Here is a 288,358-nt window from a genome sequence, read left to right as displayed (position 1 = left end):
ATTCATTTAGTTAAGGTTGTGAAACAGCTATCTGATTCTGGTGTAAAACTAATTTATATTGAAAATATAAGTTCACATAACTAACTAATATTGGCAATGTTAAAATAAAAAGAGGAAAATCACTTTTATCTTTACCCCAATTGCTCATGGTATTTTTTTTTTATTTGGAAAAGCATTTCCAAAATCCATATAAGTAGTCTTATTTTATACTTATCTAAGACATAACTATATTATAATTTTGTGGACTAGGCTAAATAAAGTTCTCTCAGCCTCCTTTTGTCCAGCTAAGTGCTTGTGACTTTAATGGCAACTATTACTTATTACTACTAATTTGCCATTTTTTTAAACTTTGCATTTGTGATACTTGATATCTTTTTCTGTGACTTTTGATCTTAAAATCAAAAATCAAACAATATATAAACAGGAGGAAAGAATATACATAGCTTACATAACTAAATTAAATGTAAATTGTTTATAGTCAGTGTCTGAAGTTTATAATTTCCTATGTATCATTAATGCTATTCATGCCAAAATCCAGAAATATGTGTCTGTGTTAAAAACTATTTCATTCTAGTTTTATTGTATATACCCTGAAAATAAAATTGTGATATAAAAGTGTCACCAATTGAAAATGTATAGCTGAAATTATTTTTTAATCATATAATTAACTATGTTGAGTTATATAAAATAAATTTTTAGCATAAAATTTGATGTGTTTTGACAAACATATATTCCCAATGACTATCATTCCATTATTAAAACATGAAATATTTTCAGAATCCCCAAAATTTCCTTGGACTGTCTGGCAGCCAAACAGCTTCAGGTTCATTCGGGCTGTTAATTTATCAGTGGTTTGCTTCTCTTATTGCTGAATAGTATTCTGTTGCATAGTGGTACCATCACCTGTTAATTTATTCACCTACTGATGAACATCTAGATTGTTTCCAGTTTGGGACTATGAAGAATAAAGCTGCTATAAGCAGTCATACAGGATAATTTATTTCAGTATATGTTTAATTTCTCTTGGCAAATACCAAGATGTGGTATTGCTGCAGTATACCATAATCATGTTGTGGTGTGTACTTTGTGGTACTTTATTTTGCAAAACACTACCAAACTATTTTCTGAGGTAATAGTACCATTTTACATTCACATCAGTGATATGAGTTTTAGCTGATCCACATCTTTGCCAATATTTGATATTGTCAATCATTTAAGTTTAGCTATTATAGTGCTTATGTATCTAGTTGTAGTTTTAATTTGCATTTCCCTAATGACAAATTATATTGAGCACAGCATAATTTGCTTACCGGCTAGTTATATGTCTTCTTTTGTGAAGTGCCTTTTCAAACATTTTTCACATTTGTGACTTGGTTTTTAAATTATGACTGAGTTATAGAAGGCCTTAATATACCCTAGATGCAAGTTCTTTCCCAGACATACATATTTTGTGTATTTTGTCTCATTTTCATATGTCTTTGAACCACAGAGGTATTTTGATTATTTATCATTTCACCCTAAAATTTGCTTGTATTTATATCACTTTAAAAACCTTCTTTACCGCCAAGAGTATGAGGAATTTTTTCTGTATTATTTTTCCACGTATTTTATAGATAGGTGTAAGAAAAATGTTAAGATTGTGTGTGTAGTAAGAGTTAAGGTTCATCATTTTTTCTTATAATTAGCTAATTTTTCCACCACTATTTGATGAAAATACTATTTTTTTCCCCCATTGGAAAATGTTGGTGTATTTCTAAAAAAGTAAATAGACATATTTATGTGGGTCAATTTCTCAACTCTCTATTCTGTTCCATTGATCTGTAAGCTGTATCTTTATTCCATAACAGTGTCTCGTTTATGGTAGCATTATAGTATGCTTGGAAATCTGACAAATATCCTCTAATTTTCTCCCTTTATTTCAAAATGATTTTGGCCATTCTATGTTCTTTGTAATTTCACATAAACTTTAGAATCAGTTGGTTAATTTCTGCAAAAAAATAAAACTCCTAGTATTTTCATTATGATTGCATTGAGTTGATAGAACAATTTGGAGACAACGGACATATTAATATTGAAATGCTCAACTTATGAACATAGAATATTTATTCATATATATAGGTCTTCTTTATTCTGTCAGCAATGTTATAATTTTCAGTGTATATATCTCATGCACATTTTGTCGAATGTTGTTCTAAGAATTTTTCCTACATTTCCAATACTATCAAAGTTGATTTTTTTCTTACATTATTTTTTTCATTATTTGTTGCTTTTTTATGAACATACAGCTAAATTCACTTGTGAGCTCTAGGAGTTCTTTTTTATTTTTCCTGGAATATTCTACGTATATAAATTATGAATATGTATGGTTCCAGTTTTTTTCTCCCAATTTGTTTTTCTTATTTACTTTTCTTGACTCATTGCCCTTTTTACAGACCCAGTACAGTGTTGATGATAATTAGTCAGAATAAATGTCTTGTTTCTGATCTTAGAAAAAAACCATTTTATCTTTCACCATTAAGTGTAATGTTAGGTGTACATTATTTTGTATATGCTCTTTGTTAGATTAAGGTAGTTTCTCAAGATGGATGGTAAATCATATGATTTATTTATTCTTTATTCCATTAATATAAGCAAGTACACTGATTAATTTTGAATATTAAACAACCTTACATATTCTCTGACTTGGATGATCAAAACTCAGAGGTCTCCCAGGACTTTGTGAACTCTGGAAATTGTTCTTTTAACTCCATGCTACTTGCTGTTTGACTAGCCTGCTGGAGCCTTAACAGACCCACATGTGGTTCAGCATCTAATCAAAGACTTGAGGTGTCCCCTATGGAGAGCTGTATCTTGTGGTGGCTTCATCCTTTCCTATACTCAACCTGTAAATTCCAGCTTCCTTACACCCTCCAGGCTCTGATCTCTGGCTCTTCTGTTCAGTGAGAACACCATGCTCAGCGTGGGTTCCCTTTCTTGGAAAGAAAGGAAACCAAATTTGTTTCCCTTTTCTCAGAGATAACAATCCTGTGCCTCCTCTGATCAATACTGAAAAGTTTATTTATTTTGTTTATTTTTGAAAAATTAGGATATAATTGGATGACAAATCTAGGACTAGTTACTTTGTCGTGTCCAGGAGTCTAATTTTCATTGTAATACTTAAGGAAGCTATAATACTTAAATACAAATAATACATTTCTTTTGGGATACTTTTTCCTCATCCTGCAGAGAAAAGTCAAAACTAATACATGAATTATTGTTGGAATTTCTATTCTGACCCATCAAATTGTATTCTGAATAGCGCAGGGAAGAAAATTTACATATGTGAAGTTGGTTTCCAAAATCTTAGATTTTTATTTGGAGAGTGTTCAAACTTTGGTTTTGGCCAAAGCAAGACCAAAATGTGTCGTATCAAATGACTACATATCCTCCCCAAACACTGATAAATACACTTTAACTATAATTTATGGCATATTAATTGTGTATTTCTTTTGCAATATAAACATTTATGTCAAGATGTCATTAATGTAATACATGTTGGTATCTGTCTTTTTTTAAGAGTTGCAGACATATCTTGGATTGTAAGTGTTTACTAGTGAGAGATCAAAGTCAGGTTTCCTTGTCACAAAACTAGGCATGTCTATTTTTTTTTTTTGTAGAAATAACTATAATTTTACTAGTATAAAATAAATTTCTACATATTTACCTTTATTTATGGGGAAAATAGACTTAATTTTACCATTTTAAACAATAGGATAAAAATGAAACTAAATTATTCAAGCAATATCGTGTTCAAAATAATGTCACCAAAAAATTAATATATTTTAGTAGAATTGGCCATGATTTAGTGAATAAAGCATTCATCCTTTAGTGAAATTGGTAAATATACCAATTATTTGTGATTGCCATTCAGGAAGACTCAATCAGAACTAACATAAAAGCTTCCCTATCTAAATGTGGCCATTTCTAATTTTTAAGAAAAAAGAAAGTAAGTATTTCATGTTTTTATACAGGAATATAATTTTCTTTGGGAGACAATATTAATTTTATTTTACATAAAACTTCATATAAGTTTATAAATTAATATGCATAATTATGTTCATTTTGTCATTATTTAGACTTCTAAAAAATTATAGACCATCTGTATACTTTGTAGTAGAGAATCATTAAATAAAAGATGGTCACTATATACCAGTGAAAATAGATACATATCTGATAATAAAATTTCAAAAATATTATTAAATGAAAATGAGGTTTCATAAAGATATTTGTAGCATAATATAATTATATAATTTGTCAGAAATCACAAAAGCATGATACATATTTCATATGAACACATATACAAGTATTTGTGTGTATGCATATATATAGAGATATTCACGTATATACACATATATAGACCTAAGATGCTTATTCACCAAATTCATGATCATGGTTGCTTCTTAGGTAGCATAGTTATGTGAATGAAAATAAAAGTAACCACATAGTCATCAGTTACATTTCACGTTTAAAAAAAAATAAAATAAGTTATTAAACATGTATCTTAAATCATGGTAGTAGATATAAAAATGTTTAGTATATAATTCTCAACTTTTCTGATTATGCAAATTGTTTCCATAACAACTATTTTTCAATATGTAGATGTTCATTAAATAAGTTAACATACTTTTTCAAAAGTGCTTCAAATTAAAAATTGAGATTGTCATTTCACTTTATTAAATATCTTTTAATACATTAATATTGCTGATAATGTCATTATTAATCTATGAGACTATTATGAGATAAATTTCTATGATAGCATATGTGAAATTCAATATAATACATATTAAAGACAGTTAAATTATACTGTTTATTAGTTGAGCTTCTATAGTAAATTTTTTGATAGAAAAATACTCTGTGAGTGTGCCAGAAGATGTGTAATTTTAGAAAGATTTTAAATTAAAACAAGGAAAAACATACTGTATAAGTTAAAAGGTAGTCTCCAAAAAAGATACTTATAATACTTATAAAAATTACCAATAAAATCAGCTTAATCTTAATGAGTTATTTCTTTGTGCCATGTTTTAATTATCTATCTATCTATCTATCTATCTATCTATCTATCTATCTATCTATCTTATTCTCACAATAATTTCATGAGTTTTTCCCAATTGACAGCCAGGTGAGGAAACTGAAGCCCAAAGGGTTTAGGTAATTTGCTGAAAGCTACAAGCTAATAAGTAGTGAAAACAGTTTTAATTAAGTCTATTTAACTTAACCATGCCATGTTTTCAAACACCACACTCTACAGAGTGTCAAACTACGTCCGAGCAAAAACAAAAAATACAAACATACTAAAAAACCATGTATTTACTATGTACCCAGCTGAAAGAGGTAAACTATCTGTTCGTTTCAAGTCTTCCATATGTCCTCCTCCAATCACATTTCTCTCCTAAACCTCAAAAGAAAATACCTTCATTACTTTGTAGAACTCATTCTCTTAGTTTGATTTATGGTATTATCTCATTTGTATCATTTCATAATAGCATGTAAGACAGCAACATATATAGCTTAGTTTTATTTGAAATTTTGAATTAATTAAATCATTTCTCATGTATTCCTCTGTGATTTGTTTATTTAGGTTTCAATTTTATGTTCATTGGTGATAATGATGAATCTACAGTTCATTTTTACTACACGAATATTTATTTTTGCTTTAAACAATATTGAAGTTAAAAACATTTTTGTACACATCTTCTGTTCACAACTACAATAGTTTCTGTAATGTATTTACCTAGGTATGAAATTGCTGGTCACAGGTTATGGATTATTTGAACTTTTAATGATAATACTGAACTACTTTCTGTGGTTATAGAATTATTTTCACTCACAACACTACTTTTACCCTACAACCGGTATTCATCAAAATCGTGAGTGTGAATAAATTCATTTGTGTGTCTCATCGACGGGCCTATTATGTGTTCCTACTTTTCTTGATTCTAGATTCTTCTATTTAGTTAAATCATACTTTATCATGGTCCTTATGATGTGTGCTTAATTTGAATTCAGATGCATCCTTGAATTACCTGTCTTTCCCGGCTGCCTGTTATCCTGTAATATTCATTCTTTATTTAACTTAATGCATGTACTAAGTAAGTAATTTCCTACATAGAATGAGTTCAGGGACACAAGAAACAGCCTGGTGTTTCTTAGATTCCTCTTATGGCTGAAGCCTAAATTATACAATTATATAATCATAGTTAATATTTACATCTGAAAGCTTTAACATTAGAACAAAAACACCAGGGATGTTGAATAATATATATATATAATTAGCTTTAAGAGGACACAGCTAAACATGCATGTCTGGGGAGATATAAGCAGTAGAAAGTTTGTGCCCATGGAATAGAAATTTATAGCAGTTTAAGGATAAACTTGAGAGCAAAACATGGGCTTTGTTTATTTTTATGCTTAATATGTATGCTGAGATTGAGGGTGCTAATGATCAATATTTGCCGCTGTATTCTACTGTGTAACTTGCTTTATTACTAAAATTACTATATTTTTCTGTCTTCTCTCAACTGTTTCTCCCGAAAAAAATCAACTGGATATATAATCTCTCAAAATGGCAAAAATTACTGAAAAATATTTTCTGCATGTAGTTTTCATAAATTTAACTATTTGATTGAAATATATTGTACCTTAAAATACTTTTGTATTACAGTTCTCCAGATAGAGAGAACCAATGGGCTATATATACACATTATATAGATAGACAGATAGATAATTCATAGATAGGTAGGTAGGTAGGTAGATAGATAGATAGATAGATAGATAGATAGATAGATAGATAGATATAAAGAGGCTTTATAAAGGCAATTGGATTATGCAATTATGGAGGCTGAAAAGTCTGACCAAATGCCATCCAGAAGCTGAAATACCAGTGAAACTTGTAACGTTGCTCAGTCCAGCTCTTAAAGTCTCAGAACCAGTAAAGCTAATCATTCTTAAACTGAGGCCAAAGGCAGGAGAACCTTGGGGGAGAGCTGGTGCAAATTCCCGAGTCTAAAGGCCAGAGAACTTGGAGTTCTGTTGTACAAGATGTAGGAGAAGAAAGGTGTCCCCACTCTGGAAAAAAGAGACAGCCAATTTGCCTTTCCTCTCCCTTTGTGTTCTATCTAGGCCCTCAGCCAATTAGGTGGGGTGTGTCCACACTGGGTGAGGACAGATCTTAGTTCACTGATTCGAATGCCAGTCTCTTCCAGAAACACCCTCATCGACATATCCAGAAATAATGCTTCACCAGCTATCTGAGTATCTCTTAACCCAATCAAGTTGACACTTAAAATCAACGATCACAAATTTCAACCAAAATAATTTAAACATGAATAGTTTAGGAGCAGAAACTGACAAGGAAAGGCATTCTTTTAGGGAGAAAGAGATCTTCCATATTTTCTCAAATAATGTAAAGACATTTAAAAAATTGCATATGCTCACAAAGTAAATATAATTATATTTGAATATATTTTATAAATTATCACAATTTGGTTTCTTATGAGAATGCAGTGGTTACTCTTATCATTGTTTCCGGTAACAAATGCAATATGTCCTTTTTTACACGTTGCTTTTAAGATTTTCTTTATATCACTGAGCATCAGCAATTTGATTGTAATGTGCTTTGGAGATGTTTTATCTCTTTATTCTGCTTGGGGTTCATTGAACAGCTTGGATATTTTGGCCTATAGTTTTCATAAAAATGTGTAACAATTAATCCTTCCTATTTTTTATGCTCCACTTTCCCTGTTTTCATATTCTGACACTTCAATTACATGCACATTAGACTGCTTGATGTTGTGCCATGGACCATGTTGTTGTTTATTTTTTCAACCCTTTTTCTCTTTATGTTCAATTTGTATAATTCCTATTGCCCTCTCTTCAAGTTTATTTATCTTTTTATTTGAAGTCTCTAGTCTGCTATTAGGTAGATTCAGTGAGTTTGTCATTTTTAGGAGATTATATTTTTCATCTCTAGAATCCCCTGTTGATTCTCTATTATATCTTATGTTTCTCTATTTATATCCCTGTGAGTTTCCTTATTACGTTCAATTTTTCCTACCAATCTTTGAATATATTGTTAGTGCCTGTTTTAAAGTCCTTTGATGATTGTAAAATCACTGACATTTCTAGTTTGTTTCTATTTATTGATTTTTATCCTGATTATGGATCACATTCTTTCTTCTTCTATAAATTGTTAAATACATTATTGATGCTATGGTTTTTGTATTTCAATATTTTGCTTCCTTGCTCAATTAGAATATTAAATTAATTCACTTCCAGATTAGCTTGATCCCATAAGGTTTGTTTTTTAGCTTTGTTAGAATGAGTCTGAAGTAGTCTTATCTCTAGGACTAGATTAACTCTATTCCTAAAGTATTCCCTGTCTGGAGTATATATACAATCCTTGGAGTGTTCAAGAAATCTCTCTATGGTCATTGTTTGAAACTCAGGTGTCTCACAACCCCAGGTCATTCAGCTCAAAGTTTCCCAACAATTGCTCTTTTTATGGTAGATGTTGTTTTTATTTTAAGTTGTTCTTTGGTCCCTTGGAGCCTTGCTCGATGCATGAGCAGCTTTGTGTATGTGAAACATTCAAGGCATTGCCTATGATATTTCTGGATCTTTTTTTCAAGGTATCTCTTCTCTCTATGGTGCTCTGTTCCACAAATCCCAGCAGATCAAGTAGCTCCAAACTCTAATACCTCTCTCTCATAATAAAACCAACATGCTCTGAGTTTGCCTTCCTTGTGAGAAGCGGGGGACCACTCCAAGTCTGTAGGGGACCTTGACAAAAAGCTGGAGCAACTGTGACTCATTTTCAAAATCTGTGATGAGTCTGAGATTTATCCCTACTTACAAGTTACTAGTTAACCTGCCATAGTCTCATGGTTGCTGGTAGAAGACACTATACAGGGTTGGTGACAAAAATACTTTATATTACTCATGGTACTGCAGCATAGTAAACTTTATGTGAGTTTCCCTTGTCCCTGAAGTCCCACAGAAAGGCCAATGTGAATGCTACACATGCAGGGAGTTTGTGTTACAGCTAAAGAATCCAGAGCCTAGCGAATTCCAATCTTTTCTTCTTTATCTTTCTTTCTTTCTTTCTTTTTTTTTTTTTTTTTTTGAGACGGAGTCTTGCTCCATTGCCAGACTGGAGTGTAGTGGCAAGATCTTGGGTCACTGAAATCTCTCATTCCCTGGTTCAAGCGATTCTCCTGCCTCAGCCTCCTGAGTAGCTAGGATTACAGGCATGCACCACCATGCCCAGCTAATTTTTGTGCTTTTAGTAGAGATGGGCTTTCACCATGTTGGCCAGAATGGTCTTTATCTCCGGACCTCATGATCCGCCCACCTCAACCTCCCAAAGTGCTGGGATTACAGGGAATTCCAGTATTTCATACTGGGTTTGCAAGCAAACCTGCCCAACCTTTTCCCAGGAGGAAGAGACTCTCTCTTCCAAGCCTGTTTGTTATGTAAGTGTACTTTAAAAGAAGGATTGGATAAAACAGTGTCAGTATTTCTGCTGACATGTACAGAAATGTGAAATACCTGTGGAGGACTGACTCTCAACATTTGCCTCATTTGTTTCCCTTCTCTTACGGTTTACCATCCTGTGCTGCCTATCATTAAAAATGTGAAAACAGTTACTTCATAACTTATAATTGACCCACTTTTACAGTTGTTTGAACAGGGAAAATTAGTCAGATTACAGTGACATCAAAGAAGATATTCCAGTTGATATTTCTTTGAGGTTATCAATTTAAAATAAAATTCAGTTCAGATAATTAGAAATCTTTTGAAAAATATGACAAGTTGCAGGATGTTTCCAGGTATAGCTAGTATTTCTTGCACGAGTTAAAGATTTTAAATCTATTTTTAAAATTTATTCTTTTATATATGCATATATATATGCATCCATATGTTTATACATACATTATACTTTATTAGACATTTGTTAATTATGGTTTATGTATACCTTAGACCTTTAAAATAGAAAATATGTTATAGACTCACTAAAATTCTTTTTCCAATTATTTTTTCTTCTGCAAAATATAGTTTACACCTAGAATGTCCTCTTTTACCTTTTAACCCAGATGACACCTTTTTGTCCTTTAAGACCAAACCTAAATGTGACTTTGTTTATAGAACACATAGTTTTGAGTTCCTATTCTGAGCCAGACTACAAGGTTCTTAGGTAAATCTTCTGGACACAAAGATTTGAGAATCACTTTCTTTATGATGCGGACTCTCTCTGATGTTAGTGAGCAATTTTGCAATTTTATTTTTTGGTAATGTTTTCAAATGCACTAACTCTAGAGGCAATATGGAGAATGATTTAGAGAGAAAATTATAGGCAGAGAGATAAATTTGAAGGTAAGACTTGATAAGGAACTGCAGCATTGAGAATTTGATCGGTAGTTATGGAATGTAGTTGGCAGTGAGTTGACAACATGAGTGGACATTTAAGAAAAGAGAATCAGCTAGGCTTTAGGATTTCTTAGATGTAGGCAATAATAAGAGATAGTGTTTTATTTATTTATTTATTTATTTATTTATTTATTTATTTATTTATTTTTGAGACGGAGTCTCGCTCTGTCGCCCAGGCTGGAGTGCAGTGGCCGGATCTCAGCTCACTGCAAGCTCCGCCTCCCGGGTTTAGCCATTCTCCTGCCTCAGAGTCCCTAGTAGCTGGGACTACAGGCGCCCGCCATCTCGCCCGGCTAGTTTTTTGTATTTTTTAGTAGTGACGGGGTTTCACCGTGTTAGCCAAGATGGCCTCGATCTCCTGACCTCGTGATCCGCCCGTCTCGGCCTCCCAAAGTGCTGGGATTACAGGCTTGAGCCACCTCGCCTGGCCAAGAGATAGTGTTATATGATTGCTATTTATGAGATTTTATTTAGTTTTCCAGGTAGAAGATTATCCAACACTTTCCCAATACCTTTTACAAAACAGTTTTTTGTTGTTGTTATTTTTTGTTTTTTGTTTTTTGAGACGGAGTCTCGCTCTTGTCACCCAGGCTGTAGTACAATGGCACAACTTCGGCTTACTGCAACCTCTGCCTCCCAGGTTCAAGCGATTCTCATGCCTCAGCCTCCTGAGTAGCTGGGATTACAGGTTTCTGCCACCATGCCCAGCTAATTTTTGTATTTTTAGTATAGAGGGGATTTCACCATGTTGGCCAAGCTAGTCTCAAACTCCTGACCTCAGATGATCCACCCACCTCAGCCTCCCGAAGTGCTGGGGTTACAGGCATGAGCCAACGTGCTCTGCCACAGAAAAGTATTTTAATTTAATGTATTTTATATTACCCTTTTTCAATTAAATTTTAGGATGGTAGTAATCCTAGCTATATGCTGATGCAATCTCCAAACATTGCTGAGTGGAATTAAGTAAGACATACACAATTTAGTAACACATTCACTCCTTTTTTCCCACTGGGTAATCATGCCAGATGAAGGAATTTGATATGGACAGGCACCACTGAGTTACTCACAGATATAATGGAACTATGAGCTTTCACATCAAGCCCTCATTTATAACTTTCTAAAACCCAGGTCTATATCCTTCTTTCTTTTTTCCTTTTGTCTCTCAGTGTTCACTTCTCAGCAGTGTCCCCTATTAACATCCACAGAATAATAGACTCAATTAAGTTGCATTAATTCTGCTCTCAACAAATCATACACCTTATATGCATTCCTTGCACTAGCAGTAGAGACTCTGAATTCATGCTTGTCATTGGAAATTTCTGCAAACCTTATTTAGTGTATTTGAAATCATGCAAGGCAGGCTGGCAAGCAAACGCATAATGCTGGATTGCCGAACATAGTTCCCAGTATATTATTTTCCTACACATTAGATCACTTCTACTCTCCTTAAAGTTCCATACTCTTTTGACGTTAAAAAAATTTGAAAACCAAAAAAAGAAAAAAGTTTCTAATTATTTCCCATGCTTTGTTTCAGTGATCAGTTTTGCTTTAAACTTGTATATAAGGTAAAGACTAAAACAAATACATTTGTTATTTCCAAACTCTTTTAAACCAAAAACTACCTATTTGAATCAAGTTAAATAGGAAAGTCCAAAATGCAAAATATGAAATAAGTAAAGTAGAAAAATATTTGGCATGGTATGAAAAATGATATTCTTAATTGTTACCCAGCTCGTGCCAGCTATGCAAGTTTCATGGTAAAGTAGAAAATCCAAGCAGTTGCAGGAAACGCGTTTCCTAAATACACAGAAAAAAAGACTAGAGTACATGTCTCCTGTTGTCTAACTACCTCTAGAATATGTGTTTTTTAAAAAGGCAGTACAAAATTAATACTTGGACAGAGAGGCTTTTCCAAACCCTACAATCAGTAGATGCTTTGGTCACAGGGTCCCAACACCACTTTTCCAGGAGTCGGATATTCTCTGCGCTTGCTTCTAGTTAAAGTAAGAAATAACTGTAGGATATCTTACTAGTAAATAGTTACAAAGGTAATAGTATTAGAAATTGCATTATAATTTAAAGTAAAATTGCATGCACACATTATATCTTGCCTTAGGACTAAAACTCCAATTTCCTTGACATTATTATACCATTAAGAAAGAAAAACAATGGTTAACTAACAAATTTTTTTTTTTTTTTTTTTTTTTTTTTTTTGAGACGGAGTCTCACTCTGTCACCCAAGCTGGAGTGCAGTGGCCGGATCTCAGCTCACTGCAAGCTCCACCTCCCGGGTTCACGCCATTCTCCTGCCTCAGCCTCCCGAGTAGCTGGGACTACAGGCGTCCACCACCTCGCCCGGCTAGTTTTTTGTATTTTTTTAGTAGAGACAGGGTTTCACCATATTAGCCAGGATGGTCTCGATCTCCTGACCTTGTGATCCGCCTGTCTCGGCCTCCCAAAGTGCTGGGATTACAGGCTTGAGCCACCGCGCCCGGCCAACTAACAAATTTTAAAACCTCAAAGAAACAAACCACAAGAGCAATACTAAATTTAAGAAAGCTTAAAAATGTCAACAGTTGTATGACACAAATAGCTCACTTTACTTTTCTAAACCTCAATTTTCAATGCTTCAAAGAAGAATTTATTCAGATGATCTCTTAGTTTTCTCCCAAAGCTTTAGAATGCTTTGACACTGTATGATCAGATCATTTTCAACCAGCATATTAATTCAGATTGAGAAACAATTTTAACTATAACTTTATTTTACCTTGGCTTAATAAAATTTTGACAGTCTTTTTGAGTTGTTCTAATTGACCCACTTATTCTGAGTGGAAGTACTTTCACCAAGTATGACAAAAGGACTGAAAAAATTAATCAATTTAATTTGGCATATGTTCTTATGTTTGAGCTACAATGTTCTGTTTCTAACAAGAACTCCTTAACTATCATCTACTTTCTTCTATTGCCACTTTCCTTCATTTTCTAACAATGGAAACTATACCATGTAACCATATCCATTATTTTAAAAAAAAATTAACTCAACTTTCAAAATATATTGCTTTGATTCAAACATAAAGCTTGCTTTATACATATATTGTTTTGTTTTGTGATGAAGTGTTAAATTTAAGGGTTCCCTGAAGAAATGGAAATAAATATTATTAATGAAGTGACAATTATTACGAATGCATAACATTATCCTTCCTTTTATGTTTACATAGATAACAAAAGTGTTTCAAGCGGTTGTCATTTTTAACTTGAATAAACATGTAGTTATAGAAGTCAATGAATGAAAAATAAGTCCTATGTACCTCAAGCAAACTATTCAAAAATATACATGAATCACAAAAATATACATTTTTATTATTTTCTTTATTAATGACTAGTTTGGCTTCTACCTTGGTTTATGTAAAATGCTCTAGAAAAAATATAATATGGCATAACTTATTCTCAAATAAGAAACATTATTTTGAAAATATCAATGATTTTGTATCTTTCCAAATATATTATCATTGGATGACAGCACAAAGCATTATTTAAAGAAACAGAAACAGGTGGTTAATTTTAGAAAATAAGTTACATGTAGAGAAAGAAACACAATTAGGGGGTAGAATGCATGGAGCACAGGAAAAAAAGAAAACCCCTAAAAAAGAAAGGAAACTCTAACCAAAAAAGTCATTGTCAATATTAAATACAAGTGGGATTCAGAGTCTGGATGTTCTAGATGACCAGACTGTTCATGGTAAAGCTATCCATATGACAGTATGGATGGCACAGTGACTCTATTGAAAAACTAATCATTTTAGAAGTAGTTTATAAGATATAGCTCTGGACTCACAATGTATATTTACAACCTAATAGGAAGCTAGAACTTTATACATACAATGTAGCAATAATTCTTTCCCCTATCTGTCATAATAAAGCAAACAAAAATTTCAAACCACCAAATAAATTTAAAATAATGTGGAATAAAGGTGCTAACTTCTTAATGATTGTCATAGGACTAGTCTTAGAAAATAGAAGATATGGAACACAAGAGAAATAGACACGCACATTGAGTATTTGAATTTTCATAGAAAAAATAGATAGAATAACCTGTAATGGTCAATTGGAGAGACATTATTTCTATTGCTGGTTATTAAATGCTATAAACGTTGGCTATTAATTGATAAATTGTACTATATGCAAATACATATATATGCAAATACACATGTGTCTACATGTGTACTAGTTTAGACTAGGTAATGCCACAGTAACAAATTATCTCCCAAATCCCAGTGGCTTAATCCAACAAAGACTATATCTTGCTCATATAACATGTTCATCATGGGTCAATGTGGTCTCTGCTATACATAGTTCTCAAATATCTTGGATAGGAAAGCTCTGTTACCTTGAAATTGCACCACCAGAGATACATGACTTCTGTGGCTGCTGGAGGCTCTTATATTAGCCAAACACTTTGCCTTAGAAGGGCACACAATTGCATGCACACATTATATCTTTATTTTTTACACAGATTTAATGGGCTGGAACCAGTCATTTGTCCCTGCATAACTAAAAATAAGCAAGAATAATCCTCCCATGTGTTCAGGAGAGACTAATGGATATAGATGGATGTATATTATGGTCTCTACCATGTTGCTCACACTGACAATAGTCAACAATGGGGTAAAATAATGTTCAATTCCAACAGCTGTTCTTAGGCTGGTAAATCATAAAGCTAGAAATTCAATTTGTTTTGGATTATAGTTTTTAACGCAGTAACTTTTAAAATGCAATCAGAAACATATGGAACATATTATTTTTTAAACACATATATTTCATCTTCTCTAAGTATAAACCTTGGTATTTTGAGAAACACTGACTCCATTAGGACTTTGCATGTGGAAATACTGCAATGCAAATGTTTCTACAAATGACTAGTGCTTTATGCTTACATAAAGTCACTCCTATTCTAATAATTTTCTAGTATTGCTTTGAATGGAAATAATTTATGATGCTTGGTTGAAACAAAATAAAATTTTCCCATAGTGAATATTTAAGTTAGACATAATATATTAGAAACAACTACTTCAAAAACAAAAAGTGACTTTAATTAAACCAGGCACTTTTGGCAATGGCTCTCAGAACTTAGAAAAAAACTGACTCAGAACATCCAAGAAAATGCTTTTAAGCAAATTAGAGAGTCAGACTTTTAAAATATATCAGATTGTAATACTACTATCTCTCAATATAACTCAGTATAATCTGTATATTAAAAACATTTTTCAATGTCATAATAACAAAGGAAATAAACCAAATACTTTAATTGTCTATAGGCAAAAACTGATTTAATATATAATAACTTAATTTAATAGGCAAAGTAACATATTTTAAATCTTTTTCTTTCCAACTCAGAAACATAAATTTGATGATAAAATACTTAAATGAAATATGTTATGCTCTGTTGCATTTTATGCAAAAAAGTCTCTGTAAATAAAAAGACAAATAATCTTAATGTTTCTGGAAATCATATATTTTTCGATTCAAATTTTATATTTGATAGGTTTATAGGAAATTTGTTTTAATGTGTTTTCTTTAATCTTAACTTCAAGATTAACTTTACTGTCATAAGCTCTCCTTCTCAAGGGATTTTCTTGGATAAATGCATTTGTTTGAATATATAAATTCTACTATTCTGACCTGATATTTTTGGTATAAGATGAGTTGTATTCACTTTTTTTTCCCCCTCCATTTGCCCTTAAGTATCTAAGCAGGAAAAGAGTCGTTGCCATTTGTGGATGGTTGGGTTTTTACAGGGATCTTGCTGTCTATATTCTAATTGGCTAGACAATTTAGAACTCCTGCTGGATGTAAGTTCAAGAAGTTACCATGGTAGGAGGTAGTGATTTAAGTAAGATTATTTAAAGCCCTGAAACTTTCGAGGATGGTATTTATAAGACTCCTTTCCAAGTTGCCAAGGACTGACTGTCAAGCAATCAAGCAGTCCCTAAGAAGCAGCATGACTAACTGTATCGCAGTTATGCGGATAGTTTTTAAGAGTTTCAGAGATTTGTTATATATATATATATATATATAATATATATATAATATACATAATATTATATTTATATATTATATTTATATATTTTATATATATATATAAATTCAAGTTGTCTTGAACAATGCAAAAGAAGAAATGAAGAGATGGATTGAAAGGCTCTTTTTAACAACCAGATCCCCCGTGAGTTCATTACCATGGGAAAGGGCACCAAGACATTAATGAGGCATCTGCCCATGGCCCAAGTATGTGTGTGTATCTGTGTGTGTGTGTGTGTGTGTGTGTGTGTGTGTATTTTATATATATATATATATTTTTTTTTCCCCCCTCAGGTTGATCCTTGAACAATGGAAAGGTTGGGAATGCTGACTTCAGTGCAGTAGAAAATTGGCATACAAGTTTGACTCCTCTTTCTCCAATACTTAGCTAATAGTTTACTGTTGATTAGAAACACATATTTATATGTTATATGTATTATATACTGATATAGTTTGGATGTTATTCCCTCCTCATCTCATGTTGAAATGTGATCCCCAATATTGGAGGTGGGGCCTAATGAGAGGTGTTTAGGCCATGAGGGCAGATGCCTCAGGAATGTCTTGGTACCCTCCCCAGTGTTAACGGTTGGCAGTGAGTTTATGTGGGATATGGTTGTTAAAGGAGCCTGTCCCCTCCTCTCTTCTTTCCTTCCTTCTCTTCTCTCACCTCCTAGCTTTTTAAAAATGTGATACTCTTGCTCTCCCTTCTCCTTCTGCCATGAGTAAAAACTTCCTCAGGTCTCTTCAGGAGCCAAGCAGATGCAGGTGCCATCCTTCTACATCCTGCAGAATCATAAGCCAAAGAAAACTTTTTTCTTTATAAATTATCCAGCCTCAGATATTCTTCATAGCAATGCAAAATGAACATATATGTGTGTGTGTGTATATATATATATAATATATAATATATATATACTGTATCCTTATAACAAAGTAAGCTAGAGAAAAAATGTTATTAAAAATCATAAGGAAGTGAAAATATGTTTACTATTCATGAAGTAAACGTGGATCATCATAAAGTTCTTCATATTCATCATCTCCAGGTTAAGCAGGCTGAGGAGGAGTAACAAGAAGGATTGATCTTGTCTCAAGAGTGGCAAAGGCAGAAAAATGTTCATGTATAAGTGGTTCTGCACAGCTCAATCACATGTTGTTTAAGGGTCAACTGTATGGCTATATTTATTTATAGATATAAAATATATGTTATAAAGGTTGGGCTTTTTGGCAGGTGTTTAGGTCATGAGGGCTCTGCCCTCATGAACACATTAATGCTTCCGGAACTGTAAGAAATATCTATATTCATGTAGATATATCCAGTAGGATATATCCAATCCTATATCTCATTGGATATATCTAATCTATAGATATATAGAGAACCCTGACAAATACGGACTTTGGCATCATGATCAGTTCTAGAGAAAGAGAATTTTAAGGAGAAATTTTCCCAATTGATTCTAGGCTTTTGAGAATTGGGTACATATCTGATTACATTTAAATATGCCAATGACTCTCTTTCCAGTAGTAAAGAAAGCACTGATAGTTTATGTCACGAGCTAGCAGCAGAGATTTACAAAATATTGCAAATATGCTTATATTGGTTGATAATGAGGTTGAGTGTTCCTAATGTCACTAGACAAAGTAGGGGAAGAGATTAGTGAGCTCTCTGGGGCCTCTTTGGTAAGAGCACTAATCTCATTTATGGGGAATCTATCCTCAGTACCTAATTACCTCCCATAGGCTCCCACCTCCTAACACCAATATATTGGGGGTTAGGATTTCAACATAAATTTTGGAGGGACACTCATACTTAATCCTACCAGGTGCTGTTTCTCCTATAGCCAGGTATTGAAGGGTAGAAATGGGAGTGTTACAACACACTGTCACTGCTAGTGACCCACTAGTGAAATTTTTGCTTCCTCTTCCCCAACCTTATCTCATGTTTCCCTTCAGGTTTTGGTTCCAAAGGAAGGAATGCTTCCACCAGGAGACACAGAAGTGACTCCAAGAAACTGGAAGTTAAGACTATGACAACTTTGGGCACCTCTTGCCTCTGAATTAACAGGTAAAGAGGGAGTTACTCTGCTGACTGGGGCACATTAATCCTGACTACCAAGAGGAAATCAAGCTACTATTACATGATGGAGGTAAAGAACAATATGTCTGGAATACAAGAGATCCCTTAGGGTGATTTTAGTAATACCATGCCCTGTGACTGACGTCAATAAAAACGACAATAATCCAACCTAGGTAAGACTACCACTTTGGTCGAAATGTGTCCCCCGAAATTCATGGATTGGAAACTTAATTCTCAATGCCAGCGCTGGAACGTAGGACCTTTTGAAGGTGTTTAGACCATGAGGGCTCTGCCCTTATTAGTGGATTAATGTCCTTATAAAAAGGGTTTGTGAAAATAGCTTTGCTCTATCCTGCCCTTCTGCCTTCTGCCATGCAGTTGCAGTAAGAGAGCCCTTACAAGATGTTGCTGACACCTTGATCTTGTACTTTCCTGCTTCCAGAATTTTGAGAAAGAGGTTTCTGTTCTTTATAAATTACTCAGTCTGTGTTATTCTGTTACAGCAGCACAAAATGAACTAACACAACTACTAATGACCCAAACCCTTTAGGAATAAAGATTTGGGTCACAACACCAGGTAAAGAACCATGACCAAGTGAGGGGATTGCTGTAGGTAAAAAGAATAAAAAATGAATAGTGGAAGAAGGTAGTTATAAATACTAGCTGCAACCATATAACCAGTTATATAAGTTAGAACTGTAATTGTCATGGGGATTTTCTCATTTTGTTATGAATAAAGGTGCATATACATATACATACAGATATATATATTTAGATAGATAAAATATATTTGTTTCTTCCCTCTTGTTACCTTATATAAAATTATTATTGTCTTTATTTGTTGATTAAGTATGGTTTAAGGGGATGGATATGGGTGCCAATTTGACAAGTGGTAGACTTATGATGGTTAAGTTGTTTTTTTATTATTATACTTTAAGTTCTAGGGTACATGTGCACAACGTGCAGGTTTATTACATATGTATACACATGTAACTTAAATGTTAGACCTAAAACCATAAAAACCCTAGAAGAAAACCTATGCAATACCATTCAGGACATAGGCATGGGTGAGGACTTCATGACTAAAACACCAAAAGCAATGGCAACAAAAGCCAAAACTGACAAATGGGATATAATTAAACTAAAGAACTTCTGCACAGCAAAATAAACTACCATCGGAGTTGTCAGATGACCTACAGAATGGGAGAAAATGTTTACAATCCACCCATCTGACAAAGGACTAATATCCAGAATCTACAAATAACTGAAACAAATTTACAAGAAAAAATCAAACAACCCCATCAAAAGTGGACAAAGTATATGAACAGACACTTCTTGAAAGAAGACATTTATACAGCCAACACACACATGAAAACAATGCTCATCATCGCTGACCGTCAGAGAAATGCAAATCAAAACCACAATGAGATACCATCTCACACCAGTTAGAATGACAATTATTAAAAAGTCAGGAAACAACAGGTGCTGGAGAGGATGTGGAGAAATAGGAACACTTTTACACTATTGGTGGGTCTGTAAACCAGTTCAACCATTGTGGATGGTTAAATTTCGTGTCAACTAGACCGAGCCACAGGGTGTCCAGATATTTGAACAAACGTTATTATATGTGTGTCTGTGAGGATGCTACTGGATAAGATTAACATTTAAATTAGTGAACTAAGTAAGGCAGATTACCCCCCATAATGTGAGAGGGCTTCATTTAATCAGTTAAAGACCTGAATAGAAAAAAAAGGGCTAAGTAAGAAGGAACACCTTCTCCCTATGACTGAAGTATTTTTATTTTTCTGCCTTTGGACTCAATCTGAAAAATAAGAATTGAGTCTATAACCCGCTGGTTTTCAGTCTAGCACTTATACCATCAATCCTCCTGGCATCTTAATCTGTTAAGGATTCTATAAAATACTACCATAAACTGGTTGGATAATAAGTTGTTTTTCATTTGTTTTTCACAGTTATGGAGGCTAGAACATAGAAAATAAAGGCTCCAGCCAATTTAGTGTTTGGCGAGATCCCCCGTCTTGGTTCATAGATGGCTATCTTCTCTTTGTGTTCTCACATGATGGAAGGGACAAGGAAGCTCTCCATGCCCTCTTTTATAAGAACATTAATCCCATTTATAAGGGCTCCACACTCATGACCTCATCTAATCCTAATTACCTCCTAAAGGCCACACCATCTAATAGCATCACATTATGGGGTAGAATTTCAATATATAAATTTGACTTGGGCAGGGGAAGCATTGTTGAAATCAAAATAAAATGTAGAGCTGAATCTCCAAATTAAATGTTTTATTCAAGAATCACAGAATTTCAATTCAGAGCATACAGACGGACTGGAGTGGTCTTTGATATGTCTGAAGAACAAAGAGAAGGTTGGAGGTTTTATTAGAAAGATGTTACATATAGTTTTAAAATAAAGCTCATTGGCACTAGGAAAGTTTTTAGGAGCTGGCGAGCTCTAACTGGTGATGTTAGTGGGTAAAACTAGTCTTAGAGTCATGGCAGGTTGTTTCAACAGCTACGAGGGAAAATTGATCCTAGAGCTACAGGAAAACATTTTAGCAGATGGCCTGGTAGAAAATTCAGTTGTGGAGTTGGGGTTATGTGCCCTGAATGTTTTTTCCTACCTGACCCCTTGACTCTGATGTAGTTGGATATGACAAGACTGGCCCAATAGGTATAATCAAGTTTCACAATACAAAGATTTAATCTGCAGCAGCTGGGTCTCCAGTTTGCCAATGGCAGATCTTGTGACTTCTCAGCCTCCATTACTGCATAAGTTAATTCCTTATAATAAATCTCTCTCTCTCTCTCTCCCTCTCTCTCTGATACATATATAAAATAATCAATTAAAGATGTGGATAGAACAAAATGGCTAAGATACATAAATATATGTAGTATATATAAAAGAAAAAAATGCCTCCTATAAAGTGTAGAGACAAATTCAGCCCCTTTTGATTGACAATAGGAACATAAACCTGTTATGATAATCTCCAAATCTTAGTTTTTATGCAAGGTGCTCTGTTTTTAAAATATTGCTTAATATTTTTAATAACCTTGTTCAAAAATATATTTTACATATTAATCATAGGTTTATGGTCTCCATAATTATTTGTTTCTAACTTTTTTACTCAGATTTTTTCTTATGATTCAATATGTATGGGTCCTTGCTGGAAGATCCTCCTAATTGCTTATCCTAAGCGTCAAGCAAAACTTGAAAGATATGTTCTGCTGTAATTATTGGACACTCTGGCAATATAGAAAGGGTGATGTAGCAGAGGAGCATAGGAATGAAGTGTTAGTACTGATTATAATTTATCACCCATAGGGAACCAGGCACAGCCCTGGATGCGATCATGTATACTATAGCTAGTATACTGGGGACCTCTTTTTGTACTTGTTGTATATTTATGGTCAGGTTATCAAAGCCAGTCTCCCTAAGGCACAAGTCTCTTCTTTCCTCAGTGTCCAAAGTTTCATAAATCAACATTTTGAAAAATGGTTGGATAAGAGGCTAGTTTTTCAGTGGGTATGCTGTAGAAAAATAAAACTAGGATGTCATTTGTGATTAACAGGGAAGCACAGTAATACTGAAACACTTTAAAACTCAACTGAGATACTACAGTAAACGAGAAAAGAAGGGTAGTAGAGAGGAGTGAATCAAAGGAAGGAATTTAGTTCATTATTATTCAGATAAAAAATGTACACTGTCATTCACTTCAATGTGTTTTTCCTTTGACCATCTGACCTGACTCAGTGTTGTTAGGCACTGAGGGAGAGAACACTGTTGTGATTTCCATCTCTTTTTATCTCTCAATAGTTGCAGTTTCTAGCTCGTTTATTGCTGGGCAAAGGAAAAACAGAAAATTAAAGGAAAAGGACATGGTACATTAATGGAAAGTGCTGTCATCAGAGTTTCCTGTTTGCCATATTAGTTCTTTTGTACGTAATTTAATGATGAAGTTTCATCATTAAAACCTGTCATTTCTTTACTCCTTTGGCAGGCTATTTATAACTCCTCACTAGAACCTGACATCTTATAGTGCAAGTTTCATAGTCTTCTTTTAACAGGATCATTCTCAACTTATTATAAGTTCCCAAACAAGACTAAAACTCTTGAAGAGTCACCAAATGATATCGCAAGTCTATACATTAGCATGAAATTAATTGCCAAATGAATGGTGAAAATACGTGTAAATGAAAGGTAATTGATAGATTTTAAAATACAAATGTTATGAATACCTGGCAGATGATATGCCAGCTACATTTTATATTACATAGTGACATTTTGTTTGAGGTTCTGTATTGTATACACTTTTTTTTTTTTTTTTTGGTATGGTACATTTACACATCTTAAACAACATTTCTAGCTGAGGAAAGACTGCCTCTACTGAGGTTAGTTTATTTGTAGATATTGGACCAGCCAGAAGCATGCCTTTATTATGCAAACTAGTAGAAGGAGCGATACCTTCTCTACTTGGCCCTTACCCCAGAAAGCAGTATTCCCCTGCCTTAACCATCCCAGGGCCAGGTACCAGGCAAAGAAGAACCATCCCTAGTTTAAAGCCCTGCTGAAATTATTCAAATTAGCCAGCTCTAAACTCATCACTGTACTCTGCCTTACCTTTCCCACAAAAAACCCGATGAAGGTTTATGTAACTATCTGAATTAAAACCTGTGTTAAATACAATTATGATAAACACTGGTTATTAGAGACCTATATGAAATGCTCATGGATCACTTAAAGATCTTCAAATGAAACCTATTTATTTGAATGTGTTCTGTCTGTATACTATCAATCATTTTATGAACAGTCATGTGATAGTACAATATGACTGGTGAAATCTCTCAGGAGCAGATGTAACTGACAGAGCTTAAATTGATGTTTTATGAAAATGTACTGTGGATATGCCTTAAAAGATGCCTTTATATGGCATCTAGCATTAACATGTTATCTTTATGGATTATGACTTAAAAGGTTAAAAGGTTCAAATATATCTCTAGAGAAGGTAAGATCTCAAAATAAGAGGTTTAATTCTTTTCTGATCCCATCTTGATTCTTTATCTACATTTTCCTCTCTGAAATCAGTCATCATTTGGGTTCATTTATTTCTTGGTAGCAGCTATTGCTCCCTTTTCTGCTTCTATTACTTAAATGATAAGCTAGATACTCTACACTTCATATCCATAAAAGTGAATGTGTCTTAACTGATCTTTTGTTTTTTAGCATATTTTCTCTCTTACATATTCCACATAATAAATATATACATTTACGTACTACCTTGATCATACCTTCCATCCCAAAACTACAGGAAGATTTTTCATAAGGCTCCATGAACATGTTAGTTTAATAAAAAAATAAAGAATCCTTTTGAGAAGACATGCACATACTCCAGCAGATGGCAGGGCTGGGTGGGATATATCTATGTACAATAGATTTAGAAACTGAATTAAGCCGTGGTTATACAACATCTAAGCAATTGCTTTTTCAGAAAAGCGGATATTATTGAACAAAGCGATTTTTTTTTTCTCTTGAGAATATCCATGGATTTTTGCTAAGACATTGTGGGCCTAGATATGAGTTTGAGAATTAAAAGAACTGAATTGTTCTATACAATTTAGTGGAAGAAGTCAAAATTCTACAGACACCTCAGGAGGGAAGTCATAAGAATGGGTCTGACTACTACAAGAAGAGATCATAATGCAGTGCAGAAACAAGAGATGGGGCTGTGAAACTTAGGACTAGATATAGCTCATATTTTATTTGAATTTATTCAATTATTTATGGGAAGTGTTTTATTGAGCCCTACTATTCATGAGGTACTCTTTTAGATTCCGGGAATGCTTTGGAAAAATAATAACAATAAAAATTCTAGACTTTATAGAGCCATACAAAATTAGCCCGGCATGGTGGTGCATGCCTGTAATCCCAGCTACTTGGGAGGCTGAGGCAGGAGAATCACTTTAACCCAGGAGGTTGTTGTGAGCTGAGATCATGCCATTGCATTTCAGCTTGTACAACAAGAGGGAAACTCCATCTCAAACAAACAAACAAACAACATCAACAAAAAAACTATAGAACTTGCATTCTAGTACAATAGGAAGCTGATAAATAAGTAAAATACATAGCATATTAGATGATGACATGTGTAAACAGAGAAAAACAAAGCTTTGAAGAGGGATAGTGTTTATATACACTAAAAGTTTAAAATTGTAAGTTTGGTGGTAAGCCATACTGCAAAGCTGATCTGAAGAAAGACAGGAGTGTGCTATGTGGATATGGTCAGGGGAAAGGCCATTCTAGTAGAAGAAAGAGTAATTGTGAATGCATGAGTTGATTAAGTGCATAGAGTAAAAATAATCATGAGGACAGTGTGGCTGTTCCAGAAGGAACAAGAGGAAGAGCAGTAATATGACATACCAAAGAGTTAATGAGTAGAGGGGATTACACAGCGTTGCTAAATTATGAGGACTTGTCTTTTACTCCACATGGAGATTTGAGATAGAAATTTATTGAGAAGTTTTGAGCAGAGGAGTGTAGCAATCTGAGTCATGTTTTAATAGGACTTCTCTCAGTGTTATGTTGAGAATGGAATGTAATTTTTTTAAAAAGTAGAAATAGAAAGACCAGTGAGAAGTATTTTGCAACAATCCAGGCAAAATATAATAGTAACTTGAACCATGGTGGTGGGAAAAGAGGTCATAACAAGCAGTCATATACTATCTATTTTTGAAAGATAATCATCTTGCTTCAGATGGAGAAAATGAAAGAAAAGAGTCAAAGATGACTTCAGAAATTTTGGCTTGAACTACTGGAATGATGAATTTTATATCAACTGAGAGGAAGAATACGAAGAAAGAAGCGGATTGGAGGTTAGTTCAGTTTGGGAGGTATAAAGTTTTATTCGACATCTAAAAAATGTTGATTATGCAATTGGACATATGAGCCTAGATTTCTTTTTTTTTTTTTTTTTTTTTTTTTTTTTTTTTTTTTTTGAGACGGAGTCTCGCTCTGTCGCCCAGGCTGGAGTGCAGTGGCGCGATCTCGGCTCACCGCAAGCTCCGCCTCCCGGGTTCACGCCATTCTCCTGCCTCAGCCTCCCGAGTTGCTGGGGCTACAGGCGCCCGCCACCTCGCCCGGCTAGTTTTTTGTATTTTTTAGTAGAGACGGGGTTTCACCGGATTAGCCAGGATGGTCTCGATCTCCTGACCTCGTGATCCGCCCGTCTCGGCCTCCCAAAGTGCTGGGATTACAGGCTTGAGCCACCGCGCCCGGCGAGCCTAGATTTCAACAGAGAGGTCAGAGCTGTAGATATAAAATCAGCAGTCATCAAGCCATAAGATCTGATGACCAACTGGTAACTTATTTTAGTGAGAAAATAGTGCAGCACCCAAGCCCTGGGCTACTCATACATTACATTGGAGAGTGAAATGTTGGTAAAAAAGACGAAGAAGGAGTAGTCATCAGTAAGATAGGAAGAAACACAAAGCCAAGAAGGTAACAGCCTTCATTTGGCAAGAGTGATAAACTATATGAAATGCTGCTAAAATATTAAGATTGAGAATTGATACTGAATTTTGTAATGTGAAGATCATTGCTAAGACTGATAAGGAAGTTTGCTGAAGCAATGGACATGACAGCCTGATTGTGATAAATTTAATAGAAAATTGGAAGAGAAATTAAAGACAAACATCAGCAACTATTTTATGGAATTTTGCTCTGAAAAGGAAAGACTGAGGCATATGCTACAGAAGCAGTGGTATCAATAAATTAATTAATTGAGAAGATATACAATATACATAAGGCCACAAGTCTTAAGTATGCAGATTGTTTCATTTTTACCTGTGTACATCCATGTGGTCACTTACCCAAACATCATCAATTAGCCTTGCTTATTTTTGAGTTATACAAAAATAAAGTCGTATGATATACATTGTTTATATTCTTATTTTTTTGCACTCAAAAATATGCCTATAAATTTAGACATAGTATCGTAAAATGGCTCATTTTCACTGGGTAGCATCACAATGTGTAATAGCACATTTTAAAATTATACCACAAATTATTCACCCATTCTACTACTGCTGAATGTTTGGGTTGCTTTCAACTTAGAAATTACTATTAGTGAAACTGTTATGAACATTCTTGTACATATCATTTCATAGATATCATCATGGGTAATTCTGTGGGTCACCTCACTGGGTTAAAGTGGTGGCTCACACCTATAATCTCAGCATTTTGGGAATTTAAGGTGGGAGAATCACTTGAGCTTAGGAGTTTGAGACCAGCCTGGCCAACACAGCAAGATCCCATCACTACAAAAATAAATTATAAATAAATAAATATATAAGCCAGGTGTGGTGATGCACGCCTATAATTCCAGCTACTCAGGAGGCTGAGGTGAGAGGATTGCTTGAGCCCAGGAGGTGGAGGCTGCAGTGAGACATGATTGTGCCACTGTATTCCAGCCTGGGTGACAGAGCAAGACCCTGTCTATAATAATAGTAATAATTAATAATCATAAAATACCCAGACATCTGGTAAAACATTATTTCCGTGTGTTTGTGAGGGTACTTCTGGAAGAGATTAACGTTGGAATCAGTAGGCTGAGTAAAGAAGATTCCTCTTCACTAATGTGACCCGGCATCGTCCAATCCGTTGACAGTCTGGATAGCCCAAAAAGGCAGAGGAAGGACTTACTCACTTTCCCTTCTTCTCCCACCTTTTGTGCATCAGAGCTCCTGGCATGTACTGTTCATATCTTTTCCTAGACTGTAGTTTGCATTTAATTTAACTCCCTTAATCTTGCCTTTTGGACACTTGTTCTTAATTTTCTTGAAGCCTAATATGCTAATTTTAATAAGCTTTTGAGAGAATATACTTTGTTTTATTGGTTTCTCTGTTCTGCTTTTTAAAAATTGATTTATTCTTCTATTTGTCATTGTTGTTACTGTTACTTTCTGCCTTTCATTTCTTTGGGTTACTTCCTTTCATTTTTATAGATCCTTGGATTAGAAGTTTATTAAATCATTAATTTTAAACAAGTCTTATTTTCTTACATATTCATTTAAAACTATAAATGCCCTTTTAGCACCACTTCAACTGCATGTCATGAGTCTTGACCTGTTGTATTTTCATCATGATTCAGTATTTATAATCTTCATTTTTGCTTCTTCTTCAAAATACCAATCATACAGCTTTCTTTATTTTCAAATATTTTCTAGCAAATTTTCTGTTATTGAGCTCTAATTATACTTCACAGGGTTAAGAGAATGTCCTTTGTATAAATTCAGTTCTTTGAAAACTGTTAAAGCTAGCCTTATGGCCAGGATATGACCTAGTTTCATATACACACCATGTGCACGTGAAGAGGTTATCTCTACTATAGATGCACATGAACTTTAATATTTCTTCTGTCTTGTACAACCTCTGAAATCTCTGGTAAATAATCCAGACTTATAGTGGCTGTTCTCTGCTAAGCCTCTTAGAATTTTGTCCTGTGCATACACAGAATAGGGGCCACCCAAGGAACTGATGGGAATTCTTACACAGATTTATTAGGCTATTTTTCTGCAAATCATTACTCTGTGGATCTTCACCTAAAAGAAAGTTCAAAACTTTAAGGCAGCTCTGATCGTCAGTCTCTCTTTCCTCCACTCAGAAAGACAATTGTGATTTGAAAAGCCTGCTCTTGCTTTTATTTTCTGTTCCATGATTGTTTCGAAAATGCTCTCCTGAAGAAAGCCTGGATTAATACAAAAAATCACTTCCTTTGTCTTCTTACTTTATTTCCCTAATTTTATGTTGGTTAATTGTTTCCAATTTCTGTAAGAAGTGTTTCTATAGTATGCTAAGATTTATAATTATTAACAATAAGAACATAAGTATGATTTTATCTACTCTTTAACGGTCATATTGGAAAGACTTACAGTTTTTTAAAGTGGAAAAATAATAGCATGTTTTATGTATATAGGAATAATCCAGTGATGCCATAAATAATAATAATGCAGGAGAAAGTGAAACTTTTTTGGAGCAAACTCTTTGCGTAAGTGAGAAATATTGAGATGTACTCTATAGATAAGGGGGTTGTTTTCCCTAAAAAAATGTAAAAGGACCCAAATTAGAAAAATGTGATCATGGGAGATTTCTTCAGTAAAATAAGAAGTAATGCCATTAGTTTGATGTGATAATGGGAAAAGAAGTGCTGGATTTTGATGACGTTAAGAAATTATGAAATAACCAACCAGGAACTCGAAAATCGGAAAGCCCCAATTCAGTGTAATCCAACTGTCACCAACGTAAAGCCCCAATTGAGGTTACTGACCATGAATTTCATATGAAAGAAGGCCACTTATTTTTCTCATTGGTGTTCAGCTGTATAAGTACATATGAAGCGAGGGTAGATTTTTAGGTTTAACAAGGATTGCAATTTAACCCAGTGAGTTCTATGAAGCCAGAAAGGATTTGATAACTTTATGTGAGGGAGTGACTATGATGAATCTCCTTGTGATGTTAGATGGGTGAGGGATGTAGGAAGTAGGTCATGGACAGTGAAAACCAGATAGGACCTAGGGACTAAGACACTTCCAGATTTGTTTTGAGCATTGGATTGGGTTGTTAGAGGAAATGAGCCAGAAGATGGGAGGTAATGATCAGCAGGTACAATATTTCAAATGGAGATAATGTAAACCTATGCATTTTTCCTTGTCTCCCAACTTTCACTGGAGCACACTGTACACACAATTGTCTTAAAAATGGTGGTGTGAATATGTTTGTGTGTATGTGCATGCGTGTGTATGTGTATAAAAGTTAAAACAAAGGGCAAAGTTTTACAGTTGGGCAAATGCGGTAGAGAATGAGAATAGCCCAAACGTAATGGCATAGGATTGCTAAATTGAACTAATTTAGCGGAAGTAGAATTTTTATGAGCCATACATGATTATAAGAACATATGCCTCTTGGGAATATTCAGAAATCCTGTGGAGGGCAATGCATGTTTCAATATCACTGTAATGAAAGTTTAAGGACATTTTATTTCTAGCTAAAAGAGAATCAATCTAGCTGGTGTCTGGGATATATTTGGAATTTCCCACTGATCTATCTCAGTGAGTCACAGTATTTTTGAACAATAAAGCCCAAGTGACAAAACACAGCTTTCGTTAAAATAGTACCTTACAATAGTAGTTATTTCATCTGTCAAAGGGTTTTTTTTTTTTTTTTTTTTTTTTTTTTGAGACGGAGTTTCACTCTTGTTGCCCAGGCTGGAGTGCAATGGCACGATCTCGGCTCACCGCAACCTCCGCCTCCCAGGTTCAAGCGATTCTCCTGCCTCAGCCTCCTTAGTAGCTGGGATTATAGGCATGTGCCACCATGCCCAGCCAATTTTGTATTTTTAGTAAAGACAGGGTTTCTCCATGCTAGTCAGGCTGGTCTTGAACTACCGACCTCAGGTGATCTGATCCACCCGCCTCGACCTCCCAAAATGCTGGGATTACAGGCGTGAGCCCCCGTGCCTGGCCTCAAATGGTATTTTCTAAAAATTCAAAAAGAAGTTAACTTAGCTTTGTCTACTAGTCTATACCTTTACTTATCTAAAATATAAGTCAGCATTGAATAATATTAGTGGAAGTTGTTATTCTGGACATTGTTGCCAGATGTTATTGAATATATTTTCCAAATTTACCATTTAATAAGATACATTAATGGTGGCTTTTAATTTTCTTTATTATAATGAATAATTCAGGTTATTATTTGCATAGTATTGGATGACAGCAAAATATAGACATCTTGGCTACATAAAATACAAAAAAGCTCAATCACATTGGACATCTCAATTGGAAGATTTAAATATAAAATTAAAATATTCCTATGGGCTAGGCAGAGTGGCTCATGTCTGTAATCCCAGTACTTTGGGAGCCCAAGGCAGGAGGATTGCTTGAGTCCAGGAGTTCAAGACCAGCATCAAAACTCAAGACTCTGTCAAAAAAAATAAAAAATAAAAAATAAAAAATTATTTGGGCGTGGTGGCATATACTTGTAGTCTCAGCTACCTGGGAGGATTGCTTGAGCCAAGGAGGTGGAGGCTGCAGTGAGCAGTGTTCACACCATTGCACTCCAGCCTGGTCAACAGAGGAGATGCTCACTCAGAAAGTGAAAAAAAGGCCAGGCACAGTGGTTCACAAAGTACTGTTATCTCAGCACTTTGGAAGGCTGAAGTGGGTGGATCACTTGAGGCCAGGAGTTCGAGACCAGCCTGGCCAATGTGATAAAAATATATCTCTGCTAAAAGTACAAAAATTAGCCGGGCATGGTGGTGCACACTTGTAATCCCAGCTATTCGGGAGGTGGAGGCATGAGAATTGCTTGAGCCTGGGTTGCAGAGGTTGCAGTGAACAGAGATTAGCCACTGCACTCCAGCCTGGGTGACAGAGCAAGATGCTGTCTCAACAAAACAAATAAATAAAAAATAAAATAAAATATTTATATGGAATAAGATACAATACAAAGAATAAGACAAATAATACAATAGAAAATATATGTAACACATACAGCAGGCAAAAAACAGCATCACTAATACATAGTTTCTGCAAATTGATAAGATAGATGCATACCATATTACAAAATGAGCATGTCGATGATTGTAGAAGTTGTGTATGTATATGTTCCTTTGTTATTTTGATTCAATTTTCATGAGTCACATGATGCTTAGCATTGCTTCATATGTTTTTACCTTTTGGAAAAATGCAAAATCATGTCTCTTGCCCAGGAACTTTTCAGCTGTTTGTGCTCTTCTTTCTAACTTTGAGGAATGTATTTTTGTATATGTTGATAATAATACATTTTCAATTGTGTATCATGAGAATCTACTTCCAGGTACAACTCAACTTTCATTTTCATTAACACATTTTCCTTAAATTGAAAAGTAGAAATTAACATCATTTTTCTTCATATGAAATATAATATCTTCCACTTCCAATTATTGAAAAGTTCTTATATTTCCAATTGACCCAGCATTTCATTCATGTACCACACATGCATGGGCTTTATATTTTATTCCGTGGTTCAGTTGATCTATCTCTGTGCTTACCATACTGTCTTAATTAGATTAGCTTCATAACAGGTCTTGACATGTTGTAGGACAAGCCCTAACTTCCTAGTCTTCATTTATCCTTTTGTTTATTATCATTTTTTATTTTGTTTTTAATTTTTATGAGTACACAAGTATATATACTTATGGAGTATATATGATGTTTTGATAGAGATGTACAATGTGTAATTCTCACATCCGACCCTGTCTTTATTTTTGGAATGTGCTAGCTAGCCAAGCAAACTTAACACTTATTGTCAACCAAGTTATCTATAATTCAAGAGTTCAGTGCCTAACTTGCAACACACACATACACACATTTATGTATATATATATATGGTGATGGTTAATGTTTCAACTCTGTTAGGCTATGATGCTTTGATCAAATACTATTCTAGATGTTAGTATGATGATGTCTTGTAGATATGATTAACATTTATAATCAGTTTAAGATAAAGCACATGACCCTCCATAATGTTGGTGGGCCTAACTTAATCAGATAAAGTCCTTAAAAGCAAAAACTGGCCGGGTGCGGTGGCTCACGCCTGTAATCTCAGCACTTTGGGAGGCCGAGGCGGGCGGATCACGAGCTCAGGAGATGGAGACCATCTTGGCTAACGCGGTGAAACCCCGTCTCTACTAAAAACACAAAAAATTAGCCGGGTGTTGTGGCAGGCGCCTGTAGTCCCAGCTAGTCGGGAGGCTGAAGCAGGAGAATGACCAGAACCCGGGAGGCAGAGCTTGCAGTGAGTCGAGGTCGTGCCACTACACTCCAGCCTGGGCTGTCGACAGAGCAAGACTCCGTCTCAACAGGAAAAAAAAGAAAAAAAAGAAAAAGAAAAAACTAAGGTTTCACTGGGAAGAAGGAATTCTGCCCTAAGACTGTAATGTCGAAATCGTGCCTGAGTTTCCAGCCAGCTGGCCTGCCCTCCAGATTTTAGACTAAAGGCAGCAACATGAACTCTTGTTTCAATTTTCATTCTTCTGGCCTCCCTAACCTTACAGATTCAGATTTGCCTGTCCCCACCAATCACATGAACAAATCCATTAAATTAATTTCTCTTTCTCCTCGTATCTCCTATGGTTCTTTCTCTGGAGAACCCTGAATATAATGAATGTTAGAAATATAGATAAGAGGAAAAGGAAAGAATCTGAGGATTCACAAAGGAAGAAATGCAAATTACCAATAAATTTGCTAATAGATATCTAGTGAATGAAAAAGGGAAAATAAATCCAACAACAAAAGAACGTTATTTGTATATGTTCAATAGACAAAACCAAACCAAACTAAAACATGATGATCAATCCTAGCTAATACTGTTAAGAAATGAGAAAAATTGGAAAAATAAGCATTTTCCCAAATTACTAGGAAGAGTGTAAATTCTTATAATTTTATTATTCAGGAGCTATTGTGTCTATTTATATTTTACTTTGGCAGGATCTATCATATCAAAATATAAGTTGGATAGTTGGCTACCCAACTCCTGGAAAATATCTGAAGTTACAAAGTCAATAATAGTTGAATAAAATATGTCTATATATGTTATATTATGCAGCTAGTAAAGCCATTTAAAAAGTGTTGGTTAGGGTTTTAAGGAACATGATAGTGAGAGTATTTATGTTTGTAGTAATACATTTGTATATTTTGGACAAGTAACATTAATAATTAATTTGAAATTTAAAAGTAATAAGAATTACATACAGAATTATAAACATATATAAATTCAATATTTAAAGATAATTTAGTTTAATTATTAATGTATTATTTTAAAAGTTGTTAAAAAACATTCTGATTACATTTTCTGTCAATAAAAGCACTAAAAATTATTGTCATCTTGTGTCTGTGTTTATCTTTCCTATTTCTTCTTACACTATTTAAAAGTTGTTAGTCTTTTTGAAAATTCCATTTTTTGGCAGGGAGCAGTGACTCATTCCTCTAATCCCAGCCCTTTGAGAGGCCGATGTGGGAGGATAACCCTGGAGTTAGAGAACAGCTTGGCCAACATGGTAAAATACTGTCTACTAAAAATACAGAAAATAGCCAGGTGTGGTGGTGAGTTCCGGTATTCCCATCTACTTGGGAGGCTGAGGGGAAGGAGAATCACTTGAACCCACGAGATGGAGATTGCAGTTAGCTGACATTGGGCCACAGCACCCCAGCCTGGGCAACAGAGCGAGACTCCATATCAAGAGGGAGAAAGAAAAAAAAAAAAAAGACAAGAAAATTTCATTTTTATTGCCATTTTTCGAATATGAAAATCTGTGAACTAAGAAAGAAGATGTAGAAATAAGATTTTAAAAATATGGATCTCTCAGACTGGGTAACATAGCTGCAAATAGGCACCTTATGATTTACATGTGTTTTATCTTCTCTAAGTCAACATGGAGTATTTTAAGTTTTACTGACATGGCGGTTCCAATGTTCATCCATCTAAAGATGTAGAGTCCTTTGGCTATAGCTATGTAAATAAGATTTTGAGAAATATTTGTCTATTAATATTTAGGAAGAATCCTGACCAGAAAATACATACTGTATTTTTTTAAAGTTATTCTAATTTTCCTTTATAAACCTCACTTGTTGGATTTCTTACGTTTCAATTTATAAATCCAGTCATGTGCTACATAAAGATTCTTTAGACCACATATACAATAGTGATCCCATAAGATTATAATGAAGCTGCACTATACAATATACCATTTTTTTTATCTTTTATGCTATGTTTTTACTATACCTTTTCTGTTTAGATTTGTTCAGATGCATAAATGCTGTGTTACAGTTTCCTACAGCCTACAGTATTCAGTATTGTAACATGCTGTATAGGTTTCTAGTCTAGGAGCAGTAGGCTACACCAGGGAGCCTAGGTGTGCAAGAGTCTGAACAATCTAGGTTTGTGTAAGAACTCTCTATGATGCTTGCACAATGGTGAAATCACCTAACAAATTTCTTTCATCATTAAGAGACACATAATTGTATTTAATTTCAGTTATCGGTAAAATAATTTTCTTGTTTATGTTGAAACCATGTTAGCATTTGCCTTCATTTCTAATGACTAAAAGAATGTCAAAAAATATATAATTTTTTAAATAGAAAAGTCTGTTTGAAAATGGAAAACATGGCCGGGCCTGGTGGCTCATGCCTGTAACTCCAGAACTTTGGGAGGCTGAGGCAAGCAGATCACTTGAGGTCAGAAGATCGAGACCAGCCTGGCAAACATGGTGAAACCCCGTCTCTACTAAAAATACAAAAATTAGCCAGGCATGGTGGTGCGTGCCTGTAATCCCAGCTACTCGGGTGGCCGAGGCAGGAGAATCCCTTGAACCTGGGAGACAGAGGTTGCGGAGAGTCGAGATATTGCCACTACACTTCAACCTGGGCAACAGAGTGAGACTCTTTCTCAAAAAAGAAAAAAAAAAAAAAGGAAAATATGAACAAGATTATTATAGTTGTTTAAGCCCTGGAAGTTACAAAAACATATTGTCTATGGTAAGGATAAGCAAGATTATACATACATACTTCACTCTTAAACAGCTTTAGCAAAACTGTGACATAATATTGTAAAAGACAACTCCCCAATAACTAATTGCAACACATTAAATATTTGTAATATCTACCTATACTACTGTTTTGTATAAACATGTTCTTCAATATAAAAAGTTTTGTTTATCACTCACAGTAATATTGGTAAGTAACTGTTTCAAATAAAGATATACAAATTTTACTATTTTGATGAGAAAACCATTGAGCTTTCAACAATATAAATGACCAAACTTCTAAAAGTTTACAAATGAGAAACACATAATAGGACTCTTTTGTATGAAGCTGAAACATTGCTGCTTCTGATTGATAGACAGATACAAGATTGATCTAGTAATAGGTATGTCCCTACAGTAGACTTTGTGGGAATTGTCTCTTTTTTCTTTTTCTTTCCTCAATTATCTTATGGACATTGTGCTACGGATAATTCTGCTACACTACCCCCAAATCTTTAGATTGTTCTTTAACACTGCAGAATCACACTTATGTGGATCGGTGTGTGAACATGCACAAAATGAGAAGACTTTTGAGGTAAGGGCTATAAAAATGCAAAGCAATATGAACAGTTGCAAACCTGATTTTCTTTTCATCTCACATTTTTTTTTTCCTCTGGAGATAGTTAATGTCAGAAGATTGAACAATTATTTTTATATTGACAAATAAATGGCCAATTTTGCTTTACAGAATAAACAAATAGCTGATGTCTGCTGTGGGTTTAAGAACCTGTGCTTTGTTTCAATTTGATAATCCACAGTCAGACATGAAATACTAAGAAATTTTATCCTGAAGGTCACAGACCACCCTTTTATGAAATTAAACCAACCTTTTAAATGGTGAAAAGCAGGTTTGCTAACAAGTAGCTTTGTCTTCCTGCAAACCTCATGAGAATTTATTCATGCTGACTCCTTATCTTAACTTGTAACACAATCGCCAATTAGTGTCAAAGTTACTGGAGCCATCACACTCCCAACTGCATTAACCTTATGTACTGGTTCAAGGAAAATGCAATTATTCTTCTTCTAAACTAATCACTAATTTCAAAGTTATTATTAACTAATTTAATCTTTAAATTGGCATAACCTATCACACTACATATCAAATTTATTGCTCAAAGGAAAGGAAGAGTATTCGAATATGTGTTAAAACCAAAGCAAGTGGAAAATAGGATTTTCTTAAATTCAGTTGCAGAGAAACCATCCTTTTAACCTTGTCCAGGTCAGAACCATTGGAAGAAAAAAAAAAAAAAAAGACATTATTCATGTCACTGAAGACTAAGAGTGATTTCTCTAATTCCCTGACATATTAATGACCAACAATGAGTGAACCCCTTAAGTACCTCATTTATTGTCTTAAATATGAAAATGTTTTAGAGATTAGAGAGGAAATTGTTTGAATTAATTAACTGAGCTGGCGCTCAAGGGATCTAGTACAAGATTTTTAGACAAAAGCTGGGAATTTACAATAATGACATTTCTTTCATGGTTAGAAAATATAGCACCAGTGGGATTTGGAGGCACTCTTAACATTTTAGCTGATGTCTGTTGAGGGCTTAAGAACCCTCTGAAACCATTTATTTTATTCATTGGAGACTTCTCTCAATTACAGTATAAAAGGCATCACATTAAAATAGCCATGAGGCCCACAAATTTCATCATATAAGTGGAATCGGATAACTGGCACAATGAAAATTTAGAATGAAAATGGAAGCTATTAAAGTAATAGCATCATTTTAAAATACTCTTTTTGCCGGAAAGGTAATGTGGAGAAAGATAAAAACAGAAGTGTTGTACATGGTTAGCTTAATCACATTTTCATTTCTCTTGTGGGTTATCAGTTGCAAATGAGACACCTCTGTGCTTAAGAATCCATCCATATGGTGGTTTTTCCTATTAGTATGGCAGAAGAATTTTGAAAACATTTTGGTTTAAGCTAGATTATGTAAATACTCACAAATATAAACTTCAAGGTTGGCCTAACGCATTTGTTTACCAATTTATTTATGTAGGTATTTATAATTTATTTCCCCATTTCTACATCATCAATAATCAATCAATCAATTATCTATCTACCTACTATAATTTCTATGTGCATTGTCCTTTGGTTTGTGGTGGTGGATTCCTCAAGAACAGATTAATGTCTTCCCACCATGGGTAAGTGAGTTCTCTTAAGACACTGGATTAGTTCAATGGAGAACTGCCTATTAAAAAGAGCCTCAGTTTCTCTCTTTTGTTTCCTTGCTTGCAATGTAATCGCTGCAAATGCCTGTTCTCCTTCTGCTTTCCACCATTAGTTGAAGCAGCATGAGGCTCTCACCAGATGCAGACACTCAATCTTGAATTTTCTAGTCAACAGAATTATGAACCAATTAAATCTCTTTTCTTTATAATTTCCCAACCTGAGGTATTCTGTTATAGCAACATTAAATAGACTAACACACTCTCCATCTATCATCCATCCATTCATCTGTCCATTCATTAAAATCTATTCCTATCTAGATTGATCAATCTATGTTATACAGATCTAGGTCTGATTTACTACAAATAGATTATTTGGAAGTGTTAACACAGAATTTGCTTCACTGGACCAACTTTGATAGCAACACTCAAATATGTTACAGGTGTCCTTATCCTTCCCGTAAAATAACTGTATTATATTTCTTTACATATAAAAATGTAAAGTTCAAAGCCTTTAAGGCCCCAAACATCAATTTTATTTCAGTTGTAACAGCTTTACTGAGGTATAATCAACATAAATTACATATATTAAAAACATAAAATTTGGTAAGTATTGACCTATTTACATACCCATGAAAATATCACCACAAGATAATGAAGATGTGTCATCCAAAAGATATCTCATAAACCTTTGTGACCTCTCTATGTATCCTTCCCTATAATCTTATGCCATAGTCAACTTCTGATTTGCATTCTGTCATTCTGAATTATTTTACATTTCCTATAAATCTATTTTATTTAAATAGAATCATACAGTATGTACTCTCTTGCCTAATTTCTTTCACTCAGCATAATCACCCTGTGATTGATCAATTTTGTAGTTTGTATCAATAGTTTATTATTTTTATTACTGACTACTGTTATGTTGTGTGCATATACAAAAGTCTATCCATTCATCTGTTGATTGATAGATGGGTATCGGGTTATGAGTTTTGGGCTATGAAGATGCATATAAAACCTTTATATAGATAAATGTTTATACTTTTCCTTATAAACTGAGGTTTCTATTTAGGTTCAAAATTGAATTTGAGTTATATTTGATATCTGTTGTCAGGCATAGATCATATGTCCTTCTTTTCTTCATATCTAATTATTAAATAAACCTATTGTTATAGCAATCATTTTTAAAAGACTATTTATTATGTAACTAATTGCCTCTATACCTTTCTTTAAAAGTAGCTGACAACACACATATGGTCTGATTCTATTCATTCATTCATTTCTCCTAGTATCAATATCATACCATTCTTAAATATTGTAGCTTTATAGTAAATCTTGAGTAAAGGTAATCCTAATCTTCCACTTTGTTGTTTCTTTTCAAAGTTGTTTTCACTCTTCTGTGTTCTTTACCATATTAATTTTAGAATCTGTTTAAGAATTTTTATCAAATCTTTAGTGAAATGTGATTGTATCCATAGATCAACCTCAGGAGAATTTACATAATCAGAGTCCTCCAATTCATGAATATATGTATGTCAGCCTTTATTTAGGTCTTTATTACTTACAGCAGTGTTTTGTAAGTTTTATTATTCAGATCTCTCACATCTTTTGTAAAAATGGAGTCCTTCTAGGTGAGCACATCACTCGAGGTCAGGAGTTCAAGACCAGCCTGGCCAACATGGCGAAAACCCAGTCTCTACTAAAAACACAAACAAAAAATAAAGTTAAAAAAATAAAAGAAAATGTAGCTAGGCATGGTGGTTCATGCCTATAGTTCTAGGTACTTGGAGAGCTGAGGCAGAAGAATTACTTGAACCCGAGAGGGAGAGGTTGCAGTGAGCTGAGATCACACCACTGCACTCCACCCTGGGTGACAGAGCAAGACTCTGTTTCAAAAAAAATAAATAAATAAAAGGAGTCCTACATATTTTATATTTTGTGTTATTCTTGTAAATGTAATTACTTTTAATATGAATTATTGTCTGTTATTACTATATAGAAATAGAATTGATTTTATATTATGCTCTTGCAGCTCTGTGAAACTCACCAATTGTGGTAACATTTTGTAGATTCCATAGATTTTTTAAAAATATAATGGTCATGTCTGTACATGAAAACAGGCACATTTCTTTTTTTTTCAAATGCATATATTTTAAAATTTTCTTATGTGATAGCACTGACAAGATCAGCCAGCACAATGCTGAATGTAAGTGGTAGAAACGGAATCCTTGGCTTATTTATTACATCGGAGAAGAAACATTCATTGTTTCACCGTTAAGTATGATGTTAGCTATTGGTGTTTTTCACCGAAGCTCTCTGGCAGGTTGATAAAGTAACCTTCGCCTCTCACTTTGCTAGTGGTTTTTATCAGGAATGGATGTTAAATGTTTTCACAAGCTTTTTCTGGATAAATTGGCATGACCGTATGATTTTCCTTTTGTAATTGTGTCAATATGTTGAATTACAAATTGTTTTATTATAAAGTTAAACTTGAATTTCCACGATAAGCAACACTTCATCATGTTATGTTATCTTTTTTACATGATGTTGGGTTTGATTTTATAAAACTGATTCAGGATTTTATTATCAGTATTTTCTTGTAGCGTCTCTATTTATTTATTTTTTGCATCGTAGTAATACTGGTCTTAAACATTAGCTGGGGACTATTCCCTTTTATTCAATTTTCTTAAACATTTTTGTATAATTTATTTATGTTTTCTTTAATGTTTGATAGGAGTCAACATTGAAGCCATCTGTATCTAATTTTTTTGTGTGAAAATAAATTATTTATTATTTGGAGTTTTTAAAGTGTAAATAAATTATTTCATAGCTATCAACTTAAGCAGATTTTCTATTTCTTTTTGAGTGACTATTGGTGGTTTGTGTCTTTTGGAGGATTTGTTCATTTCATGTAAGTAGTTATATTTATAAGCATAAAGTTGTTCTATTTCCTTACTACCATTTTGATTTCTGTAGAATCTGTAATGATACTATCTCACTCATTACTGAGATTAGTAATTTGTGTTTCTCCATTTTTTTCTGATTTATCTGGCTAGATGTAATAAATTTTGTTGACATTCCCAAAACATCATCTTTTTGTTTCATTGGCTTCTCATATTCAGTTAAGCAGTGAGTCCCCTTCCACATGACCCCAGGTCTGGGCAACTGCCAGTCTGTTTTTGTCTCTATGAAGGTTGATGTTCTACATATTTCATATAAATGCAGTCATATAATATGTGGTCTTTTGTGTCTGGCTTCATTTTCCATAAAGTTTTCTTTTTCTTTAGATATCAGTGTTACTTACCAATGCAAGGTAAGTTTTCAAGGCTCACACTTACTATATAACGTGTCAGTACTTCATGTCTCATTATAGCTATATAATATTTCATTATATAGATATATCATATTTTGTTTATCCAGTTTTTTTCATGATGGAGATTTGAGTTGTTTTCACTTTATGGCTAATATAAATAGTGCTACTATTGTCATTTGTACGTATTTGTTTGAATACCTGGTTTTAATTTTTTTTAGGAGTATACCTAGGAGTGGAATTTCTGTGTCATACATTAATTCTATGTTTATCTTTCTGAGTAACCATCAGACTGTTTCTACAGTGGTTACACCATTATAAATTCCCAAAAAGAATGTGCAAGGGTTCTAAGTTCTTCACCTTTATGCTTATCATTTTTTTTTGTAAAATATTGTTATTAATGCCATCCTAGTGAGTGTAAAGTGACATTGCATTGTGTGTTTTAATTTGTGTTTTCCTAATAACTAATGAGGTTGGGAGTCTTTTCATGTAATTGTTGGTGTTGGAGAAATGTTTATTCAGATCTTCTGCCTATTTTTAAATCAAGTTGTTTAAATCAGGTTGTTTAAATCAGGTTGTTTTCTTGTTGTTATTGAGTTTTAAGTTTCTGTATGTATTCTGGACACTGTACTCTCACCAAATATATCATTTGCACATTTGCAAACATTTTTCCCACTCTTTAGGTTGTCACTCTACTTTTGTGATTGTGTCCTTTGATGTGTGGAGTTTTTTTTGTATAAAATCCAATAATTTTTTTCTTCTTTTGTTGATCAGGTTTTGGTGTCATACCTATGAATCCATTAATAAATACAAAGATTTCTAAATCTCTGGTCCACTTAAAATTACTGGAGTGGATTTCTCTCCTATGTTTTGTTGTTGTTCTTGTTTTCCAAAACAACATGACTAATTCAGCAAGTTCTGTTATCCACAGTATATTTTTCCATTTCTATGTCTATGAATGTATTGAAACACTCTTTCTGGAAAGAAGGGGCTATGATATAAACTCATAAGACTGAAATCAAGAAAAGACAAATATAATAATATACATTTAATTATTTAGTGTTTAAATCATATCTATTTCCCATAATTCAGGAATCCCACTGTAAAGATTATTATAAGGAAATAGAAATTTCAGTTCATAAAAATATATAAACGATGTTCATTGCAATATTTGAAGTAAGAAAATAAAAATGTAGACTGCATGAGTGATAGAAGTAGTACAATAAAGTATACTAAAAATGGAAAACAATATAGTTTTCAAAAAAATTAATTGAACTACATGTATTGAAGTGCAAACAGATCAAGAATTACTGATGTGTTGTGAAAAAACAATCTCGGAAGTTACAAAAGACTGTCTAAATGAAAAAAATTTCCACGAAAACATGAAAATATTTTGGATATTGTATTAATATATAAATTTAGTTTAGCTAACAATAAAGTTATCTGAGAAACAAAACTAAGTATAAAGTGAAAATCAATGAAGTTAAGAAAGAGCTGGTGCCCAAAGAGATGTGATAGTTACACTAAATGAGAAACTAGAAATTTACCTATTATAGACATTGTAAGTGAGCAGCACCAGACACTAAAAATTGAAAGTTTAGATTTCCAAGAACTTCAGATAATGTAATTATTAAAATAGAATCTATAAAATAACAGTTTCAAAGTATTTATATTATTGAAGGAATATTTTAAAAATAGAACATGTAAGACTTATCATAAAATAAAATTAGATATTTGCTTCCAGATATCAAAATGAAGAGAAAATAAGTGAGCTTGAAAAAACAAACAAACAAACAAACATACGCATGTTATAACAGAAGACAGGATTTAAATTATTGAAAATCTGAAGGTAAAATTAAGAGAACTGGAGATATTAAAAAAAATTATAAACAGTCTGGAGAAAAAAAGAGGGAGAGAGAAAGAGATAAAAGAAAAGAAAAGAAAAGAGAATAGAAAGGAAAAGAGAAAAGAGAAAAGAAAAGAAGGTATCTTTATAGGGGAAATGTTAGACTAATAGCTGACTGCTCAACTAAAATAATGGCAGGCATAAAACAATGAAATTATATTGTTAAAGTGATGAAAGAAAAAACTGCCAAATTATAATTTTCAAAAAAGGACCCTAGAAAAAGCCACAAGAAATAGTGTCAATATAACATTAGATAGAGTCTAATGAATGAGAAAAAAATGATAGCCTACACTAAGAGAATTAATAATTCTAGAAATACTATATTTCAGTAGCAACAAACAAACAAACAAACAAAAAAGAAAAAGTCAGAAGATTAAATTGACTAGGGTGGTAAACTAGAAAGGCCAGAAAATCTACCAGCCAACTATGTGCTACAAAAATTTCTGAAAGATAATCTGTTTACCAAAGCAATAAGGAATAGGAATGCTCTGTCGAGATGGCACCCACATCATTCACAAGCTCAGTAGTGGCTCTGGTTTATATGCCAGGACTAATAGTAGGAGATATTGTTACAATGTAATCACTTACTGTGAAGGTAGAGTCTCAAAGTTATAGAATCCAGGTTGTATTGTTTAAATATCACAATCAAGGTGAGAGCAGTTACTTTAGTGGGTAGCAAGAATCAGAGTGACAGCCATGAATATGAGACCTGCAGATAGTAAAAAGGCTAGTTAATTGTACAAGCTGTTCCTACAAGAAAGATAGATGTATAGCAACCAAGGTACTGCTAGCTTTATGTCATTAAGAGAAATTAATGATTTTGGACCAGGTAGCTGATACAGTTATGACTATTAACTCTTTCACTAAATGAGAAAACACGTCCTAATAAGGTAGGGATGAGAATTATGCCAGAAGATAACCTTATTATTCAAATGGCAATGTTGGCTCTTTCATGGGTCAGCAACATGTCAACTCACTTTTCAGATTTTGGACTCGCCAGCCTCCATAATCAAATGAGCTGATTTTTTTTTTTTAAATAAATGTCTCTATATATACACACATCCTATCGCTAATGTTTTTCTGGAGAACTCTAGCTAGTATATGAGAAAACTGTTAATTGGAAGAAGAGAGTAATCAGACCTTTAATTAATTATTGGATATGATACTTGAATTATACACGGTATTCAAAATGCCACCACAGCTTCTCATTAGGGAAAGAAAAATATGAGGATAAGGTAACAAATAAAATCCTTGTCAGGCTCTGGCTCAGAGTTGGTCTACTAGGTCAATAGACTTAACCAATGGTCATTTCACCAAGCCTGCAATTTATAATAAGGATGAATATACTTGGTAGTAACAGAGCCTTCACATTGATTACATGAGCATTGACTTAAGCGGCATTGTAGTGGGAAAGGACAAGCAAAAGCCTCTGAAACTACCCCTCCTACTCTGTGTCTCTTGGCAAAACAATGCTGCTATTCTTGGGATGGTAATACTGGTAATATATTCTTTATATTGCTCTACAATGTAGAAAAGAGGTGCTTATTTATTAAAAGTACACAGCCAGATACTTTATTTTGCTGTACTGTTTTATCTAAATAAAAATGTGTTTACTGTTTTACAAGAAGTATGAAGGATAAACTGTTTAGCCTATCAATATATTTAATTATATATGTATATCTAATAGATAATATAAAAAGTAAAAAAGATGGAAGTAATATTTGCAAAGTTACTACAAGCAATATTACCAAAATTTTAAAAGGCGTAAATGTTTAGATAGAAGATACAAATCAACCACTGGGTAGCACACATCAAAAGCTGTCTACACAAACATTTGAAGTGAAGCTTTAGGAAAACAAACAAACAACAAAAAACATTATTTTTTAAATGATGAATCTGAAAGAATATACAGATTGACAATAAAAACTACACTGGATTGGAAGAATCATTACCTTATCAATGGAACATTAAATTCAATAAAAGTGCATCTGCAAAAATATTTTATAAAAAACACTTTTATCATATAATTCTATGTTTAATTATAAGAGAGAGGTAAAAATTTCAAATGAACAAAAAACAAGTTTGCCAAAAATGACAAATAATTGAAGATTTACTTCAAGAAAAATATTGAACTCTGGATAAAATATGATTAGAGAGAAAGTATTAGAATAAATATAAGTAAGTAAGGAAGTAAGTGAAATATATAATATGTTACATGATGATAAGAACTGTGGAAGAAAATACAATAGGACAGGAAGATGTTGAGGATTATTTTGCAATTTAAAAAATAGAAACATATAGGTTTATTTGAAGGTAATGTTTCAGAAAAGAGCAAATAATAATAATAAGACAAAGAAACCATGTGGATAATTGAGGAAAGAGCATTCTAATAAGAGGGGCTTGAGCAGACAAGCAAGAAGGCTCTAAAGCCTAGGTGTCTCCAGTATGTCCTTGGAACTGCCAGAAAGCCAGCGTTTCTGAGTAAACCAGGGGAAAAGTGCTAGGACATGAGTTCAGATAATTGAAAGTATATCAGATGTTGCAGCTTATAAACCAAACTAAATATTCTGTTTTCACTAAGACAAGGATGTGAAGAGTTTATTTTACAGTGAATGACATTGTTTCATTTTGCAAATATACTATAAAGGGCAAGGACTGAAGAAGCAGACCAATAAGGAGATAATTGATAATATAAAAGCAATATAAAGAATATAAAGAGCAATATAAAGAATATATTCCAGGCAGGAAGTTATGGTGTCTAAAATCAGGCGGTAGCAGTGATAGAAGTTTAGTGATGATGGCATTTGCTGAGGGAGTATGCAAGAGGTGTAAAAAGTGATTCCAAAAGTTCGACCCTGGGGAACAGGAAAGAAAAGATGGAGCTGACAGTTTGGGAATAAATATCAGAAGTTCTAGATTGGACATTTAGTATTAAGATTTCTATTCCATACTAGATACACACACACACACACACACACACACACACACACACACACACACACACGATACTATAGAAAATAAAAATAGGTAATATTTACAAAGTTAATAAAGTAGATATTTTTAGCAGGCAAAATGATGAAGTCAAGTCACCAAAGTGGAGGTCCAATTAAAATGTCACTGGGGTAACATTTTCACTCTACAGATCTGGAAAAAAAAATATGACAGTAGCATGAATTATCAAAAACATGAAGCAGTCATAATAAGAAATATGTTTTTCTACTTATTTAGAATATAAATTTTCATACTCTTTCAGCAGAAATTTAATAGACTCCAGAAAGCTGCAGATTTTATGCAATTCAGAAAGTTTCCAGTGAACAAGATTCCATTTTTATGGCTGAAACATCTTGTAGTAATGTAAATAATTAAACCCAGGACAACTTGGAAAGGAACAAGGTTAACAATATGAATAAAATTATACCTCTCTTAATGATATAGGATTGAGTGATATATACTGCTCAAAGCAATCTACAGATTCAGTGCAATCCCTGTCAAAGTGCCAACATCATTTTTCACAGATTGATAAAAACCAATTCTAAAATTCACATGGAACCAAAAAAGTACCCAAACAGTCAAAGAAATTCTAAGCAAAAAGGAAAAATCTGGAGGCATTACGTTATCTGACTTCAAATTATACTACAAGGGTATCGAAACCAAAAGAGCATGGTACTGTTATAAAAGTAGATACACAGACCAATGGAATGGAATACAGAACCCAGTAATAAATACTTCCAACCAACTGATCTTGGACAAAACATAAAGAAACGTAAATTGAGGAAATAACACCCTATTCGGTATATGATGCTTTGAAAACTGGATAGTCACATGTAGAAGAATGAACCTGGATCCCTATTTCTCATCAGGTACAAAAATCAACTCAAGACGGATTAAAGAATTAAATCTAAGACCTGAATACATAAAAATTCTAGAAGAAAACCTAGGAAAAAATATTCTCAATATTGCTGAGGCAAAACATTTATGACAAATACCGCCAAAACAACAAAAATAAAAATAAATAAATGGGACCTCATTAAACTAAAAGCTTCTGCACAGCAAAAGAGACAATCATCAAAGCGAACAGAAAACCCACAGAATGGGAGAAAATATTTGCAAACTAGGAATCTAGCAAAGGACTAATATTCAGAATCTACAAGGAACCCACAATCTATAATATACCCTAAGTGGTATGATGAACATTGGAGACTCAGAAAGGTGGATAGTGGGAGATTAGGGGAGGAATAAAAAAATACACATTGTGTAAAAGGTATATTACTCATGTGACATCAGCAAGAAAAAAATAATCTCACCAAAAAGTGGGCAAATGACATGAATAGACATTTTTCAAAATAAGATATACAATTGGCCTAAAACAAATCATCAGATAAATGCAAATTAAATCCACAATGAGATGTCACCTTACTTCAGCCAAAATGGCCATTATTAAAAAGTCAAAAAACAAAAGACGTTTGTGTGGATGTGGTGAAAAGGGAATGTTTATACACTGCTGGTAGGAATGTAATTTACTGCAACCTTTGTGGAAAGCAGTATGGAGATTTCTGAAAGAACTAAAAGTAGATCTACTATTTGATACAGCAATCACACTGCTGGGTGTGTCCCCAAAGGAAAAAAAAGCCACATCAAAAAGACATCTGCATGCATGTTTATTGCAGCACAATTCACAATTGCAAAGATACAGAACCAACCTAAGTGCCTATCAACTGATGAGTGGATAAAGAAAATATTGTATGCATACACCATGAAATACTACTCAGTTATAAAAAAGAATGAAGTAATGGAATAGAAAAACAAATATCATATGTTCTCACTTATAAGTGGGAACTAAGTTAAAGACACACAAAGTCATATGGGATGTTATAATGGACATTGGAGACTCAGAAGGGGAACAAATTGGGGAAGAGTGGTGAGAGATTTAAAAGAAAAGTACATATTGGGTACAATGTATACTACTTAGATGATGGGTGTGCTAAAATCTCAGACTTCACCACTGTACAATTCTTCCATGTAACCAAAAACCACTTGTACTCCAAAAGCTACTGAAATTAAAAAAACAAAACAAAACAAAACAAAAAAACAAAAACAAAAAACACATTTGACAACAAGAAAAAAATAAAGCAAAATAAAAGACATATGACTTGAAAAAAGCAAAGAAAAATATATTAAAAATCTTTTTTAAGTATGTTTTTGAACAAAGAAAAATATCTGAGAGAATATACCTGAAATGTTCATTATTGGCCACTATAATATGATAGAATTGCAGAACTGGAGATAAAAGAATGTTGAAGTTTTATCCATCACTGTGTTAATGAAAAAGTTGTAAATCATTTGGTAATATTTTGTATTAAAATAGATTTTAAAATATTGCATTTGTAGCATAATCACTTTTAGATATTTCATTTGTATATTTATTATTCTCCCTTTAATAAGAATGTAATTGGTGCAAGCATTGAAACATATTACAAATAAAATAATATAAAATATTTTTGTAGATCTACCAAACCTCATTCCCAAAAGTATATTAACTATTAGAAACAGGATGGATTATTATTTATTTGAGATGTTTAGTTGCAAAAAGTATGATTATAGTCTTTAAAATTTATGAAGTATTTTTTACAATGAAATCAAATTCAAATTTAATTGAAAAATACTAATTGAGCACCTAGTCCTTAGGTCATGCTTTTGTAAATAACCATTTTTATTTGATATGTTAGAACTAAATTAGTTATAAAAAAGACAAATTCAACCATGTTAGGTATGATATTTTTAAGGAGGAAACACATTTTTCTCTCTTTATTCTTAGATATGGGTAAACTATTCCACAGCTATAGTTGATTGAGATTCACCATCTTGTTACAAGGTAAATTTTTTGTCTATAGCACTTAGAATTAAATAAAACTTCATAGTCTGAATCATATCTGCACATGAAAGGATATGCCAAGAAAACTCCACTATCTACTTTGGGGGAGTTGGCCAGTTAGCAACAAATCCACACCAGGTAAGACTGCATGATTAAAGCTCAATGAAATGATGGCCTATTTTTAGCTTAGCTCTTTTTCTCCACTTTAAAAGGTATGACTGAGCTTTGTGTTCACGTTTCATAAAATGATGGCTAAATACCACCAGCTAGAGCCAAGAACAGTGAAAGTAAGCATCGCTGTATGTTTCTGCCAGAAATGCCTCTGCTCTTCCCGTCTCGAACCTTTTTGAATAAATACTGCCAAATGTTCAGAACCATGCCAGGACAGACATAGCCTCTTTTATAAACCATTGACCCTTCAGACTCAGGTGCATATCCGTGAATGACTAGACTTTTAGGGCAATATTATTCTGGTACTATGGTGAGTGAAAAGAAATACTGTCAAATCTAGCAATCGCCTAACTGGAAGAAACTCAAAAAGTTATTCATCCAAGTACACTCTAGTTTATATACATATACTTTAAAGACCAAGTGGAGAAAAATATTACACTGGTGTCAAATTTACTTGACTATACTCCTTTTCCCTGTAAATAGGTATTCTGATTTTTTTTTTCACAGTGCAAAGCAAAACAGGTTTATTAAGAAAATAAAGTGGTGAAAGTACAGCTACTCCATAGACAAGAGTAGGGCGTTCCTGAAAGTAAGAGGAGAAATGTGTTCACCCTAGGTACAATACTTGTTTATATACAGGATAAAAAAATATCATGGGGAGATGTGCTCTGCTACAAGGGTTTGTGATAAAGGATTACTTTTCTTAATTACTATATTTTGCAAGAATTGATGTTATGACCTTAAAGCAAAAAAAAAAAAAAAAAAAAAAAAAAAGCAAAATTAGGAATGCCTTTGTTCTAAAGATATCATCGGGGTATCAGGACATTCCTAAGTCTGGATCTGTTTGATAAACATTATCAATCTGTTCCCTTAACCATAAACATCTAGAAGCTAGCAATGCCTAACTTTCTGAGAATGCAGCTCAGCAAGTCGCAACCACATTTTTCCTAGCCCTCACTCAAGATGGAGTCACTCTGGTTCGAATGCCTCTGTCATTTATAGTTATTTTGAAGTGTGCACATTCTGTCTTTAATCCTGAGGGCATGTTTCTTGTGTGGTTTTCTTTTTTTTGTTGTTTGTTTGTTTGTTTGTTTGTATTCTTATTGGAGGAAATATTAGGAGATGGAGACCTAGGTAGCTATCTTTTCCCCCCAACTACTTGGTGTCTATTTTTTTATCGTTCTTTGAGCACTTGTTTACTTTTTGACATAATAAGATATTTCAATCTCATCTTGAACGTTGCTTTCTACATTCCTAGAATAAACCCTTTTTCCTAGGAGTCCTGGTTTCTTTTAGTGGAGAAAATATCTGAACAAAATTCTCTGATTTCTTGTAGATATGTGAAGCTTTCTAATTCTTGGCCAGGAAATTACTATGAGTTGTTTTCTTAATTTTCATCCATTATTTTTCCAATCCTGTTGCAGGATTCAATTATTTGATGATACCCTGTTTCTAAATGAGTCCCCTAAAGACATGGACTAATTAATAAATATGTTTGTAATTTATTTAAAAATAAAACACGAATAACATTCTTCACATTTAAATTTTATATAGTAATTCTTTGAAGAGGTAACATTTTATTTAAAGCACATTGAAATGTTTAATTTTTCCTCAACCTTATTATTAAAACATATCATTAAATTGATAATGAGTTTTGTTTCTGTTGCACATGTACATAAACATTTTCTTTTACAGTATTTTTATTCCTTTTTAAATTTTTAAGTGTGAGTATTGTAGGGTAGATTAACCTGGGAGAGACTTCTCCAATAGCATTCTATCAAGCTCTGAATTATGCAAAAGATGGCAACAAATAATAAATTACACTAATTATATTTCAGAAAATAATAATCTGATTTGAGATAAGTGATCAAAACCTCAAGTCTTTCAATGATCAATGAGAGACAATAAAATAAGGTGGGGCAAGGTAGAACATACCACTTGTCTGCCTAAGAAACTTATTTGAGGTCAATAAATGCATTTCTGTTTTCCTTATTTAGAATGAAAGATAATAAGTGCATTTCCTTTTTCTTCCTTTGGAATGGCATGATGCAACTTGAATTTTATGATGAGGAGGTCAAATAAAATTTGTCAATATTATTGAAATTAAAGTAATATTCAGAGCTCAGAATGGACTGCTGGCAATAAAACAACACAATTAGAATGAGCCAAAGGTAAAAAGACTCTAACTTGGACATGCTAATATCATTGTCGTGACTGTTCATGGATGAGCGAAACAAGGGGAAGTGTGTAAATATAAGTATCAAATTGTTATTTATATTCAGCCACCAATCTTGTGCTTCCATGCAGAAGTTTTGATTTGTGGCCAGCTGAGATATGGAAGGAAGAGAGGATAATAAGAGCAGAATTTAGTTACAAGAAAAGGATGAGAAAGAGACAGTACTTAAAGGAAAGTAAACAAGAGAGACAGGGCTATTCTAATGAATAAGCAGTTTTCACTGCAGTGTTTTACAAATATATTCAATTTCCAACAAAATTTGAGGTCATATAAAAAATAGAGTTTCAAGGTCAAGTAAGTTAACTTTTGCTTTAAACAATGTTGAACAGGTTTCTTTAGGGAGGGATTGTAATAGACATTTGTTATAATACTTTGGAAGATTAAAATGACTTAGACTATGATGTTAGAGGAACAAGTGGTGGGAATTATTAAAATCAAAATATATTTTAAAATTAACAAAATGATGGGTTGTATGTGGAGTGTCTGTAAAAAAGGAGAGTCAAATGACTCCATTTTCTCTTTGAACAAACAGAAAGATGGTATGCCCTTTATGACAACAAGAAAGACAAACAGGAAAGATTTGGAGTGGAATGAAGGATTTTAGTTTAGAACATATTAAGTATAAGTTGTCTATGAATCACCCAAGTGGAGGTGTCCACTTCATAGCGGATATAATTCTGATGTTTCAAGAGAAGTTTGTGCTACAAACATAAATTTGGTGTCGATGGCATATACATAGAATTTAAAACCATTAGGTGAGTTAACCTTCCCCTGACTCTAGAAATGAGTATAGATAAAGGAGGGAGGCAAAAGGACTGAATCCCGGGACTCTCTTATGCTCAGGAGCTGATGAAGAGGAAGTAGGGAAGGAAGACGAGGAAGGAAGGACAGCTTCTTATCTGCCAAATGAAGAAAGTGCTTTCAATGGAACGGAATAGAGAACCCAGAAATAAAGGCACACACCTACAACCATCTGATTTTCAACAATGGTGAGAAAAACAAGCAATGGGGAAAAGACTGTCTATTCAATAAATGGTGTTGTGATAACTGTCTAACCATATGCAAAAGAAGGAAACTGGACCCCTACCTATCACCATATACAGAAATTAACTCTCGAGAAAAAATAAAGACTGAAATGTAAGACCTCAAACTGAAAAAATCCTAGAAAAAAACTTAAGAAATACTGTTCTTGATATCAGCATTGATTTAAACAACTTAGGAAATACTCTTCTTTATATCAGTGAAGAATTTATGACTAAGTCTTCAAAACCAATTGAAACAAAATAACAACTGACAAATGGGAAATAATTAAGCTAATGAGCTTCTGCACAGCAAGAGAAATTATCAAGGCAGTAAACAGACAACCTATGAAATGAGAGGAAATATTCACCAACTATGCATCTAACAAAGGTCTAATATCTAGAATTAATAAGGAACTTAAATCAACAAGCAAAAAAACAAATAACCCCATTAAAAAGTGGGCAAAGGACATGAACAGATCCTTTTCAAAAGAAGGCATACAAGTGGCCAACAGATGTATGAAAAAATGCTCATCGTCATTAATCATGAGAGAAATGCGAATCAAAACCACAATGAGATACCATCTCATACCACTGGGAATGGCTTTTGTTAAAAGTTCGTAAAATTACAGTTTTTGGAGAGATGGAGAGGAAAGGGAGCACTTATATACTGTCAATGGGAATGCAAATTAGTTCAGCCACCATGGAGTGTAATTTGAAGATTTCGCAAAAACTCAGTTGAACTACCATTTGACCCAGTAATCTCAATACTGAGCATAAACCCAGAGAAATATAAATTATTTTACCAAAAAGAGACATACACCATATGTTCATCACAGTGGTATTCACAATGGCACAAACATGGGATCAACCCAGGTGCCCGTAAATGTGGATTAAAGAAAATGTGGTACATGTACACCATGGAATACTACATAGCCATAAAAAAGAACAAAATTATTTTATTTACAGCAACATGGATGCTGCTGGAAACCATTATCCTAACTGAAGAAATAAACAAAAATGAAAGTGTTTTAAGAAGAATGGAATTAATGTTCAGTTGCTGAAAGTGTACTTGGTATGGTCAACATTTTGTGAAGCAAAACATGGGAGCGTCTTCTGCTCTGCAAAAGAGGAGATGGACTATTAAAGCAGTCTCTGCAGCTTGCTATACAGAGGCAGAATTTTGTAAGAGCTGGGCAACATCATCAGCCCTATAGTGACATCAACACAACTTTCCCTTGAAGTCAAGACGGGCCAAGATAAGGCCAATGAAGCTGGCAGAAAGGATAGAGCATTTGAACATCCAGGAAGGAATTAGTGTGTGTATATATATACGGACGGTATTAAAAGAGACCTGGAGAACAGTGATTAAGCTATTGGAAAATGTGCACTTATGTAACATTTTTCATTTGTGCATTGTGACACCTATACTTATGCCATTAGATTTTATTCATTTACTCTTTTCTTCCATTCTCAGGAAGGCATTGTTATGTGACCTATAACTGTGAAGTCTCTTACTTTTGCCTAATTAAGGATCAGTGTTCCCTGTCACATGAACTCTGACTTTATTAACAGGCAGAGCAATTATATAATTTTTTTGTTTCTCTTGTCAAAATGAAGATAATTATTTTATGCTTGGTTAACATGCAAATTATAGAACATTAAACAATATATAATTCATCATTATATATCAATTAATATTTCATATAATAATTATATATCATTAACTTGGCTATTATAAAAGATCATTTACTTGAGTAACACAATTATATAGTCTAAACTTTATCCCTATGATACACATAGACATGTGAAAGTGCACAGAGGACAAAATATTTTTATTAAAACCAATGTTACAGTTATGCTTTATGGTGTAAGAAACAAAATATAATTTTATATGTAGAGAAAATTATTTTCCTTTTTCTATGGCTATTTATGTCATGTCAAGGAAATTAATTCTAAAGCAGTAGTGAATTTTGTAAATGTTGGGATTTGGTTTGGTTTCAGGCTATTTCAAGCATGAGGTGATTTAACTTTGGTATTCATACTTTAAGCTGGGTTCCGAAGTGTGATGATTAGAATTATTTTTGTTTACAAAACACTACATACATATATTTAAGCTGAAATGTCTTTGAGAGACATCAGAACGCCAAGCTCTGGCTATCTGCCAGAGTGTCAGAGGCAATTCAGTTTCTATTATTTTCTTGCTTTCTTTCAAATATGGCAGGTATGCACACATGATCTTAGAAGTAATTAACATTCCTCTAATATCTGTCTTACATTAACAACTGTAATTTCCTGGCCTTTTTATTGATAGGTACATTTCAAAGCATAATTCATTAGACACGGCAATAAGCACTATGCCTAAAATAAGCACTTTTGTTGAATTACAAAATGAAAAGAAAATGAAATGGGAGAAAAAGTGAGCATTTATGAAGAAGACTATACTCTGTCAACTCATCTCCATGTTCATTGACTATTTGAGTTTTCTTCCAGATAGAAGTATTACGCTGGTGCAAAAGTAATCTCGGTTTTTGACATTAAAAGTAATGTAAAAGTAATGGCAAAACCCGCGATTACTTTTGCACCAACCTAAGTAGATCTGGATGTGAAATGAAACCAAAATTGAAAAGAGCTGCTCGGATAGGGAGTTCCCTCCCTAATTCTTTATGCTGTCAGCTGACATAGTGGCTTGATCACCCCTTTATTTTCTATTGATTTCAAATACCTTTCTCAAGAAAGATGAGTTAATATTAATTTATCGAAGTTGGTAGAGATGTTATTTTGATACCCAAAATTAAAAAAAGATAGTGAAATGAGAGAAAATATACAATAGAATTTCTTGGACAGTCTGCTCACATAAATTACAACTACATAAAAGAAATGTTGGGGCCAGGCACGGTGGCTCACGCCTGTAATCCCAGCACTTTGGGAGTCAGAGGCGGGAGAATCACGAGGTCAGGAGATAGAGACCATCCTGGCTAACACGGTGAAACTTCATCTCTACTAAAAAAAAAAAAAAAAAAAAAAAAAAAAAAGAATTAGCCAGGCATGGTGGCGGGCGCCTGTAGTCCCAGGTACTTAGGCGGCTGAGGTAGGAGAATGGTGTGAACCTGGGAGACGGAGCTTGCAATGAGCCAAGATGGCGCCACTGCACTCCAGCCTGTGTGACAGTGCAAGACTTCGTCTCAAAAAATATATATATATAATAATAATAATTAATTTTTATATATTTATAGAGATGCTTTCCTTGTATTCAAAATCGCATATCATAAAGGGCCTTATAAAAGTGGCCCTATTATAAGTAGATATTCATTTTGTATACACATCTTTGCCTTCCCTTCTCCCTACCGTAGATACTGAACAAGGTAAAACATGTATGCCACCATGTGAAGGTGGAAACTTGCAAATTATCTTTTTTTCAACTTCTTGCTCTACTGGTCTTCTTAACACAGATTTGGAATTGAAAAAACTACTTTATGTATTCTGGCATCTGAATCACACGAAGTGCTCATTGTCAGATTATACTTCAACGTGGACTAATGGCTAGTACTCTGGAACACTTGGGATGGAGCAAAATTCCCTGACAGTGGAGCTATGTGATGTCAGTGAGGCTGTTGTTTCTGTGACCCAGTCATTCACTTGTTAAAATATACACAGATTCTGGTTTTTAATTTAAATAATTTGCTGACTCATAATATTTATATTTAAACACATTGATAATTTCAGATTTTTTTTTATTTTATTTATTTTATTTTATTTTATTTTTAATTTATTTATTATTATTATACTTTAAGTTGTAGGGTACATGTGCATAACGTGCAGGTTTGTTACATATGTATACTTGTGCCATGTTGGTGTGCTGCGAGATCACTTGGACTCAGGAAGGGGAACATCACACACAGGGGCCTATCATGGGGGGGGGGAGGGGGGAGGGATTGCATTGGGAGTTATACCTGATAATTTCAGATTTTTATAGGATTGTGACTTCTCAGTTTGACTTAAAGATAAAATGTAAAATTATGCCATGTAAGATCATAGGATTTCTTTTAGGCTTCAGAGACAACCTAAATGCCTAGCTATACAACTGTCAAGTAAAGAAAACAACATTTTTTTTACAAATAGAGGAACTGACTCTTGCCTTCTGATGCTGAGTGTACCTCTTGTAGATTTAAAATTATTCTGTTAATCTTACTATGTAGTAATGATAAAATAATCAACTCATACAGATGTTTTGAGGATTTAACTAAAAATATATGCAACAAAAGTTTCAACATCTGATATATAGGAGGCAACAGATAAATTTTGTTATATGGAGAATGAGTGCTTTATCATGTTCCAAATTTTTCTTGAATATTACAAAATATATTAGCTGACATAACTAAAATATTACCCTTAAAGAGTTATTTTTGGGCTGGTATGGTGGCCCATGCCTGTAATCCCAGCATTTTGGGAGGCTTACGCATGCAGATGACTTGAGGCTGGGAGTTAAAACCAGCCTGGCCAAAAGGGCGACATCCCATCTCTACTAAAAATGCAAAAATCAGCCAGGTGTGGTGGCACAAGCCTGTAATCCCAGATACTCAGGAGGATGAGGCATGAGAATCACTTGAACCCGGGAGGTGTAGGTTACAGTGAACCGAGTTTGACACCACTGCACTCCAGCATGAGTGACAGAGTGAGACCCTGTCTCAAAACAAACAAACAAAAAGTTATTTTTGCATTTTAGAGGTAGTCTCTGATGAAATAGAAAAGCTGCACATGTTTAAGTTGAACCTATAATACAATAGGACTGAAATCAATTTGAAGTATATGTTATTCAGTGAACAAATATTTACTGAGCTCCTGCTTTCTATTAACTCTTCAAGACCTTAGCAATATAAAAGTCCCAGTTCTCCATTCAATTTACATTTAGGGATGGGCATCAGATAAATAGCCAATTGAATAATTATAATCATTTCCGAGACTTTTAGGTATTATATGACATGAATAACCTTGACTAATGAGCTGGATAGAAACTAGAAATGGGTGGAATATCTACTTTGGTTTAAGGGATCTTAGAAGCCATCTCTGAAGACGTGATATTTCAGGGGAAACTTTAATGGTGACGCCATTTTAAGATTTGAGAGATTATTCTTATTACTGGAATTTTTAATACAGACTAAGATATATTGAGATGGAATATAGTAAAATTTTTAAACTGGCCTTTTAAGGTACCAAGGAGTTGGTAAGTCATATTTTTTCTTAAGTAACCTTTAGGGGCAGGGGTGTGTTCCAGCAAAGTTGGTCTTTACTTTGCCTACTCAGATTTTTTGCTTCACCACAATTATGTTTTAATGACATTGGTTCCTCAATTTATACACTTTAGAAAAGAGCATTTCATTGTTTTATCTTTTGTATTATATTTTATACTTTGTATTACTTTTGTTTCAAGAAACTCTTGAAGAACTTGGAAGTTCACAGAAGGACGATGTCCACTGAGGATAGAATAAAGTGATTTCCTGTGTCCAGCTCTACTTGTCTTACATCACATTATTGAAGACCTGTGTATTTTTCCTGACATCTGTAGTTTTCCAAATAACTAGTTCAGTGCACAGTGTTGTAATATTTCTAATTTTGATCGCTGTAACTGACTATCTAATGTAGTATATGCCATATGGGAACCATAGACAAACTCTGCTTTGGCATCAATACAAGTTCAAATAACATGGTAGTAATGTTAAGTATTTTTCATGTGAAAATCATTTATTGGCCATAGATAGGTACACTAATGATAAAGCAGTCTGCTTTCTAGCCTTGGTAAGAGTGTATTAGATTTTCAGGTATCATTTTATAAGTTTTACTTCAACACATAATTCAATAGCATATTGTAGGGTCAGGAAAATCTCTTTACAATTTTAAAACTAATATTTGGATTGATAGTTTAAAAGTTATCATTGGTTGTAAAAGTTGATTTTTCAACTATATTTGTAAATATAAAAGCACTCAGGGATTAAAAATGAACATTTTAAACAATTGGTTTTATAATTTTATCTTCATTGTTCTCTCACACAATGGTTCAGCTGAAATAATACAAAAGACTCGATATTACTTAAGACTCTGCATCATAGTCTAATTTATCTATATATATTGAAAATATTTTTACATCTTTAACTTAAAATCTGCAAAGTTCATTAGTAATCAGTCTCCTTATCTCTCTTCGCTTCTCAACATTCTCTTTCTTAACCTACTCTTCTGTGACTTCTTTCCTCCCTGCTTTACATCTGATTCGCAAATTGTTTCTAACAGTCTTCACCAACTAGTAGTCTTACATTTATATAATTTAAAACATGATTAAACAAAACTAATTTAAATAAGTAGGAACATGTTATGAGGTTTCTATTCATCTGGACACTTTTACTTCTCTCTTCATAATCTTGAATGTAATTTAGATTCTTTTGTGTTTTATATGCATATGTACACATATGTTATACATGTATTAGAGTCAGTATAATAAATATTTCCACATATTCTGGAATAAAATGCATAAAGTATGGAGAAATTTTTAATTTATATAATGTAATATTTTTATATCAATTTCATTTGTCCTCTATGCATTCTTACCTCATACTCTTTCCTACTGGGATTGTGTATGTTTATTTTTAGGCCTTTTTATTTTGTTTTTAATAATTGTACTTGCAAATACTCAATTAACTTTTAGTATAGGTTTAAACAATTGACTGTTATGAAAAGTTTTTTTCTACAACCCTATATCCTAAAATATTTGTAGCTACTCCTTGAATTAGTCATTTATCCTTTCTAAACATTAGTTCCCTCATCTATACAATACAAATAGCATACTTAACTAGGGGTGAGGATTGGAGACAATGCATAGTTAGCTCCAATATGCTGTCTCCAATAAAGTAGGCATTTAATAGTCATTATCTCAATTATTTTTTAAAAAGCAAAATATGTGGAAAATGGTTGTCTAGTTTTACATAAGTGACTTTGGGGCAAGATAAATTGCATTATAAATTAAAAAGGGTTGCAGGATGTGGATTCTGATATAAACATCTGTATCTTGTTAGGCTGAACCAAAACCAAACTATTTCAGGATGAAGAATCCCTGCCATTTACAGATGACTTTTAAAACATGTAAATATTGACATTAGCTCAGGAGCACTGGATGGAAGTATCCCTCCAGAGACATCGATGGTGCTTTCATTTCCTCTGAAGCCCCTAAGCTTTAAATATTTAAATGCAGTTAAAGGATTTAAAATAGGAAGAAGAAAATATTTTTATTTTTTAATGATGCATACCACTTAGTTTACTCTCTATATGCATTAGTGCTTATTGCAAATTCCCCAAACACTTAGTTATTATTTCACAGTCTTTTCTCTGGTGATTTATAAAAGTAATTTATAAGACTCCTCCAGAGCTAACTTCATACACTTGGGGATTACAGAGTATATGCATCAGAGTAAATAATTTTGTTTTATAATGGTGACTTTCAGCAAAAAATCTGATGAAGGCAATATTTTAAATTGAACATTTCTTATGTAGTCCAAAGAACACTCATTGTGGTATCTGTTTGATGCCTGTTCATCATGAGAGAGCCCCTGGACCTGTGGAAATTTAATCATCTATCTACTTTTTTGTTGAGCACCTATTATGTGCTGCCACTCTCTTTATGGCTCAATATCTCAAGGTCACTTGCCAAAGCCTTTAACTTTCATTTTATTGGGAGAAATAGGTATATAATCTGAACATTAACAAGACAAATATAAAGAGATAAATTTGTAGTATATTATGGGAGCTCATAGGAAACTCACCTAGTTAAGCCTGAGGAAAAGTCTGAGGGAAGACGAGCATGAAAGACTTCACAGAAGTAACCCCTCAGTTACATATTGAATAATGAGTAGAGTTTAGTTAACTGGCAGAGGATGTCTTGAGGCAATGGAAATAATAAAAATTTGATGTAGCTAAAATGATATGTAAATGGAAAATCGGTGATAAAAAAGAATTCACAGGTAAGCAAGGCCTAGATTAGGGATGATTTTATATTCCATGCCAAGGATAACTACTTTATTTTGTTTTGGGTAATGAGAAATCACATAGTAAAATTTAAAGAAGATAGTTGAAATAAATTTGTTTCTTTCTCATTACTATCCCAAAATGCACGGCTGCTCCTCTTAAAACCTGACAAATCTTTTGTGAAACAACTGCTTAATCTATTTTATTAGAAGTTGACAATGGAATAGTATATTTTCTCTTTTAGAGATATTTTTAATTTAACAGGAGATTCTTAGACACTGTTTACAAAATAAACTTCTATTGATAGAAGTTAAAGGTACCATAAGAGAAGTATAGGATTGTTATTTAGGTTGGGTCATCTCTTCATTTGTCTCTAAAATAAAACCAATTTCCACTCCATGCTATGTCTTCTGTCCTTCTGATCTACGTGAAAATTTTGTTCTACTCTGTCAATGACTGTGAGTCTTTGCCTGTTGCAGATGATATTATTTCCATCTGTGCAAGAATCCCTGACTTCATTCTAGGTTAAGCTATATCACAACAGATGTTAGGTTCATGGTATGTCAGTGCTGGGTGGTGTGAAATACAAACCATAACGTTGACCTAATACATTAAGTACATCAGACTAACTAGATTAGGCAAGCAAGCCACGGTTAATGTACTGGAAGCTTTAGTAAGATGAATGTATTTCAGCAGGTGAGAGATTAACCCTATGAAGTTTTGAATACCGACCACCTCAGAAAATGGTTGACTTTCAATGCTGAAAAGCATTCCAGGATATTCCCCACCAAACTAAAAGATATATCACTTCATCTCATATTAAATATCATTCGCAAAGAAGTAATAAGCAGTATCCTTGTATTAGTCTGTTTTCATGCTGCTAATAAAGACATACCTGAGACTGGGTAATATATAAAAGAAAGAGGTTTGTATGGCCATTTTCACGATATTGATTCTTCCTATCCATGGGCATGGTATGTTCTTCCATTTGTTTGTGTCCTCTTTGATTTCACTGAGCAGTGGTTTGTAGTTCTCCTTGAAGAGGTCCTTTACATGCCTTGTAAGTTGGATTCCTAGGTATTTTATGCTCTTTGAAGCAATTGTGAATGGAAGTTCATTCCTGATTTGGCTCTCTGTTTGTCTGTTACTGGTGTATAAGAATGCTTGTGATTTTTGCACATTAATTTTGTATCCTGAGACTTTGCTGAAGTTGCTTATCAGCTTAAGGAGATTTTGGGCTGAGACAATGGGGTTTTCTAAATATACAATCATGTCATCTGCAAACAGGGACAATTTGACTTCTTCTTTTCCTAACTGAATACCCTTGATTTCTTTCTCTTGCCTGATTGCCCTAGCCAGAACTTCCAACACTATGTTGAATAGGAGTGGTGAGAGAGGGCATCCCTGTCTTGTGCCAGTTTTCAAAGGTTATTTATAGATTCAATGCCTTCCCCATCAAGCTACCAATGACTTTCTTCACAGAATTGGAAAAAACTGCTTTAAAGTTCATATGGAACCAAAAAAGAGCCCGCATCTCCAAGACAATCCTAAGTCAAAAGAACAAAGCTGGAGGCATCACGCTACCTGACTTCAAACTATACTACAAAGCTACAGTAACCAAAACAGCATGGTACTGGTACCAAAACAGAGATAGAGACCAATGGAACAGAACAGAGTCCTCAGAAATAATACCACACATCTACAGCCATCTGATCTTTGACAAACCTGAGAGAAACAAGAAATGGGGAAAAGATTCCCTATTTAATAAATGGTGCTGGGAAAATTGGCTAGCCATAAGTAGAAAGCTGAAACTGGATCCTTTCCTTACTCCTTATGTGAAAATTAATTCAAGATGGATTAGAGACTTAAATGTTAGACCTAATACCATAAAAACCCTAGATGAAAACCTAGGTAGTACCATTCAGGACATAGGCATGGGCAAAGACTTCATGTCTGAAACACCAAAAGCAACGGCAGCAAAAGCCAAAATTGACAAATGGGATCTCATTAAACTAAAGAGCTTCTGCACAGCAAAAGAAACTACCATCAGAGTGAACAGGCAATCTACAGAATGGGAGAAAAGTTTTGCAATCTACTCATCTGACAAAGGGCTAATATCCAGAACCTACAAAGAACTCAAACAAATTTACGAGAAAAAAACAAACAACCCCATCAAAAAGTGGGCAAAGGATATGAACAGACATTTCTCAAAAGAAGACATTCACACAGCCAACAGACACATGAAAAAATGCTCGTCATCACTGGCCATCAGAGAAATGCAAATCAAAACCACAATGAGATACCATCTCACACCAGTTAGAATGGCAATCATTAAAAAGTCAGGAAACAACAGGTGCTGGAGAGGATGTGGAGAAATAGGAACACTTTTACACTGTTGGTGGAATTGTAAACTAGTTCAACCATTATGGAAAACAGTATGGGGATTCCTCAAGGATCTAGAACTAGAAGTACCACATGACCCAGCCATCCCATTACTGGGTATATACCCAAAGGATTATAAATCATGCTGCTATAAAGACACATGCACACGTATGTTTATTGCGGCACTATTCACAATAGCAAAGACTTGGAATCAACCCAAATGTCCATCAGTGACAGACTGGATTAAGAAAATGTGGCACATATACACCATGGAATACTATGCAGCCATAAAAAAGGATGAGTTTGAGTCCTTTGTAGGGACTTGGATGCAGCTGGAATCCATCATTCTTAGCAAACTATCACAAGAACAGAAAACCAAACACCACATGTTCTCACTCATAGGTGGGAACTGAACAATGAGATCAGTCGGACTCAGGAAGGGGAACATCACACACCGAGGCCTATCATGGGGAGGGGGGAGGGGGGAGGGATTGCATTGGGAGTTATACCTGATGTAAATGACGAGTTGATGGGTGCAGCACAGCAACATGGCACAAGTATACATATGTAACAAACCTGCACGTTATGCACATGTACCCTACAACTTAACGTATAATAATAATAAATAAATTTTAAAAAAAATAAAAGAAAAAGAAATGGAAAAAAAATAAAATAAAATAAAAATTAAGCTTTTTTTGTTTTTGACAGTCTCACTCTGTTGCCCAGGCTGGAATGCATTGGCATGATCTCAAATCACTGAACCCTCCACTACATGGGTTCAAGAGATTTTAATGTCTCAGCCTCCCGAGTAGCTGGGATTACAGGTATGTGCCATCATGCCCAGCTAATTTTTTGTATTTTTAGTAGAGACAGGATTTCACTGTGTTGGCCAGGCTGGTCTTGAACTAGTGGCCTCAAGTGATCTATCCGAGTGATGTATGCTATCTAATTTTTTTCACAGTTGCTTATATTCACTCATTAGCATATTGAAGGAAAATCAATGAAATGTATACCAGGAGAGTGTGTTACCCACTTGGTGCTGCCTACTACTTGACATCCATGGAAACTCTGACCTTGTCACTGACTTTGAACTGTTGTTATCGAGAATAACGCAAGTAAAGGCATACATAGTGGTATGTTTATATAACAGGATATTAATTTGTATATAAAAATCACCAAATATAGTTACATGCATTAAACTAGGTAAATCTCACAAGCTGATATATCAAGAAAAGACAAGGCAAAAAGTCACAAAATAAAACATAATTTGATATTTATATAATGTTTAAAATGGACAAAAACCAAACTATTTTTTATCATTTGGAAAAACTATTAAAAATCAAGGCAAAGTTCATAACAAAAGTAAATATACTGGTTAACCCTAGAGACAGTGAGAGAGATGTAATCAGGCAGGGTGATCATGTGATGTGATTGTTCTTACCTACCTTTTCATTTCATAATTATCCTTTGACTACACACACATACATATTATGTTCTCTTGTATTTTTCAAGACAAATTACATTAAATGAACACAAAACTTTATATTCACTATGTTCTCTGCCATATTAAGGATGTTTGAAATATTGAAAGAAATTATATAATTAATAAAAAGCAAGTTTTAAAAAGCAGTGTATTCCAGAAGTTATACTATGAAAATAATTTCCCTTAACCACTTTTCATGTGGAAAGTATGAATTATAAACCATATATTACATACAGAATGATACATTTGAAAAACAAACTGAGGGGAGAAAATACAAGCATAGTCTCAAGGACAGCAAAAAATCCAAAGCGAGAATAGCCCAAAATGTTAATATTGCAGCTAGGTTTTTATTTTTTTCCCCTTCTTCAAAAAAAATAATCTCTTATGTACATTTTTTGTTCTTTCGATTTTTAAATAATGAACATGCTCTATTTACTTGGTAGAAAACTAACTCCATACCCATTCATTGTAAAAGTTATCAGAAACAGAATTTATGTAACAATGGTATTAGCCATGGTCTCAGCATGGTTCTTGTGATTATTTCCTGTAGCAGCTAACTGAAACCTGGGTCCTCAGGGCATTGGATCAGTGGATGTAACAATTGTGCAATTTTGAGGTAATCCCCTCTGAAAACAGTACAGGGAGAATTTTCACTGTGGATAAAATGCGTTGATCAGCTCCCTGGAGATAACAGGAGATAGGAAGGAAAGATTCAGGTTTTTAAAAAGTGTAATAACATCAAACTTGACCCATTGCCCAGTTTTGCAAGAAACTATTCTATTAACCATTGCACCTGACTTCTAAGCCAAGTAAAGGAATTAAAGTTTATTCTTAGTTGTTTTCAATGCATCTATGCCTATTAACTAGAACAGAAACTTCAAATATGCTGGCTTTAAAAAATCAGCAATAATAAAAAACGCATATGTATTGTGACACTGGACAAATAAGGAAACAAAGTAAATTATATGAACTGTTAGACCCTCATGTTTTTGCTTATGTTTGTGCCTAAAAGAGGTTGATTCAGACATTCTCCATTGGGTAGGATATAGGGGTGTCAGTTACAAAGTTAGAAATCTATTTTTCACCAAGACCATTACCTGACTTCTGCTTGCTGTTTCTGTTCCTTTCTCAGGAAATCTATAAAGTTCAATTTCTGATCATCAGAGGAGGATGTATATGGTAGCAGCCACAAGCTCCTTCAATATTCAGCCAGCTTATGCTTCTACATCTACCCTTCCCCTGAAAATTCCCATTTGTAAGAGTATAGTCACAGCCTTAGCAACTCAAATCTTTAAGATAAATTCAGAAATAATTCCTTATGTTAGCATATTTTATCTAAAACTTTCTTAAAAACATAACTAGTAATAATAGAAAACTATTCTCCCATTAAAAACACTTGTTAATCATGAATTATGATTATATGTATAATAGATAACATAACATAATCCTCTCGTTAGTTCTGCCAGGGGCTTTATTCCAGGAATTTCTGATTGATCTGGTGATGTATATGAGATCTAGGGCTGTACATCATAAGCATGTTTAGCAATTAGATTATTTCTTCTCAGAATTTGACATTTGGAGGCCCTGCATTTGAGTTGCTCTAGGTCTAGCTCTTAAAAGTGCCATTAACTGATGCTGACATTCCATAAATGTTTTGATACTGCTTTCCCAAGTTTTCATTTATTCTGAGTTCTGAGAATGTATCAAAAAAGCCATTGGCGAGTCTCAAAAGAAAGTTTCCTATTAATGGGCTCCCTAATCCCTTAGGGATGGGTCAAGTTTAGAGTGGCCACGGCATATACCACATGGTGAATTAAAAGAAGTTGCACCTGGAAACTGTTAGTTAATGGTGCTCATCTTTATCAATTAAAATTTTAATTGTTTACTGATAAATCAAAGTTAAAATGTGATTACCTACCTCCCCAGTGGATCCTACCTTCCAACTTCAACCTCATCAAGGTATTTTGTTTCTGTTGTTGCTATTATTGCTATGTCTTGCATGTTTATTGTATGTGTCTAGGAAAATACATTAATAATCTCTTTCTATAACATATGTTAAAGTTTACATTTCATCAGCATTTTAATATAATATGAATATTTTTTACAAATACTGTTATTTCTTTCATGTTGCTTATAGGCTTTATTTTCACCATTTCTAGAATATTGTTTTTCAAAACATGATTTTAAAAAACATTTTATTGAAATTATCAGAAATATTACATGTATGCTTTGTTTTCTGTATACATGTATGTCTAAATATGCATTTTACACTCTTTGAATGATGTCATAGTTAAGCAATATACTTTTTAAATTAATTTATTTTAATTGATAAATAATAATTGTGTATATTTATGGGGTACAGTGTGATGTTTTATCTATCGCCTCAATGACTTAGCCCTTTGGGATTCAAGATGTTGAAAATCTGTTCTTTCAGCAATTTTGAAATTTATATTATTATTAACTGTGGTCACCATGCAATTCAATGGATCAGTAAAAACATTCCTTCAGTCTAACTAAAATATTGTACCCTTTGATCAACATGTCCTCTTACCCCATACTGCCCCATCCCCCTAGCCTCTGGTTACTACTTTTGTACTCTCTGTTTCTATGAGATAGACTTTTTAGATTTCACATATAGGTGAGATTATATAGTATTTATCTTTCTGTGCCTGGATTATTTCATGTAGCATAATGTTCTATAGTTCCATCCATGTTGTAAATGTCTGAATTTCCTATTTCCTTCTCTATTAAGTCAGAGTAGTATATCTACCACAATTTCTTTAGCTATTCATCTTTTGACAGATAAATAGGTGGCTTCCACATCTTGGCTAATGAGAATAATGCTGAAATAAACATGAGAGTGCAGATATTGTTTGGATATACTGATTTCAATTTCTTTGGATATATAGCCGGAAGTGGAATTGCTGGGTCATATGGTAATTCTATTTTTAGTTTTCTGAGGATCCCTCATACTGTTTTCCATAACAGCTGCACCAAAATGGCTTTACTAATTTATAAGACCAACAACACACATAGATTTCCTTTTCTCCACATTCTTGCTAACATTTTTTTCCCTATTTTGTTTGTTTGTTTGCTTTGCTTTGATAATGGCCATTCTAACAAGTGTAAAGTGATATCATGTTGTGGTTTTAATTTGCATTTTCTGACAAGTACAGATGAACATTTTTTCATATATCTGCTAGCCATTTATATATTTTCTGTTGAGCAATGTCTTTTCAGATCTTTGGACCATTTTTCAATCATATTATTTGTTTTTCTTGCTATTGAGTTGTTTGAGTTATTTATATATTTTTGATATTAGATCCTTTTCAGATATATGGGTTCCAATGTAAGGGGTTTGCAAATATTTTCTCCTGTTCCATAGGTTATCTTTTTGTTTTATTGATTGCTTTCTAGGCCATGAAGAAGCTTTTAAGTTTGATGTAATCCCACTTTATTTTGGCTTCTATTGCTTGTGTTTTTGAGCCCCATCCAAAAAATAATTGCCCAGATGAATGACATGGAATTTTTCTCCTATGTTTCTTCTAGTAACTTACAGTTTCAAGTCTCACATTGAAGGTTCTTATTTATTTTGAGTTGATTTTTGTGTATGGTGTGAGATAAGGGTTCAATTTCATTCTTCTGATATGGATATCTAATTTTCTTAACAGTATTTACTGAATAAACTTTCCTTCTCATGTGTTCTTGACACATTTGTCAAAAATCAATTAACCATAAATACTAGGGTTTATTTCTGAGGGTTTTATCTTTTTTCATTGGTTGATGTGTCTACTCTTATGCAAGTACCTTGAGGTTTCGATGTCTATAGCTTCATAACACATTTTGTAATCAGAGATTATGATGCCTCCAGCTTTGTTCATTTGTTCAAGATTGCTTTGGCTATTTGGAGTGTCTTCTAGTTCCATATAAATTTTAGAATTGTTTTCTCTATCTGTAAAAAAATGACATTAGCTAGCATATTGACAGATACTGAATTGAATCTGTAGATCTGTTTGTAGTATGGACATTTTAACAATATTAATTATTTTGGTCCATGAAATATGACATGTCTGTCATTTATTCGTGTCTTCTTTCTTTCCTTTTATGAATATTTTATAGTTTTCACTGGACAGATCTTTCACTTTCTTTGTTAATTTTACCATAATACTAAATATTTTTGAAGCTACAAAAATGAGGTTGTTATTAATTTCTTTTATGAATAGTATATTCTTAGTCTATAAAAATGCTACTGACTTTTGTAAGTTGATTTAGTAACCTGAAACTTTACTGATTTTAAAAATCAGTTCTAGCAGTATTTTGGTGGAGTCTTCCAGCTTTTGTATGTATAAGATCATGTCATCACTCAGCAAAGAAAATATGACTTCTTCCTTTCTTGTATAATTATTTTTAATTTATTTTTCTTGCCTAATTGTTCTGGCTAGCACTTCCAGTGCCATGTTGAATTAAAGTGGGGAAAGTGGGCATCCTTTTCTTGTTTCTAAACTTACAGGAAAAGTTTTCTAATTTTCACTGTTCAGTATGATGTTAGCTTCAGGCTTGTCTTATATGGCCTTTATCATGTTAAAATCCGGTCTATGTATGTATCTTTTCTATGTCTATTTCACTGAAAAGTTTTTATCATGAAGGATTATTGAATTTCTTCAAATACTTTTTTGCGTCTGCATAATCATATGACTTTTGTCCTTTATATTAATATAGTGCATCCCATTTATAGATTTATGTGTGTTGACCCATCTTCACATCCCTGGGATAAATACGGCTTGATTATGGTGAATGATCTTTTTAATGTGCTGTTGAAATCGGTTAGCCAGCATTTTATTGAGGATTTTTAAATCTATATTCTTTAGTAATATTGGCATGTAGTTTTATTCTCTTGCAGGGTCCTTGTCTGACTTTGACCTCAAGATAAGTCTGGCTTCATAAAAAGAGTGGAAGTATTTCCTCCTCTTTATTATTTTAGAAGGGTTTGAGAATAATGGGTATTAGTTATTTAAATGTTTGGCAGAATTCTGCAGTGAGGTTATCAGATCTTGGGCTTTCCTTTGTTCAGAGACTTTCCACTACTGATTCAAACTCATTACTGTTCATAGGTCTGTTCAGATTTTCTGTTTATTACTGATTCAATCTTGGTGAGCTGCATGTTTCTAGGAATTTAGGAATTTATATTATCCCATTGATTAGTGTACAGTTGCTTATAATATTCTTTTATGATCCTTTATATTTTTATGGTATCAGTTGTAATGTCCCCTCTTTTCTTATTTATTTTTATTGCATCTTGTCTCTTTTTTACTTTGTTAGTTCAACAAATGTTGTTGATTTTGTTTGTATTTTTGAAAAACCGCTTGTTATAGTTTCTACTGCTTTCCTAATCTCTAATTTGATTATGTCTACACCTAACATTGCAATTTTCTTTTTCTGCTAAATGTAGGCCTATGTTACTTTATGTAATTCCATGAGGTATAAAATTAGGTTGTTTATTTGAGATCTTTCTTATTATTTAAACATTTATTGATATAAACTTCTCTCAGAATCGCTTTTGCTGCATTTCATAAGTTTTGGTATATTATGGTTTTCTCATTGTTTGTGGTCAGAATATTTTTAAAATTCTCCCCATAGTTTTTGCTTTGATCCATTAGTTATACCTGTTTAATTTCCATATATTTGTGAGTTTTCCAAGATTCCTTCTATTATTGATTTCTAGTTTCATAGCCTCGCAATCAGAAAAGATACCTGATATAATTTTAGACTGCTTAAATATTTTAAGACTTGTCTTGTAGTCTAACATATTATCTATCCTGGAGAATGTTGTGCATGCAATTGAGAATAATTGCATTATCTGTGCAATTCTATCATCATTGGGTGGATTGCTCTTTAAATGCCTGTTAGATTCATTTGGTGTAACGTGCAGATGAAATTTAATGTTTTCTTGTGAGCTTTCTGTCTAGGTGATCTTTTCAGTGTTGAAAGTGTAGTGTTGAAGTTCCCAACTATAATGTATTGCAGTCTAGCTCTCCTTTAGATCTATTAATATTTGCTTTATATATCTGGATTCTCCTATGTTGGGTTCATACATGCTTGCTATTTTTTAAAACTACGTGATTAATCTCTTTATTATTATATAATGATGTTTTATCTGTTTTCACAGTTTTTGAAATAAAGTTTATTTGTCTTATATAAGTATAGCTACCCCCATTCTCGTTGGTTTCAACTTGCACAGTGTGATCGTTAATATTAAGTGTCAACATGATTGGATTTCAGGATGCCTACATAGATGGTAAAGTATTGTTGCTGGGTGTGTCTGTGAGGGTGTTGCCAGAGGAGACTGATAATTGAGTCAGTGGACTAGGAGAGGAAGACCTACCATCACAAACCAGGCAGTAGAAGGTAGAATGGCTCTATGTTTCCCTACATTCCTCCCACCGTTGGACATTGTTTCAGGTTACTTAGCCTTTGGATTCTTAGAATTGCACCAGTGGTTTTCTGGGGGCTCTTGAGCCTTCAGCCACAGACTGAAGGCTGCACTGTCAGCTTCCCTGCTTTTGAATCTTTTGGACTCAGGCTGAGCCACTATTGGCTTCTTTCTTCTCCAGCTTGAAGACCGTCTATCCTGGGACTTCACCTTGTGATCATGTGAGCCAGTTCTCACTAATAAACTATCTTTCATATGTACATATATTCTATTAGTTCTGTCCCTCTGTAGAACCCTAATACACATAGAATATATTTTTCTATCCCTTTATTGTAGTCTATGTGTGTCCTTAGAGGTAAAGTGCATCTCTTGCAGACATAGGGTTGAGTCTTTCTTTTTTCATTAATTTAGTCACTCAAAGTTTTCTGATTGAATAATCTGTTTACATTCAAAGTAAGTATTGATAGGTAAGGACCTACTATGATCATTTTGTTAATTGTTTTCTAGTTAATTTATAGATCCTTTGTTCCTTTCTTTCTCTCTTCCTGTTTTTCTTTGCAGTTTGATGATTTTCTGTACTGGTATGCTTTGAATTTTTTCTTTCTATCTTTTATGTACCTACTAAGGGTTTTTGCTCTATGATTACCGTGAGAGTTACATATAACATCTTATACTAATAATAGTGATTTAAGTTGATAACTACTTAACTTTAATCACTTGCAAAAACTGCACTTTTCCTCCCCACACAACAATTTGTTTTTGATGACATATTTATTTATCTTCTATAGTTTCTGTCCCTTAACAAATTATTGTAGCTATGGTTGTTTTTAATAGTTTTATTTTTAATTGTATGCTGAAGATATAATTAATTCTCACACACCATTACAAGTGTTTTGAGTTTTACTATATACTTACTTTTACCAGTGAGTTTTACATTTTTGTACATTCTCATGTTGCTCTTTAGTGATGTTTTTCTTCACTTTGAAGACTCTTCCAGCATTCTTGTAAGATAAGTATAATTATAAGTTCTCTCAACTTTTTTTTTTTGTCTGAGAAAGTTTTAATCTCGCTTTCATTGTTGGAGGATAAGATTGCTGGATATAGTATTCTAGATTTACAGGGTTTTTTTTTTCACCTTTTTGAATATATTATGCCACTACCTCTGGCCTGTTAAGTTTCTGTTGCAAAATCTGCAGATAGATTTATGGTTCCCTTGTTTGTAACATGTCTTTTTCCCCTTGAAGTTTTTAATATTCCTTTTTTGTCTTTAATTTTTGACAATTCGATTATAATATATCTAGGTGTAGATCTCTTTAGATTCATCCTATTAGGTGTATGTTCAGCTTTCTGGATATGCACATCTAATTCTTTCTTCAAATTTGGGAAGCTTTCGTCTATTATTTCTTTGAATCTATTTTCTATTTCTTTCTTTTTTTACTCTACTTCTGGTACTCTGATAATGTGTACCTTATTCTATTTGATGGTGTCGCATAAGTGTCTTAGCCTGTCTTTACTTTTTTTATGATCGTCATAAAAAAAGAGCCAGAAAGTTTTTTTTTTTGTTTGTTTTGTTTTTTTTATGCACAATAATTAAAGAGCCAAACTTTCTGGAAAGGACTGTAAAACTTGGACATTATCAGTGAAGTATAAGCCCCTTACCCCTCAGGAAGAATCCTCAGAGTGGATTTTTCTTTCTGAGTGGAGTATAAAGCTCTGTGCTCAGGGTGATGTTAGTGTGTAAGTGTATCTCCACCTTTTCTATCCTTATGTGGATATTTTCTTAGTCATCCAGTGTGTAGGAGGCTGGATGACTAAAAAAAAATTCAACTGGATTTTGGCTTTTGCTAGGTTTAAACACCATTTGTAGGTGTTTATTGATGAGACTGCAGCAGGAGGGGTAGTCAGGATCCCCTTATTCTGCCATATTACTCAAACAATTAAATAATGTATCTTATTTATACTTCCAACCTTTGTTTTTTTTTTTTTTTTTTTTTTGAGACGGAGTCTCGCTCTGTCGCCCAGGCTGGAGTGCAGTGGCCGGATCTCAGCTCACTGCAAGCTCTGCCTCCCGGGTTTACGCCATCCTCCTGCCTCAGCCTCCCGAGTAGCTGGAACTACAGGCGCCTGCCACCTCGCCCGGCTAGTTTTTTGTATTTTTTAGTAGAGACGGGGTTTCACCGTGTTAGCCAGGACGGTCTCCGATCTCCTGACCTCATGATCCGCCCGTCTCGGCCTCCCTAAGTGCTGTGATTACAGGCTTGAGCCACCGCGCCCGGCCCCAACCTTTGTTTCAATAGTCTAATTTTGCTTTATTTTTAATATATATTCAATATTGCTTATGAGAAGTCTGATGATATTCTATTTCTCTTTCCTGAATGTATTTTGTCATTTCCATTTAGAGGCCTTGGTTTAAAAAAATTATAATTCAAATGTCTTGCTAGGATATCACCATAGCTAACATATATTTTGTATGTACTTAGTTTTCTAAGGGCTTAATACATAAACTATTTCATCGATTCAAAGTATGCTCCATCAAGTACATACTGCAATTTACATTTTATATGTTAAAAAAATACCAACATATTAAGTAATTTTCCAAAGCTCATAGGTTAATTAATTGTATAGAATGAAATTAAACCTGCATATCAGGCTGTAGAGTCTGTGTTTCTTGACATAAGCAAAAGTTTCTTGCCCCACTTTGTAAATGGATTGTATTGTTCTTTACCTATTGAAGTCTCATGTGGCATCTCAGATCTCAGATGGGTATGTCTGTTGAAATCTCATGAGTAGTTTTGGATTGACAAGCAGTAGAAGATGATGAGTTCTCAAGTTCTCATTGTTCTCCAGTTTTATAAAATTCAGCCTCGAGAAAGTCTGACCTTGGGGTTGTGGTTTATAGTGAACAACATTATATTCAGAAATAAGAAGAAAGGAAGGCTTCTCAGCACAAACTAGTACCCCTTACAATACTGCCAGCATTAACAGAAATAGTGTAGAACTACATGAATAATATAGCAGTGGCAGCCCAGTCCAATTCATGGACATTAGTCAAAATCACCTGGATAATTTTTCTAAGCCCTATTTCTAATTGCAAGATCAGTGATTTATTCACATAGTTTCATTCTAAGTCTTTATCCATCTTAAGAATGGTTTGTTACTTCCTTCTGTACCCAAACAACCCTTACACATAGTTGTTCCCACACCAATGCTTATTATTTAAAAGGTCCCAACTGTGGCACTATCGTGAGTTTCTTCCAGTTTTACCCAGTGGCTTACCACAGTCCTTATGCCTCCAGTAGAATATAGGAAGTGCAGGGAGGGGATTTAGGTTTATGCACTTTCAAAAGAATTTTCTATTATTCATCTGTCTTCCCATAATTTGGATGTAACAGCTTTAAATTATTTAAATTTGCATAATTCTTTATAACTTAAATTTTTTTCAGGAACATTTTATTATTACACTAGCTATAAAGACTAAGCCCCAAGCATAGTATTACATTTTTAGGAAGTAATATAATTTTCTCATTAAAATAAAGTCATTCATTTTGTAAAAAACAAAAATACTGCAAATAGTGGCTGCATAAATCTTAGGCAATAGAAAATGTATAATTTCAAAATATTCTCTTCTTCTTGATACACAATATTTTCATTTGTTTATAAAAGTTGTTGGATGGCTAGATAGATAGATAGATGAGAGCTTTTTAAACTTTCATGTTTTCTTTCATAGGAGGCTCTATTTTTCAATTATATAATTTTTAGTACAATGAAGGAAGAAAAATATTGCCCCTCTGTGCTACAGTTGGAATGTTTCCCCCCTCAGAAACTCATGTGGAAACTTACTCCACAATGTGGCAGTATTGAAAGGTGGTGCCTTTACGAAGTAATTGAGTCAGAAGGCTGTGCTCTCATGAATGGGTAAATCTATTTGCGGATTTATTGATTAACAAATTAATGGATTAATGGAGTAGGATTGATGTCTTTATAAGAAGAAGAAGAAGAGACCTGAGCTAGCATGCTGAAACCCTCACTATGTGATGCCCTGTACAATTTCAGGATTCTGCAAAGTCCCTACCATGAAAAAGGCTCTTACCAGATGCAGCCCTTTGACCTTGAACTTCTAAGACTTCACAACAATAAAATAAATATATTTATTTTCTTTATAAATTATCCAGCCTCTGTTATTCTAAGTGAAGTAACTCAGGAATGGAAAACAAAACATCGTATGTTCTCACTCATATGTGAGAACTAAGCTATGAGGATGCAAAGGCATAATAATGATACATTGGACATTAGGAATTCAGGGGAAAGGGTTGGGGGTGGCAAGAGATAAAAGACAATGCATTGGGTACAGTGTATGCTGCTCAGGTGATGGGTTCAATGAAATCTCAGAAATCACCACTAAAGAAATTATTCATGTAACTAAATACAACCTGTTCTCAAAAAATCTATTAAAAAATTAAAAATTAAAAAAATTAACCAGTCTCAGAAGCTCTGTTATAGCAACCAAAAATGGACTAAGACAATCTTCAAGCATAGGACTGGGTGTGCCTGGTTATTAGTTCCAGGAGCTTTAGTTCAGTGGCTTCACTGATGTGAATTAGAGGTTTTCAGTGGCTTCTAGGAAATTCCACCGTGTTATATATTTGGGTAATTTTACTATGTGATATATTTAGTATTTTAGCAATACTCTAGAGAATGAAGTATCCTTTCTTCAATGTAAGCTGTAGATTTTACTTTTTATTCCAATTGAAGAAAACCTTTAAAATTTCCTTCTTCTTGCTTTGAACACATATTTTCAGTAGGAGAATTAATTTTATTGTGTAAACTTGAGGAAAAGATCTCAAGGGTTTTAATATATAGTAATTAAATAATTATTATAATTTAGCAGTTCTTCATGCTATTTGCTATTGTTCTTATTATTATTAAACTTGTTCAAAACCAAATACATCTGAGAAGCATTGGAAACTAGTTTTAATATAAAAGATTAACAGATGGACCTATTTTTTCTCTACATATAGTGCTTGCAATTATAGGTTGACCTGATATTTCTCATGTTGACTAGGAAAGTTTTTACTCAATTTACTATATTCCACTTTGAAACTTGTTGCTTCTGGTAGTTACTCTCTGTCTGGTGTTTATTTAACATTCTGTCTAAGTATTAAAGAGCTGTTTTATTCAAGCCAACAAAGATTTAATTATTCAATCTGATTTTAGAAAAACAAAAATGATGTTAACTCTGTCATTAGAAAATAAGTTATCATCAAGAAATAGCAAATACATGAGTTTAGACTCATAGAAATATTATAAGGACATGTAAATATGTAATGCATAATTATATGGCATATTATATATGAATATAATACATAATTTATAATATATAAAATACAATCGTGAATATTAAATAAAGTGATATTTAAAATTTTAAATAAAACATAGGCGTTAAAAGACAGAAATATAGAGGAAAGTGTCAAACCAACTACCTGTGGTCTGAGAGAAGATTAGCAAACAAAATGAAAATTTCATAGAGTTTTAATGGAATTTTTTAGGATAAATGGAGTTGTGCAGATGGACAAGAATAAGGAGCACATTCCAAGAAAAGAAACAGCAATTTCAAGGCACTGATATATAAAACAGCATCAAAGTTATAGCCATGGATGACAGGGTTTAAACATAGAGTCAAGTCTAATTAGTGATAATAGTGACATTTCTGCTTCTTAGTTCTTACAGGATGCATTTTGTTACAGGAACCAGAGTAAAAAAAATGGTTTACTCAGGGCAGGTCATTCCAGTCCCGTGATAGATCAACCAGTTTACATGTGTGTGTTAAGAATACCTCAAGATGGATTAAAGACTTAAATGTAAAATCTAAAACCATAAAAACCCTACAAGAAAATCTAGGCAGTACCATTCAGGACATAGGCATGGGCAAAGACTTCATGACTAAAACACCAAAAACAATGGCAACAAAAGCCAAAATTGACAAATGGGATATAATTAAACCAAAGAGCTTCTGTACAACAAAAGAAACTATCATCAGAGTGAACAGGCAACCTACAGAATGGGAGAAAATTTTTGCAATTTTCCATCTGACAAAGGGCTAATATCCAGAATCTACAAAGAACTTAAACAAATTTACAAGAAAAAAATAAACATCGCCATTAAAAAGTTGACAAAGGATAAAAACAGACACTTCTCAAAAGAAGACATTAAACCTATGTAAAAAAGCTCATCATCACTGGTCATTAGAGAAATGCAAATCAAAACCACAATAAGATACCATCTCATGCCAGTGAGAATGGCGATCATTAAAAAGTCAGGAAACAACAGATCTTGGAGAGAAGGTGGAGAAATAGGAACACTTTTACACTCTTGGGGGCAGTGTAAATTAGTTCAACCACTGTGGAAGAGAGTGGAGCTTCCTCAAAAAATTAAAAATAGAAGTACCATATGATCCAGCAATCCACTTCTGGGTGTATATCCAAAATAATTGAAGTCAGGATCTCAAAGAAATATCTACTCTCCTATGTTCATTGCAGAATTATTCACAATAATAAGATATGAAAACAAATTTCTACTGATGATCAATGGAAAAAGCAAATATGGTATATACATATGATGGAATCTCTCATAGTCTTAAAAAATAAAGAAAACCTGGGAATAGGGTCAAGATGGCTCACTAGAAGCAGCAGTGATCAGAGGTTCCCATTGAAAAGATCCAAAACAGTGTGCAAATCCTGCACCAGCAACAAAAGTATCCAGGTTCTGTCACTAGGATGACTAGGCAGCTAGTGTGAACATGGAGAGGAAGGAAGAGCACTGTGGTGCCGTGGCTCACCTGAGAGCTACACAGGGCAGGGGAGACCCCACCCCCAGCCAAGGGAGGCAGTGAGTGAGCATGCTACCCAGACTGGCAAACCATGCTTTTTCCACGGAACTGTGAAACTCATGGATTGGAAGATCCCACTCATGAGTCCATGCCAACGGGGCCTTGAGTCCCAACCACAGAGCTGTACAGATTTTCACTGGGCTAGAATCGGCCTAAGCCTGCGGAGTTCCTAGTGGGAGGGGTGACAGCCAATATTGGAACTGCGGGGCCTCCCTGCAGGAACTTCAACTCCAGCCAGGGGCTCAGGAACAGAACTCTGATTTCTCTGGGGCCTGAGTCCCTTGGGAGAAGGATGGCCTTAGTCTCCATGGACCAGCAGACTTAGTCTTTCCTCCTGCCAGCTCTGAGGAATCTGGGCAGCCCAAATGAGTGGTTTTCCCCTGCAGCACAGCACACCCCCTCCACCAATGAACAGCCAAAGTGCTTTATGGAATCGGTTCTGCTTCCCATGCCACCCAACTGGGTGAGACCACCCCAACAGAGGTTGTTAGGCATCCTATGCAGTAATGTCCCTATTGGCATCAGGGCAGTGCCCCTTGAGGTCAGAGATCATAGAGGAAGACGCAGGCACCCATTGTTGCTGTTCTCCAGCCTCCTGGAGTGATATCTGCAGGCACGGGAGCGAATCAGATGAATAGGGCCTACAGCAAACTGCAGCAGCCCTACAGAAGAGGGATCTGACTACTGAAAGAAAAACAAACAGAAAGCAACAACAACAGCATCAACAAAAAAGTACCCACAAAAACCTCATCAAAGGGTCAGCAGCCTCAAAGGTTGAAACTAGACAAACTCATAAATACAAGAAAGAATCAACAATAAAAAAATGTTGAAAACACAGAAGAACAGAGTGCCTCTTCTCCTCCAAATGATGACAACACCTCTCCAGCAAGGGCACAGAACTGGACAGAGGATGAGATGGACAAATTGACAGATGTAGACTTCAGAAGGTGGGTAATAAAAAACTTTGCTGAGGTAAAGGAACATGTTCTCACCTAAATCAAAGAAGCTAAGAACTTTGATAAAAGGTTAGAGGTTCTGCTAACTAGAACAACCAGTTTAGAGAGGAACACAAATGACCTGATGGAGCTGAAAAACACAGCATGAGAACTTAGTGAAATATATATATAACTATCAATAGCTGAGTCAATCAAGGAGAAGAATGTATGTCAGAGTTTGAAGATCATCTTGCTGAAATAAGGCAGGCAGAAAAGACTAGAGAAAAAAGAATGAAAAGGAGCAAACAAAACCTCTGAGAAGAACTTACCCAACCTAGCAAGGCAGACCAACATACAAATTCAAAAATTACAGAAAACCCCACTAGGATACTCCATAAGAAGATCAATCCCAAGACACATAATCGTCAGATTCACCAGGGATTCACCGATGAAGGAAAAAAAAAAAATGTTAAGGGCAGCCAGAGAGAAAGGTCAGGTCACATACAAAGAGAAGTTCATCAGACTAACAGCAGATCTCTCAGCAGAAACCCTACAAGCCAGAAGAGAGTGGGGGCCAATATTTAACATTCTTAAAGAAGAAATTTTCAACCCAGAATTACATATCCAGCCAAACTAAGCTTCATAGCTGAAGGAGAAATAAAATACTTTTCAAAAAAGCAAATGCTGAAGGAATTCATCACAACCAGGCCTGCCTTGAAGAGCTCCTGAAGGAACACTAAATATGGAAAGGAATAAACAGTACCAGCCACTCCAGAATGCACAAAAATATAAAGGCAAATGACACTATGATAAATCAACATCAACAGGTGTGCAAAATAACCAGCTATCCTCATGATGACAGGATCAAATTCACACATAACAATATTAACCATAAATGTAAATGGGCTAAATGCCCCAATTAAAAGACACAGACTGGCAAATTGGATAGAGTCAAGACCCAATAGTGTACTGTACTCAAGAGACCCATCCCACGTGCACAGTAAAGACATGAAAGAATATTTACCAAGGAAATGGAAAGCAGAAAAAAGCAGGGTTTTCAATCTTAATCAACCCTAAGTTGAAAATTTCTTCTTTAAGAATGTTAAATATTGGCCCCCACTCTCTTTTGGCTTCTTATCTAATGGTAAAGGGATCAATGAAACAAGAAGCATTAACTATCCTAAATATATATGCATACAATCCAGGAGCACCAAGATTTATAGAGCAAGCTCTTAGAGACCTACACAGAGACTTATACTCCCACACAATAAAGGTGGGAGACTTTAACACCCCACTGTCAATATTAGACATATAAACAAGACAGAACATTTACAAGGATATCCAAAACGTGAACTCAGCTCTGGATCAAGTGGATCTAATAGATATCTACAGAACTGTCCACCTCCAAACAACAGAATATACATTCTTCTCAGTGCCACATGACACTTACCCTAAAATCGACCATATAATTGGAAGTGAAACACTCTTCAGCAAATGCAAAAGAACTGAAATTATAACAGTCTCTCAGACCACAGTGCAATTAAATTAGAACACATGACAGAAACTCACTAAAAACCACAAAACTACATGAAAATTGAACAACCTGCTCTTGAATCAGTCCTGGGTAAATAATGAAATAAAAGCAGGAATCAAGAAGTTATTTGAAACTAATGAAACAAAGAGATGATGCACCAGGATCTCTGGGGATGAAGCTAAAGCAGTATTAAAAAGGAAATTTATAACACTAAATGTCCACACCAGAAAGCTAGAAAGATCTCAAATTAACACCCTGACATCACAATTAAAAAAACTAGAGAAGCAAGAGCAAACAAATCCAAAAGCTAGCAGAAAAGAAGAAATAATTAAGATCAGAGCTGAACTGAAGGAGATAGAGACACAAAAAATCTTTCAAAAAATTAATGAATTCAGGAGGAATTTTTTTGAAAAAAAATATAAAATAGATAGACTGCTAGGTAGACTAATAAAGAAGAAAAGAGAGAAGAATCAAATAGACACAAAATCTGATAAAGGGGATATCACCACTGACCACACAGAAATACCAACTACTATCAGAGAATATTATAAACACCTCTATACAAATAAACTAGAACATCTAGAAGAAGTGGATAAATTCCTGCAAACATACACCTTTCTAACCCAGAAAAAAAAGTTGAAGACTGATCCAGAAAAAAAGTTGAAACCCTGAATAGACAAATAACAAGCTCTGAAATTCAGGTGGTGATAAATAGCCTAGCAAACAAAAAAGCCCAGGACCAGATGGATTCACAGCCGATTCTACCAGAGGTATAAAGAGGAGCTAGTACCATTCCTTCAGTAACTATTTCAAACAATCGAAAAGGATGGACTCCTCCCTAATTCATTTTTTGAGGCCAACATCATCCTGATACCAAAACCTGGCAAAGATACAACAAAAAACAAAAACCTCAAGCCAATATCCCTGATCAACATCGATGTGAAAATCTTCTATAAAACACTGGCAAACCAAATCCAGCAGCACATCAAAAAGCTTATTCAGCACAATCAAGTTGACTTTCCCCATGGGAGGCAAGGATGGTTCAATATATGCAAATCAATAATCATAATTCATCACATAAATAGAACCAATGACAAAAAATACATGACTATCTCAATAGATGTAGAAAAGGCCTTTGGTAAAATTCAACATCCCTTCATGTTAAAAACTCTCAATAAGCTAGGTATTGATGAAACATATCTCAAAATAATAAGCAATATTGACAAGAAACCCAGTACCATACTGCATGAGCAAAAGATGGAACCATTCCCTGTGAAAACCAACACAAGATGAGGATGCCCTCTCTCATCTTAAACTAAAGAGCTTCAGCACAGCAAAGAAACTATCATGAGAGAAAACAGGTAACCTACAGAATGGGAGAAAATTTTTGAAATCTACCCATCTGAGGAAGGTCTAACATTCAGAATCTATGAGGTACTTAAACAAATTTGCAAGAAAAAACAAACAACCCCATCAAAAAGTGGGCAAAATATATGAACAGACACTTAAAAAAAAAAAAAAAAAAAACACATTCATGTGAATAACAAACATATGAAAAAATGCTCAACATGACTGATGACTAGAGATATGCAAATCAAAACCACAATGAGATGCCATCTCACGCCAGTCAGAATGGCAATTATTAAAAAGGCAAGAAACAACAGATGCTGGCAAGGCTGTGGAGAAATAGAAAACCTTTTACACTGTTGGAGGGAATGTAAATTACTTCAACCATTGCAGAAGACAGTGTGGTGATTCTTCAAGGATCTAGAATCAGAAATACCATTTGATCCAGCAATCTCATTACTGGGGATATACCCAAAGGAATATAAATCATTCTACTATAAAGATATATGCACATGTGTGTTTATTACAGCACTATTTACAATAGCAAAGAATGGAACCAACCCAAATGCTCATCAATGATAGACTGGATAAAGAACATGGTATACATATACATAATGGAATACTAGGCAGCCATAAAAAGGAATGAAATCATGTCCTTTGCACACCCATGGATAAAACTGGGAGCCATCATCCTCAGCAAACTAACACAGTTACAGAAAACCAAATACTGCATGTTCTCACTTAGAAGTGGGAGTTCAACAGTGAGAACACATGGACACAGGGAGAGGATCAACACACACCGGGTCCTGGGTTGGGAGGGTATGGAAGGGAGAGCATCAGGACAAATAGCTAATGCATGTGGGGAATGTGGGGCTTAAAATCTATGTGACCAGTTGATAGGTACAGCAAACCACCATAACATGCATATTCCTATGTAAAAAACCTGCATGTTCTGCACATGTATCCTGGAAGTTAAAAAAAAAGATAAGAATGAATAAATAAAAATAAAAACAAAATAAAAAAATAAATCCTGTTATATCTAGCAACATGGATAAACCACACTGGAAAAATTGAAATCTGTCCCTTAAACCATACTCAAAAATGAACCTAAAGTAGATTAAAGACTTAAACAAATGGCCTGAAGCCAAACATTTTCTGGAAGAAAACATAGAGGAAAAGTTCATGGCATTGGTCTTAGCAGGTTTATTGGGTATAAAACAAAAAACAGTCCTAGCTACTCGGGAGGCTGAGGCAGGAGAATGGCATGAACCCGGGAGGCGGAGCTTGCAGTGAGCTGAGATCGCGCCACTGCACTCCAGCCTGGGCAATGAGCAAGACTCCATCTCAAAAAAAAAAAAAAAAAAATAATAATAATAATAATAAAATAAATAAATAAATAAATAAATAAAAATAAAATAAAATAAAAGCAAAAGCCAAAGCAACTAAAATAAAAATATACAAGTGGGACTACATCAAGCTAAAAAGCTTCTGCACAGCAAAGGAAGCTATCAATCAAAAATATAAAAAGGCAACCTATATAGCAAGATAAAATATTTGCAAACTATATATCTGATAAATGTTTAATATTTAAAATGTATTGGAATTCCTACAACTCAGAAAAATAAAATAATCTGATTAAAAAATTGGAAATTAACTTGAATAAATTTGTTTTTTAAAAAAAATACATATAATTAGATAACAGCTAAAGGAATAGATAAGGTTTTTGTTTTGTTTTGTTTTGTTTTTTGTTTGTTTGTTTTTTATATTTTTATTTTACTTTAAGTACCAGGATACATATACAAGGCATACAGGTTTATTACATAGGTATGCATGTGCCATAGTAGTTTGCTGAACCTATCAACTGGTCACTTAGGTTTTAAGACCCACATGCATTAGCTATTTGTCCTGATGCTCTCCCTCCCCTCCTCAACCTCCTACAGGCCCTGGTGTGTGTTGGTCCCCTCCCTGTGTCATGTGTTCTCACTGTTGAACTCCCACTTATAAGCGAGAACATGCGGTATTTGGTTTTCTGTTCCTGTGTTAGTGTGCTGAGGATGATGGCTTTCAGATTCATCCATGTTTCTGAAAAGGACATGATCTCATTTCTTTTTATAGCTGCCTAGCATTCCATGGTGTATATATACTACATGTTCTTTATCCAGTCTATCACTGATGGACATTTGGGTTGGTTCCATGTCTTTGCTATTGTTCTGCAATAAACATACATGTGCATATGTCTCTATAGTAGAATGATTTATATTCCTTTGGGTATATACCCAGAAATGAGATTGCTGGGTCAAATGGTATTTCTGGTTCTAGGTCCTTGAGGAATCACCACACTTTCATGCACAATGGTGGAACTAATTTCATTCCCTCCAACAGTGTAAAAGCTTTTCTATTTCTCCACAGCCTTGCCAGCATCTGTCATTTCTTGCCTTTTTAATAATTGCCATTCTGCCTGGCATGAGATGGTATCTCATTGTGGTTTTGATTTGCATTTCTCTAGTGGTCAGCGATGTTGATCTTTCTTTCATGTTCGTTAGCGGCATGATGTTTTTTAGAAGTGTCTGTTCATATATTTTGCCCACTTTTTTAAAAATTATACTTTAAGCTCTGGGATGCGTGTACAGAACATGCAGGTTTGTTACCTAGGTATACAAGTGCCATGGTGGTTTTCTGCACCTATCAACTCATCATCTACATTAGCTATTTCTCCTAATGCTACCTCTCCCCTCGCCCCCTACCCCACAACAGGCCCCAGTGTGTGATGTTCCCTTCCCTGTGTCCATGTGTTCTCATTCTTCAACTCTCACTTATGAGTGAAAACATGTGGTGTTTGGTTTTCTGTTCCTGTGTTAGTTTGATGAGAACGATGGCTTCCAGCTTCATCCATGTCCTTGCAAAGGACATGAACTCATCCTTTTTTACAGCTGCATAGTGTTCTATGTTGTATATGTGCCACATTTTCCTCGTGCAGTCTATCACTGATGAGCATTTGGGTTGGTTCCAAGTCTTTGCTATTGTGAATACTGCTACAGTAAACATGTGTGCATGTGTCTTTATAGTAGAATGAGAAAATTTCAGGCCAGTATCCCTGATGAACATCAACGCAAAAATCCTCAATAAAATACTGGCAAACCAAATCCAGCAGCACATCCAAAAGCTTATTCACCACGATCAAGTCAGCTTCAGCCTTGTGATGCAAGGCTGGTTCAACATATACACATCAATCAACGTAATCCATCACACAAACAGAACCAATGACAAAAACCACATGATTATCTCAATAGATGCTGGAAAGGCCTTTGATAAAATTCAACACCCATTCATGCTAAAAACTCTCAATAAACTAGGTATTGATGGAATGTATCTCAAAATAGTAAGAGTTATTTATGACAAACCGACAGTCAATATCATACCCAGTGGGCAAAAGCTGCAAGAATTCCCTTTGAAAACTGGCACAAGACAAAGATGCCCTCTCTCACCACTCCTATTCAACATAGTGTTGGAAGTTCTGGCCAAGGCAATCAAGAAAGATAAATAGGCCGGGCGCGGTGGCTCAAGCCTGTAATCCCAGAACTTTGGGAGGCCGAGGCGGGCAGATCACGAGGTCAGGAGATCGAGACCATCCCGGTTAATTCGGTGAAACCCCATCTTTACTAAAAAATGCAAAAAACTAGCTGGGCGAGGTGGCGGGCGCCTATAGTCCTAGCTACTCAGGAGGCTGAGGCAGGAAAATAGTGTAAAACCCGGAAGGCGGAGCTTGCAGTGAGCTGAGATCGCGCCACTGCACTCCAGCATGGGGGACAGAGCGAGACTCAGTCTCAAAAAAAAAAAAAAAAAAAAGAAAGAAAGAAAGAAAGATAAACAAATAAAGGGTATTCAAATAGGAAGAGAGGAAGTCAAATTGTCTCCGTTTGCAGATGACATGATGGTATATTTAGAAAACCCTATGGTCTCAGCCTAAAATCTCAAGCTGATGAGCAACTTCAGTAAAGTGTCAGAATACAAAATCAGTGTGCAAAAATCACAAGCATTCCTATACACCAATCATAGAAAAACAGCCAAATAATGAGTGAACTCCCATTCACAATTGCTATGAAAAGAATAAAATACCTAGGAATACAACTTACAAGGGATGTGAAAGACCTCTTCAAGGAGAATTTTGCCCTTTTTTGACGTTTTTTTTTTCTTTCTTCTTTTTGAAATTTGTTTAAGTTCCTTGTAGATTCCAATATTAGACCTTTGCCAGATGGGTAGATTGCAAAAAATTTCTCCTGTTCTGAAGGTTGCCTGTTTTCTCTAATGACTTTTTGTTGCTGTTGTTGTTGTTTTGCTGTGCAGAAGCTCTTCAGTTTAATTAGATCCCATCTGTCAATTTTAGCTTTTCTTGCAATTGCTTTTGGCGTTTTCATGGTAAAATCTTAGCTCACGCTTATGTTCTAAATGATATTGCCCTGGTTTTCTTCTCAGGTATTTTTTCTTTCTTTCTTTCTTTTTTTTTTTTGGGGGGGGGGTGGTGGTTTCTGTTTTACATTTATTTCTTTAATCCATCTTGAGTTAATTTTTGCATAAGGTGTAAGGCAGGGGTTCAGTTTCAGTTTTCTGCATATGGCTAGCCAGTTTTCTCAGTGCAATTTATTGAATAGGGTATCTTTTTCCCGTTACTTGTTTTTGTCAGGTTTGTTGAGGATCAGATGGTTGTAGATGTGTGGTGTTATTTCTGAGATCACTGTTCTGCTCCATTGGTCTATAAGCCTGTTTTGGTACCAGTACCGATCCCTTTTGGTTATTGTAGCCTTTTAGTATAGTTTGAATTCAGGTAGTGTGATGTCTCCCACTTTGTTCTTTTTGCTTAGGATTGTCTTGGCTGTATGGGCTCTTTTTTACTTCCATATAAATTTTAAAGTAGTTTTTTTTTTTTTTTTTTTTTTTAATCTTTGAAGAATTTCAGTGGTAGTTTGATGGGAATTGCATTGAATCTATATATTACTTTGAGCAGTATGGCCATTTTCACAATACTGATTCTTTCTATCCAGGAGGATGGAATGTTTTTCCTTTTGTTTGTTCCCTCTCTTATTTCCTTGAGCAGTGGTTTGTAGTTCTCCTTGAAGAAGTCCTTCATGTCTCTTAGATAAGGTAATTTTAGTGAGAATTACCCTTCAAACTTTTGCAATGAATGTAATTTGTTGAATAGATTTTCATTTGGCTACTTAAAATTTACTTTAAATATAAAGACCTATACATCTGTTTTAAATATTAGATATTGACATATTGTTATAAAATCTGCTTTCTCTCAGTGAATGATTGGTGAAATAAGTTACCTTACCTGGAGTCGAAATAGGTAATTGTCTCCAAGTTAAGTAATTTGATGTTATAAACGGCTAAGATAATTATTGTATATTTGAGTGAGATTCTTCTTTAATATTTTATACTTTTATATTTCCTTCTTTTCAGAGTTCTCATTTTTAATTTATCTCAATTCCTTCGTTCAAAGTTAAACTTACGCACATTCCATTGTTACCTTGTTAAGCATTACTGATTCCTCCAAAATGTTAAAATTTTGATTGCCCCATTGTATGAATTATTCTAAGAATTACTTCTTTGTCACCTTTGTGTGATCATGTGGTATGTGAGCCTCAAAGAGTATCTTAAGAATGACCTAATGTGCACATCATTTCCATTTATACTTCTTCCCTCACCAAGCTTTTCCAAATAAGCACACAACCTAACCAAATATCACTGTGATTTCATTGGTATTCCTTGGTCATTTACAGCCAGTTTGCTTTCTTTTTTTTTTTTTTTAATATATAAACAAAGTAGCTTTCACAGGCTGAAGCTCTGTGTATCCCATCTAAACCCTGTCTATATAAACTTAAACATCTGTCTATTTTATTAGAGAACCATGTGTTTTGTCCACTGTCATAGTATTATCCTGCTTCTATTTAGGATAAAAAGATGACTTTTTAATTGGGATCTAAGTTGAAAGGATTCATTGGGCAGAAACATAGAAATATTGACACTTTGTATATGATGGCACTATTAAATATCCAATTTATCTGCAGACTCAGATGTTTTCCCATTTATTCGTTTCAGCTAATTATTATTTATTCAATATCAACACTGTCTTGGAAATACATTTTAAATTAATATCACTTTCTTCTCAGTGAATGCACAAAATGACACTTCAATGAATGCTTATTAGCTGACAATACTGATGCATGACAGTGAAGTAGTAACATCCAAATTTCAAAGTGATTACACTTATTAGAATAAATTTTTAACTGTTGACATTTTAAAACATCAGGGTCAGGGGCAGTGGCTCACACCTGTAATCCCATTACTTTGGGAGGCCAAGGCAGGTGGATCGATTGAGATCAGGAGTTCAAGACAGGCCTGGCTAACGTGGCAAAACCCTGTCTCTACTAAAAATACAAAAATTAGCTAGAAGTTTTTGTGCACACCTGTAATTTCAGCTACTCAGAAGGCTGAGGCAGGAGAATCACTTGAACCCAGGAGGCGGAGGTTGCAGTGAGCCAAGATTGCATCACTGTACTCTAGCCTGGGCTACAGAGTGAGACTCTGTTTCAAAAAAAAAAAAAAAAAAGAAATTTTAAAATATCAATATGACTTGAATCTTAAAACCAATACAATTACTAATATTCACACTATAACAATAGTTTAAAAATAGATTCGATATAAACTTTTCAGAAGAAAAGACAATGAATAAATCAACAGGGTATTCTTGAAAATACAGAGAAGTAACTGAACTAACTATTTGAGGATCATCGTGGCATAGAGAAAGACAATAATAACCAACAGGTCCGGTAACACGTGATTTACCCAAATAGTAAGATAAGCATGTTTACACATAGATATTTATCAAATAGTTATTTGTCTATTGTTCTTTAAAAGATAGAGCGTGTAATTTTTGTCTGTGTGAAGTATGTGGTTGAATAAGCCTTGTCACCATATTCCTTATTCTAAAGTTGAGGAAACACTAGGTATTCTAGCAACTTCAGTGGATTGTGTGTCACATGATAGCTTTCTTTGAAGTTCATTTTTTACCACATTTCCTGCCATTGTGTTTCAGATTGTTTCCTTAACTCATTATTATTTGGTCCTTTATAATAAAATTGCTGAGTTTATCCAAGTGCCTGTTCTTTGTACATACTTGCCAAGTTTATATTTCTCTAAAACTCTTGCATGTCAAAGGTTCATAGAAAATATGTTATTGTTGCACACTAAAGTCTTACATTTCAGAATTACACCTTCGGTTCAGAGTTAGAGAGCTTTTCTTCCGTATTCTGACAGGATAGCCGATTCAGGGTGTCCAGTGGAAAATTATAGCCATTTATCAACGAAGGCGAGGGAGTCATCTTTTATTGTAAAACGTTAGGCTTCTGGATGATTGTAAACTACCACAGACAGAATTACTCCCATTGTACTCCTCGGGGGCGTCTTGCTTCTCAGAAAAGAAAAACAGAGATAGTAAAGTTTGTTTGTTTCTTAACCACTGTCTACCTGGAGACTCCAAATATGTCCTTGCTTCAGACCTCGTCTAGATTTTAGGCACTTTTCTCTCAGAAAGTATTAAATTGCAGCATTCAAATCAGTATGACTTATAAAATAGTCTATTCTGCTGTTGAATTTTCTGTGTAGTTTATGCACAAGAAAGGCATTTGTTTATAAATGGATGTGGCAGTTTGCTACTAGGAGAATAAAGAGGCAAGGTAAATATTTTACTTTTGCTTTTGGTTTAATACTCTTTTTATTTCTTTTCTCAGTAACAAATTCATGGAGGGAACTCATCTGGGTGCCTACCTGAGAACCTTAATGAAGCACACAGTTTCCTTCACTGTAGTGTAGAAGATGCTTTACATTTTCTATGGGAGTTCTTATATAACTAACTTACCCTCTCTATGTATTTAGTTTGGCTAGTAAAATAGAAAGGAACATTAATACTTTACTAAGAAAAAGTGATACGTTGTAATATAATGTTCCACCTTTCTTACCACGTTTATTTTCCTAACCACATCTATTTTTATTCCCAAATATTTGCCAGTCTAGAATTTTAGGACTTTCAGAAACAAAAACCTTCAATCATCATATTTCAAGGCCAAGTTAATTTAATAATAAATAACTAAGTAGTCATTGATAATTTATTTTTTAAAAGTTAAGCCTGGAAATAGTGCCCCTCTTTTAAACTAATTTAAAAATTTTTTATATACAAACTGATTTATTTCAGATTAGAACATTCTTAAAGTCAAGAGCCAATTATTAAAGTAAAGGAATATAATTCAACTGCTAATAATATTATTATGTGTAATAGATGCTATCTTAAATGTTAATAGCCAACATAGTTCTCGTCTCTTTTACACTAAAACCATCTGGAAATAAAATTCAGTAAAACCAGTGTGGGAGTGAAAGACAGCTAAAGGGTAACTACTTTATATGTATCTGACCACCAAAACCAACCTTAAGCTGATTACAACACAATATTCTTCAAAAGTTGAATTAAGTTAAATAACATTAATGGAGAATTGCTTAAAAGAGGGCAGTTGACTTATTTTTACAGATATTAAAAACTTCTCACAGTCTATTTGACTTGAGCCATACTCATCTACTCAATATTTTTGCTCTTCCTTATAGACATTTTTCAGACTATAAATTTATTTCTAAACATTTATTCTACAAATATATATTGAGCACATATTATGTTCCAGGAACTGTTCAAAGTGCAGGAAACAACCAACAGCAAAATAGACAGCAATCTCTGCCATTATGGGGTTACCCTTTACTAGGTGTAATAGGTATAATAGGGAAAATAGTGTAAGGTAATGGATATATTGTTTCACTGTACCTACGGAAAACTTAGATTATGATACCTAATTTTGATCTTTTCCCTAGTTCTTCAAGTTTTTTATTTCTATTATCTGTTTACTTTATCACAATTTTTAATTAATCTTAACTTGAAATGCTTTTTATGCTATGAACTGTCTTAAATTTCTTCTGAAACAACATGAAGTAAACTACACAAAATTAGTGTAATATTCATCTCCCCAATTTGATAAGTGTAAATTAACAGAATCAAACTTACTAAAAATTTAGATTTATTATAATCTTAGGCATTAAAATTTTCACAAACTACAAGGACATATGTTTATTTCAAGGAGAAAGGATGATTCATGATAGAAAACTATCACTACAGAAGTCAAGAGAACTGAGATTCATTTTTCATTGATTTTATATGTGGTTATTTATGAAGCATGACCTCTCAAGGTCACAAATGATAAAAATATATTTTACCCAATGGAATATAAAAATTCTACATAATTGTAAGTCTATTGCTAATGTACGCTAATCAATTAAGAATTACTTAGTGCTTATAAGGTATTGGCATTTTCTTTAAGTTTCTTAAATACCTTGTTTATTCAGTTTAGTCTATTAACTGACTTACATTTATCAGTTATTAACCCAAAGTAACCCTATATGATAGATATCCTTATTTTGGAAATCAAGGAAATTACAGTTTGGAGACACTAAGCCACTTGAGCAAGTTATCACAATCAATATGCAATTGTATTTGTAATTGTAGACAAACTTACATCATAGCTGACAGAACTGATCACTACCCAGCTACAGTATTTACTGTGTATGAGACATGGCAGACACATTAATTGGTATATTTAAGTGAAGATATAACTAAATATAACTAGATATACATTTAATGTATTAAATGTATTTTGTATTACATGTATTTTGGGGCATAGGAAAGTCTAGTGCAAATGGATTTTAGAGCAAGAAGAAAAATTATCTTTGAATATTGTTGAAAGGAAGTTCAAAACGTTGGACAATATAGAATGGGCATTTTCAGGAAGTTGAAATATTATTAAGAAAGCCATATTGTATAATCATAGACTTTAGAATTGAAAGAGCCTGGAACGACTACTTGTGGTAGATAGACTAACGGCCCTCAAAAGACGTCCTCACTCTAAGTATGTGGAACCTCTGAATATGTCATGCTATCTAGCAAAAGGGACTTGTAGATGTGCTTAAGCATTTAGACCTTCTGATGGGAATATTTTCCTGGATTATCAATGCAGGCCCATTCTAATTCATGAGCCCTTAAAATTAACAAAGCTCTCCCATCTAGAGACAGAGAGACAGTCAGAGGGATGTGACAAAATGAGAAGCAAGTGAGATTTGAAGCTTGAGAGGGACTTCAGTAGATATTGCTAGCTTTGAAGATGGAGAAGGGGGCAGGAACCAGAGAATCTGGTGGACAATAGACGTGAGAATGTCTTCAGGCTGACATCCTGAAAAGACGTGGGGACCTCTGGTCTAGAATAGCAGGGAATTGAATTCTTCTAATAATCTGAACGAGTTAGGAAAACAATCCTCCCCAAGAGCCTCCAGAAAGGAATTCTGACAGCTTGCTTTTCCCTCAGTGAAACTCATATCAGGCTCTTGACCTACAGAATTGTAAAAAAGAATGTTTGCATCATTTAGACCCTTTAATTTTTGTCAATTTGTTCTGGAGGCTAGAGAAAACTAATACACCACCTGAAAAAACATTCTTTACATAGGTAGGTAAGTTATACAAGGGAATGTATCTTAGATATGTGAGGTGGAGTTTTTACATGTAACATAGCTGTAACGTGGCAGTTTCATCTGAAAAACTCAATACTGACAGGTATTCATCCTGGTTTTTAAGATCCCTTGGAAAATAGGTTTAAAAATCGTTGTTAGTAATATATTCTAAGGAAGTAAACACTTCAGTAAAACTTAGGTCTGGTAAGAAGGATTTCAATTTTGTGTAATTAAATTTTTCATAAAATTATAGAACATTTAAGTTGGAGGCAAATTTGAAGATATTCACTGTCAGTCCTGTAGTCCAGCATATAAAGATGCTGAGGCATGGAAGTTGTCTATATAAACTTTAGTTTCCAAATCAGGAAAAGATTTTGGAAATAAACTTTCAAATTGAAGAATCTACTTTTTCTTAGTGTTCATATTTGTTTATGTTATGTCTATTCTGAGGTCAGATGGAAAACCACAACCTCAGCCTCATAAGTGATTTTCTACCCATAAATCTACAGCCTGATTATAGAATCAAATGCTAAAGGGAAGTGTGAGCCTAAATTCCACTGGAGAAAGCTATTGTAATGATTTATTATGAAGATGATTCATTATATCATCACTAAGATGAGAACAACACCTGTTTTACAAGGGCTACATGGCCAGCACTTTTCACACCGTATTTTAGAAACCTTAAACCCAAACTGTGACAGTTATATATAAAGGGAATTGATTTAAACTCCCTTAAAAATGCAAATGCATTCATAACTTTAAGTCTGCACATATATTCTACTACTGACTTGGACTTCTAAACAGTTTCAATTTTCTCCAGACCTTTTTATGGAGTTCCTATATTTGTTTAATATAAGGGAATCACTTCTGTCATTAGAGACACAAATGCTTCCTCAGGATCCTTACACACTGTGTATCACAAAGGAGTTTAGCAAATCATCTCTGACAGTTAATAAAATCTATATAAAAAATGATGCAAAGGCAGACAAGCATCAATATATTTTGTCTTAGTCTTCCCCATGTTGCTGATAACAAATCCGAAGAATGTCATTTATTCTTTACCCAAGTTTCTTTGGAGGAACTTGAAATAACACATGGAATGAGTATGGGAATAGCTCCAGGATGATATTCCATTCTAGGATTCTTGAACCCTATCATTATTCCCATTAATTAGGAATATGTATTAACATTAAATCAGATTGGAATCTGGCTATAAATCATTTCCACACTTGTCATTGCAACTGTTTTTGAGAGAATTGGGTCAGGAAAAATTCTTTATGGTAATTTACATCTAAAGTTCTTGGTGTATGGTCAAAGTCACTACCAGTATATATGATTACCTCCTATTTGAGGCGATATTTCTCTTTGAATCAAACACCTATTTTTTTCAAATTGAATCACAATGATTTATAGATGCTATGAATTATCACTGTGACTGAATTAGATTGTCATTTTATAGTGACACTGATGCTTCCTAAATGTTTAAAAGTAGGCTGTAACTCAAATGATCTCACAGAAATTTCTAGGATTTGGAATCAAAGTATTATTGAAAACAACCATAACTTGTTTTTACATCTGTTATTGCTTCTTTGTGCAGCCAACTAATCATAAAACATGAAAAGTTTTTCATGATAGAGAGATGGAGGGATAGAGAAAATGATCTCTTCCAAGAGGTCTGTCATCTTTGTAATGTAGAAATTCTTGATTTGAAGCTTAAATTTTTGGTGTTTTTAATGATATTTGTGACATTTAATGATGATGATGATGACAGCAGCAACAGTAGATAATATTTATTAACTCCCTAATTTAGGCCAGGAATGACTATACTTTATCTCATTTAACAGAGAATACTGAAATAGAAATATACCATATACAGAAATAGTTGATTATTAAGATAACAAAAATAAGAACATAATATATAACCTTGTTAAAACTTTGAGACAAATCTCAAAAATAATTTCTGAATATATATGCAAAATGCACAACCGTATTAACAATAATTTTGTTTCTAAAACATATACATTAGGAGATATGACTATACAAATTGGGGATGCCTCATTTAACAGACAGACATGGTATTGTGATCCAGGAAAGATGTTTTAGGAGCAGAGTTACTCTAGTATTTGAGTAAGAAATATGCTGTATCCTGCATAACAATTTCCAAAACCAAGGTTTTATAGGATGAAGCAGACCTGTCTGCTAGCCAGAACTAAACTTAATACAATTTAAATGTGGGCAAAAAATAAGCTTCCAGCATCTGCCTTGTTCAGGATAGAGTTAAAATTACTAGACACGAAAGAAGGAGGTGAATATGACTCTTAAGTAATGGAAAAAAAGCTATAGTAACAAACTAGGTGACACAGATGTTTGGGGATTTAAAGATAAGTATAAACAAGTTATAAAAATTGTATATACTTAAAAAAGGCTTAATTGAAAGATTGGGAATCTCTACAGAGATATGGAATGGATACAAAGAACTTAACTAAAATTCTAGACCTGAAGAATTCAATATCTGAAATGAAAATGTAACAGCAGATCAATTTTTGCATCTTATAAATAAGAACACCGGTTTTAGGAAATATGAGTCTGTTCATTCAGTTTGTTATAAGAAACGTCAGTTATTAGCATGTTTTCAAGGTGACTAGACCAAGTCACTTGCTTTTTTTCTTCCCCAGGGGTTGACCCTGGGTAATTAGGAGAGAAATGGATCAAAGGCAAGTTGTTTAAACTGCTTTCTCTGTAGTCCCTTCTCTTTCTTTGTCAACATCTTCTTGCCACATATATCAGGTAGCTAGTCATTATTCATATCACAACATTTCCTGCAAAATCTTTTATAAAAGAATATGCCTAATAACATTAGAGGAGGATGAAAATTTGAACCATATGCATTCAGAATAGGAGTTTTCTGTATAAAGCATGTAAATTTTTTATGAGTCTTTTTTTCCCAGTTAAAATACTTGGTAATTCATATTACTTAACATTTTTTATATGTGTTGATGAAGGTATTTATTTGGATATCTATGACCGCAGTCACTTGTTTTCATGGCCAATGGGTTCCCATTTGAATTACATTATTTGGAATTTTCAACTCAGCTTATTAAAATATGTTTCATCTTCACTTGCATAAAATTGTTTTTAATTTAATTACATAAATGAACTTCAAACCTTTGTTATACCTTTTAGCTATAATGGAGAGTTTAAAAATGGTCTCAGTATACAACAATTCAAGTTACAGTATCATCCGGTATTCTATCCCAACAGAAACAACCTCTTACAATGTACCAAACATTCTCAGTTAATGGATTGGTGACTACAGGTCACTATTCAACAAATTCTGGCTTTCCTTTGGTTTGTAGATACAATTATATCTAAATATTACAGTGCCAGTTGTTACAAACACATGCTTCTCGGTACATGGAACAATTGAACCACAGGGGAGATAAATCTCTTTGTATTCATGAAATTCAGGCTATTAAAGAATAATTAAGAACATACTGCCAGGTGACTTTGTCATGATTTAGACTTTCTGTAGTTTTTTTAAAAATAAATTTACCTATTTGGTTCAGTTTCCTAGTAGCTGGAACCTGTGACCTTTACAGATATTCAATATGTTACGTTAAGATCCAATAGTCCTTTCTTAGTGAGGATATAATCTCATGCTAACTGATGTTTATATGGATGATGTACCTAAATATTCCCAACTTAACTTTTTTTTTTTTTTAAGATAGAATCTCACTCACTCTGTCACCCAGGCTGGAGTGCAGTGGCGTGATCTCTGCTCATTGCAATCTCTGTTCATTGCAATCTCTGCCTCCCAGCTTCAAGATATTCTCCTGTCCCAGCTTTCCAAGTAGCTAGGATTACAGGTGTGCACCACTAGACCTGGCAAATGTTTATATTTTTAGTAGAGACAGGGTTTCACAATGTTGGCCAGGCTGGTGTTGAACTCCTGACCTCAACTGATCTATGCTTCTTGGCCTCCCAAAGTGCTGTAATTATAGGCATGAGCCACTACACCTGGCCCAGATTTAGGACATTTATTTTTAAGTTATTGCATTAGTTATCTACTGCTGTGTAATGAATTGCTACATATTTTTGCTTTATTTTTGATTCACATACAATAACTGTACAAATTTATGGACTAAAATGTGTAATGATCAAATCAGAGAAGTTAGCATATCCATTACCTTATTTATCATTTCTGTATGGAAGAATATTAAAATTACTCTTCTAGCTATTTTGAAATATGCAATATATTATTATTAACTTTAGTCACCCTACCGTGGAACTTATTCCTCCAAACTGTAATATTGTACCATTGACCAACTCCTCTTCTCTTAATCCCTTTCCCATTAGTAACCAAGATTCTACTGTTACCTTCTATGAGATGAACATTTTTAGATTCCATATATGAGTGACATCATGCCATGTTCGTCTTTCTGTGCCTGGCTTATTTCATCTGGTAAAATAGGTTCTCCAGGTTAATCCATGTTGTTATGAATGAAGGTATTTCATTCACATTTATGGCTGAATAGTAATATGCCACATTTTCTTTATCCATTATCCCCAATGAACACTTAGATTGATTCCATATCTTGGCAACTGTGAATAGTACCACAATAAATGTGAGAGTACAGGTTTCTCTTATACATGCTGATTTCATTTTCCTTTAAATGTATAACCAGTAGTTGGATTGCTGGGTCATATGGTAGTTTTTTTTTTAATTTTTTGAGGAAACTCCATACAGTTTTGCCTAATGGCTGTAATGCTTTAGTTCTCACCAACGTTGTACCAGGATTCCCTTTCTCCACATCCTCAATAATACTTGTAAATCAACACACACTTGTCATCTTATAGTTTCTAAAGTCCAGGACCAACTTAGCTGGCCCCTGTGTTTAGGAGCTCACAAAGTAGCAGCATAAGTACTGGTTGGCTGCATTTTGATCTGAAGACCAGACTGGAAAAGAATTGGCTTCAAAGTTCATCCAGGTTTTGATGGAATTCAGTTCTTTGTGGGTATAGGTCTTAGAGCTTCCATTTTGTTGTTGTTGTTTACTTTTTTTTTTTTCCTGGATGTCCGTAAAAAGTCACACTCACTTCCTAGTTGTCTGCAGTCTGTAGAGGCTGTTCATACTCTCTTGCCATGTGGGTTTTCCCAACATAACTGTTTATTTCATCAAGCCAGCGAGGGAAGAGGGTTTCTAGAAAGAGTCTGATTGTAAGACAGAGTCTTTTATAACATAATATACTCACACAAGTGAAATATCATTACCTTTGTCATATTTTGTTAATTGGAAAGAAGTCATGGTTCTGATATACTTTGAAGAAAATGGGTTTAAACAAAGGGCATAAACACCAGCATTCAGAGATCATTCACAAGTCACCTTACAGTCAGTCAAACACACCAATGAAGCCAACTCTTAAGACCTTTCTCACCACCTCTTGTATATGTGTTTCACTTGCTCATTTGAATTTTGTTAGACCACTGTGCTGAGAGTAATAAAGAATATGGTATGCTTGTGTAATATTATGCTTCCTAGCCCATTTTGTAAATGATCATAAAACAGGCATGTAAGTAGTTCAATTTAATAGAAAATATATTGCTTCAAACTTTGAAATGTATGCTCCAGATTAGATCTACTACAGAATAAGTGCAGTCTAAAGTAGAAAAGATTTTGTTCCCACTTAATACTCACTTTAAACTTTCTCTGGCTACTGGTAGAGGTCCAATGTGATCTACTTGCTTTGGGTAATTTTACCTATGATCATTGACAAGAGACTCTATATTTGTTTATATTGGACACAGTAATTTGTCACATTAGTTGTTTTATAGAGTGTAAGGGAAATATGTGCTATCTTAGGTCTGTGATCTAAGAATCAATACACTGCTCATTTCATTAACATAGGTAGATAGTCTAGTGAACTAAATAAGTCTTTCTTGGAGAGATGGTGTTTCAGATGATCCTCTTCAGTACTTCTCAACTCTCATAAATATTTCCATGAGTGCCTCGTAAGGATGGATATTATCTATTTTCCATTTTCTAAGGCCAATGTGCCTGACCAAACAAGACTACCGGCCAACAGTAAAAAATCTGGTAATATACATAATGTTCTCCTGAGTGAGTACTTAACTCTTCTTCCACTACCAAATAAACACTTAGGAGTTCATAGTGAAGATTTGCCCTTGCCTTCTTACATCAAGGTTTTACCACTTGCAAGGTATATTGCTACTTATTTCCAAACAGCAACATGCCCTCAATACTGAATCCCATGATAGTGAGCCAGAAAGGTTGCTTTCTCTCAGCTAATAGAGAATCATAGGGTCACAGAGTTATGCAAGGTATTGTTGGGGGATCGGGGGAAGAGAGAGAGAACAGTGTATACAACCATACAAAAACTGAAAAAAAATGTGTTTTTTTAAAGTCACATGGAACATTATCCAAGATATGGCTACAAAGCAAGTTTAAATTACTTTTAAGTGATTAAAATTATAGTGAATATATTCTCTGACAAAGAATTGGATTACGAATAAATAAAAATAAACCAATTGTATCCGTAGATATTTGTAAATAAGCAACATACTTTTAACATTTTTATATTTTAAATATGGGGATACATGTGCAGGACGTACAGGTTTGTTACTTAGGTATAAATTTGCCATGGTGGTTTGCTACACCCATCAACCCATCAAAAAAATTTTTAAACCCCACATGCATTAGGTACTTGTTCTAATGCTATCCCTCACCTTTCCTCCCATCGCCCGACAAGCCCTAGTGTGTGATGTTCCCCTCCTTGTGCCCATGTGTTCTCATTGTTCAACCCCTACTTATGAGTGAAAACATGTGGTGTTTGGTTTTCTGTTCCTACGTTAGTTTACTGAGAATGATGGTTTCCAGCTTCATCCATGTCCCTGCAAAGAACATGATTTTGTTCTTTTTTATGGCTGCATAATATTTCATGGTGTATATGTGCCACGTTTTCTATATCCAGTCTATCATTGATGGGCATTAGAGTTGGTTGCATATCTTTGCTAGTGTGAGTAGTGCTGCAATAAATATATGTGTGCATGTATCTTTATGGGAGAATGATTTATAATCCTTTGGGTATATACCCAGTAATAGGATTGCTGGGTCAAATGGTAATTCTAGTTCTAGATCCTCAAGAAATTATCACACTGTCTTCCACAATGGTTAAGCTAACTTAAACGCCCACCAACAATATAAAAACATTCCTATTTCTCCACATCTTTTCCAGCATCTGTTGTTTCTTAACATTTTAATGATTGCCATTCTAACTAGCGTGAGATGGTATCTCATTGTGGTTTTTATTTGATTTCTCTAATGATCAGTGATGATGAGCTTTTTTCCATGTTTGTTGGCGACATAAATGTCTTCTTTACGAAGTGTCTCTTCATATTCTTTGCCCACTTTTTGATGTCATTTTTTTTCTTGTAAATTTGTTTAAGTTCATTGTAGATTCTGGATATTAGCCTTCTGTCAGATGGATAGATTGCAAAAAATTTCTCCCATTATGTAGGTTACCTGTTAACTCTGATGATAGTTTCTTTTGCTGTGCAGAAGGCTTTTAAGTTGATTGTATCCCATTTGTCAATAATGGCTTTTGTTGCCACTGCTTTTGGTGTTTTAGTCATGAAGTCTTTGCCCATGCCTATGCCCTGAATGGTATTGCCTAGGTTTTCTTCTAGGGCTTTTATGGTTTTAGGCCTTAAATTTAAGTCTTTATCCATCTCGAGTTAATTCTTGTATAAAGTGTAAGGAAGGGGTCCAGTTTCAGTTTTCTACATATGGCTAGCCACTTTATCCAAAACCATTTATTAAATAGGGAATCCTTTCCCCATTGTTTGTTTTTGTCAGGGTCATCAAAGATCAGATGGTTTTAGATATGTGGCATTATTTCTGAGGCCTCTGTTCTGTTCTGTTGGTCTATATATCTGTCTTGGTACCAGTACTGTGCTGTTTTTGTTACTGTAGACTTGTGGTATAGTTTGAAGTCAGGTAGTGTGATGTCTCCAGATTTGTTCTTTTTGCTTAGGATTGTCTTGGCTATATGGGCTCTTTTTTGGTTCCATAGGAAATTTAAAGTAGTTTTTTCTAATTCTGTGAAGAGTGTCAGTGGCAGCATGATGGGAATAGCATTGAATCTTTAAATTACTTTGGGCAGTATGAGTATTTTCACAATATTGATTCTTCCTATCCAAGAGCATGGCATCTTTTTTCCATTCGTTTGTGCCCTCTCTTATTTCTTTGAGCAGTAGTCCATACTTCTCCTTGAAGAGGTCCTTCATATCACTTGTAATTTGGATTCTGATTATTTTATTATCTTTGTAGCAATTGTGAATGGGAGTTCACTCATGATTTGGTTGTCTGTCTATTATTGGTGTGTAGGAATGTTTGTAACTTCTGTACATTGGTTTTGTATCTTGAGGCTTTGCTGAAGTTGCTTATCAGCTTAAAGTGTTTTTGGACTGAGATAATTGGGTTTTCTAAATATACAATCGTGTTGTTTGCAAACAGAGACAATTTGACTTCCTTCTTCCTATTTGAATACCCTTTATTTATTTCTCTTGCCTGATTGCCTTGGCCAGATCTTCCCATATTACGATGAATAGCAGTTGTGAGAGAGGGCATCCTAGTCTTGTGCCTGTTGTCAAAGGGAATGTTTCCAGCTTTTGCCTATTCAGTATGATATTGGCTGTGGGTTTGTCAAAAATAGCTCTTATTATTTTTGAAATATGTCCCATTGATACCTAGTTTATTGAGTGTTTTTGTCATGAAGGTGTGTTGAATTTTATCAAGGGAGTTTTCTGCATCTATTAAGATAATCATGGGATTTTTGTCATTGGCTTTTTTTATGTGATGAATTACCTTTATTAATTTGTGTATGTTGAAGCAGCCTGGCATCCCAGGGATGAAGCTGACTTGATCTTGATGGAAAAGTTTTTTGATGTGCTGCTGGATTTGGTTTACCAGTATTTTAATGAGGATAATTGCATCAATGTTCATCAGGGATATTGGCCTGAAATTTTCTTTTCTTTTCTTTTCTTTTTTTTTTTTTTTCTTTGTGGTGTCTCTGCCAGGTTTTGGTATCAGGATGATGCTGCCCTCATAAAATGAGTTATGGAGGAGTCCCTCTTTTTCTATTGTTTGGAATAATTTTAGAAGGAATGGTACCAGCTCTTCTTTGTACCTCTGGTAGAATTTGGCTGTGAATCTGCCTGGTCCTGGGCTTTTTTTGGGTTGGTAGGCTGTTAATTACAGCCTCAACTTCAGAACTTGTTATTGGTCTATTCGGGGATTCGACTTCTTCCTGGTTTAGTCTTGTGAGGGTTTATGCGTCTAGGATTCTATCGATTTCTTCTACATTTTCTAATTTATTTGCATAGAGTTGTTTTTAGTATTCTCTGATGGTAGTTTGTATTTCTGTGGGATCAGTGGTAATATCCCCCCTTATCATTTTTTATTGGGTCTATTTGATTCTTCACTCTTTTCTTCTTTATTAGTCTGGCTAGTGGTCTGTTTTGTTAATCTTTTAAAAAATCCAGCTCCTAGATTCATTGATTTTTTGAATAGTTTTTCATGTCTCTATCTCCTTCAGTTATGCTCTGATCTAAGTTATGTCTTGTCTTCTGCTATCTTTTGAATTTGTTTGCTCTTGCTTCTCTAGTTCTATTAATTGTGATGCTAATGTGTCAATTTTAGATCTTTCCCTATTTCCGATGTGGGCATTTAGTGCTATAAATTTTCCCCTAAACACAGCTTTAGCTATGTCCCAGAGATTCTGGTACCTTGTGCCTTTGTTCTCATTGGTTTCAGAGAACTTATTTATTGCTGCCTGAATTTCATTATTCACCCAGTGGTCATTCAGCAGCAAGTTCTTCAGTTTCCATGTAGTTGTGTGGTTTTGAATGAGTTTCTTCATCCTGAGTTCTAATTAGATTTCACTGGGGTATGAGAGACTGTTTCTTATGATTTCCATTCTTTTTCATTTGCTAAGGAGTGTTTTAATTCCATTATGTGGTCAATTTTTGAGTAAGTGCTATGTGGTGCTGAGAAAAATGTATATTCTGTTGACTTGTGTTGGAGAGTTACATAGATGTCTATTAGGTCCGTTTGGTCCAGAGCTGAGTTGAAGTCCTGAATATCCTTGTTAACTTTCTGTTTCATTGATCTGTCTAATATTAACAATGGGGTGTCAAAAACTCCCACTCTTATTGTGTGGGAGGCAAAGTCTCTTTGTAGGACCCTAATAACTTGCTTTATGAATCTGGATGCTTCTGTATTGGGTGCATATATATTTAGCTCTTCTTATTTGATCCCTTTACGATTATGTAATGCCCATCTTTGTATTTTTTGATCTTTGTTGGTTTAAAGTCTGTTTTATCAGAGACTACAATTGCAACCCTTTATTTATTTATTTATTTATTTATTTATTTTGCTTTCCATTTGCTTGGTAAATATTCCTGCATCTCTTTATTTTGAGCCTATGTCTTCGCACTTGAGATGGGTCTCCTGAATACAGCACACCACTGGGTCTTGGCTCTTTATTCTTTTTGCCAGTCTGTGTGTTTTAATTGGAGGCATTTAGCTCATTTACATTTAAGGTTAATATTGTTATGTGTATATTTCATCCTGTCATCATGATGCTAGCTGGTTATTTTTCACATTAGTTGATGCGGTTTTTTCATAGTGTCATTGGTCTTTGTATTTTGGTATGTTTTTGCAGTGGCTGGTAATGTTTTTACCTCTCCATATTTAGTGATTCCTTCAGGAGTTCTTGTAAGGCAGGACTGGTGGTGACACAATTCCTCAGCATTTGCTTGTCTGTAAAGAATTTTATTTCTCCTTCACCTATGCAGCTTAGTTTGGCAGGGTATGAAATTTTGGTTTGAAAATTATTTTAAGACTGTTGAATTTTGGCCCTCACTCTTTTCTGACTTGTAGGGTTTCTGCAGAGAGATCCACTGTTAGTCTGATGGGCTTCTCTTTGTAACCTGACCTTTCTCTCTGGCTGCCCTTGTAATTTTTTCTTTCATTTCAACCTTGGTGAATGTGACAACTGTGTGTCTTGGGGTTGCTCTTCTCGAACAGTGTCTTTGCGGTGTTCTTTGTATTTCCTGGATTTGAATCTTGGCCTGTCTTGCTAGGTTGGGGAAGTTCTCCTGGATGATATCCTGAAGTATGTTTTCCTACTTGGTTCAATTCTCCCCATCATTTTCAAGTATACCAATCAATAGTAGGTTTTTGTCTTTTCACATAGTCTCATATTTCTTTGAGGCTTTGTTCATTACTTTTTATTTTTTTCTCTTTAATCTTGTCTTCACACTTTATTTCATGAAGTTGATCTTCAATCTTTGATATCCTATCTTCCACTTGATTGATTTGGCTGTTGATACTTGTGTATGCTTCACAAAGTTCTTGTGCTGTGTTTTTCAGCTCCATCAGGTTATTTATGTTCTTCTCTAAACTGGTTGTTCTAGTTAGCAGCTCCTCTATCCTTTTATCAAGGTTCTTAGCTTCTTTAAATTGGGTTAGAACATGCTCCTTTACCTCAGAGGAGTTTATTATTGCCCACCTTCTGAAGCCTACTTTTATCAATTCATCAAACTCATTCGCCATCCAGTTTTGTGCCCTTGCTGGCAAGGAGTAGTGATCCTTTGGAGGAGAAGAGGCATTCTGGTTTTTGGAATTTTCAGCATTTTTGTGCTGGTTTTTCCTCATCTTCATGGATTTATCTACTGTTGATCTTTGATGCTGATGACCATTGGATGGTGTTTTTGCATAGGCTTCTTTTTTGTTGATGTTGATATTATTGTTTTCTGTTAGTTAGTTTTCCTCCTAACAGTCAGGCCCCTCTTCTGCATGTCTGCTGGAGTTTGCTGGAGGTCCACTTCAGACCCTGTTTGCCTGGGTATCATCAGCAGAGTCTGCAGAACAGGAAAGACTACTGCTTGCCCCTTCCTCTGGAAGGGACAAGATCCCTTCCCAGAGGGACACTTGCCAGATGCCAGCCAGAGCTCTCCTGTATGAAGCATCATTTGACTCTTGCTGGGAGGTGTCTCCCAGTCAGGAGGCATGGGTGTCAGAGACCCATCTCTGGAGGTAGTCTGTTTCTTAGAAGAGTTTGAATGCTATGCTGGGAGATCCACAGCTCTCTTCAGAGCTGGCAGGCAGGAACGTTTAAGACTGCTAAAACTGCACCCACAGTTGCCCCTTCCCCCAGATGCTCTGACCGAGGGAGATGGCAGTTTTGTCTATAAGCCCCTGACTGGGACTGCTGCCTTTCTTTCAGAGATGGCCTACCCAGTGAAGGAGAATCTAGAGAGGCAATCTGGACACGGCAGCTTAGCTACACTGAGGTGAATTCCACCCAGTCTGAACTTCCTGGTGGCTTTGTTTACACTGTGAGGGGAAAATAACTTACTCAAGCCTCAGTAATGGCAGACGCCCTTCTCCCACCAAGCCTGAGCATTCCAGGTCAACTTCAGACTGCTATACTGACAATGAGAATTTCAATCAGTGGATCTAAACTTGCTGGGCTCCATGGGAGTGCGACCCACTGAACAAGACCACTTGGCTCCCTGGCTTCAGCCCCCTTTCCAGAGGAGTGAATGGTTCTGTCACGCCGGAGTTTCAAGTGCCACTGGGGCAAAACACACACACACACACAAACACACACAAAAAACAACAAAAAAACTTCCTGCAGCTAGCTCAGTGTCTGCCCAATCAGCTGCCCAGTTTTGTAATTAAGCAACATACTTTTAAATAACACATCAGTCAAGGTGGAAATCATATGTAATTGTACATGAATAAGACAATTTTCAAATTAAATGTCAATAAAAGCAGAAGATACTAAATTTTGTGAGATACAGACAAAGCAGCTATTAGAGGAATATTAATAGCTTTAAAATGTTTACATTAAAGAAGAAAAAAGTACAAAATAATGATTTAGGATTATGCATTAAGAAGCTAGATTACAAAGAGCAAATTAAACCCAAAGTAAGTAGAAAGATGTTTAATACATACATTAAACTAATTTATGCCAACAATTTCAATCTTAGGAATGTATACTCCCCCAAAAAAACAAAAATAGATGTTCAAAAACAGATTTGCAAAATAAATGTTGTAGTAGCTTTATTCACAATAACTCATGCTGGATTAAACATTAATGACCATAAACAAGAACAAACAAATTGAAATATATTCATAATGTCATGCTAGTCTGTGATAAAAGGGAATAAATTACCAATGTACATAAGATAAATAAATATCAAAATCAAATAGAATAAGCTAGAAACAAAAATGAATTTACTGTGTCATGTCAATTATATACAATTTTAGAAGAGGCCAGACTAATCTATCATGATGCCACTGAATTGTATAAAATTTTACTATTTTATGAAGATGTTCCTTGAAACCAATGAGAACAAAGATACAACATACCAGAATCTCTGGGACACATTTAAAGCAGGTGTAGAGGGAAATGTATAGCACTAACTGCCCATAAGAGAAAGCTGGAAAGATCTAAAATTGACACTTGAACATCACAATTAAAAGAACTAGAGAAGCAAGAGCAAACACATTAAAAAGCTAGCAGAAGGCAAGAAATAACTAAGATAAGAGCAGAACTGAAGGAGACAGAAACACAAAAAACCCTCCAAAAAATAAATGAATCCAGGAGTTGGTTTTTTGAAAAGATCAACAAAATTGATAGACTGCTAGCAAGACTAATAAAGAAGAAAAGAGAGAAGAATCAAATAGATGCAATAAAAAATGATAAAGGGGATATCACCACCGACCCCACAGATATACAAACTACCATCAGAGAATACTATAAACACCTCTATGCAAATAAACTAGAAAATCTAGAAGAAATGGATAATTTCCTGGACACTTACACTCTCCCAAAACTAAACCAGGAAGAAGCTGAATCCCTGAATAGACCAATAGCAGGCTCTGAAATTGAGGCAATAATTAATAGCCTACCAACCAAAAAAAGTCCAGGACCAGATGGATTCACAGCTGAATTCTACCAGAGGTACAAGGAGGAGCTGGTACCATTCCTTCTGAAACTATTCCAATCAATAGAAAAAGAGGGAATCCTCCCTAACTCATTTTCTGAGGCCAACAACATCCTGATACCAAAGCCTGGCAGAGACACAACAAAAAAAGAGAATTTTAGACCAATATTCCTGATGATCATTGATGCAAAAATCCTCAATAAAATACTGGCAAACCGGATCCAGCAGCACATCAAAAAGCTTATCCACCATGATCAAGTGGGCTTCATCCCTGGGATGCAAGGCTGGTTCAATATACGCAAATCAATAAATGTAATCCAGCATATAAACAGACCCAAAGACAAAAACCACATGATTATCTCAATAGATGCAGAAAAGGCCTTTGACAAAATTCAACAGCCCTTCATGCTAAAAACTCTCAATAAATTCAGTACTGATGGAACGTATCTCAAAATACATAAGAGCTATTTATGACAAACCCACAGCCAATATCATACTGAATGGGCAAAAACTAGAAGCATTCCCTTTGAAAACTGGCACAAGACAGGGATGCCCTCTCTCACCACTCCTATTCAACATAGTGTTAGAAGTTCTGGCTAGGGCAATCAGGCAAGAGAAAGAAATCAAGGGTATTCAGTTAGGAAAAGAAGAAGTCAAATTGTCCCTGTTTGCAGATGACATGATTGTATATTTAGAAAACCCCATTGTCTCAGCCCAAAATCTCCTTAAGCTGATAAGCAACTTCAGCAAAGTCTCAGGATACAAAATTAATGTGCAAAAATCACAAGCATTCTTATACACCAGTAACAGACAAACAGAGAGCCAAATCAGGAATGAACTTCCATTCACAATTGCTTCAAAGAGAATAAAATACCTAGGAATCCAACTTACAAGGGATGTAAAGGACCTCTTCAAGGAGAACTACAAACCACTGTTCAGTGAAATCAAAGAGGACATAAACAAATGGAAGAACATACCATGCTCATGGATAGGAAGAATCAATATCGTGCAAATGGCCATACCGCCCAAGGTAATTTATAGATTCAATGCCATCCCCATCAAGCTACCAATGAGTTTCTTCACAGAATTGGAAAAAACTGCTTTAAAGTTCATATGGAACCAAAAAAGAGCCCGCATCTCCAAGACAATCCTAAGTCAAAAGAACAAAGCTGGAGGCATCACGCTACCTGACTTCAAACTCTACTACAAGGCTACAGTAACCAAAACAGCATGGTACTGGTACCAAAACAGAGATATAGACCAATGGAACAGAACAGAGTCCTCAGAAATAATACCACACATCTACAGCCACCTGATCTTTGATAAACCTGAGAAAAACAAGAAATGGGGAAAGGATTCTCTATTTAATAAATGGTGCTGGGAAAATTGGCTAGCCATAAGTAGAAAGCTGAAACTGGATCCTTTCCTTAATCCTTACACGATAATTAATTCAAGATGGATTAGAGACTTAAATGTTAGACCTAATGCCATAAAAACCCTAGAAGAAAACCTAGGTAATACCATTCAGGACAAAGCATGGGCAAGGACTTCATGTCTAAAACACCAAAAGCAATGGCAACAAAAGCCAAAATTGACAAATGGGATCTCATTAAACTAAAGAGCTTCTGCACAGCAAAAGAAACTACCATCAGAGTGAACAGGCAACCTACAGAATGGGAGAAAATGTTTGCAATCTACTCATCTGACAAAGGGCTAATATCCAGAACCTACAAAGAACTCAAACAAATTTACAAGAAAAAAACAAAGAACCCCATCAAAAAGTGGGCAAAGGATATGAACAGACATTTCTCAAAAGAGGACATTCATACAGCCAACAGACACATGAAAAAATGCTCCTCATCACTGGCCATCAGAGAAATGCAAATCAAAACCACAATGAGATACCATCTCACACCAGTTAGAATGGCAATCATTAAAAAGTCAGGAAACAACAGGTGCTGGAGAAGATGTGGAGAAATAGGAACACTTTTACACTGTTGGTGGGATTGTAAACTAGTTCAACCATTATGGAAAACAGTATGGCGATTCCTCAAGGATCTAGAACTAGAAGTACCATGTGACCCAGCCATCCCATTACTGGGTATATACCCAAAGGATTATAAATCATGCTTCTATAAAGACACATGCACATGTATGTTTATTGCGGCACTATTCACAATAGCAAAGACTTGGAATCAACCCAAATGTCCATCAGTGACAGACTGGATTAAGAAAATGTGGCACATATACACCATGGAATACTATGCAGCCATAGAAAAGGATGAGTTTATGTCCTTTGTAGGGACATGGATGCAGCTGGAAACCATCATTCTTAGCAAACTATCGCAAGAACAGAAAACCAAACACCGCATGTTCTCACTCATAGGTGGGAACAGAACAATGAGATCACTTGGACTCAGGAAGGGGAACATCACACACCAGGGCGTATCACGGGGAGGGGGGAGGAGGGAGGGATTGCATTGGGAGTTATACCTGATGTAAATGACGAATTGATGGGTGCTGACGAGTTGATGCGTGCAGCACAGCAACATGGCACAAGTATACATACGTAACAAACCTGCACGTTATGCACATGTACCCTAGAACTTAAAGTATAATAAAAAAAAAAAAGAAAAAAAATTTTACTATTTTGCTGTAATTCCATAACATTATAACAAATGCATAATATTGTTTTATATTTACTATTAAATTATTTTAACACGTTTGAAGCTACTGTTTCCTCTCTACAGCTAAATTTTTGCATTTTAAAACTTTGTCTTTAATTTACTTATTGTTTTAAAGGCAGACATTTAGACTGCCCAAATAATGAATCACAATAGAATTGAAAACTTTAATCTTTTCCCTATTTGTCCTGAGAATACTTGCCAGCCGTATTTGTGGCTGCAGCGTTTACCCTGAGAGAAATTTGCCATGAAATATTTCACTTTTATTATTATTTTTTATTCATTTAGTATACTGAATTTGGAAATAAAATACATCATTCTATTTATAGAATTCTGGTTTTAGTAGCATTATTTCAATTTATAAAATATAGTAATCCTCAATTGCTGAAAATGTCAAATCCTAGAAAATGTAGCATTCCTATGCATGATGTTAACATCGCTCTTGAACAGTTGTTGGCTGAAGATTCATATAATGAATGCAATTTTCCTGAAATAGACAATTGTGATGATTAGGATGATTCTGATGTTAACTCTGTTTAGAACTAACTCCAAGAACAGTCTTTATCTTTTATTTTTACACTGAAACTCAGTCTGCTTTGCTTCAGCCTCAAAGAGCTTCCTTCTGTAAAATTAAATGAATGCTGGCAGTGAGCTGCCCCTTTTTTTTTTTTTTTTCTAAACAGGAAAAGATTTAAGAAAGTAATTCATGGAAACTACATTTTATAAAATTTATTTATGCAAAAATGTTTATAAATGAATACAAAATATTGTAATTGGTGAAACTGAGTAATTTGACACTTGTTATAGCTTTTCATTATAAAATACATCAACCAAATCTTGAACAGGTTAACAATATTAGTCCTCAGTTGTAATACCTTTTTCCTTAAAAATAATATTGGGCAGTAAAGGTAAATGCTCATTACTTAAATACACCAGGTAACATACATTTAAAGTATAATGTATTTCATCAATTCACAAGTACACATATAATGTAAATAATTGTTTTATCAATATGTATTCATTGAAAGCCCATTATGTTCAAGGAACTAAAATTGTTATATGTCTCAATAGTTTCACTGCTTTGTCTTTCATTCATAAATTAATTTCCAGTTAATAAGGACAACCATTTCTTTCATTTCTATGTTAAAATTTCAACAGAGCAAACTTGGTTCTTTGGATTCTGACTGTATATTTAAATACATAGACATTCTTTATTTTTTCATGGAAATATTGGTAATATTAATTGACTAACTGAGCTAACAGATAGTTATGGAATGCTGTAACCAATACTTTAAAGTACATACTCCTTATCGAGTATTAAAATAAAAAACTTAAGTTTTCACCTAGAAATATGAGTGAACTTTACCAAACATAATACAAAACAAATGTTATAAAAATTATTGTGGTGGAAATGAAATAAAAATTTAAAAAATAGAAATAAGAAATGAGAACAAATTTGATTGATTTAGAGCATTAATAATATTTTCAACCACCTATTAAAAATCATATTAGAGGAGATACAATTTACCAATACTAGAAATGAAAAGGTGAGCACCACAATTGATTTTTCTGACATTAAAAGGATAACAAATATTATGAACAATTTCATGTCAATAAATTTGTCAATTTATTAAATAGGCAATTTTCTTGTAAAATACAGACCAAGGTAAAATATGGACTATTTACAACAACTCGTAAAATACAGACCATAAGGTAAATATGCATTTTACCTTATAGTTGTTTAAAACATTGAAGTTTTACCTCAAAGCTTTCTCAGGAAAAGACTAGATGTTTTCATCAGGTGAACTCTATCAAATAATTAAGGAAGGCCAGGTGAAGAGACTCATGCCCGTAATCTCGGCACTTCAGGAGGCAGAGGTGGGCAGATCACCTGGGGTCAGGAGTTTGAGTCCATCCTGGCCAACGTGCCAAAATCCCATCTTTATTAAAAATACAATGAATTAGGTGGGCATAGTAGCTCATGCCTGTAGTCCCAGTTGCCTAGAAGGCTGAGGCAGGAAATCACTTGAAATCAGGAGGGAGGGTTTGCAGTGAGCCAAGATCACACCACTGCACTCCATTCTGGGTGACAGAGTAAGACTCTGGCCCAAAGAACCAAACAACAAACAGATCATTAAGAAAAAAAAGTCTGTATTATGTAATTTTATAGAATAGATGAGGTAAATATTACAACTGGTTTCAAATAACCAACATCACCTCATTACTCAACATTTAAAAGAACATAGCTAAAAAAACAGCAACTACAACAATAAAAAATACATGTCAATGCCCTTTACAAAAATAGATGCCAAAATATTAATAAAATATTACATATTGGTTTCATAAATATATAAAAAGGGCAATAACTCACAAACAAGTGACTTATTTCAGGAATGGAGTTTGCATTACCATTAACAAGCCACACAAACAGTAAAGGAGATCCAAAGGTAGCCACTTGAAGTTTCTGTAGTAAATACACACACACACATATAGATATATAAAATAATTTATATCCAGGCAAAGAATTGGGGAGGGGGGAGAGAGAGAGACACTTAAACCCTTTGTTATTTTATATGTATAGTTCCTGTTTTTATATAAATAATATATATTAATATATATAAATTATATATATAAAAATATACATATATAGCTGACAAAAAGTTTAAGCATTTCTTGTCATTAATATTGAAAGTTTTCTAGTTGTTTTATAATTGGCTATTTAAAATAAATGTTATGGTTTAGCTGTGTCCTCACCCAAATCTCATCTTGAATTGTGGTTCCCATAATCTTTAGGTGTCTTTAAAGGGACCTGGTGGAAGGTTATTAGATCATGTGGGCAGCTACTCTGCTGCTCTTCTCATGATAATGAGTGAGGTCTAAGGAGATCTTATTGTTTTACGAGGGGCTTTTCCCCCTTTTGTTCAGCACCTCTCTTTGCGGCTGCCATGTGAAGAACATGTTTGCTTCCCCTTACACTATGATTGTTAGTTTCCTGAGTCCTCCCTAGCCATGCTAAACTGTGAGTCAATTAAACCACTTTCCTATATAAATTACCCAGTCTCGAGTATGTCTTTATTAGCAGCATGATAATGGATTAAGACAGTAGCTTGATACCACAGTGAAGGGGGCATTGCTGTAAAGATAGATACTGGATATGTGGAAGCGATTGGAACAGGTAATAGACAGAGGTTGGAACCTTTTGGAAGGCTCAGAAGACGACAAGAAAATGTGGGAAAGTTTGGAACTTCCTAGAGACTTGTTGAATAGTTTTGACCAAAATGCTGATAGTGATATAGACAATGAAGTTCAGGCTTCTTTGGTCTCTGATGGAGATGGGGAACTTATTGGGAACTGAAATAAAGGTCACTCTTGCTACGCAAAGTGACTGGCAGCATTTTTCCCCTGTCCCAGAGATCCGTGGAACTTTGATCTTGAAAGAGATGATTTAGGGTATCTGGCAGAATAAATTTTGAAGTGGCAAAATGTTTGAGAGGAAGCAGAGAATAAGCATTTGGAAAATTTGCAACCTGACAAAGCCATAGAAAAGAAAATTTCATTTCCAAGGAAGAAATTCTATCTACCTGCAAAAGTTTGCATAAATAATGAGGAGCTGAATGTTAATCACCAAGACAATGTGGAAAATGTCTCCAGGACATGTCAGAGACCTTCATGGCAATGCCTCCCATCACAGGCCCAGAGGCCTAGGAGGAAAAATGGTTTTGTGGGTGAAGTCAAAGCCACCCCCACTGTGTATGGCTTTGGAACTTGGTGCTCTGTATCCCAGCCACTCAAGCATGACTAAAAAGGGCCAAGATACAGCCTAGGCAATTGCTTCAGAGGGTGCAAGCCCCAAGTCTTGGAAGCTTTTATGTGATGTTGGGCCTGTAAGTGAGCAGAAGCCAAGAACTGAGGTTTCGGAAACTGCCTGGATTTCCAAGGACATATGGAAACGCCTGGATGTCCAGGCAAAAGTCTGCTGCAGAGGCAGGACCCTCATGGAGAACCTCTGCTGGGGCAATGCAGAAGGGAAATGTGAGATTGGAGCCCCCAGAAACAGTGCCTGCTGGGGCACTGCCTAGCGGAGCTGTAAAAAGACAACCACCATCCTCCAGACTCGTACATTCACTGACAACTTGCACCATGCTCCTGGAAAAGCCACAAGCACTCAATGCCAGCCTGTGAAAGCAGCCAGGAGGGGGATGTACCCTCCAAAGCCACAGAAGCAGAGCTGTCCAAGGCCATAAGAGCACCCCTCTTGCATCAGTGTGACTTGGATGTGACACATGGAATCAAAGGAGATCATTTTGGAACTTTAAGGTTTAATGACTACCTATTGGATTTCAGACTTTCATGGGGCCTGTGACCCCTTTGTTTTGGACAATGTCTCCCATTTTAAATGGATGTATTTTCTTAATGCCTGTATCCCCATTGTATCTAAGAAGTAACTGACTTGTTTTTGATTTTACAGGGACGTAGGCAGAAGGGACTTTCCTTGTCTCAGATGAGATTTTGGGTTTGAACTTTCAAGTTAATGTTGCAATGAGTTAAGATTTTGGGTGGCTGTTTGAAGGCATGATTGTGTTTTGAATTGTGAAGACAATAGATTTGGGAGAGGCCAGGGGTGGAATGATATGGTTTGATTGTGTCCCCACCTAAATCTCATCTTGAATTGTAGTTCCCATAATCCTCCCATGTCCTGGGACATACCTGGTGGGAGGTAATTAAACCATGGGGATGGTTACCCTTATGCTCTTTTCATGACAGTGAGTGAATTCTCATGAGATCTGATAGTTTTATAAAGGGTTTTTCTCCCTTTTACTCAGCACTTCTCCTTGCTGCTGCCATGTGAAGAAGGACATGTTTGCTTCCCCTGCCACTATGATTGTAAGTTTCCTGAGGCCTTCCTAGCCATCCTGAACTGTGAGTCAATTAAATCTCTTTCTATTAAAATTACCCGGTCTCAGGTATGCCATTATCAGCAGTTTGAGAATGAATTAATAAAATAAATAACAACATTTATCTTTTTCACACTAAGGCCTATATTCATTGGTAGCCTGCCATAGAGAAGACTTTTTAATTTTCTCACTTTAACCTTCTCTTTTGTGAAATACTCAGATAGTTGCATAAGAAGCAGGAATTTGCCAAATGCCTTTTAGGGCAGTTTTTTTTTTTTTTTTAATTAATTATTTTTGTGTCCTCCTGCTTCTCTTTTTATAATATTTTGTTATAAAAATGGAATCCTCCTTATTATGTATTTTATTTTTCTTAGCTTATAGGTTACATTGATAATTAAATATAAATAATTATTCAAATTTATCTAACACAAATGAAAGTGTTCTGGGAACTCTGACACACAGATGAATCAAGTCAGAAATGATGGAACAGTTGCACCTGTGCTTCCTAGGTGATCATTCTGAGGATAAGAGAATAATGATATATTTCATAATGAAAAATGCAAATTTAACTATGATATCCTTCAAGAGAGAAATATTGAAATCTATCCTTATATCTTATGAATTATTCTTTTTTTTGTGGTGTATATGCTATGTATAGTGATAGACTGAATTGATCAAACACAGAAAAAAACCCAACTTATATGACTGGTTCATTCAGCACATCATTTTAAATATTATTTATTTGAGCTGAACATGAGATCATGAGTTTTAAATCAAATTGTCCAAGTTATTGTGAATCGATTTTTTTCTCTATACTGTGTTACTCCCAGTAACCTAGCAATGATCAAAAAGTGTATGTGTGTGTTTTGTTTTGTTTTGTTTAAAGGGCCAGGGAAGCAGAAGGAAGAAAGTAAGCTAGTAATAGTAACAAATATTTAGCATATTAAACAGGAAAATATTTATTTTCAAGATATCCTATTATTGTTTTGTTTAAAATGGTCTATTTCTTTATAAAGAAGGTACAATATTCAAAAGATTTATTAATTTAGGAATTTTAATGGAGATTGGCTTCCTGTTACATGTGCCTTGCTTAAATAAATATAGAAATCTTATCATGAGCAAGAAAGACTTATCTTGGAGTGTAGTGGATTTATGATCATGAAACACATCCTGAAGTTCGAAGACTTTGCTTCTTTGGGGTCCATTTGAGAGGGACATGTCTGCTTCCCCATTCCTGTTGAAAATCTCCTCCACAGATGTCCCCGAGAAAAGACAACAACAAAAAAGGAGCAAAATAAGGAAGAACTGGGAGCAATAAAATCTCCTCTTAAGCCTCCAATGTGGATTTAAAATACAACTAGCAGCTCAGCCTCTATCTCTAATTTATTATATTAAACCTAAATTACTTTGTATTTAATAAAAAAGCACACTCCACCGAGTTAGATGAAACCCAAAGCCTTTCCGTGTTTATTTTTTACTTCGAAATAAATGCCTTCACTGTTAACACAGATCTGTATTCCCTTAAATTCTATGTGGATTTAGTAGCGGACTTTTTATTTCACAACAGTTACAAAGAAAATATACAATATCTAACCCTGTGTAACTACCATAAAAATACATTGAGTAACAATAGAAGTGACACTTTTTATAGCCAAAAGACAATTATCTTTAAAGTACTCCATATCACTATCTAAATATTAGATGAATAATTTTCAGAAAATTAAGAGAAAGTGGTAACATGCAGAAAATTCAATCATACAGATAATTTTTATCATGAATCCGAATACTGAGAAGGTTGGATAGACTATCTCCACTGATCACGTTCTAGCTGGAATTTACTTGCTGTATTTTCTTTGTTTCTCAGTTTAAATGTAAAGACCAGAGAAATTATTTTATTATTTCTAAAAATTTATACACACATACATGCATATAAAATTAGGACTTTCTATTACATATGTAAATAATATATATTATATAACTATATATAATATATACCTTTCATGCAAAAATCTAAAGACATTTAAATTAAATATATTAATATTTTTTAATTCATTGATAAAATTAATTTATTTCAAAGTGGCAGGTAAAAGTAAATTTGCCTTTGAGAACTAAAAAGTAATAAACAGGTATAGAATGTATTTTCCATACTATTTTATCACTAAGAGAGTATTTCATGCCTTTGGAAAAATATTGATTTTTTTTAGTGAATTGTTCATTTAAATGTTGCTCTTCTAATTCTGTCTTAACTAGAGGTAATACCAATTTCTAAATGAGCAAACCAGAGGGACAGATTAGAATTATAGACCATATACTTCTAATCTGGTCCTTCTAACCATAGGGGACTAAGAGAGAAAATATTGGCTTAAATATAATTCAAAACAATTGAATTAAATTATGTTAATATTAATCATTTCTATTCACTCTAAAGGGTTGGCTTGTTTTCCACATGCCCGTGAACTAACCCAGAGGTGCCCAAATTACCATTGATCAATAGTTTGAAATTATGGTTTTTAAACTTTAACCTTCATTTTTGCTATGTAGTATTCTGTGTTCTATCATTAGATTTTGTAGAATTATTTTTTTCTGAAATCAGGTAAATATTGTTCAGACACAGAGAAAAAATGTGAACTTCTTTTTATATATAGGGACATACAAATTGAAGAAAACTCTGTTTGGAAATATAGTGGGCTGATGGCCCTTAATTTCCAGCTAAGAGGCATTGAGTAGATTGGAAAAATATAGGGTACAAAAAGATTCAGACAGTTGGTTATTTAATACTATTATTTTGATAAAAGAGGACAGAAGAAAACTATGTAATATTACACAACTACTATTTTTCATTGGAGGCAGTCCCCTGTAGTTGAAAGAAAACTGAATGAGCTTTGCCAACACGTAGTAAGGACTCCCTTACTAGTTTGTTTTTTTTTTTTAATTTTGACGAATCATTCAACTAATTTGAACCTCAATTTGTTCATTTACAAGGTAAGAGCATTAGCGTATTAAGACCCTTAACTGTGAAATTTTATGCTCCTTGATAACAAATTGCCATAGAAACCTGAAACTACTGACTTCATTAAGGTGATAATTTAGAATGAATGCATATACACTTTATCTTCTTTACCCCACCAATAGGTATATGTAACAAAGTGGTAAAATAGTCCTCCCTTATTCCAGTGTAATAACCCATGGAATGTTATATGGAGCATGAAATATTTGTCTTGTATTTGAATTTAAAATGAGAACCTGAATGCCTTAGATTATGGAATATGTATTTCAAAAAATTTGAAGAGGAGGAAATACATCCTAACTGATGCTATGAGACCAGTATTACCCTGTTGCCAATGCCAGACAAGGACACAACAAAAAAAGAAAACTGCCAGTCAATAGCACTGATGAACGTAGATGCAAAAATTCTCAACAAAATACTAGCAAAATGAATTCAACAACACATTAAACAATCATTCACCATGATCACATGGGATTTATACCATGTATGCAAGGATAGTTCAACATATGCCTATCAATAAATGTGATGCATCACATTAACAGAATCAAGAATGAAAGTCATATAATTATTTCAAGAAATGATGAAAAAGCATTAGATAAAATTCAACATCCTTTTATGATAAAAGTCCACATCAAAACGAGTCTAGAAGGAACATTAGTCAAAATAATAAAGGACATATAAGACAAACCCACATCTAACATGGTACTGAACAAGGAAAAAATGAAGGCCTTTCCTGTAAAGATTGGTACAGGAAAACAATGCCCACTTTCACCACTGTTGTTCAACATAATATTTGAAGTCTTGGCCAGAGCAAGTGGGCCAATGAAAAAATAAATAAATAAAAGGCGACTCAAATTGGAAAGGAGGAAGTTATATTAGTCTTGTTCACAGGTGACATGATCTTACACCTAAAAAAATCTAAAGGCTACAGCAAAAACTGTTAGAGCTGATAAATGAATTCAGTGAAGTTGTAAGATACACGATCAGCATACAAAAATTAGTAGCACTTATGCACATTAAAAACAAACAACGTGAAAAAGAAATCAAGAAAGATATCTCATTTATAATAGCTACAATACTTAGAAATCAATCTAAAGGAAAAGGTCTGTACAAGGAAAACTGTAAATTTAGAAATCAATCTAACTAAAGAAAAAGATCTGTACAAGGAAAACTGTAAAACTGATAGAAGAAAGGGAAGAGGACACAAAAAAGGGAAAGATACTCCAGGCTCGTGGACAGGAAGAGTTAATATCCTTAAAATGACAACACTACTCAAAGCACTTTACAGATTCAATGTAATGCTTATCAAAATGCCAATAACATTTTTCACCAAAATGGAAAATAAAAACCTTAAAATTTACATGAAACCACAAAAGGCCCACAATAGTCAAAGCAGTCCTGAGCAAATAGAACAAAGCTGGAGGCATCACACTACTTAACTTCAAAATTTACTGTGAATCTTTGGTAGCCACAATGGTCTGGTAGCAGCATAAACAATAGACATATAAAACAATGGAAGAGAATAGATAACCCAGATATAAATTTATGCATTTTCAGCCAACTAATTTTTGACAAAGGCATTAAGAACATGCAGTCTTTTCACTAAACAATGTTGGGAAAACTGGATAACTGTATACAAAAGAATGAAACTAGATTCCTCTTTCCATAAACAAAAATCAAATCAAAATGAATTAAAGATTTAAATTGGTCTGGCATGGTGGCTCAAGCCTGTAATCTAAGCACGTTGGGAGGCCAAGGCGGGCCTATCGTCTGAGGTCAGAAGTTTGAGACCAGCCTGACTAACATGGTAAAATCCCATCTCTACTAAAAATGCAAAAATTAGCTGGGCATGGTGGCCCATGCCTGTAATCCCAGCTACCTGGGAGGCTGAGGCAGGAGAATCGCTTGAACTCGGGAGGCAGAGGTTGTAGTGAGCCGAAATCACACCACTGCACTTCAGCCTGGGCAGCAGAATGAAACTCCATCTCAAAAAAAAAAAAAAAAAAAAAGACTTAAATCTAGAACCTGAAACTATGAAACTACCAGAAGAGGAAAATGGAAAAATGCTTCCTAGGTAATTTTCTTTTTCTTTTTTCTTTTTTTTTCTTGGTAAGATTTCAAAAGCACAGGCAACAAAAACAAAAATAGACAAATTTGATTATATAGCAAGATAAAAAGCTCTGTGCAGTAAAGCAAGCAATCAACAAAGTGAAGGGACAACCCACAGAAAGGGAGAAAATATTTGCAAACTACTCATCTAACAAATAACCAGAATTCACAAGGTGCTCAAACAACTTAGCAGCTAAAAAAATAATAATAATAATTCAGTTAAAAATTGGGTGAAACACTGAACAGACATTTCTGAAAAGAATACATACAAATGGCACACAGGTATATGAAAAATGCTCAATATCACTAATCATAAGAGAAATGCAAATCGAAACCACAATGAGATATGATCTCACCCAAGTTAAAATGTTTTGTATCAAAAAAAAACCAGGGATTAACACACCAGTGAGCATGTGGAGAAAGAGGAACCATTGTACACTATTGGTGGAACTGCAAATTACTGCAATCACTATAAAGAACAGTAGGAATGTTCCTAAAAAGCTAACAATATAACTACAATATGATTCAGCAATTCCTCTACTGGGTATATATCCAAAGGAAAGGAGATCAATGAGGGATACTTGCACTTCTGTGTTTATTGCAGCATTATTTACAATAACCAAAATATGGAATCAACTTAAGTGCCTAGACAATAATAACAGCATATTATTTAACCATAATAAATAAAATACTGCCATTTAAATGGAGCAACATGGATGGAACTAGAGGTCATTATATTAAGTGAAATAAGCCAGGCAAAGAGACAAATATCATATGTTCTCACTTATATGTCAGAGCTAAAAAAGTGGATCTCACAAAGATAGAGAATAAAATGGTGATTACCAGAGGTTGAGAATTGTAGAGGGAAGGATGAAGGATAAAAAGAATATAAATATAAAAGCACAGTCATGTTGGTAACTTAATTGATTTATACTATCATGAACATTGTCCTTGTTTTGTAATGAACCTAAAATAATGATTAAAAGATAAATAAATAAAATGGTAAAAAAAATTAGAATAAAAACTGAATAGAAAGGTAATTTAATGGAACTTCACAGTATTTGGAAAATATATAAATTTTAAGCTAATTGAAAATATTCTATGAAAACTAAAATGACTGCCTTTCATGAGGATAGACACCATGCTAGGTAAAAACCTTCTAACAAATAGCATGTCTTCTGACTATGAAAATGCAGAACTTGGCTACTATTGTGACAGCAGAATCTTTCCCCACTGTTTTGATGTCTTAGTACATTTGGGCTGCTATAAGAAGATACCATGGACTGAGGCTTTTAAAGAAGATAAACATATTTCTCACAGTTCTGGAAGCTGAAAGTCTGAGATCAGAGTGCCAGCATGGTCAAGGGTCTACTCATGGCCCCTTTCCAGTTTGCAGACTACCTGTTTTTTCTTGCATCCTCATATGGTAGAAAGTGGATGAGAGAACTTTCTGGGGTTTCTTTCATAAGAGCACTAATCCCGCTCACAAGCATTCCACTCTTATGACCTAATCACCACCCAAAGGCACCTACCATGACATTGGGGTTTGGGTTTCAATGTACAAATTGTGGAGGTACACAAACATCCAGTTAATAACATGAATTAGAGCAGTTTCTAATATGGTTTGGCATAGAAGTAGATGTAGTGATTAAGAGCTTAATCTTGGAGTTCAGAATTAATTCAAGTCTTGACTCAGTCACTTTTTCACCTTTTTAGCTTTATGCATGCTTTCTGTGTATGAATCCAAAGTACAGATATTCAAATTAATTGTATCAGTACATACCTTGGTATATCAGTAGATGTTTTTCTTACTAAAAATATTTCATGACTTTGAAAAAGGACTTTAAAATATATTAAAACAATCTACACATATCTATCAATCTATCTGTAAAATTTGGAATTAGGTTTATTATTGGTTTTTTTCACATCAGACTTGAAATCCTACTTGAAAATGTAGTATTGAATCTCCAGCCAACAAATGCTATAGGGAAATTGTTCTTATTAGTCCTGGGCTTTTGGAACTCAACTGATTTCTTCCAAGTAAGGCTCTGGAAAGGAAAGAAAACATGCAGTACAAAGCAGCTTCATGGTAGTCTGAATAAGAAAGCACAGAAATTATTAATGGTGCCGATCACAAGTCATTAGAGTTGTTTCTAGCCTGCAGCTTTACACCCATACCTCATATAAATTAGCCCCTTTTGAAGTTATATTATTGGGAACAGGTTTACCCTCAAAGAGCAAATATATTTCCTTTTCTGCTACAAAGTTTATTTATCAAATTTTATAATGGAAACAGAAGCACTGAGTCAACTGATTTAAAAGTATAAAGGATGCACATATTCAAACAACTTACAATAGCTAAATGCCAAAAGAAAGCTAACTCAAGCACAAATTAGAAAATTCATCAATTTTATTCTATTTAAATTATTTGCATTGTTGCAATAAAGCATCCATTGTTAAGGCATTAAAATCTTGATTACATTTGTTATGCCATAAGAGATAAGTGTCTACAAATTTAATACCCTAGGGAGACAATATTATAAAGTATAGTATTGTCGGAAAAATTAGGCACCAAGCATAGGATTAGTATACCATGAAATGTAATTTATTTTTATTTGATTAAATGCCATTTATTTTATGTTATAGTCTCATGTTCAGAAGATCGAGTTATTCTTACTTCTCAGTACACAGGGCACTATATTATTTGTATTTCCTTTATGCACTATTCTTACTAAGTTTAGTAACAAGCTATAACTTCTATTAAATCCATTTGGAGTTGTTCTTCTGTTTCCCGATTATGTATAAAAATGCACAAAATTGAGTAACTTGGTAAATTCACTTAAAATTATTCAAGATCTGAGGTTTTTCTTTGAGCTATTTAATCAACCATCAATAGTTTTCTAAATTATTGGTTTTTCTGTCATCAATTTACATTTCCTCATACTGATTTCAGTGCTTTACTTTTTTTCCCAAAACGTATGGTTCATCAAGATATTCAAATTATTTTACAAAATATTTTGTTCTTGTATATATATTCCTTTTTATTTTTTGTTCATTTTTGCCTTCTCTGTCTTACATTGACTTTCTCACTCTCATCAAAACATTGTCTAACTTCTCAATTATTTTAAAGTTTCAATACTATCCATTATTTTCCTGGCTTTATTATTATAGATTTCTAGTCATATTACATTTATTCATATTTTGTTATTAGCTCTTTCTATTGAATATTAATTCGTGTTCAAATAAATTAAAATTGTGTCCAAATACAATTTAAAGCTATAAACTTCTAAGTTCTGCTTTTGCTATGCCCTACAAATTTTAACATGCATTGCTTTGTTACTTAGCTTTATTTTATGAATTCTTCTTTAAATCAGTGTTTCATTACTAGAAATATAGGATCTTTATGATAGCTTTGCTATTGGCTTTCCAATTTTATTTTCTTATGATTAGAAAATTTTACCTGTTAATATTGCAGACCTTAAAGTAATTGAGAAATATAATTTTGGAAACTGCATTCAACCATGTACCAATATAAGATAAATTAAATATACATTTACAATTAAAACACACACACACACACATTTCTGGAAAATTTTTGGTAAAACATATTGTGATATGTTCATGGGATTAACTATGTTTTTGAAACAAGATTTTAGTTCATAAATCTTATAGCATAGCATATTTTATTATATCTAGTAAATTTCAATTATACATCATAACTCTAAAAATGTCTGGTTTATGTCATTTATAACATGGAAAAAGCCATCATACACTTCAGTAAATTTTGTTTTTGTTAGTTGTTTATTTTTTTTTATTTTATTTTATTTTATTTTTTTAATGATCAAATGAAAGATGGTAAATTTATTTTTAAAACATGCAGGAGGATTTTTGTAAACATTTTGCATTTTAAATATAGAAATTTGGAAACAAGGATTAATACATCTCATGGGGAACATGAGTCCAGTGTGGTTAGTTGATAGCAGTGATGACGTGAGTTACAAAAGCCCCCAAATTTGCTGTTTAGTGGAATACAAATAATTGACTCAAGAGTACCTAGAAGAAAACTTCTCATTATGGTAGGGAAGTCAGCAGAGAGGCCAAGCAATTATTTCTGTAGCTTTAGAGACTTTTTAAAGTGAGCATTAACATATAGACTTAGAAGCATTAAATACTCTTGTTTACTTCTGCCTCAATAGTAAAACCAGCTCTCCTCTGCAGAAGTAGCCAGCTCCTTGTGGGCATCTGCCCTAAACACTAGATCTTACTGAACTTCTCTCAGCTTAGCACAGTTTGCTATTACTTGGTTGATTCCCTTTTTTTCATCAGGGACTCATAATGGACTTGGTGGGCATTTATTAAGTAGATATTGCTCCCCACGAAATAGTAATAAATTTTAAAAATAAAAAATCACTTTTGTCATTTGATTACCACTATGCTATTTTTAAAATTCATCAACAGCCCATATGTAGAGGGAAAAAAGGTTCTTAGGAAATGCTCCTAAGTTATTAATAGTAATTTATTTCTTTTGCATAGTGAAAGAATTATTTTATTCTGATTTTATGTTTTAAGAGCTTCTGTGATAAATATCTTATTTATGCTTAAATAAACCTGCTTAAAATGCTATGTAGATTGAGATATTGCTTAAATATCAAAAATAGAGGAGGAAGAGGAATATTTGTCTTTGGTTTTTGACTATTTGATTATGATGTGTCTACTTGAAATTCCTTTAACTTGTTGTATGTGCAGATCAATGTTTTTCACGAATTTGAGAAGTGTTCAGTCGTTCTTTCTTGAAATGTTCTGTTTGGCCCTTTTCTCTTTCTTCTTCTGGGAGTCAAGAAAATACTGTATCTAATATGGGAAAAGGTGATAGTTTGGGGATATAGATAGGCTTTGTATGAGATTCATGTTGCAAAAATCACCCTCGTTTTTTCTAGTAGTTTCCCCATTGAAAAATTTAATATTAATGCTGTTTTTCCTTGTTAATATCAATAGTTTATGCGGTTTTAGTGAACTTTTTAATCTCTGATAATTTCCAAGACTTTGTGTTCATTAAACATTTTGTTCATCTTTGTTTACTTACATTAAGATGGAAAGTAATTGTGAAATGTTACTAAAAAATTAAAACAATACTTTTGAAAAAATATATAACTTACCTGTTGGTTTTTATATTTTAATCATATAGTCACAAATTTATATTATTTATATTATTATTATTATATAAATTATATTATAATTTATAATATAATATTATTATAAATTATTATAATATTATATTATTATAATTTATATTATTAAATGAGTAGTTCCTCTAATATGTTTTTAATGGAAGTATAGCATCAATCCACTTTTTGATTGAGATGTTTTTAAGAAAGTTATGCTATGTTTTGTTTTACATGGATATTTTAGGTCACATGTCTGACCATGCCTTTTGTAGGTAACATCAAAAAACAATGAGTTTCTATTAAGAGCAAAATATGCTATACTTATCTATTATCTGTCCAACTACACTCAGTAGCCTTTGTAAATCTTTGCATCTATTAGAATCCCACAGAAGCAACATTAATAAAATTCAAATTTACATAAATACTTCTTCAAAGTTATTTCAGAAATGGTTGGATGCTTACATAACTGCATCTTTTTGCAGATGTAGCACTGGTTTATAGTCATAGAGTTTATTCCGATATTGCCATCTGCAACAATGATATGGAATATATAGTACATGCAATATGAAACTGATTAATAATACACTAATTATTGAATTACTTCACAATAATTCACAGTGATTCTGGTGTTCTTTCTTCCCAACTTTTATTTCAGGTTTAGAGTGTACACATGCAGGTTTGTTACTTGGGTAAAGTGCCTGTGTCATGGAGGTTTGGTGTGCAGATATTTTGCCACCCAGTACCTGATAGGTATTTAAAAAAAAATCCTTATCCTTCTTCCAGTCTCTACCCTCAAGTAAGCCCAGTGTCTGTTGTTCCCTTTTTTGAGTCCATGTGTACTCACTGTTTAGCTCCCACTTATAAGTTAGAATGTACGGTATTTGTTTTTTTGTTTCTGCATTAACTAACAATGATTCTTTAAACTAGGATTTTCACTGCCTTCACAGTTATCTAACTTCTCCTGAAAATAGAAATAGAATTAAAATTTATTAGTCCACAAATTGTCCACAATGGTATTTTTACTTGTTATTTATTACATTTGTTTAGATCATTGTGCTAATAAAGCTAAGGACATAGGTTTTGACATTTTGTTTATAAAGTAGCATTGTTCTGTTATATTTCCATTGGCAGTACTTCTGATCAACCATCTCACAAATATGTGCCTGGTTACAGCAGTCTGGTTATAAAACAAATGAATTCATTCTTCCATTATATACTTTTTTCTAACAACAATACAATAATAATACACTTCTTCTATATACCTGGAAGTAAAAATATACTTCTTCTATGACAATAATACATTTCTTCTATGTACCTAGAAGCAGCCAAGATATCTGGTGTAATACAAATATAAATGATTGAATTCTTGACAAGTATTCAAGTACTTCATTCAAGTAAAGACAGACTTTCTTAAACTTAACTAGAATGTAATTCTTAGTATTTTATTATTAGTGTATATTACCTCCTGGTTTCACAGTGTTGGTTTCATTTGTTTGTCCTGAATTTGTCATTTTTACCAAGCATTATTAATAAATGTTGTCATTAGAATGGCCATGTTGGGCTTGGGAGATTTATACTATATTTCCAGTTTCAACTGTAGTCTTTTCTAGCAATGTGACACATATGCAGAGAATTTTCACTTTCACATTTGCTTAAATCCAAAAGATGACTGACAATAGGTTTTTTCTCTTTTCCCAAACCTTTCTATACAGTCATGTACTGAAACCTCCCTGTCAAGAACAGTACACAGGGGACTCTCAGACAAAAGAAAATGCAATAGGACAAAATAAAATGGAGACAACTAATTTGTTTTAGGAGGTGGTGAGAAAAGTATTTCATAATGCTGCTTCCCATAGCATTTTATTCAAAACATCTTTACCAATTTACATTTCTACCAACAGTGCACCACATCCTCACCAACACTGTTATCTTTAGTCTTTTTGATAATAAGTGTGAGGTGATACCTCATCATGGTTTAGATATGCATTTTCCCTGATAATTAGTTATTTTGAGAATTTTTTGATATACCTGTCAGTCATTTGTGTCTTCTTTTGAGAAATGTCCTTCCAGCCACATGGGGTACAGCTTATGCTATTATTTATGGGGTAAATAGGACACATTAAGCCACCTGTCACTAGGGTCAGTAGAGAAATGAAAAAGTATATGCAAAGTAAATGTAAAAATAGAAGCTGTGCAGCCCTGTTTTTCAGTCTGTGGAGTAATTTGAATGTTCTTGCAAGAGTGAAATTGTCATTTCTTATTTGACAGAGCTCTGTAAATATTTACTTATTTTAGTGTTGAACAATGAATTTTATTTTACAAAAAATATATCTGCAAAAATAAACTCATAAATGAATAAGCAGCCAAACAAATTAGCCAAAGTAACAAAGAGGTAAGGAGCTAATACCCAACCACCTCTAAGCCAACTCAAATAATGTATTCCTGTATTGAAGATAAAAGTAGATGCATTCATAAAACTTAACCTGAACAGCTTGTAGGTCAGTTTTACAAAAATGTCCATACTACCCAAAGCAATTTACTGGTTCAATGTATTCTCTATCAAAATTCCAATGGGATTTTCTTACATAAATAGAAAAATCATCCCTAAAATTTATATGAAACCATGAAAGATCTGAAACAGCCAAAGTAATTTCGAACAAGAAGAAAAAATCTGGAGGCACCATACTTTTTCATTTTAAAACATATTAAGAAGTCACAGTACTCTAAACAGCATGATATTTACATAAAAAGAGACATACAGACTAATGGACTAGAATAAAGAACACAAATAAGTCAATATATACATGGCCAACTGATCTGTAATAAGCATGCCAAGAATACACAATGAGAGATTGGATCCTTACCTCATATCACATACAAAAATCAACTCAAAATGAATTAATGACTGATGACATAAAAATCCTAGAAGAAAAAGAAAAAATGCTACTTCACATTGGCCTTAGCAATGATTTCTTGGACATAACACGGGAAGCACAGGCAACAAAAACAAAAATAGACAAGTGGAATTACATCAAACTCAAAAGTTTCTGCACAGCAAATGAACAACCAATAAACTAAACAGGCAGCCTATAGACTGGGAGAAAATATTTGCAGACATATAACTGATAAAATTTCAATATTGTAAATATTTTTTAAAACTACAACTCATTAGGAGAAAAGCAAATAACTTAATTATAAAATGGGGAAAAGACCCAAATAGACTTATCTCAAAGGAAGATATACAAATGACTGAAAGGCAAATGAAAAAAAAAAATCCCAAAATCATGAATTACTAGGGCAATTCAAGTTTAAACAAGGTAACACATCACATCATACCTGTGAGAATGGTTACTAACAAAAAGATAAAACATAACAAGCGTTGGTGAGCATATGGAGAAAAGAGAACCCTGTATGCTGTTGATAGGATGTAAATTGGTATAGGAAGTATGGGTAAAACAATATACAATTTTCCTCAAAATTAAAACTAAAACTACCATGTGATCCAATATTTGTATCTCTGGATATATATCCAAAGGAATTGAAATCAGGATCTCCAAAATATATCTAAACTCACATGTAAATTGCAGCATTATTCACAATAGCCAAGAGCTGAAAGCAACCTAAATGTTCATCGATGGGTAAAGAAAATGTGGTATATACACATAATGGAATATCATTCAGCCTTTGAAAAGAAGGAAATCCATCATTTGTGGCAATATGGATGCACCTAGAGAACATTATGCTAAGTAACATAAGATATACACACAATTATCAAATACTATATGATCTCACTTTTATGAGGAATATAAAATAGTCACATTTATTCAAATAGAGACTAGAATAGTGATTGTCAGGATTTGGAGGCAGGGAGAAATAAGGAGGCACTGGTCAAAGGGTACAAACATACAGTTATACAAGATGAATAAGTCCTAGGGATCTATTCTACAGCATAGCGACTATAGTTAACAATACTCTATTGTAAACTTAAAGATGTGGTAAGTGGGAAGATCTTCCGTGATGTGTTCTTATCACACACAAAAAAATAAATAAAGATGATAGGAGAAAAGTTGAATGTGACGGATAGGTTTATGGTATTGATTATGCTGAGAGTTTCACCTGTGTATACTTTTCTCCAAGTCATACATTGAATACGTATGTACAGCCTTTTGTGTATTGGTCATAACTCAGTAAAGTGAATTTAAAATAAATGAAAAGAAAATGATAATGGATATCTTATGTGAGTTGTTTCTCTAAGAAAGAATACAAAATTCCAAACATCTGAAACATTTTCCAGGAAAATATATTCTGATGTAGAAGTTTTGCTTACTTAATAAAACACAGAATTTGTTTCTGCTAATAATGATTGTACAATATAGGGAAATACAGAATAACTCCAAAAATAACTAAAAGAAAAACAATTTGCTAACATAAGACATACACACACACACACACACACACACACACACACACACGATAAGAGAAAGTGATCAGAAACGAAATAACTAAATAATGGGGTGCTTTATAAGGTAGATCCATATGTCTTCGTTTAGTCATAGTCCATACATTATGTTTTGATTTACATTGTTATCAAATTAAACATACAAACAAATAATTTGTAAAGATGTTTATGGCATCTAATTTGCCTTGCTTCAATTGTTCGAGAATGCAAATATTTACAAAATAAAAATTTAAGAGAACACAAATTTGATACACATTATCAAAAAGAAAAGCTACAGAGAAAATAATCATAGATTAAAAATTAAAATTGATGAAATAAAACAAGAAAAAAGTGACACAATTAAAATGGCATGTAGTTAAAAATTCATGGTATAAAACATTCTTAAACTATATGAATATGTAAAATACCTAAGCTAGAAATAAAAGTCAAATATGTTTTAGTCCTCAAGCACAGGTAGTGGTTTATAGTTTACCTTTACTGCTATTATAATTTAATTTATTATTTGTGGTTAATTGGTTTTGACAACCAGCTTTTGAAATTTGAACTTTGTCATTTGGTGACATGCAAAATTTTCTCTTTTGCACATATTTTGTAATATATTTTATTATTAATCCTCAACTCTATATAGAATTTATTATATAATAAAAGATTACAAGATACTAATTTAAAAAAAAATAGTTTGACTAAGATGAAAAATAATGAGTACATATTACCTAAATAGGTGATAAACTGTATTCTCATAAAATAAACAGAGATACAAGGCAACAATATGGGTTCAAGAAATAAATGTCTACTATGCATCATGCATGCCAGGGTCTTTGTCCATTCTTCTGAGTCACTCAATATAACTGTTCTCATTACAAGTCCTGTGATAAACAGTAGTTCAAGATATTCTATCAAAAATAATCATAAACAAGACCATACTTCTTTTTAATCAGTGTTATCAATTCCAAATAAAACCTTGTTTAGTTTACTTTCCAATGTATTGTCACACATCTTAAGTTGAAGATAAAATATAAGGCTTATAGAGATTTAGTTTTAGACTTTTCAAATCAATCTAGCCGGGCGTGGTGGCTCACGCCTGTAATCCCAGCACTTTGGGAGGCCAAGGTGGGTGGATTGCCTGAAGCTTCTCAGGAGGCTGAGGTGGGAGGATCGCTTTAGTCTGGGAGGCAAGGGTTGCAATGAGCCGTGATTGCACTCCTGCACTCCAGTCTGAGTAACAGAGTGAAACCTTCTCTCAAAAAACAAACAAACAAAAAACTAAAAATCAAAAATTAAAGTAAAATCAATCTAAGATGCTATTTCAGTATCATTGGAATTGGTCACTGTAAGAATAGGGCTGCATGATTGTTAAGGGAAAATAAATTACTTGGGCTTGAAAATTTGAAAGAGAGTCAGAGATATTCCAAATAGTATAGCCGTCTGTGCTATTTAACAAACCGTCCTCTCTCCTTTATCTATGAACACCTGCTTTATAAGGTGTAGTTTGTGTCACCTCCTGAAAGCCAGACTGTTTTTTTTTTCAATCTGAAATACATGCATTTTTGTTCTTACTGTACCTCACATATTCTTCCATTATAACTTTAACTGCAAAGCTATGTTAAGTCATGTGATGTTGTCGATATGCAAACATTTTCTTACTTGCAAAATAGCAACTCCATATGGTTCAATTTACTTCTTAATTTATCAATTGAACTAGATACTACTTGAAGTCATGGATATTGTCTTATTTGTCTTTCTGTATCTAGCACTTATAAAAAATCCCAAATAATTTAGATAAATAAATGAAAAGTGAATGAAGGAATACCCTCTACCAAAATAAATTTGACAGAAACTCATTGATGACTTCCATTTCCTAATTATAAACACAAAACTATAACATTTACTGCAAGATACCACTCCTCAAAAACAAAGGAAAATGGAGAATATTGGAACCTAAACTACTTGTTATTAGATATGTGAATACAAAAACTGTTTTCTAAAACAAGTTTTACCAAACAAATTTTGTCATCATGTATATGCCACTTTTCCTCTTAAATACATCCTTTATTGCATCCTAAGGATTAAATATTTCTCCAAATTGCTGTTTGCTACTCTCTAACTTTATTTTCCAAATATTCTTTTCTGTTCCTTAGAGTTCCAATAATAGTTATTCAATCACTTCCTTCTTTTTCAAATGATCTGTACATTAGGATCAATGGAAAGTAACTTCTATTCTTCTCAATATTTCATAAGACACTGAAGTCTCCTACTGCTAGATTAATGCTTTCTTCATTGCATCAGCTGATTCAAAAGAGATGTAATCATCTGTGCTATATTTTAAAACCAGTAAGACAAAGCATAGAATGTTCTAAATTGAAAAAAAAAAAGAATTTTCATGGTAAAGTGATATATTTTCTAAGTTTTGGTAGATATACCTTTTTAATTATTTGAAACATATGTAGCATAGTCAGGAACCTTGTATACCCTATATAATTACTCAGATCCTCAGTCAATGGAAACAGGATGGACACATGTTTAAAGAATATATAGAGAAGGTAAAGGATTTTTTTTAATAAAGGACCTTCTCCCCTTAAAAATAGAATTACTTCAACATTTCTTACAGCAGCTTAAAAAAGCAATTGAGTTCCTAAACCTGTACTTCGGTATCTCGGCAGACAAATATATCATTTTGGCTTTTATTCCCGCCTTTAGTGATGAAAAATTCAGCAAATAAATATAATTCACAACTCACTTTTCTCCAAGGAAATTGCATAGTAGCTCAATTATAAGTTAACATAGACATGTAAACGTATCTTTCATTCACTTAATACTCTATTCTTTGCTTTAGAGAAAATTAGCAGGGCACTTTTTATTAACACTTACCTAACTTCACAATAATTTGGAGGACAATTGAATCTCGACACAATGTAGAACAAAGCCAATTACACTAATTGCAGCTCCTTTATGCTTACCATCGATTGATTCATTTATTTTCATATTTGGTGGACAATTAGTTTAATTCTATCACATAAAATGTTTCTGTCATATGATCTCAAACAACTCAAAGAACAAATACAAAAAATACTGCAAGGGAGAATTTTTCTAGGAATAAATCTAAACAAAGCATTGAATAATCTATATTATTCTGTACTGAAAATTACTGTATATTGAGTTCAACAACAAAAGTGACATGCAAATAAACAGGAAAGTATAACTGAGACACAGAGAAACAACAAGTAATAGAAACTCTCTCTGAGGAAGCCCAAACAATGGACATACTAAAAAGTAATTTTAATCAATCTATTTTAAATATATTCAAGGAGCTAAAAAGTTTATACAATGATCTAATGCTAAAATTAGACACATGTAAAGTACAACCATAATTGATTTTTTATTTGTGATAGTTAATATTACATAAAGTTGCCATGAACACTGAATTGGCTTGAACTGAACCCATTGCTCCAAGTGAAGGTAAAGGGTTTGGTTTCTATACCGTGAGCCTCTGGTCATGTTTGGTCAACTGAAATGCCATTTGCACTTATATAGACTCTTTTGCCGACATCCTTGAAAACAAGCCAGTCTCATCAGCATTAAAAACCTGGTCTTTCACCTAACCCTAGAATACCTTACTAGCTATTTTAATAACTCTTCTCCAGCCTGCTAATCAGCAGAAACTGCCTCACTGCAAATTTAACACATTTTATGCCATATTTTATAATGTAGGAGGCAGCCAGTACTGGCTGAAAAAGGTTTAACATTTCCTGAGCCTGGGTAAAATGATCATAAATTTCTTAGACTTTCAGCATCACAACAATGCTGTCCACTATGCTTTTTCTTTTTTAAAAAATTAATGTACCTTAATTTTTAACCAGTTTTAGGTTTACTAGAAAATGAGTACCAAGTACAGAGAGTTCCCATATATCCAAAGTTTACATTAGGATTCACTTTTTGTGTTGTACATTTTAAGAGTTTTGACAAATGTATAATGACATGTAGCTACCATTAAAGTATCATAAGAAATAGTTTCACTGCCCTAAAAATTCCCGATGCTCTAAACTACTCATTCATCTCTCCTCCCCAAACCTGTGGCAACTACTGATCACTTTACTACGTCCATAGTTATGCCTTTTCCAAAATATCATATGGTTGATATATAGTATATGGCTCTCCCAGATCAGCTTCCTTTACTTAAAAATAGGCATTTATTATAAATTTTTTTCATGCCCTTTCATGGCTTAAGAGATCACTTTTATCACTGAATAGTATTTCATTCTATAATGCACCACAGTTTGTTAATTAATGTAGTCAAGGAGATCTTGGTTGCTTCGAAGCACTGGTGATTATTAAAAAAAAAAAAAAAAAGTTGCTATTTGTGTTCATGTCCAGATTTTATATAAATGTAAGCTCTCAATTCAATTGGACAAATACAAAGGAGTGTGATTGCTTGACCATATAATATAGTAAAAGTACGTTTAGCTTTGTAAAATACTGCCAAACTATCTTCCAAAGTAGTTGTAGCATTTTGTATTCTTATTAAAATTAATGATAATTCCTGTTGCTCCAAGTTCTTGCAGCATCTGGTGCTGTGAGTGTTTCAGAATGTAGACATTCTAATAGGTGTGCATTAATATCTCATGGTTTTTAAAATCTGCAATTCCTAAATAGCATACATTTTTATTGGCTGTTGTCTCGTGAATTCTCAAATTTAGCCTCCTTTGAATCTCTTCCATAGCCTCATAATATGCTATAGATGCTATTTTAGCATTTTCCAGGTTGGCCTCCTATACAGATCAATGAACTTCCTCTTCCTTTTTTCTGGCTTTACCATGTGTGAACTCAAAAACCTGGAACTCGTGGTCAATAGTTCTGTAATGCTTGCCTGAACAAGGGTTATCTGACCGATGTGTTTTTTTCTATAAGGCACATCACAGCCTTCTTGTATTTAGGAACACTAGAAAGCAGTGCAGCACTGTTTGAGGTCACTTTAAATGCAAAATAATCAACAGAAAATAACAAAATCTGAAAAATGTGGTATTAAATTGATTGAAAAGAATACTTATCTATAAGAACTGAAACTAGAAGGCAGATCATTGCCTTGTTTGACCTTAGGTGGGAACATACGTGTTGGAGACTCAAATTTTGTGCCTCTGTACATATTGTCTGCAAATGGTTGTAAAAGAGCTGTGAGTATTGACTTTGGAGTTACAAATACATTTTTGTTACTGCTAAATTAGCAAATACAGAATCCACAAATAATGAGGATTGACTGCATATTCTTGGGGTCCATGCTATAGCATAAATTGTACATAAAAGTCTCTAAATAGGTCATCAAATATTAATTAAATCACATAGAATTTGGATTAAAAAATCCTTCAGATGCAAAATGGTCTTTTTTTTCTAGGACTTGCTAGGACTGTACCATTCCACTTGATCTTCATACAGCAGAACACTTTCCTGCACTTTTCTCAAAGAGAAACTCTGTGACTAAAATGCACCATAATCCTAAAAGAGGATTCACAATAAAATAACATCAGGAAGCCTAGTCATTGTTGGAGAGAAATCTTTAAGGGAGGGAACTTGATGTGTCTGAAATCAGAAACATTCTACCAAAGGCAAATCTCTGAGTTCCGCACAGTGCTAGAAAGAGAGATTTCACCACTGAAGTTCCCATGTTTAGGCAGCAGAGCCCCTGTTTCTTTCATGAATTCTTGTATTTCTTTTTTAAACAGTTGATGATATGGATGTCACAAAAACACCTATTGAACATATACTGAACAAACTTAATGCCTATTATTTCTATTAGCAAGAATACTAAAATGTCCGAACACATTTTGATTATTATTTGAAAATCTTGGACCAGAGGCTCACAAGTAAGCATTTTCATTATATTCTATTACTATAATTTTTTGTAAAATAAAATATAAATGGTAGTTACTTTAGAAAATGGTGCCACATGAGTCTAAAAGGAAAAATATTTAATTGTAGACTAATGAATAATCATGTGGGATAAAACATTGCGTTTCATGTATATGATCATTAGTGGCTAAGGAGATTTTTTTTTTTTGTATACACATTCACATACCTGATAAAACAATGTATTTCTAAGTACATACTAAATATGCCCCTCAAATTGTTTTATGCATCAGGAAAAATATTTTTAAAGGAAACAGTGACTAGTGACTGACAATGATGCTGTTTATATTTTTAACTAAAATTTTAAATATTCTAAACAAAGCTGTGTATAATTCAAGTTATAACCAATGTTATGACTTGGAGCCATTAAAAAAATGATGCAATTTGCAACAAATTTAATAAAGCAGAATTTCCTTCAAAGTGCAGAACATTAGAAAATAGCTCTCGGTGCCCATAAGGCAGCTGGCAAGGCTGTTGACTGAATTCCTATTTTTTATTTTGGTAGTTCAATATATTTCTAAAAATAAAACAAAACAAAGGGAAGAAACAGCTACACCATTGTACAAGTTATTTCTTCAATTGCATCAAAATATTTGCCAGCACATCAAAGATATAGCAATGAATCTAAGAAAGGAATATTTACTATGAATTCCAAATTATGTACTCAGCGATTGCATTTATTTCCTTGTGTTATATAATAAACTTTTGTTCCCTTCTCACACCTCACTAACTTACTTCTTATCACAAGACTAATTAACTTGTCCTAATTGTAATCTAATTTTTAAAATCTTAGATGCTGTTGCTACCAACAACTGAGTATGAATTGAATGCAAAAGCCAGGGTAATCCAAATCATACTTTTATAATACAGCATTATTTAAAAGGAATTATTTCAGGTGTAAATTCTATACAAAAATTTGCTGCCTGAGCATTTTTTCATACTTGAGTTCTCATATTAAATGAGCTGTTACGGATCAGATGGCTCTAAATGACAAATATTGAATAATTAATTTTCCTATTAAATATAAAATTTCTAGTTATATTTCATGAAATATGGTATCCTTCTACATAATTTCATGAAAGGTTGTGTTAAAAAGAATTCACTTTGGAAAAAATTGTTGAAATATTTTAGAAAAACATATGTGCATGTAGTGGACAAGAATCTCTTCAAAAGTTGGCAAGGAACATATTCCATGCCTTGCACAATGCCGGTCTTGGTCATTGATATATGTGTGAATAGCAAATAAAGTCTACGCAAGTGTGATATCCTGCTAGAATTAACAGAAAACAGAAGAATACTGAAGATATTTGTAGAAGTATTAGTTTATATTGTCTGAAGAATCTTGTTAAATTTTCCGGTTGCAGAGACCACTAAAAGAGTTTATAATGTGTAACATTTTGAAATACAGTATGATTACCAACGTTTGAGAATTAGCAAGAGTATCTGCAGATTGGATAAACTTTTCAACAGATATATCTCCTTTGTGTAGTAAAACACCTCTAAATAGTACAAAACCAATTAAACGTGTCATATCTTCGAAAAATGACCACATTTTCACCAGCAAATAATATCTAAAGCAACTGTCTACAAGGAAAAGCACATCTCACCATCATACAAACCCTACAAAATTAAATGATGAATCAAATATGTAAACAGCAATAGGCTTTAAAATGATAGCTATAGAAGGCAATAAGAGAATTTTACTCCATATATGTAAAAACAAACATATTAATTAAAACCAAAAAGAAAATGTTGCAATGGAGTACTAATAGTACTAATTTGAGATTCTAAAGTTTCCTGTAAGACTGAATTGGTTTTATAGATGCTAATGTGAGAACATTTGCCTTTGTTTAATTTCAATTTTAGGTTAGTATTTTTAGTCAACTTATTTTGCATTTAGTTTCTAAAATCTGCTTTGCAGGGGTTTATGTTTTCTGAATTAATGTTGGTTGTTTACATTTAATTCTTACCCTAAGTATTCACACAAAATAATACAAGATAATTTAATTGTGCCTAGAAACGTATTATTGAATCAGAACATTAGTGAAAACACGGACTTTGAAAGTTTAGTCCTCCAAAAAGTAATTTTAAAAACTGACAAAAATCCTAAGAATCAACATTTTCAGAACTCTGGAAATTAACCAAAGGCTCACACCATCTTGGTCAATGTTTAGTCAAGAAACACAATTGAATCTTAATAAAAATATGAGCTTTGTGACATTTTAACTAGCTTTCAGTCCACTTTCCACCTGTTCAAACCAGCAATTTCCTCAAAAAACATCATTTCACATTTTTGGTACAAAAGGAGAACTAACATCATTACCAAGGAAGGATCTTTGTTTGATTCGTTTGGCAGTGCCCTGGAAGAGTAACATGAAAGGCTTGTCTTTACTTAGCTACATTCAAATTTGTCCAGAGGTAAACATATCTCTTTGAAATGGGGGATATGGTAGAGGGATGTTTGCAGAGTGTTTTAACAACATAGGTATCTGAAATGAAGGATAAGACTGGGGACAAACAATAAACTAAAATCAAAAAGCTTAAAAAGAAAAGCTGAGGAAGAGGATTTCCACAAAGGCTTTGAAAAGCTCCAACAAATTCCTGTGAATCGGGAAGGCCATATGCACGTGTAGGTCTATGTGTGGCAGTGTGCATGCTCAGGAAAGACTTGAAAAGGACCTATGCTCTCTCCTCTGACAGGTTGACCATAAGACTCTGGGAAATCATGAAGTGAAGGTGAGGAAAATTATAAACTGTCTGGTTGAATGTTGAATGCAGCTCAACACTCCCAAGGAGCTCCTTGGGAAAGACTTGGAGACTTATTGGTTCCAGATACTTAAGGAAATTTCTTTCTAATGACTAGCTGATCATTCCGCTAAGTAGAGACTTTAGTGACTACACATGATAAAGATACTGACTTTACAAAATTATTCTAGAAAAGTCGCTAGACAAGGAAAGAACTCTGTAAAAGCAACAATAATAAAAACTGAAAAGAGAGAAACCCATTTTCAAATTTGCCTTATTGTATTATTTGAAATGTTCAGAGTACAACAACAACAACAAAAATGACATGTAAATAAACAGGAAAGTATAACCAAGACACAGAGAAAAAAAGCAAGTAATAGAAACTCTCTCTGAGGAAGCCCAAACAATGGACATACTAAAAAATAATTTTAATCAATTACATTCAAAAAGCTAAAATAAATCATGTTAAAATTACTAAAAGGAAGTGTGATAACGTCTCACCAAAGAGAAAACATTGACAAATTATAAAAAAGAACAAACTCTGTTTCAACTCTATTACAACTTCAGAAATTCTGGAGTTGAACAATAAATGGAATGAAAATTTTCTTGCAGTTTATGAGCATGGAATTTTTTAAATTTTATTTGTATAGTCTCTGATTTTTTTCAGTTCTCCTTGTAGAAATATTTCTCCTCCTTGAAAAACCTAGAAAATATTCCTAGGTATTTCATTTTCTTTGTGGCTATTGTAAATGCAATTGTGTTTTTGATTTGATTCTTAGCTAGAAAGTTATTCGTGTATAAAAATGCTACTGATTATTGTACCTTGATTTTGGATCCTAAAACTTTATTGAATTCATTTATCAGTTCCAGAAGCCTTTTGTCAGAGTCTTTAGGGTTTTCTGAATATAGAATCATATCATAGCAAAAAGAGATAGTTTAAATTATTTTCTCATTTGGATGCCTTTTATTTCTTTCTCTTCCCTGGTTGCTCTGGCTAGGACTTCTATACCATGTTGAATAGGAGTGGTGAGAATGGGCATTCTTGCTTGTTCCAGTTCCCAAAAGGAATGGTTCTAGCTTTTGAACATTCAGTATATTGACTTTTGGTTTGTCATAGAAGGGTCTTATTATTTTGAAGTGTATTCTTTCAGTGACTAGTTTATTGAGGATTTTTATCATAAAGGGATATTGAATTTTATCAAAGGCTTTTTCTGCATCTGTTGCGATGGTCATTTTTGGCTTTGATTCTGTTTTTGTGGTGAGTTATTGTTGTAAGCCATTATCCTAAGCGAACTAATCCAATAACAGAAAACAAAATATTGCATGTTCTCATTTATAAGTGGGAGCTAAACATTGACTACACATGAATGTAAAGATGGGAACAATGGACACTGGGGATCACTAGACAGGAGTGGAGGGAGAGGGTGTGGGCTGAAGGGCCACCTGTTGAGTACTATCCTTGCTGCTTGGGTGATGAGATCATTGAGACCCAAGCCTCAGTGTCATGCAGTTTACCCGTGTAACAAATCTGCACATGTACCCTTTAATCCATAACAAAAGTTGAAATTAAAAAAAATATTAGAAGAGTTCAAAACAAGATACGAGCAGGCAGAAGAAAGAATCAGTGAATGTGAAGACAGGTCAATAGAAATTATCCTATCTGAGAAACAGAAAGAAAAAAAGATTTCAGACCTGTGGGGCACCATCAAATGTACTGACATATAAAAATGGGAGTCCATTATAATTAATCCATCTTGAAATAAAAGTACACACACACACACACACACACACACACATGCATATATCTTACGAACTTGACTAGATTGTAAGCTTTTTGAAAACTAGGACTTTATCAATGTAGCTTTTTATTCTCAAAAACCAATATAATAGATTAACACACACACGCATATATATACACACACACATGAATGTATATATTAATTTGAACAATTTTTCTATATTTTGCATTATGGAAAATTTCCTAATATTGTACTAAATTTAGGCTGGATTTGTGAATGACAGTTAACACCCAGAAATTCCTCATTTTAATAGTATTTAAGGCAATTATTTTCTTCTTAAAAGTTTAGCCTAATTTTCCTCATTTTTTCCTGGAATATGAGAAGGTATTTGATTTGCAGATTCAGTTCCTCTTGTGTTTTGATTGAATTTTCCAGAAATATATCTCTAAATGTTATGTTTCATGTGCTGGCTGAGTTGTCTACTTTAGGAACCCAAATCAAATTTTATTGCAGTTTTTTCATATGCCATATTTACCATTCCTACTTCAACTACTTCAGTTTTTAGATCTTATTTTGGTCCGCATTCATTGTGATTGTTGCAAGTCATTGTTTCATATTGTTAATTTGCATGGAAGGAGAACTCTCACATAGTGCTCTATAAGATTCTTTCAGATCAGCCTGGCCAACACAGTGAAACCCCTGTCTCTACTAAAAATATGAAAATTAGCTGGGTGTGGTGGCTAATACTAGTCTTTCCAGCTACTCGGGAGGCTGAGGCAGGAGAATCACTTGAACCAGGGAGGCAGAGGTTGTAGTGAGCCGTGATGGTGCCACTGCACTCCAGCCTGGCTGACAAGAGCAAAACTCTGTCTCAAAAAAAAAAAAAAAAAAAAGATTCGATTTCCTTTATTGACAATTGTTATTATACTTTATATTCTATGATACTATCTTCTGTTGACTAGATTTTTCCAATTAATAAATTTTGTGTACTTATTTTGCTATTGTATTGTTGTTGAATATGATAAAAGTTTTTCCTTTCCTTCTTATTTTCATCTATTGCTTTGAAGAGGTTGAATCTGTTTTGGCTCTTTCATGAGATATTCTGAGAGAGATCCTGTATTTGTCTTCAGATCATTATCCAGTATATTCACATAGAAGTTTCAAAATACCTTATTTGCCCAAATTGGTACATGTATAAAATTAGGAAATTTATAGATGAATTAGGTATGCTAACTCCTTAAAATTCTTCAGATCTATCTCAATCGTATATTTAAGCATATTAAGAACTTTTATAATATTGATATAAAAACAGTGTTCCCTCTCTTCATAAACAACATTGAGCACTAGCAAAAACAAACGTTACTATATGCTTCCAGATTAACTGTTTTTCTGGTAAAATTTGAGAAGACAGTGATTTTCTATCACTTCTATATTTTAATATTTTGTCAATTAATTATTTATTGGTAAGCTAAGCTTTCCCAATGACATCATAAAATATTTTCTGCATTTCTTCAATGCCATACTTTAGTAATGCAAATCAAATTAGCTCAGGACAAATGATTGGTATGACTTATGACATTGTCCTGCTCTTTATTGGCCTCTCTCCTGTTCTTGAATAGTCTATCTAGTGGCTTATCAATTTTGTTTATAGTTTTAAAAACTAACTTTATGCTTTGTTGATTCTTAATACTGTTTTTGGTGTCAATTTCATTTAGTTCTCCTCTGATCTTCATTATTCCCTGTTTTCTTTCTTATAACTTTGTTTGGGTTATCTGCATTATTCTAGTTTCTCAAAGTACAATGTTGGTTTCTTGGGATCTTTTCAAATTTTTTTGATGTAGGCATTTAATGCTATAAATGTCCTGCTTAGGAACGTATTTGCTATATCTCAGAAGTTTGGACATGTTGTATTTCCATTTTTACTTATTTCAGAACTTTTTCAATTTTCATCTTAATTTCATCACTGTCTCAAAGATCGTTCAAAAGGATATTTAATTTTCATGTATTTGTGTAGTTTCAAAAGTCCTTGGGATTGATTTCTAGTTTCATTACAATGCAGTCTGAGAAGATACTTCATATGATTTTGAGACTTGTTTTATGGCCTAATATATGCTCTATCTTTGAGAATATTCCATTTGCTGATGAAGATAATGTATATTCTGTAGTTGTTGGGTGGAATGCTCTGTGAATATCTTGTTATGTTCATTTGGTATAGAAGTCAACTTAAGCCCAATATTTCTTTGTTAATTTTCTGTTTTAACGATCTTTCTAGTGTTGTGAGTCAGCTGTTGACATCTTCTATTATTATTGTATTACTGTCGGTTTTTTGTTAGGTCTAGTTTTAGGAATCTGAGTGTTCTGGTGTTGGATACATATATATACTTAATGTTCTTATAGCCCATTGTTAAATTGATTCCTTTATTGTTGTGTTATGAGCTTCTTTGTCTTTTTTTTACTTTTTTTTTTTAATTTGAAGTCAGCTTCATCTGATATAAGTATAGCTACTTCTTGCTTTTGGTTTTCATTTGTGTGGAATATATCTTTCCTTTTCTTATCCTTCCATCTGTAATTGTCTACCAGAAAAGTAAGTTTCTGTTAAGCAGCATATAGTCACTTCATGTTTTTTAATCCATTCTGGTAATCTATATCTTAAAGTAAAGCATTTAACCCATTTACCTTTGAAGTAATATCGATATGTAAAGTTTCATTTCTCTCATAATATTAGTTGCTCTCTAATTTTTTGTTGTAATTTTTTGATTTTTTGTTTTTCCTCTGTTTATAGTTTGGTGGATTTGACATGTTACCATTTGATTTGTTTATCTTTCTCCTTTGTATGATTGTTTTACGAGACCTGTGAGTATTAGTTTTATGTGTTTTTATGATGGTGAATATCAACCTTTAGTTTCCTAGTTTAGAACTTTTTGAGCAGTTCTAGTAGGGCCTGTCTAGTGGTGATGAATTGCCTTAGCTAAATCATGTGTAAAATATAATCACAAAAATATTCACCTAGTTAGATATTCATTAGTTAATCTCAGTGGAAACAAAGGTTATTCAAACTTGGTGGAAACCAAGGCTCTAGAAATCAAGTAAGGAATGGATCCATTTATAGAATTGACTTTGATAAATGATGTCTGACACATTAAACATAGTTAAGTATCCAGGTGGGCTGTTTTTGTTTAAAAGATTTCCTTTAAATCTACACATGATAATTTTTTTAATCTCTAGGTTTTCCCTTAGAAAATGAAATACATTGTTTACTGCAGGTCTAGAAATTCTGAGGAGAAAATAAGAGTAATTTTTTTTTATGGCTTGTATGACTTACTCTAGTAAACTTTAAGGAGAGTATGTACTAGAAGATGCAAATCTTTCTCATTTTTCTTTTAAAAATCCTCTACACCTGGTTTTATTCTGCCAGCATGGTTATAGTAGAGAAAAAAAATCCACTTTATTAACAAACTGCAAGTTTTTGCTAAATTTTATTGTCCAAATGTAAAAATGAAATAGAAATGAATTAGGGGGTTACTTCAGCAACATGTAATGGGAAGCTCCTGACCCACCATCCACCCAGAGAAAAACCAAATAAACCTCTATTCATGAATCAGTTTTCTTTGAGAGAAAGAGAGAGACCAATTGGGAGACTCCTACACACTAGCAACTGAGAAAATATCCATGATGCATAAGTAGAAAAATGTGAGGAACACTCAGATACTGCCTTTGCCCTATGCAATGCACCATAAAATCAGGAAAGGAATCTCTAACATCCAATTTCTCCCTGTGGAGAAGAAAGTTTGAATCTTATATATACCACCCAAATTCTAAGACTTCCCACCTGTTTCCATTCTCCTTTGCTGCCAATATCCAGCTCTGGAAGCAGAGGTGATTAGACATATATGAGCCTTTACAGAACACAGAAAAAATAGTGATGATTTTCCATGGGTGTGCATGTACTTTCAGAGACTTCATTACCCAGTAACAGAACAAACAAACAAAAATAAACAACAACAGCAAAACCAACCAAATCAACAACAACAACAAATTGGGCTTGAAAAGTCACAGTCCCTGCCAGGCACAGTGGTTCCTGTCTGTCCTCCCAGTACTTTGGGAGGCTGAAGCTTAAGGCTAGGAGTTTGAGATCAGCCTGAGCAACATAAGATACTGTCTTTTCCAAAAAATAAAATTAAAAAGTAACCCAGGTGTGGTGCACATGCCTGTAGTCCCAGCTACTTGGGAGGTTGAAGCAGGACAATTGCTTGAACCCAGGAAACTGAGGCTTCAGTGAGCTATGATTGTGTCACTGCACTCTAGCCTGGACAACAGAGTTAGACCTTTTCTCTAAACAAATAAAAATTTAAAAATTCACAGTCCCCTCTTTCCAAATGGAAGGGACATGGTCTTCACTGGTTACTTGGCTTTTCTCTCCAGAAGAACCTATGGCACACACTTTTTTCCTGGCTTCTAACACATTTACACAGGAAAGGTAATGGGAAAAGCAAACAATAGCTTTCTTGGCAGCCAGAGTCAGAGTTTGGCATTTCACAAGTCTTTCCTTCAGCTCACTCCAGTGATAAATCTAGGTGTACCCATTCGTCCCGGAAGGAGTTTGACCATGTATCAATTGGCACATTTTTAATAATGCCCACCCAAGGGATTATCTCCTTAATGTCCTATCACTGGTAGTTGATGGTGCTTTGCATTTTGGAGTGTCCCTAAAACACAGAAAGAAGAGATGGATTTACAATGGACTTGCTTCCAGCAACTATCTTCCCAGGATCAGAGGGTATAGCCTGAATGTAAACACAGCATTTTCCACAGATCCTTTCCCTAGCTTAGTGCAGAAACAGTGGGAGATAAACATCTATACTCAGCTTCATTATGAGGCTAAAAGAAACTGGAACACATATCCAACACAGCAACCATTCCAACTACATCTATAGAGTCTCATTCCTATCTTACTGGTCTCGAAGTGCTGACAGGATGCGGCACACACTAAGCTTCAGGGGGCCACTGAAAACATAAACAGTAGTCTAGTAAAAGACAAATATTTGAGAGGCACCTTAAAAATCTCTCGTCAGACATATTGGTAAGATCCTTCCTTACACGAGGCCAGTCTAACAAGACTTGGAGACATGGTTTAGATCTCCTAAAACCAACACAAGTTAAGTGATGATATATGATATACCCAACAAAGGATTCAAAATAGTAGTCATAAAGATGCTTTCTGAGGTAAGCAGAACAATGCAAGAGCAAACAGAATTTCAACAAAGAGATAGAAAGTGTAAAAAGTGCAAAACAGAAGTCAAAGAGTTAAAGAATACTATAACTGAACTAAAATATTCACCTGAGGAGTTCAGTAGAAGACTGGATCAAAAAGAAGGAAGAATTAGTGAACTTGAAGACAAGTTACCATAAATCAAACAAATCTGAAGAGTAAAAACGAAAACAAAGAAAATGATTCAGGATAATTTAAGAAACTTATGGGACACTATCAAGCATAACAACATTTGCATTATAGGTGTATGAGGAGAAAATACAGAAAATATATTTAATGAAATAGTGGCAGAAAAATTTCTAAGCCTAGGGAAGGAAATAGAAATTAGATGCAGAAAGCTCAAAGGGTGTAAATTAAGTTAAAAAACCAAACAAATCAACACTAAGACACATTAAAATCAAATTGTCAAAAGTTGAATACTGAGAAAGCTCAAAGCAGCAACATAAAAGTGAATTGTTACATACAAAGAAACTGCTATAAGAATATGAGTGAATTTTCCAGCAGAAACTCCATATGCCAAAAAGGAGTGGGATAATATATTTAAAATCATGCAAGAAAATAATACCAACCATGAACACTATATTCAGCAATACTCTCTTTAAAAAATGAGGGGGTAATACTTTCTCAAATGAACAAAAGTTGAGAGAGTTTGTCACCACTAGATCTGCCTAACAAGAAATGCTAAAGGACATTCATCAAGTCAAAGGAAGAAGATGGTAATTCGTAACATGAAAACACATGAAAACAAAAAATTCACTGGTAAAACTAAGGACAATTTTAAATGCAAACACTCTAAAACAAATGGCAGTGGGTAAACCCATTATATCTTTAGTATAAAGTTTAAAAGCTAAAACTATTAAAAACAGCTAAAACTGCAATAATTTGTTAAATATAAATATTATTTTAATAGTGTAAAAAGTGACATCAAAACATAAAACATATCTATAAATCAACAAGAAAATATCCAAATAACCATTTTTTTAAATGAGAATAGTATTTAAATGGAAACTACCCCAAAGGAGATATATAAGTGGCCAAAAAGTATATTAAAAGATGCTCAACATCAGTAATCATTAAGGAAATAAAGTCAATACTAAAATAAGATACCACTCACCTCACACCCATTAGGATGGTTTGGCAAGGACAATAGGGAAACATTGGAACACTTGCATGCTGTTGTTGAGAATATAAAATGATATATGCACTATAGAAACAGTATAGAAATAATTTTAAAAATTAATAATAGAAATGCCATTTTATTCAGCAATCCCACTTCTGGCTAAAGATCCAAAGGAATTAAAATTAGAGTCTTGAAGAGATCTGTACTCCATTTTCATTATTCACAACAGCCAAGACATGGAAGCAACCTAAATGTCTATTAAACTGATGAATGAGTGGAGAAATCAAATATGTTATACACATGCAATGGAATATTATTCAGCCTTTAAAATGAAAGAAATTTTCTCATATTTCAACATGGTTGAAACTTGAGAACATTTACTAAGTGAAATACACCAGTTACAAAAGGACAAATACAGAAGAATTCCACTTATATAAAATTATAAATACAAACTCTTACAAACTGAAAGTATAATAGTGGTTGTCAATGGCTAGTGGCAGAGAAATGGGAAACTACTCTTCAAGTTCCCATAGAGTTTGAATTTTGCAAAATTAGAGATATATTGCACAGCAATGTGCAACATAAATTAACAATGCACTATTGGACACTCATAAATGGCTAAGATTGTAAATGTTATGTTATTTTTTTACCACAATAGAAATCTAAAAGATTATAATCATAAATAAACTCAGTTAATGTACAGTAAGGTGGAAGAAATAAAGAGAGCAAAGAACAGATAGGACAAGTAGGAAGAGCTAGATTTAGACAAAACCACTTGGATAATCACAATGAATATAAATCACAACCTATGCTAAAAACCAGAGATTCATTGCCAACTTGGAATAAAAAGCATTATATATATATACACACATACATACACACACACACACACACACACACACACACATTGTCATATTTGGAGGTCTTGGGTGGTCCTAGTTAACCAGCTTGCCCAGAAGCAACTTCTCCCTTTTAGTCCAATTCATATCAGAGATGAGTCTTAGGTACCTTCCAATACTCAGTTTATTGTGGTAGCATTTCCACAAGGTAGAAAGTGTGAGCAGGCCAGTGTCATGGGACAGATACAGACAGGGCACCAGGTAACCGAATCACAGGCAGGACCTCTTATTGGAGATTATTTTTAGAGTTTCCGAGATTCTTTCCTCTTTCTTATATCTATATTCAGTACTGATCAGTTAGCAGGTGTTTGTTGTTTTTGTTGTTGTTGTTGTTGTTGTTTCTTTTTTTTTTTTTTTTTTTAACAAAGGGTGTTTAAGCTATTCTTGTAAGGGTAAGATTTGCCTTAAGGTTTCTTAGGGTTGCATCTGTGCTGAGGTGGATTGTTTCCTGAAAATCCATAGGCTAGGTTGCATCAAACTGCTAAGTGATATGTAGTATCGGCTCTGTGAGACACTTGAGTAGACCTTATAACTATCATTCATCTTATAGCCATGATATGTTTCCTCTAGTAAACTATACACATACACATACACTACTCACGAGAAACCCACTTTAAGTACAGAGACAATGAGGTAAAGGATGGAGAACATTATACCATATCATTATGAGGTGAACTGTTTTCCTCATAAAGATATGTTGTACTAATGCCTAATACCTCAGAATGTAAACCAATTTAAAAATAAGGTCAATGAGAATGTAATTATTTCATTTTATTTTATTTTTATTTATTTACTTTTTTGAGATGGAGTCTTGCTTTGTTGCCAGGCTGGTGTGTAGTGTCGTGATCTATGCTCACTGCAACCTCTACCTCCCTGATTCAAGCAATTCCCCTGCCTCAGTCTCCAGAACAGCTGGGATTACAGGCACATGCCACCACGCCCAGATAATTTTTTTTGTATTTTTAGTAGAGACAGAGTTTCACCATGTTGGCCAGACTGGTCTCGAACTCCTGATCTCAAGCAATCCACCCGCCTCAGTCTCCCAAAATGCTGGCATTAAAGGCAGGAGCCACCACTAGGGGCTGAGAATATAATTATTTAAGTCAAGATCAGGTTACACTGGAGTTGGTGGAGTGTTAATCCAATATGACTGATATGGTTCTTAGAAGAGGAAAAGAGGCTCCACCTCTTTTATAATAGCATTCATCCCATTCATAAGGGAGGTCTTCCCTCATTAGCTAATCGCCTGCCAGAAGGCCCTTCCTCCTAATACTATTGCATTGGGATTAGGTTTCAGCACAAACATTCAACCTATAGCAATATGTATATGTATATTTTTATTTAATGTTCAGTATTGGTATATAGAATCTCCACTAATTTTTATGTGCTACTTTGTATCCTAAAACTTTACCAAATTTGTATATCGGTTCTAACATTTTTTTTTTCTTTTTTTCAGTGGAATCTTTATAGAATGCTTCACATAGCATTCTCCCTATTCTCTCACTTAGGGAGAATGCTATGTGAAGAGGGAGGCAGAAGCTGGAGTTATGCTATCCCTACATGTCAAGGAATGCCTGGAGTACCAGAAGCCAAAAGAAGCAAGTAAAAATATTTCCTACAGGCTTCAGAGAAAGTATTCTTCCTCTAACACCTTGATTCCAGATTTCTATCTTTTAAACAGTAAGAGAGTAAATTTTTGTTATTTTTAGCCGCCCTGTTTGTTATACTTCACGATGCCATTCCTAGGCAACTAATATAAATTTAAACACTTGATGAAAGTTTGACTGGCTTTATAATTATCAAAATAAATTTCAGAGCAAGGTGTATATACATACATATTGCTATGGTTTGAATGTTTGTGTTGAAACCTAATCCCTATGCAATAGTGTTAGGAAGTGGGGCTTTTTAGCAAGTGAGTAGGCAATGAGGGAGGAGTGCCCTTATGAATGGGATTTATGCTATTATAAAGGTTTCCCAGAGAGCAACCCTACCACTTCCATCAAGTGGGGGCACCAGGAAGAAGGTACTGACACCAGACAGAAAGGGGCTGTCACCAGACACTGAATCTGCTGGTGCATTGGTCTTGGACTTCTCAACTTTGAGAACTATGAGAAATAAATTTCTGTTATTCATAAGTCACTCAGTGGATGGTATATTTTATAGCAGCCCAAATGAACTAAGGCACATGCACAAACACACATACATATATACTTTGCTCTAAAACTTTATATATACATATACTATTTTGAACTGGATATATATACACACACACATATATATATGTCATTTTATATTGATAAAATGGTCAATTAATCGAGAGTCCAAACAATCTTAAATGTCCCTACACTTAATAGCTTTCAAATGTATGAAGGGCAAACTCAATAAACTTCAAGGAGCAATAGACAAATTTACAAGTATATTTCAGCATTGAAACATCCATCCCCCAGGTAGCTTATAAAACATGTAGACCAAAAATAGCAAGAACACGGACTTGAATAATACTTGAATAAACCATGTTGACCTAAATGGCATTTATAGAACATTCCAAGAAACAACAGAGTACACATTTACATGCATTTGGATCATCTACCAAGATAGTCTTTATTATGGTCCATCAAATAAGGAAAGCAATACATTTAAAATATCTCAAGTAACCCAAAGCATGTTCCCTAACCACAAGAGATTTAATTTAGAAGTCAGTAACAGAAAGATATCTGGAAAACTTCCAAACTTACAAAAACTAAATAACACTTCTAAATAACCCATGGGTCAAGAAAAAATTAAAAGGGACATTAGAAAGTATTTTAAACTCAATAAAATGGAAGAGACATCATAACAAGTTTCATCCACAAATAAGGTGATACACAGAAAAAAATTAGAGTGCCAAACACTTATATCATAAAAGACAACATATCAACAAAAGCCCCTGAACTTTGACCCATACCTCACCATATGCAAAAATTGACTCAATAATTGTCTAAAACTGAAATTTAAAACTGAAACTATAGAACTTCTAGAAAGAAAATAAAATCCTTAAGAACGTGGGTTATGCAAAGTTTTTTATATTTAACAAGTACATAATTTATAAAATAAAAACATTATAAATTGTGCTTCATCAAACGTAAACTTTTCAGCACTTCAAAAAGCACTGATAAGACAATGAAAAGACAAGTTATAGACTGAGAGAAAATATTTGCAAATCTTGTATGTGATGAAAGTCTTGTAACAGAACTATATAAAGAACTATATAAAGAACTGTCAATACTCAATAAGAGATTAACCCAATAAAAACTGGGCAACATGTCTGAATAGATACTTCACCAAAAATATCCAAGTGGCAACCTAGATTATGAACTATCAAATATACAGAGGACAATAATAATGCTTAACAGTCCCATGGCATGTGGCCATTTATTACAGAAGTTAATGCAGGTAATGTTAAGGAATCAAAGCATTTACTTACTTTTATTAAAGACTCTAACTTGTTAACTTTAGTATTTGTGACCTTGTGGCATCTTTCCAGAAATAGGCTCAAATTCATTTGTTATTTTAATTCTAATAACACATTAATTTGATTTCAAAATGGCTTGATCTTAAGCATTCTAGTATATTTGTACTGTTGTATTTTATGAAAACATAATTTCCTTAGTGAAGCCTTTTCTGATTTCCTCAGGTTTTTATGAATTTCAAATTCCATAAGCCTCTGATTCTAGCACTATTAGAGCATTTATCATATAATATTACTAGGATTTGATGGTTTGCATCTTTTTTCATCTTTATTGTGAGACCCTCAAATTAGATGTCATATTATAAGCACCTTTGAATTTTTCATGCCTTGCTCGTTGTCTGGTTCAAAGCAATTTGTCAATAAAAAGTTATAGAATAAATTAATAAATAAAACTGCTTATAGGTGTGGTTTATATTTACCTAAAGTTAATGATATTATGTAACAGCCTTACAATATCTTATTTCCTGAATATTTACTAAGACCTTAATAATTACCAGTAAAAACCTCAATTTCTCTCAGCCTGCACAAAATGATCACACACTTTTGACACTCTTCTGTTGTTGTGTGTAAAAATCTCTGTATTTTACAGCATTTTTAAAATTTACATAAATTGTCTTTAAGAATAGTTTCATTTTTAACCATTAATTTCACTGCCAGATATCCTAAGTTATGTGACAAGTTAATTTAAAACCTAGGACTGTCAATCTTTCTAAATTAAGTTTAGGATCAAAGAGTGTGGTATGGGTCAATCCAGTGGATTTGCTTTGAGGGAGAGGAACTGCCTGTGGGGATCTAATTAAAGAAAGTAAGATTTCCAGCCTCTTCCCTCTACCCACTCCCCAGCCCATGTTAGGCTTGGAGCAGTCTTAATCAGGACTTCGAGACATATTCTCATCTACTAACTGTGTGACCTTAAATAAAGTACTGAGTTTTTTAAACTGTAGTTATCACACTTTAAAAGGAAATAACTTTTTCTTAGCATTACCGTGAGAAATGAATGAAATAATGAAGATAACATACACTGCATAAAATGACAGGAAATAGAAATGTAGTTTCTTAATTTTGTTTGCTCCCATTTTAAAATAAAAATTGTGAAATAAGCAAGAAACAGAAAGTTAAATACTCCATGTTCTTGCTTATATGTGGGAGCTAAAGAAAAAAAAAGGTTAATTTCATGGATGTTAAATGTAGAACAGAGGTTATTAGAGGCTGGGAAAGGTATAGGAAAGTGGGAGGGGATAGGGAGAAATTTGTTAAGGGATGCAAAATGTGGCTAGGTTGGAGGAATACATTGTAGTTTTCTATAGCACTGTACGGTTACTATAGTTAACCATCATATATAAATTTTAAATAGCTAGAAGAGAGGATATTGAATCTTATTAACACAAATAAATGATAAATGTTTGAGATGATGGATATGCTAACTACACTAATCTGATCACTGTGCATTGTATTTATTGAAACATCACTACACCCCTTAAATATGTACAAATATGGGTAGATTAAAATAATAAATTTTAGAAAATGAAAAAGAAACGTCATAAAATACAAATAATAGTTCTGACATAGAGTAAGAGTAAAGCTATAAAAATCTGTACTTAAAATATTTACATAAAAGGCCTATAACTGGCCGGGCGCTCAAGCCTGTAATCCCAGCACTTTGGGAGGCCGAGACGGGCGGATCACGAGGTCAGAAGATCGAGACCATCCTGGCTAACACGGCGAAACCCTGTCTCTACTAAAAAATACAAAAAACTAGCCGGGCGAGGTGGCGGGCGCCTGTAGTCCCAGCTACTCGGGAGGCTGAGGCAGGAGAATGGCATAAACCTGGGAGGCGGAGCTTGCAGTGAGCTGAGATCGCGCCACTGCACTTCAGCCTGGGCGACAGAGCGAGATTCCGTTTCAAAAAAAAAAAAAAAAAAAAAAAAAAAAAAAAAAAAAAAAAAAAAGCCGATAACCTAATCTGCAAAACTCCTAAACAGCTAGAGAAAGTCTTTGGTTTATATTAAAAGTAACCCAAAATAATTTTTAAAAATCTGAAGCAGAGCATTTTGAGGGTCATTTCAACAAGCATTTCTCAAAAAGAAGATAAAAGCTGCATATCTAAGGACGGTTTATATACTACATTAAGAAATTTTAAAGTCAGAAAACACAAATTCTAACCTTCAGTTCTCACTGATAATTTTTTTGTTTGAATGAGGGAATTTTATATTTTTACTAGCTTCGCACAGGGCATAATTTGAATACTAACAGCAAAAAAGAATTGCTTGTCTTTTCCTGAGAAATCTTTGGTAATCTAATTTACAGTCTTCAAGTAGCTGCCAGAGCTGCATAACAGATGTTCTATGTGATATGTGTGTATGTATGTGTCTGTATGCAGGTGCATGAACATATGTGTGTGCATATATATATGCATGTAAATATATATAGATATGTATGCACGATTTTACATACAATATTTTATCATTATTTATTCATTTTTATTTTAGAAGACCTATAGAATCAGGTTGGCATAAAATATCACATATCTAAAATGTCTTTCATGGTAGATATAGAAGGACCTGATAAAATATTATTTTGGTTTAATAGCTGGAAAATTCTGGCTCTAAAAATTTTCTAGCAATATTAAAAATCTAGGCTTTCTTTAATACATTCAATCTGAGTAATTGTTTAAGAATGAGTTTTCTTAGTCAATGTTAATTGATTTCCTATCAAGTAATAATATTTGAAAAGCCTATAAACGATTATTATCACTCAACACTTTTTTTCCCAACGATTTTAGGGTGTGGAAAATTGGTTAGTAATCATTCTGATAGAGTTTTCAACTTGAGGTTATTGGTATAGGCTGCCCTGATTAATATTCTGCTATTCTTGTTGTTTAAAAATAGTTTATGCTCAAACATTCATTTTTGAATGAGGACTATGACAATTTAATTAAAATTAAAACTCTAGTAGCTGTTGAAGAACATACATAATCCCATTACATTTTACTCAATTAATTTAATAGCAAACCACTTTGCTATAATTAGTGTTAATCCCCTGATTTTTTTCTTCTTAGCTGTTTATCAATGATCTGTGAGATATCTTAGAGGAAATCATATTGGGACATAATTATCAGCAGTGTAGTTAGAATTAGTGATTAAATAATATTTAATTACCAAGAGTTCTCTATTTCTACATTAGTTAGAAAAGGAGATAATGGGAATATAATTAAGAGACTTGCATCTAACTTTAAAGATTGGAAATTCCTTGATTTAACAATACCATTATGTAATTTCTATACCAGAAAAAGTAAAATTAAAATATCATGTCAGGATGAGAGTGATACAGTAACACTTAACACTTCACACACAAATATAGGCAAATTGGGCTCTGAAAACCAAGGAAAGAGTTTTCCGTATTCCTGGTACATTTTGAAATCTTAAGTATATAAAAGTCTTACCTCATTTCATTTTTGTTAGTACTTTATTTTTAATGAAATTTAGAACAATTTTCCATGGCTAATAGTGATACATGTTACTTTTAAAAGTCTACACTATGCACTAGTAACCGTTGTCACAATGGTGCTTCATTGCCTTCAGTCTCTGTGTACATGTTTACAACTTTTAGGTCATGCATGATTTACAATTGGTTATGGTATTTTATCTAGAAAATTGCTGCCATTAACTATTCCTTCAACATCATTTTAATGCCAGTATAATATTTCACTTCATGGGTGACGATTTATTTTTGCCATCCTTCTACTTTTCAAATTTAGATTGTTTCAATCATCTTTTATTCTTATATAAAAGGACCCATTCTCTGCATATATTTTGTGTGTGTTGTTATTTTTTCTTTAAAGTAGGATTACTATATCAGAAAATGTAAGAGTTTTAATACATTATATATATAGAAAATTAGCCTTTAAAAATGTTGCACCAACTTACATTCCCATAGCACTGTATGGAAAGCCAGAGTTCTAAATATTAACCAATTTTATGTCTAACAGTAATTTCTGTTACTGTACTACATGACATTAGAATTAGCATAGGATCATTTTATTTTTTTGTATACTTAATACCAGTGTGTTGCATAATAGAAGCAAATAAATGACATAATCATTACATTATTTTAGAAAATGTTTCTCTATAAATCTTAGGCTAAGTTGTGCGGTGATTAAAAAAAAAATCATTGAGGTTCAAATCTTGGTGGCTTACACAATAATAGATATTTACTTCTACTAAGTCTCTGTTCCATATCTACTTCACTGCAGAGCTAGGCTGACAGAGCAGGCCATATCTGAAACATTGCCCAGTTCATGACTAAGGGAAAAGAGACATGATGATGCCATTCAATGACTCTTAAAGCTTATGCCCGGAAGTTCCACATAACACATTCAACACATTCGTGGGCAAAGCAAAAATAGGCCTAAGCCTGGGATCCATGATATAGTAAATATTCTCCTATAAGGAGGGGCTGAATAGAAGGGACAGCAAATATTTGGAAAATACTTCAATCTAGTACATACAGTTCATGAAATACAATGAAAATTGTATATAATATTGTTTAGATCAATGCCTAGACTATTTAAATAGATGAAAATTTTATCCAGTGGTTGACAACTTGTCAAACAACCCGGGTGAATAGAACTAGTAATTGATTAGATCTAATTTAGGAATTTCCACAAAATATATAGTAATTATATTTCACAGGAAAAAGAAGTGAGAGTCATATTAATTATGTTATTGTGTGGAATGCCTGCTTTGATTAATACATTGGATTTTATAAAGTAATTAACAAAATCTGGAGTCATACATACATTGACATACAATCACACACAAACTATATTATATAACTATATACATATATATTATATAGTATATGGGTGTATTATATGCATATATTTCCTAGTACTAATATATCTGACTTCTTAAGTTAGACAAATCTCATTTGAGCCATAATCACTTTAATCTTCTTAAATCTTAATAGTAAGTGAATAATGTGAAGTAAAAACCTCACTTCTGATGGAGGAATCTTAGGAGAAAATAAGGGGTAGCCCTACTTAGGATAGACAGACGTAAGGCTGTTGAAAAAGAAATTACGAGAGGATTAAGTACCGTAAGTGTGGTCTAAAGTGGGTGTCTCATTACAGTCTAGTTATTCTTAGAAATGATGCCAAATACACTTTTTTCACAACAACTCTCCTCAAGAAGAAGCCTTAATGGATCTTCCAGCTTGCAAAATCAGGATCCATAAAGATGATTACTTCTTTTCAATTACGCTACCTTAAACAATTCTAAAAAGGTCAGGTACTCAGCACCCAGATGTAGCATTAAATTTTCCCTAACAAGTGACTCCAAGGCACAGAATTTCACGTGATCATGTCCCTGACAAGAATAGTATATGTCTAACCATGCTGAAAAACTCTAAGGCATGGTCAGACACCCAGAAGAAATAAAATAACAACTGGAAGACTGAGTAATTGGATTATGTAGAATTTAAAAATGTGTTCTATGCATGTGATAGCAATCTAGCCACTATGTCTGTTATCTCCTATTGATGAAATAATTGACTACTCTGTCTACATAAAGTCCAATGTTTATCATTTTTAAGTTTTCCAGGAAGAAGACTACTACTTATAGGCAAGGGTATGTGAATTCCATTAGTTTATGACCAAGACTTAGAGAGATTGATCAGTACCAGGTTTAGGCTAATTGTTTGACCAATGATGTAACTTCAATTCCACCTTGCCAGTCACTGCTATGACATTCAGTCCTAAAACTTATAATTTTTCCTAGACTACCGACTTTCTGGCTTCATAGTTCTTTATGACAACATCTTGATAGCATAAAAAACCTTGGAAACTTTGTGAAAAGTTCCTGAACTTACACTGGTTCTTTAAAAAAAAATCAGTTTATGTTAATATCACCACTGTAGATGAATTAATTAGTGATCTCTCATCTTTAGGAAACTTAGTTTCTTAAAATTCATACTACATCTAACCAGGAGTGTTTAACAGGGATTTTATAGCTTATATTTATTCTTCATTTTAAATGATCTATTATTTTATAAAATGTAAGGCAATATTAATCTTCATAACCCTCTGGCTCTTAATAGAAGTGGCAACACCATGAGTCTTCTAAGTTTTTTTCTTTTTTTTAGTTTTTTAAGTTTTTTTTTAGTTATTATTTTAGTGCAGGGGTACATGTGCAGGTTTTGTATATAGGTAAACTTGTGTCATGGCATTTGGTGTACAGACTATTCTGTCACACATGTAGTAAACACTGTGCTCAATAGACATTTTTTTTCGATCGTCTTGCTCCTCCAACTTTCCACCCTTGAGTAGGCCCCAGGGTCTGTTGTCCCCTACTTTGTGTCCACGTGTTCTTGTTATTTAGTTCTCACTTATAAATGAAAACATATAGCATTTGGTTTTCTGTACCTGCATTAGTTTGGCAAGGATAATAATCTTCAACTCCATGCACATTGTTGCAAAGGACAGATTTTATTCTTTTTAAGGCTGCATAGTATTCCATGGTGTATATGTACCACATTTTCTTTATACATTCTATCACTGACAGGCATTTAGGTTGATACTATGTCTTTGCTATTGTGAATAGTACTGCAATAAACATACTGGTGCATGTGTCCTTATGGTAGAATGAATTATATTCCTGTTGGTATATATCCAGTAATGGAATTGCTGGGTTGAATGTTAATTCTGTTTCAAGTTCTTAGAGGAATTGCCACACTATTTTTCACAATGGCTAAACTAATTTACACTGCCACCAGGAATGTGTAAATGTTCTCTTTTCTATGCAACCCCACCAAAATATTTTTCTATTTTTTAATAATAGCCATTCTGACTTGTATGAGATAGTATCTGATTGTGGTTTTTATTTGCATATCTCTAATGATTAATGACATTCTTCAGTTTTTCATGTGCTTGTTGGCTGCATATATGTCTTCTTTGAAAAGTGTCTGTTCATGTCCATTGCCTACTTTTATAATGGGGTTCAATGATTTTTGTTTGTAAATTTAAATTGCTCATAGATTCTAGACATTAGAACTTTGTCAGATGCATAGTTTTCAAGTATTTTTCTTTCATGTATGTTGTCTGTTTACGCTGTTGTTAGTGTTTCTTTGGTATGCAGAACCAATTTAGTTTAATTGGATTCCACTTGTCAATTTTTGCATTTGCTGCAATGCTTTGCTGTCTCCATCATAAAATTTTTACCAGTTCCTATATCCAGAATGGTATTTCCTAGATTATCTTCCAGGATTTTTTTTATAGTTTTAGGATTTACATTTTACCATTTAATCTATCTTGACTTTGTTTTTGTATATGGCGTAGGGAAATGGTTCAGTTTTAATCTTCTGCATATAGCTAGCCTGTTGTCTTAGTACAATTTATTGAATAGAGAGCCCTTTTCCCATTTATTGATTGTGTCAGCTTTGTCCAAGATCAGATGGTTGTAGGTGTGCAGCACAATTTCTGGTCTCTGTTATGTTCCATTCATTTGTGTTTGTTTTTGAAGCAGTACCATGGTGTTTTGATTACTGTAGCCCTGTAATATAGTTTGAAGTCAGATAACATCATGCCTCCGGATTTTTTTTTTTTTTTTTTTTTGCCTAGGATTGACTTGGCTGTTCAGATTCTTTTTTGCTTCCATAAGAAATTTAAAATAGCTTTTTCTTGCTCAGAGAAGAATGTTATTAATAGTCTGATAGAAATTGCATTGAATCTATAAATCACTTTGGGCAGTATAGCCATTTAAACAATATTGCTTTTTCCTAAACATAAGCATGAGATGTTTTTCCATTTGCTTCTGTCATCTGTAATTTCTTTGAACAGTGTATTGTAGTTGTCACTGTAGAGATCTTTCACCACCCTGGTTAGCTGTATTCCTAGGTATTTTCTTCTTTTTGTGGCAATTGTGGGATTGTGTTCCTGATTTGATTCTCAGCTTGGATCTTGTAGGTGTACAGGAACACTATTCATTTTTGTGTGTTAATTGTGCTCCTGAAATTTTACTGAAGAATGTATCAGCTAAAGCAGCTTTTGAACTAACACTGTGGGATTTTCTAAACATAAAATTATGTGATCTGCAAAAGATAGTTTGGCTTCCTCTCTTCTTATTTAGATGCCTTTTAATTCTTTCTCTTGCCTGATTGCTATAGCTAGAACTTCCAATATTGTGTTGAAGAGGAGTAGTGAGAGAGGGCGTTCTTGTTTTTTTGGCAATTTTTAAGAGGAATGCTTCCAGCTTTTTCCCATTTGATATGGTGTCAGCTGTGAGTTTTTCATAGATGGCTCTTATTATTTTGAGGTATGTTCCTTCAATGCCTAGTTTATTGAGGATTTTTAACATGAAGGCATGCTGAATTTTGTCAAAAGCCTTTTTCTGTATCTATTGAAATAATTTTGTGGTTTTTGTCTTTAGTCCTGCTTATGTGATGAATCACATTTACTAATTTGCATAGGTTGAACAAACCTTGCATCCCAAGATAAAGTCTACTTGATTATAGTGGATTAACTTTTTGATGTGCTGCTGGATTGAGTTTGTAAGCATTTTGCTGAGGAATTTTGCATTAAAGGATTTTCACCTGAAGTTTTCCTTTTTTTGTTGTGTATCTGAATGATTTTGGTATCTGGTTGATGCTGGCCTCAAATAATGAGTTAGGGAGCAATTCCTCTTCCTCAACTTTTTGTAATAGTTTCGGTAGAAATAGTACCAACTCTTCTTTATAACTCAGGTAAAATTCAGCTGTGGATCTACCTGCTCTTGAAATTGTTTTTGTTGGTAGCATATAGCTTACAGATTCTATTTTGGAGCTCAACAGTGGTCTGTTCACAGATTTAATTTCTACATGATTCAGTCTTGGGCGAATGTATGTGTTCAGAAATTTATCCATGTCTTCTGGATTTCTTGGCTTGTGTGCATAGAGATGTTCATAGTAGTTTCTGACGGTTATATATTTCTATGGAGTCAGTGGTAACATCATCATTGTCATTTCTGTGTTTTCTTAGATCTTCTCTCTTTTCTTTATTAGTCTATCTCAATTTTTTAAAGACAAACTTTTGGATTTGATGATCTTTTGTGTGTCTCAATCTCCTGATCAGCTCTGATTTCAGTTAGTTCTTATCTTCTGATAGCTTTGGGACTGGTTTGCTCTCACTTCTCTACTTCTTCTAATTGTGATGTTATGTTGTTAATTTTAGATCTTTCTGTATTTTTGATGTGGGCATTGAATGCTATAAATTTTCCTCTTAACACTGACTTAGTTGTGGTCCAGAGATTCTGGTATGTTTTATCTTTGTTCTCATTAGTTTCAAAGAACTTCTTGATTTCTGCTTTAAATTTCATTATTTATTCAAAAGTTTTTCAGGAGCAGGTTGTTTCATTTCCATGTAATTTATGGTTTTGAAAAATTTTCTTAATATTGTATATCTTTTCATTGTGTTGTGGTTCAAGAACTTTATTGGTATGATTTTTTTTAATTGGCTGAGGATTATTTTATGTCTGATTCAGTGGTTGATTTTAGAGTATGTGCTATGTGGCATACACTGTGCCATACATGGCAATGAGAACAATCTATACTCTGCTATTCTGAGGAAGAGAGTTCTATAGATGTCTTTTAGATCTATTTGGTCAAGCGTTGAATTTAGGTCATAAATATCTTTGTTAATTTTCTGCCTCAATGAACTGTCTAATACTGTTAGTGGGGTATTGAAGTCTCCCACTGTTATTACGTGGTTATGTAGGTCTCTTAGAACTTGCTTTACGAATCTGGGTGATATGGTTTGGCTCTGTGTCCCCACCCAAATCTCATCTTGTAGCTCCCATAATCCCCATGTGTTGTGGGAGGAATGAAGTGGGAGATAATTGAATCATGGGGCCAGGACTTTCTTGTGATGTTTTTGTGATTGTGAATAAGTCTCATGAGACCTGATGGTTTTATAAGATGGAGTTTTCCTGCACAGGTTTTCTCTTTGCCTGCTGTCATCCATGTAAGACATGACTTGCTCCTTATTGCCTTCTACCATGATAGTGAGGTTTCCCCAGCCATGTGGAACTATAAGCCCATAAACCTATTTTTTCCCCAGTCTTGGGTATGTCTTTATCACGTCTTCATGAAAATGAACTAGTACGGTAAATTGGTACCAATAGCATGGGGTGTTGCTGAAAAGATACCCAAAAAAGTAGAGGTGATTTCAGAACTGGTAAGTTGCAACAGTTCTGAGGGCTCAGAAAAAGACAGGAAAATGTAGGAAAGTTTGGAACTTCCTGGAGACTTGTCAAATGGCTTTGACAAAAGTACTAATAAAGATATGAATAATAAGGTCCAGGCTGAGGTGGTCTCAGATGGAGATAAGGAACTTGTTAGGGACTGGAGCAAATGTAACTCTTGTTGTGTTTTAGCAAAGAGACTGGTGGCATTTTGCCCATGCCCTAGAGATTTGTGGAACTTTGAACTTGAGAGAGATGATTTAGGGTACTAGTAGAAAAAATTTCTAAGCCCCAAAGCATTAAAGAAGTGACTTGGGTGCTGTTAAAGGCATTCAGTTTTATAAGGGAAGTAGAGCATAAAAGTTCCAAAAATTTACAACCTGACAATGCGATTGAAAAGAAAATCTTATTTTCTGAGGAGATATTCAAGCCAGCTGCAGAATTTGCATAAATAACAATGAGTCAAATGTTAGTCCCGGGATAATGGGGAAAATGTCTCTAGGGTATGTCAGAGGTTTTCAAGGCAGCCCCTCTCATCACAGGCTTAGAGGCCTAGGAAGAAAATATGGTTTCATGGGCCTGACCCAGGGATCTTATGCTGTGTGAAGTCTAGGGACTTGATACATCGTGTCTCAGCCACAACTAAAAGGAGCCAAGATACAGCTCGAGCCATGGCTTCAGAGGGCACAAGTCCCAAGCCTCGGGAGCTTCCATGTGGTGTTGAGTCTGCACGTGTACAGAAGTCAAGAATTGAGGTTAGAGAACCTCCGCCTAGATTTCAGAGGATATATGAAAATGCCTTGATGTCCAGTCAGAAGTTTGCTACAAAGACAGAGTTTTCATGGAGAACATCTGCTAAGTCAGTGTAGAAATGTGGGGTTGAAGTCCCACACAGACTCCAACCTGGGGCACCACCTACTGGAGTTTTGAGAAGAGGGACACCATCGTCCAGGCTCCAGAATGGTAAATCCACTGACAGCTTCGGCCTGAGCTTGAAGAAGCCACAGATGGTGTACCCTGCAAAACCACAGGGATGAAGCTGCCCAAGGCCATGGGAACTCACCTTTTGCACCAACATGATCTAGGCATGAGACATGAAGTTAAAGGAGATCATTTTGGAGATTTAAGATTTGATTCCCCCATGAAATTTCAGTTCTTGCATGGGGCCTGTAGTCCCTTTGTTTTGGTCAATTTCTCACATTCGGAATGGCTGTATTTACCAAATGCCTGTACCCGCATAGTTTCTATAAGTACTCCTTTCCATATTTACCTCTTGTAAGGCAGGTCTGGTGATAATAAATTCCCTTGACAATTGTCTGTCTGAAAGGGATCTTATTTCTCCTTTATTTATGATGCTTCATTTTACTGGTTATGAAATTCATAGTCAAAGATTTTTTTTTCTTTAAGAATGTTGAATATAGGCCCTCAAACTCATCTGGCTTGTGGAGTTTCTGCTGAAAGGATCACTGTTAGCCTTATGAGGTTTCCTTTTTAGGTGACTTGCTCTTTCTCTTTAGCTGCATTTAACTTTTTTTTTTCATTTTGACCTTGCAGAATCTGATGATTATCTCTATCGAATATGGTTTTTATTTATAGTATCTTGCAGGGATTATCTGCATTTTCTAAATTTGAATGTTGATCTTTCTAGAGAAGTTGGTGAAGTTTTTAAGGATAATATTCTAAAATATGTTCAATATGGATTGGCTCTGTGTCCCTACCCAAATCTCATTTTGAATTGTAATTTCCACCTGTAAACAAAGGGACCTGGCTGGAGGCGATTGGATAATGGGGGTGAATTTCTGCCATGCTGTTCTCATGATAATGAGTTCTCACAAGATCTGATGGTTTAAAAGTGTGGCACTTTCCCCTTTGCTCTCTATCTCTTCTTCCATGATGTAAGAGACGCCTTGCCTTTCCTTCACATTCTGCATGATTGTAAGATTCCTGAGGCCTCACCAGTCATGTGGAACTATGAGTTAATTAAACCTATTTTCTTTATAAATTACCCCATCTCAGATAGTTCTACATAGTAGTGTGAAAATGGACAAATACAGAAAATTGGTACTGAGAGAGTAGACACTGCTATAAAGCTATCTGAAAATTTAGAAGTGACTTTGGAACTGGATAACTGGCAGAGGTTGGCACAGTTTGCAGGTCTCAGAAGAAGACAGAAAGATGAGGGAAAGGTTAAAACTTTCTAAGGATTGTTGAATGGCTTAGACCAAAATGCTGAAAGTAATATAGACAATGAAGTCCAGGCTGAGGTGGTCTGAGATGGAGATGAGAAATTTATTGAGAAGTGGAGTAAAGGTCACTCTTGCTATGCTTTAGCAAACAGAATGGCAGCATTTTGCTCCTGCTCTAGAGATCTGTGGCACTTTGAACTTGAAAGAGATGATTCAGGGCATCTCCTAGAAGAAATATCTAAGCAGCAAATTATTCAAAATGTGACCTGGCTGTTTCTGAAGGCAAATAGACTTACGTGTTTGCAAAGAGATAATTTAAAATGGGAACTTAGGTTTTTTTTTAAAAAAAAATGCAGAGTATAAAAGTTTAGAATATTTATAGCATGATCATGTGGTAGCAAAGAAAAACCCATTTTCTGGGGAGAAATTCAAGCATGCTGCAGAAATACGCATAAGGAAAGAGAAGCCAAATGTTAACAGTCAAGACAATGTGGAAAATGTCTTCAGGGCGTGTTAGAAACTTTCATGTCAGCCCCTCCCATCACAGGCCCAGAGGCCTAGGAGGAAAAAATAATTTCATGGGCTCAGCTCAGGACCCTGCTGCTCTGTGAACCCTTGGGACATGGGACCCTGTATTCCAGCTGCTCCAGCCCAAGCTCTGGCTAAAGGGGCCAAGGTAAATCTTGGACCATTGCTTCAGAGGGTGCAAGCCCCAAGCACTGGAAGCTTCCGTGTGGCCTTGGGCCTGTGGATGCACAGAAGACAAGAGTTGAGCTTTGGAAAACTCCTCCTAGATTTCAGAGGATATATGGAAACATGCGGATTTCCAGGCAGAAGTCTGCTGCATGGGCAGAGCCCTCATGAAGGACCCCTACTAGGCAAAAGCAGAGGGGAAATGTGGGGTTGGAGCCCCAACACAGAATTATTATGGGGCACTGGCTAGTGGAGCTATGAGAAGAAGGCCACCGTTCATCAGACCTCAGAATGGTAGAACCACCAACAGCTTGATCCATATATCTGGAAAAGCCACAGACCCACACTGCCAGCCTGTAAAAGCAGTCATAAAGGTTGCACCATGCAGAGTCTTGGGGGCAGAGCAGCCCAAGGCTGTGGGAGCCTACCCCTTATTTCAATGTGGTCTGGATGTGAGATTTGGAGTCAAAGAAGAATATTTCAAATACTTAAGATTTAATGACTACCCTATGAGGTTTTGGACTTGCATGGGGCCCATAGTCCCCTTTTTTGGCCATTTTCTCCCATTTGGAATGGGAGCATTTACCCAATTCCTGTACCCTCATTGTATCTTGGAAGTAATTAACTTATTTTTGATTTTATAGGCTTACAGGCAGAAGGGGCTCCCCTTGTCTCAAATTAAACTTCAGACTCTTGGGTTAATGCTGGAATGAGTTGAGACTTTGGGGTACTGTTGAGAAGGCATAATTGTGTTTTAAAATGTAAGAAGGATGTGGGATTTTGCAAGGACAAGCTTTGGAATTATATGGTTTGACTCTGTGTCCTCAACCAAATCTCATCTCCAATTGTAATCCCCACATGTCAGAGGAGGAACCTGGTGATTGGATTATTGGATGGATTTCCCTCATGCTGTTCTCTTGATAGTGAGTGAACTCTCTCTAGATATGATTGTTTAAAAGTGTGGCACATCCCTCTTCTCTCTCTCCTGTCACTATGTAAGACATTCTTTGCTTTCCCTTTGCCTTTTGCCATAATTTTAAGTTTCCTCAGTCCTCCTCAGCCATGCAGAACTGTGAGTCAATTAAATCTCTTTTCATTATAAATTACCCAGTCTCTGGTAGCTCTTCATAGCAGTGTGAAAACAGACTAATACAATGTTTTCCAAGTTGCTTGCTTTCTACCCGTCTTTTTCAGGGGTATCAATGAGTCATATATTTATTCTCTTTGCATAAGCCCATATTTATCAGAGGTTTTGTTCATTACTTGTAATTCTTTTTATTTTTGTCTAATTGTCTTATTTCAGAGAGCCAGTCTTCAAGCTCTCTTGAGATTCTTTTCTCAAAAGTTAAGATTCTTTTCTTAACTTGGTCTATTTGGCTGTTAATGCTTGCAATTGCATTTTGAAATTCTTGTAGTGTGTTTTTCAAATTTATCAGGTCTGTATGCTTCTTTTTTGTATACTGACTATTTAGTCTATGAACACCTATAGAGTGTGTGTGTGTGTGTGTCTGTGTGTGTGTGTGGGGGGGGGTGTTTGATGCTTAGCTTTCTTGGATTGGGTTTTGACATTTTCCAAAATTCAGATTATCTTTGTTTCTATCCATGTTCTGAATTTTATCTCTCGTTTCAGCCATCTCAGCCTGGTTAAGAACACTTGCTGGAATAGTAGTGCAGTTGTGTGGAGGAAATAAGGCACTCTGGCCTTTCAAGTCAGAAGAGTTCTTCTGCTAGATTTTTTTCATCTATGCATGCAGGTCTTCCATTAACTGCAGTAAAAATTAAGTACAGTCAGCAAATGTATTTTCTGGATTTATTCAGAGGGCCTTGGCTTTGTGCAGGGCCATTATTTGTAGGCAATTTCTTATTTGTGGTTTCACAGTGGGGTATGTTAGCAAAATACTTTTTGATGCTGAAATTTGGCGGTGTGCCAGTAGGTGGCACTTCAGTGTAATGGTCAGTAGTAGGCTGTTGCTAGGTCACATGGCTCCTCTGTATTTCCTCACAGTTGCAGTCATGCTCCCTGTCAATGCTCTGAAAGTGTGGAGTTCTCTCCCACTTTTATGCTGTCTGCAGAGAAATGTAGAACTGGAATTCATCAGTGCAATCAGCCCTAAATAGGGTAGCTGCACTGGGGCCCACGCTGGGGAAGCCCTGCCTCATGACAAGCAAGGAGAGTTGGTTGGACCCATGAGAGGCAGACTGGCCTCCTCTCCTTAAGGCAACTGCAGCTATGTGGAATTTTGGATAAAGCATCCAGGGTCTTAGCTCCTTTCTCATTCTGAAGATAGCAGGAGTGATCCCACTGCATAGGCAGTGGCAGAGGGGCTTTTAGTTGTCCCGTGATATGGTTTGGCTCTGTGTCCTCACCCAAATCTCACCTGAATTGTAGTAATCCCCATATATCATGAGAGGGATGCGGTGGGAGGTAATTGAATCATGTGGGTGGAATTTCCCATGACATTCTCATAATAGTGAATAAGTAACTCAAGATCTGATGGTTTTATAAAGAGGAGATCCCATGCACATGCTCTCTCTTCTACCACCATGTAAGATGTGTCTTTCTCCTTCTTTGCCTTCTGCCATGATTGTGAGGCCTCCCCAGTCATGTGGAACAGTGAGCTCATTAAGCCTCTTTCCTTTAAAAATTATCCAGTCCTGAGTACGTTTTTAATAGCAGTGTGAGAAGTAACTAATATACCCTGGGGTCTCCACCTCTGAGAAACACAGAGCTGCTGTTACTGGGAGTGTTCAACCAGAGTGTTGGGAGACAGCACTACTAGCCTGAGCTGGGTGCTCTGCTTGTTGTGAAGAGGGGGTCGAGGGCTCACAGGGAAGAGAGTTTGGGATCCTGTATGTATGGTGGCTGTGGTGACTTGTAAGCTTGGGTGAAACCCTTGGGCTCTTTGTTCCCCAGACCAAGAGCAACACGGGTAAAACCATGCTGTGGTAGTGGCAGAGGGACTTTCAGTTGCCTCTGGGAGCCTATTTCTAGGGAAACTCAGAGCCACTGCCAATGGGTGTGCTTATCTGTGGGTGGGGTAGCTGTTCTGCGGTCCTGAGCCAGGGGTGTAGGGGGAGGATGGCTGGAGTTTTAGTTCGAGGGATCTCACACAGTGAAGAGAAACAGGATCAGGAACCCATATAAATAACAATCTGGCCATTTGTTCATAGAGTGACTGCACTATGCTGAAGTTCTGTGCCACACCCTAGTCACCTTGGACTCTCCAGAGTCTGAAGGCAGGAAGAATGAAGGTTGTGAAACAACAAAGAGCTTCCTGGGAGCTCTGTCCCAGGAAGGTGTGGAGCTGTGGCAAGGTTACCCTGTCAGAATAGCTGGAGTCCCAGGTCAGGAAGTCCATCCAGCAAGGAGAAATGGGATTGGGGACTCATGTAGGAAACAATCTAGCTGCTTTTTTGTGGGGTTTTTAAATACTGTGCTGGGTGTCTGCACCTATTTGCAATCGCTTCGGAATCTCCAGTGCCTAAAGGTAGCAAAGGCTAAAGCTGTGATTTAGCAAAGGTGGTGGCCCTCACCCTCTGTGGGAGATCCATCACAGAAAGGTACAGAGCTAATACCCACTGAAAACCCTGGTAGGGGGTGGTTGAATTCCCAAACCAATGGGCCTTATCCTGCAATGTGCAGTGGAAGCAAGGCCTGCAGACCATTGCTGCTGGGTCCCTGGATTCACCCCTTTTCCTAGGGGTGTGTAAGGGAGCCTAACTTTCTCATGTGCTAGAGTTACTGCCACTAATATTAGGGATGCAGGGGATTCAAGTCCTTCAGGACTTCATGTGTACCTGAGAAGAGGGTTTGCTCAGACTCCATATAGCTGTGTACGTGATATGGTTTGGCTATGTCCCCACCCAAATCTCATCTTGAAATGTAACTCCCACAATTCCCATGTTTCATGGGTGGAACCCAGTGGGAGGTAACTAAATTATGGGGGTGGGTCTTTCTTGTGCTGTCCTCCTGAGAGTGAATAAGCCTCATGAGATCTGATGGTTTTAAAAATGGAAGTTTCCCTGCACAACCATTCTCTTTGCCTGCTGCCATCCATGTAAGATGTGACTTGATCCTCCTTGCCTTCTGCCATGACTGTTAGGCCTCTCAGTCAAGTGGAACTGTAAGTCCATTAAAGCTTTTTCTTTTGTAAACTGCCCAGTCTTAAGTATGTCTTTTTCAGAAGCCTGAAAATGAACTAATACAGTAAATTGGTATCAGGATTAGGGTGCTGATGAATAGATACCCAAAAATGTGGAAACGACTTTGGAACTGGGTAACAGGCAGAGGTTGGGAGAGTTTGGAGGGCTCAAAAGAAGACAAAAAAAAATTGGGAAAATTTGGAACTCTCTAGACACTTGTTGAATGGCTCTGGCCAAAATGCTGATAATAATATGGACAACAAAATCTATGCTGATGTGGTCTCAGATGGAGATAAGGAACCTGTTGGGAACTGGAGCAAAGGTGACTCTTGTTATGTTTTAGCAAAGAGACTGGCAGCATTTGTCCCTATCCTAGAGATTTGTGGAACTTTGAACTTGAGACAGATGATTTAGGGTATCTAGCAGAATAAATTTCTAAGCAGCAAAGCATTCAAGAAGTGACTTGGGTGCTGTTAAAGGCATTCAGTTTTATAATGGAAGCAGAGCATAAAAGTTTGGCAAATTTGCAGCATGGCAAAGCAATAGAAAAAAAAAATCCCATTTTTCTGAGGAGAAATTAAAGCCATTTGTAGAAATTTGCATAAGTAGCAAGGAGCCCAATGCTAATCCCCAAGACAATGGGGAAAATATCTCCAGGGCATGTCAGGGGTCTTCATCTTCAAGGCAGCCTCTCCCATCACAGGCCCACAGGCCTATGAAGAATATGTAGTTTAATGGGCTGGGCCCAGTGTCCCTCTGCTGGGGCTCTCATGGAGAACCTCTGATAGGGCAATGCAAGAGGGAAATATAGGGTCAGAGACCTCACACAGAATTCCTACCAGGGCACCACCTGGTGGAGTTGTGAGAAGAGGGTTATCATCCCCAAGACCCAAGAATGGTAGGTCCACTGACAGTTTGCACCATATGCCTGGAGAAGCCACAGACACTCATCACCAGCCAGGATGAAAGCTGTACCCTGCAAAGCCACAGGGGAAGAACTACCCCAAACCATTGGAACCCACTCCTTACATCAGCATTACCTGGATGTGAGACATGGAGTCAAAGGAGATTATTTTGGAGATTTAAGACTTCACTGCCCCACTGGATTTTGGACTTGCCTGCCTGTAGCCTCTTTGTTTTGGCCAATTTCTCCCATTTGGAATGGCTGTATTTACCCAATGCCTGTACTTCCATTATATCTTGGAATTAACTAAGTTGCTTCTGATTTTACAGGCTCATAGGCAGAAGGGACTTGCCTTGTCTCGGATGAGACTTTGAACTTGGACGTTTGAGTTAATGCTGAAATGACTTAGGACTTTGGGGATTGTTGGGAAGGCATAATTGGTTTTGAAATGTGATGACATGAGATTTGGGAGGGGTCAGGGGTGGAATAATATGGTTTCACTGTGTCCCCACCCAAATATCATTTTGCATTGTAACACCCACAATTCCCACATTTTGTGGGAGAAACCTGATTGGAGGTGATGGAATCAAGGGGGTGGGTCTTTCCCATGCTGTTCTCTTGATAGTGAATAAACCTCATGAGATCTGATGGCTTTAAATATGGGAGTTTCCCTGCGCAAGCTCTCTCTTTTCCTGCTCCCATCCACCTGAGTAGTGACTTGCTCCTCCCTGCCTTCTGCCATGATTTGGAGGCCTCCCCAGCCATGTGGAACTGTAAGCCCGTTAAACCTTTTTTCTTCCCAGTCTCAGGTATGTCTTTATCAGCAGCATGAAAATGGACTAATACAGCATGTCAGTCTGAAGGTCTTTGTGGAATGGGCTCATCGGAGAATGATCCTAGGGTTGTAAAATCTATAGAATAAGTATGCATCCATTGTGTATCTTACTCACTCACCAATCCCCAGGGAGAGGGAGCCTCCTATGGCTCGGTGCCACTCCTGCATCATCTGTCTTGTCCCTCTCCATTCCCTGTGGGCCAAATTTGTTTTCTGGAAGAATCCCAATGTCTCCTCCTGGATGTTTCAGTTGAAGATGTAGTATTTATATGAAACTTCTTCTTCTCTCCATGAGAGCAGCCCACACTAGCTTCTTCTAGTCAGTCATCTTCTATTTTTTGGCCATGGTTTCTAATATCCTACTGGTCACCTAAGAATCAGTATAAAATCTTAGTACTTAGAGATTATTTTAAATTTATTAGAGCTAGAGTTCTAGCAGTGAACACCTTATTTCTTAATTGCATTTCTAATAAAGTCTCAGATTTAGGGATGGTAAATATAGTCACTTTCTTTTTTTTTTTTTTTTTTTTTTTGAGATGGAGTCTTGCTGTGTCACCCAGGCTGGAGTGCAGTGGCACAATCTCAGTTCACTGCAACCTCTGCCCCCTGGTTTCAAGTGATTCTCCGCCTCAACCTCCCAAGTAGCTGCGATTACAGGCGTGTGACCACACCTGGCTAATTTTTGTATTTTTAGTAGACACCAGGTTTCACCGTGTTGATCAGGCTGGTCTCAAACTCCTGACCTTGTGATCCTCCCTCCTCATCCTCCCAGAGTCCTAGGATTACAGGTGTGAGCCACTGTGCCTGGCCAGATATAGGCATTATATGAGATAAATAAGTAGATTTTCTTTTATTATTTATTGAAACAGTAAACTTTGCCATATACTATTTATGAGCACCTTAAGAGCATTATCTTATTTAATTTTCAGAACAGGTATTTGAAGAAAATGTTTCTACTATTCTCATTTTCCAAAGAGAAAAAGTTTCAAAGAGGTCATATAACTTTCCATGGTTGTGTAACTGCTAGATGGCAGGACTGGGAGTTATAATCAGATCAGTGTGATGTCTGAAAATGCTCTTAATGACTAGATAATTTTTTAGTGAATTCTGGGGAATTTGTATACCCTATCCTCAATTCATTTTTTTCATACTCAGATTTGCATCAAAGACCTAAACACAAGTCCAGGAATTATCATTTAACATCACTGTTTTTGGAGATCAATTACACATTTTGTGGTTTCAACATTGTGCACATTTCTATCAAACTTTCACTTAACAGATTAATCAAGTTACTTTGCAAAGGTGCAAAAACAATTATTTGGATTGAAGAATTGATGATAACTATTCTAGACTCACAAACAATTAAAAATAGGGATGATATAATTCCCAAAGTACCATCCCAGTTTCATGTTTCCAATACATATTGATACCATCTTTAATAGTGGAAATAGAAGGTTAATTGAATGATGCAAATGAAAACTATAGCTTCCCAGTTAAAACTGTATGAGTTTATATTCATAATATCCTTTACCAGCCATGTGTTTTAGGAAAATTCATTCCAATGTTTTAGTCTTCATTTGTTTAGTAAAATGATGATTAAAATCTATATTAAAGATTACATTAAAGATTACATATATAATAGCACAGAGCTCTGTATACAGTAAGGAATCCATAAGTATTACAATTTGTCCCTCTTTTTAAAATCTGATGAACCAAAGTATAATTTTTTAAATAATATTTTATCCTCATACAAAAAAAGATGGACAAGCGCATTAGTCCATTCTTGTGTTGCTATAAAGAACTACCTGAAACTGGGCAATTTATAAATAAAAGAGATTTAATTGACTCATAGTTCCCCAGGCTATACAGAAGCATGACTAGGGAGACCTCAGGAAACTTATAATTTGGCAGAAAGTGAAGGGAAAGCAGTCATGTCTTACATGTCTGGAGAAAGAATAGAGCAAAGGTGGAAGTGCTCCATGATTTTAAACAACCAGATTTCATGAGAATTTTCTCATTATCAGGTGAACAGCAAGGAGGATGTCTGCTTCATGCTTCATTAACCTCTACAAGGCCCCTGCTCCAACACTGTAGTTTACAATTCGACATGAGATTTGGGTGGGGATACAAATCCAAATCATATTACCAAGTATGATGGCTTACCATAAATTTTATTTTTGTTTGAGTGTAACTGCCTTACTTTTCCAAAGCATTAAGAATGTTAATTCAGCCAGGTGGTTTGGCTTGTACCTATAATCCCAGCACTTTAGGAAGCGAGGTGGAAGGATCACTTAAGCTCAGGAGGTTGAGACCAGCCTGGGCAACAAAGTGAGATCCCATTCTAAACAAAATTTAAAAATTAGTTGCACATTGTGGTACATGCTGGTGGTCCCAGGTACTCAGGAGGCTGAAGCAGTAAGATCACTTGAATCCAAGCAGTCAAGGCTGCAGTGAGACAGTGAGACATGATCACACCACAGCCCTCCAACCTGGGCAATGGAGTGAGACCCTGTCTAAAAAAAAAAAAAAAAAAAAAAAAAAAAAAAGAATGTTAATTCAACTTCAGGGAAAGAGAGGCTTTTTAAAAATTATTATTTTCCCTTGTATACTGAGTCCAAAAAAAGATCATGAAATTTTGTACCTTAATGGCTCTCAGCTACACTTAAGACATTTCAAGGTAACTTTAAAGTTTTGGATAAATATAATAAAATATTCAAATATATTCTATGTTTATCTGCCCCCAAATGATTTTAGTAAGAAAAATACTTACTTTCTTTTACTCCATCAAAACTTCAGGCATATTCTCAGATTTCAGACACCACTTTATTTCAAAAATTATCTAGGAAATACTTTACCTACAGTCATCAGGTTCTACTCAAAACTACACATGGTCAGTTGAGATTTCATAATTATCATAGAGGAAGGGAAATAGGCTTTCTGAAAAGAGAAAATGTAACTGCTAATGTCAGAGAAGTCATTTTTTGAAAGCCTAACAATTATATAAAAATTCATGCCAGGGAAATGAGTCAGTAAAGCATCATAGATTGCCATGGGCCTTGGTAGACTGAAAAAAGGAAGATGAACGTGGGAATAAAGACAAAGACAAAAGAGGATATTTGGAGTAAGGGGTCAGGGACTCCTTGCTTCTAGTGAACAAGGGCCCTGAGCTTCTATAGCCCTTCGTATTTATTGAGTAAAGAACATAGGGAGAAGGGGGTGGTTGTGGTCAGCTGCCTGACTCAGTGCAGCCCTGCATGACTGCATTCTCTGAGAAGTAGTCTCCAGATGTTCCAGTAGATAACCTCAAGGAGCATGGTGCCAGGGAGTGATTGCCCTCAGCAAACCTTCTGGCAGCCAGCACAGAAGCAAGTTTGCCCATATTCTGCAATCATGATAAACAGTTGGCTGTTTGATCATATAGCCTCAGTGGAATGCTGAGTTGGTCATGACACTCAGGCTTTCAACTCTCTACAATAGATGTATTTTTATTGTACATTCAGGGCCACTCCCTCAGGAAAAATTATTTGTATTTATCCCAATGACTTCCAACTTCATAAAATGACTTGCTTTTCCCAATGAAACAGTAGCAAAAGTAACATGTACCCTAAGGATTTGATCTAAAAGACAGCTCGTGTTTCACCACATTCTAGGAACTTTCACCACATCAAAGTTCCAGAAAGAGGCTATTGATTTAGCTTGGATCCTGCAGTAAAAATGATGTGGAACAGGGCCTAAGGCAACCAATGACATATATATGGCAGAAAATAAGCATTTGCTGTATTAGTCCTTTAATATTTTAAGGTTGCTGCTTAATGTAGAACAATCTACCCTATTCTAAATTATATATGAATTTAATAAAACTTAGTATAAAATACAAACTTAGTGCAAATATAAAATAGTTGTAAATAATTAAAATTTAGATATTGTAAAATATTTGTCAGAGATGCTTACCAAAGTATATAAAAATATACAATAGAAAATGTTGAGTGTATGTTTAAAAAAAATTGAACCTATATATGTAGGTTGTGAATTTTTAATAATAGGTATTTCTTAAGTATATATGTAGAATCAAAAACCATTATTCTAAAGAGTGTAAGTGCAACCCATATAATTAGGCACTACTTAATTGTCAAAATATTTAGTGTAGGATAAATTAATGATCAGTTATTCAATATTTGGTATGAGTTACCAAAACTGTAATTGAGCCAAGGCTAGATCTATTATGGACAATATATTTTTTGAAAATTTTCTCCACATACTTGAATCTTAAAATAAAATAGATATATTTGACTAAGAGTCTTAGCTCTGTACTTTATTAGTTACATAATCTTAAAAAATGCATTTAATCATCATCTATATCTCAACTTCCATAATAAAATTAATTTATCTAACAGAAGTTGTAAATACTTAGAAGCATTTGGAATGGTGCTAGGTTCTGATTAATCAATAATTAATAAGTCAAACTCTATTGCTGACCTCACGAAACTTAGATTCTAGTAGAAGAGACAGATAACCAACAGATAAATTAATAAATATATAACCAAAATTGCAATAAGTGTTAAGACAGACACTGACAGTGTGATTCTACTTACTTAGGTAAGTATCAGAAATGCATTTCTGGGGAGATGACTTTTGAGTCAAGAACTGAAGTGTAAGGATCATGGAAAGTAATGTGAGGAATATCTTTTCAGTAAGAGAAAATTTGAGAAAAGGACATTTAAGAAGGCCCTAAGAAGGAAAACAACTTGGCATAAAAAAAAGATGCCTAACTGGTTTGTGTATAGAAAACTATGATATCCAAGAGGTAGGTAAAATTCTCTTAAACTGTAACAAATAATTTTATTTGAATTTATTTGAATTTTATTTGAATTTAAGTTTAAATGAATTCCATTAAGAGGTGCTGAACAGGGAACATAATATTTTAGAATTGTGTCTTTAAATAACTACTTTGATTAATATGTGGAAGAGTTTACCGGAGAATAAGAGTGTATTGGCCAGTCTTACCAATATAAAAAGGCATACACACCCATAACCTCAGTGACAAACAGTTTTTATTATTCACTAATAGATTTATGTGTCAGCTGGAATAGCTCTTTTTCCCTCATTTTGAGATCATATTGACTCCACATCTGACATTCCCAGGGCCTGTATGTAGGGTATTAGCTGTCTGGGGGCATGTACGATGGTGGAGACCAGAAACTCCCAGAGGGAGGAGTAGACAAGTGATGTTACTAGAAGCATAAGCTTGCAACTAGCACCAGATCATTTCAGACTGTATTGTATTAGCCAAATCACATCACATGAGAAAAAGCTAACATCAATGGTGTGTGGAAGCATACTTTGTCCATAGAGAAGGGATAGAGCAGGAGAAAGTTCGTATGGAATTATCTACATGAGGCTGAGGTTTATTTCTTGTGATTATTTGCTGAACAATAATCTAAACTCCAAAAGAAAACAATGTATGCATTGAATCTATCATAATAATTCAACTTAGAGATAATAATAGTACTGTTTTTTATTTTAAAATAATGTTACCTCATATTTAATAAATAATGATAATATCCCATGCACTATTTATGTAAATTACTTTTATTAATTCACCTTAATCTCACAACAACCTGTGATTAGATTTCAAAACTGACATTGAGAGAGGCCAAGTGTCTTTTCCAGTTTTACAGTTTATAAGCCAAAGAGCTCAACTTTAAAATCAAGCAGTCTCTGTGGAACGTGAAGTCTCAAAAACTGGCTAGGGACATTGTAAGAATTAAATAAGTGAAGTACATAAAATGATTAATAGATTGTCTACCATGGTAAATAGTAAATAAATGTTATCATTGCAAGTAGTTAGGAAAAAATGATTATTTAAAAAGCATAATTCCTGATCTGAGTTTTCAGATTTAAATTAGGCAAGGTGGCTGATATGGTTTGGCCCTGTGTCCCCACCCAAATCTCATGTAATCCCCACATGTTGGGTGAGTGATGTGGTGGGAGGTGATTGAGTCGTGGGGGTAGACTTCCTCCTTGCTGTTCTTTGATAGAGTTCTCACAAGATCTGATTGATAAGTGCCTGGTGCTTCCCCCTTCTCTCCCTCTCTCTTATGCCACCATGGGAAGACTTAGCTCCACTTTGCCTTCCACTATGATTATAAAACTCCTGAGGCCTCCCCAAACATTTGGAATCATGACTTAATGAAACTTCTTTTCTTCATAAATTACTCAGCCTCAGGTGTGTAGTTATAGCTGTTTGCAAATGGACTGACACAGAAAATTGGTACCGAGGTAGTGGGGCATTGCTATAAAGACATGTGAGAATGTGAAACGGACTTTGGAACCGGGTAACCAGCAGGTGTTGGAACAGTTTAGAGGGATAACAAGAAGAGAGGAAGATGGGAGAAAGTTTGTAACTTCCTAGAGACTTGTTGAATGTCTTTGGTCAAAATGCTGATAGTGATATGGAAAATGAAATTCAGGCTGACTGGTCTCAGATGGTGATGAGGAACTTTTTGGAAACCAGAATAAAGGTGAAACTTGCTATGCTTTAGCAAAGCTATTGGCAGGATTTTACTCCCACCCTAGAGATCTGTGGAACTTTGAACTTGAGAGAGATGAGTTAGGGTATCTCCCACAAGAAATTTATAAGCAGCAAAGCACTCAAGAGGTAGCCTGGCTTTTTCTAAAAGCATACAGTCACATACATTCACAAATAGATGATTTAAAGTTGGAACTTATGTTTAAAAGTGAAAAATAGCATAAAAGTTTGGAAAATTTGCAGCCTGATCATGTGGTAGAAAAGAAAAAACCCATTTTCTGGAGAGAAATTTAAGCTAGCTGCAGAAATTTGCATAAGTAACCAGGAGCCTAATGGTAATAGCTAAGACAATAAGGAAAATGTATCCAGAGCAATTTCAGAGATCTTTGTGGCAGCCCCTCTCATCACATGCCTGGACACACCTAAGAGAAAAAAATAAAAACGATTTCATGGACAGAGCTCAGTACCCTGCTGCTCTGTGCAGCCTTAGGCATGGAACCCTGTGTCCCAGCCACTCTAGCTTTTTCAGGCATAGCAGAAAGGGGCAAGGTACAGCTTGACAGCTTGGGCCATTTCTTCAGAAGATGCCAGCCCCAAGCACTGGTGGCTTCCATATGGCCTTGGGCCTGTGGGTATACAGAAGACAAGAGTTGAGGTTTGAAAACCTTTGCCTAGATTTCAGAGGATTTATGGGAATGCCTGGATATCCAGGCAAAAGTCTGCTGCAGAAGCAGAGCCCTCATGAAGAACCTCTACTAGGGTGATGCAGAGGGTAAATGTGGGGTTGGAAACCCCACACAGAGTCCCCACTGAGGCACTGCCTAGTGGAGCTCTGAGAAGAAGGTCACCATCCTCTAGACCCCAGAATGTTACATCCACTAACAGCTTGCACCATGCACCTGGAAAAGCAGTAGGCATTCAATGTTAGCTGATGAAAGCAGCCATGGGGGCTGTACCCTGAAGAGCCATAGGTACAGAGCTTCCCAAGGACTTGGGAGCCCACACCTGGTGTCAGTGTAGTCTGGATGTGAGATATGGAGTCAAGGGAAATTTTGGAGCTTAAGATTTAATGGCTGCCATGCTGGCTTTAAGACTTGCATCAGGCAGGCCGGGCGCGGTGGCTCAAGCCTGTAATCCCAGCACTTTGGGAGGCCGAGACGGGCGGATCACGAGGTCAGGAGATCGAGACCATCCTGGCTAACACGGTGAAACCCCGTCTCTACTAAAAAGTACAAAAAACTAGCCAGGCGAGGTGGCGAGCGCCTGTAGTCCCAGCTACTCGGGAGGCTGAGCCAGGAGAATGGCGTAAACCCGGGAGGCGGAGCTTGCAGTGAGCTGAGATCCGGCCACTGTACTCCAGCCTGGGTGTAGAGCTAGACTCCGTCTCAAAAAAAAAAAAAAAAAGACTTGCATCAGGCCTGCCTGTAGCCCCCTTGTTCTGAACAATTTATCCCATCTGGAATGGAAGCATTTACCGAATGCCTGTATCCCCATTGTATCTTGAAAGTAACTAACTTTTTTTTTTTTTATTTTACAAGCTCCTAGGTAGAAGGGATTTGCCTTGTCTCAGATAAAACTTTGGACTTGGACTTTTCAGTTAATGCTGGAATGAGTTAAGACTTTGGAGGATTGTAGAGAAGGGATGATTGTTTTTGAAATGTGAGAATGTCATGAGATTTGTAAGGGGCCAGGGACAGAATAACATGGTTTTGCTTTGTGTCTTTACCCAAATCTCTTGTCAAATTGTAATTCTCATATGTTGGAGAAGTTAACTGGTGGAAGGTGATTGAATTGTTGGGGCAGACATCCCCCTTGCTGTTTTAGTGCTAGAGTTCTCACAATATCTGGTTGTTTGATTAAGTATCTGGCATTTCCCGCCCTCCCCCGTCTGTCTCTCTCCTGCCACTGTGGGAAGATGCACCTTGCTACCTCTTCACCTTCCACCATGATTGTAAGATTCCTGAGGCCCCCACAGCCATGCAGATATATGAGTCATTTAAACCTTTTTTCTTCCCAAATTACCCAGTCTCAATGTCTTTACAGCTGTGTGAAAATGGACTAAAACAATGGTATTATACAGAATATATTTAAAACATTAATTAAATAAGAAAAGATTAAAGAGTGACATCAACAGGATGGGTGATTAAAGGAGCCTTAAGTTCATTTCCTCTACAAGAAAGCAACAAGGCAAAAAATAACAGCCAAGCTTCAACTGGAGTATCACAGGGAGAGTGCTGGAGTGTAATGAGGGAATAGAGAGATGCCTGTTTTGCTAAGGAATTCCAGGAAGGCACCGTGAAGTTACCCTACCTTTGCCACTCTCTCTTTCCTACTTGGATTTGCCTGAAGTAAAGAAAAACTTCTTCTTGCAGGAGAAAGGTTAGCAAAAGAACTCCAGCCATCCCCATTGCCCCTGAAAACACCTAAAGTCCTTACTGCATAAGAATCCCAGTTGTCACTAGCCCCAAGCTTAGTTTGGGAAACTGCCAGGAATTCACACAGATGCTTTTCTCTGGACCATGAGCACAAGATGTTCACTCCCCAACAACACAACCCCTGTTACTCAAGATGCTGCAGCATGGTGGCATCCTGAGAACTAAGCCACTCCTGGAATGTCCCTTCTCTGGGGGCTGGTAGTCATTGCAGCTCTCTAGCCCTGGGAATCTGTATGTATTCCATCACTCCCATATGAGTGGTTACAAAGCCACAACCCTGGTTGCTCTGTTCCTGGGCTCAGGACTGGCTGCGAGGTCCTGCACAGCAAGAAAACCAACCCCTGACACTCACATTTCCAGCTGGAGAAACTGTCTGACAGACCAGAGAAGGTCAGAGCTGCCCTTGAGCCAGCCAAACCACTATATACTTTCCACAGAACAAAAGAGGCTCCCAAACTCCCAAGCAGCTGACACACCTCCAGGCCAGCGAAGAAGCTACATGCCCATGCCTCTGGCCTATCTAGCAGCCCCATGCCCATACCTGGGGTCTGGGAAACATCCAGGAGATCACTCCTGGTAGGTATTCCCCAGATCAGACCAGCAGTCAAGTAGTTACACCCAGGACCTGAGAAACAGCCTGGTGGTACCAACCGTGGTGGGCCAAGCACCTGTATCCATGTCCCCAGCAAGAGTAACAGCTCTGGCCCTAAACCTAGCAAGCCAGAGCCCAAATAGGCCAACACAACTTGTGCATACATGTGTGCTCAACCTGAGAAACAGCCCAGGAAGTTCACACTCAGTAATGTCATGCTATTGCCACTACAGTCGCTTACAACCTAGGTTACTGAGACACTCAAAATATTACTAGCATAAATTACGGCTAAATAAAATGCATAAATATTCTACTACTGTGTCCTCCTCGAACCACAGCCAAGGCTCCCTACCCAATTGACACCCCAAGACTAATCTATAGGAACAAGTCTTTCCCTATGAAACCTACTCTATAAAATTAGCTGTGTCAACTTTTCTACCAGAGGCATAGAAATCAACATAGGGATAAAATAAACAGAAAAAATAAAGGAAACATGACACATCCAAATAAACAAAATAGGTATTCAGTAACATACCTGAAGTATAAGGAAATATATATAATACCAAAAAAGAACACAAAATAATAATCTCAAATACTCAGTGAGATGTAAGACAATATGCATAGATAATTCAATAAAATCAGAAAAACATTTAACAATTAGAATGAGAAATTCAAAAGAAAGCTATTATGAAAATAATCAAATAGAAATCTTAGAACTGAAACAATAATGAATTAAATAAAAAATACAATTGAGAACTTCTAACAGGCTAATCCAAGAAAAGGAAAATATCTCTGAACTTGAAGACAGTTCTTTTGAAGAAATTCAGGAAGATGAAGAAAATCGAGAAAAAAAAGAAAGAAGGAAAGAAAGAATGAAAAGAGAGAGAGAAAAAGAGGGAAGGAGGGAAGGAAGGAAGGGAGGGAGGGAGGGGAAGAAGGAAGGAAAGAAGGAAGGAAGAAAGGAAGGCTATAGGATTTATGGAACACCATCAATTGAACAAATATTCACATTATGGGTATTCAAGAAGGGAAGAAGTATACAAATTAATAATAATAATAGCTAAATAAAGTACCAAGTTTTGGGAGAAAGATGGACATCCAGATCCAAAAAGTTTGAAGCTTTTGAATAGATTCAACACAAACACATTCTATCTAAAGCACATTACAGTCACATGCTCAAAAATAGAGACAAAGAAAGAATTCTAAAAACAGCAAAAGAAAAATGTCAAGTCAAATATAACAAAATGTCCATAGATTAAGAGCACATTTCTCTGCAGAAATCTTCCGTACCAGGACAGAATGGAATAAAACATTCCAGTTAGAGAGTGAAAAAACAAAAAGCAAAAGACAATAAGTTTGTCGTCTAAGAGTTCCGTAACCAACAATGCTATCCTTTAGAAGTGAAGGATAAATATATTTTCCCAAGCAGACGAAAATGAAGATTTATGACCACTATTCTGGCCTTACAAGATGCTCAATGGAGCACTGGATTTGGAAGTGAAAAGATGATAACTATGATAATGAAAACCTGCAAAATGATAAATCTTGATCTGACACAGAAAAGAGAAAGATAAAAGAATCAGAAATTACTACAGAAAACCACAAAACTTTAAAAATAAACATTAAAAGAGAAAGTGAAAAAAAAAGCAATACAAACAAAACAGAAAACAATCAACAACACGACAGGAGTATGTCCTCACACACCAATAAAGCATTGAATTTAAACTGATTTAATTCCTCAATTAAAATATATAGACTGGTCTAATGGTAAAAAGGAACAACCAACTACATGATGCCTATAAAGACAGACGTTCCATGCAAACAAAAAGCAAAAGTGAACAAAAATAGCTATACTTATAGCAAATAATATAGACTTTAAGGCTGTCTATAAAAAAAATAGATCATTATATATTGACAAAGGGATTATTTCAGCAAAATGATATAACAATTATAAACATATATACACTCAAGACTGGAACACTCAATATATAACTAATACTAAATCTAAAAGGAGATATAAACCCCAATGCAAAAATCACTGGGGACGTCAACACTCTATTCTCAGCAGTGGACAAATCATTTAGATAAAAAATCAACAAAGAAACATTATTTAAACTGAACAACAGATCAAAAGGACTTATCAGACATGGACAGAATTTTTTTTTTTTTTTTTTTTTTTTTTTTTTTTGAGGCAGAGTTTCACTCTTGTTGCCCAGGCTAGAGTGCAATGGCACGATCTCGGCTCACCGCAACCTCCGCCTCCCAGGTTCAAGCAATTCTCCTGCCTCAGCCTCCCTAGTAGCTGGGATTACAGACATGTGCCACCAGGCCCAGCTAATTTTGTATTTTTAGTAGAGACGGGGTTTCTCCATGTTGGTCAGGCTGGTCTTGAACTCCGACCTCAGGTGATCCACCCGCCTCGGCCTCCCAAAGTGCTGGGATTACAGGTGTGAGCCACTGCTCCCGGCCTATGGACAGAATATTTAATCCAACACTGTAGAATACATATATTTTTCCAACAGAACATATTCTATCCTTCAGGACTAATCATATATTGGGACACAATACATGGTTTTGAAAAAAAATTTAAATTGATTTGGTTTGTTTTGTTTTCCCAAGATGGCAGACTAGAAACGTTTAGTGTGCCTCAGCCACGTGGAAGTAGCTAGATAATACATAAAGATAAATTCTGTGAGCTTTAATTCGAGAAGCTAAATAGGAATCAACTAGAATGGTGAAGGGTACCCCAGATCCCAGGGAGGAGAATGTCAGCACAAACCCCCATGATGCTATCTGACTGATAAATGCGAGTGAATTCCCAGTACATTAGAGAGGTAGAGAGCCTCCCCCTGTAACTTACCTTTCCACAAGGAATCTGACCAACCCAAGCTGAGAGAGAGCACTTTGTTTCTTCTAAACTCTGTATTTAACATGGGGTAAGGTTTGGAGACACTGTGAGGGGAACACACAGGGAAAAGTTGTCAACATTTTCCCAGACACAGGACTGACAGCAGGACATCATTTTGAATCAAGGCACTTACAAAGTCAGCCATTCAAGCTGAGAGCCAAATAAAGAACACAATCACATTTACAATAGTCGCACCCAAAAATAAAATAGCTAAGAATACAGCTAACCTAATGAGAAAGATCTCAAGAACTACAAAACAGTGCTAAAAGGAATTATATATGACAAAAGCAATGGAAAAACTTTAAACGTTTACGAACTGAAAGAATTAATATTGTTCTGTAGAAGCCCAGAGCAATCTACAAATCTAAAGCTATTTCTATCAAACTACCAATGTCAGTATTCACAAAACTAGAAAAATCTATTCTAAAATTTATATGGAACCAAAAAGACCTAAATAGCCAAAGCTAGCCTAAGTAAAAATAATAAAGCCAGAAGCATCCCAGTATCTGACTTCAAATTATAACATAAGGCTACAGTAATTAAAACAACATGGTACTCTTACAAAAAGCAGACACATAGATTAATGTAAAAGCATACAGAACCCAGAAATAAAGCCTCACACCTAAACTTATCTAATCTTTGACAAAGTTGACAAAAATAAGCAATGACGAAAGACATCCTATTAATTACAGGATACTGAGAGAGCTGGCCAGCCAAATGCAGAAGAATGGAATTGGACTTATACCTTTTGCCATATCCAAAAATTAACTCAAGATGAATTAAATATTTAAATGTAAAATCTCAAACTATAAGTATCCTATAATAAAACTTGGAAAGCATCATTTTGGGCATGGGCCTTGGGAAAGAATTTATGCATTAGTCTTCAAAATCAATTGCAACAAAAACAAAAAATTGACAGGTAAGACCTAATTAAACTGAGGAGCTTTTGCACAGCAAAAGAAACAATCAACAGAGTAAACATACAACATAAAGAATGGGTGAAAATATTTACAAACTATGCATCCAACAAAGGTCTAAGAAATCTACAAGGAACTTAAATAATTGGATAAGCAGAAACCAAATAATTACATTCAAAATGGGCAAAAGAAATAAACAGATACGTCTCAAAAGAAGACATACAAGTGGCCATGAAATGTGAAAAAATGCTGCCTATTATTAATCATCAGAGAAATGCAAATCAAAACTGCAAATAGATACCATCTCACACCAGTCAGAATGGGTATTACTAAAAAGTCAAAACACAACAGATGCTGGAAAGACTGCAGAGAATAATGGACACTTATATGCTGTTGGTGGAAATGTAAATTAGTTCAGCCACTGTGGAAATAAGTTTGGAGATTTTTCAAATAACTTAAAACAGAACTACCATTTAACACAGCACTCCCTTTACTAGATATACAGAAAAAAGAAAACAAATCACTCTACCAAACACACACTTGCACTCACATTTTCATTGCAGCACTATTCATAATACCAAGAAAATGGAATCGAGCTTGGTGCCCATCAATGATGAATTGGATAAAGAAAATGTGGCATATATACAACATTGAATACTAGGCAGCCATAAACATAATAAAATCATGTCTTTTGCGGCAACATAAATGTGGTTGGATGCCATCATCCAAACTAAATAACACAAGAAAAGAAAACCAAATACCTAATTATTTAGGAAGTATTTCAACCCTATTAAGTTAAGAAAAAGAAGTCTGTTTGTTCGCTTTTATTTCTCAGAATTTATTATTAGATTTAAAAATATCTTCAAGTATTTGTCATTCTTCAGGCTGTAAAATATAAACAACAACACTCCTGGGAAGTTTTGCCTCCATATAGTTTCATTTTTTATAAGATGTATGATTTCTAGAGATATCTGTCAACATTTTAAAGTTGCTGTTGTTGTTACTAAAATTAAATACAACATACTTCAGTTATTAAAAAAAGAAAAGAAAATCAAATACCACATGTTCTCACTAATAAGTGGGAGCTAAATTTTGGGTATTCATAAATATAAAGATGGCAACAATAGTAACTGGGAACTATTATGGGGGGATGAAGGGAAGGGGTCAAACATTGAACAACTACTGGTTAGTGTGCTCAGTATCTAGGTAATGAAGTCATTCATACTTCAAACCTCAGCATTATGTAATATACCCAGGTAATACACCTATACACATACTAATTTAATCTAAACTAAAATTTGAATAAGAAATAAATTATATGTAATATTTTATCTGAACACAATAGAATAAAACTAAACAGTTAATTTAAAAAGAAACATTTGAAAGTATGAAAATACATAGAAATTAAACAACATGCTCATGAATGACCAGTAAGTGAAGAAAAAAATTCAGAAATGTTAAAATTCCTTGAAACAAATGAAAATAGAAATACAGCATACCAAAATCTATAAACTACAGCAAATACAGTATTAGGAGACAAATTTACAGCAATAAATGCCTACATCAGAAAAGTTAAAAGATTTCAAATAAGGAACCTAACAATTTCCCTTCAGGAGCTAGAAAATAAGAACAAACTGGAATGATCCAAGATGGTCAATTAGAAGCAGCTGCACTAATGGGGAAGCATGAAAAGGGGCAAATGAATTCAGCACCTTCAACTAACATACAGGTTCTCGCATTGGAATTGACTAGACAAACAACTTTACCAATGGAGAATGAAGAAAAGTTGGGGGAAGGGGCAGCGATGGCCTACCCAGGGAGTGGCACAAAGCCAAAGGAACACCCACCGCCAGCCAAGGGAAGTAGTGTATGATTGTGTGATCCTTGCTGGGAAACCATGCTTCTCCCATGGATCTCTGAAATCAGCAGATCAGGAAATACCCTTATGAACCCACACCACCAGGGTGGCCCTTGGGTCTGATACACACAGCTGTGTAGAGTCTCGGCAGAGCAGCTGCTCAGGCACACACAGAGACCCAGGAGTTTTACATACTCCAGCCCAGCAATCCCCAGCAAGGCAGGAAATCCATCCATTCATATCCCTAGAAAGGAGGCTGACTCTAGGGAGCTAAGCAGCATTTTCCTGTGGGCCTCACTTCCATGGCAACTCACATGTTAAGACCCATTGGCTTGGAATTTCAGCCAGCCAATGACAACAGGCTGGAATCTGCCTGAGAGGGGTCTGAGTTTCTTGGGAAAAGGGCAGCCACCATCTATCTCTGCAGTTTGATAGACTCAGCCATTCCAGCCTACCGGCTTTGGAGACTACAAATGATCCAGACAAGAAAGGATCCCAACAATGCAGTACAGCTGCCTTACCAGATCATAGCCAGATGGCTTCTTTAAGCGGGACCCCTATCCATTTCTACTTACTGGGTGGTACCTCCCTATGGGGGTCCACCACAACACAGCCAGCTGCCTTGCCAGATTGTTGCCAGACTACTTTTTTAGTGAGACCCCAATCCATTCCTCCTCATTGTGTGGGACTTCCCTATGGGGCTTCAGCTACTCCAGCAGGAGTTGTAGGATAGAACTCTAATCTCTCCCTGGGATGAAGTTCCCAGGGGAAGGGACAGCCACCATGTCTTCTGTTCAGTTGACTCAGTTGTTCCAACCTGCCAGCTTTGGAGAATATAAATGGTCCAGACAGGAAAGGGTTCCCCTCAATGAAGCACACCTGCTCTACCAAAAAGCAGCCAGACTACTTCTTTAAGCAGGTCCTTGACTGTGTGAGGCCTCTCAATAGGGGTTCTAGTCAACTCGTACAGGGGCGTTTGGGCCAGCAACAGGTCAGTATGCCACTGAGACACAGCTTCCAGAGGAAAAAGCCAGATGACATCTTTGCTGTTTTATAGCCTTTACTGGTGATACCTCCAGGTATGAGAAATACTGAAGCAACTAGGGTCTGGACCAGGCGCCAAGCAAACTTCAGCAGCCTTATGGAAGAGTGGCCTGTTAAAAGAAAAACAAACTTAAAATATCAACATCAAAAAAACCAAAAACCCACAAAACCCCATTCAAAGGTCAGCGACCTCAAAGATTGAAGGTAGATAAGTCCACAAAGATGAGAAAGAATAAGTGCAAAAATACTGAAAACTGAAAATTCCAGAGTGCCTCATATCCTTCAAATGACTGCAACACCTCTCCAGCAAGGGCAAAGAACAAGGTTGAGGCTGAGATGGCTAAAGTAACAGAAGTAGGCTTCAGAAGGTGTGTAATAACAAACCTCATTGAGCTATAGGATCGTACTGTAATCCAATGCAAAGAAGCTAATAACCATAATCTAATACAGGAGCTGATAGCCAGAATAGCCAGTTTAGACAGAAACATAACCAACCTGATGGAGCTGAAAAACACAAATTGAGAACTTCATAATGCAATCACAAATGTCAATAGCAGGACAGACCAAGTGGAAGAAAGAATCGCAAAGCTTAAAGACTATCTTTCTGAAATAAGACAGACAAGAATAGAGAAAAGCATAAAAAAGAATGAACAAAACCTCTGAGAAATATGGGACTGTGTAATGAGACCAAACCTACAATTAATTAAGAGTGCCTGAAAAGATGGGAAGAACAAAACTAAGTTGGAAAACATACTTCAGGATATCATCCAGAAGAACTTCATTAACCTAGCAAGACAGGCCAACATTCAAATCCAGGAAAAATAGAGAACTCCAGTAAGATACTCCATGAGCAGCTCAAACCCAAGACACATAATCATCAGATTTTCCTAGGTCAAAATGAAAGAAAAAATGTTAAGGGCAGCCCAAAAGAAAGGTTAAGTCACCTTCAAAGGGAAGTCCATCAGACTAACAATGGACCTCTCAGTGGAAACCCTACAAGCTAGAAGAGATTGGGGCCAATATTCAACTTTCTTAAAGAAAAAAATTTCCAACCCAGAATTTTATTCCTGTCAAGCTAAGCTTCATAAATGAAGATTATTTTCAGACAAGCAAATGCTGAGGGAATCTGTCACTACCAGGCCTGACCTGCAAGAGCTTCTGAAAGAAGCACTAAATATGGAAAGGAAAAACCATTATCAGCAACGACAAAGACACCCTGGAGTATGCAGACAAATGACACTATGAAGCAATTATATGAACAAGTCTGCAAAATATTCATCTTGCATCATGATGATGGGATCAAATTAACACATACCAATACTAACTTTAAATGTAAATAGGCTAAATTCCTCAATAAAAAGACATAGAATAACAAGCTGGATAAAGAGCCAAGACTCATTGGTATGCTGTCTTCAAAAGACACAGATCATTTGCAAAGATGTGTACAAGTTCAAAATAAAGGCACAGAAAAAAATTTATCCAGCAAATGGAAAGCAGAAAAAGAGAAAAAAACAGGGGTTTAAATACTAGCTTGACAAAACAAACTAAACCAACAAACATCAAAAATACAAAGAAGGACATTACATAATGGTAAAGTGTTCAATTCAACAAGAAAAGCTAACTATCCTAAATATATATGCACCCAATAAAGGAGCACCCAGATTAGTAAAGCAAGTTCTTAGAGACCTACAAAGAGACTTAGAATCCCACACAATAATATTGGAAGATTTTAACACCCTACTGACAATATTAGACAAATAAATGAGACAGAAAATTAACAAGGATATGCAGGACTTGAACTTAGCTCTGGATCAAGAAGGTCTAATAGGTATCTAAAGAACTCTCCATCCCAAAACAATAGAATATACATTTTTCTCATTGCCACATGGCACTTACTCTAAAATTGGCCATATAATCAGAAGTAAAACACTCTTCAGCCAATGCAAAAGAACTGAAATTACAACAGTCTCTCAGACTACAGCACAATCAAATTAGAACCCAAGATTAAGAAATTCACTCAAAACCACACAACTACATTGAAATTGAACAACCTGCTCCTGCATGACTCCTGGGTAACTAATGAAATTAAGGCAGAAATCAAGAAATTCTTTGAAAATAATGAGAACAAAGAGACAATATACCAGAATCTCTGGGCTGCAACTGAATGTATAGCACTAAATGCCCACATCAAAAAGCTAGAAAGATCTCATTAGCAACTTAACATTTCTATTAAAAGAACTAGAAAATCAAGAGCAAATGAACCCCAAAGTTGATCAGAGCTGAACTGAAGAAGTCAGGGATACAAAAAAAGCCTTCAAAAAATCAACAAATCCAGGAACAATATTTTTGGAAAAAAAAAAAAAAAAAGTAGGATATACCACTAGCTAGGCTCATAAATAAGAAGAGAAAAAAGTCAAATAAACACAATCAGAAATGATAAGGGGATATCACCATTGACCTCACAGAAATACAGACAACCATCAGAGAACACTATGGACACCTCTATGCACATAAACTAGAAAATCTAAAAGAAATGTATACATTTCATACCCATAGACCTTCTCAAGACTGAACCAGGGAGAAATTGAACACCTGTATAGACCAATAACAAGTTCTGACACTGAAACAGTAATAATATCCTACCAACCCCAAAAAGCCCAGGACCAGATTGATTCACAACTGAATTCTACATGAGGTACAAAAAAGACCTGGCATCATTTCTACTGAAACTGTTCCAAATATTTGAAAAGAAAGAACTCCTTCCTAACTCATTCTATCAGGCCAGCTTCATCTTGATAGCAAAACCTGGCAGACATACAATAAAAATATGAAATATTAAGTTAATATCCTTGAAAAACATCGATGGAAAAGTCCTCAATAAAATAGTGGCAAACTGAATCCAGCAGCACAATAAAAAGCTTATCCAACATGATTAAGTTGGCTTTATCCCTGGAATGAAAGGTTGATTCAACATACACAAATCCATACGTGTGATTCATTACATAAACAGAACTAAAGACAAAAACCACATGATTATGACAATAGAGGCAGAAACGGCCTTTGATAAAATTCAACATCACTTCATGTTAAAATCTCTCAATAAAGTAGTTATTGAAGAAACATACTCCAAAATAATAAGCCCTGTATATGACAAACCCACAATCAATATAATTCTGAATGGGCAAAAGTTGGAAGCATTCTTCTTGAGAACTAGCACAAAACAAGGATGTCCTTTCTCATCACTCCTATTCAACGTAGTATTAGAAGTTCTGGCTAGGGAAATCAGGCAAGAGAAAGAAATAAAACCTATTTGGATATGAAGAGAGGGAATCAAATTATCTTTGTTTGCAGATGTCATGATTCTACATCCAGAAAGTTCCATTGTCTCAGCCCAAAAACTTCTTAAGCTGCTAAGCATGTTCAGCAAAGTCCAGGATACAAAATCAATATGCAAAATCACTAGGATTCCCATACACCAAAACAGACAAGCAGAGAGCCAAATTATGACTGAACTCACATTCACAATTTATACAAAAGAATAAAATACTTAGGAATCAGTTAATAATGGAAGTGAAAGCCCTCTTCAATGAGAGATACAAATCACTGCTCAAAGACATCAGAGGGGACACAACAAATGGAAAAACATTCCATGATCATGAATAGGAAGAATCAATATTGTGAAAATGACCATACTGCCCAAAGTAATTTACAGATTCTATGCTATTCCCATTAAACTATAATTTATATTTTTTGCATTCTTCAAAGAATTAGAAATAACTATTTTAAAACTTACATAAAGCCAAAAAATAGCCAGAATAGCCAAGAAAATTCTAAGCAAAAGAACAATGCTGGAGGCATCACACTACCTGACTTCAAATTATACTACAAGGCTACAGTAACCAAAACAGCCTGGTACTGGTACAAGAACAGGCACATATACCAACAGAACAGAATTGAGAACTCAGAAATAAGACCGTGCATCTACAACCATCTGATCTTTGACATATCTGACAAAAACAAACAATAGGGAAAGGACTTCCTTTTTCATAAATGGTTCCAAAGTAACTGGCTAGCCATATGCAGAAGATTAAAACTGGACTGCTTTCTTACACCATATACCAAAATTAACTCAACATGGATTAAAGACTTAAATGTAAAATCTCAAACTGTAAAAACCCTAGAAGAAAATCCAGGCAATACCATTAAGGACATAGGCATAAACAAATTTTTTCCTAACAAAAACACCAAAAGCAATTGCAACAGAAGCAAAAATTGACAAATATGATCTGATTAAACTAAAGAGCTTCTGCACGGCAAAATCAACTATCATCAGAGAAAACAGGGAGCCTAGAGAACGGGAGAAAACTTTTGCAATCTATCCATCTGAAAAATGTCTAATATCCAGAGCCTAAAACAAACTTAAACAAATTTTCCAGAAAAAGAAACAAACAACTGAATTAAAAAGTGAACAATGAACATGAACAGACACTTTTCAAAAGAAAACATACATGCAGCCAACAAAAATATTTTAAAAAGCTCAACATCGCTGATCATCAGAGATGTGCAAATCAAAACCACAATGAGATACCATATTATACTAGTCAGAATGCTATTATTAAAGTCAAGAAACCACAGATGCTGGTGAGCTTGCATAGAAAATGGAATGCTTTTACACTGCTGGTGGGAATATCAATTAGTTCAACCATTGTGGAAGGCAGTGTGGCAATTTCTTAAAGACCCAAAGTCAGAAACACCATTTGATCCAGCAACCCCATTGCTAGGTATACACCCAAAGTAATGTAAGTTATTCTATTATAAAGATACATGCACACAACTATTCACAATATCAAAGACAAGGAATCAACCTAAAGACCCATCAAAGATAGACTGGATATAAAAAAGGTGGTACATATACACCATGACTATGCAGTCATAATAAAGAATGAGATCATGTTCTTTGCAGGGACATAGATGGAATTGGAAGCCATTATCCTCAGCAATCTAACACAGGAATAGAAAACCATATACCACATGTTCTTAATTATAAGTGAGAATTGAATGATGAAAACACATGGACACATTGTGGGGAACAACTAACACTGTGATCTGTTGCCATGTGGGGATTGGGTTGCAGTTATGAGGAGGATATACATCAGGAAGAACAGCTAATGCATGCTGGGCTTAATACCTATGTAATGGAATGATCTGTTCAGCAAACAACCATGGCACACGTTTACCTGTGTAACAAACCTGTACATACTGCACATGTACTCCTGAACTTAAAATACAAAGTGAAGAAAAAAAAAATTCCAAATTAGAACTGAAGAAATAATGAGGATCAGAGCCCACATTAACAAAATTGAGATTAAAAATATTAGAAAAGATTATAAAAACAAAAAGTTAGCTTTGTAAAGATAAACAAAATCCAAAAACTATTAGCTAAACTAATTAAGAAAACAATAGATAAGGCTCAAACAAATAAAATCAGATATAAAAAAGAAGACGTTACAACTGATACCACAGAACTACAATGGATCATTAAAGACTGTTATAAATTACTACATGCCAATAAATTTGAAAACCAAGAGAACAATAGATAACTTCCTGGACACATACAAACTACCAATATTGAACCAAGAAGAAACAGAAATTCTGAACAGACCAATTAGTAGTAACAAGGTTGAAATAGTAATAAAAGAAAAAACAAGCTTTCCAAAAAATTAAAGTTGAGTAGCAGATGGCTTCACCACTAAATTCTACCAAACTTTTAAAAAATAATTACTACAAATTCTTCTGAAACTACTACAAACATTTGAATGCGAGGGAGTTTTGCCAAACACGTTCTGAAAGGTCAGCGTAATCCTGATACCAGTTATAGAAGGGCACAAAAACTGTGATACATCACATCCACAAAATGAAGAACAAAAACCGTATGATCATTTCAATAGATGCAGAAAGGCATTTGATAAAATTCAAACTTTCTCCTTGATAAATACTCTCAATAATTTGGGTTTAGAAAGAAAGTGACTCAACACAATGAGGGCAGGCCATACATGATGAATCCACAGCTAACATCATACTAAATAGAAAACAGAAAGAAAAACCTGAAAGCTTTTCCTCTAAGAACTGGAACAAAACAAAGATGCCCATTGTCACCTCTCTTGTTCAACACAGCACTGGAGATTCTAGCCAGAGCAATTAGGCAAAAGAAAGAAATAAAGGGCATTCAAGTTAGACAAGAGAAAGTAAAATTATCTGTGTTTGCAGATGACATTACCTTATATATAGAAAAACCTAAAAGCTCTAACACACACACACACACACACACACAGAGAGAGAGAGAAAAAAAACACTTAGAACTGATAAACAAATTCAGTAAAGTCTCAGGATACAAATCAACATACAAAAATCAGCAGCTTTTCTATACATAAACAATGAACTAGCTAAAAAAAATAGGCAAACAATTCAACATATAACTGCTGTAAAAATGCCTAGGAGTAACTTTGACGAAGGTGAAGAAATATATCTATGATACAAATATAAAATATAAAACACTGATGAAAGAAACTGAAGAAAACCCACAAAAAAATGAGAAGACATTCCATGTTCGTGGACTTGAGTAAGTAATATTATTAAAATGAGCATACTAACCACAGCAACCTACAGATTCAATGCAATCATTATCAAAAAGCCAATGACATATTTTACACATATTTTTAAAATTCCAAAATTTATATGGAGCCACAAGAAACCAAATAGATAACTCCTAAACAGAAAGAACAAAACTAGACACATTTCACTACCAGTCTTCAAAATATACTATAAACCTATATTAGCCAAACAGCATGGTACCAATGAAAAGCATGTATGCAAATTGATGGAACAGAATAAAGAACCCAGAAATTAATCCATTTATTTGCAACCAACTTATTTTTGACAGAGACACCAAGAACACTCATTAGGCAGTCACTTCAATGAATGTTCCTGGGAAAACTAGATCCCTATGTGCAAAAGAATAAAGCTATACTCTCTTCTTTCACCACAAATGAAACCAAAATCTACTCAAAATGGGTTAAAGACCTACATGTAAGACTTAAAACTTAAAAACTACTAAAGGAAAACACAGAGAGAACACTTCAAGACATTGGTCTGAGAAAATATTTTATGAATAAGGCCTTAAAATCACAGGCGACAAAAGGAAAAATAAGCAAACAGGATTATATCAAACTAAAAACTTCATAGCAATAGAAATAATCGACAGTGTAAAAAGACAACCTCCAGAATGAGCAAAATTATTTGCAAACTCCTCTTCCCACATAGTATCAATGTCCAGAATATACAATGAACTCAATTGTCTCAACAGGAAAAAAAAAAAATTGATTTAAAGAGGGCAAATGGTCTGAGCAGATATTTCTCAAGAGAAGACATTCAAATAGCCAACAAATACATGAAAAAATTCTTAACATCACTAACCATTAGGAAAATGTGAATCAAAATCATAATGAGAGATCATCTCACACCAGGTAAGACAGCTATTATGAAAAAGACAAATCACAAATGCTAGCAAGGATGTGGAGAAAAGGAAACTCTTATACACTCTTGGTAAGAATGTGAACTAGTACAACTACTTTGAAGAACAACATGGAGGAGTCTCAGAAAACTGCAAATAGAACTACTGTATGATCCACAACCCTGCTACTGGGCATTTATCTAAAAGAAAGGAAATCTGTATTTCAAAGAGTCATCTGCATCCCCGCTACTGGGCATTTATCTAAAAGAAAGGAAATCTGTATTTCAAAGAGTCATCTGCACCCCTATATTTATAGTGGCACTATTTACAATAGTCAAGGTATGGCATCAACCCAAGTGTCCAACAGATACATTTTTAAAAATGTGGTTATACATACAAAATGAAATACTACTATTCATCCATAAAAAAAGAATAAAATCTTGTCATTTTTGTAACATGGTTAGACCTCGGGGACATTATGTCATATGAAATAAGCCAGTCACAGAAACTTAAACCCTGCATATTCTCACTCATATTTCGAAGTTAACAGTGTTGTTTCATAGAGGTAAAAAGTAGAATAGAGAGTGCTAGAGTCTGGGAAGTATATGGGGATGGGGGAATAGAAAAAGATTTGTTAAACGATGTAAAATTATAGCTAGATATGAGGAATAAGTTCTAGTGTTCTGTAGCACTGTAGGGTTACTATAGTTAACAATAATATACTTTATATTTTCAAAGAGCTAGAAGCAGGATATTGAGTCTTCCCAACACAAAAACATGATGTTTGAGATGATTGATATGCTAATTACCTTTATTTGATCACTTTACATTGTATGTATTGAAATATCACTATGTACCCTATAAATACAAACAATTATGTGTCTATCAAAAAACAAATGAAAGCAAATCTATTTAAAAACTGAAAAAAGACTCATCTTCATCAAACAGGTGTTATTAACTTTATGTTATGAGTGAAACTTGAGGTATATAAAGCGTAAGGAATGTATCACACAGTTTTAAAGTGTTGACCTTGAATTTGCCTCTGGTATGACCTGAATTCAAGTCCACGGTTCATTCAACTCTATGCTTGGAAATGTTATATTACCACCAGTCACAAAAGATGATAGAACAGAGACACATACAAATGTGTACCCACACAAATATTTATTTATCCCTATCTCTTTATTATTCTAAGAACACTGAAGAATCAATACATTATACAAACATCTGTATAGGATATAATAGAGTGGGATTCATTATGATTACTTAGTAGTTCATCAAGCCAGGAGACTACAATATAAATGTTTGTGTGGTCTTTCTGATTATCATGATTCTACTAGTAATACTCCATCCTCCATCAAAATTGCCTTTCCTTAAGTGATGAAGCTTGAACTGCTCTGGGTGTGTCAGGTAGAAAATTCAGGTGCATTTCCAAGGGAAGAGGTGATTTTCTACTCTTGCTTCTTTACAACTGATCTTTTCAATTGACATGACAGTGGATATCTGGCACTAGAGTTTTTGTCAGATTTATCTTTTTAAAAAGCAGCAGATGCATTTTTCTTGCTCCATTTTTAGAAGAATGCCTTTCCCAGAAATGTGCTCAATTAATCTTTCTTAAATTAACTAAAAAAAGAATGTCAAAGATTATTTCCTAGAATGTAGGAAGATGTTTTCCTACATCCAACTCTGGTGAAAAATTTCTAATTACATGAATTACTTGACATATTACAGGTAAGTTCTTACCTTGTGTACATTCTTGGGATGCCACAGATTGTATTAGAGATCATTCTGCTCAGACTGTCTCTCACAGATATGCCCAATTGGGAAAGTTTTCATATAACTGTGTGAATGGGTAGGTGGGAGTAGTAGGGATGGAAACTATAGCTGCTAGAAATAATGGATTCCTGCTTACAAGAGTATTGCAAGTTATTAAAATAAAATTATTTTAGAGTGAGTTAAAAAGTTAAGTCTTGTTAAAAAGCAATGCTGAAATATTGTTTTCATACAGGCTGACCTTTTTCAGTTGGGACTTAGTTAAGGGTAACAAAACATGTACACTTTAAATAATATCCTCTAGACCAAATACACATCGTTGGTATTACAGTCATATATCAGGTGCTCCCCTACTCACACACTCAATTTGTATATTTTCAAGCAAATCCAGTATTCCTGGGCCTTAGGCTAATAAAATGCTGGACTCTGTAAGAATTATAAAACAAAATAAAGGTATTTACATAATATAGAATTAGGAAAGTAATTGCAGCAAATAGCAAACACATTTTTACGAACATAAATTTTACAAACATATGTGAATCCATGTACACATGTGAGAACCCTTTCCAGGGTCACAGAAAAAGCTCTGTCTGGAAGGCCAGAAGTTTAATACATTTGCTCATGGCAAACCCTCCTTTGTCTGTAAAGGATGTCCACTAACAGTGTCTAATAACACTCTCCTGTTCTTGAGATCAAATGAGAATTAGGACTTGATAGGGCAGAAATTGAATACTATAAATCTGACTAATATTCCTAACCTAGGGCATAATTTTCATGTGGATATGAAATTCTAACTATATGGGCCCCTAAACTAAAAAAAAAAGAGTTAGGGAAGATATAATAAAAGGTGAAAATATTAGCCTTACCCTGAATACATTACATATTTATTAGATATGTTACATTAATCGCATATGATATACAACCATGTGCTTAAACAAACAAACAAAAAAGCATGGCATTTGGGCAGTTTTGTAAAGCTAAATTCCTGGCTCTAATGAGAAATTCTTTGTTTTTAAAAAACTCTTTTTTTTAAAAGAAGTTATTGATTTGTCTATTCTGCTGTCAATAAGTCATATAACTCCAGAATTCAGTCACATAGAGCTGTTTGAATTTGAGAGTTAGTAAAAATGTGATTGCTCTTACTTCTGATGTCACATTATTAAATATACCTCTTGATATTTGGTGTATTCCCCTTCCTTTCCACCACACACTAGAAGTTTCAGGAGGATAAATGTGTATTTTACATTGATTTTGATCAAATGGCTTTTGCCCTGAGTAGTATTAGATGGATAGGTCACTGCAGCAATTATATGGCAGTATTCCCCAAACGGACCTTTCATCTACTTTTAATATAAAATCAATAATGGCTAAACAAGGACAGAGATGGCATTTTAATGTTTACCAAAGAGCATTTAGATATCTGAGATGCCTCAGAAGTGGTTTCAAAATCCATTTTGAGAATAGGGACAAAAAATGTTCTTTATGTTCTATTTGTACCCTGAAAATACACCTTTTTAGGGTGCTAAATGATGAGAGCACATGGACTCATAGAAGGACACAACACATACTGGGGCCTTTCAGAAAGGGGAAGGAAGAAGGAGACAGAGGATCAGGAAAATGTAACTAAGAAATTTGAGACTCAATACCTGGGTGATGAAATAATCTATACAACAAACTCCCATGACACAAGTTTACCTACATAACAAACCTGCACTTGTACCCCTGAATGTAAATTAACATTAAAAAATTTATATATATCTAATTGTAGAGTTATGGTGTATGCTCATAAACTTCAAGTTAACTGTTGTTTTTATTCGCTATTAGAAAATAAGACATGCCACCATTTTTATAAGACTGTATTCATACATCATTTCTACAAGATTACTTGTAAGATAATTCTTACAAGAATTCTTTTATGCTATATATTAAACAAATACGAGTTATATATGAGGTAAAAAGTTTTAATTTACTTTTCCTATGACAAAGACCTGAGCAAATAATGACCTTTATTATCTATATTCCTTTTTTTACTATCTATATTCCAAATTAATTAAAGAGAAGTATTTTCAAAATAAATAGTTTAATACTACTTCTTTTGTTTTCTTCTATCAGAGCTAAAAAATATGAGAACTTAGTGATTAATGAAGGCAACAGTTTTATTACTGGGTAACAACCAGTATTATACACAGGAACCTAGAATGATGCTTACAAAGTAAACTCAGAAGTTCAGAAGGCATTTCAAGCTAATGGCCTTTTATTGAATGAGGTTAAACTGAAGAAAAATGCTACTGAAGGCACAAAACTCCTCTGAGAAACCCTTCATTTCCGTCTGTGCAATCAAGAGACCTAATTAATGTTTCACCTCCTGCAATATTTACAGATCCTATGTAAACAGGTCAGTTTGTTAAACCAACTTACCTCTGCAAAGCACATCATTACATCACAAGTCAGTGAATAGACAGAAATAAGCTAGTCACCACTTTAATGAATTACCGAATCAACTAAAACCCTAGGATATCCCAAAAGTAATCACGTCTCCCTTTTTTTATTAAAAAAAAAAAATTATCAATGTCATCCTAATGTTTTACTATCATCATATCACTATGTTTATGCAATGTATAGTGAATTACCTAAGCTGCCAATTATTCGAATTCCTAAAGCTACTAGAATTTACCATAGATGTGGTTCTTTCATGCCATGAAGGCAGTCACATTCTTAAATATTTATACTCACTAGATTTTTTGTCTATAAATTATCTGTAAGTTTTAAAGGTCAATGACTAAGATCTTTCCAGGATTTTGCAAACATACAGGTTAGAAAGTTTTAAAATTTACATGAAAATATTGAATGTGTCACTTTTAAGCTATTAGCACCTCCGAAGTGCCTCATTTATTGTAATCCCAGCCAGTAACTTAGGTAGTGAGACTATATATATTAGCGAATACTATAGTGAGTAAACTGAATTGGTATTTTCATTCTGAAACATCAAATTAGTAACATCTGTTTACTTTCACTTGTATTTTGTAGCCATAATTCTCTGATTAAGTGATTTGGATAAGATTATAAAATAAACGTCTTTAAATATTTTGATAGTTCAACAACATTCTAGAATCCCTGTAATGAAATATTTCTGTAACTATTTTTTAATCATTTTAGGAAAAAAATTACCAAGATATCCTAAGATCTATCTTTCCATCAACATGCATACAACCTGTACATTTACTATGTATTGATCATGTCATAGTAACCATCATATGCTGGAATAACTCAACATCTATTTATCTTGTGTCATTTTTCAGCTTCTCCTTCCAATCTTTTGATTACTGTGATAATCTTTTGAGTGCTGTGTTTAAATTAGTTTTTGTCTCCTCTTGCCATTAGCGTCCTCAGAAATAACTCATGATGTTTATTAGGCAAATTCTAACCCAAATGTTATCTTCTTCCAGGCTATTTTTCAAAGTTCCACACCTGCAATATTGTGCTTGGTATAGATGTCATAATTTTTTAGGAACTTTGAAAAGATTGTCACATAAAAAAGGACTTTGGTGTAGCTGAAAAATTTCACCCAAAGTTTTCAAAGACTATTGCAAAAAGGAATAATTTGACTCAGTAAAAGATTTTTAAAAATGCAAAACTTTAACTGTGTGAAATTGGAATTTTTAAAGTTTCATACATAATGTTTGAATGTGTACATTAATAAGGTTTTGAATTTAATATTTAAAAATAACCCAGGAACCCAAAATTTGAAGAGAATTAACAATTACTGCTAAGGTACCTACAGAGAATTAGCATTCCGTACTCATAAAACTTTTTCCATGAACCCCAACATACACTGTACATAACTGAAATGTATGTAAAAGATCTATGGTTATCAAGTGATAGATTTTTCCATTTCTATGTTGTTTTAATGTTGAGTAGAACTGGGAACTTCCAAATAGTTAGCAAAACACTTATTGTCAAGCACACAGGTGTAACAATAAAATAAATACAGAAAAAAATTATTATTGCATTCACAGAAATATATTACAATAGATGATGTTTGAAGTTACTTTTTACTTAAGAATTGTACTATATATCATTAAATGCCATGCTAAACATAGTATTTGAAAGCAAGAAACATTAATGGAGTAAATATAAGAATACATCAGAGTAAAAAAACAAACTAGAATAACACTACATAATGTATAGAATTTCATCTGGACTCAAATGCATTCTTATCTTCATTACATTTGCCCCTGCTATAGACCTGTTTTGGCCAGAAGAGTTGTGAAGAGACCAACTAGCGTAAAACTACTGGGAGATAAGTGAAACAAATGAGTCAGATAAAACTTGTGCCAGTTTTTTCACCTCTAAGGTGAGGGTGTTCATAAAATCATGCCATGACACATACTACAAAGTGAATGGAGTCCACATGTTGTTCATGAATTGAACTGATTCAGATAATCTTTTTTTCTGGAGAAATTCAAGAGAGAGTTAAACCAAAACCAATTCGTGTTGACCATTGTATATAAGAACTGCAGGGTTTCTTAATTAGTTTTGTTATAATGTGGGGTCTGTAGTTCTTAGACCCTAGATCATATCAAGCACTATCAGTCAGAAAAGAAGCAGACAGATATTGTTGACCTCTTTTGAGTTTCTGTAAATGTATCATAATTGTTGGCCTTCTGAGGATGATCCAGGAAGAAATTAAGCATTTGAGATAAAACAAAGTAAGCTTCTGTTTTCTAAAGATTCCACAGAAAGTTCACAGATTACAAAATTATTATTTTGACTACATTGTGTGGAAATTTTCTTTTTCCTTGAACATAGTGCTTGATGGAATGTCAAATAGAAAAATATGATAATGTGACATCTTGTAGCTAACAGTGACAAGGTATTTTATGTAGTGAAAATTGTAAAGAAAATAGTATAAATAGCATGAATTTGTTTTTTTCTGTCCGTGTGAAATTTGATTCTTGTAGCCCTTAGAATTTGCAGCATGTTGGCCAAAATGAGACAGATTGATTGTGTTCTTGCTACATCCAAGAAAAAAAAGAAAAAACCTGAGAAAGAAAAAGTCTGGCTATATTCTTCCTGGATTTCTTATATATCATCTTCTACACTGAGAGATGGTTATGATATAGTTTGCTTCTTATATATATATATATGAATAAATTTATGTTCCTGGGTAGCAGTTTGTTCGTACATTTTTTTAGGATTTATTGGCTCCAGTTATAACATATATAAGTAGAGGGATATAAGCTAAAAACCATAAAATCTCTTATAAACACCTAATGTCATTTTCCCCAAAAGATTTTCTTGAGAATCTTACTTTTTGTCCACTTTCCCAAAAAAATCACTGCATTTTCTATTTCCCCTTAATTCATATGAATTATAATTATAATGCTTAATTGTCTTTAAGCATAATTTTCTTTCTGTCTCTCTTAATACTTGATATTCCTTCGGTAGGACAGACAACATATCTTTCTCTGATATGTACTTTGAAGTGCTTGGTAATGTTCTGTGGACAGTTTGTATGTTGGCTGACAAATATAAAGGTAACCAATTGTGCAATAGGCTATTATCTAATTACCTAAATAATTATGTAAATGCTGCATGAAATGTATTTCCTGATAACATGACCATAACTCTAAGTATCTAAATAAAACATAAACATTATAATATAGAGATATTTAGCTACATACTGCTGGAGAGACATATATTCGTGATATCTAGCTGATTTGTATCTTATATAGTTTTGAGTGTCTTGTTCCCACATCTGGTGAAAGTAATTTATTTTTTAAAATGGTATTTTATGATGTTAGTAATCTTCCTGATTGTGTAGAGAAGAGTTGTACTTTATATCAAAACATACTTAGTATTATAACATGAAAATATTACAGAAAGTCAAAGGTAGTTGTATTTGTCTATTCTCACAATGCTATAAAGAATTACCTGAAACTGGGTAATTTATAGAGAAAAGTTTAATTGGCTCACAGTTCCACAATCTGTACAGGAAGCCTGGGGAGGCCTCAGGAAACTTAGAATAATGGCGGAAGGTGAAAAGCAAGGAGGCATGTCTTCACATGAACAGAGCAGGAGGAAGATGATGAAGTGGGGAGGTGCTATACACTTTTAAACAACCAGATCTCATGAGAACTCTATCATGGGGCAGCACTAGGGGAATAGTGCTAAAGCATTAGAAACCACCCCCATAATCCAATCACCTCCCACTAGTCCCTACCTTCAACACTGGGGATTATAATTCAACAGGAGATTTGGGTGGAAATCAATGTTATGATTTTCACAGAGCAAAATCATAACAATAGTCATTTAATTATTTACCATTATTCACCAGTATTTTAAGCCAATTGCTTGTTCATACATTAATTTCTTGTTAGTTCTTATTATATCTTATTTCATATCTTATTATTACACAAAATGTGGTTTGAGGGTTCAAGTTTTATTAGAGATGCGTAGAAACCTGGAAAGAGCATCACTCTAAATCTTGCTTAAACAAAAATAATGGAAATACACAATGATAATTTTTCTTGAACCCATTGAAGACCTGAGTCCACAGAGTGTAATGGGTTGAGAAAATTTGAGACCATGAAAAAGGACCATTCACGTAGGACAGACATAAATTTTGGGGAACTGGAAGACAAACTGTGGTAGGTAGAATAATGGTCTCTCCAAATATGTATATGGCCTAATCCCAGAACCTGTGAATATGTTATATTACATGGAAAAGTGGGATTCAGGCAGAAGAGTGATGTGATATGAGGACTCAGCTCACTTTTGCTAACTTTAAGGTGAAGAATAGGAGCCACGAGTGAAAGAATGTGAGTCTTCTCTAGAACCTGATAAAGAAAACAAATCCTACTTAGAGCCTACAGAATAGAAGAGCCCTAATAGTACCTTTATGTTGACCCAGCAAGATTCATGCCAGGCTTCTGACATATAGAAATGTAAGATATTAGATTTGTGTTGCTTAAGTTTCTAGTTTTTGGTAATTTGTTATAGAACCCATGAAAAACTGATAAACAGGACAAATAACCAACACGGAACCTTCAGAGTGCTAGATGCATGCAGACAGCAACAGTATCCATGCATTAGTTCACCAGGGTAGATGCTGTTGGAAATTGTACATGCTGATAATAAACATTCAGCTATATTTTGTTAAGTTGAATGTATACTAGTGTGTGAATTTCAAGCCCCTAAAGGCCACAGGCATAGGGAAATTTGTAGCCTCTTGCAGACTTTTTTTCCTCCACAAAGTTTACAGGTAGCTATAGGAAAGATCAGGAAGAATACTGGGAAACCTGCTCTTGTAGTACTGGCTCAGGGAGAGGAAAAAAAGCTACTGCTGATATTCTGCCAAGACTCCCCTCCTTTGGCATTTCTCTTATTTGTGGAATTAAAGTTTTTTTTTTTTAATTTATTTATTATTATTATACTTTAAGTTGTAGGGTACATGTGCATAACGTGCAGGTTTGTTACATATGTATACTTGTGCCAAGTTGGTGTGCTGCACCCATCAACTCGTCATTTACATCAGGTATAACTCCCAATGCAATCCCTCCCCCCTCCCCCCTCCCCATGATAGGCCCCGGTGTGTGATGTTCCCCTTTCTGAGTCCAAGTGATCTCATTGTTCAGTTCCCACCTATGAGTGAGAACATGCAGTGTTTGGTTTTCTGTTCTTGTGATAGTTTGCTAAGAATGATGGTTTCCAGCTGCATCCATGTCTCTACAAAGGACACAAACTCATCCTTTTTGATGGCTGCATAGTATTCCATGGTATATATGTGCCACATTTTCTTAATCCAATCTGTCACTGATGGACATTTGGGTTGATTCCAAGTCTTTGCTATTGTGAATAGTGCTGCAATAAACATACGTGTGCATGTGTCTTTATAGCAGCATAATTTATAATCCTTTGGGTATATACCCAGTAATGGGATGGCTGGGTCATATGGTACATCTAGTTCTAGATCCTTGAGGAATCGCCATACTGTTTTCCATAATGGTTGAACTAGTTTACAAACCCACCAACAGTGTAAAAGTGTTCCTATTTCTCCACATCCTCTCTAGCACCTGTTGTTTCCTGACTTTTTAATGATCGCCATTCTAACTGATGGTATCTCATTGTGGTTTCGATTTGCATTTCTCTGATGGCCAGTGATGATGAGCATTTTTTCATGTGTCTGTTGGCTGTATGAATGTCTTCTTTTGAGAAATGTCTGTTCATATCCTTTGCCCACGTTTTGATGGGGTTGTTTGTTTTTTTCTTGTAAATTTGTTTGAGTTCTTTGTAGGTTCTGGATATTAGCCCTTTGTCAGATGAGTAGATTGCAAAAATTTTCTCCCATTCTGTAGGTTGCCTGTTCGCTCTGATGGTAGTTTCTTTTGCTGTGCAGAAGCTCTTTAGTTTAATGAGATCCCATTTGTCAATTTTGGCTTTTGCTGCCGTTGCTTTTGGTGTTTTAGACATGAAGTCTTTGCCCATGCCTATGTCCTGAATGGTACTACCTAGGTTTTCCTCTAGGATTTTTATGGTATTAGGTCTAACATTTAAGTCTCTACGCCATCTTGAATTAATTTTCGTATAAGGAGTAAGGAAAGGATCCAGTTTCAGCTTTCTACTTATGGCTAGCCAATTTTCCCAGCACCATTTATTAAATAGGGAATCCTTTCCCCATTTCTTGTTTCTCTCAGGTTTGTCAAAGATCAGATGGCTGTAGATGTGTGGTATTATTTCTGAGGACTCTGTTCTGTTCCATTGGTCTATATCTCTGTTTTGGTACCAGTACCATGCTGTTTTGGTTACTGTAGCCTTGTAGTATAGTTTGAAGTCAGGTAGCGTGATGCCTCCAGCTTTGTTCTTTTGACTTAGGATTGTCTTGGAGATGCGGGCTCTTTTTTGGTTCCATATGAACTTTAAAGCAGTTTTTTCCAATTCTGTGAAGAAACTCATGGGTAGCTTGATGGGGATGGCATTGAATCTATAAATTACCTTGGGCGGTATGGCCATTTTCACGATATTGATTCTTCCTATCCATGAGCATGGTATGTTCTTCCATTTCTTTGTGTCCTCTTTGATTTCACTGAGCAGTGGTTTGTAGTTCTCCTTGAAGAGGTCCTTTACATCCCTTGTAAGTTGGATTCCTAGGTATTTTATGCTCTTTGAAGCAATTGTGAATGGAAGTTCATTCCTGATTTGGCTCTCTGTTTGTCTGTTACTGGTGTATAAGAATGCTTGTGATTTTTGCACATTAATTTTGTATCCTGAGACTTTGCTGAAGTTGCTTATCAGCTTAAGGAGATTTTGGGCTGAGACAATGGGGTTTTCTAAATATACAATCATGTCATCTGCAAACAGGGACAATTTGACTTCTTCTTTTCCTAACTGAATACCCTTGATTTCTTTCTCTAGCCTAATTGCCCTAGCCAGAACTTGCAACACTATGTTGAATAGGAGTGGTGAGAGAGGGCATCCCTGTCTTGTGCCAGTTTTCAAAGGGAATTTTTCCAGTTTTTGCCCATTCAGTATGATATTGGCTGTGGGTTTGTCATAAATAGCTCTTATTATTTTGAGGTACGTTCCATCAATACCGAATTTATTGAGCATTTTTAGCATGAAGGGCTGTTGAATTTTGTCAAAAGCCTTTTCTGCATCTATTGAGATAATCATGTGGTTCTTGTCTTTGGTTCTGTTTATATGCTGGATTATGTTTATTGATTTGCGAATGTTGAACCAGCTTTGCATCCCAGGGATAAAGCCCACTTGATCATGGTGGATAAGCTTTTTGATGTGTTGCTGAATCCGATTTGCCAGTATTTTATTGAGGATTTTTGCATCGATGTTCATCAGGGGTATTGGTCTAAAATTCTCTTTTTTTGTTGTGTCTCTGCCAGGCTTTGGTATCAGGATGATGTTAGCCTCATAAAATGAGTTAGGGAGGATTCCCTCTTTTTCTATTGATTGGAATAGTTTCAGAAGGAATGGTACCAACTCCTCCTTGTACCTCTGGTAGAATTCAGCTGTGAATCCATCTGGTCCAGGACTTTTTTTGGTTGGCAGGCTATTAATTATTGCCTCAATTTCAGAGCCTGTTATTGGTCTATTCAGGGATTCAACTTCTTCCTGGTTTAGTCTTGGAAGAGTGTAAGTGTCCAGGAAATTATCCATTTCTTCTAGATTTTCCAGTTTATTTGCGTAGAGGTGTTCATAGTATTCTCTGATGGTAGTTTGTATTTCTGTGGGGTCGGTGGTGATATCCCCTTTATCATTTTTAATTGCGTCGATTTGATTCTTCTCTCTTTTCTTCTTTATTAGTCTTGCTAGTGGTCTGTCAATTTTGTTGATCTTTTCAAAAAACCAACTCCTGGATTCATTGATTTTTTGGAGAGTTTTTTGTGTCTCTATCTCCTTCAGTTCTGCTCTGATCTTAGTTATTTCTAGCCTTATGCTAGCTTTCGAATGTGTTTGCTCTTGCTTCTCTAGTTCTTTTAATTGCGACGTTAGAGTGTCAATTTTAGATCTTTCCTGCTTTCTCTTGTGGGCATTTAGTGCTATAAATTTCCCTCTACACACTGCTTTAAATGTGTCCCAGAGATTCTGGTATGTTGTATCTTTGTTCTCATTGGTTTCAAAGAACATCTTTATTTCTGCCTTCATTTCGTTATGTACCCAGTAGTCATTCAGGAGCAGGTTGTTCAGTTTCCATGTAGTTGAGCGGTTTTGATTGAGTTTCTTAGTCCTGAGTTCTAGTTTGATTGCACTGTGGTCTGAGAGACAGTTTGTTATAATTTCTGTTCTTGTACATTTGCTGAGGAGTGCTTTACTTCCAATTACGTGGTCGATTTTGGAGTAAGTACGATGTGGTGCTGAGAAGAATGTATATTCTGTTGATTTGGGGTGGAGAGTTCTATAGATGTCTATTAGGTCTGCTTGCTGCAGAGATGAGTTCAATTCCTGGATATCCTTGTTAACTTTCTGTCTCGTTGATCTGTCTAATGTTGACAGTGGAGTGTTGAAGTCTCCCATTATTATTGTATGGGAGTCTAAGTCTCTTTGTAAGTCTCTGAGGACTTGCTTGATGAATCTGGGTGCTCCTGTATTGGGTGCATATATATTTAGGATAGTTAGCTCTTCCTGTTGAATTGATCCCTTTACCATTATGTAATGGCCTTCTTTGTCTCTTTTGATCTTTGATGGTTTAAAGTCTGTTTTATCAGAGACTAGGATTGCAACCCCCGCTTTTTTTTGTTCTCCATTTGCTTGGTAAATCTTCCTCCATCCCTTTATTTTGAGCCTATGTATGTCTCTGCGTGTGAGATGGGTCTCCTGAATACAGCAGGCTGATGGGTCTTGACTTTTTATCCAGTTTGCCAGTCTGTGTCTTTTAATTGGAGCATTTAGTCCATTTACATTTAAGGTTAAGATTGTTATGTGTGAACTTGATCCTGCCATTATGATATTAACTGGTTATTTTGCTCGTTAGTTGATGCAGTTTCTTCCTAGCCTCGATGGTCTTTACATTTTGGCATGTTTTTGCAATGGCTGGTACTGGTTGTTCCTTTCCATGTTGAGTGCTTCCTTCAGGGTCTCTTGTAAGGCAGGCCTAGTGGTGACAAAATCTCTAAGCATTTGCTTGTCTGTAAAGGATTTTATTTCTCCTTCACTTATGAAACTTAGTTTGGCTGGATATGAAATTCTGGGTTCAAAATTCTTTTCTTTAAGAATGTTGAATATTGGCCCCCACTCTCTTCTGGCTTGGAGAGTTTCTGCCGAGAGATCTGCTGTTAGTCTGATGGGCTTCCCTTTGTGGGTAACCCTACCTTTCTCTCTGGCTGCCCTTAAGATTTTTTCCTTCATTTCAACTTTGGTGAATCTGGCAATTATGTGTCTTGGAGTTGCTCTTCTCGAGGAGTATCTTTGTGGCGTTCTCTGTATTTCCTGGATTTGAATGTTGGCCTGCCCTACTAGGTTGGGGAAGTTCTCCTGGATGATATCCTGAAGAGTGTTTTCCAACTTGGTTCCATCTTCCCCCTCACTTTCAGGTACCCCAATCAGACGTAGATTTGGTCTTTTTACATAATCCCATACTTCTTGCAGGCTTTGTTCATTTCTTTTTCTTCTTTTTTCTTTTGGTTTCTCTTCTCGCTTCATTTCATTCATTTGATCCTCAATCGCTGATACTCTTTCTTCCAGTTGATCGAGTCGGTTACTGAAGCTTGTGCATTTGTCACGTATTTCTCGTGTCATGGTTTTCATCTCTTTCATTTCGTTTATGACCTTCTCTGCATTAATTACTCTAGCCATCAATTCTTCCACTTTTTTTCAAGATTTTTAGTTTCTTTGCACTGGGTACGTAATTCCTCCTTTAGCTCTGAGAAGTTTGATGGACTGAAGCCTTCTTCTCTCATCTCGTCAAAGTCATTCTCCGTCCAGCTTTGATCCGTTGCTGGCGGTGAGCTGCGCTCCTTTGCTGGGGGAGATGCGCTCTTATTTTTTGAATTTCCAGCTTTTCTGCCCTGCTTTTTCCCCATCTTTGTGGTTTTATCTGCCTCTGGTCTTTGATGTTGGTGATGTACTGATGGGGTTTTGGTGTAGGTGTCCTTCCTGTTTGATAGTTTTCCTTCTAACAGTCAGGACCCTCAGCTGTAGGTCTGTTGGAGATTGCTTGAGGTCCACTCCAGACCCTGTTTGTCTGGGTATCAGCAGCAGAGGTTGCAGAAGATAGAATATTTCTGAACAGCGAGTGTACCTGTCTGATTCTTGCTTTGGAAGCTTCCTCTCAGGGGTGTACTCCACCCTGTGAGGTGTGGGGTGTCAGACTGCCCCTAGTGGGGGATGTCTCCCAGTTAGGCTACTCAGGGGTCAGGGACCCACTTGAGCAGGGAGTCTGTCCCTTCTCAGATCTCAACCTCCACGTTGGGAGATCCACTGCTCTCTTCAAAGCTGTCAGACAGAGTCGTTTGCGTCTGCAGAGGTTTCGGCTACGTTTGTTATTGCTCTGTCCCCAGAGGTGGAGTCTACAGAGACAGGCAGGTTTCCTTGAGCTGCTGTGAGCTCCACCCAGTTCGAGCTTCCCAGCAGCTTTGTTTACCTACTTAAGCCTCAGCAATGGCGGGCGCCCCTCCGCCAGCCTCGCTGCTGCCTTGCCGGTAGATCACAGACTGCTGTGCTAGCAATGAGGAAGGCTCCGTAGGTGTGGGACCCTCCCGGCCAGGTGTGGGATATGATCTCCTGGTGTGCCTGTTTGCTTAAAGTGCAGTATTGGGGTGGGAGTTACCCGATTTTCCAGGTGTTGTGTGTCTCAGTTCCCCTGGCTAGGAAAAGGGATTCCCTTCCCCCTTGCGCTTCCCAGGTGAGGCGATGCCTCGCCCTGCTTCAGCTCTCGCTGGTCGGGCTGCAGCAGCTGACCAGCACCGATCGTCCGGCACTCCCCAGTGAGATGAACCCAGTACCTCAGTTGAAAATGCAGAAATCACCGGTCTTCTGTGTGGCTCGCGCTGGGAGTTGGAGACTGGAGCTGTTCCTATTCGGCCATCTTGCTCCGCCCCCCAGGAATTAAAGTTTTAATCTGCAGAGACCAGGACAACAAAATCTACCATCTTAGGACACTGGAGGAAACCTCTTGGAACTATTTACTTTTTCCAAATAACATGTTTTAACTATAAAGGCATACATAAATTAAGAGGATGAGAAACATATGCCATACGGACCCTAAACAGAACAAAAACAGAAATGGTATATAAATTTCAGACAGAGTAGACTTTAAAATAAGGAGGAAAGTCAGAAAAACATTGTATCACAATAAAGGAATAAATTCTTTATGCAGACATAACAATCATAAATGTGTATGCACCTAACAGTAGAGTTACAAAATAAATGAGGCTAAAACTGATAGCTCTAAAAGGAGAAATAAACACATTTACAATTATAGTTGTCAGATTCAATAATCATCTCTCAATAATTCAAAGAACAAGTGGGACAAAATTAGTAAGAATATGGGTGACCTGATAAACACTATTGACCAACTTGACCTAATTGAAAGTTATAGAAAAGTCAACTCAAAAACTTAAGAATACACACTGTCCACCAGGACATATGGACATTCACTAAAATGTGCCATTAAAAAAACTTAACAAATTTAAAAGAAGAAAAATAAACTCGAATGAATAAGGAAGACTGAAGGGATATTTTAGAAACATTTTTAGTAAGAAAAAATGAAAATAAAACATTGCAAAATTGTCAAATGTAGCTGACAAACTTAAAGGAAAATGTATAGCATCAAGCGCTTATATTAGAAAAACAGGAAATAAAATTGGTTACCTTAGTTTCTGATATAACCATAGCTAATCTAACCAAAACAAAACAAAACAAAAATTAAAGAAAATGACAGATATTGTCAATGTTGGAATGAATGTGGAATATTGTTATATACCCTAAATACATTAAAAGAAAAATAGAAAATATGATAAACAACTCTATGTGTATAGTTTACAAACTTAGATAAAAGGCTCCAATTCCTTGAAAGACATTACTTAAAAACTATCTCAAGCCTGGGCGTGGTGGCTCACACCTATAATCCTAGCACTTTGGGATGCTGAGGCAAGCAGATCACTTGAGGTCAGAAGTTCAAGACCAGCCTGGACAACATAGTGAAACCAGTCTCTACTAAAAATACAAAAATTAGCTGTGCATGGTGGTGTGCACATGTTACCCTGGCTACTCAGGAGGCTGAGGCAGGAGAATTGTTTGAACTCTGGAGGCAGAGGTTGCAGTGAGCCGAGATCATACCACTGCACCACTCCAACCTGGAGTACAGAGTCTCAAAACAAAACCAAAAAATGAAAAACCCTAATTAAAACAAAAACAAAAACAAAATCTAACCTAAGAAGAAACAAACAACCAAAATAGCCTAATGCATATAAAATAAATTGATTTTTTTTTTTTTTTTTTTTTTTTTTTTTTTTTTTTTTTTTTGAGTAGGAGTCTCACTCTGTAGCCCAGGCTGGAGTGCAGTGGTGGGATCATGGCTCACTGCAAGCTCCGCCTCCCGGGTTCACGCCATTCTCCTGCCTCAGCCTCCGGAGTAGCTGGGACTACAGGCGCCCGCCACCACGCCTGGCTAATTTTTTTGTATTTTTAGTAGAGACGTGGTTTCACTGTGTTAGACAGGATGGTCTCGATCTCCTGACCTTGTGATCCGCCTGCCTCGGCCTCCCAAAGTGCTGGGATTACAAGCATGAGCCACTGCGCCCCACCAGAATAAACTGAATTTTGTCACTGAAACTCCTACAAAAAAGAATAATCCAGGTACATATGGTTTAACTAGTGAATTCTATGAAGCATTTAGAGAAGAAGTGATACGAATTTGATATAATCACTTCCAAATAAAATAAAAGAAGAAAACATTTACCAGCTGATTTTATGAGTTCAACATTACCTGAATGCTAAAACTAACAAAAATATCACAGGAAAAAATTTAGAAACATGTAGAGCAAGTATTTTAAAACTACATAAAAGGCCATATAGCATGTTGGGCTATGAGGCCCACACAAACTCTGTCAAACTGTTAATTTCTGACTGTGTAGCATAAAACCAACCATAGACAATTTATAAATCAATATCCAACATAATATATAAAATGTCCTGTAATTAAAAGTTTAACTTAGCAAATTTATAGTATACAAGGTAATATACAACGTCAGTCTAATTTTTGTATAGTGATGAACATGTGGAACTTAAAAATCAATCAACAATAGAAACATTTAAAATGAAATACTTTGTATAATCTTTTAAAATGTGCAGAATATGTATGCTTAAAAGTACAAAAACTGATGAAAGTAATGAAAGAATCACTGTGCAATGGTATTTTGTGTAGGTAATGTAAGGTTAAAGACAATTGGTATACTCTAGTTGGTAAATTTCTTTCTCACCGGGGTGTCATTTAGCAATTTTAAAAATAACTTACATATATGTTAGGGTTCAATAAATGATAAAAAGATTGAAGATGATTAGAACCAGATTTCTAATTCTCAAATCAAGAAGTTATAAATAAGCAAGAATAAATGTCAGAGTGCATCCTATAATGTTAATTTAGAGGTATCAGTATAAACTTGTGTTTGGCTATAGATAGGTATAGAAAACACATAGCCATGGGTTTATAAACAGGTTAGAATGTATACTGTGCCTGTTTTAATACATGTCCATAAATCCTTTGATACTCTTTTCTCTAAGAGTTAAAGCTTAATTTCTGTCCTCTTGAATATAGACTGGATTTAATAACTCATTTCCAAAGAATAGGTATATTAAATATAGTGAACCCCAAGTTTCTCTTCAAGTAATCAGTATGTCAGTATGTTCAGCTCTCTTATTCTCTAATAATCTATTCTCTCTCACTCTCTTTTTTTTTTTTTTTTTTTTTTTTTGAGACAGAGTCTCACTCTGTCACCCAGGCTGGAGTGCAGTGGCCTGATCTCAGCTCACTGCAACCTCCACCTCCCGGATTCAAGTGATTCTCCTGCCTCAGCCTCCTGAGTAGCTGAGATTACTGGGTGCACACCACCACAGCCACATAATTTTTGTATTTTTCGTAGATATGGGGTTCACCATATTGGTCAGGCTGGTCTCAAACTCCTGACCTCAGGTGATCCACCCACCTCGGCCTTCCAAAGTGCTGGGATTACAGGCGTAAGCTACCATGCCCGGCCCTCTGTTCTCCATTTTAAAGTTCAACTTCCTGGTTCTCTTTGCCCCTTTGCCTCTAGTTTTAGTAAACCACTTTCCTGCCAGTAGTAATCAGTAGTTCACATCTGTTCCCCTGGTCACCAGCTTTGCCCTGAGTCACCCTCGGTCACCTGCTCCGTCCTGACTCGTCCTGAGTCACCTGTTCTATAACCATCCTTCCCACCAAAATATTCACCTTGCCACTCCAACTCATACCCCTGCTCTCTTTAAAATAGCCAATTGAAATTAGCTTAGACTGTGAGGTCCAACCCTAGCCAATAGAGGAATGACACAGCAGTAGGGGCTACTTGTGTCAGGAATAAGAACCCCTTCCCCTCCCTCGTCCAGGTGCGCTCTTGCCATTGCCTCATGCAGGAGTCGCACCCTTACATAGAAGTAAAAATTGCCTTGCTGAGAGAATTAAATTCTTTGTCTGAGAGCTTATTCTTCTTTTCAGCACCAAGGAACAAGCATTTGTTTCTAACAAGCATGAAAAATAAAACAGTAACTTTTCATTGAAGCAAACTGGCACACTACCTTAAGTAAGTGATCAACTTTAAGGTTATAAATAACTCATGCTGATATCATGTACCCTGATATGATGTGATGACAAAAGAACTTTTCTTCTATGCTATTTCCCCCTAAAATCAGTACACTTATCCAATCGTGTGGAAATACTAGACAAACCTAAATTGAGGGGAATTCTACAACATTTTTTAATATTAATCATTAAAAATGTTATGAAATACAAGCAAAGACTGAAAAACTATTACAGTTTGGAGAAGATGCAAAAAGAAGTGAAGATATAGTTTTTAAAATGCCTCCTGGAATAACAGACAAAAAACATTAGTGGAAAATGTTGAAACCGGAATAAAGTCTATGTTAATACTATCAAACTAATATTAATTTCTTAGTTTTGAAGGAAGTTCCATTGTTATGTAAGGTATGTGCCAGATTTTAATTTAGTATAGGAAAGAAACCAATATTGCTTTTTTTTAAAAAAATATGTTTTTCTTTAATGCCATCAGATTATATGGTGTAAAAGATTTGACAAGGTTAATTAATTTATATTCATGTGATCATCACCTCTTTAAATATTGAGAAAATGTACTATTAGATCATTGACACACAAAAAATGTGTTGGTCTATTTTCACAGCTAAATGTTACACAAATTACAATATAACACCTGTAGAGTATAATAATTACAATCTGTGATGACTGCTTTGAGTTTATATGGCACTTACTGAAAGTTAAAGACTAAATTTCTGTAATTTTTAATTCATAAAATACAAGATTTTTTTTTTTAAACTGAGGTGCTACTATTAGTGTTGAATCAATAAAATGGTTTAAAACATTTTATATGAAGGGGCTTTTAAAGTACTAGAAATGCAGGTTAAAGCTTACACATATAATAATGCTTTCAATAATCATAGTATATAAATACCACTGGGAAAATGGCTTTTATTAAATTTTTACTGGTAAAAATATACGTATAATCTAACTAATTTTCTCTAGCTTATAAGTCATTACCTGTGATTATATCATAGACCTCAGATTTTTATTCTACCTGCAGTAGTAAGTTATATGTGAAAGAATGACACATAACTTTTGGAATCATTTCAGATATCCTTGATTGACTGTTATTTAAGGAGTTTTTAATAATAGATATTAAATAGAAAGTTTAAAATATTTCTATGGTGTTATATTTAACATTAGTATTAATACACATTGGAGAACAACAAGGACACACCCAACATTTACTTGATAACAAAAGATAGACCAGGATCTCTCCCATAGAACTGAATCTTTCCTATCAGGAGAACTAAACCAGTATTATTGACTTAAAACTCTATCATGATTATTGTGCATCCTATCATGGGATAAACTGTATTACCCCAAATTTCATATGCTGAAGTTCTAATCCTCAATATTACACAATCTGAGCTTATTTGAAAATAGGGTCAATGCAGTTGCACTTAGAAAATGTGTGGTCATATTGGAGCAGGGTGAGCCCCTAATCCAATATGACAGGTGCCCTTATAAAAAGAAAAAAAAATGAAAACACACATACATGAAGAACACTATGTGAAAAATGAAGGCACAGACTAGTTGATTCTTCTGCAAGCCAAGGGGCTCTCTGATTGCCAGCAAACCACCAGAAGGTAGAAAAGAGGCATGGAAAAAAGTTGTTTTTGTTTGTTCGTTTGTTTGCTTGTTTTCTCACAGCCTTAAGAAAGAAGTAACCATGCTAATACTTTCATCTGGAACTTCTAGATTCTAGAACTCTGAGCCAATCACTTTTTATTGTATAATTCACCTACTTTGTGATGCTTTTTTTTTTTTCTTTTTTTTAACAGCAACCCATGAAAACAAATACAAATACTTTCAGTCCTTTTGAGTCAAGACTGACCAAGGCACAAAGTAGGTTAGGAGACAACACAATCTGAATGTTTGTTTCCAGAGTGTTACTTTATAGTCCCAGTAGATTAAAACCCTGAGCATTAATACTAATACTAAATTATAAGATTTCCTTTACCGTCACATCAATATTCTATATGATAGAATTGTTTTCACAAGATTCTTATTTGTTACTCTAAATCCCTAAGGAAAAGGCATTCCCAATGGAACTTGATAATCTTAACAAAATACAAAAACAAAACAAAACAAAAGAAAACAAAAACAATGTTGAGAATATCCATATTTCATTGATATAGAAGATAAAAAGAAATTATTTAGGCAGATACTGAGGGTAAGGAAGTCCTCAGTAAGGTTTTCATTTCAATGAAAGCAGCTCCAAAGTCATTTCTTGTCTATCAAAAAGCAACCTAAAACATCTAGCTGCAAGCATAGATAAGCAAGCTGGAAGCTTGCATATGTGAATGCCGGCAGTAACGCCAATAGGAAAGGGATACCTGAAAGCCAGGTATATTCAACAGGGAGGTTTCCTCTTTCCTTTTCTTGTCTCAACATATGCAGACAACATTGAGTCAGATAAAGACTGCATTTGCATAAAAGATGATGGTGGGATGACCCGCCTCTTCATTCACTAAGTAAATGGCACACCTGGTCCAACCAATCCCCTGACACCCTGTGTAAATCAGACACTGCCTCCTCAAGCCAGTCTATAAATCCCCTTGCACTCTGCCATAGATGAAACGTCCCACTTGAGCAACCCTCTCTCTCTGCAAGAGAGAAAGTTATTTTCTTTTCTCTTTCTTTCACCTATTAAACCTCCACTCTTAAACTCATTTCTTGTGTGTCCACGTCTCCTTGGTGTGAGATAATGCACCTTGGGTGTTTCCCCGGACAAACAACACTGCTTCATTGTGGGACCTTGCTCAGGATTGGAAGGTAAATTCATCAGAACGGTGAGTATAGGAGCAGACCTCAACTCTGTCCTTTCATTTTGAGGCTCTCGGCTTCCATTTTAAAATCAATTCAAACAGAATGCTGTGCTTCTGTCAACCATTTTAAAAATGATTAGCATGGCTGCCAGCCTTACAAATCTCAAGGAAGGAAGAGGCTTGCTAGGGAGAATACAGAGAATCCCCCAGTACCCATGGGTTACTGGGCACGTCGGCCATGCTTCAAACTAGTTTCCTTTCACAGAGGACACAGCTGTTGCAGGGGGCTAGAAGAGATTCTGAAGTAGCTTAAAATTTCTGGTCAGTGCTATCCCCTGGTGCTATCTGAAGGCTGGACGGACCCCAGCAAAGTGAAGGAAGTCAAAGGGGAATCACAAGTGGAGAACTAGGGCTGCATGGGTATGTGTGACTAAACACATTACTTAGTTCTTCCAATTCCATAGCTGGTGGGAGGTCACACCCAAAACTATGTGTAGCACATTTAACAAGGTGTCAGGACCTCAGCGAACTAAAGAGGGAAAACAGTTTGAGGGACATCTCCGCTGTCTTCCCCTCTACCCTGGGTTACAACAAAAGGAAGGAGACTAAAAAGATGCTTTTTTTTTTTTTTTTTTTTCACTTCTCTTTATAGATGGGTAATAAACCATCTTTGGCCTGCATTCCTCTGGAGTGCATTCTGAAGCAGGGGGCCTCATTTTACCCCCAGACTTTGAAGAAAAGGTGGCTCATTTTCTTTTGCATAAGGGGATGGCATTCTTACTAGACCTTTGAAGCACTGCAAAATCAACCCAGCTCTTTTAGCAGTCATATCAGGCAGGCCTATAGAGAACGATTCCCCAAAATTAGCGAAGTAACTTCGAAGGGAATCGTCTGAGGATCCCCCTTAGTTGGGGCTCCCTCAGGTTCCCTTCTTATTATAGAATTTATGCAAATAAAGGGAGACTTAGGACAATTTTTTGATGACCCTGCTAGGTATATATATAAATCTTTCTAAAATTTAACGCAGGTGTTTAACCTCATATGGAGGAATGTTATTCTGCTCCTAAACCAAACCCTCACCTCGGCTGAAAAACAAGCAGCTGTGTAGGCAGAAGAGAAATTCAGAAACAAGCAACATGTCTTCTATAGTAGACTGAAAAGGAAAAAAGGAGATAAGGCAGGTGAAGAAGGAATGGAAACACTATTCCCAACAGGAAGGAAAGCAGTTCCTCTTGACAACTTTGATGGAATCCCGATTGCTCTGCAAATGAATTGAAAAGGAAACACTGTTTAATGTGAATATCGGAGGGCCCACAAGAAATTAGGACCAAACCTCTAAACCGTCCATAATAGACCAAAAGCCAGATGAGAATGCCACAGCTTTTATGGAAAGGCTGAGCGAGGTACTAATAAAACACACCTCCTTATCCACTGATTCAGTTGAGGGACAGCTCATCTTAAAGGACAAGTTTTTTACACATGCAGCTCCTGATATTAGAAGAAAACTATCGAAGCAGGCTATAGGACCAGATAGGCACCTTGGAGAACCTCCTGAAGGTGGCCACTTTGGTCTTTTATAATAGGGACCAGGAAGTGACCCAGGAGAAAGAGAGAAAACACAAGAGAAGGACAGAGGGTCTAGTAGCTGCTTTGCAGGCATGGAAAGTCTAGGATCCCCAAGGTGCATCCACTAGTTGCTATTGATGTGGCAAATCAGGGCACTTTAAAAAGGAGTGCCCAAGCAGCAAAAAAAAAAAAAAAAAAAAGCCACGTCAACCCTGTCTAGCCTGTGGTGGGGACCACTGGACATCCAAATGCCCCCAGAGATGGAGGCTACCAGGTTCAGAACAAGTCTCACAGATGGTCCAACAGGACCAACAGACTAACAGGTCCCAGGGCTCAAAGCCCTGACTCCAGTGGCTCAAACTGCCATCACAGCACAAGACTCTTGGGTGATTCTATAAATCGAAGGAAGAAAAGTAAATCCCCTTCTGGACACTAGAGCCAGTCTCTCCATTATTTTCTCTAATCCAGGCTTCCACTCTTCCTATGGCACGACTGTGAAGGGCATCTCAGGAAAAACTCTAATCTAATATTTTTCTCAACTCCTTAGTTGCAGTTGGGGGAACCTACTATTTACACATGCTTCCAAGTCATCACCACAGTGGCCCTACTGGTCCCAGAAGCTGCCAAGTTAACCTTGGGAAGTAACTTGTTTACACGCCATATAATGTGGCAGGATTACTGTCCTCCAAGGGAAGCCTTTGGCTAACAGCCAGCCAGCTCCTTAAACATTAGGCTCTACTGTTAGAGGGTTCCATCATGCAGTTAAAAACTCGTTCTCACCTAAACTCATCCACTTTTCTCCCTGAGGAAACGGGGGAATCTGACCATGGTTGTGAACAAGTTATAATGCAAACCTATGCATCCAGAGTTGATCTCAAGGAAACTCCCCTAGAAAATCCAGACTGGACCCTCTTCACAGATGAGAGCTCTCTCATAAATCAGGGAGTCCATATGGCAAAATATGCAGTAGTCACTCTAAATAACGCCATTGAAAGTGTGTCTGTCTCTCTAGGCATAAGTGCTCAATTAGCTGAACTGATAGCTCTTACAAGAGCACTTGAATTAAGTAAGGAAACGGTAGCTAACATTTACACTGACTGCAAGTATGCTTTCTTAGTTCTCCATGCTCATGCTGCCATTTGTAAGAAAAGACACCTTCTTACCATTAATGGATCCCCTATAGAATACCATCAGGAAATTAACAGATTATTGTCCCCAGATTTCCCTCCATGAAAGCTAGCACTGATGCATTGTAAGGAACATCAGAAGTAAACAGATGAAATAGCCAAAGGAAACAAGTTAGCTAATCAGGCAGTCAAGTCAGCAGCAAAGAAGCCTCAGGGCATCAAAACACTTGAAGCCCCTCTAATCTGGGAAGGCTCCATAAGAGAAATCAAGCCTCAGCACTCTCTTACAGAAATAGAACAGGCCACTTCCAGGGTACAATATCAAGCCCTCAGGATGGCTATAGTCAGAGAATGGCAAATTCCACTTGCCAGTTTCCAGCCAATAGAAAGTCCTTAAAATCCTTCACCAAGCTTTTTACTTGGGAAAGGATAAAGTTTATCAGTGTGCTCGGAGATTGTTTTCAGGAGAGAATTTATTAAGAACAGTCTAACAGGTTGTTAATGCTTGTGAAATCTCTCTTAATAATAATCCCCTCAAGAAATGGCTCCTTCCTCCTCAGACTGAGAGGATAGAAAGCTATTTAGGGGAGGACTGGCAGATAGACTTCACCCAAATGCCAAAGACAAAGGGCATCCATTGCCTTTGGGAATGGGTAGATATTTTCAATAACTTTTCTGTATGGTATTCCATGCCATACAGAAAAGGCCTCTTAGGTAATAAAAGTGTTAATTACTAAAATTACTTCCCATTTTGGTCTGCCTGTGTATCTCCAAAGTGACAATTGCCCCTTGTTTAAGTCAGCAGTCACAAAAAGGGTCTCAAAGGCACTAGGCATATAATATCATCTCCACTGTGATTGGAGACCCCAGTCCTCAGAAAAGTTGGAGAAGACCAATGATATTATCAAAAGACACTTCAGCAAATTGTCCCAAGAAATTCACCTTCCTTGGTTCACTCTTCTTTCCATGCCCTTACTTCATGTTAGAAATACCCCTTTAATGTTAGATCTGAGCCCTTTTGAGATGCTGTATGGATGACCTTTCCTTACCAATGATTTTTTTAGACCAAGATACTTCTGAATTGGTTAAGCATATAACCTCTTTGGTCATTTTCAAAGGAATTTACTAAACTAGCAAAAGCCAAACCCCAAGAAATAGGATGGCATTTATTTATCCCAGGATGTTTGATATTGGTAAAAGCTCTCCCTTCTCTCTCTCCCTCTCTAAACCCAAACTGGGATGGGTCTTATGCTATTTGCCTTTCAATCCCGTCAGCAGTAAAAGTTTAGGTATCAACTTCTGGATACATCACACATTAGTCAAAGCCTGAAAAGCTGAGAGAGAAACCCTTGACAGCCCAGAGGAATGTCCTGAATATCAATGTGAAGAAATAGGAGATTTAAGCTGCAAATCACAAAAGATAAGCAAATTAGTAAGGGGTATTTATCCTACTCAGTCCCACCTCTGCCTTACCAGATACTTTCAGTTATTTCTACCTTTCCTCTCGAGATTTGCCACTAGATATTAGAGCTTCTTTTTGATGCACACTTGCAGGGAGATTTTAATTATTTATCGGATTGCATTTGTAACTTTTAGACACCCCCAAAGGGAAATGTTATATCTTGGCGAGTAAAATTTTAGGTGGAAATTTTCTACTACACCATACTTGTGGGAATTGCTATACATACTCTACTATTTGCATTATGGTTATACATAATAACACCTTCTAACTGGAATACCAGACAGAGGGTTTCCATTGCTGTAATATTTTGCTTAATTATTATCCTTTTAGCAGGGATAATAGTTACCAAAAAAAAAAAAAAAAATAGCATGAAAGTTTTGCTATCACTGAGTCTGCTAGAACATTTTATCAGGTTTGGTAATATGTCACACCCTAGCTATGCAAAGAAGGTTATAAAGAAAAGAGATTTTATATAAGAAAGGATCCTGTATGGCAAACACCTGTCCTAAAGAGATAATTGGTTGTTTAAAAAGAGGGATGTTTAAGACAAGTCAGAAAGTTTAAGCATGTTGTAGATGGTATGTGGAAGTTGTGGAATTATTAATAATTGCAGGAGAGATTTAGCCAAGGGTAACACTACAGTTACTCTAGCCACCCAATAACGTATTTCTCCCAATATATCACAAATTATAAAAGATGGCCTATACCTGAAATTATCCCTGAATGGCAAGTCAAGGGGGATTATATGTTTTTCTCAAAGAAAAATATTACTTTTATATCAACACTTCTGGTAAAGTTCAGCAACATCTGGTGGAAGTAAACCATATTAAAGGCCATTGAAATGGCTGATGCGTATCAAACTCTACTGTCGTGGTTGTGGCCTATAATACCCCCAATAATAGTGATAATATTAATACTGATATTTAAACTAAAATGTATCTCTTGTTGCATGGAAGCAATCAAACTCCAAATGGTGCTGCAGAAAGAATCACAGATAGACATGCCTTTCTTCCAAGGACTCTTAGATAGGCCCCAGAAGGAACCCCAGCCACTGTTTCCACACAACAACCCTTTTCAGTGGGAAGTAGCCAGAAAGAGTCATCATCCAACACCTCTAACAGCAGTCAGAGTTACCACTCCTGAAGGGGGGGAACGATATAGGAGTTAAAAAGAAATTGTTTAGGCAGATAGTGAGGGTAAGAAAGTCTTCTGTAAGGTTTTACTTTTAATGAAAGCAGCCCTAAAGTCATTTATTTTCTAACAAAAAGCAGCCTAAAAAAAACAAGCTGCAAGCATAGATAAGCAAGCTGGAAGCTTTCAAAAATGAAAGTTGGCAATGGTGCCAATAGAAAAGGGACACCTGGAAGCCAGGTATATTCAACATAGAGGTCCCCTCTTCCCTTTTATTTGTTGCCACATGTGCAGGGAACATGACACCAGCCAGGTAAAGATGACATTTGCATAATAATGTCAGCCTCTTCATGAATTATATAAATGGCACACCTGGTCCAACAAATCCACTAAGCCCTATGTAAATTAGGCACTGCCTCTTCAAGCCAGTCTATAAAACTCCATGCACTTCACTATGAACTGGAAGTCCCACTAAGGAAATCCTCTCTCTCTGCAGGAGTGAAAGCTATTCTCTTTTCTCTTTCTTTCATCGATTAAACAACTGCTCTTAAACTCATTTCTTGTGTGTTCACATCTTCAATTTCCTTGGCATGAGACAATGAACCTCAGGTATTTCCCTAGACAAATAGCACTGCTTCATTATTAAAAGAGAAGAATGACTGAGCACTTTGGGAGGCCAAAGCAGGTGGATTCTTTAAGGTCAGGAGTTCGAAACCAGCCTGGCCAACATGTTGAAATCCTGTCTCTACTAAAAATACAAAAAGTAACTGTGCATGGTGGTGGGTGCCTATAATTCCAGCTACTCGGGAGGCTGAGACTAGGAGAATCGCTTGAACCCAGGAGACGGAGATTGCAGTGAGCTGAGATCATGCCACTGCACTCCAGTCTGAGCAACAGAGTGAGACTCTGTCTCAAAATAAATGAATACATAAATAAGAAGAAATAGTTATCTTAAGTGCTTAGTTTTTAGCAAACATCTTAGTACAAAAAGCTATATAAACTTGAAACCCAATCATGTGATTCCATTGCTGTCTGTTCACATTGCCTAATTCAACTTGACCACCTTAGATATAGATGCTAATTCTATTAACATTATAATGCAGTCCTAGATTCTTCCTTTTCCCAGCTTAGTTAAATTAACTATATATATATATATATATATATATATATATATATATATATATATATATATTTTTCTGTGATACAGAGTGTAAGAAACTCCATTGTATGTTTAAATTAGAATGTTTGTTTTCTGCTAGCATCATAAGAATGAAATAATAATCAGCTGGGACCATTTTCAGGGGTTGGCAGCCTATGTACTACACATTCCACATTTGGGCCATTGCCTGTTTTGTAAATAAGGTTTATTAGAGTACAACCACGTCCATTTGTTTGTGCATTGTCTAAGTCTGTTTTTGTGCTACAACTACAGAAATGAGTCATTACCACAGAAACTATATGGCTCGAAAAGTTTAAAATATTATTTACTGTCTGGCACTTTAAAGAAAAATTTTACCAATCACTGCCATATATTACAACATTAATATTGATTATCTCAAACAACAGAGTCAATTTTTAACTCTGCTTTAAAGCACAGTGGTTAACAAAGCAGGCTTTTACCTTATATCACATAATAAATTCTGACTAAGCAGCAAGTGTGTTGTATGACCTTTGTTAAATTATTATCAATTTTTCATTTCATTATTTGGAAATTAAGGGAAAACACCGTAGACTGTTTACTCACAGATTATTCATAGAACTTAATATACCCACACAAAAGTATTAGCCTGGCACCTACCACTCAGTAAATACTCAGTGAAAACTAGTTTATATTAAGAAAGTTGAACTCAAATTCAATCTTCTTTGTGAGGCTTTTAGGGCCCACTCTGGGAATGGTTTGTAATCTTGACTTTTAAGCATGTAGTTTTGTTCTAATTATTTCAATTTTTGTAATAATTGCTTGTTATTGAAAGTTTAAGCATTTCAATGGTATAATCTATGTCCCCAGATAATAAAAATAAATATTCAAACTCTCTACCAAACATAATTAAGGAAAAGAAGACACAGGTCAATCAGTGAAGTTTATCCAGAAAAAAATCCAAGAGGATCTTTTATTTTAGTTTCTTAGCAACTGAAAAATATCTAGTTGGTATTGGATAGTTGAAGTGATATATTTGCTAACTTCTAGGATAGAATTTTTAAGGAGATAAAAAGGGGGACTGACAACAAGTTGGGTTCAAAGAAAAAAAGAAATTTATTGTATACAATTTCATGCTGTTCTCATTTGAAATATCTATTTAAAAATCCAATATTAATAATATGCTGAAATAAAATAATACATATTTAAGGCACTCACAAAAACAAAATATGTTCTAAGCTAGCTCAAAAATGAGCTACTACATAACTATTATTACCCTAATGCTATGATCAAATTCTTATCATAATATTAATGATGTAATTATATAACAATAGAATTATGGCATGATTAAGTTTCTATAACTTACTCAAAATCTGAAATGTGAGCAATGAAGACAAATATAATATGTTTACATATATTATAATGTGATGTAATATTGAATTTCATGATTAAAATGGTGATGTACCCATGAGATAAAATGCATTATATGAATATTATTTTCTCCAGAACAATATAATTTCATTAGAAGTTTTCCTATTCCAAAGGGAGCGCACACTCCTAATTTACATTTTCAAAAAAATACACTTTATTTTACAGTTCATGTTTGAAACTGTAAATAGAACATATATGTGCAAACAAATACAGTGTGATGGAAAAAGAAAGTAGAATTTTAATTTAGTGAGGAGAAGAATGTAATTTTCTTAAGGCAATGCTGGTAAGCAGTTTGGTGTCACAAATAATATTTTACAACCATCTATTCTAAGTCACATGGCTATAAATTTAATGCTGTTATGAAAATGACATAAAAATGAACACAATAGAGTCTATAGCTAATATTTAAAATGGCAAGCCCCTGTTCCAAAACAGTAGACTTTTTAGTATTTAAAGTATTTTATTGCACTCCTAATGACAAGGAAATATTAGTTTTGGTTTCACCATATCCATAACACATATTTCTGTCATTTTATTCTCTGATTTTTCAGTTTTAAAACAGATAAATAGTCACCTGGTCTCATTTACTTACATTAAAACCACCAGATGATACATAGAGTATAGACCAAGAATGCCAAAGAGAAAGAGAAACTTGATTATATTCTCTTTGGCATTATATACTATCCACATTAGAAGATACATAAAATTCAAAAATTTTATTATGTGGGTCTATGTTATATCAAGTTTAATGAAATGACAAATTTGCACAAATAGTGCCATGGTTGAACGCTTGAAATCAAATTTTACCTCCTAGTTTCAGTGCTGGATTTTTTGTCTAGCTGAAGTAACAAAGGGTACTTATAATTGTATCCGTGAAAAATTAATGAATACTGAACATATTCTACAATCATAAAAACAAACAACAAAAAACTATACAACTGGAAAATAGTTTTCAGGACTTGGATAGCAAACAACACAGAACTGTTGTCTTTGAGTGTAACAATTAGATATGCTCAAATGTTTTGGTCAGAGTTCTCCATAAGGACAGAACTAATGGGAGATATATACATATATATGGGAGTTTATTAAGAAGTATTAACTCAAATGATCATAAGGTCCCACAATAGGCCACCTGCAAGCTGAGGAACAAGCTAGTCAGTCCGAATTACAAAGCTGAAGAATTTGGAATCTCACGTTTGAGGGCAGAAAGTATCCAGAATGGGAGAAAGATGTAGGCTATGAGACTAATCCAGTCTATTCTCTCCACATTTCTCTGCCTGCTTTTTATTCTGGCTGCACTGGCAGCTGATTAGATGGTGCTCACCCGGAATAAGTGTGGATCTTCCTCTCCCAGTCCACTGACTCAAATGTTAATCTGCTTTGGCAACATCCTCACAGACACACCCAGGATCAATACTTTGCATCCTCAATCCAATCAAGTTGACACTCAGTCTTAACCATCAAAAGTCCACTCTTTGTCAAGTTGGACCCATACAAATCTCCTGAGATCATACATAATCTTCAAATAAAAACAATAAGATCATCATTATGTGAAACATGATACAACTGTTCTTCGTACCAGCAGAAACATACCTATCCCCGATTCAAATGCTATTACATGAAGTTAACAACACTTAAATGCTGATATGCAGTCAATAAATCTTATCTCACATGATAAAGGAAAAAATAAAATGAAGATATTTCCTTAATACGAGTGTATATATGGCACAAACATGTTTTTTAACAAAAGAAGAAGGAAATACTCATGACAATTACAGTCTTTGTTTCTGAAACTGGTCATGTGGTCATAGCTAGTATTAATGACTACCTTCTTCTCTGCATTCCCTTACCATCAGCAAGCACCTCAGCAGGTCATGGTTTTTTTCCTGGTAGAGTGACCCAGACCTTCATTCCTGAAGTGTCTGGGCCATTTACAGTCCTTCCTAGATTGGGCTGTTGCAGTTTCTTTTTGACTTAATCAGAGAGGATGGTAATACCAAGATATGCCCCAAGAGATCTCCTGTATGCCACACATACTCTTCCTTACCTACATTGTGGAGTAGTCAATTTCATCTTGATAGTCTGGGTCAATCACCCCAGTCAACACTTTAACTCTCTTCTTAGCCTGTTTACTTAAAGGTAGGAGGAGCCCAAAGTGTCTAGGTGGCAGTCTTGACTGCCGGTTTAATGGAATCATTGTTATGTCTCCTGGTGGCAGCGTTCCTCCCTCTGGAACTAAGACCTCTTGTCCAGCAGAACTTAATGTCGTGGGAACGGGAAGCAAAAATTTTGTTAGTGGATCACTAGGGGTGACAGGGAGTGGTGCCACTTCCACTTCCACCCCTTGATTTCTGAACCCATGAATCCTGGCTTTGGGAGAAACAGAGTACCATATATCAGACACTGATTTTCCACAATTTCAGTTTTTTCTCTACAGGAGATAAAACTCTCACTCAGGGCAATATTAGCAGATTTGAGGCTCAGTATCTGCTTCTGAAGTTGACAGAATATCTGAGTTCATCATTTTCTTTCATCACTTTGCCCAGTGAACTCAGAAGCAACCAACCAACTTCATCATGTTCCTTGTTGCTCCACATATGGTCAAAGGTATTATGTATAGAGTCACTAAACTGCTTGCCTCTCATAAGCAGTGAATCAGGGGTGTCAAATTCACTTATTTTGCAGAACTCTCTAAACAGTTCCCACCAAGGACTATCAGTGTTCTCCATACTATTAGAATAGAGTCCTTAGTATTTTGGGGTCTAATCATGTTACGTGGCCAACTACAGAAACCCCAAAACCAACAAAAGAACTCCATCCTTAATATTCTGTTTCTCTAGTACTACTCCTGGTACCAAAATCTGTATTAGTCAGGACTGTCTAGAGGGACAGAACTAATAGAACATACCCATAGATAGATAGATAGGTAGATAGATAGATAGATAGATAGATAGATAGATAGATAGATAGATAGATAGATAGATAGATAGATATGGGAGTTTATTAAGAAGTATTAACCTACATGATCACGAGTTCCCACAATAGGCTGTATTCAAGCTAAGGAGTCAGGAAGCCAGTCCGAGTCTCAAAGGTAAGAAACTTGGAGTCCCATGTTAGAAGACAGGAAGCATTCAGCACCAGAGAACAACGTAGACTTGGGTGCTAAGCCTATCTAATCTCCATACATTCCTCTGCCTGCTTTCTATTCTGCCTGTAGAGATTGGGGGTGGGTCTGTCTCCCCTAGTCTACTGACTCAAATGTTAGTCTTCTTTGGCAACACCCTCACAGAGAAACCCAGGAACAATACTTTGCATCCTTCAATTGAATCAAGTTGACACTCAGTATTAACCATTGTATCAAATAAACACTAGCTTTCTACTGGGGAGGTGGGGGCATTCCAGAGTGGCATAGAAAAGTACACACCAAATAGAGAGTAGGAGTTCAGAAAAACAGAGAAAACAGACTAGTGATTGGGCCTAGAAGGCAGATCAACTATAGGAGGCAAAAACATGGAGATGTGCCACAAAAACAAAAGTCCTTCTTTTCTAAAGGAAGATAAGAGAATTCAGAATCTCAACAATGTAGCGTTGTGATAGTTAATTTTATGTGTCAATTTGAGTGGGTCACAGGGGTGGCCACATTAAATATTGTTTCTGCATGTGTCTGTGAGGGTGTTTATGGATGAGATTAGCATTTGAATTGGTGAAATTAGTGTATTGCCTTCACCATCATAGTTGGGCCTCATCACATCCACTAAGGGCTTGAATAGAACAAAAGGTAGAGTAAGAAGGACTCCTTTTCTTCAGCTTCACTGTTGAGCTGGGACATCTCATCTCATCTCTATGCTCTCAAACTGGAATTTACGTTATTGAGTCCTCTAGTTTTTAGGCCTTTGGACTGAGACTGAACTATACCACTGGCTTTCCTGGATGTCCAGCTGTCAGATTGCAGATTATGGCACATATTCCCCATAATCATGTGCACTAATTCCATATTTATATAATTATATATGTGTATAATATATATGTATGTATAGAATTAACTCTCATGACACATGTATATATGTATATATTAATCACCCACATTTTCTCACATACACACACACAACAGAAACATATCTCAGAGACATTGTAGCTTCTATTCCATATCACCATAATAAAGCAAATATTGCAGTAAAGTCAAACACATAAATTGTTTAGTCTCCTAGAGCATATAAAAGTTATATTTACACTATATTATAGATTCTGAAGTGTGCAATAGCATTATGTTTAAGAGAAAAATACATATATTTCAATTATTAAAAACTTTATTGATAAAAAATGCTAGCAATCATTTGAGCCTTCAGCAAGTGTAAACTGTTTGCTGATGGAGTATCCTGCCTTGATGTTGATAGTTGCTGAATGATCAGGATAGTGGTTGCAAAAGACTGGGATGGCTGTGAATTTTTTTTTTTTTTAATATAAGACAATAGTGAAGTTTCCTGCATCAGTTAACTCTTCCTTTCATAAATGGTTACTCTGCAGCATTCTATGCTGTTGGATAGCGTTTTACAAGCAGTAGAACTTATCTTAAAATAGAAGTTAATCTTTCATATCCTGCCACTGCTTTATTTACTAAGTTTGTGGAATATTTTAAATCCTTTGTTATCATTTCAACAATGTCCACAGCATCTTCATCAGAAGCAAATTATTCTCAAAAGATCAATTTATTTGTTCATCCATAAAAAGCAACTCCTCATTCATTGAAGTTTTATCATGAGATGGCAGCAATTTAGTCACATCTTCAGGCTCCACTTCTAATTCTATGTATCTTGCTATTTCCACCACATCGACAGTGAATTCCTCCACTGAAGTCATGAACCCCTCAGTCATTCATGTGGGTTGGATCAACTTACTCCAAACTCATGTTAATGCTGATATTTTTACCTCCACCCATGAATCACAAATGTTCTAGAATGGTATTTAGAATAGTAAATTCTCCCCAGAAAGTTTTCCATTCCCTTTGACCAGATTTATCAGTGAGATCACTAACTTTATAAAATGTATTTCTTAAATAATAAGACTTGAGGGTCAAAATTACTATTTGATATATGGGATGGAGAATGAGTGTTGTATTCGTGGGTATGAAGTTAACATTAATCACCTTTCCCATCTCCATCGGAGCTTTTGGATGGCCAAGTACATTGTCAATGAACAGTAATATTGTGATAGGAATCTTTTTTTCAGAGCAGTAGTTCTCAAAGAGGGCTTCAAAAATTCAGTAAATCATGTTATAAACATGGGTGCTGTAATCCAGACTTTGTTGCTCCATTCATAAAGCACAGGCAGAGTAGATTTAGGATAATTATTGGGAGTCCTAGGATTTTCAGGATGGTTAATGAATATTGGTTTCAACTTAAAGTCACCAGCAGCGTTAGGCCCTAATCAGAGATTCAACCTTTCCTTTGAAATTTTAAAGCCAGACATTGACTTCTCTCTACTTAGGAAAGTTCTAAATGGCATGTTCTTCCAATAGAAAGTTCTTTTGTCTAAAAGGAAAATCTGTTATTAAGTGAAGACATCTCCATCCTTAGCTGTATCTTCTGGATAACTTGCTGCAGCTTCTACATCCACACTTACTGCTTCACCTTGCACTTTCATATTATGGAGATGGCTTCTTAAAACTATGACCCACCTACACTAGCTTAAACTTTTCTTCTGCAGCCTCCTCAACTCCCTGAGATGTTGCAGAATTTAAGAAGTGAGGGCTTTGCTCTGAATTAGGCTCTGGCTTAAGCAAATGCCGTGGCTGGTTTGATCTATCCAGACCACTAAAAATTTATCCATACCAACTATAAAGCTGTTTTGCTTTCTTATTTGTGCATTCTCTGGAGTAGCACTTTTGTATCCACAGCATGGCTAGCTCTTTGACACAAAAGGCTCTTGACCAATCTCAGCTTTAGATATGCTTTCCTCACTACACTTAATAATTTCTATCTTTTGATTTAACGTAAGAGATGTGCAACTTTTTCTTTCATTTGGACACTTAGAAATCATTGTAGGGTTATTAATTGACCTAATTTTAAGATTGTCATTTTTCAGGGAATAGGTTGGCCCAATGAAAGGCAGAGAAATAGAGAAACAGTTGATCAATGGAGAAGTCAGCACACAAACAACACTTATCCATCAAGTTCACTGTCTCACATGACAGTGGTACACTCACTCCCAAACAATGGTATTAGTAACATCAAAGATCACTGATCTCAGATAACCATAATTGATATAACAGAAATAAAAATGTTTGAAGTATTGTGAGAATTACCAAAATGTAACATAGATATGTGAAGTTAGCACAATGTGTTGGAAAAATAGCTCCTATAGTCTTGTTCAATGCATGGTTCCCACAAGCCTTCAGTTTGTAAGCAGAATCTCCTAGTGGTTCTATTTTTCTGGAGAACACTGACTGACAAAAGTATCTAGTATACCAAGCATAAAACCAGTGTGCAATGTATACAAAGAAAGGCAAAAAAATCTACAGCAAGAAAAAAGAAACAATCACAGAGGCAAAATGAAAAGAGATACAGATGTTAGAATTAATAAGTAATTTAAATTAGGCATTGTAAATAGGTTTATTTATATAACAGAAAAAAGAATATTATGAGTAAAGAAAAGGACAATATTAACAGAGAAATAAAAAGTTTAAAATATATCAAGTGGAAAATATAAGTGGAAAAAATAAAATATCTGAAAGAAAAATACCACTAGATGCACTTAGAAAAGATTAAAAGCTGCATGAGAAATGATTAATTGCCTAGCAAATAGAAAATTTGCAAACAAAAGTGTAAAGATGTAATAAATTTTTAAAAAAGAGAAGTAAAGAAATAAGAAAAATAAAGTAAATGAACAGAGTCTCAATGGCTCATGGGATTATATTAAGATGTCTAACACTTTGTAATTGGAGTCCTGAAAGAAAATTAGAGAAGCAAAATATTGGTACAGAAAAATATTGAATGAAAAAATGACTCCAAAGTTTTCAAACTTGCTTAGAAATGTTAACACACAGATCTGATAAGGTAACTGAACCCAAGGCTGAACAAACATAAACATATACAATACACACTGAGGCATATGAGACCCAAATTATTATTTGTTTGTTTGTTTGTTTTTGTTTGTTTGTTTTTGATCTGGAGTCTCGCTCTGTCGCCCGGGCTGGAGTACAGTGGTGAGATCTTGCCTCACTGCAAGCTCCTCCTCCCAGGTTCACGCCATTCTCCTGCCTCAGCTTTCTGAGTAGCTGGGACAACAGGCGCCCACCACCATGCCTGGCTAACTTTTTTGTATTTTTAGTAGAGACGGGGTTTCACCATGTTAGTCAGGATGGTCTCGATCTCCTGACCTCATGATCTGCCCGCCTCGGCCTCCCAAAGTGCTGGGATTACAGGTCAGACCCAAATTATAATAAGCAAAAGAGAGAGAGAAAAGAAAAAAACAACAATAAGAGAAAAAAGAAACCCTGTAAAGAGGGGAATAATAAACATGACTGTTGAATTTTCATCAGAAACAATGGAAGTCAGAAAACAGCTAATGGCACCCCTTAGCTTCTGGTCAGGGGGACATCAACCTAGAATTTTACATGAAACCAAAATAACAGTTTTCAAAAGTGAAAAATAAAGATGCATTATGATAACATATGAACAAATTTAAAACTAGAGAAAAAAACATTGAAAAAATGTTCATATTAAAGGGTATGATACTAGAGAGAAAATAATATTTACTGAAAGAATAATGTTTATCGGAAATGATAAATACATAGGTAAATATAATGCAGTTTTTTTCTCATCTTGATTTCTTTAAATATATACCAACATTGAAGGAAACATGATAACAATGTACTTCTAGGTGTCTAATGTGTGTAAAATTAATATATGTAAGAGTTCCGTTTTCCCCACATTCTCACCAGCATCCATCTTGTCTTTTACATAATAGCTGTTCTAACTGGGGTAAGATGATATCTCACTGCAGTTTTGATTGGCATTTCTCTAATGATAAGTGATGTCGAACATTTTTCTCATGTAATTCTTGAACTTATTTTTGATAAATGTTTACTCATGTCCTTTGTCCACTTTTTAATGGAATTGTTTGAGGGTTTTTACTGTTGAGTTATTTTGTATATTCTGAATATTAAAAGTCTATATGTAAATGCAAATGACCTAACACAATATCTGAGGCCTGACGCTGTCTTATTTCAAGAATTATTGTATGACAGAGTAATCAGATTGTGTGGTATTGATGCAAAAATTAAAAAATAGATCAACAGAACTAAAAAAACTAAGTAGATAACACAGAAATAGATCAGCACCATATAGTCAGTTCAAAACACTAACCATTAAACAAAACAACAAACAATTTAAAATTAGGCTATATCTCATTTTAAAATTTCTTGTCATTAGAAAACACCATTAAAATACTATGCCTTAGGGAAATATTTATTGTAGCTTTTCAGACTATATAGAGTAAAAAGTGCAAATAGGTATTATGCAAAGTTAGATATGCTATGTGAATATATCATTTGACATCGGGGAAGCACAAATTATAACACAATGTGATATATTATAAAATCTGTAGAAAGGCTAAAAGTATTTTTAAATGTCTAATAACACTAGATTTGTTTGGTGAGATTATGGAGCATCCAGAACGCTCATAAAGAGCTGGAGGTAAGGTAACATGTGCAATGACTCTGGAGAAAGTTTAGGCAGAGTTTTGCAAATTAGATGTAAACATCCTTTATAAGACAGCCATTCAGTCCTAGAACTTCATCCAAGAAAAATTAAAACACATGTTCCAAGCATATTCAAGATTAATACTGTCTCTTCTCATAACAGAAACAAGCTAGCAACAACACAAATATCTATCAATGGAGCATGCATAAATAAATCAAAGCTTCTAAAAAAATAAATGAAATACTGTCTGGCAATGAAAAGCAATGAGCCATGGACACATAAACATCATAAATGAATCTCCAAGACACTATGTACAGAAAAAGAATCTGGACACATGTATACGTACACACATGCACACACATCTACTTTGATATGAGTCAGAAAAATAGTTTCCTTTGGTGAGAGGAGAGGGCTGCTTGGGGAGTATCACCAATAACCTTTCTTTGTTGACAGAAGCATTGGTTGATCAGGATATGACTTACGCTGGCATATGCATTTGTCCAAACTATTTGACCTGTACATTTAAGATTTAGGTATTTCAGTACTTGTGAATTCTACTTAATTTTTTACACATGAAAAATTATATTACTGGAAATAATATTAATTCATGTTGCTGACTGGGACTTTCAGAAAAGAAAGAGTAATTTTCACTTCTCCTCCAGATTGAGAGAAATTTACTAAGGAGAATACTGGAGAGTGACCTGCCTTCCAACTTCTTGTTTTGTGAGATGGGTGGGATACTGCTTTCTTTCTGGTCTTTTCCTCCTTTCAGTCCCCTTCTTGCTAAAGTTATTATAAGGGAACAAATAAGTAATTGATTTATACTTAAATACATGAGTTTGTGCCATTTTCTCCAGTAATAATTGGGCCATTATTACTTTCTCTTGTGTGTCATCATTCTGATATCTCTTCCTGCCTTCCTTTCTCTTCCATAATTTATTTTTAAGAAGAAAAAACAAGAAAAAGGTAATGTTGAACTTTCATAGAAGCTCTTTATACTCTTTCATTCCGCAAATATTCCTTCTCCATCAGTGTCACACATACTCATTATACTATTCCAAGAGGCATTAATTGTTGTGTAATTGTATACAAAACCTACGTAATGTTATAATGCTTTATAATTCAAAGGCATGTTTATGCTTTATTTTTTCTTGACTCTTGTAACAGCATAAACACTGCTTTAATTGATTAAGAAATAGTTTTTATCACAAACTTGTGACAAATTCAACAAGTAGTAAGTAGAAGATCATGAATTTGAATAAACTTGGGATAAAAAGGAGAAGGTAAAAACATGAATGTTTGCTTCCAACATAGAAAAATTCTTCTCCTCAACAAAAGGTCAAATAAAATGGATACATAAGAAAATAGCATATGCTGCCTAATGCTTTTTGTCATAAGAACCAAAACACTGGATATTGGTAGATATGAAGAATGTGCAGTGGTTATCCCAGAGGTAAATCAGTTAGAAAGAAAGATTATAGGTAGTTATATAATCCTATAGTACAAGCAAATTGCATTTTGATCGTAATCCTGTAGCCACTTTAAGCTTGTGTTTTGGTTTGTCTTGTGGAGCTCCTGAAATCATCTTACCTTATCAAGGTTGGCTCAACAACCTGACATTTATTTCCACACCCATGTCTCATATACTGTCTCTGCTTAGTAATTTATTGTCTTCTTTGTTTATATTTTTGAATAATATTCTTAGCCTTGAACAACACCCTTACTCAAATTAGTTCTGTCATAGTGACTTTGCAGAAAATGTATAAAGAAGTCTTTATTTTCTCAGGATTAGACTGCTTGAATAAAGTGTGAAAAATTTTGGATTTAAAACAATTAGCTACAGTTTATTAATTGATATTTTATCATTTATTCATCATGTTCTGTGATATGGAATTAGAGTTTAGCTCATACTGTCAACTTCATTTAGAGTTAGGAAATTAGGAACTACATAGTTTTATGTAAATTTTCCTGTATAAAGCTAGGCTGCACCAAAAAATGAAGTATGGTCCTTGGGGGGAAATAAGCCTTGATTTAGGTCTCAGGAACAATAAAAGAAAGTGTATGTAAAAAGAACAAGTTACATGAGCAATTGTATTCTATGACTGATTTTATTCCTGCTTCTCCATCTGTAAAACTAGGAGGCTGAATTTTTAAATGACCTCTATGGGCTCTTTGAATTCAAAAATTATATAATCTGATTTCATGTAATTCATCATTTTTATTTTCACAAGTAAACTACTACTCTCACCTATCTATCTTTTTTCTGATTAAGCTAACAACTTCGTTGAGAACGCAAAATCTTGGTGCAGTTATATAAATTCATGCAAAATACTTGAGGTTAAGGGTAATAAATTCCCTTTGAGAAACCTGAGGTGATAAAATAGATAGAGTAGCTCTGCTTATCTAACAGGGATACATTCCAGGACCCCCCGGATGCCTGAAGCTGCAGATAGTATCAAACCTATATACATATAATGATTTTTATATACCTCACACCTCTGATAAAAATTAATTGATAAATTAGGCACAGTACGAGCTAATTATAGTTAATAATAAACTAGAACTATTATAACAATATATTGTAATAAAAAATGTGAATGTACTCTCTCTCTCAAGATATCTTATTGTATGTAATGTTTTCAGTCCCCAGTAACCATGGGTAATTAAAACCACGAAAGCTGAAATCACAGATAAGGGGGACTACTGCTATACAGCATGATGGTGTGTCAAATTAGATTTTAAGCCTTTTTCTTGAAATGAAAAATTAAGTTCCACGGTGATTTACAGAATGTGTTAGAATTTTACTTTCTTATGCTTAAATTACATCTAGCAGATCAGTATTTTTGCTTGCTAATTTGTTGATGTTATTGCTGTTTTTATTGTTTTAACATATTATTGGAGACCCAATCAAGATTTGGCTGCATAATCATATTTGTCCAAATTTTGCTATCATGTATTTTCCTCTAGGCATGACTTTCTTTGATTGAACTTTAGTTTACTTTTATTACAAAATTTTGCACTTAACAAGTATTTTCTATTTCTAATCATTGAAAACCCTCATACATCAAATAAAAGCTGTTTGGGGCTGGGCATGGTGGCTCACCCCTGTAATCCCGATAGTTTGGAAGGCATAGGCAGGAAGATGACTTGAAGCCAGGAGTTCAAGACAAGCATGAGCAACAGAGTAAGACCCCCATCTCTACAAAAAAGTAAACAAAAGTTAGCTGAATGTAGTGTCATACGTGTAGTCCCAACTACCCAGAAGGCTAAGGCGGGGAGATCATTGGCGCTCAGGAGGTCAAGTTTGAAGTGAGCTCTGATTGCACCACTGCACTCCAGATTGGGTAAAAGAGGGAGACCTTGTCTCTAAACAATAATACAATAATAAAAAATAAAAGCCATTTCCTTTTCTCTCCTTGAAACAAACAATTTAAGTGTATTTATATGTACATCACAAGTTATCTCTCATTGAGATGACATTTAGATAGTTATTCTGAGGGTTCTAACATTATATTACATCTCCCATAGCTACAAATTTACTTACACTGATATTAAGAAATATTGTTAAAGATTAGCTTAACTATCTTTATGGCTTGCCTTGCTACAATTTTTATCCAACTGCAATACATTATTAAGCACTGTTAATTGAAAGGAATTTTATTTTAAAACCTTGGAAATTTAAATTATAGTCAGCAGCAAATATGGCTCATAATTTCCAAAGGCTTTCATTGTTTTAATGGCAGGCTAAATTCTTCACAAGGCCTGCCATGCATACACAGAAATAAGGTAGATTAGAATGCTGTGCTTGCCTTGCATATTAACAGAATGACCACCCATTAGAGTGAATAACTCATTTCAGAAATTCTGTAAAACATAGGAGAACACTTTTTGTTCTAGCTTCTTTGAGATTTAGAAATCACTATGTGTTATGTGGTTTAATCACTCTCATTCTTCACAGAGACAACTGCAAATAACTTTGACCATAAAATAATCCTTCTTCCTTAAAATTTCAGTTACTTTCTTGAATTTAATACTTTTATCCATTAGTGAAATTAACTTCCAATGAAACACTATTTCTTTACATTAATTTGAATACATTTCTACATTAAAAGTGGAATTAGCTTTTATATAACTTTGCATTATAGATATCTATCAGAAACAATTATTGATATAGTATTTATTACAAATAGAAGTAAATCATGAAATCAGTTGAATATCAAATAGTTTTTAAAAGGTTTTGGTAATTGCATGTAATCTCAATCGCCACATGTAAATTCCCTCTACTTGTTCCTCTTGAAATAAAATAATACTAGTAAATAAGTCATTCTCTAAAAGGTATGTGCCTCCAGCCTCACTAAATAAATTTTCTCCACTATGCTTTTGAATATGAAAGAGATAAATTGCATGATTTTTACTTCTTACCTGTTTTATCTGAGTGAAGTGAATGCACCTACAGAAGCTATAAATATTCCATATACAATTATCTGTACATGCAGAGGTTCCAATGACATATATTAGGTTGATGATATAGAATGCATTAAACTATGTAATAAGAAGTTACATTGCTTATAACATAACTATAAACTATAATTAGAAATATATTGTCTCATGCTCCCAGAATATTCCTATAAACCATATACAAATCAATGCATTGCAAATAATGCAGCCATAGACTATGCTAAACATGAATGACACCAGTCATGTTGGAGTAGGGCCCATCCATATCACCTCATTTAATGTTAGCTTTCTTTGTGAAGACCCAATTGCCAAATATAGTCAAATTTTGAGATACTGGAAGTTAGGACTTCAACATATAAATTTTTGGGAGACACAATTCAATCCAAAATATATTCATAGAACCATCGCCACTACAATGCTTCACGTCTTCACTTTATATGTTAGACAATGCAGTAACAGAAGTTTGGTTTTTTTCCATCTTTGTGAGAGGACATCTAGACCCCCTTAACATCTAATGCTAGGTGGTTTTGGACAGCTGTGCTCTTGTCCTTAAGGATTTCTTTTCTTTATTTGGCTGATCTAGCCTCTTCTCATTATTAGTGCTTTAACCTTTTGACTCTTAGCAAAACTGATTTGCCAAGTTTCCTGAGTAACATATGGATCATTTCTAAAACTCCATTTAATTTTTCATAATTGAGGTAAAATTTACATGAAATTAACAATTTCCAAGTAAATGAATAAGTGGCATTTAGTAAAATCATGATGTTGTACAACAACTGTCTCTATCTAGTTCCAAAACATTTTCATCATACTCCCCAGAAAATCCCATACATATTAAGCACTTATTCCATATTCCCCTCTTTCTCCAGGCCCTGACAACTATCAATCAGCTTTCCGTCTCTATATGAACTTTGTATCAGGCTTCTTTCACTTAGCATAAGGTTTTTAGTTTCAGTCACATTAAAATAGGTATCAATACTTCATTATTGTTAAAGCTGAATAATACTCTAAGTATTGCCACATTTGTTTAGTCATTCATTGTTGAAAGACACTTAAGTTGTTTCCAGCTTTCAACTATTGTAAAAGTTCTTCTGTGACATGTGTCAAGATGTACGTATTTGAGTACCTGTTTTTAATTATTTGGGGTGTAGGCCTAGGAGTGACAGTTTGGGGTCATATGTTTATTTTATGTTTAACTATTAGAGCAACTACCAGGCTTCTTTTTCATAGAGGCTAAACCATTCTATATTCCCACCAGGAAACTATGAGACTTCCAAATTCTCCACATCCTTACCAATATGTATTATTTTCTGTATTATTATTGTTATTGCCATGCTAGAGGATATAAAATATTGTCTCATTAAAGTTTTGATTTGCATATTCCCGATAAGTAATAATGTTGAAAATCTCTTTATTGTCTTTTGTGCATCTGTATACCTTCTTTGGGAAAGTGTCTATTAAGTATTATGACTATTTTCTAATGAGGATGCTGATCCCATGTTGTAGAGTTATAAGTATTCTTTATATGTTCTGGATATTAGACCCTTATCAAATGAATTGTAAACTAAAATATAAAATCATAAGCTCCCCCAACCATCTGAAAGGACCCATTCTTTCTGCCAACGACATTGCAAAGTTAACCTGAAAAACTAGTTCAAGTCATGATAGGAAGGGGAAGTCAAACATACACCTTTATGTCCTCCTGCATTTGGAACTCAGGCGCAGTTGACCAGCATTAACATTAAAACAGATATTTTAAGACATTTTTGCAGGAAGAATGCCTTAAGAAAGCAAGTTTCAGCTTGACTCTAGTATGGCATCACATGATCAATAGCAGATTCTGAGAGAAATCAAAATATTTTAAACTGAAATATATTTACTTATTTTAAAAACGCCCTGCAAAGCTGTCTCTTTTGGGGAAAAATCTACATTCTGTAGAGAATTGCTTTTCCTTTTAAGGTCTTTCCCCTGATCCAGGAGACAATTAACTCTCCTGGAATAAGATAAAGAGTCTGGCACCTTTATAAGTGTGATAAGAAATATACACAATCTATTCTCTCTGAAGTCTGCTACCTGAAGGCTTCATCTGCATAAGAACATTGGTCTCCACAACCATTATCTTAACCAACACCCTCTTTTCTATGGTTTCCAGGTCTTTAAGAAAACTCTTTCAACCAATGCCCAACTGGAAGATTTTTGAATCCACCTATGACTTGGATGTCCCCACTTCATGTTGTCCTGATTGTCTAGACTGAACCAGTGTACATCTTTCACGTATTAATTGATGTTTTATGTCTTCGTAAAATGTATAAAACCAAACCATGTGCCCTATCCCCTTTGGCACATGTTGGCAAAACCTCCTGAGGCTGTCATGGGCATGTCCTTAACCTTGGCAAAATAAACTTCTACATTGATTGAGACTTGTCTCAGACACATTTTGGTTTACATGTATGATTTATATATATGCACTGTTAAGAAGTATGTTGTTTGATTTTCCAGTACATTGGCTGGCTGTTTCATTTCCTTTTCCTTTTTCCTTTCTTTCCTTTTTTTTTTTTTTTTTTTTTTTGTATTTTACGTTAAGTTCTGGGAAATATGTGCAGGATGTGCAGATTTGTTACATAGGTATACACGTGCCATAGTGATTTGCTGCACCCATCAACCCATCATCTACATTAAGTATTTCTCTCAATGCTATCCATACCCTAGTTCCCCACTCTCTGACAGGCCCCGGTATGTGATGTTCCCCTCCCAGTGTCCATGTGTTCTCATTGTTCAACTCCCACTTATGAGTGAGAACATGCAGTGTTTGGCTTTCTGTTCTTGTGTTAGTTTGCTGAGAATGATGGTTTTCAGCTTCATCCATATCCCAGCAAAGGACATGAATTCATCCTTTTTTGTGGCAGCATAGTATTCCATGGGGTATATGTGCCAGATTTTCTTTATTCAGTCTATCATTGATGAGAATTTGGGTTGGTTCCAAGTCTATGCTATTTTGAACAGTGCTGCAATAAACACATGTGTGCATGTGTCTTTATAGTAGAATGATTTATAGTCCTTTGGGTATACATCCAGTAATGGGATTGCTGGGTAAAATAGTATTTCTGGTACTAGATCCTTGAGGAACTGCCACACTGTCTTCCACAATGACTGAACTAATTTACACCCCCATCAATTGTGTAAAAGTGTTCCTAATTTTCCACATCGTCTCCAGCACCTGTTGTTTCCTGACTTTTTAATGATCACCATTCTAACTGGCATGAGATGGTATCTCATTGTGGCTTTGATTTACATTTCTCTAATGACCAGTGATGATCAGCTTTTTTCATCTGATTGTTGGCTGCATAAATGTCTTCTTTTGACAAGTGTCTGTTCATATCCTTCACTCACTTTTTGATAAAGTTGTTTTTTTCTTGTAAATTTGTTTAATTTTACAATGGTGGATAAGCTTTTTGATGTGTTGTTGGTTTTGGTTTGCCAGTATTTTATTAAGAATGTTCACATTGATACTCATCAGGGATATTGGCATGAAATTTTGTTGTTGTTGTTGTCTCTGCCAGGTTTTGGTATCAGGATGATGTTGACCTCATAAAATGAGTTAGGAAGGAGTCCATCTTTTACTGTTGTTTGGAATAGTTTCAGAAGGAATCGTACCAGCTCCTCTTTGTACCTCTGGTAGAATTTGGCTGTGAATCTGTCTGATCCTGGACTTTTTTGGGTTGGTAGGCTATTGATTACTGCCTCAATTTCAGAACTTGTTATTGGTCTACTCAGGAATCGACTTTTTCCTGCTTTAGTCTTGGGAGGGTGTATATGTTCAGGAATTTATCCATTTCTTCTAGATTTTCTAGTACATTTGTGTAGAGTTGTTTATAGTATTCTCTGATGGTAGCTTGTATTTCTGTGGCATCAATGGTGATATCCCCTTTATTATTTTTATTGTGTCTATTTGATTCTTCTCTCTTTTCTTCTTTATTATTTTGGGTAGTGTTCTATCTATTTTGTTGATCTTTTCAAAAATCAGCTCCTGGATTCATTAATTTTTTGAAGGGTTTTTCATGTCTCTATCTCTTTCAGTTATGCTCTGATCTTAGTTATGTCTTGTCTTCTGCTAGCTTTTGAATTTGTTTGTTCTTCCTTCTTTAGTTCTTTTAATTGTGATGTTAGGGGGTCAATTTTAGATCTTTCCTGCTTTGTCCTGTGGGCATTTAGCAGTATAAATTTTCCTCTAAACACTGCTTTAACTGTGTCCCAGAGATTCTGGTACATTGTGTCTTTGCTCTCCTTGGTTTCAAAGGATTTGTTTCTGCCTTAATTTCATTATTTACCCAGTAGTCATTTAGGAGCAGGTTGTTCAGTTTCCATGTAGTTGTGCAGTTTTGAGTGAGTTTCTTAATCCTCAGTTCTAATTTGATTGCACTGTGGTGTGAAAGGCTGTTTGTTTTGCTTTCTGTTCTTTTCCATTTCCTGAGGAGTGTTTTACTTCCAATTATGTGGCCAATTTTAGAATAACTGTGATGTGGTGCTGAGAAGAATGTATATTCTGTTGATTTCGGGTGGAGAGTTCTGTAGATGTCTGTTAGGTCTGCTTGGTCCAGACTTGAGTTCACATCCTGAATATACATGTTAATTTTCTGTCTCATTGATCTAATATTCACAGTGCAGTCAGTGTTAAAGTCTCCCACTATTATTGTGAGGGAGTGTAAGTCTCTTTGTGGGTCTCTAAGAACTTGCTTTATGAATCTGGCTGCTCCTGTATTGGTGTGTATACATTTAGGATAGTTAGCTCTTCTTGTTGCATTTATCCCTTTACCATTATGTAATGCCCTTCTTTGCCTTTTTTGGTCTTTGTTGGTTTAAAGTCTGTTTTGTCAGAGACTAGGGTTGCAACTCCTGCTTTCTTTTACTTTCTATTTGCTTGGTAAATATTTCTCCATCCCTTTATTTTGAGCCTATGTATGTCCTTCCACATGTGATGTGTCTCTTGAATACAGCACATCGATGGGTCTTGACTCTTTATCTGATTTGCCAGTCTGTGTTTTTTAATTGGGGCATTTAGCCAGTTTACATTTAAGGTTAATATTGTTATGTGTGAATGTGATCCTGCCATTATGATGCTAGTTGGTTGTTTTGCCCGTTAGTTGATACAATTTCTTCATAGTGTTGATGGTGTTTACAATTTGGTATTTTTTGCTGTGGCAATTACTGCCTTTTTTTATTTCCATCTTTAGTGCTTACTGCAGGAGCTCTTGTAAGGCAGGCCTGATAGTGACAAAAATCTCTCAGCATTTGCTTGTCTGTAGAGGATTTTATTTCTCCTTCACTTATGAAGCTTAGTTTGGCTGAATATAAAATTTCTGGGTTGAAAATTCTGTTCCTTAAGAATGTTGAATATCGGCCTCCATTGACTTCTTGCTTGTAGGGTTCTGCAGAGAGATCCGCTGTTAGTTTGATGGGCTTCCCTTTGTGGGTAACCCAATCTTTCTCTCTGGCTGCACTTATCATTTTTGTCCTCTATTTCAGCCGTGGTGAATCTGATGATTATGTGCCTTGGGGTTGTTCTTCTCAAGGAGTATCTTTGTGGTCTTCTCTGTATTTCCTGAATTTGAATGTTGACCTGTCTTGCTAGGTTGGGGAAGGTCCTCTGTATAATATCCTGAAGAGTGTTTTTCAACTTGGTTCCATTCTACCCATCACTTTTTGGTACAATGTGGGTTTGGTCTTTTCACATAGTCCCATATTTCTTGGAGGCTTTGTTTGTTTCTTTTCATTCTTTCTTCTCTGATCTTGTCTTCATGCTTTATTTCATTAAGTTGATCTTCAATCTCTGATATTCTTTCTTCCACTTGATCCATTCGGCTACTCATACTTGTGTACGCTTCACAAAGTCCTCATATTGTGTTTTTCAGCTCCATCAGCTGTTTTATGTTCTTCTCTAAACTGTTTATTCTGGTTAGCAACTCCTTTAATCTTTTTTCAAGTTTCTTAGCTTCCTTGCATTGGGTTAGAACATGCTCCTTTAGCTCAGAGGAGTTTGGTATTACCCATCTTCTGAAGCCTACTTCTGTCAATTCATCAAACTTATTCTCCATCCAGTTTTGTTCCCTTGCTTGTGAGGAGCTGTGATCTTTTGGAGGAGAAGAGGCATTCTGGTTTTTGGAATTTTTAGCCTCTTTGCACTGGGTTTTCTCATCTTTGTGGATTTATCTTTGATGTTGGTGACATTTGGATGGGTTTCTTTGTGGACTTCCTTTTTGTTGATGTTGATGCTATTCTTTTCTGTTTTTCAGTTTTCCTTCTAACAGTCAGGTCCCTCTGCTGCAGGTCTGCTGGAGTTTGCTGGAGGTCCACTCCAGACCCTGTTTGCCTGAGTATCACCTGCAGAGACTGCAGGGCAGCAAAGATTGCTGCCTGTTTCTTCCTAGGGAAGCTTTGTTCCAGAGGGCCAGCTGCCAGATGCCAGCCAGAGCTCTCCTGTATGAGGTGTCTGTCAACCCCTGCTGGGAGGTATCTCTCAGTCAGGAGGCATGGGGTTCAGGGACCCACTTGAGAAGGCAATCTATCCTTTAGCAGAACTCAAGTGCTGTGGTGAGAGATCTGCTGCTCTCTTCAGAACCAGCAGGCAGGAACCTTTAGGTCTTCTGAAGCTGCGCCCACAGCCGCCCCTTCCCCCAGGTGCTCTGTCCCAGGGAGATGGGAATTTTATCTGTAAGCCTCTGACTGGGGCTGCGGCCTTTCTTTCAGAGATGCCCTGCTGAGAGAAGAGGAATCTAGAGAGGCAGTATGGCTACAGCAGCTTTGTGGGGCTGAGGTGGGCTCTGCCCAATTCTAACTTCCTGGAGGCTTTGTTTACACTGTGAGGGGAAAACTGCCTACTCAAGCCTCAGTAATGGCAGATGCCCTTCCCCCTACATGTTTTCCATGCTTGGTAAATTTTCCTCCATTCCCGTTATTTTGAGCCTATATGTGTTTGCACGTGAGATGTGTCTCTTGAGTACAGCACACCAATGGGTGTTGTCCTTTTATCCAGCTTGCCATTCTGTGTCTTTTCATTGGTCATTTAGCCCATTTACATTTAAGGTTAATATTGTTATGTCTGAATTTGATATTGTCATCATGATTCTGGGTGGCTAATTTTGCAGACTTATTAATGTAGTTGCTTCATAGTGATTGGTCTATGCACTTCAGTGTCTTTTTGTAGTGGCTGGTAAAGGTTTTTTCCTTTCCATGTTTAGTGCTTCCTTCAGGAGCTCTTGCAAGGCAGGCCTGATGGTGACAAAATCGCTCAACATTTGGTTGTCTGAAAAAGATTTTTTTTCTCCTCCACTTATGAAGCTTAGTTTGACTGGATATGAAATTCTGGGTTGGAAATTCTTCTGTTTAAGAATGTTGAATATTGGCCCCCAATTTTACCTGGCTTATAGGCTTTCTGCTGAAAGGTCCACTCTTAGTCTGAGGGGCTTCCTGTTGTAGGCAACCTTGCCTTTCTCTCTGGCTGCTCTTTACTTTTTTTCCTTCATTTTAACCTCTGAGAATCTGATGATTTTGTGTGTTGGGGTTGATCCTCTTGTGGAGTATATTATTGGGGTTCTCTGAATTTCCTGAAATTGAATGTTGGTCTGTCTTGCTAAGTTTGGGAAGCTCTCCTTATAGATATCCTGAAGTGTGTTTTCCAACTTGGTTCCATTTTCTCCATGTCTTTCAGGTATTCTAATCAGTCTTAGGCTTGGTCCTTTTACATAGTTCTTGTAGTTTTTGTTTTTTTTTTAATTATTATTCCTTTTTATTATTTATTTCTCTAACTTTGTCTGCATGCCTTATTTCACCAAGGTGGTCTTCAAGCTCTGATATTCTTTATTTTATTTGATCAATTTGGCTATTTTTACTTGTGTTTGCATCATGAAGTCTTTTTGCTATGGCTTTTAGCACTGTCAGGTCATTTATGTTCCTCTGTAAACTTGTTATTCTAGTTAACATCTCCTGTAACCTTTAGTCATGGTTCTTAGCTTCTTTGCATTTGGGTAGAACATAGTCCTTTAGCTCAGTGAAGTTCTTTATTACCCACTTTCTGAAGCCTACGTCTGTCAGTTCATCCATCTCAGTTTCAGCCCAGTTCTGTGCCCTTGTTGGAGAGGTGTTGCAATCATTTGGAGGAGAAACAATATTCTGGTTTTTGGACTTTTCAGCATGTTTGCATTGATTTTTCCTCATCTTCATGGATTTATCTACCTTTGTTTTTTGAGGCTGTTGATCTTTAGATGGGAATTGTGGGGGTTTTGTGGTGTTGTTGTTGTTGATGTTGTTGTTGTCATTGCTTTCTGTTTGTTTCTTTCTCCTCTAATAGTCAGGCCCTTTTCTTGCAGGTCTGCTGCAGTTTGCTGGGGGTTCACTCCAGGCCCTGTTAACCCAGGTATCACCAGTGGAGGCTGCAGAACAGCAAAGATTACTGCCTGTTTCTTCCTACAGAAGCTTCATCCCAGAGGGGCAACAACCTGATGCCAGCTGGAATGCCCCTGTATGCATTGTCTGGCTACCCGTGATGGGAGGTCAGGAGACACGAGATCAGAGGGAAGAGCTGGTGCACTGTGCTGGGGGAAATTCCCCTGGTCCAGACTGTCTGGACTCTTCTGAGCCAGCATGAGGAAAGATTAAGTCTGCTGAACCTGAGACTGTGGTCACCCCTCCCCACAAGGTGCTCTGTCCCAGGGAGGTGAAAGTTCTGCTTGAAAGCCCTGGTTAGAGTTGCTGGAATTCCTGCATGGAGGCCCTATTTGGTGATGAGGGATAAATCCAGGTTCTACCAAAGAAGAAGTCTGGCCATAATCTGCCACAGCCGCTGTGCTGCACTGTGGGGAATACCACCCAGCCCAAATTGCGCAGCCTCCCTAGCACTGGCAAGGGAAACTGCCAACTAGAGCTGCAGTCGTGGTGGTTGTCCTTCTCCCTGGCTACTCAGTCATCTTAGGCAGACTCCAAGCTGTCATGCTGACCAGTAGGGATTCCAGGTCAGTGGGTCTTAGCTTGCAGATTTCAATGAGGGTGAGACCCATTGAACTGCTTGGCTCCCTGGCTTCATCCCACTTTCCATGGGATTGGATGGCTCTCCTGCCACCCTGGAGTTCAGCTTAACCCTTATCCCTATAGCTGCCAGTCGGTGCAGCTGCCTTGGGTCTGCCTAGTTTTGTACTTGAGAGCCAAGGCCCTGGTGGTGTAGGCACACGAGGGAATCTTCTGATCCACAGATTGCAAATAGCTGTGGGAAAAGTGTAGAACCCTGGGTGGGTAGCACAGTCCCTCACCACTTCCCTTGGCTGGGGGAGGGAGGTCCCTTTGCCCCACACAGCTCCCGGGTGGGCTATCTCCCCAACCTGATTGTCCTTGATCTCCATGGGTCACGCTAACTGCCCAGTCCGTCCCAGTGAGAAAATCTGCATACCTCAGTTGCAGATGCAGAAATCACTCACCATTTGCATTTGTCTCAGTGGAAACTGCAGACCAGAGCTATTTCTACTTGGTCATCTTGGCCCCTCCCTAAAGTAAGCTTTCTTTTTCTTTCTTTCTCTCTTCTTCTTCTGAGATATTTGTTATGTATATTGGTTTACCTGATGGTGTGTCGTAGTTACTCTAGGCTTTCTTCACTCTTTTTTCCTTTTGGTTCCTCTGACAGGGTAATTTCAAATAGCGCTTTGACAATTAGTCTGTCCAGAGATTCTTAGAAGTTTGTGAAGTGTGGTTTGTATGTGGGATTACCATTGTAGTCCTAAGGCCACTCTCCTGGAGTAAGTAGGAGGATAGAGTCGGCATTTGTTTCTGTAGGGCTGGGCCTAGAATCTGGGTTTACTGCAGTGGGCATGAAATTGACTCTGCTAGGGCAGGCATGGGTTTCGTGTCCACAGAGGTCAACCTGAATCCTAGGTGCATGAGGGACAATATGCATCTGGGGTGAGCCTTGAACCTGAGTCTGTAGTCACTGGACTGGTTATAGAATGGGCCTTGAGGCTTGGTGCATAAGAACAGCCCTTGAGCCTGAGTCCACAGGGGGTAAGTCTTCTGTTGGGGAAGCCCTGGAGCTTATGTGCATGGGGACTGGCCTGGTGCCATCTTCGCCTGGACCTTGAATCCACTGAAACCAGATGCCCTGGGGATGATCCCAGAGCCTGGAGACATGAGTGCTGACCTAGTGCCTCAACCAACAGGGGCTTCCCTGGAGCTTGGATTTATGGCACTGCCCGAAATACTGAGGGCATAGGTCCTGGTTTGGAGGCTAGGTTTGTGAGGGATGGCCAGTAGTGTGGGATCCTGGTGACTGGCTTGGTTTTGGTGGGCCTGTAGTCTGTATCTGTGGAGGTTGGCCTGGGTTCTTGAGTCATAGGGTACAAGTCCAAAAGCTGTATCTACCAGGGTGTTCTTTGAGCCTGGCTCTGTGGAGGCCAGTCCAGCACTGAGGCTTACAGGGATGAGCTTGGACCCTGAGTCTTCTGAAGCAGTCCTAGCCCTTGGATCTGCATGGATCAACCTAGCACAGAAGTTACAGGTTGACCCTGCATGGGTCAACCACCATGAGGCTGCAAGAGTCAACCTGAGTGTGCCTGAAGTCTGTGTCCATGGAGGTTGCCCTAGAGGTGAGATTTGTTAGTACCACCTTGGTGCCATAAACCACAGTGGCCAGCATAGAGCTTCCTATCCATAGCTGTCAACCTAGCACTAGGGATGGCCTGGAGGCTGGGTCTATGTGAATCAGCCTGATGTTGGGCTGCTCTAGTGCCTGGGGTGGGGCTGGAATCTAAGTTCTTGGTGCCCAACCTGTATTTTGAGGTTGAGGGTGCTGGTGTGGTGCCTGAAAACACAGAAGTTAGCCTGGCACTGAAGTGGACTGGATCCTGGTTCAGCAGGTCCTAGCCTGGAACTGAAGTCTGTGGGTGCTGACCTGATATTGGGGAGGACCTGGAAGCTATGGGTCCTAATCTGGAGTCTGGGGCTGAGAGGCTGGCCCTGTGCTGGGGTAGGTATAAAGGCTGGGTCCAGGGGAAGTTCTAGGCTTTGCAACTTCAAATACTGGCTTGCTATCTGGGGCCAAGGAGCTAGCAAATAGGCTGGGTCCATGGATGCCAGTCTGGTAACTAGCACTGTGGAGACTGACTTAGCCTTGGAGAAGGCTGGAAACCTAGAACCAAGGAGTCTGACTCAGTGCTGAGATCAGTCTGGAGCCTAGTACCACTGGTGTTGGTCTGGTAGCAGAGTGGGCCTTGACCCTGAGTTTTCAGGTGCTTGCTAGGGCTAAGCTTCTGGAGCTGTCATAGCCCTGTGATGGGCCTGGAGCCTAAGGGTGAGGGGCCAGCTTAGTGAAGGGGTAGGTCTAGAAACTGAGTCTGCAGTTTGTTAGCATAGAGTCTAGAGTTGTAAAGGTCAGCCAGGTGCTGGGATGGACCTAATGCCTGAGACTGTGGGGGCCAGCGTGGCAGTGGAGCAGACCTGAAGGTTTTGTCCTCAGATACTGGCCTGGAGCTGTAAGGACCTGCTTGGTGTTAGATTTTACTACAGTAGGCTCAGTGTTGGGGTCCAAGACAAAGTCTAGTGCTCAGGTTACAGTCTTTTTCCTTGTGGAGGATATTTCTCTCCATACTGAGTTGTATGGGGTTGGGACAAGTAAAATGCAAGCAATGTAAAACTGTCCATCCCACCCTCTTTCATGCATCTTTCAAAAATCATTTTTATAGTACACTCTGGAGCTGTAATTTCTCACCTGGTTTCCACAGCTCTTGCAAAGGTACTTTTGTGCTTGAATAGTTGTGCATTGATATTTCTATAAGGGCAAGAGTCTTGGAAAGTCCTATTCATCCATCTTGCTGATGTCACTTCCCATTGTAATTTTAATATGAAGTTTGTCATGAAGTGTATCATGCAACGCTGCCTTGATGTCGTTTTAATCAATAAATATATTATCATGTAGCATTTTTTAAATTATTTTTATATTGGTACTTGGGTTTTTCAATAGATTCATGCTTTAAGTATAATTTTAAAATCTCATCTCATTAACATCAGATTGCTGCACGTATAATCACATTCATTAGTTTAAATAGGTTATTTCATTTTCTTGTCTCACATATGTAGATTTCAATTTTGAGAGTTGCTCAAACTCCTTGATTCATCACTCTTCATAATTTTCAGGCTATGAAGTTAGAGGTTACTGTAAATTTTTTTTATATCAAAAGTTACATTAGTAAATTGTTGAGATGTGACCAATATTTTCCCTGCTACTTGGTGACATAGTTGGTGCCTTTGAGAGTTCCCAAAATATCTATTTCATAAGCAAATTGAAATTTAATACAATATTTTATTTTTCTTTATTTCCTATATCTTGTAAAATATCAAGTTTTTCATAAATAAGTATAAATTTACAATATAGAGCTTATGAATATAATGTAGTAGGTCAGAATCAATGATCAGTATATTAAATGAGAAAATATTTTCAAAATATTGAAGGAGCTGACAATTTCAACAAATAACTGGATTCCTTAAAAATCATTTAAAATCATATCTAAAATTAAACACTTGCTAAACTCATTGAACAGCAGCATACTTGATTAGTGAACTCAAAGGCAGATAAACAGAACATACAGAAATTGAAATGTAAATAAAATATTTTTTTTAAATGCTGTATAAAGGAATTATAAGAATCAACAAAACGTCTAATACACTTGTTATATGAGTTACATAATGAGAAACAAAAATGGGAGCAAAGGGACTTTCTGAGAATATAATGTATGAAAATTTTCCAAAAATTAAAGGTTTTCAATCATAGACCTCAGTAATCTAAGTGAACTCCAAGTAGAATACATTCTGAAACAAAATTAACAAACAAAAAACGAGCACAGTGTAGTTAAATGGCTTAAAATTGGGAAAGTAAATTTGTACAGCCTCTATGAAAAATAGCACAGAGATTCCTTAACAAACTAAAAGTAGATCTACAGTTTGATCCAGCAATCTCACTACAGTCTTGTCCCAAAGGAAAATCAATCATTGTATTTAAAAGTCACATGCACATATATTTTTATTGCAGCCCGATTCACAACTGCAAAGATATGAAATCAAACTAAATGCCTATCAACCAATGAGTGGATAGAGAAAATATGGTATATATACACCATGGAATACTACTCAGCCATAAAAAAAAAAATGAAATAATTTATTTTGCAGTAACTTGGATAGAGATCAAGGTCATTATTCTAAGTGAAGTAACTCAGAAATGGAAAACCAAATACCATATGTTCTCACTTATAAGTGACAGCTAAGCTATGAATATGCAAAGGCATATACAGTGATTTAATGGACTTTGGAGACTCAGAAGCAGGTGGGTGAGAGGGGGTTGTGGGCTATAAAAATATATATTAGGTACAACATACACTATTTGAGTGACAGTACACTGAAGTCTCTGGATTTATCACTATATAATATATCCATGTAACTAAAAACCAATCATATACCAAAAGCTACTGAAATTTTAAAAATTAAAAAACGAGTTAATTTAAAAAAATGGCTGAAAATCAAAGACAAAGAGATAATCTTAAAATAGTCAGATGGAAAAACAAATTAACTTCAGTGAAACTGGTGTTTCAGCAGGAAAGCCAAAATATAATAATGGGACAACATCAACAAAGTGCAGGAGAAGAAAAGGGGGAGCTAACTTTATTTTTCCATACCAACATAAAACTCTGTTTAAATATTAAGGCAAAATATAGACATGTAAGACTAACCAAAACTGTATCACCAACTGTATCACCAAAACTGTATCACCCAACAGGCCTATACCAAAAGAGTTACTAGTAGTTCTTCAGGCCTGAGAACAGTAAGCCAGGATTAAAGTAGTTAATGAGAAAAGAACAGTATCTAAAGAAAAGATGTGGCAAATATTAATATATATTGACAGTGTAAAATAAAATAATTCATTGTGTGAAATATACACACATGCACACACACACATTAGAGAGAGAAGGCTTACATATATGAAATAATGTAAAACACAGGAAATATGAATTTACTTCAAAGGTTCAAAATTTTTATTGAGTTGAGGATGTTCAAAAAATAATGATTGATCCTAACCCCATAATGACTAAGGGATGCATATGGTAGCCTCTAGTGTAATCACTAAAATCAGGTAAAAGAAAGTGTAACTGACAAGTTATAGGAGGAAAAAAAGCAATGATAATTTTGAACAATCTAAAAGTCATCAAAACAGAAAAGATACTAGAATATAAAAAGCATGAGACATATAGAAAATGAATAGTAAGACAGTAGATCTAAACAAAGATATATTATTAATTACAGTAAATAAAAAATATATTTAGTAAACATTTAAAATTGTCAGATCAGATAAAAATTTATCTCCATTTCATGTAGCTTACAAAAACAACACTCTATAAATCTGACTTTCTGTAAAACAGAATGAAAGCAACATACGTGCAAGCAGGAACCCAAAAAAGCTGGTAGCGTTACATCATATTATGGAACGCCAATTATAAGACAAGAATCTTTAATCCAGATAAATAGGAACACTCCATAATAATAAAAGGAATTACTTCCATAGGAAATATTATACATTCTCTTGATATATTTCCCAGAGTTAATCTACTCAAGGAATTACTATGCCAGTACATAAATATGCCATTCTGATCCAAAGTCTTTTCAGCCTATGAACCTGTCTCTAGGATACATATTGTTAACCAGTATGAACACTTAAGAATTAAAATTCATGAATCTTAATTGATTAGTTGCTTTATTCTTGAAGCTAGTTTGAAAGTCTCTAGGATAAATTAAGGATAAACACTTCTCAGATGTTACTTCTCAGATGACAATATTGTGCTGGATACAAATTTTTCTTATTGCATCTGTAAAAAATAGCAAAATACCCTTGGTTTTGATTGTCTGTTGTCTTATCTTCCAGAGGTATACATTTTGGAAGAGTTAATATATCACATTTACAAGTTTATTACTTACGTTTACCACATAGACATTTTTAATTACTTATTTATATATTAATTTTGGAGTAATTTTTTGGGGGGTGTTGGTGTTGATACAATGTTCCATGACATGGCTTTTTTCCATTACATTTCCTAGTTGGCTACTGCTGCTTAATGCAAATAATATTGACTTGGTTTGTTTTTATTTTCCAAGATATTCTGAAAAAAATGTGAATTTTCTATTTGGGGAATCACATTGTCTTTGGCATTTTAAAATTTAAATATTTGCACTTCGTATTTTGATTTTAAAGGTAAGAAATGGTTGCTGTAAAGCCTTTGACAGTACATGCTACAGAATTTTCCCCACACCTAAATACTAAAAATATTTTTAAAACATTTAAAAACATCATCAATACATTTTTAAAAATCTAATAACCAATTAATGGTGTGAACATTTTCAAGAAGTCATAGTTTAAAACCATTAAATTTATTAATTTGTAGAAGCTCCTTTTCAAGTAAAAACAATACTAATAATTGCAAATTATTATCTTAACAAATTTTAAACTAATTAGTAAATCTTTTGCTTTGTCAAATCTACAAGCAGAGAATAATTGATTCAAAATTGCAAAGAATTTGTTCTAGTTACTAGAATTGTAATTGAGAATGGATACTCAAGTTTAATAGTGATCAGAGTTCTCTTGTCTACCAACTTGAAAATTTCAGAGATGTAGTTTATAATTTATCCAATACCTCCTGCTGTTATATTAAAAAACGTTTGGCTTTTGCGAGTAATCCAACTTGCCAATTAGTCCTACAGCTCTGTTGAGGGAATAAAGATATTAAACAAAGGCTACTCTTTCATCGAGGAGATTCCCCACAGTGATTTCATGTACTGCTGAAACTCACAGATTGACATCTTATTATAATCCTACATAGCAAAGCAGTAATATTCACAACAGGTAGATACTTTGACCCGGAAAAGGGTTGAGAGCGTGAGTATAGTCTCTCCACTGCAATGAATGTTGATATTTTTTAGCCTATTATAAAAATAAAAGACATGATACATAATCTGTTCTACTGCAGCTTTATACTAATACATAACACACACACAGACAAACACACACAAAAAATATCCTCTCACAATTTTGAAAAATAAATGGAAGTAGATGTAAGTGACATCAAATCCTCCTTGTTTTAGATAAGTATACTACACTAATTAATGGGCCATTTATTTGCAAATAACATTTATTCATGGGATGGTTATTATAGATGATATAGCCAAACCACTTATTTTACAAATAAGGAAACTGAGACTGATATTAAATATTAATAAAAGATATATCAAGCTTGAACTCAAACCCAGTACCTTGAATATGTCTGCAATATAATCATATAATCACTATTAATTCCTAATGCAAATAGGTATTTTCTTCTCTGAATGTCATGTCACAATTTGAGTGCTTAAAGAAAAGATACTAAGTTTCATGAATATTTAGAATTCTTAATATCTAATATAGTGTTTGGTACATTATAAGTGTTAAATATTAGTAAATAAATGAGAGATAGTCATCAAAAAAATCCATAGTTACATTTTGATTACTTAAAAAGCATACTACTTTTTAAAGCTGTTGAAATGTCACAATTTTTTTTAATATCTTCACAACGTATAAAAATGTGATAGTAAATTAATCATCAATAAAATTGTAATGGCACTTTATGGCCAATAACTAAACAGTTATATACTGCTTATTTTCCACTCAATGATTTAAATGGTTTAGTCTTTGAATCTTTAGTTAATCTTACCTAAGATGTAGATACTGTCGTAATCCCTGTTTTACAGATAAGAAAATATGGACTTAGAGGAGTTAGAATTTGAATGCTGCTTTTAAGAACCACATTATGATGCATATGGGTTTAATTTGAAGTACCTTAATATTGTCCTTATAAAGATGTAAATGGGATATTGAAAACACAGAATTGCTGGTTTGGGAGAGAGTTCAATTTAAAAGATATAAATTTGGGCTGGGCATGGTGGCTCATGCCTGTAATTCCAGCACTTTGGGAGGCCAAGGCGGGCAGATCACTTGAGGTCAGGAGTTCGAGACCAGCCTGGCCAAAATGGTGAAACCCTGTCTGCACAAAAAAATACAAAAATAAGCCAGGTGTGGTGGCATGCACCTGTAATACCAGCTGCTCAGAAGGCTGAGACATGAGAATCACTTGAACCTTGGAGACAGAGGCTGCAGTGAGCCAAGATTGCACCATTGCACTCCAGCCTGGGCAACAGAATGAGATCCTGTCTCTAAATAAATAAATAAATAAATAAATTTGGAGCCCATAAAAAAATCAAGAGGATGGCAGAGATGTCCAGAAGTAGTATAAATTGGAGGTGGGCAAAATATATCACTGCAATTTAAATTAGTAATGTGGGAGATGAATATAAGAGTCAAAACCAGATCAAGCATCCTACAGAAACATGATTAAAATGAAGAATATACTTTAGTAGCTATTTTTAAAAATTAACAAATTGTCAGATTTTGTTTTGTTTTCATTGTTAAACACAATATTCGAAGCTAAGTAACTCAGAATTAGAAATACACATTTTAGCAATTAAAGTTTCCCCTCTATATCTGTGTGTTCCACATCCCTAATGCAACCAACCACACATTGAAAAAATAAAAATAAAAAGATTATAATACAACAATAAAAATAAAACAAATTCTGTGTGTTCCACATCCCCAACGCAACCAACCACACATTGAAAAAATAAAAATAAAGATATTATAATACAACAATAAAAATAAAACAAATTTTAAAAATACAATATAGCAAATATTTACATAGCACTTACATTGTATATGGTATTATAAGTAATCTAGAGATGATTTAAAATATATAGGAGGATGTTAAGAGGTTATATATAAATACTATATTATTTTGTATAAGAAACTTGAATTTCCATGGGTTTTGGTAGGGGATTTTTTTCATAGAGGTCCCAGAACCAACCCCCTGCAGATAATGAAAAATGACTGTGCTATTTTATTATGAATAAATCATAGAATTCTCAAAATAGAAATAGCTTGCTCACTTTATTTTTTAATCAAAAAACACATTAAATAGATTGAGTCTTCTATCATGTAGTTAGCTCACTTAATTTTTATAGCAATAGGTACACAGGAATAATTATAATTAAATTCATTTATTTTTAATTCAACAATTACTAAATAAGAATCCACTGTGCTTAAGATGTTAAATTATTTAACAACCTGTAAAAAAAATAATTTCTTCTTTCCTGTATGCTATGTTCTGGTGAGGCAAGATATCAGTTCAAATATAAATAAAGAATAAAATTAAAATTTCAAATATTGAGAATTTGTTAAAAAATTAAAACAAAGAAATGCAATAGGAAGTCGTAATTAATAGGTACACGGGAAATAATCTGCCCACTAACATCATTAGAAGAGGCTCTTTTGAATGCCTAACATTTGTGATGAAGAGTGAGTGATGAGAATGGAAGAATCATGGGAATCTATGCAGTGAGACTATGGGGAAGATGAAATATGCAAGTGCAATGACCAAGGTTGAACTGTTGAAAAGTTAATAAGAAAGACACAGTAGCCACAGATAACTTAACGTGGGAGAAATTGCAGTGGTTGAATTTAGGCATATAGGCAAGTTAATAATAACAATTATATTATCATTATTGGGTCTATACAATATTCTATTCTATTTTTGTAGGATTTAATAAGTGTCTGTGTTTTATTCCATTGCTATGAAAAGCTATTAAAAGTATTTAAGCAAGACAATGACTGATAATCTGATATATATACTTTAGAAAAGGAAATGTCATCTTGTGTGGATTATAAACTATTGTGGGGATAAATAGGAAAACAAAGAAAGCTAGAGAGGAGACCATTGAATTAGGATATGTCAGAGATGATAAATTGGTCTTGGAGTAAAACAAGGAAAATCATGAGAAGTGACTAGATTAATAATCTATTTTAATAGTAATGCCAACAGGAGAACTAATGAATTTATCTAACTAGAGGGATACAAATTGAACAAGGGGTCACCTGAAGTTTTGGTCTAAGCAATGGGATGGATGATGCTATCTTGTGCTGCGATGGGGAAGACTGAAGAAGGAGCTGTCTTGTGAAATGGAAGTAAGAGGAGTGATATAACATGTTTTCAAATCTTTTTGTATTTTGCATTACTCTGATAAGCTTGAATAAATTATTTGGAAACCTGGAGGACCCATTTTGCTTTGTATAAAAGAGAGTGAGCAGTAAAGATGGGCAAGGGGACAAAGCAGAAAATTTAAATATAGGAAAGTCCTAACCAGGTTTAAAAACTGAAGGAAAGGAATGAGCAGCAATAGAAAGAATGGCAGAGAGTAGATGACTAATGAGCAAAGTCCCAGAAGAAAGAAGATAGGACATCAGATGCATACATACATGCATGTTATAATACTTGAGGAAGAGCAGTAAGGATTGATTTGAATGAAGTGTTGGGGGTATCAAAGGAGGAAAATAAAAAGGATACTATGCATAAACATAATCTACTGAGAATTACAAAAGAATTTAAGAGGAAATTTAAAGACTATAGTGTCTAAAATCATTGTCAAGGCAATGCCAGTAAAAAGATTGATGGAGAAGGCTGAGGACCAAACTAAAACACAAAGTCCAACATTTATAATGATGAACATTATAATTTTAAAATTATAATTTTAACATTATAATTTTAAAATCATTAAAAATTGTACTTCATGGAGAAGTTTACAAATAAACTCTTTAGACTTTGCTATATCCTTGAAAGAGCATACTATGCATGTTCTCTGGAACAACATATATACTAATCAGCCAAAACGTATATCTATATCTGCATTTTTCTTTTACTTATAGCTAATCAAATTCATCAGCGGTTTTCTAAAAGCAACATCTTAAACAGGCACTTTGAGTTGTTAACAGCTTTTAAGTTACTAAATGCCTTCTTTGAGATTCTAATATAAATATTTTATAATGGCCAACAGTCTTTAATCCATCACAGGAACAAATAATGACATGTAAAGAGATCATAGGAAAAATACAGAAGAAGCACAGAAGAGATAAAGAGAATAGGACATGCAAAGGAGAAAGAAAGGTCATTTAAAAATATCTCTTACTCTTATGGTACTCAGATACTTTTTATTCTCATATAGTAAAATATAATATTTGTTGATTTTCCAGTATTTTAGACACAGCAGACCCCTGTACAATTGTATAACTTATTTCAAATAAACTTCATTGTGTAATAGCCTATGTTATTAATGAGTCATTACTGGTTTTTTGTTTTGTTTTTGAGACACAATATTGTTCTGTCGCCCAAGCTGGAGTGCAGTGGCTCAATCTCGGCTCACTGCAACCTCCACCTACTCGGTTCAGGTGGTTCTCTTGCCTTCACTTCCTGAGTAGCTGGGATTACACGGTCATTACTTTTTCTTTGATGTTTTGATACAGCAAGAATGTAAAAATCCTTGTAGTAATTGAGTATCAGTTAACAATTCAGGGCATTTTAAAATTTTCAGAAAGAGAGGGAGCTTTAAGAGAGCTGATTAGAGGAATTGGCACTATGTCCCTCACAAAGAAGAATGAAAATAGTGAGTAGATAATCGCACTATGACTACAGCATCTAAGAACACCGGAATTTGGCAGATAAATGGCAGGAAACACCTAGGGCATGGAAGAAAGTGAAATGAGGCAGATGGCCCAGGTGGAATCAGCTGGGAGCATGGAGAGGCTCCTCACTTCAGAGAAAGAGTAACTAATAGATTCTCAGCAGTCCACATTGCTATTAATACTGTAGACTCCTGCGATTCTAGCCATAAGAGAGCCTCTTTACCATTGCAGACCCGGAGACTAGTATAGGGAGCTGCCTGGAGTCTATGGCATTGCTCCACAGAAAGAGTTCACAATGTGTCCCACATATGCCCCAAGACCCACAAAGCTTGTTGAAGTATGGAGCCATTTTCAGAGCTGAATCTTCACCAGATTGAATTCTAACCTGGGACCCAACAGCCTCTTCATCTCCATATCCCTGGAGGCCCATTGACACATATTTGTCCACCCAGAGGGCTGCATTGACACTACACTGGTTGAACCCAGCAACACAGCAGGTTCCCCAGCACCCTCACACACAGTGTTCTATGTACTGGGAAATGGGTCACGTAGCACACTGGGAAGGCTGTCATAGGACAAAGTAAGTCAAAGTGTGTGTTCCCCAAAGCCTGAAAGCCACCAGCCTGGGATGGTTACTACTGAGAGTAAACCCAGGTCCCAGCAAAGGCAGTGCTGTCAGGTACTTGCACATATCCTGATGACAGGATCTCCCTGTCTGCCACTGATACTACCATCTCCACTGAAACATGCTACCCAAGAGCTTAGGGATTGCTCTGCCCTGTCTACCACAGTCTGCAACTGTGCAAACCATTAAAGGCCTGGAAGACAGGCCTGACCAACCTGCCATAACCCCAGTCGTGCCTGAGCAAGTTACCTGAGGACCAATAATTACTCTATGCTATGCACCACTGTTGACATCTGTGTACTCCTCCTAAGGGCCTCAGTATGATATCACCTACCCTACCACCATCACCACCACTGGTACCCATCCTCATGTGCCCTCTGGGGGCCTAGAGACTGGACTGCCCCCACTACCACACCCACTGCTAACACCAGCATATGCTTCTTGGGAGCCCAAGGGATTTCCGGCCACTGCTACTGCCATCACCCATAACATGTGCACTGGGGCCCAAGGATCCACTACCCACCTGATCCACCACTGACAGCACCTAAACAAGCTGCCTGGAAACACAGGAATTCTACTGTGGCCCATTACCACTGGGGTTTATGTATGCCAACTGGAAGCCCAAGGACAGGCACACTTGTCCTGCCACTGCCATGACTGGGACCCAAGGATTGGTTGACCTGGCATCCCTATCCTCAGCAAACCCTTACCATAGCCTTTACTAACCACTACAGCCTAAGTCACTGAGGAAATTACAGACATCATTCACATAGTTTAATGCTGATGATATCATATGGAGACTACACAACTACATGCACCCAAAATTAAGACCAAAGTGTCCTACCCAACCAGCACCATAAGTAAATATTCAAGGAAGTTATTTCTCCTGAGAGAGAAAATTGGGAAAAGTGACTGTTACACCAGATATGTATATATTAATGTAAGGACAAATGATATAGAGAAAAAGAGAAAGTATATGCAAAACAACCAGAAAATAATTTTTGAAGGATAGAAATGTTATTGATATTAAAAAAAATGTTTAATGTAAACAAATTAAATTTCTACTTAAAATATATAGACTGGCTTAACGGATTTTAGAAACATGATCCAACCAAAAGCTACCTATGAGAAACTCATTTTACCTTTTAGACATATGTAGAATGAAAGTAAAGAGCTGAAGGAAGATATTCCACACAATGGAATCCCAAAGAGATAACAGAGACCACAAGACAAAAACAATAAAAAGAGACGAAGAAGGTAATTATATAATAATTAAGCAATAAATTCATCAGGAATATATAACAATGGTAAATATATATGCTTCCAACAATGTAACATACATTTATGCAAAGCAAATATTAAAGTGAAAGATACATTTACTTTAATGCAATAATAATCAGGGACTTCAAGTCCCTACTCTGAGCATTGGACAGATCATCTAGAGAGGAAATCAACAAAGAAACACATGTTAGGCCACAAAACAAGTCTCACCAAATTTACAAAAATAAAAATTATGTCAAGTGTCTACTCAGATAGCAATGGAATAAAACTATAAATCAATAATGAAACTTAAACTGCACAAATACACAGAAATTAAATAACATGCTCCTGAACAACTGATATAATTTAGATGTTTGTTCATATCTCATGTTGAAATGTGATCTCCAATATTGGACATGGGGCCTAAAGGGAAATATTTGAGTCTCAGAGGCAGATCCCTCTTGAATGACTTGGTAATCTCCTTGCGGTAATGAATGAGTTCTCATTCTGTCAGTTCATGTGAGGACTAGTTGTTTAAAATATATATTTTTTTGATTTTTAATAAATGTATGTATGTGCAAACATCATCAAAAATGAGTTTCAGAATATTTTCATCATTCACAAAAGTTTTCTCATATGAATTTACTGTCCATGACTTCTGCTTCCAACCCAGGCAACCACCCATAAGCTTTCTCATTTGACATTTTAAGGAATGCCATATAAATAAATTAGACAATATGCACTGTTTGCAACTGATTTATTTCACTGAGCATAACAATTGTGGTGTTAATCTATGTTGCAGCATGTACCAGTAGTTTATTTCTTTTGTGCTGAAAAATAGTCCATTTCAGGCAATATTTGTTTATCCATTCACCTGTTGAAATGTAGAGGACATTATCCTAAGCAAATTATTATAGAAACAGAAAATCAAATACTGCATGTTCTCACTTATAAGTAGGAGCTAAACATGAGATACACATGGACATATTGATAGAGACAGTAGGCCCTGGGGGCTCAAAAAGGGAAGAGGAAGGGAGAGGGGCAAGAATTGAAAAACTGCCTATAGGGTACTGTGTTTACAATCTGGGTTATGGGTTAAACTGAAGCCTAAACCTAAGCACCATGCAATACCTCCTTGCAATAAACCTGCATATATACTCCTTGAATCTAATATATGTAATATACATAGCCTTTCGATCCATGAACATAGAACATGTTTTTATTTACTTACATACTTTAAATTTTGTAGCAATGTTTTGTAGTTTTAACTGTACAAGTCTTTCACCTCCTTAGTTAGGTTAATTCCTGTGTATTTTATTTGTCTTGCTGCAATTACAAATGGAATTTTAAAATACTTTTTCAGATTGTTCATTGTTAGTACATATATTTAAATTGATTTTTGAGTGCTTACTTTGTATCCTGCTACTTTTTAAAATTCATTTATTAGTTCTCACATATTTTTATGAACTTTTTAAAGTTTTCTACACGTAATATTGTAACATCTGTCAAGATAGACATTTTTTTCTTTCTTTCCTGTTTGGTTGTATTTATTTCCTAATTGTGCTGACTAGAACTTTCCATAATATGTTGAATAAAGGTGGTGAAATTGAGCATCTCTACTTCATTTCTGATTTTATTAAAAATAATTTCATTCTTTTACCCTTGATTATAATATTTGCTGTGGGTTTTTAATCTATGGTCTTTATTATGTTGAGGTAGCTTTTTTCTATTTAGTTTATTTAGTCTTTTTATCATGAAGTGATGTTGAATTTTTTCAAATGCATTTTCTGCAAAAATTGAGGTGATTGTGTATTTTTTTTTGTTCAGTTATTGTGGTATTGATTAATTTTCCTGTATTGAACTATCTTTGCATTCCAGAAATAAATTATTTTGGTCAGTATATAATCCTCTTAATATGCTCCTGGATTCAGTTTGCTAGTATTTTCTTGATGATTTTTGCATCAATGTCTATAAAGAATATTATTATTATTATTATTATTATTATTTTCTTGAGACAGAGTGTCGCTCTGTCACCCAGGTCAGAGTGCAATGGTACAGTCTTGGCTCAATGCAACCTTTGCTTCCATGGTTCAAGTAATTCTCCTGCCTCAGCCTCTTGAGTAGCTGGGATTACAGGCGTGAAGTACGACGCCTGGCTAATTTTTGTAGTTTTAGTAGAGATGGGGTTACACCATGCTTTCCAGGCTGGTCTTGAACTTCTGACCTCAGGTAATCCACTTTCCTTGGCCTCCCAAAGTGCTGAAATTGCAAGTGTGAGTCACCACATCCATCCTGTTCATAAACATTAGTGATCTGTATTGTTCATTTCCTGTTTTGTCTTTGTCTGGCTTTGGTATCCAGGTAATAATGGCCTCATAGAATGAGATAGGAAGTGTTTTACGTTATCCCATTTTTTGAAATGTCTAAGAAACATTGGTGCTAATTCTTAAAATATTTGGTGTAATTCACCCATAAAACCATCAAACTCAGGGATTTTGTTTAGAGTTTTTATTATTATTATTATTATTATTATTATGGTTTCAACTTTCTTACTAGTTACAGGTATATTCAGAATTTCTATTTCATCATTATTTACCTTGAAAAATGTTGTCCTCCTAGGCATTTTTTACTGAATTTAGGTTATCCAATTTGTTGTGACATAATTTTTCATAGTACTCTCTTATAATCCTGTTTATTTCTATATGATTGATAAGTATTAATGTCCCCAATTTATTTCTAATTGTATTAGTTTGAGTCTTCTCTTTTTATTTCTGTTTCATCTAGTTAAAGGCTTGTTGATTTTGTTCTTTTCAAAGAATAACTTACAGTTTCATTGATTTAATCCGTTGTCTTTCTTTTTTCTATTTCATTTATGTCCTCTCTAATTTTTATCATTTTATTCTTCTGCTAGATTTGGGTTTAGTTTGCTTTTCTTTTCTAGTTCCTTAAGTTGTAAAGTTAGGTTTTTGATTTGAAATCTTACTTGTTTTTTTAATCTAACTATTGATAAAGATAAATTTTCCCTTAGCCCTACTTCTTTTGCATCTCATAAAGTTTAATGTATTTTGTTTTCATTTATTTCTAGGTATTTTCTAATTTTCTTTACAATTTTGTCTTTTATTCATTTGTCGCCTTAAGAGTGTGTTATTTAATTTCCACAATTAAAAAAATATTCCAGTTTTACGTCTGTTATTAATATCTACCTTTATCCCATGTGGTCGGAGAGAATATTTTGTATAACTTTTTAAATCTATTGAGACTTACTCTATGGCCTAAGATATGGTCCAGCCTGAAAAATATCTCATGTGCACTTTAGAAGAATGTATACACTGCTGTTATTTGTTAGAATAGTCTTTATATCTACAGCAGATGTAGTTGGTTTATTGAGTTGCTTGTTTTCTTTATTTTCTGTCAGGTGTTCTATCCATTATTGAGAGTGAAGTTTTGAAGTCTCTGACCATTATGGTAGAATTGTCTTTTTCAACCTTCAATTCTGTTTGATTTTGTTTCACATATTTTGATGGTCTTTTATTAGGTACATAAATATTTATAGTATTTTTTACATCTTATTCAGATATTAAACACTATGAAAATATGATGTCCTTATTTGTCTCTTGAAATGGTTTCTTTAAGTTGATTTTATTCTGTTAGCCACCCCTGCAATCTTTTGTTACTATTTGCATAAAATATATTTTTCCGTTCTTTTACTATCAATTTAGTAATGGTTTTCAGTCTAAAGTCATTCTATTGTACACAGCATATAGTTGGATATTGTTTGTGGGCTTTTTTTTTTTTTAATTTTTGCTTATTCAGCTAATCTTTTGATTGGTGAATTTAATCCATGTACATTTAAAATATTTACTGATAATGAAGGACTTACTTCTGTCATGTTGCTATTTGTTTTCTATTTAATTCATTGCTTTTTGTTCTTTTTTTCTGAATTACTTTTCATGTTCTATTGATTTTTGTAGTAAAGCATTTAAATTTATTTCTTTTTTGTATATCTTCTACAGCTATTTTCTTTGTAGTTACCGTGAGAATTACATTGAACACTGAAGTTATAAAACTTAAATTTAAATTTATACATATATGACTTCAGTAATTTTCAAAAACTGTTTTTTTAACAACTCCATCTCATTTCTTTTAGTTTTTAATATTAGAAAATTATATCTTTATATATTGTTTGTTGCACATCATAAAATAATTGTTGTAAGTGTTAGTTTCTTACATTATGTAAAAAACAAAAAGTCGAGTTATAGGTGTTTTACAATAATTTAACTTTCATAATTGTTCACATATTTGCCTCTTTTGAGATTTATCATTCTTTATATGGCTTTAAGTCAGTGTCTAATTTGGGGGGAATTTTTTTTTGATTGTTGGTTTCTTTTTTCCATTTCACTCTGCAGGACTCCCTTCAGTATTTGTCACACAGAAGGTCTAATGATAATAAACTCCCTGATATTTCATTTATCTGGGAATGTCTTAATTTCCTCACTTTTGAAGAAATGTTTTGCCAGATATAGGATTCTTAGCTGATAGGTTTTTTTTGTTTGTTTTTTTTTTTTTTTTTTTTTTTTTTTTTTGCCTTTTAGCACTTTGAAAGTATTTGTTTATTGTCTTTTGACCTCCAACATTTCACATTAGAAATCTGCTCATACTTTTCTGTTTCATTTTCTGCTTGAATTTTGTTGTTGTTGTTTAAAACTGGACATTTGAATCTAATAAAGTGGTAAATCTGGAAACCTAATTCTTACTCTTTCTTTGTGTTTTCTGTTTTTGTTATTGTTATTGCTTTTGTAATTTTTGTTTTTGAGCCTCTCCTTGGACATGTCCATACACTTTCTAATTTCTTCATATATGTAATTTTTTTGAGGATTTTTGTCTTTAATGTCTAGCTCCCCAAAAAGCAAAACAATAAAAAATAAAGGTGGCAAAGAGTACCAGCCTTTTAATACCCCCATATTATTTTAGCTGAAAGCGGAAGGGTTACAACAATAGGGAGAGGCGCAACATCAGTGGAAACCTGTTTCTTTGTGTACCACTGTAATCAGAAGGAGCAATCAGGCAGGGGGCAGTGGCTCATGCCTGTCATCCCAGCACTTTGGGAGGCTGAGGTAGGTGGCTCACTTGAGATCGGGAGTGTGAGACCATCCTGGCCAACATGGTGAAACCTCATCTCTACTAAAAAAATAAAAATTAGCCAGGCATGGTGGGGCGTGCCTGTAGTCCCAGCTACTCAGTAGGCTAAGGCAGGAGAATCGCTTGAACCCGTAAGGCAGAGGATGCAGTGAGCAGAGATCGTACCACTGCACTCCAGCCTGGGTGACAGAACAAGACTGTCTAAAACAGTCAGAGACCAGATCCCTAGTATTCAGAAGACAGGGTCCTTTCTGTACACAGTGTGTGCAGGTTGCTCCAGAAACAGATGTACTTCTGCTTCCCATGTGCCTGGAGAGGGATGGATAGTCACCACTCTACAAAGAGCTGAAATTGAAAAATTAACTGCAATTTTTGGTCCAAGCCTTCCCTTCAAAATTGCAAGCCTTTAATAGACTACAGAGTTCTATAATAATTATATAGGACAGCTTGTGCCAGTGCAATAGTTTTTTAGGTGAGAAGACACATTCCTGAGGCTTCCTACACTGCCACATTCCTAGAATCCTCTCCTTTAGGAGTAATTTTTAAGTGCATACTTTTGTAACTTGATGAATTCAATTTATCAGTTTTTTTATGAATAGAATTCTTGGCCTCAATTTTTTAAAAAATCATGGTTTAACTCATTATTGCCAAGATTTTTTTCTACACTTTTTCTAAAAATTTTATAGTGTTACATTTTACATTTAGATCTATGATCTATTTTGAGTTAATTTTAGGATGTGCTGGGAAGTAAGTGGCAGATTTTAGTATTTTTTTTTTTGCATATGGACATCCAATTACCTAAGCACTATATGCAAATAAGGCTATTGTCTATCCCATTGAATTAGCTAGGCATCTTTAAAAAAAATCAATTGACACAAGAAGGGGAGCATCACACACCGGGTCCTATTGTGGGGAGGGGGTGGGGGGAAGGATAGCATTAGGAGATATACCTAATGTAAATGACGAGTTAATGGGTGCAGCACACCAACATGGCACATGTATACATATGTAACAAACCTGCACGTTGTGCACATGTACCCTAGAACTTAAAGTAAAAAAAAAAACATAAAAAACAAAAACAATTGACCACACAGGCAAAGGTTTATTTTTGAATATTTGTTCTGATCCATTGATCTAACTTTGTATATAATGTCTTGATTACTATGGTTTTATAGTAAGTTTTTAAATCATGCAGTGTAAGTCTTCTAACTTTGTTCTCCTTTAAAAAATGTAAATATCCTAGATTTTAAAATTTCCTTTTAAAATTTAGAATCAATTTCAATTTCTACAAAAAGACTGACAGGAAGTTAATAGAATTGTGTTGAATATATAGATATATATGGAGAGAATTTTGCTCAAGTAACAATAAAAACACTTCCAATTCATGACTCTGTTTGATATCACTATCAAATTTTATCTTCTTTAGTTTGTTTCAGTAATGTTTTGTAAGTTTTTGTGTATAGGCATTTTACTTCTGTCAAAATTTACTTCTAATCTGTTTTTAAATGCTATTGTGAATGGAATTGTCTTCTTAATTTCATTTCATCGTCAAGTACATAGAAATATAGTTTTTAAAATATATTAATCATGTGTCTTGTGAATTTGCTAAACTTCTATATTAGTTTGTTTGTGTTTGTAGATATTTGTGATTTTCTATATACATAAACTTAATTATAAATAATGTCTTACTTTTTTGTTCCAATCTGCATGTCTTTATTTTTTATGCTTTATTGTGTGGCTAAAACTACCAATGCAATATTAAATATAAATTGTGAGAGAAGAGTTTCTTACCTTTTTCTGTATTAGAGTGAAAGCATCCAGTCTTTATGAATTACCTAGGATGTTAGCCTAGATTTTTCACTGATATCCTTTATCATGTTGGAGATGTATCCTTTTATTCCTAGCTGATACTTTTAATTTTCTAATATGTACAGCTTACTACTTCCCAACATGAAATCCATCATCATTTTTATCACAGTGTTACAGTTTCCTTAGTATTTTAACTACTTTATTATAAATTCCTTAAGGACAAATACAGTTTTATTTATTTTTAATTTGTTATTATTCATTTAGTATTTATTTCATTTCAAAATAAATAATAAATTTTGAAGAATTTTATAAAGAATTTTATAATTCTTTGAACAATATTGTATTTATAAGATAGAGTAAATAAATACTATTTTATTGAATGGAGTTGCAATCTTTTATTCAAACTTAATTTTTAAGTTAAATAATTTTTTTAAAATTTATGTTGAAATCCTTAAGAAAGGAAGCTTTATTCCAAGACTGTTGGCAAAATATCTTCTTCTAGACATATTTTCTCTATAGATGCTTCTCTTTGTTTTGTGTTGGTATGACGGAAGATCACAGAATGGCTAATTTATAAACATAGGAATTAATTTGGCTTATGTTTCTGGAGACTGGGAAGTCCCGAATCTAGCAAGGGCCTTCTTGTTGCATCATTCCACGGCAGAAGGACAAAGAGAGAGTAAGGAAAAACGAGAGAGCATGTGTGCTCAAGAGAGGGGGCCAAACTCACTTTTATAACTGGCCCACTCCTGTGATAACAACATTAATCTATTCATGAAAGCAGAGCCCTCATGATCTAATCACCTCTTAAAGGTTCCATCTCTCAATATTTGCACTGGATATTAAGATTTCAACACATAAACTTTGGCGGGCATTTTGAAACCATAGCAGTGTTTGTTCGATGCTTTTAACCTTTCACATACAATGCAACACATTTAAACTCATATATATTTCATTTTTTAGATTTCAAATTTTAAAACGTTTTTATTTTTTGGAGACAGTGTCTTGTTCTGTTGCCTACACTGGAGTTGAATATATCTTTTGAAATGTATGTAATAATAATAAATGTGCTTAAAATAAATGTATTTCTGTTTACTATAGCTTTACTGATATTGCATAAAAGCAAAAACATTTTAAGCTTGTTCAGAACAAGGAGAGATTCAAAACACTGTATTCATCCTATGTAAAACATACTCAATCCTTTGTGAAACATTGACATATTTAAGAAAGAGAACCAGGGGTTTTAACAAAATGTTTGAAGTTCAGGATGTGTATTCAAATAAGTAACCCCCTTGTGATACCACTGCTATTATAAAACATTTTTAATATTCAAATTCATGTTAAGAATTCTGGCATAAACCCAGAAAATTTTAAAAAGTTTCTAACTTCGAAGTTTGTATTCATGTTTGAAATGTATTTAAAAATTAGTAATATTATTACATTTAAAAACTTATTTTATAAGTATACCAGAGATTATAATCTTTACTATCAACTTAAATTTCCCTTACGTAGGTTTCTCATTCACCTAAAGGAAGAGAAATATTAAAAATTGAGCTTAGACAGCTGGTGAAATTACCCTCCCTTTTAGTGTGCCAACCTAAGGAACAAAATGTAGTAACCAGAGCCCATTTTGAAAAAGAAAATAAATTGTTTATTGATTGTAACCATTGATCTTGGTGAATAACTACTATTATTCACTATCATTAATCTTATCAATTTTACTCATCAATTTAATCAATTTTTAAAAGACTGTGCCTGAGTTTGCTCCAGAAAACAACTACGCATGTTTTCAAAATTAAAATTGTAAAAAAAAAAAAAAATGGTAGAAGGGCAGGTGTTTGAAAAGAAAGATTAGGAGTAAAATGAGAGGGAGAGTAGTGGGAATATGGCACATTTCTGAAGAGCACAGGTGTAGTGTATAAAAACAAAATTGATTTAACGTAAGTTAAGGCTCTTGGTTTCCAAACACAAATAATGGCTTTAGTTTCCTTAAGTAAGAATTTTCTTACAACACAGAATCAATGGAAAATCTCAAGATCCAAGTCTCAGAAAATACAGAGACCAGAGAAAAAATGAGTATCTAGGTACTAATACTTAATGGGCAAAGAATGCCATCTGAAGATTGGAGAAAATGAGGACAATGTATTTTCCCATACCAAAGTCGAAGGTCGGCTACCAAATGACAAGGATATATAGGCTAAACAGACAAAACAGAAAGCTTTTAGGGAAGCTTTTAGATTACGTGGTCTTACCATTTACGCTCTCAGGAATTTGGGGAAAGTTTATTTCTCTCAATGTCGATTTCCTCCATTTTAGAACAAGCAATACTGTTATAGTTTGGATATACAGCTGACCCAAATTTCGTGTTGAACTGTAATCCCCAATGTTGAGGCAAGGCCTGTTAGGAGGTAACTGGAGGTCCCTCATGGCTGGTGAGTGAGTGCTAATGAGATATAGCTTTTTAAAAAGTGTGGCACCTGCCCCTGTCTCTCTCTTTCCTGTTCTTTCCATATAACATGTCTTCAAAATTGCTAAAAAGAGAATAAAGTACCTAGGAATACATCTTACAAGGGATGTGAAGGACCTCTTCAAGGAGAACTACAAACCACTGCTCAAGGAAACAAGAGAAGACACAAAAAAATGGATAAACATTCCATGATCACGGATAGGAAAAATCAATATTGTGAAAATGCCCATATCGCCCAAAGTAATTTACAGACTTAATGCTATTCCCATCAAGCTACCATTGACTTTCTTCACAGAATTAGATTTTAAGACTTTTTAAGGAAACATTTAAGCTGTAGTTATTTAAAAGTACACATTTAAAGCAAAGTTAAGGTTCATTCTTTCTTGAAATCAAAGAACAAGGGTTCCCCTGATATAGTTTGGCTGTAGCCCCACCCAAATCTCATCTTGAATTATATCTCCCATAATTCCCGTTGTTTTGGGAGGGACCTGGTGGGAGATAATTGAATAATGGTAGTGGTTTCCCCCATACTGTTCTCATGGTAGTGAGTAAGCCTCATGAGATCTGACAGTTTTATTAGGGGAAACCCCTTTCGCTTGGTTCTCATTCTCTCTTTGCCGCCATCCATATAAGAGGTGACTTGCCCTTCCCTGCCTTCCATCATGATTGTGAGGCTTCCACAGCCATGTGGAACTGTAAGTCCAATTAAACATCTTCCCTTTGTAAATTGTCCAGTCTCAGGTACGTATTTATCAGCAGCATGAAAATGGACTAATATATCCCCTTTGTTCCCTAATCATCTAGGTCTCAGAGATCTATGACTGAAAAATCAGCACCACTGTCTCTATTTGATAAAGAAAAAAATGCTTAGCTTATATTTATATGCCATTGTTATTAATATAATACCACTCTCCAAATGTCAAGAATGCTTACAGGTCAACAAGATTAATAAATGCTACTTAGTATTAGATCTCCTGAGAGTTACTTGGTTTGACTCAGGCAAGTCTCTTATCACCAAAAATAGGAAGGACTAGAGAAGAATGTGAAGATAATCTCATTCCAATTAACCCATCATCATGTTGCTATGAAAGTTACAGTTTTGTAGGATTTGTAGTCTCTATTTTCATTGAATAAGATTCATTATAGGTAGTTTTATGTAAAAACACTGGTGTTTGTGTAAATATGTAGAATGAAGAATACTCATATTCAACAAAAAATCAGTATCAGATGTTGTACTCTTCCAGCCTAGACTGTAATTGAATCTACTTTTATTTTCAGAATGTCTAGTTATCATCCAACAAAAACATTTCTATATCAAAGTATACCGACAAAACAGGGTCTAGGGACACAATTGAACTCAGACATTTTTAATGGCCTAAAAACAAGAATGACATGGTAGGACTTTATACGTTAGAATATGGCTATTGACTTATCTCATTTGGCATACGATTAGCTGTTTCTTCCATTATAGTTAGTATTTATTTACAGTGCCTCCAAAACACATTTCTGTCTACCTGTGACAACACATCCAGCCTGCCTGCCTTGATCTTAGCACTGAGGCAAAGATTCTTTGGGTGCTCAAATGTATCCAGTGCTGCTGGATGCATAGATGATGATGTTTTCAGAGTACACAGACACTCTATAATCTATCAAAATAGAAAGCTCCTTTGGCTCCAGATAAACTATGGTCATTTACATTTAGCCTATAATCTTTACTATTGACTCATCACTGAGCAGAGCCTGATAAACATTCTAAAAGTGATTCAATGAATTCTAAATCACATGCTGCTAAAAAATTAAACAGAAACAGTAATATCACAAAGATCAAATTCCAACAACATGAAATATCTGAAAATTAGGTCTTTAATGTAGTCACTTTTATCTGTTATTCAGGCCAAATATCAAAACTTACATTTGGATTGAAGTTATTCTTGCAGCTGCTAATCATAAACATACTTTGGAATGTTTACGTATTTTTATCCACAATATTAATAGAAGTTGAATAACGCATTTTAAGGTCAAATCATCCATTCAATGTCTAAGAAGTCACATCTCTTATGATCAATAAATCTGCTTTCAAGTCTGTTCATAAAGGTGGCATGAAAACATAAATAAGTTATTCTCTGAAAAATGTCTTGTAGCATACAGCTGCTCTGGCAAGTAATATTAACAACTAGAAGGTGATTAATATTCAATACCTAATAAGATGCTTTTGCATCAATTTCAATTAACAATAAATCCCAATGGCTGTAAAAATTTTTGTCTAATTCTGACTAGCCTCTTTCTTTGAAGATGGATCCAGAGATTCAACCAATGCTTGTGTTAGTTTCCTAGGGCTGCAGCCGTGTACTATTGATAGTGGCAGGAGACAAATTACTAGGCAGATACAGGTGGGTCCCAGTGAAACCTGACCTTCAAGCCAAAGACTGACTGAAACCTGAATGTTGGACTGCCAGTTTCAGACCGAGTTTATGACTGGAGTGAGAATTTCCTCAATGTCTTTTAGCCAATCAACGGGTGCTTTTTCCAGGCCTACCATGGACCAATCAGCATGCACTCCCCAATTCTGAGCCCATAACAACCCCAGACTCAGCTACATGTGGGGACTATCTGCTTTTGGGCCACTTCTCACATAGAGGGCTACCAACTTTAAGTCCCCTCTCATTTTGAGAGCTGTTCTGTGGCTGAATAAAACCCTTATCCACCTTGCTTACTCTCTGGTGTTCGCATAACTTCATTCTTCTTGGATGAGGGACCAGAACCCAGGACCCACAGAACAGCACGTGTGAAATGAGCTATAACACTGTAACCCTCCTGCCCTCTGCTGGTGCTTGGCAGCTGTCCCACATGACAGGAAGTGGCAGTGAGGCTGGGCCAGCCCAGGAGCCGCAGGAACTGGAGTGGGGAGGTGGAACCAAACAAGCTGTAACACGGACAAGCTGAAACACCGCCCCCCACCCCCCATTTGCTGCACTGTGGGCGGTTGGAAGGAGAAAGAACTGTAGTGGTCCTTCGGGGCTCAGACCTCGGGACTCCCCAGGCAAGAGCCATAAAACCCCTTGGGCCTCCGTGTTTGTTGGCATCTCTGAGTTTTCGGGTGCAGCTGCTTCCTCCTTGTCCAGAGGCTGGCACCCAAGGCAGAAGATGTTTGTGGCACACCCGGACCAGCTGCAGGTTGAGCACAGAACCATGGGCAGGCATGGAACCTATGCCCATAGTATGAGCTGAGTGCAGCCTGCTGGACCAAGTAGGTGGAGCAACCCCAGTTGTGAGCCTGGAGCTGAGTGAGGCCCGGGCAGGGGTGCCACTGGCGGTGGCAATTTTTGGCTGGAGAAGTGGCACCAAAATGATGCTGTGTCACTACAAACTGAGTGGCTTAGGACAACAGTTGAATGTCTCAGTGTGCGGGCTCAGGGTCCAAAATCAAGGTGTCAACAGGGACATGCTTCCTCTGAAACTTGTAGAAAATTTTTCCTTGCCTCTTCCTACCTTCTGATAGTTCAGTGGCCATCTTTAACTTTTATTTTTATCTTGCAGCAGCAGAATTCCACTCTCTACCGTCATCCTCACTTGGCATTCCCCCTGTGTGTCTCTGTCTTTGCATGGCTATCTTCATATAAAAATAATAACTGTATCTTATTAGGGGCCTATCATTCTTCAGTATGAACTTATATTTAGTAATTAAAATCGGTGAAGATCCTATCTCTAAATGAAGTTAAATTCTGGGACACTGGGGTTTGGTACTTGCTTTCTTGATTTCTTTCTATCTCATTGTCCATACATTTTCAGTATCTTTGCAATTTTCCCTTAACTTTTTTTTAACCTCCAAATGTGGGAACATTCCAAACCTCAGCTGCTGCATTTTGGTACTCATTTTTCAGGTGAGTGCAATCAATAAGTTAACATCTCTCAAATTAAGTCTTCATTCCCAAATTACTTCTTGAAACTTGTATAACCAACTGCCAGATCTACCTGGATATATAACAAGCCCTTCAAACTTTATGCAACCAAATGTCACTGAAATTATTAATAATAATTCATGCACTTTCCAAATCCTACTGACTACTATGTCATCAACCCAACAAATCAGCACATTAGTCACCCATGTCCTCAAACCTAAAGCCTTAAGCCCATCATGGGTTCTTCTATTTCTCTTGCTTTCTATACTCAAACCCTCAATCCATCATTAGATCCACTTTTTAAAAAAAAAAAAAATTATTTTTTTAAAATTATACTTTAAGTTCTAGGGTACATGTGCACGACGTGCGGGTTTGTTACATATGTATACTTGTGCCATGTTGGTGATTTGCTCTTAGAGTATATCTTGATTCTAAGCACTTCTTTCTATGTTCACTGCATTTATTCCTGTAGACTGACCCATGGTCCTCTTTAACTCAGATAATTTGATTAACTTTTCAAGTAGATTCCCTGTTCCCTCTCTTTCTCACTTTATTCTTTGCAAAACAGCCAAAATAAAGAATATAAAACATCCCTTTCAAATCACATCACACTATTTTGTGTGGGAGAATTAAAATACTCATTATGACCTAGAATGTTTTACATAACTTGTCCTCAGCATTTTTTTTTTTTTAAACCACATTAATTCTCTGTCACTTGGTCAAGCCATTCTGACTTCCTTGCTATTCTCGGGTTCACAGGCCTTTTCTTCATTGGCTGTCTCTACCTGGCATATTCTTCCTCCAGATATTTACATCCCTTGCTCCCACATTTCATTTAGATTTGTTCAAAAAATTATTATAATTCTACTCCCTATGGTGCCCCTCTCCCATCACTTTCAAATTTCATGAAGTTGCTCTTCAATCTAAATATCCTATATTACTAAGAAACAGATTAACTCAAGCAGATTTTATAGTGGGTCCTGTGATATTATACTCAACGATACTTCCTATTTTGCCATAGTGTTAAAAATAAGTATTGTTTTCTGTTTTATCAGTTAATTAAATGTCTCAATTTGAGAAGATACAGCTAAAAGAAGTAGATCCATAGCTACATCATTTATTATTTATAGCTTGTCCCTCATTTTTATTTAATAGCCTGCCAAAATGCCAGAAATATTTCTCTAAATTAAAGACCCTATATGCTGTTTTCTATGCATCTGCTATGTTTCTGAAAAATAGAGCAGCCATACAAAATGCAGCTTTGAAAATCAATAGAAATATTACATTTTAAGTTATTTCTGCATACAGTTTTCTTGAAACTAATCACCAAATTTATGAAGTCTATGGAAATTTATGCTTCAAGGCGAATTTTATCTGAGTATAATTCGTAAATCTAAATCACCATTCCAAGGTTTGTTTTTTCTTTTACTTTCTTTTTTAAATGATTTGGTTCCCTAGCATGGAAAAACAACTAGCAGAGACTTTGACAAGTTGAGGGACTGTAGCATATGCATTGTAAACACACATTACTTAAAAATCAAGATATAACTTATCCCAATTGCCAAAATATTCACAGGATTAACCTAGTTCCCCCATCTATTTCCAAGGAGGCAATATGAAATAGTGAAAAGACAATGGCCTTAGACTGGTATCCCTATTCTCCCACTTGCAAGTAGTGTAAATTTTAGCAAATTCCTTAATCTTTCTGGTTAGTTTCCATATCTGTAAAGTAGTTGTTAATAATATTTATTCATTGTTCTAGTTCATATAAATCTTGAAGAAAGTTATTTATGATTTTGCATTTCTTATTTGTATACAAGGGGGGATATATGCAGATAGTGAATAGTTCACCAGACTAACTTCACTTTGACACTAACTGCAGTGTTTGTGGGGCTCCTGAAAATACCCCAGCTTCAATAATTTACTAGAAAGATGCATGGAACTTATCAAAAGTTGTTATACTCACAGTTATGGTTTATTACAGTGAAAGGATACAAACTAGAATCACCTAAGGAAACAGGTACATTGGAAAATGTCTTGGTTTCCAAACACAGACTTTCAAATTCCAGCCTTTCCTCCATAGATTCATGGACAGTGTTAACTCCTCTCATCAGTGATATATGACAATGTGCATAGAGTATTGCCAACCAGGGAAGCTTACCCAAGCGTGGTGTCCGGAGTCTTTATGGGGACTCCATGTTCAACTACCCTTGTGGCTGACCTCTATCTCCAGCCTCTCCAGAGGTTAATCAAATACCATGTAACTCAAAATGCTCCCATACATCATGTTAGACATTCTGGTGTGAATCAAAACCCTCAGGTAAACAAAACACTCTTATCAGGCAAGATATTCCAAGGGCCCAGGGATCTCTCCAGGTAGCCAACAGCAAAAGTGACTTTTCTTAGGGCAAAGTTAAATTCTTTGCTACACAATATACCTCTCATAGTTTTGTTGTGAGTATTGAAAGTGATAATGAATGTAAAGCTTTTGAAACAGTGCCTAGCAAAAGTAAACATCCAGGAATTATCTATTGTGAAAAACACTGAAAAACTGAACATTTTCCACTGATCCCAGCAAAACTTTTACTCCCAAATGTTCTCTTTATCCTTTTGCTAAGCCCAAAGTCATCAATCAACGGCTACAAAACTGGGTAAATGCTTACTTACCCACCTCCCCATAAAAATCTTTAAACCTCTTGCTCCTTGCAGAACACTCATCTTGCAAAGAACACTCATGTTGCAAAGTTTTAATAAAGACTGGAGTGAAAAACTTTTCATTATTTGTCTCTTTCCACAGTATTTTTAAAATATATATATATACACACATACACACACACAAGATGACAAGTCATTTACATATATTGTGAATTAAATTTATATTAATTTCCTTTTTTTTCATTTTTGGTCAGTATTCTTTATTTTTTCACATTTAAGCCATCTTTAATAATAGTTAATCTCAGAAATGGTGGTTTAAAAAAGTTTCTTCTGATGACTTTTAACCAAACAAGTAGAAAACAACGTTGGAGGAAAAATAAATAAAAGAGAGAGGTATTTTCAAGACAATTTAGGGCTGTTTATAGCTTCATTGAGGTAGAATTGATAAATAAAAGTTATGATATTCAAGGTATACAATGTGATATTATAAATTGCCTATAAATTGTGAAATGATTATCACAACCAAGCTAATTAACATATCCATCACCTCACGTATTTACCATATTTTTGATGATAAGGGTACTTAAGATCTACTTTCTTAGCAAATTTCAAGTATACAATACATTATTATGAGCTATAGTCACCATATAGTACATTAGGTCTCCATAACTTATTCATCTTGTAACTGCAAGTTTACACCTTTTAGCCAATGCTTTATTTTCTCCATTTCTTAACCCATGATAACCACCCATCTACTGTGTTTTTATTAGTTTGATTGTTTTGTATTTCATATATAAAACTAAGATTACGCAGTATTTGTCTTTTTTGGGGGGGGCGGGGTCTGGCTTTTTCACTTAGTATAATGTCCTTCAAGTTCATCCATGTTGTTTCAAATGGCAGATTTTGTTCTCATATAAGGTTGAATAATATTATAGAGAATGTGTGTGTGTGTGTGCGTGTGTGTGTATTAGATTTTGTTTATTCATTTATCCAGGGACACCAAGGTTGATTTCCTATCTTTGCCATTGCTTGGGACATTTTTTAGGATACCCGCAAGTCCTCAAATCTGCGACAACCCACCATGTATCATAATTTTGAGATGTCTTTACTCAAGGTGAGGCACAGCCAGGCTAGAGGTTTTAGAATAAGATAACCCTTAAAAAACACATTTGGCTGTAACAATAATAGTTATCTGAACACAATTAGAGAATATATAATATTTCCTAGGTTAGGTTTGTTTTAGCGACAATAAATTTTTCATATGCTTAACCTGCAGAGGACAAGTCTTGTTTCAGCTACTTAATGGCATATGCATCTCAAATTATCAATCTATGATTTTTAAATAAGGTCAGCACTAAGGCTGACATATTTCATGTAGACAGAGAAGATTCCTGAGGTCAACATGTGCCTGAAAAAGAGAGATTAGCCAGCCAACTGAATTATGTGCAATAAGAAGTCATTCTCCCTGCATCAATTTATTATCTGTCCCATACCTTTCCTAAGCTACTTCAAGTCTGACACTTTTACTGACTTCAAAAGGAGTTTGGCAATGCATTAGCTTTGAGGGAGCATGCAACCTGGCCAAGACATAGTACCTGCTGACATTAAAAGCAGCCTATGAGCCATATTTTAAAATAACTATCTATAAAGAGGAGATAGCTACTTGTGGAGAGAAATCAAGAGCATGTACAAGGAAAGTATGTTTGGTAATTGATGAACTATAAATGATAAATATTGTACATAATGAATATATGAAAAAGAACTACACCATTTAATTCATAACTTCCTCTCCATGAGTGTTTGGGCATAATAGTATCACTCATGAGGTGTTAATATAACCATAGGTGTAAGAAGTGGCTCTGAGTACGGTGAGAGACAATTTGCTCCCATACTGTGGCCGCCAGTTTGTACTGTATTGTCTATGGATGGCCATCTATCCTTGTATAGGCACTTTTCTTTCCAGAGAAACACAGTTACACTACTACCTTCTGGGTAGAATATACAAGGTTTTTGTATAGAAGCTCAGATTTTACACAGGGGGAGAAGAAAAATGAATAATAGAATCAGTAATTAAGTGGGGACCTTCACAGCCTTTCATATGTATAGCATTTTGTGGAAGAAAAAAAAGATTGTTTGACCAAAATATTGTTAACCTTTTAAATGGTTAGCACCATAGTGGTGAAAATTTAATGCTCCTAGCAGAAGTGCATAAAAACAGTCTTGTTTTCTACAAGTCTGCCTATGAACATCTACAAGTTCAGAACAGCTGAGAGTCATCTTAAATACACAAAATTATCTGGAAAAAAATGGATAAAGAGATAGGAATGAGCCAATGTATTATTGACTCCTTTGTTTACCCTTTCAATATAACCCATTCCCCTGCTCCTGGGGACCATTACAAATGTCCCAGGATTCTTGATATTCCTCATTGTTAATCTTTGTTATTTCATGTTTTCTTTTTAAGTTTTACTGAGGTATAACTGATGTACAAAAATGTACACAATCAGTGTATATATAATATTGTACTTTGATGAATTTGGACATATGTATATATTCATGATAACATCATCAAAATGCTACTAACATATCCATCACCTACAAAATGTTCTTTGTAATCTTCTGTGTGTATATATAAAATTTAATATATTTGAAAGTACACAATATTATGTAATTAACTGTAGGTACTGTTACATAGCAGATATCTAGAACTTGTTCATCTTGCATAACTGAGACTTTAAATTCTTAAAAATTATTCTTTTATTATTTTATTTTTTTCTCTCTCTCTATATTTTTATTACACGTTAAGTTCTGGGGTACACTTGCAAAACGTGCAGTTTTGTTGCATAGGTATACATGTGGCATGGTGGTTTGCTACACTTATCAACCCATCACCTACATTAGGTATTTCTCCAAATGTTATCCCTCCCCTAGCCCCCCATGCCCCAACAGGCCCAGGTGTGTGATGTTCCCCTCCCTATGCTCATGTGTTCTCAATGTTCAACTCCCACTTATGAGTGAGAACATGCAGTGTTTGGTTTCCTGTTCTTGTGATAGTTTGCTGAGAATGATGGTTTCCAGCTGCATCCATGTCCCTGCAAAGGACATAAACTCATCTGTTTTTATGGCTGCATAGTATTCCATGGTGCATATGTGCTACATTTTCTTTACCCAGTCTATTATTGATGGACATTTGGGTTGGTTCCAAGTCTTTACTATTGTGAATAGTGCCACAATAAACATAAATGTGCATGTATCTTTATAGTAGAATTATTTATAATCCTTTGGGTATATACACAGTAACGGGATGGCTAGGTCAAATGGTATTTCTAGTTCTAGATCTTTGAGGATTTGCTACACTGTCTTCCACAATGGTTGCACTAGTTTACAGTCCCACCAACAGTATAAAAGTGTTCCTAATTCTCCACATCGTCTCCAGCACCTGTTGTTTCCTGACTTTTTAATGATCACCATTCTAACAGGTGTGAGATGGTATCTCACTGTGGCTTTGATTTGCATTTCTCTGATGGCCAGTGATGATGAGCATTTTTTCATGTGTCTGTTGGCTGCATAAATGTCTTCTTTTGAGAAGTGTCTGTTCATATCCTTTCCCCACTTTTTGATGAGGTTGTTTGATTTTTTCTTCTAAATTTGTTTGAATTCTTTGTAGGTTTGCCCACTTTTTGATGGATTTTTTTCTTATAAATTTGTTCAAGTTCTCTGCAGATTCTGGATATTAGCCCTTTGTCAGACAGATAGATTGCAATATTTTTCTCCCATTCTGTATGTTGCCTATTCACTCTGCTGATAGTTTCTTTTGCTGTGCAGAAGCACTTTAGTATAATTAGATCCCATTTGTCAATTTTGGTTTTTGTTGCCATTGTTTTTGGTGTTTTAGACATGAAGTTTTTGCCTATGCCTATGTCCTGAATGGTATTGCCCAGGTTTTCCTCTAGGGTTTTTATAGTCCTAGGTCTTACATTTAAGTCTTTGATCCACCTTGAGTTTATTTGTGTGTAAGGTGTAAGGAAGGGATCCAGTTTCAGTTTCCTGCATATGGCTAGCCAGCTTTCCCAACACAATTTATTAAATAGGGAATCTTTTCCCCATTGCTTGTTTGTGTCAGAGTTGTGAAATATCAGATGGTTGTAGATGTGTGGTGTTATGTCTGAGGCCTCTGTTCTGTTCCATTGGTCTATATATCTGTTTTGGTACCAGTACCATGCTGTTTTGGTTACTGTAGCCTTGTAGTATAGTTTCAAGTCAGGTAGCGTAATGCCGCCAGCTTTTTTCTTCTTGCCCAGGATTGTCGTGGCTATGCAGGCTCTTTTTTGGTTCCATATGAAGTTTAAAGTTTAAAGTAGTTTTTTTCCCAATTCTATGAAGAAAGTCAGTGGTAGCTTTATGAGGATAGCATTGAATTTATAAATTCCTTTGGGCAGTATGGCCATTTTCATGATACTGATTCTTCTTATCCATGAGCATGGAATGTTTTCCATTTTTTATGTGTGTCTTCTCTTGTTTCCTTGAGCAGTGGTTTGTAGTTCTCCTTGAAGAGGTCCTTCATATTCCTTGTAAGTTGGATTCCTAGGTATTTTATTATCTTTGTAATAATTGTGAAATGAAGTTTACTCTTGATTTGACTGTTTGTTTGTTATTGGTGTATAGGAATGCTTTAGATTTGTGCACATTGATTTTGTATCCTGAGACTTTGCTGAAGTTGCTTATCAGCCTAAGGAGATTTTGGGCTGAGACGATGGGGTTTTCTAAATATACAATCATGTCATCTGCAAACAGAGACAATTTGACTTCATTTCTTCCTATTTGAATAGCCTTTATTTCTTTCTTTTGCCTGATTTCCCTGGCCAGAAATTCCAATACTATGTTGAATAGGAGTGACGAGAGAAGGCATCCTTGTCTTGTGCTGGTTTTCAAAGGGAATGCTTCCAGTTTTTGCCCATTCAGTATGATACTGGCTGTGGGTTTGTCATAAATAGCTCTTAGCATTTTGAGATATGTTCCATTGATACCTAGTTTATTGAGGGTTTTTAGCATAAAGGGGTGTTGAATTTTGGCGAAGGCCTTTTCTGCATCTATTGAGATAATCATGTGGTTTTGGTCATTGTTTCTCTTCATGTGATGAATTATATTTATTGATTTGCATATGTTGAACCAGCCTTGCATCCCAGAAATGAAGCTCACTTGATAGTGGTGGATAAGTTTTCTGATGTGCTGGTGGATTTGGTTCTCCAGTATTTTATTGAGGATTTTCTCACTGATGTTCATCAGGGATATTGGTCTGAAATTTTCTTTTTTTGTTGTCTCTCTGCCAGGCTTTAGTATCAAGATGATGCTGGTCTCATAAAATGAGTTAGGGAGGATTCCCTCTTTTTCTATTGTTTGGAATAGAAACTATTTTATTTTATTATTTTATTTTTTTGAGACAGGGTCTCACTCTGTTGTTCTAGGGTGCAGTGGCATGAACACAGCTCTCTGGAGCCTTGAATTCCTGGGCTCAATGGATCCATCTTCTTTAATTACTTCATCAGTGTTTTGTAGATTATAGTACCTCATCATTGATCTTTTAAAAATATTTAAAATAAGATTATTTAAAATTAGATGTGAAACCTAATATCTGAGTGTCTGTTGGCATTCACTTTTGTATTGGTGATTTTTATCTTACTGATAGAGATGGGAGAGAGCCAAATGCCACGGAGGTCATTGTGCACAGGGGGCTTGCCTAAACATGTCCATGATGAAAAATTCTGTCCCTTAACACATGTGCAGTAACAGAAATAAATTGATGTGGAGTGGCTCAGACTAAGGGCCCCCCTGCACACTGGGAGAATGGGGTGGAGCTACTGGGAAGTCAAACCTTATTCAAGGGGAGGAGCCTGGCCACTTCAGCTCATGTGTGGTGGCCTTGTATTCAGTCTGTGTGGTAGGGAACTGTTGGCAAGACCTCCTATTTTTTTTTTTTTTCCCACTGACAGCTTTCTTTTAATAAATTCTGTTCTCCTTACCTTTTAATGTGTTCATATGCCTAATTTTTTCTGGCTGTGAGACAAGAACCCGAACTTTAGCTAAACTGAGGAGAAAGAAAATCTTTCATCATTACCAATGATATGTAAGACACCATAAGATAAAGCTCCTACTTCAGTACCTCTCTGTTCAAAGGCAGCCCTCAGCAACGACAGGTAAGAAAATTACTTTACAGAGTAAATATAATTATGTTTCTAAGAAGCAAAATTTAAGAAGATTGAATCCTGTTACCATATTAGTCCTAAGTTTTAACTAATTCAAAGGAATGGTAGCTTCATAAAAATATAATTTTTCCTTGATACCATGTAGATATCAGTTTGGGGTAGCTGGATTACTTGTTAAAATATAGAATAAATCACTTTTAATAGAGTACTAGAAATAAATATTTCAGAAGTTTATTTTTGCTTAGCTTTCTAAATAAGTCATATATGTTTTCCTAGGAGTAGATTAATTTAATGAGAACAGTTGTATCTTATTGCGATTAAAGACAAATGAAACACAAACAAAAATATTGAGAGAAACCAATTAAATTTGGGGTTCTCTAAAGTAAAATTAGAAACATTTTAATTAAAATAAGGTGTTATAAATACCCATTTAATAAGTTATGGATAGATATTTAATATTTAGTGAATATGTTTTAAATGTTTTATTCAAAACACAGATCCACTTAAAAAGTAAACCCCCTATTTAATAAGATATATTTCCCTGTCAACATATTGAAAAAGCAATCAATATCTCACCTGACACCTCTCATTTTGTCTCAATTAAAATGCAATACAAATCCACAAAAGCAATTTGAGAAATGGCTTGAGCAAAATAAATTCTGACAAACCAAAAAGATCACTGGTATTTGTCTTAAATCTTGCTACTGTGCGAATCTTTTTGCTGTAGCATAATATAGAAATATCTATAGCGCTACTTAATAGGAGAAAACCCTTCCAAAATTAACTCTAAAGCACTGTTTTATAAAAAGAGAATAACATTTCAGTAAGCTTATTTACAATTGTGATTTAGTGACTTTAACTTGATAATCTACATTAAAAGCAAGAAAGGAAGGAAGAAGTCACCAGTAATCATGTTTTATTAAATGTAATATTTTTTCTTTTAATTTTTTTATAGATTTTCTGCAGCTTAGTTTATACATCCAAAAGTGTGGCTTTATAACATCCACACTCTGTAACACCAAACCTTACTTGGCAATGGGAAAGAGGTTATTCTCACATCTTCTTTGTCAGGAAGTAAATAAAAAGAAAAAAAATATTTTAAAATTGATATACATACATATGGTTATTATCGTTATTTTTATTTTTAATACTAGAAATATCAGAGATCAGGTTTTGTATATTGTGTAGCTTTGGGCGCTGACGAAGAAGCATTTCTAATGACAATAAACTTAGCTTTTTACCATTTCTTGGTGTTAGACACACATTCAAAATTATAATTGACTATTAATATTTTAAAGAGTGGTTAGGCCAGGCGTGGTGGTTCACATCTGTAATCCTAGCACTTTGGGAGGCTGAGGCTAGTGGATTGCCTGTGATCAGGAATTCGAGAGCAGTCTGGGCACACGGTGAAAACCCACCTCTACTAAAATACAAAAAATTAGCCGGGCATGGTGGCGTGCACCTGTAGTCCCAGGTACTTGGGAGGCTGAGGCAGGAGAATTGCTAGAACCTGGGAAGTGGAGGTTGCAGTGAACCAAGATCTCACCACTGCACTCCAGCCTGGGTGACACAGTGAGACTCTGTCTCCTAAAAAAAAATTAAGAGTGGTTACAAGAAATGGGAGACAAAAAAGAAGAAAGAAGATGGAGAGAAAAGAGATATTACCTATACAGCACACTAATATATATTAGTGTATTCAATCTGCAATATAACTCAGTTTTGACAGAAGAAGTTTACATAAAGTTAAATAACTGCTACATGTGGTAAACAGTAAGCAATTTCAAGAGTAACTCAGATATAGACTAAATTCCAATTGTCCTACTATTGATTTTATGGTTTGGCAAACCATTTGATTCTCTGAGTTTTGACCTCATCAGATATACAATGAGATAAATGATATTTGCATTAAAATTATATTAAAGAAGAAAATAACAAGTGTAAAATGCTTACTACAATGTGTAGCTCTCTTTGCAATGCCACAGAACTTATATGTTGTAACACAAAAAAAATTTGAATTCAGAGAGCTCTCCCTTTATTACCTGTACTTAAGTAATCTGTGGGGATATATATTTAATTTTTACAATATGAAAGTGAATAATTATTGAATTATTTTATAAGTATATTTTAGAATATAACTATAAGTATTTAGTAAAGAAATCTTTAATTGTATTAGATATCTGAATTAATATTGTGCTAAACTTTAGAATCAATTAGAAATGTAAACATTTAGGTATTGATCAAACACAGAAAATGCATTTATAATTAGTCCTCTATGAGTCAAAATTAATTATAATTTTAATAATAAAAGAATCATTAAAATATTATCTAGCAATTATGTGAATTCGAATAAAAAATATTTGAAAATGATAGAAATAGCATCTCTGTAAACCTCTTTACCAAAGCAACCCTGTTCTCACATTTCACAAATGAGACAGTTTCACAGGTGGAATGTTTCTAAACGTTGTAGGTAAAGTCATCAGATATCACCCAATGAAGCCTACACGTCTTCTAGCCACTGCATGCCAGACCTATGTTCTGTTTTAGACACTATTTTTTGAAAGTTTCTCACAGACACAAGATAACTCATGCTTTTAGTAATTAGCATGTTTACAGTCAAATTCATTACCAGAGGTTCCCAGGAATTCCTTAGACTCTTTACTTGCCAGACAGTTCCTTCTATGCAGATTAAAAAGAGGGCATTTTGCACTTCATAAGTATGTAAGATGTTGGGTGTAGTGTTTATAGAGACAAAAGCTGTATATTTCAAGGAAATGTCATTAATTGAACAACAGATTAGGCATGGTATATGAAAATCAGTATGATTGTTTACACCTGGATAATATCACAGCCTCTGTAGTCAGAAGACTTGGAGTCAAGACCTGGGTGAGCATATAGGAACTAAGAGATGTTAGTCAATCAGTGATACTCTGACATCCTATTCATTTGTTAAAAAATGCAGATTTTAAAAATCCCTATTTTCCAGGTTTGTGAGATTCAATTACAGTAATGGTTGTAAAAGGCCCTGAAAGACAGTGTATAAAACTGAGATCTCAAACATGGAACCACCTCTCTGTGATTAGGCCAAAGCTGTTTGATTCCTTTCCTTTGTGCCTTTAATTTCCCAAGTGCAAATCCAGGGTTAAAATACTGCTACTTCACATGGTTTTATAAAAATGAAACATGCTAATTACTGTAGGCAAAGAGCCTGACACTTAATAAGTGTTCAGTTAGTATTAGCTATTAAATTGTGTTATGAAGGTTTTCAGATTCCTACTAATTTTCTACTCATTCATTCTCCAAAACAAACCTAAACAAAATAAAATAAATTGTTTATACACACATTTTTTCTTTATACCATACAGTTTTCCTAAGGCAGGGATGTCTTATCATTCAACTTTCTATACTCTCTACCAGCTCATAGACTACTTTACATTATAGATATCCAATAAAATCTGAGAAGATTAATAAATATATGCATTGGCCTCACTGCCTAGAAATAACATCAGAGGAAGTCCTTCTTTGGGTTCTTCTGATACGTAACTTTTATAGGATTCTAGCTTTTTTAAAAAACATTATTTTTGTTACATATTTTGTTTCAGATAATAAAAATAAATACACAAATTTACCTATAGCTTCTCTATTATCAGCTCATCTCTGAAGAAATGGGATTTGTAAAAATATACATTTAAGAAAAGATAGGCACAAGAAAATGAATTAAAAATCAACTTGAGCCTTTTAAGCAATGACTTAAATGTTTGAAATATAAAATAAAAAGCATTGCGATATGTCTTAGCCACCAATATAATTTTGAAATTGTGTTACAATTTATATATACCAGTTTTAAGTGTAGCTATCATTTTATTTTGTATTATAGTCCATTAAAATATTATTTGGGATATGATCGAAATCATCCTTTTAGTTCTTCAATACAAATGCTACAAAAATTGCATTTGAAATCCTATGTAGAAATAAAGATCCTACATTAACCATGACAAATAAAGTAATCTGAGAAAAGCAGATACCAATATCTTGTATTTGTCTAAATAGAAATGAGAACATGTTAAAAATCGTTTCAAGACAAAGAAAGGCAACAGAAGGTTATGCAATTATTCATTGAATTCAGGTTTTCTTAATAGGGAATTCAACTTGTCCAGGCAAAACAAATCCTAATATATGGTTTGAAGATAATATAATGGAGCTAAACAATAGCCATAGACTTGCAAGCACAGATGAGCCTTATAATAATATGAATGCAAAATGAATGCTCATGTGGTTCAAAATGCAGGGTGTTAGAATTTTGAAACACTGAGCTGTGCATGAAATATCAAGAAAATATTTCTAGCTATGTTTCTAAGTATATCTACAAAGCAGTTTGCAATGTGAGCAAAATAGTGCAAAGAAAAGAAACAGTAGACTGAAAATGAGGAAGCCTGTTTTCTAGAAGCCATTCTATTATAAGACACAATAGAACCATGTCATGTCACATCCAATCTCTATCCCTCAGTCTCTTAAATAGTCAAATTAAGAGTTTGGAATGCATTGCCTTTAGGCAAAACTTTGATCATCTGTTTATGAAAAATGGTTTGTGAATTAAAAGCTACTTGTTTCTTAAACAGTGCCTAAGTCCATATGCTCCAATAGTTATCAATGTAGAGTAAAACCCAGAGAAGCAAGGTAATTTTCATTATAGATAAATGCACATTGACAGAATTTTGACTTTAGGCCCTTTGTCGAAAAAAGTAGTTTGATTTAAATAAGTAGTCCTGGAATTCATTAGTCTCTTTCTAATACATTTTTAGAAAGAATTGTAATCTGATATTTTTAAACATAACATTACAAATGTGACCCATAATAAAATGCATTTCAAAATTATGATTTTATCTGAAACATAAAAATGGCATAATTTTCTGTTGCTGAACAGAGTATTTTCTAATTGGAGATTTTCAATCAATATTGCAATGCTAAGGCTGACCTAACATTTTGTCTCCGGCATCCTCCAATTTTTATGAGACTTATTTGCATTTCTCTGAAAGTCATTTGCAAAGGATAAAGCAACTCCATCTTGGATGTGAATCCACCATGTTAACTTCTTACTAACCCCTGTTTCAGAATGCTTATACAATTTCTGCTTTATGTACTGTTATCATAAATCTCGTCCTCAAGATAAAACAACCTTAAGCAAATCCCCTTCCCCTAGGCAGATGCAGACAGCATTCTTACCTTTCCTTGAAGGGACGACTTAAGTTGTCCCACACATCCCTTTCCTATGGTATACAAGCCCTGCGTCTGGTGGGTAATGGCACAGGGATCTGCCTTCTGTCTAGTGACCATTGAAGTCTATAGACTATGGCTCCTGTTTGTGAGTCCCTATTTTATATATATATATATGTGTGTGTGTGTGTGTGTGTGTATATATATATATATATATATTTTTTTTTTCTTTCTGAGACACTGAGTGTATTAACCTCTTTCTTTGGCCCCTCAGCCTTCAGGAGGTAGGTTGCGTAGACTTGCTCACTGTGGTACATCACTTTTGCTAATTATTACAGAAGTTAATGCTCTAAAGAGAGGTGAGGAAATAATTTAGATACTGAAATCTCAAACTAAATATGAGTCTGATATGATAGCCATTTTCACTAAGGAACTACAAAACAAGCTGACCATAAAATTAATTATATTTTAATAAGCTCCCAAAGATAATAGCTTTTTGAGGGTAAATCTAATATGATATACAGGAGAAAGAAACTGAGAAAATGGGTACAACTAAAAGTAGTGAACCCATTGCTTCGGGATGATTCTAATGGACTCTTGACTTGAAAATAATATGTAGAGATATTTTATTAAAAGTAAAATTTTAATACCAAAAAATAGCTCATAGGCTACTATTTAAATTAGAGTTTTCCATTTAAATATATTAAGGGCTATAGAAATCAATACAAATTATTTTGTTAAACCAACAAATAATCTACACAGGTTTAAAGATTAAGATTAAACCAACAAATCTGATTTGATTTCTAAGCCTCCTTTTAACTGTTTTGACTGGTATTTCTGTTGTTCTTATTTTATTTCCTTAAAATATAAGTATTTCCTTGATTGCACAAATTGTCAATAAATTTAAATAATGTCTCTGTTTTTTTTAAATACATAGTTGGAGTGTAGTTGCTATGGAAATCTGTTTCGCAGTTCACCAAAAAGTTACATGTATGGTTAGTGTGTGACCTAGTAATTACACTCCTAGGTTTTATTCGTGTTATTTTTAAACATATTAACATCATAACTTATATCTGAATATTTATATAAGGATTATTGATCATAGTCAAAAAGTAGAATAATGTAAATGTCCATCTACTGATGAATAAATAAAATATAGCATATCTATTCAATGGAATATGATTCTGCAATAAAAAGAATAAAGTACTGGTTCACATTATAAGAGAGATGAATTATAAAAATGTATGCTAATTGAAAGAAGACTGTCACCAAAGGCTACATATTGCATTAATACATTAATGTGAAATGTTCAATCTATGGATTCTAAAAGTAGATTCATGGTTTCCTACGGGTTGCTAGGTTTGGAGAAATTAATGGAGAGTCACTGCTAACGGATGTAGAATTTCTTGTTGATGCGATGAAAACTTAAACATATATCATTGAGGTAGCGCTCCTCACAAGTTGGCATTAGCTGCAGGGGTCTGCCCACAGACCCTGACCGAAATGACGGATGAATAAAACGTACATTGACACACAGATATTCTGTTTTGCCAGTCCAGCTGAGTGTCCGACTGCCTGCACACCAAGAAAGGTCTGTCACTGCGGCCAGCCCTGAGTAGCTCGCGCTCCAGGCCATTTATTTAGTATACAATTAACAACAGGAGCTTTAAGTAAACACACTGTCTGGTGACAATGTGTTTGGGGGATAATTAATATGGTCAAGAGAGTAGTTCTACCAATGATCAAAGCTCAGGTATGAGGTCTGAAGTAAATACCATTAGTGGGTAATTTCCCGGGTTGATCTCCCCCCAGAGAGGGCCATCTGGCTCAAAGGTTAGTTAATGGAGGTAGGATAAACAGACTTAACTGTGGAAGCCTATATTGTCCCTAGTATTTACCCTATGACCTAATGCTCTAAGGTAAGAGCTGGCTGCCTTCAGCCTGTTCAATTAATTCGAGTTATGTTACCTTTCGGTCTTCCAAAAGGTTTGTGACTATTCCCTATAACTTTCCCTAATATTTCCCTTTAATATTTCTGCCACCATCCTGAGTGAATCACAACACATGGCAATGGTGCATGTAAAAGTTTATGAATATACCAAAAGTAAGTTAAATTGTAAAATTTAAACAGTAAATTGTATAGCACGTTATATTTCAATAAAACTGTTAAAAAAGAGAATTAAGGTCAAAATGAAGCTCCATAAATATCCCTATAGCTACCTATTGATTACATGAATCTGAATTTTTTGCCTTCCCTGATAATGGAGAATGCTATCAAGACAGTCTGATATGACAGAATCTCTGAGGAGGAATGACAAGATCAGTGACAGTTACTGAGAACTTGAGATATGATTTAATAATGGTCTTTTAATGGGAGCAGAGGAGTTGTTGGATTATGATCAGGTAAGAATCATAACATGATTATCTAGGATTGGTGGATACAATCTTGGGGAAAATATAAAAATAAAAAAATTTTTGGCTAACTCAGATAATTCTCTCCACAAATGAAGAAAAGAAAGCAAGCAATATTAATTAGAGAATCAACATTAAGCCATACTGTGATGTACATCACAGGCAATATGCTAATGAGGTTGCAAAGGAGAATGAAATCTCAACATTTTATATAGCCACATAGATACAATTCATTGCATACGTGTTTTCAAGATATAGCACTATTTGCCACATATTCTTTCATAGTAGTCCCTAACTTTACCTGATAAACAGGATTGCCATTTGTGTTAGATAATTTCCTTTATTTAAAGGAAAAGAAAATTTTTATTTTTATGTAAAGCTTGGAACAAGAACTCTACGCTAAACTCCCATGGTGACAGAAATGGGTCTTATCTTCCTTGATGTTTACATTTCAAAGAACATGGCTCCTAGACCCTCAAGAAAAACATTACTGAGTTGTAATGTTGGCAAGACCTTATTTAGACTTTAAAAACATGTACATATATAAAAGAGACAAAGAAATGATTTAGAATTATATGTTTTCTTAAGGAACTCTTTTTAAAAAAAGGGAGAGGACAAAAGGTCACTTTTCCTTTTGAAAGCACAGACTTTTTTAAAAACCCTCATAGCACCAAAAAGGAATTTGTGGCTAGGAGTGGAAAGATTATTAGAATTTGAAGGTAGGAACCATCAGAAGAGCTGACATGTTTATTAAAGAGTTGATAAGCTCTAGTTCATTCCAGAAGCTTCAGGAATGAAAATAAAATCATTTTCAACTTTTCTATTCCTGAGTGTCCCCTGGAACAGAAATATTATGCTAATAAACAGTGAAATAGTAATGTCAACTTAATAAAGGAATTCCTTAATTAGCAAACTGTAGCCTTTGGGCCAAATCCTGCCTACAGCCTGTTTTTGTACATCCTACAAACTAAGAATGCTTTTATATTTGAATCGTTGAAAAAAACTTTAAAGAATAGTATTTTGTGGCACATGAAAATATGCATTTCGAGTTTCAGTGTCCATAAATCAAGGTTTGTATAGTCACATTCATCCTTTACATTTTTTTTTTCTATGACAACTTTCACACTGCAATGACAGAGTTGAGTAGTTGGGACAGAGACTGCTCTGCAGTACCTAAAAGACCTTCTAGATTAAGTTTGTGCAACTTATGGTCTATGGGCCTCATGCAGCCCAGAGCAGCTTTGAATACAGCCCAGCACAAATTCTTAAACTTTCTTAAAATATTACGCAATTTTTTGTGACTTTTCCTAGCTCATTAGCTATCATTAGTGTTAGTGTATTTTATGGGTGGCCCAAGACAATTCTTCCAAT

This window comes from Macaca fascicularis, chromosome 11 (genome assembly GCF_037993035.2).
Source record: "Macaca fascicularis isolate 582-1 chromosome 11, T2T-MFA8v1.1".
NCBI classification, from domain to species: domain Eukaryota; kingdom Metazoa; phylum Chordata; class Mammalia; order Primates; family Cercopithecidae; genus Macaca; species Macaca fascicularis.
Note: the sequence above shows the minus strand (reverse complement) of the source record.